General features: G+C 51.0%; 6 protein-coding genes across 21 annotated transcripts in view; 3 read left to right on the top strand and 3 right to left on the bottom strand.

Moving 5' to 3' along the window:
• The first annotated feature begins 20114 nt into the window (after window positions 1–20114).
• Window positions 20115–25758, top strand: PCBD1 (pterin-4 alpha-carbinolamine dehydratase 1). Its single transcript, XM_079794058.1, has 4 exons — window positions 20115–20210; window positions 23151–23282; window positions 23727–23807; window positions 25089–25758. Exons 1-4 carry the CDS (start codon window positions 20208–20210, stop codon window positions 25185–25187), a joined length of 315 nt encoding a protein of 104 aa, XP_079650184.1. The 5' UTR covers window positions 20115–20207; the 3' UTR covers window positions 25188–25758.
• A 2189-nt stretch (window positions 25759–27947) lies between these two features.
• Window positions 27948–88030, bottom strand: SGPL1 (sphingosine-1-phosphate lyase 1). Of its 5 annotated transcripts, none has more exons than XM_079794237.1 (15): window positions 87871–88030; window positions 87015–87076; window positions 63088–63253; window positions 53036–53103; window positions 50787–50934; window positions 48164–48240; window positions 46616–46744; window positions 39530–39618; window positions 37412–37517; window positions 35753–35851; window positions 34596–34745; window positions 33296–33534; window positions 32043–32189; window positions 30961–31081; window positions 27948–30424 (listed from the first exon to the last, which is right to left on the bottom strand). In XM_079794237.1, the coding sequence occupies exons 2-15, from the start codon at window positions 87039–87041 to the stop codon at window positions 30284–30286; spliced, it is 1707 nt and encodes a 568-aa protein (XP_079650363.1). In that variant the 5' UTR covers window positions 87042–87076; window positions 87871–88030; the 3' UTR covers window positions 27948–30283. The 5 variants fall into 5 exon arrangements, with proteins under 5 accessions (XP_079650363.1, XP_079650365.1, XP_079650364.1 ...); XM_079794239.1 differs by having other exon boundaries at window positions 87862–88030; XM_079794238.1 differs by having other exon boundaries at window positions 87852–88030.
• Window positions 88031–105419: 17389 nt separating this feature from the next.
• On the top strand, window positions 105420–116934 carry TBATA (thymus, brain and testes associated; the record flags this gene model as incomplete). The annotated part of the gene is made up of 9 exons (XM_079793257.1): window positions 105420–105466; window positions 106741–106973; window positions 108827–108982; window positions 109826–109905; window positions 111206–111376; window positions 113560–113641; window positions 114443–114587; window positions 116178–116230; window positions 116849–116934. 9 exons carry the CDS (start codon window positions 105420–105422, stop codon window positions 116932–116934), a joined length of 1053 nt encoding a protein of 350 aa, XP_079649383.1.
• Window positions 116935–125455: 8521 nt separating this feature from the next.
• ADAMTS14 (ADAM metallopeptidase with thrombospondin type 1 motif 14) lies at window positions 125456–203491 on the bottom strand. Of its 5 annotated transcripts, none has more exons than XM_079793536.1 (22): window positions 203280–203491; window positions 201214–201641; window positions 177764–177920; window positions 172953–173143; window positions 154311–154394; window positions 153472–153619; window positions 151363–151468; window positions 149546–149689; window positions 148817–148949; window positions 147661–147774; window positions 145407–145555; window positions 143423–143598; window positions 140854–140987; window positions 140392–140515; window positions 139329–139409; window positions 136482–136645; window positions 135152–135320; window positions 134569–134701; window positions 132870–133077; window positions 129963–130092; window positions 129742–129834; window positions 125456–127507 (listed from the first exon to the last, which is right to left on the bottom strand). In XM_079793536.1, the coding sequence occupies exons 1-22, from the start codon at window positions 203359–203361 to the stop codon at window positions 127008–127010; spliced, it is 3648 nt and encodes a 1215-aa protein (XP_079649662.1). In that variant the 5' UTR covers window positions 203362–203491; the 3' UTR covers window positions 125456–127007. The 5 variants fall into 5 exon arrangements, with proteins under 5 accessions (XP_079649662.1, XP_079649659.1, XP_079649661.1 ...); XM_079793533.1 differs by having other exon boundaries at window positions 153463–153619; XM_079793535.1 differs by having other exon boundaries at window positions 201214–201644.
• A 23915-nt stretch (window positions 203492–227406) lies between these two features.
• Window positions 227407–229963, top strand: PRF1 (perforin 1; the record flags this gene model as incomplete). Its single annotated transcript, XM_079792924.1, has 2 exons — window positions 227407–227945; window positions 228835–229963. 2 exons carry the CDS (start codon window positions 227407–227409, stop codon window positions 229961–229963), a joined length of 1668 nt encoding a protein of 555 aa, XP_079649050.1.
• A 15026-nt stretch (window positions 229964–244989) lies between these two features.
• The window catches only part of PALD1 (phosphatase domain containing paladin 1), an 84505-nt gene continuing 43353 nt past the window's right edge, over window positions 244990–286141 (bottom strand). For 6 of the 8 annotated variants that reach the window (XM_079794232.1, XM_079794229.1, XM_079794230.1 and 3 more), the window contains exons 2-20: window positions 273809–274021; window positions 271176–271278; window positions 269783–269962; window positions 268200–268364; window positions 267313–267473; window positions 267063–267138; window positions 266182–266333; window positions 265783–265882; window positions 265476–265580; window positions 263630–263725; window positions 263112–263240; window positions 262600–262716; window positions 262356–262511; window positions 261820–262002; window positions 260567–260707; window positions 260264–260335; window positions 256246–256386; window positions 247491–247646; window positions 244990–246764 (exon numbers count right to left, since the gene is read on the bottom strand). In XM_079794232.1, coding sequence (XP_079650358.1) covers window positions 246612–246764; window positions 247491–247646; window positions 256246–256386; window positions 260264–260335; window positions 260567–260707; window positions 261820–262002; window positions 262356–262511; window positions 262600–262716; window positions 263112–263240; window positions 263630–263725; window positions 265476–265580; window positions 265783–265882; window positions 266182–266333; window positions 267063–267138; window positions 267313–267473; window positions 268200–268364; window positions 269783–269962; window positions 271176–271278; window positions 273809–273993 — 2571 coding nt within the window. In that variant the 5' untranslated portion in view covers window positions 273994–274021 and the 3' untranslated portion in view covers window positions 244990–246611. Of the gene's footprint in view, window positions 246765–247490; window positions 247647–256245; window positions 256387–260263; window positions 260336–260566; window positions 260708–261819; window positions 262003–262355; window positions 262512–262599; window positions 262717–263111; window positions 263241–263629; window positions 263726–265475; window positions 265581–265782; window positions 265883–266181; window positions 266334–267062; window positions 267139–267312; window positions 267474–268199; window positions 268365–269782; window positions 269963–271175; window positions 271279–273808; window positions 274022–276493; window positions 276821–286141 lie in introns of those variants that run through there. The other 2 variants (XM_079794233.1, XM_079794231.1) reach the window with 2 other exon arrangements.

Genomic DNA, 286141 nt, shown 5'->3' on the forward strand with positions numbered 1-286141 from the left:
ACAGTCATCTCAGACACCAGTCCTTGACCAGGCTTCTAGAACCCCAGGATGCAGGGGCACACAGGCCACGGACAGATGCACAACCCAACTCCTTTCCCTTCCCCTGGGTTTCCTCCCTGGAAGGCATCGCTCTACTCATGTTTCCCTTCAGAGCCTGTTTTAGCTATCACCTCTATCAGGGAGCCCGCCAGGATTTGCCCCCAAGACTAATCAGTTGTACAGAGTGACGGGAGACCTGTTTATAGCTCTGACCTAATGCTGACATGCTGAGGGACTCGGGGAAGCCATCCCTCTACCCGGCCCTGGTTTCTCCATCTGTCACTAAGGGAGCTGGACAAGAGCGCCTCCAGGCCTCCAGCAACAAGAGCTCTCCCATGATTCCCTGGTGACGGAGTCTGGCTGCCTGGCTGGCCCGTGGCCACCAGTCATCTGGTGTCCATTCACCTTGTCCTGCTGCCCTCAGAGCCTAGCCCAGGTGCTGACCAGCAACCTGAGGAGGGTCAAAGGCCCAGAACCTCCGACCGCCACAGCTGGAGGAGCCTTCACAGACCACCTGGTCCAAACCTCGCCCGGCGGAGGCCCAAAGCGGGCAATGACTTGCCCAAAGCTGCACAGCGAGCCGCCCCCGGCCAGGCCTCATTCCTTAGTTGGGTCTTGCTTGGCTCATGAGGACAAAGCTGTGCTTACTGCTCCATCTCCGCGGCTCACAGAGAGGCCCCAGGCAAGGTGGGGAGGAGTGTCACTGAACCTGCCTGCGGCTAAGGCAGAAGAAACGGCCCCCATCTGCCCAGAGCCTCCAAGTAAGACAAAGGGAAGAGAGTTTAGTGGGAATGAGAGAGCCACAGAGCATCCTCCCCTCCAAGTCTCTCCCCACCATCTCCCCCGCCTGTCATTCCACCGGAGTGATTTGGGTTAAAACTGCTCTCTTTAGAGGAAATTCCAAATTAATTTCCTAGCATCTCCTTCTCTGGGAAAGTAGGAGTGGAAATCAAATCAGAGACTCAAAGAGAAACACCCTGACTTCCTTTCGGGGTGCAGAACACCTCTTAAAATTCTCTCCCCGCAGGCAGCCCTGTGGCCCCAGATGCTGAAAGCACCCGCCAGGCGAAGACCTTCTCGGCATCACAGCCGCTCTCAGGGGCGGAGCTGCCTGACCCTGGAGGCCTCCTCGCCAAGGCGGTGAAATGAGGAAGTTGGGGAGGGGGGGCATCCCAGAGAGACTCGGACACCTGGCCACTCACCCTCCTCCTCCTTTAGAGCCCAAGGCCTCTGGCCTGAATGCAAATGCCCTGCCGCCAGGTCCCAGCATTCAGAGATGTTCTCTGAGGCCAGAGGACATAGGCGACAGCAGGGCTGGCTCCTCACAGGGGCTGACAGCCCTGCTTGTCAGGAAGCTCAAGGGTCCTCAGCCCCCATGGATCAGGCCACAGCCCACTCCTCAGCTGCTGGCCCTGGGCTGCAGTCACTCAATCAAGGGCCCAGGGGACCTGGCCTCTCTCCCACCCACATTTCCTAAACTTGCTCTCTACCTCCCCCAATTTCTCTCTTTCGTTGTTGTCTCATTCTCGGCAATCTCTCCCTCAAGTCTCTTTCTGTGTCTCTCATCTCCTCTCCTTCAGTCTCTAGCCCTGTGTGTGTGTGTGTGTGTGTGTGTGTGTGTGTGTGTGTGTTTTCTTTCCCTCATTCCCCCCCACGGCCTCCTGCTCCTCTCTCCCTTTCTGCACCCCCAGCCTCCCAGCCCTGCAGAGCTTCCCACCAGGAAGTGAATGCTGAATCCGTTTCTCTGAGCACAGGTGTGAGCTGATGAGAACTGTCACTGTCTCCCCAGAAGAGCCCTCGCCTTTGGCAGTCTCCTCCTGCTGTTTCCCCACATTCATCTCCTGGGTGCCCAGCCCCGAGCCAGACTCTAAGGCAGGGAGAGGCAGGGAGAGGCAGGGAGAGGCAGGAGGAGGCAGGGAGAGGAGCCCTGATAGTCGTGCGAGCCACTGAGCTCCGTGCTGTCCCGGGCACTTTCCGTGTGTTATCCTGAGTCATCTTCAAATAGGAGGGGTTTTCATTTCCTCATTTTACATTCCAGGAAACTGAGGCACAGAAAGACCACCCCAGCCAGGCTGAAGTTCAAACCCAGGTCTGTCTGACTCCAAAACCCACGGGCTTTCTTATCGCCATTTTACTGGGCCCAGAAAGCTGGGCGACTTGGGCTAACGGTGCAGCCAGGATTGGAAGCTCCAGGCCCTGAGGCGCATGTGGACAAGTCCTGAGGCAGGAGGTGCTCACCAGACCGCCGCCGCGGGCCACCCTATGCCGGCGCCAGACAGAGGTCGAAGGCGAGTGCTAAGGGAGGTCAGGAGGCCGGCTCACTGCCGTGGGGTCAGGGAGGCCTTTGCGGAGATGGCTGCCCCCAGGCAGGGGGAGGGCCCCCCAGGCAGGGGGAAGGGAGTGAGTCAAGGTTTGAGGTGGGCCTGTGAGAACCAGGGAGGGCCAGGCTGGAAGGCCCCAACGGTGCCAGACAGAGGAGTCTGGGGCCGTGGGCTGGGGAGGAAGTGCGGGGTCCCACAGTGTTTGCTCCCCTGCAGAGCTCAGGGGCCTGGGAGCCACAGCCCTTTGATTTCATTTCAGGCCCCTGGGAGTCTCCCAGCCGGTTAAGAAGAGCCCAGGACAGCCATCACAAAGCCATGGTCCTGCCTAGCCTGCTTCAGACCTGCTGTGTGGCTACAGGCAAGGTGCTTAACCCCTCTGGGCCTCTCTGTAAAGTTAAGTGACAGAGCCTGCTAGTCTCCACAGGCCTCCTGCCCTGACATCTTGTCTGTCCACAAAGGACCATGATGCTCCGAGAGGTGACGACCCCGGTAAATCGGGTGGTGCTCTGGCCAGCAGGAGTCCCAGGCAGGGACCCAGACAAGCACACATTTGCCATCGGGGAGGCTGAGCCAGGCCCAGGCTGAGGATGGACTCGGCTTTCCAAGCGCTACCCCACGAACCTCCCAATGCTGGACCTGGAGGTGCTGCTGTGCGGTTCCACCCGCCTCTGGGCAGCACCTCCCACCACACACACCTGCCCTGCTCTCTGGAGGCGCCTGGACCTTGGTCCTCTGAGAAACAGCTCTGAAGGATGAAGAGGAAAGGGAGCAGGAGCAGAGGGGAGCACTGGTCTGATCCTATGAAAGGATAGAAAGGATAAGGGGAGGGGAGGACGAGGAGGAGGAGGAGGAGGAGGAGGAGGAGGAGGAGGAGGAGGAGGAGGAGAAGGATCCCCAGACTCAGTGCAGCTCTGGGAACATCTCGGCCAGGCTGAGGGGGGAGCCCAACAAAGTCTGCCGTGGGAAGCGTCCCACATTGGGCAAACGAGGCCTGGCTCCAGTACCCCCACTGCGCTCCGCCATTCGCCAGGGGCAGCCTGGGAAGAGGAAGGACTGGGAGCGAATGCCACAGCAGGCCCTGAGGTACAGCGGCTGGAAGCTGTCATCCAACTGTGTCCCTTGGGGCAGCTTCTCTTGAAGGGAGAGCTGAGGTGTGGCCACCATGGTGACCTCTTGGTGCAGTCCTTTGGGATATTGGTAGACCCACCCCCTACACACACACACACACACACACACACACACACACACACACACACTCACGCGCGCGCACGCGAACAGGCCCTTCTGGCGCAGCCCCAGAATGCAGCACCCTCATCTCCCCAGGATGGGACGGTGATGCTGGCTCAGAGGCGGATTTGCTGGCTGGGGCTGGAGCAGCCTGGCCTCAGAGCAGCACCCGGACCTCCTGGGCCTGCCCTGCCTCAGGTGCCTGCTCCCACAGGTCCCAGCAGGGTCTCTGGTCACCCCCAATCACCTCCAGCTGTGGTGCATCTGCAGCTGGCTTCCTACCTGAGTGGAGATGGGGGTGGGGCAGAGGTGGAGACAGGAGATGAGAGTCTGGTGCCATCATCTCAGAAAGACGTGCAGGTGCCTGAGTTAGGGCAGGTGAGAGAAGTGGGCCAGTTTGAGAGCAACTCTGGAGGCAGAGTCAACAGGATGTGGTGACTGCCTGACCAGGAAGAGTGGGGACATGCAGGACAACTCCCAGGACTCTGGCCTGAGCAACAGGAATCCTGGCTCTCCACTTCCTCCCTGGACATTACTTAACCCCTAGTACCTCAGTTTCCTCATCTCTAAGACAGTGATAATAAGACTACCTGTGTCATAGATCTGTTCTGAGGATTCAACGAGCAAGTATGTGTACACTGATTAGAATGGTGCCTGACACCAAGTGACACAAACTATTATTATCATCATTGTTGTTATGAGGAGGAAATGGATGGTGGACAGATGGATACGTAGGTGGATGAGTGGGTAGGTGGCTGTTTGAATGGATAGGTGGATGAATGGATGGATGGACAAATGGATGAATGGATGGGTGGGTGATATGTGGGTGTGTGGATGGATTGATGGACTGGTGGATGGGTGGGTGAATGAGTGGGTGGGTGGATGGATGGATGGGTGAATGGATGGGTGGGTGGGTGAAGGATTGATGGACTGTTGAATGGATGGGTGGGTGAATGAGTGGGTGGGTAGGTGGATGGGTGGGTGACTGAGTGGGTGGGTGATATGTGGGTGTGTGAAGGGTTGATGGACTGTTGAGTGGATGGGTGGGTGGATGGATAAAATAGATCATCAGAAACAGTTGGGTCCATGTGCTCAGTTGAGAGCTTGGGAATCTCTCTTCTCCTTTCATCACATGGTCTGCTTTCCTCGCGGTGACCTCTTCCTCAGGCAGGCTCTCCCTGCAGAGGCCAAGACACCATGGCAGCTCCACGCTGATCCCACCAAGAGGAAAGACCCCCTCCCCTAATCCTGCACAAGCCCAGGATGGGCTTCCACTGGCCAGGCTGGGCACACATCTCTGAAGCCAGTGGGCAGATCAGACTCACTTAAAAATCAGAACCGAGACGAGGTGGGGAGGTGGGGAGGTGGGGAGGTGGGGAGGTGGGGAGGTGGGGAGAGGGGTTCAAGGAAAATGCACATACTGTAGCCAAAGAAGGTGGAAGGGCACAGGCCGGCACCTGCTTCACAGGCTCGCACTAGTAGCTGATGGGAGGCGTGGAGGGCACCCACAAGCCTTGTCTAGAAACGGGCAGGAGACCCAGCGGACAAGAAAAGTCACTGCCAGCTGCGGCCACGAGTTCACTAGATTAGCCACCAGCAGTGAAGAGACACTGCTCCTGAACTGCCACCGTGGAGGAGAAGCCATTCTGACAGGAGTGTGGGGTGGGGGGTCTAGGAGAGGGCAGCAGCTAGAGAGGGAGGGAGGGACAGGGAGAGAGGAGCCGGAGGCAGGGAAGGAGAGACGCCAGGACAGAGGGTTGTGAGGAGCTGCCACGTGAGCAGGACAGACCAGTGGGCCGGCAGAAAGAAATAAGACAAAGGAAAAGAAGAGGGGAAAAGACCCCCACCCCCCCGCCTCCGGCTGGCCACTTGTCCTTCCTCACCTCCCCCAATGCCAAGGCTAAAAATAGGTTGTGGGTGCAGGGAGACAGAATGAGAACGGAGGGGGTAAGGGAGCTGGGGTCTGGGAGGAAAGTCCCCGATGAGGATGCAGCGACAGCCCACCCAGGCAGTAACCCTGGGGCTCAGGACCACCCTTCAACCCAGCCCAGGCCTCGCAGGATAATAACCACCCGTGAGTGCTCAGCTGCTCACGGAGCCCAGGGGCTGGGCCCCCAGACCTGTCAGGGTGGGAATTACAACCCCAGTGCACTGATGAGAAAACTGAGGCCCAGAGTCCCCGACAGGCCTACTGAGCCCTGGGTACCACCAGGGGAACTTGAGCACAGGGAGGATGCGTGGTATTCCCAGGCGCACTATTAAAGACACAGGGCACACGGCGTGTCCTCCCTGTGCCAGCACCCAGCATCACGGAGGGCAGGAGGAAAGGGGGTGAGCCAATCAGAGGTGATCCGGCCAGCATCCCATGATGCCGCACTACCTTCCTGCAGGGGCAGCTCTGGTGGGGAAACTGAGGCCCGGAGAGAGCACGCTATCTGCCCACCTGTTCACGTCGGCAACGCAAGTACTAGCGGGTGCTGAGAACCTGGAGCGCTTTCCGTTCCCAGCCCAGCCCCGCCCTAAACCGGCTGGGTGGCCACGTAGGCCCCCCTCTGGGAGCTTCAGCTCTCTCATCACCCGGTGCCCTCCTGCCTCCCTCCTGGGCACACCCATGGAGGAACTAATTAGTGGTTGGTTTGCAGAGGCCAAGCCCCACATGAACACACACACACGGGGTTATTAGCCCTCGGCGCCCGAGAGGAAGACCAGCGAGGCGCTGCGCCCGCGCTGACAGGGCTGCTTCCCGGCCCGACTTGAGGGCGTCATTCCTTTTGCGAGCAGACAGCGTGATTATTGGATGTGGTTAATAACCTCTTACGTTTATAGATGGCCTTGCTTCCAAGGATCTCAACGCTCTTTTACGTTTCGCTTCCCCCTAATGCTGGGAGTTCAATACCACAGCATGGAGAAGCATTGATCGCCATGTTTTTATGAGGCACAGAGAGGTAAGGCCACTTGCCCGGGGCCACACAGCAAATCAGCAATAGAGCCGGAGTCAGTATTCACAGTCTTCTTTGCCCGCACATGTTCTGGACACTCACTGGATCTCTCGGCCTCTCTCTGGCCAACTCAGGGCAGTCCCGCCTCTTACACTCGCCTGGTGTTTGCTTTCTGTCTTGACCCCATTTGATCCAGTCAGGGCCAGTTGGATTATTTCCATTGTGCCGGCGAGGACACGGAGGCTCAGAGAAATGAAGTGACTGAAGACCACACAGCAACGGGCAGGGAGAGGACTCGAAGCCAGGGCTCTAACTTGGGCAGCCGCTGCCCCCATCCACCCCAAGCGGAGCTGCAGAGCACCTACGGGAGGATGAAGACCCTGCCTGTTAGTCCTTCCTGCAGGCGGCGGGCTGGGGGACTGAGCCAGGGAGGAGCGGCTGGGGTGGCTGTCTCCCTCCCTCCCCTGGCCCATGAGTGGTTTTGAAGGACAGGGTGGCCAGACTGAGTGGAGAGGCCTGATTGACAGGCCTGATTGATAGCTCCCCTCTCGAGTCTCTGTTTCCACAATTGCCATATGAGGAGGGGGTTGGGCTAAGTGAGCCCTAGGTCCCCTCTGATTCTGAGGTTGCTGAGGTGTCTAAGAGCCTGAGGTCTGCCAGCAGAGTGCAGCCCACCAGAGCCCCAATGGGATTTGGGGTGAGGGGTGGGAGGTGGGGGCTGCCCTGCCCCGCCCCTCCCATGTCTAGGTGGCCTACTGCAACAGGAAGAACCCAGTGGTAAGGCAGGGGACCAGGGCCCTGGCCCTCTGTGCCACAGCTGGCAGCGACCCTGGGTAAGTCCCTCCCCCTGTGACCATCTGTCTCCTCGTTGATTGAATAAAGGACTATCCTAACGTCCTACCCTAATGTCCCTTCTGGCCCCAGGGCAGCCACAACCGGAGCTCTGGGGAGCAGCCCTCACAGTACAAGCTGGTTTGGGGGGTGCAGGAGTCCCATTCAGATACTGACAGACATTGATCGCCCAGCCTCCCCACACCACTGGCGACAGAGAGACACCCAATAGGCCATCTGCATCTTCCCTCGAAGCCCCTGCTCTCAGAGCTCCAGCCCCGGGTGCCCCTGGGGAGGTTCGGATGGGGAGGGCTAGCTCCCCCAGGCCTTGGCCCTAGACCATGCTGGCAGCCAAATCCCTGGTTAGTGAAGATGGATGGGTTGGCCTGGGATGCAAGGGAGGCAGGGCTGGGCTGAGGGAACTGTTAAATGGGCGGGGCTGGCGGGAAAGAGTGATTAATTATTGAGAAAGATGAGGAGAGCGAACTAATGCGGGGAGGATGATCCAAGGGCTCCTCCAAGAGAGCTGCCCGGGGTACACAGGGCGGCAGCCCCGGAGGGCAGCTGTATAGGGTTTGGGGTGGACTTAGGGGGTGGGGAGCAGGAGTGTGTGTGTGTGTGTGTGTGTGTGTGTTGGGTTGGGGGGGGGTGTGTAGAAGGAACAGCAGATCTGATCTCAGCCGGAAAGTCCAGAGCAATGGGGGAATGAAGCAGCCCATCGCCAGGCCCAGCGCCTCAGAGTCTGCCGTGAGTGCGCCCGCCGCGTCTCCCCGGAGCCTCGCAGCCACCCCATGAGGCAGGTGCTGCCCCTCATTTTACAGCTGGAGAAACCCCCGGGCCTGAGCCTGGCTGTGGGCTCCCTGACTCCCAGGCCAGGAGCCCCCACTGCCACCCCAGCTCCCGAGGTATAACCTGAGCCAACAGGAGGTCTGTGTGCTCACTCCGGCAACGGGACCCTCCCATGGCTGCTGTCGGGGGAAGGGATGCCCCATAGAGGCGTGGTGACCAAGAGAACTGGCCTCTGTCCCCCATCCTGATGACAGACAGGGGATTCTGGCAGGGAGAGGGGAGGGAAGGATGTGAGGAGCGTGACATTTTCCTAAGGGCATATGACAAGGTCAACCAAAAGTGATGTGTCAGCCCAGGCTTGACTAAATCAGCCCAATCCAAGTTGGATTCTGAATCCAACCTGAGAGATGCCCACAGCGAGGCGCCCTCTGCCTCCAAGGCAGGAACCTGCACGTTGGGCACCCGCCTTGCTCGCTCCCACATTCATACCGAGAACGGGGTGGCCAGTCCACTTGAACCTGGAGGGGGCCTGCTTGCACTGGGAGGGAGGGCTGGGCCTCGAATGGTGGGTCTGAGTTGGGGACCAGCAGAGGAGGAGGAGACTTGATTGGAATCCTTGGTGTGTTGCTGGCACAGGTTAGGAAAGGGGACCCTGCCTACCAACACCGCCTCCACTCCCCACTCGGAACCCATGGGGTCTACCAGGCAGCAAAGCAGGGATTGGGAAAGCAGACAGCTCCCCAGCACCCCCCACATCCGAGAGGCTCCTGCAACACCCTTGCACCTGAGCCCTCCTCCCCAGTCTGTGGCCCAGGCTGCAGGGAGGCAGTGAGGGCCGCGTGAGGAGCCAGGGCTTCGGGAAGGCGCAAGCCTGAGTTTGAATCCCAGCTCTATGACTTTGTAGCTATATCTCTCCCAGCAATTCAACCTCTGAGCCATAGTCTCCTGTCTGTAAGCCAGCGATAAACAACGCCTCCTTCGCAGGGCGTTTGTGAGGGTTAATTAAGACAAGGTGTGTCCTGTCTGGCACCTGGAAAGCTCTGCAGGGCTCCTGCCTCCACAGCTGTGCCTTAGCCAAGTTCAAGTGCTGGTTGCTTTTCTCCCAAATCCTCATAGAAGTCTCCCAACTGAGGCCCCTACTCCAGCCCCCAGCCCCTCCATTCCCTCCTCTACCCTCTGCCAGGGTGGCCTTCTTAAATGCCCACCTGATCCTGGGCATTCCTGGGCTTAAGAACCTGTCCGTCCCAGGGATCACATTAAAGAATGATTGTTAACTTTGCTCAGGTGTGATCATGGAAATGCAATTGTGTGTTTTTTTAAAGAGTCTCTAACTTTTAGAGATACATCTTAAAATATTTATATATGAACTGATATGTGGTTTGCTTCCAAACAATCTGAGGGTGGGGGGAGGGGTCAGGCTGGTGCTGACACAGGCTTGGCAAATTGTTCACGCTGAGCTGGGTGGTAGGTCTGTGAGGGTCATTATAGAGCTCCCTGCGTGTGTGTGTGTGTGTGTGTGTGTGTGTGTGTGTGTGTGTGAAATTTTCTATAATGTTTTAAATGTGGAGGGAGCCCGGCTGACATGGCTCAGTAGTTGGGCGTCAACCTATGAACCAGGAGCTCACGGTTAGATTCCCGGTCAGGGCACATGCCCGGGTTGTGGGCTCCATCTCCAGTGTGGGGTATGCAGGAGGCAGCCGGTCAATGATTCTCTCTCATCACTGATGTTTCTCTCTCTCCCTCCCCCTGTCTCGCTTCCTCTCTGAAATCTATAAAAATATATTTTTTAAAACATCTAAAAATAATAAAAAAATAAAATGTGGAGGGAGAATGGATGAAAAATTGAAAAATGGGATCATTGTTGGTGAGCACATAGGAATTCATTATCCTACATACTTTGGTGTATATTTGAAATTTTTCTTAATAAAAAGATTTTTTATTTTCTTTTTAGAGAAATTCTGTGTGCTCCTCGAGGTTTGCCCGGATGGAGCTCCTTGGCAGGACTCCGGGGCCCTCGGTGAGCTGTGCCCACAGCACCCTGCACCTCTCTGGCCCCAGCACCTAAGGCCCTGGGACCCGGGACTGCCCGGCAATCAGACACTCTGGTATGTGTCACCCTCATGCACCAGGTCTGTCCCCTCGGAGTGGCACGTCTCCCAGCCCTATCAGCCGAGAAGACAATTTCTCATCTCGCTTTAGCTCAGGAATCGCCTCCTCTGGGAAGCTGCTCTTACTTCTCCTCTGGCCTCCACCCTAACAGAACTGACCACTGCTCCTTGCAGTCCCCACAACCCATGTGGCCCAGGACACGGGCTGCAAGAGGTGTGATTCATTTTAGTGCACCGAGAGCCCAGCACGAAGCCGGAAGCCAGGAAATACCCACTGAGCATTACAAGGTCTCACCTATGCAGAACTTCACCCTGCAACCTAAGTCCCAAAAAATGGGTTTCATTTCCTGAGTTCACTCTGCCCCCTGTTGGTAGAAAGGAGCATTGCAGGCTTGTCCGAAAGCAAAACTGGAACCCCTTCTCCACATCAGTACCAGTCACCCCATCTTCTCCCTCCACCCCTGTCATGAAGCAGAGCTCTGAACGAGGCTCCATGAGGGAAGCTCGTCAAAGAAACATGCGGATCCTGTCACCATCAGCCTCTCCCACCCCTCCAGGCCCAGCTCTGACAAGGCTCCCGAGGCAGCCCACCAGGACTCACCTGAGAAACAGGCCATGCCCTCCCTCAGGCCACTTGACCTTTGCTCTGGCCCCTCTCTGCAGGGAGTGCGCATAGTCCCCCACACAGACACCCTGTCTCTGCCTGGCCAACGACCCCGAGGGAATCTTCAAAGTGCACGCCAACCATCCCCTCCACGTGGACCCACCATCATCTGAAGATCACTCCGTATCACCCTGCTACTGCCTGACCACGAGCCTCGATGACAGCACCTGTCACCCGCACTGTGGCATCATAATTACAATATGACAGATGGAGCCACTTTTAAATGGAGCCGGAGCTGCCATGCCAGAGGGACTGCCTTGCACAGCTCAGACCTTTCTCACGCTAAAACAGGGCCACATGGGACTGGGCCTAAACCAACATTGTGTCCCAAACTGTTTGCAGGGACGACAAGAAAACAGGTATCATGGTAACCAGATGACTACCAAACGCAAAACAAAAAGCATCCTTTCCAATTAGCATCACTGCTAGCGGTTCTGCACCAATGGAAATGCCTTCCTGCTACCTGTGTCATCGCTCCCCTCTCCTTGCTCACAGATGCCGCTTGCCTTTAGCTCCTAATCAGACCACTGTTTGGGCTTCTGCCTGAATCAGTGATTCCCAAACAGCTTTTAAAATAAAATCTCCACTAAAGGCTTGTTGCCGCTCGCTGTGAAATGCCTTTCATTTTCGGGTTAACAGATGTGACCATCGCCTTCCCTAGATTAGAGGGTCCTTGAGAGAGGACACTGGTCTTGGGGTGGCAGAGTCCCAGAAAGAACTGGACTTGTGTGTTTGGTTTCTACCTCTGTTCCCAAAAGCTCCCTTCTGTGCCCCTCCAAGGAGGAAACTAGGACTTTCTATTTCCAACGTCTAGACCTTTGCTGTCCAATGTGGCAGCCACTCGTCACACGTGGCCCTCAGACAGTTGACCGTGTCTCACCTAGCCCTCACCCATCATCAAGAACTTCTGTGCAGCCCAGCCGGCGTGACTCAGTGATTAAGCATCGACCTATGAACCAGGAGGTCATAGTTCAATTCCCCGTCAGGGCACAGGCCTGGGTTTCAGGCTCGATCCCCAGTGTGCGAAGGAGGCAGCCAATCAGCGATTCTCTCTCATCACTGATGTTTCTATCTCTCTCTCCTTCTCTCTTCCTCTCTGAAAATCAATTAAAAATGTGTTGTTTTTTTAAGTACGTCTGTGCAGAAGACTTGAGCCATCCCAGGATGGAGTGGACTTAAGGGAGTGAGCGCCCTGTGACTGGAGGCATTCAGCCTAGCCCAGGGGACACCTCATCCTGAAAACCAGCGGCCCCTCCGCATGTGCTCAGGACCCTAGGTGGCTCCTACACTGCCTTTCAGGCTTCATTTCATTCAACGACATTTAGTAAGTGACTGTCTGAGCCAGGCGCTGAGCTGAGGCCCAGGGAGGTGATGGTGACAGAACAACTGTCGCCAGGGGGACAAAATCACTGCCACCGTCACCCCCCACCCCAATTGAAAACCACTTCCCTCGCTGTTCTAATAGGTGACCTGGATCCCTGTGGGTGGGATTTGTGCTGGGGTGGAGGAGGGAGCAGCAGCCTCGGAGGGGGGCTCTGTGGCCTTGGAAGGGGCTGGAGGTAGCTGGTTTCAGGGTTTCACCACGGGCTCTGCGGCTTCGAGCCCTTGGACAACAGCTGAGAGGGCCCCGGAGGAGCAGCCTCGGTTGCCAGGGGAAGGGGTTCTCCTGTGGGGCCCCTCAGAGAGGGCTGGTGGCTGGAGCATAAGCATCGGCTGCAGAACGCAGCCCAGGACCCAACAAGGTAACGTAAGGACAGCAGCCGAATGGAAGCAGACTCCTGGCTCACCCAGAGGGGAAGCCTGTGGCAGCCCCTGGGGTTCACGAACTGCTAGGGAGGGCGTTGGAGCAGGAACCCCCAGAGAATATATCGCCCTTTCAGCCACTGGGGGGAGGATCTCTACCACATTCTAATTTAGGTTGAGTCTATTTTAAGTGACACTACTTACATCCCAAGGGTGTAAAGCATTCATACCTGTAACTCCCATCTCACCATCTCCTTCCTGCCTTCCTGGCACTTGGCCTGTAGAAATCAAACAAGCACAGGTGAGAGAGGAAAGGAGGGAAGGCGGGGAGGGAAGTTGCCCTTGATTATCACGCACGTGAGGAGACAGCGTGTGAGAACAGACACAGGACCCAGAACTAAGAGCCTGCAGAGCTTTAGAACTGGAGGAATCTAAGAACCTTCCGGTCAAAAGCTCTGCCCCACACAGCAGTCCCCGCGGCAGCCCTCCCAGGATCGGTGCATTCAATTCCTGCCACGCGGGTGCGTGGGGCTCCCTGCGCTTGAGGGGGCCCATCCCCTGTGGGACAGGCATGGCTGGTTCAAAGTTCTGCTCATCCACAGAAACCATCAGACCTAAACAGAAAGTTCATCAGCATGACTGGAGACAAGATAACACCAGCATTCACACCTCTCCCATACACCCTGAAATAGCCAATTAGAAATGTGATGGGAGAAATATTCCATGCACAATGGCCAAGCCGGACGATAAAATACCCAAGAATCAACTTAATGAGAAATGTCCAGACCTTACAGAGGAACACAATGAAACTTTACTGAAGGACATAAAGAAGGCCTGAGTAAATGGGGTGATATATCATGCTTGAGGCTGGGAAGGCTCCATAATATGAAGATGTCAATTCTCCCCAAATTAAATCTATAAATTCAATGCATTCCCAATCAGAATCCTAAGGAGATTTTTATAGAACTTGACAAGCTGATTTCGAAGCTCATCTGAAAGAGTAAACAAGCAAGAATGGCCAAGAACATTTTGAAAAAGAAGAAAAATGAGATGAGACTTGACCTACCAGATATCAAAGCACACTGTAAAGCCAGAGTAATTAAAACAGGGTGGGGCTGACTGATCAAAGGGGCAGAGCAAAGAGCCCAGAAACCAAGCCACAAGGATTATGGGAACTTGGCCTAATACAGAAGTAGCTCAGATCGGTGGGGGACAGAAGGACTAGCCAAGGTAATAAAAAAAATAGTATGAGATGACCATCTAGCCACTTGGAAAACATGTTTTAGCGCATATGGTGTCCAAAAGTAAATTCCAGAGAGATCACTAATCTGGACACTTTTTACCAACTGTCAACGTATTAGAAGGCAATCGAGACCAATATCTGTTCCTCTTGGGGTGAGGAAGTCCTTTCTAAGCAAGACATGAAATCCAGAAACCATAAAGGAAAAGGCAGGCAGATCTGACTGTCTAAAAATTTAAATATTTATCTATGTCACTCAGCTAAAAAGCAAATGAGCTTCGAAGAAAATATTCACAACATATATAATAAATGAAGGGCTATTGTCTTACAAATCAACAAGAAAAAGACCATCCTGAGTTAAGAAAAATAAGACAGCAGGCAGGTTAGGGGGGAGGAGGAAAGCCAAGAACGGGTGTTAGTAACAGGCTGTCGCTGAGGGTATGCAGCTGATCCACGGGGACTCCCAAGACGCTGTAGGACACTCCGGAATCGCTCTGTAAGGGGCAAGGAAACAGACATTTACCTCCGAGCCCGGGCCTCACGGGGTGAGAGTGAGCTACTAACTCCCTCTCACTCTCAGTGTGTCTGGAACAGAGCTGGCTCTCTGGGCAGAGACAGTCCTCAGGCCGAGGGGGGCGTCTGTGGGACAAGAAACTGTGTGCAGGGACCTGCAGCGTGGGGTTGAGAGGACACGGGTGGCACTGCCCAACACTTGACATGGGGCATCTCATCTAGTCGTTACGAAAACCCTTCAAGGCAGCTACCATCGTCCCCATTTTACAGATGAGAACACTGAGGCTCAAAAAGAATAAGTAACGTGCTCAAGATTCCACAATTAGGCGAGTGGGGGAGCCAGACTGCAGAGCAGCTGCCACCACCCCCTTCCTATGGTTGCCTCCGTGTGGTGACTTTGGTGGGTGCAGGGTAAGGTATAGAAGGTGCTTTTTACCTTAATCGCCCAGTCATTTTATCCCTGCTCTTGTTGTTGTTGTTATTACGAGCATGTATTGTTTTGATAATTTTTTAAAGGTGGGGGGTTTGTTTATTTTGTTTTGTTTTTTATTTTTAGATCCTTAACTTAGGATCTGGCAAAATAAAAATAAAAAGTACTGCATAAATGTCAGTCTGAGTTGTCAGGGTCAGACAGTACGTGAATACAGTTTACATGTCGCTCAGAAGCCAGCTCGGCTTCCAAAAAACCAGCCACAAACATAGACTTAGGGAACCTTTGCTGAGGGGGATTATGTGCAGGGCAGAGGACCAGCCCGCCTGGGGGACTCAGAGGTGCCACTTTTCATCCTTCAGAATCAAGGGAGAGAGGAGAGGAAGTGCTGAGGAAGAGACACACACAGGATGGTCAGGACCCGGGTGGGGTCGGCCGGAAGGGCTCCCTGGCCAAGCAGTAGGTTAAGCCCCTGTCTTCACTCCATCTTCCCCTCTGTCACACCCTCATGTAGGTTGTGCTCGAGTAACTTGTTGGGCATGCTTGGGGATCAGACTACGGGAAATTGAGTTGGGATCCACTTAATCTGGATTTAGAGGAATACATGAACGGGATTCTCAGTCACGTCCATGTCTAGGTTAGTTATTACTAGCCATTCTGGGGGTAGAAATGCATTCCAGAAACATTCCCGCCTCCGCTGTGCCCACCCACCCAGCATGTGACATAAAGGCGCAGGCCAGAAGTTGGAAGTGGCATAACGGACCAGAAACAGGCTCCGTGTACAGAGCCAGCATCTCTCTGGACAGTTCTTCCGATCATCAGCTGGGGAATGTTTGTAAGCACACAATTTCATTTTTTAACATTTTTTTTTAGAAGCTTTTGAATGTGGCTTCTGTCACGCAGCATCACGTGCCTGAGATTCGCCCACGCTGCTGCCTGGGTCAGCAGTCTGCTCCTTTGTGCTGCTAACTGGTACTCCGGGGTCTGAATGGCCCACCTCTGTTCATTCATTCAGCTGCGGAGGGACATTTAGGTGGTTTGCAGATACAGCTGCCATGCACATTGGCATGGAGGTTTTTGCGTATTTCTCTGGAGTGGGATTGCTGAATCACACGGGAGGTGTCTGCGTAACTGCGTTAGAAATTGCCCGATGGTTTTCCGAAGGAGCTGAACCGTTTTGTTTTCCACCAGCGATTAGGGGGGTTCCAGTGACCCCGCATCCTTGTCAGCACGGGCGTTGCCAGGGCGTTGCCAGGTGGCATTTTTCCGGTCCTTCCCTGCGCTCCCCTTCCCCTTTGGTAGACAGGCTGCTGTTGTTGCAGTGGAGAGCTAAGTTCCAGCTGCTGCAGGGGTCGGCTCTCCGTGGTCCCCAGTGCTGGAGCTTTAGCAGCGTTCCCGCCCATCCTATGCCCATCCCCACCCGCTTCGTAGCCAGACTGGCTGCCTGTGATCTGTCAGTGCGATCTGCCTGTGATGGGGAGCTTCCTGCTCCTCCCCGCGGTAGCGACCGCTAATGGTATTGGTATAGGATCCCCATAGAATTGCTCTGTGCACCTCCCCCAGGCAGAGGGATTTTTTCCTCCTACCGAAATGAAGCCACAATGAGCCTTTATCTAGCCCTGGAAGTGACAGGGTTTGCCGGCCCTCTCCTAGTGGCTCAAGGCTTCCGCTCCTCCTGGGCAGGGGTCTGGGGAGGAGGACGGGGTCCGGCACTGTTCCCACAGCAGCGGCTGACCCATCCCCTCCCGCCCCTACTGGGCTGAGGGCGTCTCACTCCCACCTCTCGCCCTTCCCCGCTCTCCCCCAGCACCCGGTGGAGGCCCATAAGCAAAAGCTGTTAGTGTGTGCACACTCTCCCAGCCACTCCACGCAGGCGGCACACACCTGCTCCCAAGGATTTGTTAACCTGTAGCCGACTTCTTACCCGCTCCTCAGGAGGCCGCGACGGGGTCCCCCCTCTCCCTCCCCAAGCCCTGGCACAGGTGAGCCAGTCCGCATCCTCTCTCCTCTGGAGGGGCCGCCTCCCTTCCAATTCAGGCTACTCGGTTGCCAAGTGACCTCCGTGCCTTGGCAAGCTGAAGAGAAGCGATGATTCTGTGGTACATGCCGGCTTTTCTCCTTGTTGGTGAGGGAGCCACACTCCGCGGCTGTCTGCCTCCTGCAACCCTCCCGCTGCGTTTTAGCATCGCCTCCTGCCTCATACCCCACACCGGCCCAAGCCCACACTGCGTTTTAGGTTGCTCTTAACACGCCACTTCCAGGTGCCCATTTCTGTTCAGGAATCTATGTGTCCTATCATCTATGCTGCACAACAAAACTGTGGTGTTGATAAAAATGAACCGCTGTTTCTCATAGTCCTATGCGTTGTCCGTCTCTGCCGGGCTGTGTTGTCTGGGAAGCCCCAGTCCCTCCACAGGCAGACGCTTAGCGGAAGCCGTGAGGTGACGTCCAGTTTTACTGGAGCCAAACACTGCACACTAACGGGGACCTTTCACATTGGGTCCTAAATTTATCTAACTACAAGGTTAGAAGAAAAGCAAGAACGTTTTGTTGTAAAAGGGGTGGGAGGAGACTTATCAAATAAGTCTTTAAAGGCACTAAGTTATAGAGGGAAAAGGAGAAATCTTACTACACCAAAATATAAGATTTCTGCCCACAGAGGCCCGCATAGAAGAAATTAGCATACGGATGGCTGAATGGAAGGAGATAGTTGCAATATCTAAAACTGACAAGCAGTTAATGTCTAGCTATAAACTCCTGCAAATCAACTAAAAAAGGAGCACTATAAATTCTACAAATTTTGCAAAGGATATTAAAAAGCAATTTATAAACGTTAAGTCCCAAATGTTAAGAAGCAATATGAAGAGGTGCTCGGAATCGTTAGTAATTAGAAAAATGCATTTTATACTTATGAACTTGGCAAAGATTAAAAAGCTAGATAGTGCCAAGCGTATGTGTGTGTGAGGCATGCAGGGAAAAAGGAACCCTCACACACTGCAGAGGGATGAGGACTGGCACAGCCATCTGGATGGCACCTGGAACTACCTATGGGTACCTGCCCCTGGGGGAATTACTGGGTTTACAGGATATGCATGTATAGACGTTGTCTAAGAAACTCCCCACAGGCCTGAGAGCTGTCGAGTTGAGAGAGATGTTCCCTGCAGGATCCCTTTGTTGTTTGGCTGTGTGTGTGTGTGTGTGTGTGTGTGTGTGTGTGTGTGTGTACTTGGGGAGGTGGTGGTGGTGGCATAGTGGCAGGGAGCTGGAAGCACTCTGAGTGTCCATCACTGGTAGAACGATAAATCATGGTGGATTCTCACCACAGAATCCTAAGTAGCAGTTAGAAACTGCAGATTAACTATACATATAGCAACATAGATGAATATTAATTGTTCACTAACTATTCTGCTTTGAATTATCCACTATTCTATTCTGTCCACTAACTATTCTGGAATGAGATATGGCATAACAGTACAATTTACAAAAAAAAAATAAAAAATACATAGAGGTGAAACAACAACATGCTTTTTTGGGGGGAAGAACATGTACAAACAAAAATATGTATTACCACATTAGAAAGGTCACTATCGTGAGGACATAAGTAAAAGTGGAGTATAGGGATAAAGGTTAATTTAAAAAATGTTTTTCCTATTAAAGGACGCATATTACCTGACTTCCAGCTTTACAACGCTACAGTCATCAAGACAGTGTGGTATTAGCATCAAGATGGACATATAGATCAATGAGACAGAATAGAAACTTCCCAAATAAACTCACACATACATGGCCCATTGATTTTCTAAAAACAAGTGTACAAAGGCAATTCAGTGGAGAAGGGAACAACTGAATATCCATATGCATAAAGTTAATTTGGATCCATAACTCAAAGCATAGGAAAAATTAACTAAAAATGGATCACAGGCCTAAATGTAAAACAAACAAACAAAAAAAGAAACAACTATAAAATATAAGAGAAAACATAGGAAGAAAATATAAAAGAAAATCTTTTGTGACCTTGGGTCAGGTAAAGATTTCTTAGTTACAACACCAAAATATCAATCTATAAAAAAAAATTGATATATTGAATTTCATCAAAATTAAGAACATTTGCTCTTTGAAAGACCCTATGAGAATGCAGAGAAAATATTTGCAAATCATGTATCTGATAAAGTGCTTGTATCCAAAATAAAGAACTCTCAAAACCCAGTAAGAAAACAAACACTAAATTTTTTAAATGGTCAGAAAATTTGAATAGGCAAATAAGCACATGAAAAGACGTTGAGTATCATCAGTCATTAAGGAAACTCAAATTAAAACTACAATGAGCTACCACTACACACCGGTGAGAACGGCTAGAATTAAAACGACTGACCATGCCGAGCACTGGTGCATCCGAGGGGCCAGGGATAGGAACTCTCACCTACCCCTGGTGGGGGTGTGCGGTGGTGCCACCACTTTGCAGTTTCCTAAGAAGTTACAAACACACACCTACCATGTGACCTAGCCATCCACTCCTAGGTACTGACCCAAGAAAAATGAAAGCACCTGTCTATGGAAAGACTTGTAATCTGAAGTTCACAGCAGCTCGAAAACTGGAAACCACCCGAATGTCCATCAAGGAGCGAATGGCTAACCAAATGGTGACATTTCCAAGACACTGTAATACTACAAAATAAACTTCACTTACCCATCAGAGAAAGGAACTATTGACACAGCCGCAAGGGTGAACCTCAAAAAGGCATTGTGCGGAGTGAAAGAAACCAGACACAGAAAGAGGAATACTGTATGATTTCCACTGACACAGAATTCTAGAGAATGGAGTACAATCCACAGTGAGGGGAAGCAGACCAATGGTTGTCTGAAGAAGGAAGAGGAAGGACACTTTTACGGATGATGGATATGTTCATGATCTTGATCGTGATGATAGTTGCATGGAAGCGTACATATGTCAAAACGCATCAAATTTTACACTTTAAATATGTGCAATTTATTGTAGATCAAAACCATTGTAAATAAGGAGTTTTTAAAAGGTAATCTCCCGCCCGGGGTAAGCGGCACAGCTGGTTAAGTGGCAGAGCAGGATTCGAACGCTAAGGCTGCCTTTGGAGCCCCTTACGTCACCCCTGAGCTCCGCTTAACCAGTGCACCCAGGAAATTGCTGGAAGGGAGCAGAGACCGCTCGCGCCGGCTGCGGCTGGACAGAGTTAATGATTACGGGAGGCGGCCCCTCCCCGTCTGCACTCCCCGCCCCGGGGCGGCCCCAGCCCGGCCCCGCCCGCCCGACGGCCGCCTGTGCGCCCCGTGCCGCGCTCGCCCTCTCCGCCGCCACCTGCTGCTCGCCCGCGCCCACGCTGCGCCCCGACATGGTGAGGGGGGAATCGCGCGCAGCCGCGATTGGGGCAGCCCCGATAGGAGCGGGGCGTGCGTTTAGGGTCCGAAAAGAGGAAGGGGGCCTTAGGGTCCACCCCCCCACCCCCGCCCTAGCCGACTGCGCTGGCAAGGCGGGAGAGGGTGGGTTGGAGAGGTGGGGGAGGGTTCCTCTGAGCCCCTCGCAGGTTAGCACGCGCCTGGTTCGGAGAGTGGGGGGGTCTCTGTCGCGTTCCCACCCCTGGTGGTGCCCCTGGGGAAGCTGAGGCCATGAGAGGGCGGTGGTAGGTCCAGGTAACAGGCAGGCTCGCCCGGGGCTCCCAGGCCTGTGCCCCTCGGCACCACAATACTTCGGGCGGGGCTTAGTGACCTCCCTGGGTACAGGTGGGCGGTGGGACTAGGGACTAGGGCCTGGGTGGGGAGGGACAGCACCAGGAGCGCGCCGTTAGGGTCCCCGTTGGTGGTATTGGAGGTGGGGATGGGGATGTGTCTGTATGTGAGAGTGTGGAGAGGGCGATGGGATTCGTGAGTTCCTCTGCCCCCCTGTTTACTGCCCTTCTGGCTTGCACTTCTGGGCACGGGGGCTGGCGAAGCCCGCTGTCCCTGGCCTCGGACCCAGCCCCTGGTGCCTAGTTTGAGGCCTGCCCAGCAGTGGAACACCGTGGCTCAGGATCATCTGCCCTCCGGGCTGAGCTTGCCCCCCAGGAGGGTCTGGGGTGTGCTTCAACTCCACCTCCCCCACTCCCCACCTCAGCTGGAGAGGTGAAGGGAGTCCTGGGGGCGCCCGGAGAGGAGCCTCTAGACCCGGGAAGCTTTATGAACAGCCCATTTCTGGCCCCAAAGCCTTAGGAGCAGTCCAGACCCCAGTGACACCTGAGAGGGCACTTTGAAGGCTATGGCTTGGAGGGAGGGGAGCTGGTGAGCGAGCCTGACTGTGAGACAGGGAATGGGTAATCAGTAACCCCTGGGCACACTCCCCCAGAGGCCTGGCCAGGCCTGATTTGGGATTTACTAAGTAAACACGGCCCCTTCCCGCTCTGATCCCAGATTAGAGGGGCTTGTCAGGCCAGCCTCGGGCTGTGAGTCCTGGGGGTTCCAGAGTACTCTAAAGAGACAGGGGGCTCTCCGGGGATTCGCTAGTACCCACCACTCCTTTCAGAGCCAAAGAACTACACAGTGAGCTCTGATGCCCTGGGTGACATCTGGTCATCCGGTTGCCTGGAAACGTGGAACAGGCTTACCAGCCACGGAGAAAGGCCAGCTCTGGAACAGAGATCTGTGATGCAGATCTCTCCTGCCTTCCCTGGCCTCTGCGGCCTAGCGGGGAGACAGACCAGGTCAGATCAGCCAGAGAGAGCACGTGATTTCAGGAGGGAGAAAAAGACTGACTTTGTCAGAGCGCTTTTTTGATTCTACCCAAACCCAAGGCCCATCATAAGCCTGCGTTTCCCAGGAAGTTTCCCTTTAAAAATGCAGATGGCATTCCTTTAGTAACAGCGGTGTTTACTAACGTGTCCCATTGACTCTCGCTGATGTGAAGTGGACGAGCTTGTCCCCTTTCACCTGTGAAGCCCAGGCTGATGAGCGCCACGGGCCACCTGGCTGGAGAAAGGAGCTGGGGCTGGAACCAACCCTGCGCACTCCACCCTCGGCTGGCGGTCTGCGGGCCGCCTCGTAAACGCTGCTTTACCCTCCCGCACATGGTCTCCCCAGACCTTGGTGCATTTTTAACTTAGCGCTGTATGGTTCCTTAGAGCTGTCCTTGGGGAATCTATTTCAGGAGCCTAATTCTGGGACCTCCTAAGCTCCTAGACCTGGATCCTCCCACAGGATAGAACTGACTTGCTTCCTTCAGTTCTCAGAAGGTTCCGCTCACGGCCTGAACCGTGCCCGTCTGGGCTGCCCAGAGGGCACTTTGCACAATATACAGATGGGGCACTAGGTTTGCCATTGGCTTTGGCCAAGTTACTTCGACTTTTAACCAAGCTCTGTGGCTCAGGCTTCCCAGCCTGACAGAAAAGAAGGCTGCTGGGAACCAGAGGCGGCCTGGGAGCAGCATGGAGGACGCACTGGGCGGTCGTGTCAGTGCTTGTCTACTGCACTGTGGCTCAGAGCCGCCTGGAATGTCTTTAGTGCTGGGCCCTTCGCCGGCCCCAGGGACAGAGGCACGGACCCACTTTGAGAACGATGCCTACGCTCTCACCGACTCGGGAAGTGCCGTGGTCTTCCCCTTCTAGGCCTCATCTCCTCTTTGGTGCACCTGACAGTGGGCACCCGCAGGGGCATGGAGGCAGGTCCGTAATTGGAAAAGGAAGGTTGGATAGTTGGGTGCCCATTTTCTGTAAGGTTATGTTGTAATACACACACGTCTGGGCTAGGTTTTGCTTTTACTCCCTCATTAGTGTAAGAGACTTACTGTTTTGGGGGATGAGGAGCGTTTCTTAGTTTGATGTGATTGACATATTTTAGGATTTTCTGTATTTTTTTGGTAATCCTCATTCGAGGATATTTTTCCATTGATTTTTAGAGTGGAGGGGGATGGAGAGAGAGAGCAACATTGATGTGAGAGAGACATATTGACTGGTTGCCTGCACGCACCTCAACCAGGACCTGCTGGGATCAAACCTGCAACCCAGGACGTGCCCTTGACCGGGAATTGAACCCACTACACTTTGGCTGGCCAGGGCAGGGTTTCCTGTCCTTTTGAGTGGAATGTAAAATCTAAGCACCTATCAGTGCATGCACCAGGGCCCCACCTCCAGGGCAGGGTGCCACCCTGCCCACTCCGTGTCTACTGCTGTAGACCAGCTGCCCTTTGACTGCGTCACCTGGGTCCAGAGCTGCCAGTGGAAGCTGGCTCAGTTCCCCCGAAGGTCCGGGCCTCTCCTTTGCCCTGTACAAAGACATGCCCTTGGGCCTCTGGTTTTTTCCTCTCCTAGGCTGGCAAAGCACACAGGCTAAGTGCTGAGGAGAGGGACCAGCTGCTGCCAAACCTGAGGGCCGTGGGGTGGAACGAGCTGGAAGGCCGAGATGCCATCTTCAAGCAGTTCCATTTCAAGGACTTCAACCGGGTATGGCACAGGGTGGGACAGAGCTTTCCGAGTCTGGGGCTGATGGGGTCACACTTGTTCTCTTCCTTAAAGTCCCAGACTCTCAGATACTACCCTAATACAGATTACTCACAGCATCACCCTGGGGGATGGGGGAGGGCAGACCTGGCTTTTGGACTCCACACACTGATCTTACATCTGAAGATATTTTAGACAAAAGCTTGGCCGAGACTCACCACCTCTCTGGTGTTTCCGCCTTGTTGGTGGTCCTTCTTCCTACTGCAGGGAGACCCCCTCGAGCTCCAGCCTCAGAACCAGTGGCAAGATGCTGGGGAATGATGAAAGCTCGAGGGGATCTCCTGCTCGGAAGCCTGTCAGCCCTCCTGCATCGAGGCCTTACACTGGCCACGGAAGGGTGCCCAGCAGCTCTCTCGCAAAACCCTAACCGGGTCTCTTCACTAACAGGCTTTTGGCTTCATGACAAGGGTGGCCCTGCAGGCTGAGAAGCTGGACCACCATCCTGAATGGTTCAACGTGTACAACAAGGTGAGTGATGTGTGCCTGTTGTGCTTGGCGAGCTCAAGTTCTGAGAACTCCACCTCCCTTGGACTTCCCTACGGGCCCTCCTCACCCAGACTGTCCGCTGCTCCTGCTCCATTCATCTCCTTCCCAGACTCGACATCAACACCCCTGGAAAATATCCTCACTACACATTTTAAAGATGCACGTTCAAACACTGTGAGATAACTTGTGGTGCAAGTAGACATCAAGAAGATAAAACCCAAGGAAGGAAAGGCTGTGGGAACCAGACATATCCATTGCTAGTGGCTCTACATGGCCTAAATCTTTCTGAAGGAATGGAAGCATGAAGTAATAAAATTGAACTAAAAATAGCCATGCACAGCAAACAGATCAAATATTCCCCTGAATGAACTGAAACAGTCATTAAATGCCTGCCAAGTGCCAAGAGCTGTGCTGGATTCTGAAAACATTAAGGCTAAAAGACATGGATAGCGTTTAGTAGGAATTGGAGTCCTTCCGTTTTTTGTTTTGTCTTTAATCCTCACCCAAGGACATGATTATTGATTTTAGAGAAAGTGATGGGAGAGAGGGAGAGAGAAAAAACTATGTGGGAATAAACATCCATCAGTTGCCTTCCTGTATGCACCCAACAGGGGAATGAGCCAAACTAGGTATGTGTCCTGACCAGGAATCAAACCCATAACCTTTTGGGTATGGGATGCTGCTCCATCCAATTGAGCCACACTGGGCAGGGCTCCTCTTTCGTTTTTAGGTAGCTCTCAATGTTTGGAGGTTTCATTTTTAATCTATAGCTGAAGTTGCCATTTTTTTGGAGGTGGAATAGAAGACAGTCTTGCACTGTTGTTACAGAAACCAGTCCTGACCGGACAGCAGCCCCCAGGGGAAACAGGCAGACCTCAGAGATGCTGCGGGTTCCGGTCCAGACCACCACCACAAAGCGAGTCACACAGATTTCTTTGTTTCAGTGCCTAAGAGTTGTGTTTACGCTCTATTGTCCTCTATTAAGTGTGCAATGGCAGTATGTCTAAAAAAGCCAATGTTAATACCTTAATTTAAAAATACTTCATGGCTAAGAAGTGCTATCACCTGAGCCTTTAGCTAGTCGTGGCCTCTTTGCCGGAGGGACATACTCCCTCATCTTGTAAGAAACGCAGCACCAGGGAAGTCAGTGAAATGGTGTGCCTGTGTTCCGGAGCTCAGTGTGGCTGAGCTAACAGCAGTGACGCTCCGCTCTTCAGTGACGTCCGTGGAATCAGCTGGTCCCAATCTCTGGCTCTGTTTCAGGTCCACATCACCCTGAGCACCCATGAGTGTGCAGGCCTGTCGGAACGGGACATAAACCTGGCCAGCTTCATCGAACAAGTAGCAGTGTCCATGACCTAGACCCTGCCTTGCCTCGCTGAATTCTTCAGGGAAAGGGGTGACTGAACTGAAAATCCAGAGAGAGAGAACAGGGGAGCCCCCCAAATGCCGCTGTAGTCAAAACTGCTGTGTCCACCTTGCTGCCTCCATTGAGGGGTGAGTCCTTGCTGTGGGAAGAGATGCCAGCGTCACCGCCAACACCAGGAACTTAGGAGACCTTTTCCCCCCACACCATGCTCTTCATCTTGGGGCCCTATTAAAGGTGCCCTCATTTGAATTAGATCTTCCCATTCCTTACAGCTTCCCGGCAACAGTAATGACTTTCTTTCCAGGCCGTATCTTGCTCCCTTTCTAATTCATTTCCCTAGAAGCTGTGTCTGAGATAGACAGAATCTTAGAAACCAGAACCTTAATGCCAACCCCCTCCTATGTGATAGAAACACATGCTTTTATGCCTCAAATAAAACTTGTTTCACTTTGCCGCAGGCTCTAGAATCTTCTCTTCCACAGGTCAATCCAAATTGGAGTCAACAGGCATTCAAAGCACTTCCTGAGTACCACCCTGCCTTCAGGGAGTTCATTCTCCTCCAGGGGAATCTAACAGGAACACAGGCAACTGCTACTAAGCAGGATGAATGAAGCCAACACTGGGTGCAAGGATAGGAACTGAGCTGTGAGAGCAGGACGTGATTGTCTTCTTGGCCTACAATCTCAGGTGAGGAGATTTCTAATCCTGATGGCTTTCACACTTTCCTAGAAACTCAGCCAGTCTCAAGGCTTGCCTGCTTTTTACTCTGTAAGGGCGACAACAAAAGCCAAGACTTAGAAGATGACAAGCTATTTGCCACCTGGGAGTTAAGAAGCTGATTCTCGGATTGGTCCTCCAACCCAGTAAGCAACTGTAGAGCAAAACACTGTCACTGACGTGGCGGACAGAAGGGGGCGCTGAGCAGTGTCGTCCACTGGGTGTGCATGCCTCACGGCTGTCATTTCATGTTTGCCATTATGCAAGAGTTCTCACCTATGACACCTGACCTGAGGCTGCCTGGGTACTAAGCTGACTTATAGATACTAGGGTCACCTGGAGCAGCACCTAGCAATGTCACAATCCAGTCACCCTGGATGAGTTGGCCCTGCAACAAGGCCAGAAGAAGCCGAGGATGGTGGTCGAGAAATAAGCATATTGTTGGTAAGAGGGACAAGTAGGCCCTCCTTCCCAGACTGTATGCTAGTAAGGATGATCATTGCCTACGTTAATAACAAGTTCTCAGCAAAGCCTAGTATCAAAACCAACAAGGTACAGACAGTGGTCCCCCATCTGCTCCACTTCTGACGTAAATTTTTCTAAGTGCACTTTGACCTGATGACTGTGGGTTAGGGGACAGAAGCCACATCACACTGTGTTACACCATCTTCTTGCCTCTGCTTACGGCGTGAGTCAAGGGTTGAAAACACCAAATCAGAGGATACTACAGTTGTATGAAGCACATTTATGTGGGACAAAGACACAAACAACACTTTTTTTTAGAAATAAATGTTTATTCTAAAATTATTCAAACAATTTAAATTATAGGGAATGGGGTTAGAGAGAAGTGATAATAAAGAAAGCACAAGAAAAACTAAAGCAATTAAAACTCCAAATCAAGAAAAGGCCCTCGTACATCTGACCTTTGCTACCCAGGCTATCAAATTAGGTCTCCGCCATTACTTTTGTCACTACTGGGTTGAGCTATAAGTGGCTCATTGCTACCAAGAATCCACACAGAAGGCAAAGAGGCCCACAGCTGTAAGGAGCAGGTGTAAGCATCCCAACACCATTTCTTAGATGGGCCACATCTCCTATCAAAGCATATGCTGGCCCTCTTTCTCTAGGGTTTACCCCAAAGCAAGCAGGTGCTCAGGGAACTGAGTCATCTGGCATAAAACTACAGCAAAGGCCACATTGCTCGACTTGATTCTGGCAAAGTCTGAATGGGCTGAAAGCCAGATGAAAAGCTTGGTTACCTGAATGAGCGTCTTCAGAAGCCACATCACACTGTGTTACACCATCTTCTTGCCTCTGCTTACGGCGTGAGTCAAGGGTTGAAAACACCAAATCAGAGGATACTACAGTTGTATGAAGCACATTTATGTGGGACAAAGACACAAACAACACTTTTTTTTAGAAATAAATGTTTATTCTAAAATTATTCAAACAATTTAAATTATAGGGAATGGGGTTAGAGAGAAGTGATAATAAAGAAAGCACAAGAAAAACTAAAGCTGAATAACCTTTTGAAAAGACTTCTCGCTTCTTAGTCGTAATGGAACAAGACACTCAGCAGTTGCGGGTGCAAAGATAATCTGAGGGGTTCCATCAGTTCCCAAACCAAATGCAAGGCTTGAAGTCAGTGTCCGTTGGTTAGATGGAGCTCACTGCCCAGCTGGCTGGACACTAGCCCAGATGGTTCAATCTATCGTTAAGGTATAAGCAGAAGTGGATGATAAAGATGACAGCATAAGGCAGGACCCTAGCCCTGGGGAACTAAAGACCTGAGTTCCAGACCTCTTAAAACAGGTGTGGCCATCACTCCTGGTGGAGTCATGAAAGTGCTGGGAATTGGGCAGGGGTGCTGCTCACCCACTCATGTCTATTTGTCCTACTATCAGTAGTCACAGACAACCATTGCACCACAAGGGGGCGATCTCTCACCAGCAGCAGGTTCAAGAGCTGCCAATATCCCATCTGGGATGATGTGCAGACACCTAAATAAACAAATTAATGCAACTATCCACAACAAATAAGATTTGGAACGTTTATTTAATTGCTTTTTAAGAGATTATTGCTGCAATTAGGAAGAGAACATTGCGGGAAGGAGGAGGTTAAAGACAGAAAAGATTTAAAGGAGCAAGTACCATTTTCAAAGTATAAAACTGGTAATTAAGTGACACGGCAGTATAGTCACATGACTATTGACTTCTAATACAGAAACAAGACAGTACAGTTTTTGCAGAAGCCAGTGGACATCTGCTAACAACATGATATCGTTAAGACATTGTGCCCACCTCTGCCAGACGGGGTGCTACTACAAGCAGATACACACAGAATGGAAAGCCCACAAATGTTAACTCAAACTAAGGCTCGTAAACATAAAGTGGCTACAGTAGGTCCCTTTGAAAAACAGTCCCACAACCCTCACCCCAGCCCAACCCCTGCAGCAATGTTATCACAGCACAGGGGACGGTCCTGGGGGGACAGTGGAAGCAGAGAACACTCTGTAGGGTGCATGCTTCTCCATTTTAGCAGCCGACAAACCACAGTGGTGCCTGCTGGGTAGGGCTGGGTCCCTGGACTTCCTCCAACATAATGAATGCACTGGAGACACAAAAGACAATTCACCCACAGCTCCGACCACTCCTCCTCTCTCAGGAGATGCCCACCAGTTCAGCAACTGGAGGGAACATAACTTCCATGTCTGAAGGACCTAAGCCTCTCCCTGTCACACACACAGCAACCACTCTTGGAACCCACAATGGACAGGATGAAACACACACACACACACACACACACACACACACACACACACCCCCTGCAGCGACATGGCCAGTCACAGTTTTGTGTAGAAAGTACAGTGCAGAAGAACATTTCAGACAAAAGTGGTGAGGAGCTTGGGGGAATGGTCATGTTGGCTCCCTGGCAGCATACCCAGTGAGAGGGGCGAGAGGATACCAGCCTGAAGTGGCTGAATCTTCAGGAGTCCCTGAGAAGGGGAACGGACAGAGGAGTTTCTCCCAACCCAAACAAAACCTCAAAGACTGATCCCCACCCCCGGGCCTGGGTCAGGAACAGCCACCACTGCCCCGCTGAGGAAAATGCACACACAGTATGTGTCATTAGGGTAGGGCAGTGGCTCAGGCGAGATCCAGGCGGCCCCATGCAGGGCAGAAAAGGTAGAAAGTGGGCACAGAGTTTGGCCCTGGCCCTGCACCATCCTGAGCAACTAGTCTTAAGAAGAAACCCCAGGCCCTAGGCTACAACCGACACCATCCTGTTTCCCTATTCCAAAATGTTGTCTCATCCTAGCCAGGGCTGAGAAGTGTCCAGTACCTGAGGCTGAACTGCCATAGTACCTTTGGGAGCTGAATAGAGAGAAAGGAGGCTGGAAGAACACACTACTGGAGCAAAAAATTTTTCCTGCCTTGGGGACTCGCTCATGCCCTCCTTGTACCAACTAGGGTTAATCAAGGCAACTTGTGAAGGTGCTATGAGCAAACATATTCTCATACATGATGGCTTAAAGCAGTGGGGGGAGGGGAGGACTACAATGAACTTCAGTGACGTATTTGAATTTGGGTGCTCATCCTACCCTGATACTCAGAGAGGCAGCAATAGGCCAGGAAGTCCTAGATTCTCTGGGAATTAGTCCCTTCCTAGTTCAAGAACAAACCAGTGGGGGCACAATTGCAAATATGAATCTGCAAAGATGGTGGAAACCAAATATCAAAGGGGACTACACACTAGAAGAGGCCCATGTACCACCCTACACGCCGCCTTGGTAGACTGACCACTCCAATCCTGCATATTAACAATGGCCTGGTCAACCATGTCTTGGGAAAATAAAACAAGTTGCAGTAAAAGTAACTCTAGAAGAGACAACTAACCCACTCAAAGGGCAGGGCTGAAAGAGCCTCCTGCTTAGAGTTACCAAACACCCACCCGGGAAAACTTCTGTTACATGAATGCTTCCTATTTGACTAAACCAATCTGCCTGAGACGACAAAGGAAACCTATTTCTATCTCAAACTGCACCCCAGCTTCCCTAAGGAATCAGGACAGGTCAGAGCTGCCACACCATGATTAAGTGAAGATAAAAGCTAGAAAGATTAGAGAAGGAAATGGTTAAAACAATTCCTAGTGTAATATTTAGAACAAGGGCAAAATAATTACGTAATGGAATCCTTCGGGGTCTTCATATTAAAAACCACAAAAGGATGATGAAAGGAGGAACTCGAATCCTGAGGATCAAGCTGTCTCGTGGTCTGTCTCGTTGTGCTCTATGGAGCAAGACCAGATGTTGAAACTCCGTGTGGCCTGTTCCACACCCCGAGAACCTTCCGAAGGCCAGAAGCCCTCGGGCTCAGCGGGGCTTTGGAGAGCCATTCATCTGGCTGCCCTGAGGTACAGTGTCTGTGCTGAAAAGGCTGTCCAGGAAGATCGAGGACAATTCCGTTACCTGGTTCCTGTCGACAGCGGTCTGGGCCATGCCATAGACCGCACCCTGCAAATCCAGTCACAGAACTGCTGTTAATGATGAGGGACCCAGGAACGACTGTGCTCCTCCTCCCCCATCCTTGCCTTGCATGTGCCCTCCTCTCCCCAACTCCATCCCAACCCCAGGCTCCATTCTATCAGAAAGATAGCTGGCTCGGTAAATTTTCCCAGGTACTTGCCAGTCGTCTGCCTTTCTGCCCAAAGGAACTATCCTGTGGGATTTTATGTAGAAAATTCAAGAGAAAATTGGTTTATTGACTCTCCTGTGTCAAATTTTTCTTTGCAAATGAACACTACCACCACCTGCCTTTGCATACAGCACTTACAAATTTGCAGGTTTCCTTATACACAGTAGGTCTCATTCAAAATTAAAAAACCCTGGGAATGGACAAGGCAGAAATCATCGGCTACCGTGAAATAAGGAAACAGGTTTGTGGATAAGAGGCAGAGGCAGGAACAGACTCGAGGTCACCTGGTTCTTCGAACCTCCTCCCCTGAACACCTAAACTTCAACAGAGAAGGTAAAACCCCATGTGCTCCTACCATTCCTGTGGTCTTTGCTTTAGGATTCTTCATGATTTGAGTGACAGATTCTCGGATGTCCTTTAGAAACTGTATGGCTACTCGCTTCCGGGTGTGTACTAACGTGACGCAGAAATGAATACTATGAGAGAAGAAAGAGAAGAGAGATGAACCTTAAAAAAAAAACAACGTTTGAAGTTCTAAAATAAAGCAGCCCCAAATACAGGAATTTATTGGTTGCTCCTTCACGTTATTTGTGACAAGTGTAGTCATCCACACTGTCCCCAGGGCTGGGAATCAGGGCTCCCAAGTCCATGGCTTGTCAAGCACGGGCTGGCAGGAGGGCTTCTCGGCCTCATCGAGAACCTTCCTGACAGATGGATACAGCGGTTGCGCTGTCCCACCCCTGCCCTCAAAAACTGTCCTCCACTAGTCCTTCAGCCATGTGGCCTTTATCTGTATCTTAGATGATCAACCCTCCTGGGGACAGGGCCATAGGCTGGGTCTTAAAGGATGTCAGGGTAAAGAAGCAGCTCTAAGCCCCCTGGAGGGCGTCTATGGTACAGAGGGATTGTAAAGAGGAAAAAGCAGAGTCCAAATGGCGCTGGCAATGGTGCGAACGTGAAAGGATCAGGAGTACGAGGAGGACACTGAAGAGCCCTATTCTGCTGGGTGGAGTGTTGAGGTAAAGGCAGCATGGAAGGTTAGGTTAGAACAGCGTGCTGAAGAAGCAGGAGCAGGCCTGAATGACTAGAAGCTCTCTGGGAGGTTGTGAGCTAAGTATTACTCAGGTACAAGTCGGTTTATAAGAGCAATATGAAGACCATGTACAAGACGATCTGAGAGTACAGAAAGAGAGTGGGGGTTGGAGTCATATGACAGACCCCTGATCTCAAGAGGCTGCCACCTAACTGCCCGAGTTTAAAGATAATGGTCTTGTTCTGATACTGAATTACTCCAGGTGTCAGGACAGAAATCCTAGATACTACCGTTGCCACTAGTGCGGGGCCCTAGCCGCCCATCTCTATTTCAGATCACCTTGCTACCCAAGTTCTTCAAAAGCCACAGAGCAAAGGAAGGGAAAGGGGCTTCTTCAAGTTTACCTGGACGGGAACTGCAGATGGTTCAAGTTCCACCCCTTAGCAGTCATCAGATTAGACAGTCGGTAGATGTCAAAATCATGGGAGCCCAGAGCAATGACTGACAACTGAGGATCCCCAAAAACAAAGATGCCTTTGATGTTTTCCAGTCTTAAAGCAAACAAGAAAAGGAACAAAAAGAAAATTCAGCCACATATGGTCCTCTGGTCATCATCTCTTTAATCACCCAACGTTTCCCTTACAACCTAACCTTTTGGGCTTTAGTTTTCTCATCTTGTAAAATAAGGTATCTAGACTGAGATCAGCAATTCCTAAGCATTACAAATAGTCAAAGGCCCAAACCATATCTAGACCCAATGAATCAGAATCATTGGCTCCTAACCTGTCTGCCCAACTCTCAAATTATGACATCACCCCCAGGGACATCTGAGGAATAAGAGACACTTTTTAAAAATACTGAAAAAATAATCCCTTCATCCCTCAATTTTAAAAAGTCACATATGTAGTCCCTAAAGCAAGAACTAGTACAGTTCTCAACAGACGGGGATATCAGAATCATATGTGGGCCTTTTTCAAATGAGACCTCTCCACTGGCCACTTTTATTCACCCTCAAGATTCTGAAAAAACCTCCCCAACCCTGGTGACACAGAGACAGGCACTATGGGAACAGATATGCTCAACAGAGCACACAGCTTAGTTCTAGCCTTAGCTTAACCCAAGATTTCACCGCCGCCCCCTTCCCCATTCCTTCTCCAGTTCTTTTCTTATCCCAGTGATTCTCCAAGTGTGATTCCTAGACCAGCAGCATCAGCATCCACTGGGAACTTCCTAGAAATGCAAATGCTCAGGCCATTCCAGATCTAATGAGTTAGAATTCTAGGAGCAGGGCCCAGGAGTCTGCATTTTAATAAGCCCTCCAGTTGATTAGGATGCATCCTCACATTTCAGAACTACTGTCTTGTCTCAGTCATTAAACTGTCCCTCAGTACTTGGTAAGAACTGCCCGTGGTTAAGACATCCATCTTTGGAAACAAGATGGCCTACATGAAGCCCTGATCTGACATTCCAAGTCACAGCAGAGCAAGGGAGCGTTATCCTCCAGGCCAGCACCACACTCCTAAGCTGCCGTCCTAAGCCCTTGGTCTCTCAGGAGACAACGAATGGGCTGGGGCTACAGGTGTTTGGCCGGGCAGATGCCTTGAGCACACTAGCAGACAAAGCAAGAGACAAGGCAGAATCCCAATCTTCCACATACTCTGACTTGAGGAAGCGAGAAGTTTTGATGATCTGTTTGGTAGCTTCAACATAGCCGCTCTCACCAAAGTACATCAAGGCAGCCCAGCAGGCTGCACTAATGCCACCAGGCCGTGAGCCCGCGATGGTTGGGGAAGCGTAGATGCCACCCTGCCAGTCTGGATCAACGAAGAACTGATAGCTTCTGTACTTCTTGTCACTGTATAACACCACGGAAGAGCCTTTGGGGGCGTAGCCATACTGAGGGGGAGAAGCAGACAGGTGATTGTACAGTTCTATTCGGCAGATCTGCCCTGGCACGCTGATCATGGAAAATTTTCCCTCACATTCTCTATGATGCTTCTCACTCACGTTAAAAATTCAAACGTACAATGTTAACGGGTAGAGAAAACTGAAGGGATGGAGTTGAAACTCTATTTTAGGGATGAGGAATCCGAGGCCCAGGAGGAGCAGTGCCTTGTCCTACTAATCAGTTTACTTCCCCTTTCCCGCCCAGCACGTGGTTTTCCTTATTTAAAACATTATTCCAGGGCAGTATGTCAGGATGAAAGCAAATATAAAGTGCCACTGGAAGCCAGGAACTCAAGTCAATTACAATCACGACCTGACTCCCTTCTCATCCTTGTTTACTTATTAGTACACTTCCTTTCTACTAAGAGCTTCATGGTGTTCAGAATCAAGAAGCTACTTCATCCAGTTTTATAATAAACTGATCTAGATTTTGTCTCAGCCCATGAGGTGGGGGCAGGAATAGACATTTCAAACATAACAAGCCAAACATTCCTGAGCACATTAAGTTCTTCCCTTTTTCCAAAGGACTCTTCCATCAGGTGTAGGAACCCAGCAGCATGGGAGCTGCAGCATTTACATACCTCCCTCAGGAAGCCCAATTCAACCTCCCTCCATCCTCCCCTCAGATTGTCTCAAGGTTGTCTCAAGGCTCAGGGAACTCTTTTTTTTTAATATATTTTTATTGATTTCAGAGAGGAAGTGAGAGGAAGAGATAGAAACATCAATGGTGAGAGGGAATCATTGATTAGCTGCCTCCGGTACATTGGACGAGCCTGCAACCCAGGCATGTGCCCTTGATCAGAATCGAACCTGGGACCCTTCAGTTCACAAGCTGACATTCTATCTACTGAGCCAAACCAGCTAGGGTGGGAACTAATTCTTAAAAGGGCCACTACACTAACATGTCCCAGTTATAGAAATTCTCTCAGCCATAAGACACAAAGATAATGGGTTCCTTTCCACTATTGCTTGTCACCTCTGACTAACATTTGGTTCCTTCCGTAGCTCACCTTATGGGTATCCGCTGAAATGCTGGTCACACCTTTCACCCGGAAATCAAATGGTTGCTCCAGTGGGTATCCTGCTTTCTCCATAAAGACGATGAGAAAGCCCCCCAGACAAGCATCTACATGAAGAGGTATTTTGTATTTGACAGCCAGCTAGTTCCAAAAAAACAAAGACCATAAGAGAATTTCATTTACAGCCCTGTAACAAAAACTTTGCAAGACATGGGTGAAAAAGTAGGCTGTAATCATAAGGACATTACGTACTACTAGTGGCCTGGTGCACAAAATTCATGCACTCAGGGGTCCCTCAACCTGTGCCCTCTTGCAGTCTGGGAGCCCTTGGAGGATATCTGACTGACGGCTTAGGCCTGCTCCCTGTGGAGAGGACCTAAGCCGTCAGTTGTACATCCTTAGCACTGCCTCACCACTCACCAGCTGAGAGCCTGGCTTCTGGCTGAGGGGCACCCCCCCTGTAGTGCACTGACCACCAGGGGGCAGCTCCTGCGTTGAGCATCTGCCTGGTGGTCAGTGCACATCATAGCGACCAGTTGTTCTGCTGTATGCTCGATTTGCATATTAGCCTTTTATTATATAGGATATCTTCCATGTTTTAAAAAGCCAGCTACTTTTTGACATTCCCAATAAAAAAAGTTCATCTTTCAAAATAATTCATCTGAAATGTGGTGTTTATTTTATATTTAAATATGCAGGGCCTCAAATTCACTGCAAAATCATGCAGAAAATGAGCAGCACTCTGATTCCGGCTGTCTCTGGAGTGGGTCAAAGGTCCTTCTTGCTAACTGCCCAGCAGGGAAGGAGGGAGGGTGTGTTATGGAGCAGCAGATTGAATACCACTCTCTGGTAGGCATGCTCCTAAATGCAGATCATTTCCTGATCTGAATTGAAATGTTAGTCCTACTTCCAAATATCCCATTTAAACAAAGGCTTCTTCCTTCTATTCTCTTCCCCCACAGCAGAAGCCAGTAACCTTCAGAGGCTCCAAACAGAGCTGCAGAGTTTACCACAGAGCTGATGAGAGCTATTCACCACCCATGTGCTAAAATCTAAACTCAAAATCACTTCTATTTGCCAAATACTGTACCATGAGATTCTATTTTAAAATCTGTTTCACTGCCTAATGGTCCCTTTTTCTCACATACCTTGGCCACTTTAGGAACAGGGTCTATCACACCGTGAGGGAACTGTGGGGTAGAACAGACAAGCATGGCAGTGTTCCTGGAGATGGCTCTTCTCATTGCCTAGGAGTAAAACGTGAGAAGGAAAATGAGCATCCACATCTCAGTTACTCTCCTATTCCCCTAACAAGATTAATCTAGTCTACGCACTTCAGTTCCACTACTGCCCCCTCCTTCACTTCTCCAACCTGGGCGAAGCCCGCCGCCCACCATGGTAGCAGAATACAAACAAGGCCTGATGGGTCCATTGGGGGAAAAGAGAGCACAATACAAAAACAGCAAAATCACTGAGGGGAAAGAATTCTGGGCTAAGAGGTAAAAGAGCAGCCAACTAGCAGTGAAACCTGGTGTAAACTACTTCACTCCACCGAGTCTGTTTCCTCATCTATGAACTGCAATAATACTAACAGCTTCTACGACCTCCCTGGGCTGTCCTAGGCTCCAATGCAATTCCAATAGCACTCTGAATACTGGAAAGTTCTATACAAATGCAAGGCATAAAATTAATCATGAAAGGAATATTATTCAGCCTTAAAAAGAAAGAAATCCTGCTATTTGTGACCACATGGATGAACCTAGAGGACACTACACTAACTTAAATAAGCCAGGGACAGAAAGACAAATATTGCATGATCTCACTTAGATCTAAAAACCTGAACGTGTAGAAGCAGAGAGTAGAAAGGGGTTGGAGTGGAGGAATGGGGAGATGCTGGTCAAGGGGTACCAAGCTTCAATTACACAAATACATTCTGAAGATAAAATGTATTGTCATGTGACTACTAAACAAGTTTTATTAATACTGCATTGTATATTTGAAATTTAATTAGAGATCTACAGGGCAGTCTCAACTATTTCAACCATGAAAAAAAAAGAAAAGAAAAATGTTAACTATGTGAGGTAATGAAAATGTTAAAAGCTTGATTGTGTTGACTACTTCACAATGTATACTTACATCAAAACATTAAGTTGTACTCCTTAAACATATACAATTTTTAGTTTGTCAATTAATTGTACACTAATGCCTCAATAAAGATGAGGGGGATAATGCTAATGCTAATAAATTGGAATAGTTTACTTATGGAAAAAAATCATTACTTTATATTGGCAATGGTGCTCATTCAGGCCAATCAAAACCACAGTGACACCTGGCTGGTTCTGTACGTCCTGTATACCAAAAGGTTCAATCCCCAGTCAGGGCATATCTCTTCTCTCTCCTCTCTCTCTTTTCCCTCCTCTCTCTCTCTCTCTCTCTCTCTCTCTCTCTCTCCAATAAAAACATATCCTCCAGTGAGGATTTTTTTTTTTAATTATAAAAAAAACATACAAACCACAGTGCGAGTCTTAGAGCAAGTTAGGACATGCTTATTTCACAAACAGAAAAGAGGAAGAGGCAGTGCTGAAGCAAACCCTGGTCTTTAAAGTTAGGAACAAATGGCTGAATCTGTGGAAAGACTGAAGCTGTGATCAATCAGCACAGCCAGTGGAAGATTTTGCAACTCGGGCCACTACAATCAAAGACATTCTGAGCCTATCTGCATGTGACACTGGAAAAAAACAGTCAATTGGGTACACTTCCTGCTTCTCACAGCCCAAGGCAGACAATGGCCCTTCAGAGGAACTCACCCGAACATCCACCTCCATCATTTTGTTTAGTGGAACCCGTACAATCCTCATCCCAAAATAATGGGCTGCCTTGTCAAATGCAGCATGGGCACTCTGGGGGGCCACACTAAAAGACAGGGAAGAAGAGAATAATGAAATTCAGATCAAAATGAGGTTCAAAAGAGCACAGTTAGCAGCTAATCTAAATTATCAAGAGTAAACTTCTGATTACTTTTCCTCAAAAATTTTAAAGTGTTTATATTTACTTTTAAGCACAAAAAGATATTCTAAGGAACCTTCTCCCTACTATGTAGGAAATCATTTTGGCAACAGGAAGAACTTGGAAGTAATCCCACATCGAAGGATCCAAAATATAAATTAGGGCTGACAGGTAAAAGAACAGGAAATTTGGATCAAATTAACATGAAGTAGTTGCCTATCCAAAGACAGGCACATCAGAGCAGAGCAAGCTTCCTGACACGGTACATGTTCAGGCAGAAAACGCAAGATTGCTTGGCAGGGCTGTTAAAGCAGCAGCCAAGCATCAGATCAAAGGTCCCCTCCGCCTTTGAAAGACCACGATCCTATAAGAAGCTATAATCCCCATTTGCACTGCACACTTGGAAGTAGCATTTCAAATAGTATTAAAAAAGGAAACTGAGTCATAGTTAAGTATTTGCTTTCAGACTTCCCTCAATGGTTCCACTTTTACAATTAACCTGTTCCCTTTAATGGAGAAAAATCTCTCCTACTAAGTACCAAGCACCAAAGATTTATGCTTGAAGAAAGATGGTAGCCTGATTTATTCTGTTAGGCTTAAGTAGGAATCGCAGCATGAAATCATGCACAACCAAGGCCTTAGTCACTGACACTTGTGGGAAAAACATTAACCCAAATAATGTATAAACACACTGTACAAGGAGAGGGTCTACAGAAAAAAATAATGCAACCAAATATCAAAACTATGGGGTGGGCCCGAGCCAGTCTGGCTCAGTGGATAGAGTGTCAGCCTGCGGACTGAAGGGCCCCAGGTTTGATTCTGGTCAAGGGCACGTGCTGGGTTGCAGGCTCGATCCACGGTAGGGGGTGTGCAGGAAGCAGCTAATCAATGATTCTCTCTCATCGTTGATGTTTATGTTTCTATCTCTCTCTCCCTCTCCCTCCCTGTCTGAAATCAATACAAATATATTGCAAAACAAAACAAAACCAAAAACTATGGGGTGGCAATAAGGGTAAACCTCAAAAAGATTTAAAAATTTTCTATCCCATAAAACTACCCTTAGCTTGAAATTTTTTCTTTAAGTATATTTTTATTAATTTCAGAGAGGAAGGGAGAGGGAGAGAGAGATAGAAACATCAATGATGAGAGAAAATCATTGATCGGCTGTCTCCTGCACGACCCCTACTGGGGATTGAGCCCGCAACCCAGGCATGTGTCCTGACCAAGAATCGAACAGATGACCTCCTGGTTCCTGGGTCGATGCTCAACCATTGAGCTACACCGGCCAAGCTAGCTTGAAATTTTCTTAGGGGAACCCCAAAGCAGCCTGTAATATAACTTTCAGTGAACTAAGATAAACAGAGAGTGTTCCTTAGGCTCCAAATAATTTATAATAAATATCACAGAATTCAAAGATATAGTCTGGTCACTTTGTCACTTAGAAAAAGGATCTCATTTTTGCTTGAAGTATATATACCAGGGGTCCTCAAACTTTTTAAACAGGGGGCCAGTTCACTGTCCCTCAGACCGTTGGAGGGCCGGACTATAGTTTAAAAAAAAACTATGAACAAATTCCTATGCACACTGCACATATCTTATTTTGAAGTAAAAAAACAAAACAGCAAAAACACCTGCATGTGGCCCGCGGGCCGTAGTTTGAGGACGCCTGATATATACCATGTATAAAGGAGAGGTGGGGGTCAGGGTGGAGGGGATGATTTTGAAAATTAACTGGCTGATCCACTTAGGATTTTGGTGAATGTGAAGAGATAGGAGTTAAGGACACAGGATAGGAGGAAAGAGGACTAGAATTGCCAAAGGAAGAGAAGAAGCTGAAAACAGTCAGGGTGTTTCATACAGCAGCATTCCAGACAAATCTCAGCAGGGGGTAGGAAAATGACACTGCCACACATACATACATTTCTGGAGTTCTGATCCCGTTCTCTAAGGCCAGGTCCCGATAAGCTTTGCAGGCCATCAGTATGCTTTCTGTACCCCCAGAGGTCACCTGTGAAAAAGGAGAGATGTCATCTGTGGAGGGAAGCTAGGTATACTTATCAGCCTGCCCTGATTTTGATGGTGGCTGGTATAGGGCAGACACTGCTATGTCTTCCAGAAGGGAAACTTGGCTTTGTTTGCTAAGCCCACGTTGGGTTCAGGAGAAGAGTAAAAACACGAACTAAGATGAGCAGAAGCTCCATGCTGTCTGGACAACTTGCACATCTGCCCAGATCTGTGCACAATCCATTTCCTCATTAATTCCTCCAATTGCAGATAGGACAGGGCATTTTCCACCATTCAAAAGCATCAGGATTGACTTTGATTTAAATTTTCAATGACCACTGAGAACGTGAAATTGTGAGGTTACAGTTCTAGTAAACTATGCAATACATTAGAAGACCAAGAACAGATAATTAGGCACTCTAAAGTGAAGTTCTGGTTTTTTACAAGTTTGAAAGAAAAAGAAGCCTCTACTTAGAGTTTGTTATCTGAAATCAAAACAAAAATCCTAATGTTTCTCAATGAAGTAAAACTTTTTCCTGAAGCAAGATCTAGCAACTCTGATACAGGCAACAAAAAGACTCAGCAGTCACTTCATTCATCCTATAGACCCCAAGGGACTACAATCTTAAAGGGTGAGGACCAATCTGTTCAGGACAATATTCCTAGCACCAAGCCTCGTAGCAGACACCTAACAGACCCTCAATTAACATTTCTTAATGGCCGGTATGACTCTCAGTAAGCCGTGACTAACACAGGCATATCATATCCACCTGGCTATCTTTCAATAACATCTAAGAATTAATAACTTTAAAACAAGCCGAAAAAGAAAAGCCATAGCACTGAGCTAGGTGGATATTTTCTTAAATTTATCATTTCCAAAGACTCACATGATCTTATATAGCTTTTTCATTATACAGGTGAGAAAACTGAGCTGCTGAGAGACTAAAGTGATGTACCCAATGTCATCCATTAGCATCTGTTGATAAGAAGTAAAACTTCCTATGTTTTTGTATTTAGTGTAGCTAAATATGAGACAGAATGAGAGATGGTAATTACTGAAGCTTCCTAAAATAATATCCACATATAGGACAAAAGTAGCATTCGATACCAAATCCCAGTAGTCAGGAGTTATATGGGAGATTAGCTGAGAAAAGTTAAGTCATTTTTGATTCAGGAAGTCTTCATGAAACTTGTGACCATCATCCACAAAGTAATGCACTGAACGTGGGCATAGCACACTTGTGTGTAGGTCTCTGCACTTCAATGCTGGAGAAGACGAAAGTGCTTACACTGAGGTCAGCTCTGCACATCAGCAGCATGTCCTGTGCTCCAGCTAAAACCTCAGAATGTCACATGAGAAGTCAAACCAGCTGTGAAGCAAGTCGGAAAAGGACCAGCAAAGTCAGTCTCCAGGGAGTCCATCTCTTACTAAGGTCGAGTAATGACATACGCAAAAATACTTCCAAACCCTAGTTACTCACTTCACATGTCCTATATTTAGTTCAACCGTTAAGCAAATCAACATCGATATTTGTTAAGGAAATACCAGTGTATTTTTTTACTATTAAAGCTGGGATACCTCAATTCTATTTCTAATTCTTATTTCTGATCCCAAAATTCTGTTTAAAGATTATCCCATTTCCCTCCTCCCCCTGCACCCAAAGGGAAATGAAAATTTAGCTGTAAAGTAAGAAGGCAGAGGCTTCAATAACTACTTGTTATGTTAGTCAGCTTCTTTTAACATTTATAGTAACTCTCACTCGAACATATGAAATGTGTGTCAAAAACAAGAGTAGGACATGACCTGTTTGGAAATTTTTCTTTTAGGTGATGTTTGGTCCTACTGACACTTGCAAAAGCCAGGACCAGTTTCCTTGGCAACCCAATTTCTTTTGGTATATAGTCCCCTCTCATCCATTTTGAGGCAAATGAAGTTAATAATAGGAAAAAAGGTGAAGGCTAAAAAACAAAGAACAAGAAGTGTAATACCTTAAATGGGAATAGTCTAAAGACAGCCAACCCTTAAGGCTTTGTCTTCATGTTCCCCACCTTTGAACTTTCTTCACCGAAAGCAGCTCCTCAAGAGAGAGAGAGCCAGAGATTGAGAACTCGAAGGATCCCAGAGATTTCAGTCTAAACTCTAAGCTTTAGAAGAGACTGGGGATCTTAGACTTCATCCTTCTCCTGAACCCTGACACATCCACTAAAGAAGATCATAACGGGAGAGACATGGCTTAGTTGTACCTATGCAAAAGCAAAGTACAAATACCCTAGCGCTGGACTTCTGGAAGACTGAAACTACCTCACGGACTTCCTCCCAATACCTGTAAGAATAAAGAAAAACAGTAGTGACAACGTGTAATAAAACCAAAGGAGGAATGAGATATAATCTGATGCAATAAACTTCCAACACTGGCAATGAAAAGAAGGAACAAGTTTCCAATCCATAGCAGAGAGCAAAACACAGTTCATAATCCCTCTCCTAAGCCCTGGAAATTATCCAGGCAACTCAGCAAAATCCTGACCATTCTCATTAATACCCCTAATCTTCGGAGAAGCAAATGGAAGGGGTTCCTTATCTTCTCTCCTGCTCTTCAGAGTGGATCAGAGTGGTAGACAAGGCAGCTAGGGAGAAAGAGCAAAATGGGGAGAGAACATCTGGACTGATTCTTTGAAGTGGAGACTACAGAAATACCAGATGGGTTAAAGAAGCAATCAAAGCCCAAAGGGTATTATTATTCCCTTCCAACTAGGCAGAGTGAACTCCGGTACAGTTAACTTTTAACAATCTCTCAGAAGGTGAGACCTAGATATATTGAAATACAGGTGTAACAAAGCTTTAGCTGAGTCCTGCCTCAACCAAATGTTCTCAGACAAGAAATCATCCACCATGCATCAGAACAAATAGAATGTCCAGAGACAGCCACCTAAGCATGAGCCAAGACAAAAGAAAATGGCATGGTAACGATGCAAACATATACAAGGAAAAAAGTAGCGTGCAAAATAAAAGCCCAGCTCCAAAGGCAACCACCTAAGGAACAGAAGGAAATTCCTCATGACTGTTTCTCACTATAGGACAATATCATAAGGTCACAATTCTAGAAAAGAGTTGAAAAGCTGGACACTGAAACAACAAAATGAGACTGCAAACTTTAAAAAAAACAAAGTACCAAACAGCACCAATACAGAACTAGAAACAGAAAGGAACAGAATAAACACTGCTAAGAATAAAAAGACTGACTTAGAGGAAAGGTTTAAGGTAAATTTAGTGAACCCAGATAAATAAGACAGAGACTGAAAGATCAATGTCACTCCACACTTGGAGAATTGTGTCCATCTGGCTGTCGTAGATAACCAAAAAGCGTTCAGAGAAGAATGATAGGGATGGGTGGCAATCTGTTTGGAAATCGTATTCCCTAAGGAATAGCTGATTAACCTAGGAAAAACAGGGAAGAGATTCAGGGGTAAAGAGGCTTTCAAGTACACAAAGGTCTCTCACATGGGAAAAAACACACAAAACAATCATGGGACTTCTATTTCCAGCAATACAGATTATATACCTTGGGCAACGCTCCTACCTGAACTAAAAAACCTGGTAAGCCCTAACCGGTTTGACTCAATGGTTAGATTGTGGGCCCCTGGACTAAACGGTCATGGGTTCGATTCTGGTCAAAGTCACGTACCTCATTTGCAGACTCAATCCCCAGCCTACTCAGGGTGCATTCGGGAGGTAATCAATCAATGTGTCTCACATCAATGTTTCCCTCTTTGTCTCTCCCCTCCCTTCCACTCTCTCTAAAAACATCAATGGAAAAAATATCCCCAGGTGAGGATTAATTTTTTAAAAAAACCTGACAAAACATTACTTTTTTTTTTATATCCCCCACTGAGCTAACGTAAAGGAATATCTGAAACTGCAAACAAAACAAAATCAAGAATCCTACAAAATAAGTGAGTGCCAAAGCTGGCTTTACCTCTGAGGGTGGCTGCCAATCCCAAGAGACCTTAAACTCCCTCGCCCATTCAAGAACAAGAGATAAATTTAGGACCTGCCCAAAGTAAGAAGGCTAATGGGAGATGGCTGAAAAAAATGGAATTACACCCACAATCTGAGGGGTACAAGGAAAAATCCCACTGGTACAGAAGAGGACATCAAGAAAAATTGCTTTTCTCAACCCTGTTGCTCAGGAAAGAAGAATACGGATTTCTAAAGCATGTATAACAAGGCAGCTTTTATGTGAGTTTGTGGTCTGAACTCAACTACCTCTGTAATGCAAAACTATAAGCTGTGAACTGGACTAAAATTGGTTCCAATGTGGTAGTACTTCCCAGCAACTGACAGAAGTAATTACAAACCTTTTTTGGAAGAACTTAACTTCAATCTAGGCCTTAAAGTTAAGTTCCCAGGAAAATGAATGGTTTATAGTAAAAAAAATCAATAAACACAACTATAAGGATGCAAGACAACACAAGTGAAACCAGCAGAAACAGAAAGGCCATGAACAATGGAACTGTCAGAAGAGAATATAAAATAATTATGTGCAACATATTTAAATAAACTATAAGCCAAGGGACAATAAAGAACCACCAAACAGATTTAAAAACAAAAGAAGAGCTCAGCCCACGTGGCTCAGCTGGTAAGCGCTGTCCTGTGCACCGTAGGGTTGCTGGTTCGATTCCTGGTTAGGGCACCATTCCTGTTCGAGGCATGTACTAAAGGCAACAGATCAAAATCAATCTCTCTCTCTCTCTCTCTCTCTCTCTCTACTCCTTCCTCTCTCTAAGCATGTCCTCTGTTGAGGATTAAATGAATGAATGAACGAACGAATGAACCAAATAGAATTCTCAAGAATGAAAAATACAGTAAACAAAATTTAAAAACCCAATGGAAGACTAAAATGTAGATTAGACACAACTAGAAAGGGAATTAATAAAATCCCTGTACTGATAACACAACTCCAACAATTATCAGCTCATTGCCAGTCTTTTCATCTACCCCCAACTGCCCCAGGCATTGTTGTTATTGAGAAAATCAGTTGTTCTAATAGTTATACCTTTACAGGTAGTTTTGCTTTGTGTGTTTTTTTCCTGCTGCTTTAAACCCTGTTTTAGCCTTTCTCACTCTAACCTTCATGTTTCTTAACTTCACTTTTGTACTTTCTATTTATTTGTCTCTCTGGATTCTTTTTCTAGTTGTTTTAAAATCTGTCTTGTTCCATAAATTTTACTTAGAAACCATGTAAATATTTTACAGAGTTATAAATGAACCAGGGTTCCTTGGACAAATGGCTGACCCCGGGTCTAGAGCAGAAATGTACAGGATGACCATGGAATAATAAAAATATTTTGTCAAAATAAAAAAAGGGAAGAATGGAAGCTTTACTAGTAAAAGACTACGTGAGTCATGCAAAAGGACCCAGGAACCAAAATTAGAAAGCTCCCACGAGCCAAAAATGGAGCAATCTGGGCATCAATTTGAGGAACAACTATAATCGACTGAAGCATACATAATTTCCTTATCCACCCTACTGTTGATAGACATCTGATTTATTTCCAGTTTTTAGCTAACATGAACAATGCTGCTATGAATATATATCTATCCTAATACACAAATGTTTTTCTAGGATATATCCTGAGTTGGAGAATTTCAGGGTCATAAGACTTCTATCTTCAACTTTACTGGGTAAGGTCAAACTGTTTTGTGCTTGTTTAACCTTTGGTCTCTTAAAAGAAATTGTCTGATGGCACAGGAGAATACTACATACTATAAGTATATCGTCATCTCCCCTCTATGTCACGCTGTTCATCAAATGCCATAAGAGAACCCATTATTGGTCTATTTTGTAACCATTTTAGAATTATTTTGGGGAAATGAATGCCATGAATACCAGTTCTGTTACCTACTGAATATTTGAACATGTTGATTTACCATGGTGCCAACATAATAATAAAACAATACAGCTTACTGGAAAAACACAAAAAGTAACTATTGAACGTTATTGTCTTTGGATGGGCCCTTCGATAATTAAATCTGCAGACTTTATAATGATTACAAAGTATCTGATAGGGTGAGCACCTTTACGTTACCACTGCAGCACAATGGGTTAAATCTAACGCTATCCTGCATAAACTGGGATTTCATTTTTTCTAGGAAGACAGTATCAGTTTGTAGTAACAAATCTAAACAGAAGTTTATCAATCACAGTTTAGGAAAACTAACAAATGTCTACTGAAAAGAATAGTTGAAACATGTGTGTCTTAAATATAAATGATACCTCTTCCTTTATTCCTAAAACAACTAAATGAGATGTGATTTATAGCAAAATCAGCAAGTAAGCTGCCAGCTCAAGTAAAATGAAAAAGTATAAAAATAAGTCACCACGACATGGTTCAACAAATTATATAAGAAAGTGGATAGGAAGGTGGGTGGATGAAAGAAAGGGAGGAAGAGAAAGAAGGAAGCAGAGAGCAGATAGGGCAAAATATATTTAGTGAATCCAGGGTGTTCTTTAAACTATTCTGGCAACTTTATGTAAATGTAAAGTTTTTCAAAGTAAAAAATTGAAGAGAAAGATTATCTAGAAGAATATATGCCAAAATGTTGATACTCTATGAATTACAGAACTACAAGCAGTATTTTTTTAAATATATTTTTATTGATTTCAGGGAGGAAGGGAGAGGGAGAGAGAGAGAGAGATAGAAACATCAATGATGAGAGAGAATCACTGATTGACTGCCTCCTGCACGCCCCCTACTGGGGATCAAGCCCGCAACCCAGGCACGTGCCCCTGACTGGAATGGGACCGGGGACCCTTCAGTCCTCAGGCCAATGCTCTATCCACTGAGAAAAACTGGCTAGTGCTACAAACAGTATTTTTAAATTACTGTTAATCTGGATCTTTCTACAATAATCACATATCATCTATGTAATAAAAAAAGTAAAATGTTCTAAATAAATTTTCCTATTTTAAGCTAAAAAAATACTGGATGCATATACTTACACATCCACAGGAATCCGGTCCCCCATTGAAAAGGGAACAAGCTATCCTCACAATCTCTGCTTCTATCTTCCGTAGTCCTGGGAAGATATCTGGATGCAGGGGATTACTCCATGCAAAATCTCCATAAGCCTGCAAAGGAATGCAAGCAGATATGAAGCAAGACAATTAAGCTGTACAGGACAAACAATCATACACTAAACCAAAATTTCTAGGTATTAGGCACAACATTAGACACTGGAAAACGGTAGACTATGTTCCCCAACCTAAAGAAGATCAAAATACAGTGGAGGAGACACACATGCAAATAAATTATTTTACAATGTGGTAGGAGAAGAAGTATAAATGTGGTTAAAAGCACAGACTACAAGGCCGAGCAGACTCAGTTTGAAGGTTAAGCTTCGCCTGTCACTTCTAGCTGTGTAATCTCAGGAAAAATAACCTCTGAGGCTCAGTTTTCTCATATGCTAAAAGGGGTAATTAAGGTACTGATCTGATAGGGTTCTGGCGATAAGCAAATAACTAACATAACACATGCAAAGCACTTAGTAGAGTGTCTGGCACAAAGCAGCGATTGTTTTAAGTGCAATGCCAGATGTGTGTGTGTGAGGGTAAGGGGCCTTAAAGAGGGAATAATGAGCATCCTGAGTGGTCTGGAGGTGTCTGTTGAGTGGAACCTTGAGAGAAATAGGAATTCATCATTTACAACAGGTGGAGTGAAGGAGAGAAAGGCAAACAACATAAGAGCAAGGTGTACTCTGTAAAAAGAAAAGGCACCAGCTAGTGTTTACATGGGAAAGTAATAGGAGTGTTTGCCAAAAGTAGGTGGGAGCTGGCTCATGAGGGACTTGGTATTTTCTGCCTCATAAGCAGCTTGTATTTTATCCTGTAGATGATAGGAAGCCACGGAAGGATTTTTAAACACAGAAATAAGATTGGAGCATTATGTCAAGATACAGCTGAGCAAAACCTATATTTAGTACGGTATAAGCAGTTTCATGATTATAATAATCAAACACAAATATCTCAGAGACCATCAGTCAATGCCGATTTTATATGGCAAAGTGGGATTTCAAAATTAAATCTGACTAGAAATGGAAGATGCTAAAGGCAATTCTAAAGTCAACAAAAAATGAGAAGTATTTTCATTATAAGTGAAACCACACTCATTCTCAGATCATCTGATTTGAGAGTCTGGTAGTATCGGAAATTATAACCAAGTTTCTCTCCCTTGTCTCTTCTTATCAAACAAAATGTGTCTTAATATTAATAATCTCACTCTGGGAATACCTTCCCTGTTAATCTACCTTCTACACAGGGTGTCAATAAAGCCTGCAAACATAAACAATATTTTACTTTATTACAGACTAAAGATATCTTTAACAATATTATACATGTTCACCTGTTGGGTGAAGAGAAACTTTCTAAACTTTAGTTTTATTTTAACAATAAACTTTTCTTAAGTAATATTTAAATTACAAAGTAGATACCAATGAGGTACTATAAACTGGCACAGACCACACGCACTCCCCTCGAGTCCTGGGCATTCACCTTCACGAGGAGCTCAGTGAGCTTCTCCTCCCCACTGTACACTGCTCCGGAGGCTCGCCCTTCTTGCCACAAGACGTCTGCAGAGAAAGTTAACATCACTGGGTCAGTAAGCAGAAACTTTTAGGAGGACAGGTAGGGTCTAAAAAGAAGAAATGCTAAGGAAGTCCTTTGAGTACAAAAGAAAAAAAAATTTTTGAGTGGAAATCCAAAGGTGTCTTTATATTACATTAAGAAAGAAAAAATCCATTACAGCTACCACAGCAAAATAAAGATTATCAATTAGTATCAACATATGAAAAAGATACCCATAGCACCTAGTACAGTAAAGTCCAATAAGCATGCTGACCTCTTCCCCAACTGCCTTCTAACAGCAGAAACATTTTCCTCCATCTATATATCATTCTATGTTCTCTACAGGGCTTAGCTTGACCTTTGTCAGCAATGCTTCCTTCTTCCCGCCCTTCCTATCTAGTCCTAGGAAGTGTGGGAACTGTTATGAGCAGAGGTGGCAGAGAAGTGAAATTTCAGTACACAGTCAGGAGGGTTGGAGTCAGGGAATTGAATCATGACTACACAAGCCACAATGAGACATCTTAGTCTCAGGGGCCCCTCCTTCAGACAAGAGTTTGGAAACCCACACAGAATTAGCCACCTGCTTCCAGCAACATCTGCTGCTACATCCAGGATCAGAACAGACAACACTGGGCTAAAGCTCACCGGAAAGATTCCTGACCAGAATATAAGGCCCAACTTTCCATCTCCTGCCTGAGGATCCACATTACACACTCTACATTATACCAACAAATGTGTCTCAGGTCCTTTTGCTACAATATGGCTGTGCCCTATTGAAACTGAGTAGTGAGGAAGCTATTACAAAAACACATTAATTAAAGACTATAGTCATGGGCTCCACAAAACAAAGATCTTCAGCTCCAACAAGAGAGCAGAGGACTGAGTAGTGAATATCCAGACTAATCCCTCAATCTCACCAACCTGCCAAACTCTGGTTTGCTGCCAGCTTGACTTCCCTCTGTCCTTAGAGGACCCTGCTCTGTACCAGGTGTATGTTCAAACCAGAGGCTACCAGACTTTCAAAATTAGGATACATGGTTTCATTTCCTGTTCTTTTACTGCTGCTACAGAGTATACCAATGGATGGTGACTTAAAAATGGAAGGGAAGGCAGCAGCCAGACCTCATAATCACAGAAACCCTTAATATACAGGTCTCAGAGTGCTAATTCCTGCTTTATATCATCTATAAACCATGGACTGTACCTAGTTTTGTACCAGCCGATGTCACAAGCTCAACACATTGCATTTAACATTTTTAAATGTATTTTTTATTTTTTAAGTGTATTTGTATTGATTTCAGAGAGGAAGGGAGAGGAAGAGAGAGATAGAAACATTAATAATGAGAGAGAATCATTGATTGGCTGCCTCCTGCATGCCCCCTACTGGGGATCAAGCCCATAAAGCGGGCATGTGCCCTTGACCAGAATCAAACCTGGGACCTTTCAGTCCACAGGCCAACATGCTCTATCCACTGAGCCAAACTGGCTAGAGCTAAAACGTATTTTTTAAATGCAACATGGTATCCTGGGCTGGATCCTAGAACATAAAAAAGGACATTAGTGGAAAAACTGGTGAAATCAGAAGAGAATTTGTAGTTCAGTTAATAGAACTGTACCAATGTTAATTTTTTAGCTTTGACAAATGTTATTTTAATTGTTAAAATCAGGAGAAGCTGGATAAGGGAGAGATGGGAAATCTCTGTATTATCTTTGCAAATTTTCTATAAATTATGCCAAACAAAAAATCCTACTTTTAAAAAGTATTCATAATATGACTTTAATGTGTAACAAACATGCATTTGTGTTAATAATTAACATTTATTGAGCACTTACTACATACCAGGTATTATACATTTACATGCATGATCTCACTCAATCTCTATAATCATCCTTTCAAATAAGTATTATTCCCATTGCAGAGATAGAAGTTGAAGCATAGAGAAATTAAGTAACTCATCCATTTTTATTACACATATTATCTTTTCAAAGAACAAATGTATCTGTTTTTCTCAGGCTTACAAAAGGAAATGAAACCAAGTTCCACTGTCTCTGAGATTTGTTTGTTTTATGGATGAAGGATGAATCTAAATATAAATTTTAAAATATGAAAGTCAACGTTTGAGACAGGCCCTTCTGAGCATTTACATATCTGGATGAACCGTTTTTGTTTTTTTTCCCTTTTCTTGCACATGTGAGAGAGAGGGTGAGACTGAGTGTGTGTCTGAGAGAGAGAGAGAGAGAGAGAGAGAGAGAGGGTGAGACTGGATGTGTGTGTGTGTGTGAGAGAGAGAGAGAGAGAGAGAGCGAGAGAGAGAGAGAGAGAGAGAGAGAGAGAGAAAGAGAGAGAGAGGGAGAGAGAGGGAGAGGGAGGGAGGGAGGGAGGGAGAGAGAGAGGGAGAGAGAGAGAGAGAGAGAGAGAGAGAGAGAGAGAGAGAGAGAGAGAGAGAGAGAGAGAGAAAACCCAGGATGAATTGTTCTTAACTTCACAAACATTAACTGACCGCCAGCCAGGTTACTGAAGTAGGTAGCATGCATGTGCAGAGAGTCATACCCATAGAGCTGTACTCCTTGAGCTTCTCCAGAACTGCAGACGAGCTCAGACCTTGAGAGGGCAGAACCTTCACATACTCCTTGTCCACTTGCAGAAATGACAGGTTCTTGCTAATATCATCCTTGACCTTGTTCAACTCATCTTGGATCTCCAAAGGCAAGAAAGACAAAGTTAACAAGGAAATGGAAGAATACAGTATAGAGAAGAACCAGTTGCGACACTAAGTCAACTGCCAAAGGCTGGGCACCACACAAATACTACAGAAAAAGGGGGGTATTTTTTTCTTAAAGAGACATGATGACAGTTTGTGCAACTATTTTCTGGCATGTGCAACACTTTCTTAGAAATCTGAAAAGTTGACTTTCTCTCTGAAGGTCAAAGATGCACTTGAATCCCACCCCCCACCCCACCCCCATTTCGTGCCTTTCCTCTGCCATGTCAACATCACCACTGCTTTACTTGGTTTACATTTGCTAATGTCAGCACTTCTTTGAGGGCAACATTTGGACCTTGTTCCTGCCCTGAGCAGCTAGTGTGTCTGCTAAAGAAACAAAGGTAGAGCCACAAACAGTCACCAGAAAACAGGCCAAGCAGCAGTAAAATGGATCCTGGTGCTTGTCCAAGTGATGAACTCCTTCAAAAGACAGGTACAGAGAACAGGAGGCACCTGGAGGCCCTGCACAACTCCCCCCATAGAAGCTCAAGCCACCCTGGGAAGTGCCAGGAAGACAGCATTCTATCCCCTCAGACTGGCCACAGTTTGTAACCGAAGTGCTCACTCAAAATAAATAACTTCTTGTCTCTGAGCCTCAAAATTTGCTTCTAAAATATGAAAGGTGATTAACCATATAGTTTCTAAGCCCCTTCCAATTCTGTTAGTTCATAAATCTAAGAATAGGTTCTGAAACCCTAGCATTGTCTCAAAATCTAAAATTGAAAGAGAAAAAACATGAAGAAAAATAAGGGCAGAAAAAATATAGGGACTGAAAAGGGGAAATGCTATTATCCTTAATGAGCCAGTCTGTCCATTATATCTTCCCCCTTTCCCTGACTCTTTATTCTATAAGGACCAAAGCAGATTTAATTTGGGGGCTTAATATAATTTGAAGTAAAATAAAAGCCTATGTATCTACTCTCATGCCCTATCTCCACCCCAGTTATTACTTCTACTTCACCACAGGAAATGAACTTGATAATACATAGTTTGTGAGTGTTTATATAGTGCTCTGAATGGATTTCAGTTAAAGGCTAAAGATAACTGACATCTTTGCTGGTCTGGCCAGAAAAGGGAATTGAAAGCCAAAAATAAAAGAAAGATTGATGAGGAGCTGAGGTGAAAGGCAGGATACTGAAGGAGATGAAGACATCAAGAACTCATTTGCTTCCTTAAAGCTTGCAATGGGGCCTGCCCTGTTTATCTTCATCTGTGATAAAAAAAGGAAGGGTACAGAGGTGACTATTTTATACTCAGTGAGGGTGAGGGCAGAGAAAATACAGTAAAGGGAACATACTAGACTATGGATAGGTACAAAGAGCAAGAGAATAGCTCTGTTATCTAAATTTCTAAACCTGGGATCAGCAAACTACAACCCAAATCTGGCCTACGCCTATTTTTGTAAAGAAAATTCCCTGGAATACGGCCAGGTTCATTCCTCTACCTATGATACTGTTGCTGCATTCCCTCTGCAAGGGCAGAGTTGAGGAGTTGTGACAGACATAGTATGGCCTACAAAGCCTAAAATGTCTCATATCCAGCCCTTTACAGAAAGTTTGCCAACCTTGATCTAAACCACATAAGTACTCAACCCCCACATAAATAACTAAAATCAGCCCAGCCAAATATTGCTCCAGAGCATCATGTGACTTCTATCAAGTTTTCTAATCTCAAATTCTTGACAGACATCTCCTTTCTCCTTTAGTCACATATATTGCAGAAAAGATTAAGTAAGGTTTCTCGATCTTGGAGATTCTGACATGTTGAGCCAATAATCCTCTGCTGTGTGCAGGGGTGGTCCTGTGCATTGTATGTAGGAAGTTTAGCAGCATCCCTGGCCACTATCCACTAAATGCCAACAGTTCCTCTCCAGTTGTAATAACCAAAAATGTCTCCAATCATTATCAAATGTTCCTTGGAGGTGGAGGACAAAAACATACCTCCCCCTTGAGAATACCAGGTTCAACAAATAAATAGAAAGAGGTATGACCATAGAGGTGGGTAGGGGAGGAAGATCTATACAGATCCCACTTACCTTGCGACCAATAATAGGCATCTTCCTGATGAGCTTAAAGCATTTCTTTTTAAACCTTGACCATAAACCTAAAAGAAATAAATGGTTCTATTATCCATGGATATAACATGCTAGTCATAGTGCACGAACTATTCAGATATGTTCTCTACAACCCCATTTGCCCTCAGGTCACAAAGGTAGAGTTTCTATTAAAAAAAAAAACTTTTACTTTTTTAAGTAATATGATTACATGGCTCAAAAAGTAAAATAAATAAATGAATATATGCACACAGAGTTAAAAGTTTCTCAACTACCCCCAGACCTCATCCCACGTAAATACTGCTACTAGTTTCTAAAATACCCTTCTAGAATTTCTTTATGCATATACAAGCAAGAATAAAGATCTATCCTTATTTGTCTCTATTTTTACACAAAAGGTAGCATATTCTAGCACTGTACTAGAACTTCTTCTACTTAGAAATATTTTCTTAAAGACTGGTGCTTCAGCCTAGCCGGTATGGCTCAGTGGTTGAGCATCAACCTACGAATCAGGAGGTCAGGACACATCTCCAGTCAGGGCACATCCCCAATAGTGGGTGTGCAGGAGGCAGCCAATCAATGATTTTCTCTGTCATCATTGATGTTTCTCTCTCTCCCTCTTATCTTCCTCTCTGAAATTAATAAAAATATTTTTTTCCTAAAAGATTGGTGCTACCTCACTCATTTTTTTATAGCTGTAGAGTATTTCATTATATGTATTACCATAATTTACTTAACCTGCCCCTTCTTGATGGACACTTAGGTTGTTTCTAGTATTTGCTATTACAAACCATGCTAAAATAACTTTATAACACATACCATACTCCATACATACAAGAATACCTACAGGATATATTCCCAGAAACAGGACTGCTTGGTCAAATGACATATGTATTCCAGAATTTTCTACCTTCTCAAGGTTTATAGAAGTCCAACATTTCTCTTCCCTCCCTGAAAACAAATGACCAATGCTTGCTTTTTTTCAGGATCTAGACTCCAGTCTCTCATTCAACATATATCCTAACAACATTTTCTGGACCTAAAAAGCCCTTCAGTATCATTACATCAATCAGACTCCATTCTGTTGGCCAGTACATAGGGCAAATATGGAATTCTGATCCTGTTAATGACAATAATTATAAATACATGGCATCAAAATAGACTATTCTACCTTTAATGAATTCACATTCAGTATATCTAATTGACTCTGACAACAAGATTTTGAGGTTGGCAACAATGGGTGAAAGCATTAATAACTAGCTCAAGGCCACAGATCAAATCAGTGGTGGAGCAGGGATTTAAGTGAAGTTTTTGTTTTTCTAGTCCGAGACTCCCAGGACTCTCTGCTGCTTCAAATGCACAACAGAAATGTTCAGTTACCCCAAATGTGTATAAGGAATCTATACCAAGCTTTCATACAGGGCATGAATTGAACATGAACTTTTACAGCATTGCTAGGAGATCTAGGCATTCCAACTTCTCTGGCCACAAGGAGTGTGCTCTCAACAACAGAATGTGTGAATGTACCTTCTTTTGCTAGTCATTATATAAAGTCTTGCATCTTGCTGTCTTTGCTTAGGTTGCATCCCTGTCTTTCCACCTCGCCCTATGGTTAACTCTCTATAAATGTCTGGGACAAAAGCAGGTAGTTAAGACACAGACTGAATAAGAAGACAAAAGGACTGAAACCTCTTATCTGTAACTTTTTTGTTTACATTTTGAAGTATTTCCTTTTAGTCCCATGTTCTACACATTGTAATATATAACTGAGATCTTATTGTATGTACAATATTGTATACTCTTCTCACTTAAAGCATTTTTGACATTAATAAAAATAGTCCATCAAATGAGTATAACTTAGTATTGGATATTTAAACTGTTTGTTATTTGACTATAGTTGACCCTTGAACAATATAGGTTTGAACTGAATGGGTCCGCTTATATGCAGATTTTTAAAAATAAATATATAACACACTGTATCCCCAGATTTCAAATCTGCTGTGAATCATAAACAGTACTTTTGATCACAATTGGGAAATCTACAGCTGAGGAGGACCAACTACATGCATTGTTCTAGCCCAGTGGTCGGCAAACTGCAGCTCGCGAGCCATATGCGGCTCTTTGGCCCCTTGAGTTTTTAGCAAAGGCCAGCTTAGGAGTACCCTAACCCTATCTAATAAAAGAGTAATATGCAAATTGACCATCACTCCAACACACAAGATGGCTGCCCACATGTGGACACAAGATGGCTGCCACAAGATGGCCAGCAGGGGAGGGCAGTTGGGAGGGACCGAGGCCTGTAGGGGACAGCAGTTGGGGGGGACCAGGCCTGCAAGGGAGGGCAGTTGGAGGGGACCAGGCCTTCAGGGAGAGCAGTTAGGGGTGACCAGGCTGGCAGAGGAGGGAAGTTTGGGGGGACCCAGACCTACAGGGGAGGGCAGTTGGGGGGGGCCAGGCCTGCAGGGGAGGGAAGTTTGGGGGGACCCAGGCCTGCAGGGGAGGGCAGTTTGGGGGGACCAGGCCTGCAGGGGAGGGCAGTCTGGGGGGACCCAGACCTGCAGGGGAGGGCAGTTGGGGGGGACCAGGCCTGCAGGGGAGGGCAGTTTGGGGGGACCAGGCCTGCAGGGGAGGGCAGTCTGGGGGGACCCAGACCTGCAGGGGAGGGCAGTTGGGGGGGACCAGGCCTGCAGGGGAGGGCAGTTTGGGGGAACCCAGGCCTGCAGGGGAGGGCAGTTGGGGGGGACCCAGGCCTGCAGGGGAGGGCAGTTTGGGGGAACCCAGGCCTGCAGGGGAGGGCAGTTGGGGGGGACCCAGGCCTGCAGGGGAGGGCAGTTTGGGGGAACCCAGACCTGCAGGGGAGGGCAGTTGGGGGGGGCCAGGCCTGCAGGGGAAGGAAGTTTGGGGGGACCCATGCCTGCAGGGGAGGGCAGTTGTGGGGGTTACCAGACCAGCAGGGGAGAGCAGTTAGGGGCAATGAGGCTGGTAGGGGAGGGCAGTTAGGGGTGACTGGGTCAGCAGGGGAGGGCAGTTGGGGTGGACCAGGCCTGCAGGGGAGGGCAGTTGGGGGAGACCAGGCCGGCAGGGGAGGGAAGTTGGGGGGGGACCAGGCCAGCAGGGGAGGGAAGTTGGGGGGGACCAGGCCGGCAGGGGAGGGCAGTTAGGGGTGACCAGACTGGCAGGGGAGGGCAGTTAGGGGTGACCAGGCCGGCAGGGAAGGGCAGTTAGAGGCAATCGGGCTGGCAGGGGAGCAGTTAGGCATCAATCAGGCTGGCAGGCAGAAGTGGTTAGGGGCAATTAGGAAGGCAGGCAGGTGAGTAGTTGGGAGCCAGCAGTCCTGGATTGTGAGAGGGATGTCCGACTGCCCGTTTAGGCCCGATCCTACTGGGATCAGGCCTAAACGGGCAGTCGGACATCCCTTGAGGGGTCCCAGATTGGAGAGGGTGCAGGCTGGGCTGAGGAACACACACCCCGTGTACGGATTTTGTGCACCGGGCCTCTAGTTAAGTTAATAACAATGTACCTACCTATATAGTTTAAGTTTAAAAAATTTGGCTCTCAAAAGAAATTTCAATCGTTGTACTGTTGATATTTGGCTCTGTTGACTAATGAGTTTGCCGACCACTGTTCTAGGCCATCTATAATAATAAAAGCATAATATGCAAATCGACCAAATGGCCGAACAGTGAAACGACCGTAAGGACGACCTTCTAGACAAAGCCGGGGGGGGGGGGGGGGGCCGAGGCAGCCAGGGCTGGCGAAGGCCTACTCTTGTACAATTTTGTGCACTGAGGCTCTAGTCCTATATAATAAAGAGCTAATATGCTAATTAGACCGGACGCAGAATGACCTTCAGGAACGACCTTCCAGAATGACCAGTGGGCGGGGCCGTGAGGCAGCCGTGGCCGCAAGATAGCCGGGCTGTGAGGGTCGAGGCAGCAGGGGCTGCAAGCGCCGAGCCCCTTGCTCACGAATTTTGTGCATCGGGCCTCTAGTTTTATATAAAGGACTTGAGCATTCACTAATTCTGGTATCCATGGGGAGTTCTGGAACTAATTGCCTGAAGATCGCGAGGGACTGTAGTTAAGTTTTGGGGGAATCAAAAGTTATACATGGGCCCTAGCTAGTGTGCTTACTGGTTAGAGCGTTGGCCTGCTCAATGAAGGGTCTCGGGTTCGATTCCTGATCAAGGGCATGTATTTGGATTGCAGGTTTGATCAAAGTGTCTCTCTCTCTGTCTCTCACCCCCTCCCACACATCCCTCCCTCCCTTCCACTCTCTAAAAAGCAATGGAAATAATATCCTCAGGTGAGGATTAACAAAAGAAAAATGTTATACGTGGATTTTCAACTGTGCAGGAGTTGGTCCCCCTAATCCCATGTTGTTCAAGGGTCAACTGTACCTCTAGCCATGTTAAAGCTATAAAGATTCAGAACCACTTTCTTATTTAATAAATGAAGTAATTAATGAGGTGGAAAGAGGTTCAAAAATTAGCAAACTGATTCAGGTGTCCAAAAGTACAGTAATGTGACTAGGTAGAGGAGAAAGACTAATCTGGTGAGAGGTGGAATAAAATGGTACAGGGTAAAAAGAACAGAATACAGGATGGAGACATTAAAATGAGAAGACCACGTGGTCACCACCTAAAAAGATGATCTCGAAAGTAAAAGTCCCCAGAAATACAGAAAGAAAAGTAATTAGAATACGTTAAGGTAATAAAATAGAAAATGTCAGTGTAAGAAAATCAATGTATGCTCTTCACAGTTTACAAATTCTTTCCACACAAATTATGCCACTCAATCTTCATATTACCCTATGATTAGGGAAGGCAGGTATTATTATGCTCAATTTATTGTGGGGAAACAGGCTAAGAGAACTTAAGGGTGTTGTTAGGGCTAGAAACTGGGAGAGCTGATCACACCCTCCTACCACATAAATGGTTTCTGTTGATGAACTACCGACAATCAGTTAAAGCAGCATCAAGTGGTAAGAATTTGAGCAGATAATGACGCAGCATAAAGAAGGAAGCGAGAACACCTTAGAGAGCTGCTACCCCTTGCCCATCCTCCCACCCGGTTCCTGCTGCTGCTTGTTCTTATCTACCCTGGCATCCAATCTGTGTTCTAGAATTACCCTTTCCTTCAGAAAAGTATTCAGTTTCAATATTAGCAAAGTTTATCATTAGTCCAGACTTTAGACGCCTCTAGAGCAATATACTAAAAATAACTTGATTGTTCAGTGATATGTGGAATACTTCTCTACATGAGCAAGTTTCTGAAAAAAATATGGCATTGCTATCAAAATGATCTCCAATGTCTGGAGGGAAGACAAATATTTTTATGTGTCTAAAATTCAAGTTGGCAGTTACAAAACAAGAAGTGTGCTGTGTGTATAAATATGCATAAAACTATGAAACTGCCAACATTTTTTACCTACAGAAACTACATTTTGTATGACTATATAACATAGACACATAAACAGTGGTTAGATCTAGGTAGCAAGATTTTAATTTTGTTATGATGGTTTACCTATGTCTGATTTTCTACAATGAACATATACTACTTCTGTAATAATAAAAAATAGGTTATTAAAAATAAAACAACTGAAATGGCTTGAATTGAGCTCACAAAGATCTAGGTGGCACCCTGCTACTATGAATTTTCTCATGGAATGCTTCAAGCCCAGCATATTCTTTCTGGAACACTAAAGGCAGTAAGTACCAGGACCTAGGATGCTCTGCTTCTACCAGGTAAGCAAAATGTACATGAGCACTGTGGGCTGCAGAATTAGAAACAGTAGTAACACCTAAAGTTAATACTAATTATAGAGCAAAGGAATACAAATCTCTAACCTTAGTCTGTTTTTACAAATGCACCACCTTAAAAGGAAAAGTATATAGAATAGTGGCTATCAAGAGCTGGGGATAGGAGGGAATGGGGAGCAATTGTTTAATGGGGACAGAGTTTCCGTTTAGGATGATGAAAAAGCTCTAAGGAGGGATGGTAGTGATGGGTGCACAACACTGTGAATGTAATACCCCTGAAATGTACATTTTTAAAATGGGGAAAATGGAAAATGTTATTTTATGTATCTATATCTTATTATTTATAATAATAAAGCATAATATGCTAATTAGACTGGACAGCCAAATGACCTTCCGGACGTCCTTCTGGATGACCTTCCAGACGAAGCTGGGACTGCGAGGGCCAAGCCCCTTGCACGAATTTCGTGCAGCAGGCCTCTAGTCTATATATATAAAAGCCTAAGCAACCGGTCGACCGGCTGATGCTATGATGCGCACTGACCACCAGGGGGCAGACGCTCAACACAGGAGCTGTCGAACGACAGCAACTTTGCAGAGTACCCTCTTGCACTCCGGGACCCCTCGGGGGATGTCGGACTGCCAGTTTCAGCCCGATCCCCGCAGGCCAGGCCGAGGGACCCCACCGGTGCACTGAGCCTCTAGTAATAAAAGAAAATAAAAGAACCCTAGCCAGTTGCTCAGTGGTAAGAGCACCGGCCCTCAGACTGAAATTCGATTGCTGGTTCGATTACAGGTCAAGGACACGAACCTCATTGTAGGCTTAATCCTGGCCCCGGTCAGGGCATATGCAGGAGGCAACCAATTGATGTTTCTCTTTCACATCAATGTTTCTTTCTCTGTCTCTCCTCCTCTCTTCCACTCTCTCTGAAAATCAATGGGAAAAATAACTTTGGGTGAGGATTAAAAAAAAGAAAGAAAGATGGGAGGGAGGGAGGGAGGGAGGGAGGGAGGGAGGGAGGGAGGGAGGGAGGGAGGGAGGGAGGGAAATACATTTATTGCGAAGGAAGGAAGGAAGGAAGGAAGGAAGGAAGGAAGGAAGGAAGGAAGGAAGGAAGGAAGGAAGGAAGGAAGGAAGGAAGGAGAAGGAAGGACATTTATTGCTACTCCTAAAAGTCCTATGGAAAAGGTCACTTCACCTGGAAGGACAAGCTGGTGGATACCACTGAATCAAAGGCTTCCTGGGTTCATGGATTAGTAGAATTAATATTATTTAAATGTCCACACTACCCAAAGCAATCTATACATTTAATGCAATCCTTACCAAAATACTAATGACATATTTCACAGATCTAGAACAAATACTCCAAAAATTTATATAGAACCAAAAAAGACCCCAAATAGCTGTAGCAATCTTGAGAAATAAGAACAAAGTTGGAGGAATCACAATACCAGATTTCAAGTTATACTACAAAGCCACTGTAATCAAAACAGCCTGGTACTAGCACAAGAATAGGCACAAAGATCAATGAAACAGAACAGAGAACCCAGAAATTGACTTAAGCCATTATGCTCAATTAATATTTGACAGAGGAGGCAAGAGCATACAATGAAGTAAAGACAGTCTCTTCAATAAATGGTACTGGGATAATTTGACAGGTACTTGCAAAAAAATGAAACTACACCACCAAGTTACACCATACACAATAATAAATTCAAAATGGATAAGACTTAAATGTAAGTCGTAAAACCATAAAACTCCTAGAAGAAACCATACACGCAAAATATCAGACATCTCATGGAGAATTTTCACCAAAATATCACCTAGGACAAGAAAAACAAAGGGAAAAAAAACAAATGGGATTACCTCAAACTAAAAAGCTTCTACACAGCAAAAGAAACCAGCAACAAAATGAAAAGGGAATCCATTGTATGGGAGAATATATTTGCCAATGATATATCTGATAAGGGTTTAATTTCCAAAATTTATAAAGTACTCATACAACTCAACAAAAGGAAGATAACCCAATTAAAAAATGGGCAGAAGACCTGAATAGACGTTTCTCCAAAGAGCACAGACATGCAGATGGCCAAGAGATATATAAAAAATTGCTCAAAGTCACTAATCATTAGAGAGATTCAAATTAAAACAACAATGAGGTACCATCTCACACCTGCCAGAATGGCTAACATCAGTAAATCAACAAACAACAAGTACTTGCTAGGATGAGAAGACAAAGGAACCCTAGTACACTGTTGGTGGGAATGCAGACTGGTACACCCACTATGAAAAACAGTGTGGAGTTTCCTCAAAAAATTAAAAAATGGAACTGCCATTTGACCCAGTGATCCCACTCCTAGAAATATATCCTAGGAAACCAGAAACACCAATCAGAAAGAATATATGCACCCCTATGTTCACAGCAGTGTTATTTACAATAGCTAAGATTTGGAAGCAGCCCAAGTGCCCATCAGTAGATGATTTAAAAAATGTGGTAAAGGGTGATGGGGAGATATGGGGGGAAAAAAGGAGAAACAATTGTAATAACCTGAACAATAAATATTTATTTTTTTAAAAAAAACCTGTGGTACATTCACACCATGGAATATTATGCAGCTGTAAAAAATAATGATCTCTTACCTTTTGAGACAGCATGGAGGGACCTGGAGAATATTATGCTTAAGCAAAATAAGCCAGTCAGAGAAAGACAAGTATCACATGATCTCAGTTACATGTGAAATCTAATGAACAAAATAAACTGATGAAAAGAAAAGATCCAGAGACATTGAAACATACAACAGTCTGACATATTTCAAAGGGTGTGGAGGAGAGAGGAGGAAAGCAGGAAGAGATGAACCAATGAACTTATATGCATATATACATAACCCATAGACAGACAATAATGTGGGGAAGGCCTGGGGAGGGGAAGGGAAGGGAGATGGGTGGAAGGGGCTCATGGGGGGTAAAAAGGGGGAACATCTGTAATACTTTCAACAATAAAGATAAACTTAAAAAAAAAAAAAAGGTTCCAGAAAGGAATAAGCCCGAGCAGAAAGACAAGGACTGCGTCCATTTTCAAACCACAGAGCAGATACAGCCTGGTACTAGCACAAGTACAGGCACTAACAGGGTTAGTCTGTCTAAGTTGTCAGAGTTTGAGAAAATCTTGCAAACACTAGGAACAGAAACTGAGAACTGGGTTTTTAAAGCTGGAGTGAACTAATTTTACTATGCAATGTTACTAGAATGGCTCAATGGCTATTTGCATGATAGAAATAAAACACAGTCTAGCTTCTAATTTGATTTTCCTGGGGGAAGAGAAAGAAAAGCAGAAAAAACAGTTAAAGAGCCCCTTCAAACAAATGTGATCAGGAAAAAAAATAGTTGTGGAAATTTTAGACATATGAGAAATGTCTAAAATTCCTTCAATGTAATGGTTTCTTATCCCAAGGAAGTTAACTGGGATACCCTAAATAAGGGTAGGAAAGGGGTGCAGGGAGTGCTACAGAACACCTACCAGCACACCTACCATTTACTTCCCAAGCACAATGTGCAGGGGAAAATAATTAACAAGGAGGAAATTTGTAATCAGGTTGGGGTTTTTTAGGGGTGGGGAGGTAAGCAGGACCTTAGTAAGGATGTAGGATTTACAAACTGATTGCTAAAAGACTTCTCATCTTCTACACTCTAGAGAAGTGGCTTCCTCTTCCCCATATCAATTAGCTCCCTGAGGCACTACCCAGGAAGCTCAAAGTGCACTGTCTCCTGATATCAGAAGGTCAACTCCAAGAGTCAGGGCTCTCTATCACTTATTTAGATCTCCCCAGAGCCTAGCACAGTACCTGGTACACGGCAGACACTGAAATGACCATTGCATGAGTTTTGTTCCAATTTCACCTAATCTTGAAAGGATGGCCTAAAATTAAAGCAATGATTCCTACTTTGGGAGATCCAGGTGGCACAATTACGTTCTAGACAAGAAACTAAAACTGTAAGAAGATTTAAGCCGAACTCAGATATCTGTGATCCTTACAATGACTAATTTCTTGGAGTTTTTATGTAAATTGCAATTCAGAAAAATCAACGTAAGTAGTAATAGTTACACAAGATTCCTATTATAATGAGACTTTGCCAGTCAGAAGACAATGCCCACTTCCCATTAAATTTTAAAAATCAGAACAAAACTAAAAGGCAAGAAATCACTCTAATCATCAGTATGAGTTTCAAAGCTAGTGAACCTCCACTATTCCTTTACAGAGAGGACAGTATACTTACTCTCCGGTTGGAAGACAAACTCATATACCCAGACTATCAGCAGGGTCCACACGACACTCCATGCAATTAGTTGCCAGGGCTCATATTTGGTGCAATGACCATTTACGTAATTTTTGGCCTTTGTGGAATATACTTCCAAAATCTCGAAGTAGGGCTCAAAGGCCTTCTAGAAATACAAGAGAAAAAAGAAATATTACATTCAGAGAGAGAAAGGAAAAGTCTGTTCTTAGTTTATTCTTCAACTCTCATCTTTCAAGGGCAAGGACATTCATAATCTGGCCCTACCCCAGCAATAATCTTATCACCCAAAGCTCCTGCTCCTTTCACTCCAGTGAACACTGCCCCTCTACAAGTCCTGTGGACTTTGACAAGATTTCTGATCTTCTAACTATTCTGTAAAATAAAAGAATAAGCTAGATCATCATTTCAGCTCAAAAGCTTCAGTATGAAGTAAAGCTACAGTAGTCACTGTCCCACTTAACTCAAACATTCATTCTCACTATGGATATCTTTCTCTTCTTCTCTCCCACCTTCTGTCCAGGATTTGGCAGACTGTTTCTGCAAAAGGCCAGAATAAGTACTATGGGCGTCGCCGGCCAAAAAGTGTCTGTTATAGCTACACAGCTCTGCTGTTGTAGCACAAATGCTGTCAGACAGTGGGTACACAAAAGAACATGGCTGTGTTCCAACAATATTTAATTACAGATGCTAAAATCTGAATTTCATATCATTATTCATAGCACCAAATATTCTCTTTATAAAAACAATTTTGAAATATCATTCTTTGCTCATAGGCTGTACAAAAATGGACAGCAGGTTTGATGTGGCCCATAGACCATAGACTGCAATCTCTGCTCTAAGGCTCTATTTGACTAAAACTTTGGGAGCCAGGGACATATCTTATCCCTATGTGCATCACTCACAAATAAAAAAAAAAAAGTCCTCTCATCTGAAAATTTACCAGAATATCCTATTCATGAGAATATATCTCTCTCTTTAAATTCTCAAGTACTCATTTGTGCCTCTACACCAGGAGTGGGGAACGTCAATTATTTGGTCTGGCCCTGCCAAGGCATTAGGGGTGAGTTAATTACATGTTTGACCAAATATAGCAGGCTAATTTTTAAATTGATAATTTTGTATGGCCTGCAAATCCTATATAATAAAGAGGTAATATGCAAATTGTCCCTCATGCCCTCACAAGATGGCTGCCTACAACTAGGCCAGTAGGGGGGGGTTAGTGAGGGACGACCAAACGACTGAGCAGCAGGCTGCGTGGGGCAACCAGGCCGGCAGGGAAGGACAGTTGGAGGCGACCAGGCCAGCGGGGGGGGGGGGCAGTTGGGGGCGATCAGGCTGACGGGGGGGGGGGGCAGTAAGAGGCAACCAGGCCAGCAGGGGGGGGTGGCAGTTAGGGGGCAACCAGGCCAGCAGGGGGAGCAGTTGGGGGCAATTAGGCTGGCAGGGGCAGCAGCGAGGGGTGACTAGGCCAGCAGGGGGCGGGGGGCGGGAGGCAGTTAGGGGTGACCAGGCCAGCAGGGGGGGGGGGGGCAGTTAGGGGCGACCAGGCAGGCAGGCAGGTAAGTAATTAGGAGCCAGCGGTCCAGGATTGTGAGAGGGATGTCCCCCAAGGGGTCCCAGATTGAAGAGGGTGCAGGCTGGGCTGAGGGGACCCTGCATGAAGTTCATGTACAGGGCCTTTAGTGATGTTATAAATATCCAAATAACCCTTGGCAGAATAAAGGTTCCCCATCCCAGTTCTACACAGAGCTTATCACAAATCACCTTGCAGTCAACTCATCTGTTTCTTATCTCCCTGACTACATGGTTAGTCCTTGAAGATAAGTCTTAGTCATATTTACAAGCCCCTGTGTGCCCTATACAAAATAAGTTAATCTGACAGTTTGTTATTCATTCACTTACTCAACATTTATTAAGCATCTCCAATGTTTAAGGTATTAAGCTGGGCGAGTGCTTAGGTAAATATCACAGGTGCCTGCCCTTACTGAGCTTATACTCTAATGGGAGAGATCTGTATGTGTGAATATGCATGCATACACATACATGCATACACAAGTGCACACATATATAAACAAATAATTAAAACTCTTCAGCATAGCCCAGCTGGCGTGGCTCAGTGGTTGAGGGTCAACTGATTCCCAGTCAGGGCATATGCCCAGGTTGTGGGCTCGATCCCTAGTGTGGCAGCCAATCTGTGATTCTCTGTCATCACTGATCTCTCGATCTCTCTCTCTCTCTCTCTCTCTCTCTCTCTCTCTCTCTCTCTCTCTCTCTCTCTGCCTCTCCCTTCCTCTCTGAAATCAATAAAAAATAAATTTAAAAGAAACAAACTCTTCAGCATAAACACTATAAAAAGGATGTAAGTGAGGTGCTAAGAGAGACCACTGAGGAAGGCCTATCTAACTCTACCTAAGAGGAGATGAGGAAGATATGACAGAAGATAAAATCTAATCAGGTTAAAAAGGTAAAATAATGATCAAAGAAAATTATCCAGGCAAAAAAAAAAAAAAGTTAAAAAAATAAAAGCCATACGAAGAAGAGAGAAAAGTAGCTGCAAATGCATAAAAGGAATCTGGGAATAGCAAAAAGTTTGTGTTAGGAGGGTAAGCTAGATGAGGGCAGGGATCTTATCTGTCTTATCGGGTACTAAATCCCCAACATATAGAGAGTGCCCAGCACACAATTTGTACTGAATAGAAACTAGGACAGTGGCTGACAGTAAATGAGTAAATATGTCAATTAGAGCACTGAGGCAGAAGTACACGAAGTCCAGATTACCAATGATCCTAAAAAAAAAAAAAAAAAAAGGCTCGGAAAGTGGGAGTATAAATAGATAGGCACTTTTTGTAAAGTGATTTGCCAGTGTCAACATTACATTCATTTTGACCCAGAAATCCCACTTTTTGGCATCTTGCACATATTTATGAACACTCACTTCAGTATTCTCTGTAACAAAGGGAAAAGTATAAATAACAAAAATGTCCATTCATAAGGAATGGCTAAATAAACTATAATAAACACTTTTTTTAATCCTCACCTGAGGCTGTATTTTTTACTGAGTTTAAAGAGGAAGGGGGCGAGAGACAGGAGAGACTGAGAAAAAGTGAAAAAAACATCGATGTAAGAGAAACATTGATCAGTTGACTCCCGTATGCACCCCAATGGGGGATCAAACCCACAACCTAGGTATATGCCCTGACCAGGAATCAAACCCACAACCTTCTGGTGTAGGGATGATGCTCCAACCAAGTGAGCCACCTGGCCAGAACTATAACACACACATTTTAATGCAGCATTAAAAAGATCTGAAATGAACTACATGGAAAAATTTCCAGAATATAATGTTGAGTAAAAATAAAGCAAATTGTAAAACATCAAAAACAAAAACAAAAGTCATGGGTTGTTAAATCAGGAAAGTAATTAAAAAAAAAAAAAAGATAACTGATTGAGAGCTAAAAAGAAGGAGGACAGAGATTAGAAACGAAAATTTTAGTTTAGAGGGATTATTGAAACAGTCCAGGAGAAAAATAAACTGGGCTTGACTTTAAGCAGTAAAACATTGGGGACAAAAAACAGTATGAATTTGAAAAACATTTTTGGTAGTGAAGCAAACAGGGTTTGATAACTTATTAGACATAGAAAGTACGGACTGGAAAGAGTACAAATAATTCCAAGTTCAAGTTTGAGAAACTGAGTAAAAGAACAGGAGGGAAGCAGAAGAAGGTAGAAGAGAGTTTGAGGAAAAGATAATGATATGTCCCGTTTCTACACACGAACCTATATAATAAAGAGGTAATATGCAAATTGACCATCACGCCCTCGCATAAGATGGCCGCCCCCATGTGGTCACAAGATGGACACCACAAGATGGCCAGCAGGGGAGGGCAGTTGTGGGCGATCAGGCCAGCAGGGGAGGGCAATTAGGGGTGACCAGGCCAGCAGGAGAGGGCAGTTGGGGGTGACCAGGCCAGCAGGAGAGGGCAGTTGGGAGCAACCAGGCCAGCAGGGAGGGCAGTTAGGGATGACCAGGCCCCAGGCCTGCAGGGGAGGGCAGTTAGGGGTGACTAGGCCAGCAGGAGAGGGCAGCTGGAGGCGACCAGGCTGGCAGGGGAGGGTGGTTAGGGGTGACTGGGCCGGCAGGCGGAGGGCAGTTGGGGGCGACCGGGCCAGCAGGGGAGGGCAGTTGGGGGCAATTGGGCTGGCAGGGGAGGGCAGTTGGGGGCAATCGGGCTGGCAAGGGAGCAGTTAGGCATCAATTAGGCTAGCAGGGGAGTGGTTCGGGGGTGATCAGGCTGGCAAGCAGAAGCAGTTAGGGGCAATCAGGCAGGCAGGCAGGCGAGCGGTTGGGAGCCAGCAGTCCCGGATTGTGAGAGGGATGTCCCAGATTGGAGAGGGTGCAGGCTGGACTGAAGGACACCACCCCCCCCCCCCCCACACACACACACACACACACACACCAGTGCACAAATTTCGTGCACCGGGCCTCTAGTATTCTAATAAGTGCATGAAAGCTTAGAAGGAGATAGTGCTCAACAAATGTTTATTGAAAACATTTATACCCTTAGCAATTAGGCTGCAGTGTAAGGTAATTAACTGTAGGCAAGTACTGGGTTCCCTAGAGGGCTATCCATGGAAACATGGCTTATCTACAACCTCCTCTTAAGTTCTCAGTGACCATTCCCCAGAGCCCACTGTTGCTATCAACAACCTCAATCCTGTACACCAGTGGCAGTGGCAGTCAAGACCTGAGCAAAGACCAGAGGAGTCCATCATCATCAAACATGTCAACCAGTTTGGCTCAGTGGATAGAGCATCGGCCTGCGGACTCAAGGGTCCCAGGTTCGATTCCGGTCAAGGGCATGTATCTTGGTTGCAGGCATATCCCCAGTAGGGGGTGTGCAGGAGGCGGCTGATCGATGTTTCTCTCTCATCGATGTTTCTGACTCTCAATCCCTCCCCCTTCCTCTCTGTAAAAAATCAATAAAATATCTATTTTAAAAAAAAAAATTTTTTTTTTTAAAAAGAATCTTGTGGTGAAAGCCGTGATCAACCCAAAAGGTTTAACAGTGTGGATTAAGGGGACTCTGGAAGAACAATCATTCAAATCAGATTTTCCTCTGATGATATAGGTTCCTAATTTACCTAGAAAACAGAGGTTATTGCCAATGTCAAAAGATGGCTGTAGATATTATCAACTCTTCACAGCACTGAACAATAAAGCAATATAACTAATATTAGGGAGAGGTCAAAGAATCAGCAAATGCAAACTAATTTAATTTTTTAAGACTATTGAGATATGAAGGCATTCCTTGCTAAAATCTGTAAAATTATATTTGGCAAGAATATATTTTTCTTGGTAATTACTACAAGAATATAATGGGAGTCCTTGAATTCAAAGTCTATAACAGGAGATATAGTTCTAATTTCTCTTACTCCAAAGACAGAATGATACTGTACTTAGATGGATCCTAACAAGCGTTTTGAGCATGAACTAGTTGGTCACAGAAATTACATCTCCTGGCCTCATTCCAGATCCTTCTTGGTTACTACAAACAACCTCGGCTCAGTCCCCAATTAATTGAAGCACCTCATAGCACTGACATGTCATTGCATTATAGGGCTCTGTGGGGTAATGTATGCTCTCTCCTTGGAGAAAAAGAATGAGGCAGTTCCTTGGGGCCTTGCAAACAGCACAAACCCCAGGATGGGTCCTGATGCAATACTCCAGCCATCTGGGAAGCAACAACCTACTAGTAAATGTTGAAGGGACCTTTGGAGATCAAACAGAGACCCCAACGTGAAACAGCATGCCTAAGCTTATATAGAGAGGCTATATCAGAGCACAGACTAGGAACCCAGGCCTTCTGACTCATTCCTCGGTACTCTTCCAAGTCTTTATTTTCAGTGTTCATAGGAAGAAAACACATTATGATCCAGTGCCACCCGAAGAGTTTTCTTCGCACAATGTATGTTCTCGTGTAACTCCTAGCAAATTATTTCAACAATCTGTGTCTCCAATTCTTTATCTAAAAGGAACACAAAATAATCATCTCAAAATAAATTGTATCTGGATATGTATCTGTGAATGTGTGGGTGTGTTATCTCCAGTCCTTAACAGGACAGTAGTTTGGGTAAAATTTCCCCACATAAGGCATTCTTTCCTTTCATACTTTGTTATAAAATTGGAAATATATTCCTCTAGAGAGAAAAAAATACTTTGCTCAATGGGAATATATAAAGTGACAGTAAAGAATACCATAAATCTTTTGAAAGTATATTATTAAAGGAAAAAAATAGATAAACCTTAGTAGTATGAAGATTCAAAATGTTAACTACTTTTAAGAAGCTACTGTCAAATAATGATGACTAAACTACCAGCCTTTCTCTTCTTATTCTAATGATTTAGGTGATGCCTAAATAGACATCAAAATAGTACTCAATAATCCTAATCATTATTAGACAGCTGCTAGAATTTATGGGAGTGTAGTATCCTGCTATTCCCAAACATAATGAACTCCTTCAGCACCCAAATCACTTCAAAGCAGCAAGACACTTCCATGAATGTAACACGATAGTGGAAGTCCACAAGTTCTGCAAATCTGGGGCGTTACTTGTGAGATCCATGAGTTTCAAACTTTTCCAACACAGTCCCACAGAAACACATTTTACAACACAATCTAGTACACACAGCAACAAAAAGATAGAAAACTAAACCAATAATTTCCAAAATAATACCTAACATCTTATTACTTGTGATGCACTCACATTTCTATTTCTTCCTTCTTTTTTTAAATGCTTGACCCCACTAAATCGATTCTATGTTCCTCTAAATCAGTGGTTCTCAACCTTCCTAATGCCGCGACCCTTTAATACAGTTCCTCATGTTGTGGTGACCCCCAACCATAAAATTATTTTCGTTGCTACTTCATAACTGTAATTTTGCTACTGTTATGAATCGTAATGTAAATATCTGTGTTTTCCGATGGTCTTAGGCGACGCTGCTAGCGGTTCTTAACCTGTGGGTCGTGACCCACAGGTTGAGAGCCGCTGCTGTAGAGCCTAACTCCATCGGAAAACACAGATATTTACATTACGATTCATAACAGTAGCAAAATTACAGTTATAAAGTAGCAACGAAAATAATTTTATGGTTGGGGGTCACCACAACATGAGGAACTGTATTAAAGGGTCGCGGCATTAGGAAGGTTGAGAACCACTGCTCTAAATAAATCATGGCCTTCAGGTTTGAAACTAGTGCCCTAGAGTGATTTTACTCCTGGCTTCCTTAAATTTGGAATATGGTTATATAAGGCAGTGAAGAGAATGAACACTAACATGATTTTCCACTCTCCACAATCTCAATACTTTTTATATTTGTAATTAATTCTCTTAACATTTTTGTGAGGCCAGGATTATGATGTGATGAAGTAACTAAGTCAATGGAGATTCAGAATTCTTCAGTCATAAGTTATTTTCCTATTGGTAGCCACGGTTATCCCCAATAATGTTAATTAATCTCTTTTAGACCCTAAATCACTCCAAGAGAACAAGATTCTATAAGCAAACTTCCCATACTGGCACCATCCACATCCCTTTTCTCCCAAGAAAAACTTCTTTGAGAACTAGTAATGTATTTGACCAACTGCCAGTTAGACAGTGATTTTTCCCCATTCAATTTCTTAATTACCAATTTATACCAGAAGAAACATTCTACAAATGAGAATCATTAAAATATATTTCCAGGATCACACTGATGGTGCTTCTTTCCTTGGAGCTAATACAAATCGTAGCAATCCCTATTCAAGAGGGGCTAACTATCTGCATTTGTCTTATTTAAGGACAATGGCATCTCCACTCAGGCAGCCCCTAGAACTGCCTACCACACCATCCTATGAGACCTGCCCCACAATGCTGCCACTGCTACAGAGATGCCTTCTGCGTAAGGGTTTCCATCTATTCAACAATTATTCCTGAGTGCCCACCACCTACATGGCACTATTTTACAGGGATGAGAGTTCAACAGTTTGCTTCACTTAAAACTTTCTCTTCCCTTTAAAACTCAAAGATTAGGTGGCCACCTGATTACAGAGGGAAGATAACTAATTAAGAAAGAGAAGGCCAAAGGCCCGAGACAAACATATACAGGAAAGGGTGAAGCACTTAAAAGCATTACTTATTCGTAGAGGATACATGGTAATATTTATACAACTTAAAATTTTTAAACATCTTTCATATTATCTTATTTGTACTTTATAACCTCATGAGGTTCTTAGGTTAAGAATGAAGAATTTCACTTTATGGGTGGGGAAAATAAGAAAGGTTAAGTGACTTGCTCTATGGCAAACTCAGTAGTAAATAGCAGAGTCAGAGCTAAAACCCAGGACTTCACACTTCAAGTTGAATCCCAAACTTCTGGAACCATTGCTCAGGACTTCAAAACATTATAAACATCAAAACCTAACTGGAGGAATATGGCCTAAAAGAAGAGTGCCAAAGAGCTGTAAAGCCAAGCAGAGGAACCAACAAGACATTCCAATGTACTTTCTCCTTCTTGTTCCTCTCACATTAAAAAATCAAGCTAAACTTTAAAGAAAAACATTGCCGCTGTCATGATCTACTCTACTGATAATTTCTGAACTGACAGAGACACACATTCCTTGCCAAAGAAAAGGTAGTAATTTTCTCAGCTGAGTATTACACAGAACAAAGCCTTCTAATGATGTCTGGTCAAAACTAAAGTGCACACAAATTAGTTTCCTTTGGCTCTAATAACAACCTGTACCTTTCAAACTTCCTGCTTTGTCCAAATACAGACTGCTGACCACAACACAGACCAGGCTTCCAAGTGTCACTCACTAGAGGAAAAATTCAAAACAGTAATGCCTAATAATATCACTGTAGTATCACTGTAAATCAGGATTCAGGGAAAGCTACTTCCTTACAAAAGGTTCGTCTTCTTACACAGCACAACATGTTCTCTGCATTTGTAATATGCCAAATATCCATATGCCACAATTCAGGTTATTTCTCAAGAGTCAATCAGGGCCAAACTGCATGAGCCAACTGCATTGAGTTAATATGTCCTAGAAGGAAAGCACTCTACCCTGGTGTGGGAGAATAACCAAATGATTATTTTAATATCTGAACTCTCTTATGGCACCAGGTCTGATAAGAATATAAACAAGACGGAGGACCTAATTTTTTTTTATTTTTTTTTTACAGAGAGGAAAGGAGAGGGATAGTCAGAAACATCGATGAGAGAGAAACATCAAACAGCTGCCTCCTGCACACCTCCCACTGGGTATGTGCCGCAACCAAGGTACATGCCCTTGACCGGAATCAAACCTGGGACCCTTCAGTCTGCAGGCCCACGCTCTATCCACTGAGCCAAACCGGTTAGGGCAAGGACCTAATTTTTATATCTCCTACACCACCTAGAATAGCATCTTCAACATGGTAGGAACTCAACATTTATTCAACTAAAGTGAAATACTGCATATACTTATGACAATTCGTTTCCTAAGATCCTAGGAAGATCCTGCCACCTCCTCTCCCACATTTCTCCCAGTGGTGATGGCTTGACCCAGAAAAGAATGGCTGGTTATTTGTAACCACACTCTGCACACAGTGGCACCCTTCTAACGAGCACACAAGACACATCATGTCATAGGCCATCAGAGCTAAATTAAAAGGGAGGTTAAAGATCAGTTCATGACCCACTCTCCATCCTTCACAGATGAAGACACAGAGGCCCAAATGTCACACAGCTCACAGCCAGGACTCAAACCTTCTGGCTCAAAATACATTGTTTTTTTCCACTACATTTTCCATAGCCGAGGTTTCCAGAGCCAAACTATCAGTGGCACAAACTATCAGAAAACCAACAGGTTCAAAATAGACAGTTCTCATAGTTACAACATCTAGTTTATTCCAGGAACTAAATTAAGAGCCACAGCTTTACTACTCTCCCAACTAAGACAGACAACACTGCCAAGTGATCTGAACATTGTCCTACAAACATTGAGTGCTTTTGGAGTGTGAACAGCTACCAATGGCTTTCTCAAAACTCACTCTTCTCTCAGCTAGAGACTTACACTATTACCTGCTTCCAAAAAAAAAAAGAATGAAAGGAATCAGTTTGAAAAGTACTTCAGGAGAGTTATCTTCAAAATCATAAAATGTTGCTATTTGAAGGAAGTTTAGAGACCATCTAACCCAGGGGTCCTCAAACTTTTTAAACAGGGGGCCAGTTCACTGTCCCTCAGACCGTTGGAGGGCCGGACTATAGTTTTAAAAAAAAACTATGAACAAATTCCTATGCACACTGCTAAGTCAGCTGCTAAGCAGGACAGGTAGCGGTGGCAAAAACACCCGGCGGGCCAGATAAATGTCCTCGGCGGGCCGCATGTGGCCCGCGGGCCGTAGTTTGAGGACCCCTGATCTAACCCAATCCTTTTCAATGATGAAGAAATTGAGGCTCAAAGACTAATACTAAAGTGTGCCTTCCCTGGGGTCAAACTACATGCAGAGGTCCCATCAGAATCTAACTTCTTGGTCGATACTCTTTCCACTAGTGAAGAACATTAAAACCAGAGAAGTGCATCAAAATCATCCAATGAGCTTTTCTGAGAATATCCCACCCGATGGTTCAGTAAGTATAGAGTGGAGCCCAGAAAAAATGTATTTTGTAAAACCTCCCCCATGATTCTGATGGGCACTCTTGGTTAAAAACAGTTTCTCTACACAGTAACTTGTCCCCTTCCCTCCCCATCCCCTTTTTTTTTATAAAATAATTACCCAATAGGTAACATATTACTGAGACCCAATCACCAAACTTAGGGGATACAAAGACATCACCAAGTTTTCCTAGAACTGTTAAAGCCAGGTCCCAGCCACATGAATCAACTCATTCATTGTTCCTGGCTAATATTTATTCTTTGGACAGATACTAATGAAAATCAAAATCTTCCACCCTACAATGCTGCAGAGAAGAAAGGATTTGTTTTCCTCCTCCCTCCACTTTCTTAACCTCTAACACACTGCACAATTCAACCCTCAATAGCTTTTCCAGAAGAGCCAGAAATCCGAGTTTTAAAGCAGGAATGGGCTGTTGAGGAAAAGAAAAACCTGTTTTACCCAGTTCACCCACTACCTAATATCTTAAGATCAAAAGATAATTTAAAGACTGAGACTGGATGAGGGAGTGAAGTTAAAATATGTAAGATATCCAAAGAGTAAATTATTTATTCTTTACTTCTGCCCTAAAAACATAGATTTAATATCACATCCTAAAAAACTTCAAAGTACAAGGTAAACAGATAAGAAAACACTATTGTCTTTAGAGCCCCAAAGGGCATTAAAGTTCATCAGCAAAAATAGATCACAAGCCCAAATGGAAAACTCCCGAGTCACTGAAGAAATTAAGAATTAAGCAGCAAAACTAGACAGCCTTCCAACCAACCACTAGTGACTGTAGCAGAAATGTCTCAATAGCATTTCTTAGGAGGTAAAGAGTAAACCATAAACTTCCCCCAAAATTCCACTATGTGAGTCAAGAGACCTAGTATCTGAGAAGTTCCTCTCAAAAAGCTTAACGGTCCATGTGCTCCCCTTAAGCCATGCCTCAAGACAAAGACAGACATGCTCAGTACTATTCCACAAGCGTGTATAAGTCTAATTGCTCCACACTTGGCACTGGAGGACTCAGGCAAAGCACCTTACCGTCACTGTGATACAATCTTGTCTTCCGAAAGGAAACAGACATGCAATATGCTCTAGTCATTAGGGTGCACTCATGGAAAATCAAAGCTTCTGAGCTCATAAAAGCTGATAGCCCTAAATACTGCCAAATGGTCATTTAAAATGTTGTATTTATTTACTTGTGGTGAAGACAGATGCTGACTTTTTCAACTAATGATTTTGAGCACCTCTCTTCTCAAATACATCAAGAAAGACACTACAGGGAACATCAACTAGTAGAGAAGACTGAAATGTATAAAATTAAGTTCAATAAGGAGAGGAGCAGGCTAGGGGCTGTAGAGGTAAGAGCAATTATGGGTTTTCTTGGTAAATACTTTCTCAGCATAAGGCAAGTAAGTAAGATGTGGGGGGAAAGTACATGAAAGTACCTGAACATACAATGCTGCTATGAATTTGCCATGAAGTCCCAGTCTCTTCCAATAAGTAGCTAAATGACTTATTACAAATATGCACAGAAGTTACCTTTCAAAGGACAAAAGGAGCCCATTATCCTCTGAAGACTAGAAATGAGAACTCCTTGGATAATAAGGTCTAGTGGAAATAATCCCATATTCTTCACACATAAAGGAGAAGTCTTGACTTCCCTAAGCTATCACAATGGGAGAAGTAGTCATGATGCTTTTCCCTTCCCAAACTTATCTCAATAGGATTATCTACTTTTGTCACTGAGTCAGGATACCTAGACTTCCCAAATTATAAGTATTTATAGAAATCTCTTCAATAGTCATGCTGCTATTAGAGATGAGAAATACTGCATATATGCTGAAAAGTGTAATCTAAGTAAGTTACAAAGGCTACTTCTTGGGAGATTTCTAACATGTAATCCTGTTCAAAAGAATAAACTTCAGACCTATCCCTGGGTCTCTAACTGACTCTTTGGGAAGTCTGCCTTCAAAACCTAGTCAAAAAAGGAGCTACTTTTTAAAACTGAAGACTAAATTTAAAAATTATGATTTGGAAGAGTTTCAGACTTTCTGATAACCTATTGCAAGTGCAGGAGAAAATGTGTACTTCCAATAGAAAATTAGGCATTTGCCAGGACATCCCTCTAGGTATCTGATTATGATTACGTGGAAGTTATTTTATAATGTAGACAAATTGATAATGTAGATAAATATAATGTAAATGATTGAAAGCAATGCAAACTAGCCCTGGCCCGTTTGGCTCAGTGGATAGAGCATCGGCCTGTGGACCAAAAGGTCCCGGGTTCAATTCCGGTCAAGGGCACATACCTTGGTTGCAGGATTCTCCCCAGCCAGGGCCCTGGTTGGGACTCATGCAGGAGGCAACCAATAGATGTGTTTCTCTCACATAGATGTTTCTCTTGCTTTCCCTTTCTCTTCTACTCTCCCTAAAAATCAATGGAAAAGTATACTCGGGTGAGGATTAACAACAACAAAAAGAAAGCAATGCAAACAAATCTTCATCTATAAACAGGCAATCTGCCATGTCTGGTAAAGGTTCAAATGACTTCCCTCTCCACTGTGGAAGAAACTAATTTTGCCTCCATTTCATATTCATTTTAATATTCTTGATCTATAAATATGTCTGTTTTCATTTGAATTATAACATCTGCCTGAATTCTTCATTCTAAGTAAAATAAAATACTTAATGTGTATTCATTTTCTATCTGCATGAGTATAATGATTTTACCTTTTTTTGAAAATTCTCAGTCCCCTAAACTCCCCCACCAAAAAAAAATAAAAAAATAAATGCTTCATATATATATTATGATCATGGATGAACCTTGAAAACATTATAAGTGGGAAAAGCCAATCACAAAAAAGTAAGCCTTTTTAACTTACTTAGGTTAACTTTTCAGCGTATATTCAGTATTTCTCATCTCTAATAGCAGCATGACTATTGAAGTGATTTCTATAAAATCTTGAAAATAATTATAAAGGGTTCAAGATATCCTGAAGGCCAGTCATTTGGGTTCATAGTCCCCATAACAACCCCTTCTTTAAAATGAATCCTAGAAGTAGCCTTAAGATGACAAACTATTCTATTATATGGAAAGTTAACTTAAGATGAGACCCATGTTCCCTGTGAGAACAAAATAGAAACACTATTGGATATAGATAGCCATTATTTAAAATTCTCCAGGAAAAGCCTTATAACTACAATAAAAAGTAATAAAGTTATGATCATGCTACAACATGGATGAACCTTGAAAACATTATAAGTGGGAAAAGCCAATCACAAAAATGACATATTCTATGACTTCATATATATGAAGCATTCTGAATAAGGAAATCTATAGACAAAAAAAAATCATTTGATGTGTGCCTAGGGCTAAGGGATTAGGAGGACATAAGTGACTGCTAAAAAATATGGTGTTTCTTCTAAAAACTTTTTAAATTTGATTGTGGTGACAGTTGTACAACTCTGTGGATATACTAAAAACCACTGAATTTTATATTTTTAAAAAGAAAGCATTATGATGGAGCAATTCGATTAGTGTCAACTAAGACCAACCAACTAGGATTTTGTATGGATTCACAGGCTTTAAGAAAAACGGGGGGGGGGGGGGGGGGGGGGGGCGGGAGCCTTTCTGAAAAAAAAGTTTCCAAATGGGCCAAAGACCGTAGAAACTGCAATTCCAGAAATAGAAAGTAACGTTTTGGACTTCAAATAAAAGGAACCAAAAGTATCTGATAATAGTTTAGAAATGTATAGAGCAATTATATATAACCTAGACAAAGAGGATCATTACTGTTAAAAGTATATATTTTGAAGATTCTATATACAGAATTACTAAGTGCAAAAATTGTGAAACTTTTAAAAAACACTATTTTTCCTTTGGCAATTCATAAACACATACTCCAGCTACTACCCAGGATATGTGAAAACAACAGCTATCTCTGAGTACTGTCCTGAGCCGACACCCCATCACTATTCGTGTGGACTCTTTGAGTTGTGTTCTACAGGCATCTGGGGTGTCCTAGAAAGTCTGGACTAGTAATCTAAGTCTTCAATTCTAATTTTACCTCTCACTTAGAAGCTGTGTGACCTTTGGTACATTATTAAATGTCTATGCAACTAGATTTTGCTCATCTGCCAAAATAGATGCTGTTGTTATAACTCAATGAAAAGTTCATAAGAAAGAAAAAAGATACCACCATCAACTCATAGGGTTGTAGTGAATATTAAATGAGGTAAAGGTAATAATAACTGCAGATAAGAAACACTAAATATTTAATGAATCTGAATTCTCTGATGATAAGCATTTCCTTTCCTCTTCAGTAAGCAGCAAGGGAAACAACCTTCACAGCGTCCCAAAGTCAAGAAGGTAGAGCTGGTAGACGTTGTCAACAGTTTGACTTATGACTATGTTGTATTTCCTTACATATGATGGTAATGAAATGCATGTTGATAGTGAACTACTCCTGAGTTTTTAAGACAGATGTTAAGCCAACTCTTTGCCTTCACCAACGTAACTCAATCATAAGGTTGCAAGTGACCTTTTGCCTACCTACAAAATGGGATGATATACTTACCTACTTACGTTTACAGATCAGAAACCTGATTTCAGTCATCCAGTAGATTGCTGTTCACTGCTATAGCGATGACTCTTGGGAAAGATTTTAAAATCCTAAGATTGGCAAAAAGGGATTCAGATTTCTAACATGTAATCCTAGGCTTTCTTCCATCCTTGCTGCAATACGGCTAGACAAGGAGGTCTACCATGGCATTCTCATATTTGTCTGAGATTCCTTCCTATTACAGTCCTTCCAAACAGGATTTTGTATTTGTCTCAAAGACTTGGTACCATTAAGACTGAAAGTCAAGATAGGACTGATATATTCCTTTGGGAAAAAAGCCTCCAGAAAACAAGGTTTCCCCAATACTGAGCGCAGAATACAAATATACCAGAATAGCTACTTAGATTCCAAAGATTTCCAGAGGACTATGATTTTGGTCTCAGAATTAACTGCTATAAACGGTGTTTTACAAATCTAAACTCTGCCCTTAACAGAGCCCTTTTAATGCTCAAAAAAGAACCAGGGCTGCTTTGTTTCCATCAAATGTTTATTAATTCTTATAGACTACAGTAACAAGAATGCAGAAGGCTTTTACTCTCTAGGAAAATTACAGGGGGGAAAGGGCATTTCACATTTTAAAAGTGCCTATACTACTTCAGGAAAGAATTCTCAATGCTCTCTCTAATGTTTAGTGTGCAGAAATTTAAGATTTGTTGCCCAAATCTCAATCCAAAATTTATATATTAAGAAAATCATGTAAGAATGTAAACTGGCACAACCACTGTGGAAACCTGTTGGGCAGTATACCTATGACCCAGAAATCTATTTATGTTTACCAAAAGACATGTTCAAGAATGCATCAGCATAGCACTGGCCGGTGTGGCTCAGTGGTAGAGTGTCAGCCTATACACTGAAGGGTCACAGTTTGATTCCTGGTCAAGGGCATGTACCTGGATTGCTGATTTGTTCCCTGGTCGCTTTGGGACAGCTGTGGGAGACAACCAATGTCTCTCTCACATCGATGTTTCTCTCTCTCCTGCTCTCCCTCTCTCTTTTTCTGTGTATCTCTCTCTCACCCCCTTCCACTCTCTATAAAAAAAAAATCAATAGGAAAAATATCCTTGGGTGAGGATTAACATACATATGCATATGCATCAGTGTCACTCATAATAGCTAAAACTAGAAACATAAATGTTCACGAACTATAGGATAAAGAAATTAAGATGTTTTATATACTGTAAAATTACATTGCAGTAATTTTTAAAACTATTGCTACATAAGAGCATGGCTGAATCTCACAGACAAAATGTTAAGCAAAAAGGACATTCACAAAAATATACCTATTGTATGTTTCCATTTATGAAAAGTTCAAAAATCAGCAAAACTAACCATAGTGAGGATGATAACCTTTGGTGGGTTGTCAACTGAGCGGGCTATGAGGGGTTTCCTGGGATGCTGGATATTTTTCAGACTTGATCTGGGCAGTGAGAACAGTGTATCCACGTGCAAATATTTACTGATCTGTACAATTAAGATTTGTGCCCTTTACTATATGAAAGTTATGCCTCAAAAAAGAAAATGCTACACTCTTTTTTTAATTAAAAATGATTTATTCAATTCATGGGAGAGTAAGACACATAAATAACAGTTCACCTGAATAGGCTAGAACTGTCCTGCAGTTTCTGCCTGTACAAAAGGCAAGTCATTCATTCATCAACATTTACTTTGTCTATTTCAGGACAAAAAGCTCGTTTAGTTATATTACATTAAGTCAAAGAGCATCATTAGATAAAAAAACACTTGCTAGGTAAGATGTAACGATTTCAAACTTGTATGAAGCTAGTAACAAAATATATACAATAAAATTTTTGTAGAACTACAAGAAGTAGATAAATAATTGATGAGGCATAAGACTTGAAGAGGACCCACAAATCCAGAAATCCAAATAGTTAATATTTAAAAGGACACATTAGTAATCAGGGAAATGCATATGGAAGTCAATCAGATTTAATTCCTACCAAATTGGCAAAATATGTAAAGCCCTATACATATCAGGTTTGTCAAGCAGTATAGGAATAAGAACTCCAATATGCTATTGCTAGGACTATAAGTTATATCAATCACTTTAGAAAAGTTTGGCATTATCTAGTGAAGTTAAGGATATACATTTCTTACAATCCAATAATTCTACTCCAAGAATTAATCCCAGAAAAGGTCTGTGATCACTTGCCATATACAAAAAAAGTTCATAATTGGCAATGTTCAAAAAAGCCCCAAATTGGAACAATCAAGATATCTATTATCAGTGAAATGGAGAAATAAACTGTGGTCGTCATAGAGTGAAATACTACACAGCAATGAAAATGAATGAACTAAACTACATGCAACAACATATATGTATCTCACAAATACTGAACACAGGAAAATGAAGAATACATTTATGCCCTAACTGGTTTGGTTCAGTGGATAGAGCGTCAGCCTGTGGACTGAAGGGTCCCGGGTTCGATTCCAGTCAAGGGCACATGCCCAGGCTGTGGGCTCAGTCCCCAGTAGGGGGCGTGCAGGAGGCAGCCAATCAATGATTCTCTCTCATCATTGCTGTTTCCATCTCTCTCTCCCTCTCCCTTCCTCTCTGAAATCAATAAAAATATATTTTAAAAAAATAATAAAATAAATACATTTATATCAAGTTGAAAAATAAAACTAAACTTAGGGTTGCATACATAGGCGGTAACCGATGTAAAGAAGAAAAAAGAAAAAAGAAAAACAGCAAGGGAATAATTACCCCCCAAATCAGGATAGTAGTTATCCCTAGAGGGGAAGGAAGGATAGGGCACGTGGGATTGGGGGTAAATATTCTAGTTTTTAACTTGGGTGGTAGAGAGATTATTATCTTCTTTATTATTCTTTAAAATGTAGATATGTGCTTCATACACTCTCTGTGTGAATAATAAATTTCACATGAAAACATTTTAGTTAAAAGTGGGACAAGGCCTTCTTTCCTCTTCTTGCTGAACGAAGCAGAAACCTGATAGCTTGAGCTTAAAGCAGCTAGCCTGGACCAGGAGGAGATGCATTGTAAGTGACAGAATTTCCTCAAAGACCTAGGAATGGCCATATCCATCAGGAACTGACTACTCTGGATTTCTCTTACTTTAGAGAAAAATATTCCTACTTTTTAAAGGTATCTATTACTTTAGATTTTTCTTTTATACACAGCCAAACTAATACATTCAGTGATCTGGATAAATAAACTCTTTCCAACAATTAAAGCTGTCCCACAATGGAAAGAACTCTCTGAGAAAGTATTCCGCACCCACTCTTGGCAGGGCACTGGAGAAGGGATTCCTACACAGTAAGAGAAGCTGGACTGCAGGATTCCTAAAGGTCTGTCCAGCAATTAAGAGTCTGAGGCTACTACTGGAATAAGTAGCCCTGGGCTTGCCAAAGCTGTGGCAATACTTTGCCTCTGAATCTGTCCTTCTGTTATCAGTGAGAACATTCCTTTTCTATAATATCCCAGACTCTGCTCAGATACTGCCTTCTAGCTGTGCCTTCTGGAGCTAATGTGACCTTGTTTCTAGCATGCTGGGTAACCTCCCTTTGCTCTTCCACATGCTCCTGCTCCAGCTCCGCTATGTATGTGCCTTACAGGGCTGCCCTGTGTGAACTGAATCACCCAGGTTCTCTTATTCTCTGGTTTCCAATCGAGTTTGACCAAGGAGGGTTTCTGGCAGGAGTTCAGAGGGCGGGAAATGAAAGAGTTTGAGGTATTTATTCCTCTTAATTCCCTCCTGCTAGGCCACTGGTTGGCAGTGGCTACATTCCTACCGGTTACCTTCTCCTTCAGCTGAGCTCTCTCAAGGTTTCAGAAAGAAACTATTCCCCTTCCTGGCTCCTTCAGGACTAAGCAATAATGGCTCTCACCCCGAGTTGTTTCATCATCCCTGTTGGTCTTCTTTAACCCTGCCCAGCTCTGTAAACAGTCCCTTCATCTCCTCAGTCACAATTGGGAGTGTGCCAAGAGATAACTGATATACCCAACGAACTACTTTCTGCCTTCCCAAGGGCTCCTATTGCCCCTTAACAAATAGCGTGGTTTCTCTCTCAGTAATAGGGTTTTGTATGTTTCCACACATGAACTGATTCACTACAGATCAATTCCCTATGGAAATTTCTTAATCCCAGGCTGATTCTCAATTCTGCCACCAATGTGTACAAACTTTATGTAATACTAGATTGGACAAAGACTAATTAAGAAGGTAAATGTTACTAAAAATTCCTGACACACAGACTGCAAAGCTAAGTCAAATACTGGGATTTGAGGGTTTCTCTATTTATAACACCCCCCTTCCTTCAGACTAAAGGCTGCAGAAATTATCATACTTGTTATTATAGTGTTGCTTTATTTTAAACATTCAAACAATGCCAAATACAGTGCTCATTCTACAATGGCTACTCAAATTATCAACAAAATTTTGAATAACATACCAATCCCAATGAATCTCCCCTTTCTTCTAGACAATCCTACAAATATGACACCGGATTAGAAATGAGCTTTTTGTGTCGATCTTTCAAGTTATTGCTTAAATCCCAATTGAGATTCAGAAAGAAAGCATCCCTGAAAAAGATCCAAGGGTTAAAGATAAAGCTCTAAGATCTGGAAAGATTCTATTTTTGAACCTGGAAAAACAAAACTAAGACAGGCTTACAGTTTTGTAAAAAAAAAGTGCTGCAGCCCTGGCCAGGTTGCTCAGCTGGTTGGAATGTTGTCCCATAAACCAGAGGGTTGTGGGTTCGATTCTCCATTGGGATGCCTAGGCAACTGATCAATGTTTCTCTCTCACATCAATGTTTCTCTCTCTCTCCTCTCTCCTCTCTCCTCTCTCTCTCCCTCCCTCCCTCCTTTCCTCTCTCTCTAAAAATCAATAAACATATCCTCAGATGAGGATAAAATAAACAAATACTTTCTTTTAAGAAAGTGCTGCAGAAATATTGCAAAGGAAAGCATTTCTTAAGAATGTGTCTCTGGCCCTGGCCGGTGTTGCTCAGTGGATAGAGCGTCAGCCCTCCCACGGAAGGGTCTCAGGTTCAATACCCAAAGGCACGTACCTGGGTTATAGGTTCAATCCCCGCCCCAATCAGGGCACATGGAGGCAACCAATTGATACATCTCTCTCACATCAATGTTTCTCTCCCCCCCCCTCCCTCCCTCCCTTCCACTGTCTCTAAAAATCAATAGGGGGGGAAAGAACTAAGAATATTCCTCTGCTGCAGAAGACCATGCTGTACACTCTCCAATATATATTCCAAAGCAGCAGGGCTTGATCCATGGGCAAAATAACCCCAAGTAACAGTATAACAAACCCATTATACACACACAAAAACCCATTCTGCCTGGAATGACCCACATTAATGCCTGGGCTGCAAATACTGTTAAGAACCCTAGACCAGAGTTTCCGCAACCTGGGCACTGCTGACATTTTAGGCCAGATAATTCTTGGTTGTGGGAAACTGTGTGCATAGTAGGGTTTTTAATTGCATCCCTGGCTCGAGCACTTCTCAAGTGTGACAATCAAAAATGTTTCCAGACGCTGCCAAATGATCCTGGAGGGCAAAATCACCCTGGGTTGAGAACCTCAGCCCTAGACAAACAATTTTCACTCAAACCCAACCAGCACTACCATGGAACAAATGGTAACCTTGATTTACCCATCTGGACAGGAAAAGAGAAAAGCCACCTAAGGAGTAGGCTGAGCTGCTTCTTAAAAGTATTTGGCAACTTGTAACCCTAGCTTAGGGAGAAGGAGAATAGGGATGAAAAGAATGGCTGCCAAAGTGAAGAAAGATTGCTAAAAATTGCCTGACTTGAATTCCCTCCGAAAGTATCACAATTCTCAGATGAATACTACTCACTCATTTCATTCTCTGAGACATAGGTGGACAGTAGTACAGCCCATGACATATTATATAGGAGCAAATGGAAAAAGGCAAGCAAACGACCCTAACCAAATGAGGGCAAAATTAAGGACTGACAGCCCAAGCTTCTTATTCTGGAATACAAGGTTTGCCGTATGTAGACTCCAGTTGATCTTCAAGTTTTATTACCATAGCATACTGTCCACATATGTGGTTTTTAATCTCATCAAACCCAATGACCTCTTTTTATAACAAATATTTTATAATGTCCCTTTATTATTCTAAAATTAAACTCAAAGATTATAACATTATACTTACAGGCATAACTTTTTAAATTTCAACATAATGCCTCAACTGAAATGTAAAAGAAAACAAACAGGAATATTTATATAGTAAAACACATATTTTCAGACAAGACTATTCTAGAAGACACACTCATGGGCAGACACATACCCATTTCCAATGTGCCCGCTTGAGGGTGGGGCTATCCAACCCCTTCTGATCTACACAAACCCTCTCCCATCAGTCACAAAGTCCAACAATCCCTCTCCCTTATGGAGCGTATGACCCAGAGGCAGCCTTATAAAGCAAGTAAGAGGGAAGGATCTCAAGTCAGAGCAACTGTGGTAAAATGTAGCTCCACTACTTCACTGCTGATAGCCTAGCTAAGTCTGGTGTTTCACCTGTAAAAGGCAGATGCCAGCATATTTTCCAAAGGGATTTTGTGAACATTAAATGAGTATGTAGAGTATCTATTTCTGCACATAACATGGAATACGTGCTCAATCAATATTAGCTGGTAAGACTTACATTACTATTCCCGAATCCACCCTGTATTATGTTTTAGCTTCTGCCCATCATATTCCCCCAGAAGAAAAGATCGATGACTGACTATCCACTTACCAGAGATTCTAAAAAAGGATTCATGCACAACATAAGAAGTTGCATCATATGACTTCTATGGTTGTTTCTGAGTTTCTACAATATGCTGCCCTGCACTGAGGTTTACTTTTTATTACCTGGGATCCTTTCTTCCCAGTTAGAGGGCCAAGAATATGTCTTACACATCATACAAAGTAGCTAGAGAAACACCTTGAACTCAGATCATGGCAGTTTAGTGCCCCCATTGAAAACCCACCCTGGTTCTTTACATTTTAGCTTCAAATAGCACAGTTTAGACAAGGAAAAAATGACTTTTCCAGTGAAAGTTCCTCAACCGACATGTATGGTGTCTTAGGAAAATGATGAACCTCAAAGACCTGTTGTTATCCATGTGAATTCCTTACACCAACAAGCAAAGCAACACCCCTAAACATTCTAGATTATCAACTGAGAAAGTGAGAAGTAATGGCAACAGCCACAGAAATACTTCAAAACAAAACAAATTCCAAAGCTCATATTCTGAATAAAAGCACTCACTGCTCAGACTTTTAAAAGGCACACAAAGACCCAAGAAGTAATAAGCGCATCTCTGGGCAAGGGAATATATCCTACTTACACATAGAAATCTTAACTTACATAAACACACTGAGGAAAAACAGAAATTGCCAACTGTTAAAAATCATTCTCCATTAACCCTCCAAGGTGCTAACAGTTGCTATCCCTGAGTAGTGGAATTGGGGGGGGAGGGGGTACTTCTTTTTGCTTATTTATAATAGCTTCCATTTTTTCTAACATATTGTTTATATAAAAGCATTTGAAATTATAATCAGACTATTTATTATCTACTGACAATCCATAAGATTTGAGGCAAGAGCAGGATCTGTAGATAAACCAAGTATTTATCTCTCTAAAATCATGTTTGTTCCCAATCGCAAACCAGAACTTCGTTTCCCTATGTCCTGCCGACCTTACAGGTTTTGCCACTACAGCAAGTCAGCAACAGGTATGAGAAAACCTCACTATTACTTTTTGCCCATTTCCCAGTGACAGCCACCACCTCCCTGGGATGGTAAGACGAAGAGAGGGAAAGGAATTGCTTCTAAATCCATGATTTTGCACAGAGACATCAAACTCAGTGAGGTGACTTGTTAAACATTAAATGCAGACATTTTTCCTATGTAGCTATTTGAAAGTTCTGGGTTCCCACAATTCTCCCCTAAAGAGCCTCTATGGAATCATAACTGTCCCAAGAATAAAACGTCATTTTGGTGAACACTCATGTGGCAATGCTAGTCTCCTTGTTTGGTGAGAAAACAGCACAGGAAGAGCTCAGGAGGAGAGGAAAATGCAGCCTCTTCCACAGCAGGTATACACCTCAGCCCAACAAAACACTTAAATTCAAACTGATTCAATTCAACAAGCATTTTGTTAAGCACTTACTACTTGGGAGCACCATGGCAGGTGTTTATTCATTTCCATAAAAATAAGACGTTTCAGCCTTCTGAGGAATCATAACTGTAGTCCGGGAGACCATCACTTCTAAACTAATATATGACAGACCCAGACAAAATGCAACAGAAGTTTTAAAATTGCTTTGGTAATATGGGAAGGGAATGATTAAAATCAACTACAAGAATTTTGAAAAAGCTTCTGCTTCATGTATATTAAATCTGTACTCATATATTTAATTCAGTTACTTATCCACCTTCATCATGAAGCCCAAACTAAAGGTGGCAGAAATGCTCAGCTACCAAAAGCAAGCACCAGAGGTGAAATCTACATACTCAGATCCCTTGCACTAAAAATAAAACTTCAGGGACAAGTGCCTTGTAACAAGGAGGATGTTCGGGGAACACTCACCAACATGAAAACGTCCGCACTGGGCATCTTCCTCTTCCAGCCCCGCTCTCAGCGCCTCTCCTCTGCAAAAGGGAACCAGGTCTGTTTACTTCTAAAGCTTTTAACTATCACGTCGACCCGCCTAGATTAGCCAGAGCAGTCAAGAAATGGTTCTCTCCCTCCTTTGAGAGCTCGGATTTCACTCCCAGATATCACACTCCACCCCCAGCACCCCACACCAGCGAATCAGAACCTCGCTGGCGCTAGGCTTCCCTCCGACAGCCGACCAGACTCCCAACCCAGCCTCCCACAAAGCAATGCCCCCAGGTAGGTACCGGGGGCACCGCCCAGCCCGCCCCCAACCCAGGCCCGGAACCCAGAAGCCCGGCCCCTTCAACCTAGCCCCGCGGGGAATCGGACGCTAAAGGCAGCCCAGTCCCAGGGTCCAGCCTCCACGGGACTCTCCCTTGGAGAAACAGGCCGGCCTCGCTCTCTTCATCCCTCCCTCCCCAAAACTCCTTCCTCCCGGGCAGAGGAGCAAATCCTACCGGCCCCAACCCACTCCTACCCCTCCGCGGGCGTGGCGTTTCAGACCCTCGCCCTCTCGGCCCCGGCGCCCTCTCCCACCCACTCGCAAACCTGCCCTCCCTCGGGTCCAGACTCGGGGGTCGGCGTCACCCCCTTCCGCCCGAACCCGAGCCCGCCCTCATCGGCTAGCCCCTCAGTCCCCACGGGCCCTCCCTCCTCTCCGTACCCCTCCTACCCAAAACCCCCCAAGTCTGGACCCTACTCTCTCCTCCCCGGCCGGGACCCGCCTCCCACTCAGTCCCTCTCCCTCTACCCGCATCCGAAGCCCACCTCCCCGAACCGGACTAGCCTCCTTCCTCCGGCGCCGCGGCGGCCTCTCTGCCTCCTCAGCCCGGAACCAGCTTCCCGGCTTCTTCCCTCGGACACGGGCGCCCACCGGGGTCCTCTTCGCCGCGGGACAGACTTGTGAGAGGCGAAGCTCGAGCTCCCCCTGCCGCCGCCGCCGCCGAGATTAGAGGGCCGGCCGGCCGCCCCGCCCCGCCCCTCCCCGCCCGGAAGTGGCTCCTCGGCCGGGCGTGCGCGGCCCCGCGGCCCCCGCGCGCACGCCTCCCCGGGGACCCACGGCGCGTGCGCGGCGCCTGCTGACCGGGCCGCCGGCCGCCGGGCTCGCGTGCGAAGGTTGAACCTCCCTCTCGGGTCACCAGCGTCTCCCTCTGGCCACATGTAGAGCACGACAAACTGATCTAAATAAACGACCCAAATGGGGCCCTGGAGGAGGCCTTTGAATTTGCCCCTGTCTTTTACCTGAGGACCTCCGTCAAGGTCAGTGGTAAAGGGACAGGAAAACTCCCTTAATGGAATTACCATCCTCATCATCCCCTCCCCCGCGGAAACAGAGAACAGAGACTACAAGTTGTGGAGGAGGGAGGAGTTTGGCTTTACCCTCAAGGTTCTTTCTGCAAATACACACGAGACAGAGTAGCAAGAGAAAATGACCAGATTTAATTGCATTCAGATGTGGGGAACCCCGCATGAGACCCCCAGGTACATGAGAGGTTCAGGGACAGAAACGGAAAATGAGGTACAGATGTGACCTTCTGAACTAAGGGTAAAAGTAAGGCACCTTGGGGCTTCAGAAGGTAATTGCAGGGAGAGCACATGCTCAGTAATAAATAGGTCATAAAAAGTGATTTCTGGTGATAACTCTTATCATGGGCCAGGCCCCCTAATTTAAATTCTTCTAAATATTAAAGGGGGGGTGGGGTGGGAGAAGGGACATGTTTCTCTTGAGCCTATGGGTCTGGGTTACTTTTAGCTCAAAATAATCCTCATACCACAAGCACGTCTTGGGGTGACTCTTCTGAACCCCCCCCCCCCACACACACACACACACACACACACACACAAAAGCTGTTGGGCAAAAATGCTACCAATACTACTTTATTTTTGTGAGCATTGTTGGGAACCGTCTAATATTTAAGTGAAAGTGCCCATCAGGATCACAAAGGTCACGCTTCATTTCCAAACAAAATTTAAAATAAGTTTTTCATGACTTGCCCATGTTGTCATGATAGTAATTCAGCAGAGGCAGAAGGCAGCATAGTTACATGTAACTGGTCAGTGATCTACATACTGTATTTTTTCAAGAGATTTTTTTTAAAATGATACCAAAAGGATTCTTGAAATCTTAATAAAAGTGACACTAACAAGGGCACCAATTCCATCCCTTTGCAAAATGTCCTGACACTAATTTAGGGTGTCACCATCACGATTACCATTATCCTTATCAAGGATGAAATTCCTTGTTATCACAGTTTCCCTTCCCTGCACATCCCCTCAGTACTTTCCAGTTTCCCAGCCAGAATGTTTAAAACCCCAAAGGAGTCAAGCAGTTTATCTCTGGGCGTCCTCACCCTCACCCCCACACCATCAAAAGTCTCAGACATCTCTATCATCCAGAGCCCCTGAATCAGGCTCTGACCTTCCATGTTCTTATTCCTCTTGCTGCCGTTCCTCCATAGACATGCATTCTCGGTGTTGAAGGGTCAGAAAATGTTCTGGGGCCTCCTGCCAATGCTTATTCATCAAGAGTTGCTTTGAGATTCCAGGCATACCCCCCCTCCCCACCCCCAGCCATCTCCCACCCCTCTGTTTTATTCCTTTTTCAGACCCTGAAACCTGCTCTCCCTAGTCTCCTTACTGGCTGCTACCTCCCACCCTCTAATCTAGAATCTCTGTGCCAGCTGACTGGAGGACAGGGTCCACCTCTGATTCCTCCCTGCACCTCTGCAGCACGGCTACTGCTCCTAACACTGGGTAGGCAGTCTGTTGATTCTTTCCAGATGAACAAACCAAGTCAACTATACTGACTAATCCTTGCTGTTATGGACGGAATGTTTGTCTCCCTCAAAAAATTCATATGTTGAGGCCCTAACCCCCAATGTGATAGTGGGGCCTTTGGAAAATAATTAGAGTTAAATGAGGTTATGAAGATAGTGCACTCATTAAGGAATTATTGTCCTCACAAATAAAAGGAAGAGACAGCGGAGTGTTCTCTCTCTATCTCACCCAACACAAACACACACACACACACACACACACACACACACACACACACACACACACACAAGGTCATGTGAACACAATGAAATGATAGCCCTTTTCAAGCTAGGAAGAGGGCCCTTACCAAAACCAAATCTTCCAGCACTTTGATCTTGGATTTATCAGCCTGCAGAATTGTGATAAATAATTGTTGTTTGAGCCACTCAGTCTATGGTATTTCATTATAGCAGCCCAAGCTGACTAAGACACTTATTTTGCCAAGAACTATGCTAGGCACCTTTACATCTACGTCCCTATATATGTCCTAACCGCCCAGATCAGGTGACTCTCATCATCACTCAACATGTAAACAAGGCACTAAGGCCCAGAGAAGGTGCTGGTAAACGATCATCCCAAAGACACACAGTAGGAAGGGGCAGAGTTTGGATGGAAAAATAAGAATTCAGATTTTGTTCAGAGGACCTAAAATGTGCTTGTTGGTCAATTAGAATCAATGTTAAAAACAGAGGGGCCTTCACCTATTTGCCAGCTCAGCCAGCCACATAGTATAGGCATAAAGAAACGGTGGCCCAGAAGGGAACATGACTGCTGACAGCAGAGCCCAGAGGCCATGTGTGTACGCATGCATGCATGTGTGCACACGTGTATGTTATCAGGGCACTCTGCTCCTCAAGCCAACACTCCCTCTGATGGCAGAATAACATCAGGAGTTGTAAGAGAAGCAGCCAGAACAAGGGATTCATAAGGGCTGAGGGGGAAACTTCAGCCTTCGCAGGGCAATCACGTTGTACCAAAATGGAACAAAATCCCCACTGACTATGTCTCAGTGTCCTAGCTGTATTGGTGAGCCCTTGGGAGAAAGCAAGAGAGAAGAGAGCAAAGGGGATATAAATAAAAGAGAATTATAATTCAGAGAAAAGAGGATGTGAAAAAGCAAGAAGTGTTGACTAAGGAGGGGGGCACATGTCAGACATCCTTCCTCTCTCACCTCCGGCACTCACACAGTAGGGGCCTCGGGAGGCCTATGAAGAAGGGGCTTAGCTGGCTGAAGGGAGGCAGAGGTGGGCTGCCTGGGGCTTCCATACAGAATGTCATTTCCAGTGAGCAGCCTGGCATCACCTAGGAGCTTGTTAGAAATGCAGGGTCTCGGAGCCCCACTCCGGACCTACTGAGTCTGAATCACATTTTAACAAGATCCCCAGATGCTATATATGCCCGTTAAAGTCTGACAAGTACTTCCCTGGACACCCTGCTTGCAGGGAAAGCGTTATGTTTTTATGAAGATTGCATGTTTATTTGAGATGATTTAAGTCGGCTGATGATGAAAAAGCATGGGGGGTGAGGAGGAGAACTAATGCCCCCCAAGTTGGCCTTTGGTGTCATCATGGTGTCTTTCAGAGTAAAAGATTGGGAGGGGTTGGAAATACCTATGGGAACCAGTGAGGGACTGAAATCCCTATTGAAGACAGAGGGCTTAGGGTGGAGGGGGATGTGGAAGATGGTCTAGGATTCCCCCCACCCCACGTGGTTTCTTTAATTTAGCCTGAAAGTTCTCACACCAGTACTTGTATCTACCAATTGGTCAAATAATTCATGTCAGCAATTCTGGTTCTGCTTAAAATGGCAGTTCTCTGGGGCCTATTTAGTGACACCCCTCCTCCCCTCCCCCCCCCCACATGCATGAGCACATACGCCCCCACTCTAAAAAGCCAGAGCACACTACCCATGCTTCCATTCCCATCCCTGACATCCTTCACGCAACTGAGAACCTTCGTGGAAGCTCAGCTCAAGGCTGTGGGCAGATCTTAGCGGGTTAGCAGCTTCTCAACCCCTCCTAGAAAGGAATGGCCCACAGGAAAGTCCCCTTCAGGACTCACGGAGGCTAGAATGCCCTGCCCAAAGGGTCAGGAAACCAGCCAGCAGAAGCAGGCTGGGTTGATCACAATAGACGGCCACCGGGGAAAGGAGAAGCTAAGGGCCAGCGAGATGCGGGAGCACCCACAGCAAGGAGTGTGTGCCCTGAGGTTGCCACCTGGGATGAACAGAAAGGTGCAAGTGAGTCACAGAGGTGCGTGTCCCAGGTGCCAACTCGGCCAAAAGTCAGAAAGGCCAAGACCTCAGGGAATCAAGGGTTATTTCCCAAGGAAGCCCCACCTTTCCCAGGGAAGCCCCCCTATTGCTCTCCAGGCTGTACAGTCACTCCTAGCAAAGATCAAAAGCAGAGCCACCACTTATCAAAAACCAAATAGATACAGGGGTTTGGGGGGAGACGGAAACTCACTAGTGCCTGCAATGACAAAGCAGCTTTGAAGGCAGGTAAACAGGCTTCCACCCTGAGAACACGGTGTAACCTCAGGCAAGTAGTTTAATTCTCAAAGCCTGGGCTTCCTCTGTTGTGAAATAAGTGCTAACAGCATTTACCCTAGGACCTTGGCGGCAATTGCAGGATATGGATACGTGTACACAACACAGGTCCTGACAGGCATTCAAGAACTCCTACTCGAACCCCCTCCTCACATGTCTAAGGTGAGTTCAGATAAGACACCAAGCTGGGCTCTGTGACCTACTCACCCAAGCCCAGCCCTCTCTCCTTGTTGCTCTAGGTCTGGTTTCATTCCCCATCGGGGTCTGATTCTGACAAGTTGATTCATACTTCCAGCCAGTCCCCTTCTCCAACAAAGGCACCCTAAGCCTTTTTGAGGCTTACCTGAGAGCTACAGGTCTACTGGTTTCCTGCAAGGTTTGGTGTTTGTAGATCAATAAAGTCCCAAACCAATTGGACTCAACACTTCATTATGGCAGTTACAAAATATATTTCTTATAAATAGGGAATGTACTACTTACATATATAATTCTTTACAAGGTAATAGAATGTCTAACTTTAAAAGTGAAAGCCAGGATAATAAAATCATACATGAAGTTGGAAAATGTATGGAGTTACAATGGATAAGAAATCTACTTCTTGTGTGTAAATTGAAACGGAGTTTTCAGCTCATGTAACTATGAACTGACCTTTCACCTACATGAATGTTCTGGCAGGATGTTCAGAAGACGTGCAGGATCCAGGACAATTCTTCATTGTGAGGGCCTGTCCTTGTGATGTCAGCATTACAAGACATCTAGCCGGCATCACTGAATGCCAAAGGAGCTACCCGCTTCATTTTCACAACTAAAACTTAGCACTTTTTCAGGATGCCTCCTAGGGAGCTGAACTGCCCCACTGAGACCTGCTCTTGTGGCCTGATGATAGGAATGCACTCTAGCACAAGACTCATTTACTACCCGTAGCTGACTATCTCTCAAGCTGGAAGGGACTTAAGCATCATCCAAGCCCATGCTTCCCATTTAGCACTGAGCATCAGAATCTCCAAGGACCTGTTCCAAGTCCACGTGTCAGGGTCTCCTGCAGACCTAATGAATGAGGAGTGGAACCCCACACATCTGTATTTGGAGCACCCCAAGATAAGAGCTGCTAAATTCCATATCCATTCTCATTGGTTTCTATGCTTTAGTCCCACATAGTATAGCCTGAACCAGGCATTCCTGACATTCCAGCCCCAGAAGCCCAGGCCCAGAAAACACAGTGAAACCTACGGGTTCTTGTGCCGGCTTTGGGACTCATGTGCTCGGTGGCTTTGGATGCACTCTTTGCCCTCTCTGGGTTTCAATTTCCTCGCCTCAAAATTGGGTAGAGAGAGGAAGCTGCTCTCCAGCTCTATCGATTTAGAATTCTCTATGACCCCCTTGGGTTGTACCTCCCAGAAGCCTCTGCTTGGACACCCCACCTTTTTGTCCACAGGTTCCCAGGAAGGGCCCTCAATCATGCGATTATTTGGTTGGAGAAAGTGTCATCCTGGTTCTGTTTGGAAGATGAGTAATGTTGCTAGAATGCCCTGGGAGGTCAGGCCCCCTGGCTCCCTCTCCCACTAGTGTTGACACAGATGGGATGCAATAAGGAGGCACAACGTAATATAAGTCCTGAGTAAACAGAGGACCAAGGGGGTAATTATGAACATTGGCCCATGGCTACGCCTTGTCTGGCCCTGCAGAACTGGTTTCCCGGGCTGACGCTCCGAGGGGCTGAGCATTGGACAGCTGAGCACACCTTTATCCTGAGCTCAGAGGTCAGGGTAGGAGAAGAAGGCATCCATCTCTACAAGGGGATGAACACCTTTTATGTCCTTAAAATGTAATTAATGGACTTTTCTCTAGAAGGTTTTGAAAGAATGAACTCCATGCCCACAGAGATTGACCTAGGCAGAGGAATCAAGGACAGTGTGAGAGCACAGGATGGGCTCAGGAATTAACCAGGAAGAGAGGAGCAAGAAGAGTGTTTGGACTGAGAGAACTGTATATGCTAAGGCCCGCAGGAAGGCCAGTGCGGCCTGAAAGATGAAAGTAAGGGGGAGGGGAGGGAGAGACTGGTGTGCTGATCAGTACAGACAAATGTGTAGGACAGGAGTGCAAATGCACACGCCTTCAGGGGTCCACGCAAGTAATCATTTGGGAATGTAAGCCTCAGGCTCACTCATTCATCCATCCATTCAACTATTAAATGCTAGGTTGCAGTATCCTGGGAGGGGGATGTATCATTGTGCAAACAAGATTCCTGATCTCATACAACGTATATTAGAGAAGGAGACAGATAAATAAACATATCAAGTAAACTGTATGGAAAGTTAGAAGGTGCCAAGGGCTATAGAAGAAGAAGCAGCAAAGTTGAGTATGAGAAAGTGTGGGGCCTCGGGCAGAATGTCTTGGGTGCTGCAATTTTGAATAGAATTTAAATGATAGGGTAGGCTCCACATTTCAATTTCCCAAACAAAGTCCAAAATCCAGACTATTTGGTAAAAATCTCTCAATCTTGACATTGTGATGGAGCCTGCCAGAGTTAGGAATTATTTTCATTCTCTTTGCTAGGACAACATTAGTTCTTCATGTTAAACAATGGGAATAGAACCCAGTGAAAGGGTTTGTCACTGCCCCATAGACAAAACCTTCAAATATTAACACTTACAGCCACCTGCAGAGAGCTCTTTCTTTCATATGCCCAAGCTGGTCAGAATTCCTATTTTCTGCAGGCAGACACAGAGGTACTACCCACAGTCCTTGCTTGCCCAAGCTCTGTTGGGAAGATAAGGCTATTGCTTCAGAGAGGAACGAAGCTGTCCCTGGATCAGAAATAATGCAGAAGGCTGACACCCAGTCATACCTGATCTCCTCTGGGCACTGGGAGTCAGAGGCAACATGCAATGATCGCTCTTTATTCTTAATTTGCAATAGGAAACAGCAAGCCAGCATAATTTCTGACAAAAAGAACCAACAAATGTATAATCATGTTTTTCATGTGGCAGTCTGCATAATTTATCTTGTGACTCTGATGTAACTTGCTGAATCACCCCCCTCTTTGTTAATTCCATCTTTTTTCCACCAAGATGGGGGATGGGAATCTCTACTTGTATAATAATTGTCAAGAGATCTTAAAGGTCATAAAGGGGAATCTGACTAAGGTACTCCCAGAACTTTGGGCAACTCATTCAGTTGTTTTGAAGTTTCATTTTTTAATTGCAATATACCATATTTATGGACAAGTCTACCGATCAAAGAGTGGGTTTGATGAATATTCACGGAGTGAACATCAGTGTTCAGCACCCAAAAATCAGAATCCCAGTTCACTTGTGTGTTTTTTAATTAATTTTTTATTGATTGCTTTTTTTTTTTTTTTTTTTGAGAGCGATCTAATTGTTGTTCCACTTATTTACACATTCAGTGGTTGCTTCTTGTATGTGCCCTGACTGGGAATTGAACCCGCAACTTTGGTGTATAAGGAAGATGCTCTAACCCAACTGAACTACCCGGCCAGGGCTCAATTGCTTTTTAAATAAATGCAACTGAGGGCTGGATGCAGATGATAAGCCTCCTGCCTGAGTCCTCAGGGCCTCGTAGGAATATAGTACTTTGATCTTTATCCAAAGAACAGCAAGCAGCCATTGTGGTCTTTCTTATCCAGGAGCCACTATTACATTTGTGCTTTAAAACAATCCCTCTCTATAGTATGGAGAATGGCTGGGAGAAAATCCAAATGGGCAGAATAGTTACAAGGCTTTTACTTTCATCTGAGATAACAGATTAAAACAAGATTCCCAGAGCCACCCTGTGCCTTGGCTCACAGGATTCCAGGTATGCCTTCAAACTAGGAGCCTCAGGGGAGAAGTCACATTTGTAGCTCAAGGCAAACTAACCCACATCTAGTGTGCTATACCTTTCACTTGTTACAGTAGGATTGTGGTGCCTCTCCCATAACCATGGGATTCTTTCTGACTTGATTTCCCCCCACGTATAGCTGGTTGCATTACTAATCAATAGGGTGGTTGCCTATGTGCTGATGCTATTTCTATCTACCCTCCTATTAGGGGTTGAATTGTGTCCCCCAACAATTCATCTGTTGAAGTGCTAACCCCCAGTACCTCAGAATGTGCCCTTACTTGGAAATGGGGTCACTGAAGATATGACCCATTCAAACATCTAACTCAACACTCCCTGGTTAATTAGTTAAGATGAGGTCATAGGGTAGACTCCTAACCCCACATATCTAGTGTCTTCAAAAAAGGAGAAATCTGGGCACAGACACACAGAGAGGATGCCACACAAGAGCGAAAGCAGAGATTGGAGTGACGCTTTTACAGCCAAAGAATATCAAAGATGGCCAAAACCACCAGCGAGGGGCGTGGCATGGACAGACTCTCCCTCTTAGGCCTCAAAGGATCCAGTCCTGCCAGCACCTTGATCTCAGACTTCTAGTCTCCAATACTAGTACATTTCTGTTGTTCAAGCCACTCAATTTATGTTACTTGATTACAACAGCCCTAGAAATGAATACACCTAGATCCCCAAACCAGCCCTAAACTTCAGTAGGTTGATGAGGGAGGAGTGGGAAGGGCAGGGTGACATGACCATTCCTGAGCCTCATGTCCCCTCTGAGCATTCAAATGTCAGAGTAGTAGTTGGGGTGGGAGAGCCTCCAGAATCCATGGGGTCCACTGCCAACTGGCTTCCTAGTGGGCGAAAACAGCCTGAAGCTAGTCTGTGTGGATTTGTTTGAGGGGACTGCTCCATTCAGTTTTGAGGTAAAAACCAACACCTGCCACTTAGGGACAGATGTTTCAGGGGGCACTGAAGAGGAACCACTCACTCAGACATCTTTTAAATGCTTACTCTTACTATCCACTTTCCATGTAATTCAAGTATTTCAAATCTTTAAACCATTTCCACTGGCTACCCATTCAAACATCTAACTCAACACTCCCTGGTTAATGCATTATGTTAGAGTCAATTAAACTCATTTCATTTGAATATTCCTATAAGTCCCTTCAATACACAAATCATTCCAGTCCTATTAAGCAAGTTGTTTATAGCTAGTAAGGCCTACTCCTGACCCCAGTTATCCCCCTCCAGGGAAGCCTTACAAAGTTTCTAGTTGGGAATAGAAGGACCCAAGGAGATTGCTCGATGTTGTCTCAGGACACTATCTCACAACCATAAACAAGTCAAATTCAAGGCCTATTGGCAGACAATTCACTATATGATATAGGACATGCATGAATAAGGATCTTCAGAGATTGTCGGGGCTGTACCACAGGCAATGTGGAAAGTACTTACCTGCTAAGTCTTCCATAAATGATAACCCATAGCACCAATCACCTAACAATAGAGGTACTGCTCTATGAATTAGGTTATATATGGAGAAGATGACCTCGAAGGGAAGACACCATACAAAGCCCAGTTAACTGTTCTTCTTGAACTTGGCCCACAGGCCTCTTATGATCAGTGATCATATCATTTATTTTTCAATCTGGGACTTTTTTTTAGAGCAAGGGAAAGAGTGAGAGAGATAGAAACATCAATGATGAGGGAGAATCATTAATGGGCTATCTCCTGCATGCCCCTTCCTGGGGATAGAGCCTACAAACCAGGCATGTGCCCTGACGGAATCAAACTGTGACCTCCTGGTTCATGGGTTGACACTCAACCACTGAGCCACAACATTCGGGCTGGGACACTTTTGAGACTGAGGATATAATAAGTTTTCTGGGACAAGAGGCATAAATGGAACTGTTCTGGTCTCCCTAGCCATATGGAATTACTTAAGTTCCCATAACATGCCATGGGCTGTTATGTTCCCACACTTTTGTATATCCTTTTCCTTCTCGGACCATCCTCTCCTACCTGGTATATTTAGAACACATTATATAGCCCACTCCTTTATGGATCCTTTCCCAAGACTCCTAGATGGGCTAGGGGTCTCCTTTCCATGTGTCTCCACTGTCCCTAGCACTGATGACATTCTAGCTCCCCACAAGACCAGTAACCTCTTGAGGATGGATATTATGTTTTTTTAATCTTTGTGTTCATGTTATAGATACTCAACAAGTATGTATCTAATCAATTAACTTGTGATTAGCTTGGAGAAGAGGTGGGTGTGAGAACTAACTTCAAATGTCTAAAGGGTTGTCATCACAAAGAGGACCTAGGCTGCCTTATGTAGAACAAGAATGCTCATTGGAAGCCTCAAGGAGCTATATTTCAGCTCCATATTAAGAACTTTCTAACCAACAAGACTATACATAAAACAGGCAGCAGAGAGCTCTTTGCCACTAGAGCTGTCTTGTTGACTAGCATACACTTGGTAAGAATTTGAGGCAAGGATTCAGGCATGTAGTGGGTAAGTGGCCTGGATAACTACGTAAGACTCTGTGATTCATTCATTCATTCATTCATTCATTCATTCAATGAGTATTTACTAGGCACCAGACATTGCACCAGGTGCTCCATGAATTAGCACAAAACTACCACGCCCATGTAACCACCGCGCAGAGCAAGGCTTTATGCTTGGTAATGAATGAGACAGATGCAGCCTCTGACCTCTTGGACTTACAGGCTTGCAGAAGAGATACATGTAATTCTAAGAATTATTGGGTATTAAAGAGAATGTGAGAGGAGAACTTGGGGTGGGGATCAGAAAAGAGACATTTACAGTAGGTTGGAAAGGCATGACTGTAGGAAGCTTGTTTGGTTTCATGACCTTAGACCTTTCTGGAAAACTCAGGCTTCTTTTCTCTTATCTGATGCCTGCTCTTCCAGTTGGGCAACCTGCTTAGACCAGTCTATACCTGCCAGCTCCAGAGCTGTGAGTCTTTCTCAGATGACAGGTAACCAGGTAACTTTGACCATTCTAGGGGTGACCACATGGGGTCTTTAGTGACTTTCCTTCTTCCCCTCTTCTCTGAAAGACCATCAGAAGACGAATCACACAGACTTTGGGACAACAGAAGGACAAGCAATGCCATGGTAGGTGTACTCAGGAGTTTGGCAGAGACTCAGACTCTCAGAGCACCAACCCTTATCAAAGCACCCAACAATACTGGCCACAATTCAGAGCTCCGTGTATGAAGTACAAAAGACAGCAGGTGAGCCAAGAGACATGTGATCACAGGACTTCCTCCTTTACACTGATGGCAAACAGCACCAGGATAATAGACCATTCAAGAAATGTTTTCTTGATATTGATAAACAAGTAAAAAATATATACCTTGCATTGAACCTCCACTATGGGCCAGGCACTGTGCTAGATGATTGCATATGCATTATCATATTTAAGCCTCAAACATCCAGCCCCGGCCTCTCTCCACCTTCATCTGCCATAAGGAGAACAGATTTATTATTCCTATTTTACAGATGAGAAAACGGACGCTTAGAAGTTATAATAACTTACCTAGGGTCATGTATCTAAAGAAAAGCAGGCCTGCGTGTCTTCAGAGCCTGTGCTCTGGCCTCTATTCTGGAACCTTTCATGGGATTAAATGAAATCCCAACAAAGCAAAGTGGTAAAAATTAGCTACCCTCTCTGAACACCAAAGGTAGGTGAGGAAGCCCTCAGCATTTAGCAGGAGAGGAATGTACTAGTAAAACTTGAGTTCATAGCATAGGCAAAGTCAAAGGAAAAACAATTAAGGAGAAAAAAAAAACACTTTGTATTACTCATATTATAAAAGGATAACCTAATATATAATTCATATGCCCATATAATAATGACTAAAAAGCAAATAGAAAAAATGGACAAAAGATATGGACAGAGATCATAAGAAATATATACAAACAGCAGTTAAATATATAAAAAGATGTTCAATCTCATTCACTAAAGAAATGCAAATTAAAGCTAAAGAAAGGTAGCATTTATCTCCTATAAACTTTGGAGGTTGAATCAATCAACCTATGGCCAATGGTTTAATCCATCATCTAGGTAATGAAGCCTCCATAAAAACCCAACGGGACAGGGTTTGGAGAGCCTCCAGATGTATTTTAAATGACAGTTATTAAGAGACTATAGTATTGGTGAGTGCTTCCCAGTGCTGGGAGAGGGGTGCCCCTCCGTGCCACAGGGTCAGAAGCTCCTGCGCTCAGGACCTTTCTGGACCTTGCCCTGTGTACCTTTTCATCTGACTTTTCATCTGTATCCTTAATTGATAGCCTTTCTAATAACCTGGCAAACATAAGCAACTGTCTCCCTGAACTTTGTGAGCCATTCTAGCAAGTTATCAAGCCCAAGGAAGTGATCATGGGAACCCAATTTATAGCTGGTCAGTGAGAAGTACAGGTAACAACCTGAACTTACAACTGGTGTTTGAAATGGGGGCAGTCTAATGGGACTGGGCCCTTCACCTGAGGGGTCTAACGCTATCTCTAGGTAGTATCAGAATTGTAGAACACCCAGCTGGTGTCTGCTGAGATGGAGAATTGCTGGATGTGGGAAAAACTATATATTTGGTGTCAGAGAGTGGGGGAGAAAATGAGTTTTCTCCTGACAAAGCGTTAGATATTGAAGTATGGTAGCAACCGTACTTAGGTAAAAACTGAATAATGAATCTAAGGTTTAGATTCATTCCCAAAAGACCAGTAGGGAATGAAATAAGGCTTTAAGGACATTCATACATTCATCTCAGGTAAAAATTGCTGTTTAAATTTTAACCCTGCTCTTTTGGTGCTTGCACGCACTTACTTGCTTAAACAATAGGGTAGTTACCTCAGCCCCCAGATTGAGACCTGGAAACTCACATTAATCCATCCCACATCACAAAGGTAATTTTCCTGTGCCTATGGACCAGAACCACAGGAGATTGATTCACACTGACTCAGTGGCTCCAGGAGTTGACTACCTTTAGAGATTATTAACCCTGCTCAGTTCTGCTTTTTGTACAATCTGCTTTCGCAAGGGAGGTCCGCATTCCAATGTCTAAAATTCTTGTGGTTTAGACCTTTAAAAGGACTGCCTACACCTGGGATGGCGCGGTCGTGAGGGTGGCCACCTGCGTGTGGTGCCCTCGCGGCCGTCCTGGCCAGTTCAATAAATCCTTGCCTGCTTTTTTAACCAATTAGCAGCCTCCGGTGGTCTTATTTTTGACTCCAGGGTTCGACCCCACAACAGATATCAGGCTGTATTTAAAACGACAGTTATTAAGAGACTGTAGCATTAGTGGGGTGATAAACAAAGAGCATTGGGAAAGCAGAGAGTCCAGAAACAGGCCCATGGCTGTAGGGACGCCTGAATTTCGATAGGGATGATACTGCAGAAAGACAGGATATGAACCATGTTTTTAATAATGGTATTGGATCAAAAGGATATTTTTATGAAAAAGAAATATGGCTCTTGACCCCTATCTTACATCATACACTAAAATCAAACCCAGATTGATATCTAAATGTAAGAGGTAAAACAATAAATCTTCTAAAAAAGAATAGAAGAGAGAACCGTGGGTGGGCAAAGATCTCTGAAATAGGACACAAACACCACTAATCTTTAAGGATGAGATTAATAAATGGGGCTATGTAAAAGTTAGGAATTTCTCTCTGTGGTAGGCAGTTAGACAGACATGAGCAGAGCAAGGTCAATGGGCCAGGTACAGAAAGTCACCAGGGCGGAAAGCCCAGGGTGCCTAGAAAATGTCAAAACTGGGAAAACAAGGACCTCGCCCCCAGGGTAACCTTTCCTCCCTAGCATATCGCTTGGTCATGGGAGTTAGACCTCCTGACCTTTCATATCACTGGTCATGCAGTTGGGACCCTTCCCTCATTTCCCTGATTTCCTTCCCTGGCATGTTGCTAGTCATGTGGGTTAGACCTCCTTGGCGGGGGGGGGGGGGGGGGGGGGGGGGGGGAGGCGACGAACAAGAGGATGAGAGAATAGCCCTTAAGCATGAAGCCCCAGGACAATAAAAATTCAGACCAGCATCAAATACATCAAGGCCTCAGTTGTAGCTCCAGGCTCAGAAAAGCAGCAAAACCAGACAAGCAACCATGGCTGACCTCAGGACCAGCTGCATTGACTAATGACCCCCTGCCCTGGTATTGACCAATCAGTAGAGACCACAACCCTAGAAGGACTCACCTGGAAAGCTGATGAATATTCTAATGGGATTCTCCCCTGAGACCTCCAGATAAACACCCTCATGACTGAGGACCCAGTGTGGCTCTCTGTAGGGAGCACACCAGTGTCTTTCCCCACCCCTTTCCCTCAGTCTATTTTCTTTGCCTCTCTCTTTCTCCTAAGCCCATTTCTTCTACCACTCACTTCTTTGTACCTCTGTGACTTTCTGAATAAACTTTCTCTTATAGTTTGAGTCTTGGCTCTGAATTCTTTCTTAACCAGAACTCAAGTACCGAGGTTGCTGAACCGAGGGCTGGTCTGACCCCACCTGTCTAACATTCGGTGCTGTTCTCACCGCTCCCAACATCATCTCCGTCAAAAGACTCCTTGCATTTCAGAGATACAGAATTTGAGGCTCAGAGATATCAAGTACATTGTCTCTCAGCTGTGTCGGCTGGATGTGGGGGCTCCCCAAGTGAGTGCAAAGCAACAAGGAGGGGCTGGTCAGGAGGGAAGAAAGCCCTCTCTTCTTTCAAACATATTGTCATTTATCATAACAGTCAGCAGGAGTCCCAGAAGCACGCAAGAGGGACACTCTGGGTCAAATCTCTCCATCTAAGGGACATCAACCCCCAGATTCGGGATGCAGAGAGGAAGAGCCCTCCATGGTGGCATCGGGCCAGTCAGACTGACAAAGCTGGGACTCAGCCTGACCAACTAACTCTCTTCACCAGTTTTTCCCTCTCTGCCTGCTGGTCGCTGGCTGAAACCAGCCCCTGCCTCTCATTCTCTCCTTTGGTCCCCATTGAAAGCACTGAATAGGAGGTGGAGAGGGAGCTTGGAGGGAGAGTGGGTCTTCAGTGGGTAGGAGGAGCCAGCTGGGTGGGGGTGAGGAGAGGGGTGCTGGGGAGTGGTTCTGGAGTTGTGGGGAAGGGGTAACCTAGCAACCACTGCCTTATGCAGTCACAAAGCAGACAGTCTTGTCCACAGAACCCCAAACCTTCCCTTTGTCCTCTTGCTCCTTCCTGCTCAGGGAATAGGGGCTTCTCTCCCACCTGCTATAGTGAGTGTTTGCCTCGGTGAGTCCAGGGACCTTTCCAGGGGAGGAAATGGACTTACGCCGGTATGGGGCCCAGGAGAAAGGAAGTTCTGTCTAGGATTGAAGTGAGTGTTCAGACTCCTTGTGCCTGGCTGGCTGGGGGCCCAGCGGGGAGGGGAGTGGGGGAAAAGGCAGGCGGAACCTCTCTACAGCAGCTGGGGGGTGACCCTTTAGGGTCTTATGAAATTGGTTTAATGGATCACGCCTAACATTTACAAGAAGCAAACAAGTAGGATGAAAATATCAGTGAGCATCCTATGTAGCAGGGTAAGGATTGCTTCCGTTTCACATACACACAAGCATGTGCACATGTGTGTGAATGGAGTGGTGATGTATAAATTAAGTTTTCTTACCATGGTCACAGTCAGGAGCATTTGAAAGTCTCTGTTTTAACGACTACCTTTTCCTGCTGGCAGGTGCATTGGGGGCTTCCAAATGGCCTGTTCTCCAGCCTGCAGCCTCTAAGTGCTCTAGAGCGCAGCCCCCGTGCCCCACCGCCCCCCTGTCCAAAGCCTCCTTCAAAGGAAGCTCTGTCAACTGTTTTTCTTTTTCTGTTGTTGTTGTTGTTATTCTGGGTTTTTTTTTGTGTGTGTTTCGTGTGTTTTTTGGTATGTTTTTTGTTTTTATTTGTTTTGTTTCTGTGGGTTTTTTTTTTAATGGTTTTGTTGATTTCAGAGAGAGGAAGAGAAAAGGAGAGAGGGATAGAAACACCAATGATGAGGAGATTCATTGATAGGCTGTTTCCTGCATGCCCCTATGAAGGATTCAGCCTGCAACCTGGGCATGTGCCCTGACCAGGAGTCAAACTGTGACCTCCCAGTTCACAGGTCAATGCTCAACCAGAGTCACACTGGCCGGGCTGTTTGTTTTTTCTTTTTAGAGAGAAGATCAGGAGTCTTTGAGTCAGGTTGCCTGGTTTCTTGCCGTGTGACCTCAAGGTCTCTCCCCTTCCCAGATCTCAGGCAATACTACATCCTCTTCCATCTGAACTTGATGAAAGGCTGTCCCTGGAGGGGTCTCTGGGGTCCCTTGCAGATTCTGTAATTATGGGGGTTAATTCTCAAAATGCACTGTTTCCTTTTCTAACTCCAATCCTGACACCTAAATCCCGCCCCCCCCCCCCTTCTCCCGCAACATTTTGGCTATATGAATATGTGTATACATTCAGGTCCATAGATTTAGATCAATTACCATTCTTGGCTTTGACACCTATCAACTTTCATCCATGTCAATTAGTTTATTTAATAATATAATGGACACTCGTAAGTGCACCTCCCAAACCAAGAACGAGAATATCACCACTAACACATCTTATGAGTTCTTCTCCCCACTCTCCCCTCCCCACCTGCTCTCAGAAATAGCCACCACCTGAATTCTGTGTTTACCATTTCCTTGCTTGTCTTTTCTTGTTTCATCACATATTTATGATACTTTTATTTGCTTTTGAACTTTATTTTTTTATAAGGATCTCAGGCTACATGGTCTTTTGCCACTTGCTTTCCTCATCTTAGCGTTAAAGTTGCTAGACTCATCTATGTAGCTATGTGTAGCTGTGGTTCATCCATTTCAATTACAATGTAATGCTCATTGTCAGAAGGTACCACAGCTTACTTACGCACTCTTCTGCCATTGGACATTTGGATTGTCCCCAGTTTTTACTAATCTGAACCATGTTAGTGTGACTAACGTTCCATTTTGCAAGATATTGCCGATGCTTTTCTCCCAAAGTGTCTGTTCGTTTATATCCCCACTGCCAGTCTATAGGATGTTCTGATACATCTTCAACATGGATCTTTGTTCTGTTAGAAACCGTACAATGTCTGCGGAGGTGAAGACCCAACCAGATGAAGAACCCCTGGCGAGGTGAGGCCCCAAATGCCTACCCTGCTGACCGAGGAGGTGGTGGGGACACAGGGGGCCTCAGGGGAACTCAACAGACTGGGAGTCCAAGAAAGGCAGTCTTTCCTCACCTTCCACTGCCATCAACTAGGCCTTGATTGGATTCTCAGGCCTGAGGTACCACAGGTCGCAGGCGGGAACCCTCTCTGGATGGGGAGAGGATGTGATGGCAGGGGCCAGGAGCACTGAGCACAGAAATTCCAGGGATTTTCAGGTGGTGACTTTCTCTGTTAGTTGGGGTTTGGGGAGGCCAGCTAACTATGACTTTCAGAGAAGGTTTGCTTTATTTCTTTAAGTCCCAGATCTCTTAGAGGCGAACCGAGGATGGAACAGGAAACTCAGGGGCCTGGTCAGCGAAATCCTCAGAGGGTCCAGAACACCTTTCTTAGCATATCCAGAGTCCATCTGTACCACAGAGGGGCTCCCTCCAGCCAGGGTCACCGGGAGAAGGGAAAGCCAGGCACCAAGCACCAGCCCACCGTTGGATCCTTGCTGGACGGACTTCGACCTCTTCCTCCAGGGGCAGAAGCACAGCATCCTCGAGAGGGAAGGGGTGCAGGGTGGAGGACAGAGAACCTGAGACGGTTTGTCTCCAGTGAAGCGAAGCAAGAGCTTGAAGCTTCCCTGCAGCGTCGCAGCTCTGAGAGCTGCCGCATCAGCTGGGCGTCTCCTGGGAGGGCCCCATGGGGAAAGGGCTTGCTGGTGTAATCTGGCCTTGGGGACAGCTTTGACCCGAAATGCTGTGTCTGGGCCAAAACTGCCCCTGATGGCGTCGGGGAGGGTGACAGCCTGGAGCTGGCTTCTCCTGGGCAGCCAAGAGTTTGGCTTGGGGAGAGGCCCTTGCTGGGGCCAGCCCTCTGGCTCTGGAGGTGTATATAACGTGTCTTCGCTCCAATCCAGGCATTTGGATGACTGGTGGGTCTATAGCTTCTCTTTCTGGCTGTAGAGATGGTCTGTGAAAGAAAGCTGAGGTCCTGGGGAATTCCATCTGAGTTTTCTCAGATGGATCCCAGCTCCCTACTAAGGCACCCGAGGAAGACAGAAGCCTCCCTGGGACTGGATGGTCCCAGTCGGGCGAAGGCCCCGTGGGAGGCCCAGCTTGGAGGCCAGGGGGTGGCAGAGAAACCCTGGAAACCACATTTCAGAGTATCTCAGGAACGGACTCTGAAAAGTCCTGAGCTGGGGCAGACACTGTTGCCAGGAGGCCTCATTAGCTTCTCCTTGACCTTCTTCTTCAGTCCAAAGGCTGAGCCAAAGGCTGAGAAGTCAGAGCACAAGCCAAGAAGCCACGGGGTCGAAGGGCCACAGAAAGAACCTGTGGTCCCAGGGGTCGTGGATTTCAAGGTGGTCCGAGAGGAATTGAGGACCGCCAAGGCCGAAACCCCTGGCACCTACCACTTCGGCCGCCTCAGCCACAACTCCTTCTTCTCCCGGCATCACCCGCACCCGCATCGTGTGACCCACATCAAAGGTAGGGTTGGGGTAGGCCAGGGCCTGGTGGGCAGTGGAGGAGGGGCGCTCTTAAAGCCTGGAAAGGGAGGATCCAGCCTCTATTTCTAGGGTGAGGCCCAGAGAAGAAGGGGACTTAGCCAGGGTCACAGAGCTGCTTGGCCACTTGCAAGCACTTGACCAAGTCAAGAGTTTCCTTGGGGGGCAGGCTCCAAGGGCAGGCTACATGTCCCTACAGGGTTTCCCTTGCTGCGGGTCCTCCTGCCTTACAAATCAGAGAAAGGGGTGAATGTTCTGCCTCAGGGCTGCACTCGGTTCGCAAACACAGGCCATTTCATCCCTCAAGTATCTACTGAGTGTGAACTGTGTCTGAGTCAGGCACTTTTTTGGACCCTGGGAATATGACAGTGACCAAGACAGTCCCTGTCCTCAAGGAGCTGACTCTCTGGTAGGAAAGAATAGGAAATAGATGAGGTGTCAGAGCGTGGGAAGTGCCAAGGCTACAGAGGGAAGACATGACCAAGAAGCATGACTTTTGAGCAAAGAACTAAAAGAAGAGAGAGCATGAATCAATCATGTGGATATGGGGGATGGAGGGAGGACGTCCTGGGCTGAGGGAACAGCAAGTTCAAAGGCCCAGCAGCAAGGAGGCCAATGTGGCTGGAGCCGAGTGAGGAGAGAAAGGAGATGCAGCAGAGAGGCAGTGGGGGCCCAGGTCATGTGGGCCTTGGAGGTCACTGAGCCATCTCACTGAGCCAGATGAGAACCACTGGAGAGCTGAGAGCAAACAAGTATCAGGAGTGATCTACTGGCCTCTGTCTGGATGGTGGCTTGGACCAGGGAGGTAAAGGTGGAAGAGTTAGTGGTCCGGCTCCAGAGATATGCAGAAGGTAAAGCCAACAGGATTTGCTGATTGATTAGAAATAGAGTGTGAGAGGAAGAGGGGGATCAATGTTGACTCCTGGGTTTTGGGCTAGGACCGAGAGATGCAAAATGTGAGATACTTTTAGACACCCAGGTGGAGGCACAGAGGGGGCAGTTAGGTCAGAGTTCAGGGGAGAAATGCAAACACGAGAGGATTTCTGGGCCAAAACTGCCCCTGATGGCGTCGGGGAGGGTGCGGATGGTGTTTGAAGTGGCGCCTTGATGGGATCATCCAGGACACTGTGTAGATACAAGAGATGAGAACCTGGGGACAGAGTCCCAGGGACCCAAGGCTCAGAGGCTGTGAGGAGGAGTACGCAGCAGAGGAAATGAGGAGTGGCTGGCGAGCTAGGACGAACCAGGACAGTGAGGGGTCCAAAAGGAAAGTGTTTTGGGAAGGAGATAGTGAGCAACCATTCTGTCCTATTCAGGCTGGTCCCCAGAGCCTAACTGTCTAGTAGTAACAATATCACACAGACCTTAGGCCGAAGGGTCCTCATGTGTAAACTGCCTGCCACCACCTCCAGGCTGCCCGGCACTCGGCCCTGCACAGGCTGACAGATGGCGAGACGTTTCATCCAGGGAGTCTAGCTAAACCTCACTCCCTGTGGTTTGAGCCCAGGTCCCTCTCCACACCCAGGTGTCCCTCTTGAGGCTGCTTACCTCTCTCTGCTCACACCTGCAGTCATTGCTGTCATAGAAAGCCAAAAGGACCTCAGGACGAGGGTCGCAGGGGCCTGACTTGCTGCGTGACCCTGAGCCCATCCCTTCGCTGTCCATTCCAAGTGTCCCAGGGGTAAGGTCTGGGTGGCTGCAAAGGCCCTCCATGCTCTAATGACCTACGGGCTCTGGATACTGGAAAAAGGGGGGCCAGTGCTCTACCTGCCCAGCCTCCTGGAGCTATTGGGGTCCACCCAGCCACCCCTTCCCACAGCCTCTGTCCCTTCATAGATTTCACCGGGAAACCTGTCTGTGTCGTCAAGGACAAATTCTCTCTGGCTTCCTTGCCTCAAACTGCACGCCTCTCCCCCTCTCTGATGGGGATGCCTACCCTCTTTGTCCCCGTTGGAGACCCACAGTCCAATCGGGACCCCAGGCTTTCTTCAGGTGGGTACTGGGGCCAGACCCTCTCCCTTGGGGTTACACCTCTCTCCAAGGGCTGTCCCGCTTGGGTGGGTGCCTGAGAAGGAAGTGGGATCTGGTCAGGTACCCCATTTCCCCCTCATTTCCTCCAGCTTTGGCATCTGCATTATTTGCCACCCCTGAGATCTCAGAAATGTGCCCCTGCTTGGATGTGAGGTATTTGAGGAGTAACCACAAGCAGAGGACAAGCAGATTTGGGCAAGTCATGTGACTTCAGGCTGTAGAGGAATCATATTGGAAGTAATTAGCACTTGTACTCAGGCACCAGCCATCAGAACAGGCGGCCATACACAGCACCCGGGCCCACGCTCTGAGGCCTCTGCTCTGCCGGGCTGTGCCCTTTCTGTTAGGGGGGCGGGGCAGGGGCTGGGACAGCCTGCAGGGCAGAGGTTTGGAAGGCTTGCTCGGTGCTCTGTACCACCCTCTGTAGGAGCAGTTCCATATTTTAGTAACTGGCACTGCATATCAACTGAATCTCAATCTTGGCTTCAGTTTCTTAAAAGAGGCAAAGCTGGATTAAACCACTTGTATTTTGGCACAAATAACCAAATACGGTGCAGTGTCTCCCATAAAATCACAGGCTAGGACATTAAGGGCCCCCTCCACACCCACCGTCCCACCCACCAATGGTGTGATTCCTAACCCTTCCCCAAGGGCACCATCTCCCCTCCCCTTTAAGATGCAGATGGAAGGCTGGGAGGAAAGGAGGCTCTTCCACCCACAGCATCCCCAACACCGGGTGCCACAGGGAGGGCGAGGAGGAGGGGCCCAGACAGCAGGTGCCAGGATCTTGTCCCCTCCTCCCAGAGGCCTGGAAGAAGGAGCTGAAGAACCTGGCTTCCCAGGTGGTCATCTTCACCAAGGAGAATGAGCCGAAGAACAAAGAGGTGGGTGCAGAGCAAAGGCGCTCTGGGAAGAGCTGAAATGGAACCATCCCTTTGTACGAAAATCTTTCCCAAGTCTGGTCACACTGACCAGCAGGAGAGCAAGTGCTCATTGAGGTGCTGCTGTGCTCATTGAGGTGCTGCTGTCCGCACTGAGGAGGAGGGGCCAACAAGTACCAACCCAAGGGCTGCAGTGAGGGCTCCGAGGATCAGAGATCACACCCAAGTGGAGAAATCCAAGAAGGGTTCCTAGTTCAGAGGTGGATGGGGGAGGCATCCTAGTGGAGGCACGCAGCGCAAAAGCTCAGAAGCCGGGAACACAGGACCCCTCTAGAGAGCGAGGAGCTGAAGTGCAGGGCCCCAGGGGCAGCAGTGGAGGAGCAGGTGGGAAGGGGCCGACTTAGAAGGTGGGCAAGACCAGCTTGCTCTAATTTCTGAACTTAGTGCAGTGTCTAATCTCATAAGGAATGGAGAGTCACTGAAGGTTTAAAGACAGTATTGGGGTGGCCTCGTGGGTGCTGTTTGCTGACCAGTAAAGACAAGTGGGAGGCAGTTTGACGGTAGTAGCAGTGGGTCCTAGGACAGGCCTGGCCCTTTGTGGGTGAGTCTCATTCTGCGCTTGTGCTGGGCAGCAGAATTCTCATCCCTGCTCTGCAGCTAACTCACCGCAGCTCTCGGGGCAATGGTCTGGGTCTCAGGTTCCTCTTCTTTAAAAGGGGAAGAAGGATGCGACCAGTCTTAATTGAAGTTGCAGGGTCTAGAGGCCCCAGGCCTTGTGCCCATTGGCCTGGCTTAGGAGGGTTTACCGGGGCTAAGAAAGGATGCCAAGCTGTGTGAGACACACCTGGGGGCAACTGAGCTAGGAATTAAGGTAGGTGTGTGTGTGTGTTTCGGGGTTGAGGGCGGGGGGGGGGAGGGGAAGGCTTGGCCAAGAATACTGTTTTCAAATCTCTGGTGAGCTTGGGGGAGAGATAGCAAGGAGGACTTGCTCAGGACCATGGTGAGTGAGGAGGGGTCGGGGGAGGAGGTAGGAGGCCAGCATTCACTGGCCTGGTCTACATCCTGGGTCCCTGCAATGCTGTGATGCTGAGGTTCCAGGAGGGGAGCTGATGGACACCCTGGAAATGTGAACCAGCCTCCTTCTAGTCTCTTCTCTTCCTTCTGTCTTCTATCATCTATCTATCTATCTATCTATCTATCTATCTATCTATCTATCTATCTATCAATCATCTATCTATTCTCTCTCTCTCCCCTCCCCCGCTTCGCCTCCCACCTCCCAAGTCTCTGACCACTTTTCTTCCAGGAGGAGGTGCCTCAGCGGGAGCAGGGTGCAAAGTACTCTTCAGAGACTGGGAGGCTCATCCCTGCTTCCTCCCAAGCCCTTAGCAGCCGCCACTCCCGCCAGAGCCGAGGGAGCCACCCTTCAAGCAGAGATGGCATCCAGGCCTATGTCCTGCAGGATCAGGAGCTGCTGGTGAGCCCCTGGGGAGGCCGGGGGCTGGGGCCCTAGAGCGGCCCTATCTGCGGGCAGAGAACAGGGTGGTATACCCCCAGGCTCACCGATCCCAACTAGGACTCTCACAAGCTGCTGGACAGTGTGGCCTCTCCCGGGGCTACTTGCACCTGAGACTGTAAGACTCAGAAACCACAGCCCTGGGAGCCAGGAGCCTGGATTCGCATCCCTCATGCTTCCAGGGTTCTGTGTAAGCTTTGTCCTCTTTGTTAAGTCCCTTCCTCTCAAGGGCCTTTGGTTCCATGATCCAGTCAAACTGGGAGCATAAACATGTCACCACTCAAGTCTGTCCCAGCTTTGGCACTTGGCACGTTACGGAAGGGAGCTGCAGTGGTGGGATGAGATGCATGGAGAGGAAAGTCCCACCTAGTGTGTCCTCAGACCGCACCCTGGGGTGGGGCACCCTGCAGCCTGCAAGGCCGGTCCCAGCCTAGTCTCCCCTGAGAGGTGTCTGCTCTGTGCTGGGACAAGGCACGAAGCCGCCCACCTCCACATTCAAGCCTCCCATCAAGGTCTGAGACGAGTCCACGATGGTGCTAGTGGGTTAAGGCAGTGAAAGTCCCTGTTAAGCCCTAGCCGGTTTGGCTCAGTGGATAGAGAATCGGCCTGCGGACCAAAGGGTCCCGGGTTCGATTCCAGTCAAGGGCACGTACCTCGGTTGCAGGCTCCTCCTCAGCCCAGGCCCTGGTGGGGTCTCATGCAGGAGGCAACCAATCGATGTGTTTCTCACTGATGTTTCTCTCTGTCTTTCCCTCTCTCTTCCACTCTCTCCAAAAATCAATGGAAAAATATCCTCGGGTAAGAATTAAAAAAAAGAAAGAAAGTCCCTGTTAAAATGCACGCACCTTCTCCAGGCAAGGCCAGACAATGAGCCAGCATCTTGACACCATCCCTGAGACCAGTGCTTTCCAAACAGTCAGCCCAGTGAAGTGAACAGAGCAGACAGGGCCCGGGATCCCCACTTCACAGGTGGGGAGGCTGAGACCCTGCCAGGTGCCATTCTGTGACCCAGGTCCCCAGAGAGCGAGCAGCATAGCTGGGACTAGAACAAGTACTTTCTCCACTGTAGGGCGGCCTCACCTTGCCTGGAAGTAGGTTCTCGGGTTCCCTGGGGAGGGTGCAAAGGGCAGGTAAGTTGGAAGTGGTGAATTGAGAAGGACCCTGGGGCAGAGTGGGGCTGGGGTCACCGTATGGGGTGGGGACCTGGGGGCAAGGGTGGACACCCCAGCAGGCACAGGCCTGGGGAGAGGTGAGCCCACGTTCCCCTCTGACCGCCACTGGTTCAGGTGGGCTCTCCTGAAAGAGGGAACCCCACTTTCCTAGGATGCCAGGTGCTCCACCCCCCATCGCAGCCTCAACCTCCAGCCAGCTGTAGCCACAGCGGCCACCAGCACCCCCGCCTACAGAGCCCCCGTAGCGTTTACGCGGCAGAGCTGGATCTTTTCCGAACGATCCTTGCCTGGAGAGCGCAGAGGAGAAAGGGCCCCGAAGCAGCAAATGTGGCCGCGGCTGAGGACACGGCTGCGGGCAAAGCGGGGAAGGAGCTCCGAACCGTGCAGTTTGCAGAACCCGCTGGCCCCGGCCCTCAGGCCGCCCGCTGGGAGCAGCCCGCCTCTTTGCTAGCATCTCCACACTCTGAATTTGGGAACTTCAGGGTGGGGAGGCTCGTGGGGACCCTGAAATTCCCCCACCAAGGACTCGGGCATTTGGGACTCGGTGCGTCTCTGAGGAGCTGAGTGTCCAGCTCTGACTTGGCCTTCCCAGGGAGGGACTCTGGGGTACATCCCGCCCAGGCAGGGCTCAGAGATGAGGGCCCACATACCTGACTCTGAGGGTTAGTGCTGCCTCAGTCTCCCTGCTGGGCGTCCCCTCTCTCATAGCTCAGACTGCTTACCTGCTCAGTGAGGAGGCCGAGAGCCTTTCTCCAGGGCCCTTGGGAGAGGCAGCCCTCTGTAGCCAGCGAATCCCACGCAGCAGGGGCAGGGGGGGGCGGGGGGCGGGGAGGGGGCGGGGGGCAAGGACCATTGCGGGGACCAGTTCAGCCAAGCACATGGCTCTGGGAGCCCACTTCAGGGCAGGCACCTGTGCTGCTGGCCGGAAGGTGCCGTCCACACACTGACCCAGGCCTGTCCTCCTGCCCACAGATCTTGGAGCTCCTTTGTCAGATCCTGCAAACAGATTCATTGAGTGCTATCCAGTTCTGGCTCCTCTACTCTCCTCCCAAGGGTGAGGCACAGCCCCAGGCCCGGGGCCTCCTCCTTGTGGAGGCTGCTGAGGGCCTTGCCCTCTGCTTCAGCAGGACTCAGAGGTCACGCGGCTCCCACCCTGCCTTCTGCCGGAGCCTTTCTCCTCTTTGGAGCCCCACGCTAGCTTTTCCCAGCTGGACTTCGCTGCTCCCTCCTCCCCATTCCTCAGCAGGATTCCCATGACCCTGTTCCTCAGAAGGGACCCCTCCTCCCCGCTGACTGTGGGCCTCGGCACCCGGGAGGGCGAGTCCAAAGCCCAGACTTAGCAGACACAGCCCCCTTCACCCACCACTGTGGGAAACGCACACACACACAGATGCAAATACACGCACATAAGAACACACATGAACATGAACATATGAATGGACATATATGTAAGCACTGGGACAGGGAACAGAAGGTATGTCTAAAAGGGAGGGTGAGGAGTGATGAGAGCCAGAGATTGGAGAAGGCTTCCTGATGGGGAGAATGAAGGGGGGGAGAAGGGGCAGGTGCCCTATAGGGTTCCCAGAGTGGGCCAAGGGGTGTTGTGGGCAGGTAGGCCAAGACCATGGTACATACGAGGGAGGTGCGGAAGGGCTGGGCGCACAGCACACTCAGGGTCCAGGGAGAAGGGGGACCTGCCCGTGGGGCCCTGTGGGCAGAATATGAGATGGCTGAGAAAGCTGCCTTGGGCCAGGGGTGGGCAGAAGAGCTGGAGGCCCTGCTCCCTGCATGTCCTGTCTAGCGACAGGCCGGGGCTGGGTCATGCCCCTGAGGACTCCGCTCCCTGTGCTTACAGAGAAAGAGTTGGCGCTGGGGCTCCTGCAGACAGCAGTGGCTCAGCTCCTTCCCCAGGGTCTAGTCTCCATCCCAACAGAAAAGCTTCTAAACCAGCTCCAGGATGTCCAGGAACCACCTCCAGAGAGGCAGCAGTCAAACTACAGGTGGGCGTCACCCCTCCCACCTGCCCCTCTGTTCCCAGAACTGCCCCCTCATGTTCAGCACATGTCCTTCCAGGTGAGGCTAGTGGGGTGCAGAGAAGGGAGCCTGGCACTGGCCGGAGCCGGGCTGGCAGCCTGTCCTGGAGGAAGGGGTCAGCCCCTGCCATGGGACCCTCCAGGCTCTTTGTGCTGCTCAGAGGCCCCCTCTGCCAGACCAGACTCAGCTGCCAGCCGTGGGGTCCCTGGGGGGGACCTGTGTCAGCGGTAGCAAGACAGGGCTGGAGGAGCCGCAGCGAGCCCTCCCGGGGCGCTCTGGGAAGGCACAGTAGAGCAGGAATGCTAACACCGGCAGGCGGCAGTGCCTTTATGTCGGTATTAAGCACCCTGGGTGGCTGGAGAGAAAGAAATTAATTCCAAGTTGGGGAAAGGGGGGCGGTAAAGAAAGGCCTCACAACGCAGGTGAGTAGGGCCTGACAGTCAGCACTGGAACCTGCAGTATTGAACACCCATTAGATCTCCCTGACATCGCTGGTGCGCTACATATTTCTAGTCCATGCAACCACCCGTGGAGGCCCTATGACCTCCATTCTACCCAGAGGAAACTGAGGCTCAGAAAGAATTGAATGACCCATAGTCACCTGGCCGGCCGGCAGCAGAGCTGGGACCAGACTCGGGCTCGCCTGCCTTACAGGCCCAGCAGTGCTCAGATTCACAGCGGAGCTTGTTACGAGTGAAAACTCCTGGAGTCTGACACACAGGTGGGGGGGCGGTGGGGGGCGCACAGGGGCTGTGTGTGGGTAACATCACCCAAGTGTTCCTGATAGAACTCAGAGAGCACGGCTGGGTGAACAGGATCTGAACAGGCCGAGCAGAGGGTGGGAAGTGCCAGGAAGGGAAGTCAGGGAGGTGCGCACTTTCGGGGATGCTGAGTTCTGGGGTGGTTGGAGCGTCGTGGGCTGGTGCTCACTTAGGTTTGTCACAGGTGTGGGCGCTCGCTTTGGCCCTGCACGTGGTTTTCTTTGCCACTCTGGGGGGCCAGGGGAGGCCCAGGAGAAAGGCAGGCTTCACTGTGACCTTGGTCAAGACAACTCCCATCTCTGAACCTCAGTTTTCCCTCTCAAAAGCCCCTCTCCCCGAGTGTAGGGAGGAAAATTACATCAGGCGCATAAAAAGGCTAGCTGGAGTGCAAAGTCGATACAAGATAATACAAGAGCATTATTCACGCTTGTAAATACTTCATCAGGGAAGCAGGCGCTCATCTCCTCCACTCCCAGGGGAAGGCTTCCGGTCTGCGAGGAAACAAGAGGCCAAGAAAGGGCCTGGGGTGGGGGGGGGGCGGGGGGAGGAGGGGACGTGTAGTGGCTTCCCTTACAGCTCCCGGGACAGGAGGGCTTTGGGTCCCTGTGGCCACAAGAGGCAATGGGTTCACAGTTGTCAGGGTCTTGCTTGGGTGGTGCTTGCTGGTTCTCAGGGAGCATTGGCTCCTGCCTCTTCCTGGAGCACCTTCCTCACCTCCTCGCCCACCCCGCTGCCCTGCTATGGTGCGGTCCATTCTGACCTTCCCAGACCGCCTTTCCTCTGTGTTGGTTATAGCCAATCCCCAAAGAAGTCAAAGACACCGCCTCTACCAAAGAGCGAAAAACCAGGTAAGATTCCACACGGCAGATCCCTGCAGGCTCACTGAGGCCCACCCTCGCTGGATTCCTTGGGGGATTTAAGGCTCCTGGGAGATAGGTCTCTGCCCAAGGAAGCTGCTCATTTCACCCATTCATCCATTCATTCATCCATTCAACAGAAACTCATTTAGTGCCTATGTGCCAGGCTCTAGGGATCATGGGGAATCTTGGGGGCAGGGGGGGTTGGGGGAGATGAGGGAAGAGGCTGCGACAGTCACTCTGGTGCCTGAGACCAAGGCAGGGGAGGAGAGCGGGTGGTGGGAGGGGAGAAAAGACAGGTGTCTCCCTGTACTATATTCTCCCCCACTAGACTGAAAAGGGTCCCCGGTGGCTGGTGGAGGGTCTGCATAGAGGAGGCACTTCATTGATATTTGTTCCCCGAGTGTAGTGAGGCTCCGAGCTCCTCCTAGTCACCGCAGAGGCCAGAGCAGAAGCTGGGTTGACTGGCCCTCGTGCATCTCCCTCTGCTCTCGCACCTCTGCCCGGGGCCTTGTGGGGAGAGGGGCCCACCCAAGTCTCCTGGGCAGCTCCCAGGTAGGGCCTGGCCCCTCCTTCCTCTCCTGCTGGCTGTGTCTCCCCTTCTCCCAGAGTACATCGGAAAAGCACAAGTTCTCCGGGTGCATCCAAGCCAGAGCACAGAAGAGAAAGTGGCAAAGCCAAAGGCAGAGTACTGAGGAGCTGGCGCCGCCTTACCCACCCTGCTCCAGAGCCAGCCCTGAGCTCAAGCTTTGCCCACCCTGCTCCAGAGCCAGCCCAGAGTTCAAGCTCGTGCCTGCCTCCTCAACTGCCTCAACGGCGATACGTTCTTTCCTATCACATAGAGCCCATTAAAATACCACCTTCCCTTTAAGAGGACAGTTCCACTCTCCTATCAGCAGTATGTCTGTGCGTGGGGCATTTATTCCCGGAGAAGGGGTGAGCTGCAGGGGACTACCCCACTCCCTTGGAGAATGCCCGAGTGCCACTGCCAGCATGGGGCTTACCCGGTTCTTTCCTGTCCCAGGGAACTGAAGGGCAGATCGTGGCTAAAACGGCCTGAGAAAAAAAGCTCTGCCTCTCTCTGAATCAAGACACACAAGGCTCGGGGTAGATTAGAGCAGACGTCAGGCATCCACAGGCCTCCTTAAAATAATCATGGATACCAGTTATTGAATTCCTACCAGGCATTGGGGCAGGGGCTTCAGTAATAGTTAATGAACACTGTTAACTGACCCAAAAGAGTCCGGCAGCTTTGGCTAGCTATAAATGACACCAATTTACTCAAGGGTCTTAGGGTTTGCAAGCTGGAAACACAACTAGGCAATAACAAAGCTGGGGGTTCTTAATAGTAAACAATACATCCAGGTCTGCGTTCTTTGCCCCGAGATTGGCCAGGATGGTGGCTGTCTGATGTCTGGTGGTCTAGACAATGGCACAGTTGCTTCTTGAGGTAATTCAAATGGTTAACTGAAGGTTTGATGCATGGCCAGGCATTAACGCACAACACACTGGCGCCCATCCAGGTATTGACGCAGGACTGGAAAGTTCAAAACTTTAAGTTCCCAACGTCAGTCAGAACAAGAGTAATTGTCTCCTTGTGCCTCAGCCTACTTAATTTTAATAATTTAGCAGCTTGGCTGTAATGACTCCATTTGACTTCTTTACTCTATTCCTCAAACACTATGTGAATTGTTCTACATACTTTATATGGAGTACTGTATTTATTCTCCCAAAAGCTCTATGAGGTAGTGGGTTAATATAACTCCCATTTTATAGATGAATAAAACGAAGCTCAGAAAGGTGAAATAACTTGTCCACAGCCACATAGTAAGTGGCAGAGCCCAGATCCAAACCCAACGTGTCTGGTTTTAGAATCCCCACTATACTCCATTGCCTTACAAACTGCAACCCTCACCAAAAGTTGTGGTTGCATATGGGTTAGCAAAATGGTGGTCAGCAAGATCAAGAGGGAAAGGGACATTATTCTATAAATGTGACTCAGATGCACCCAAGGTGTGTCTGTCTTTTAAGATCTAGAGAAGATGGCCTTGACTCTCTAGGAAGTCCAATGTCATCCTTGAGATTTCTGCCAATTCCATGAAGGGTGAAGGGGAGGGAGGCACTGAGGATTTATAATGTCAAGGTCACTTGTGGCTGTCAGCTCCTACTTCTGCTGAGTTCAGTCCATGGATTGTGGCTCCATTCCATAACACTGCTCCACCTCACATCAATTCAGATGGATTAAGTCCCTGAGGGTTTTCCCAAATACTCCATTCACAAAACCTTTTTTTTTTTTTTTAATAATCCTTACCTGAGGAGTGAGGTTATTTTTTCCATTGATTCTTCAGAGTGTGTGGAAGGAAAAGGGGAAGGGGGAGGTAGAGGAGAAAGAAACATCAATATGAGAGAGACATTGATTGGTTGCCTCCCACACACACTTAACTGGGAATCAAACCAGAGACTCCTCGGTGCTCTAACCACTTAGCAACCTGGCCAGAGCAGGCTCATTGTGGGTTTTTTTTGTGTGTGTTTTTTAAGTCCTGGTGTCTTTTTATATATATACTAGAGGCCCAGTGCATGATTTAATCATGCACCTGGTGCACCAGCGGGCTGGCTGTCCGCCGGTGCACCAGGCCTTCCAAAAGCCTCCGGCGCGGCGGAGGCTTTCGAAAGGCCTTGTGCCGGAGTAGACAGCCGGCCAGCTCCCCCGCTTTGGCTTTTGATCGCGGGGGAGTTGGTCGGCTGTCCGCCGGTGCACCAGGCCTTCCGAAAGCCTCCGGCGCAGCCATGGCACAGATGCTGAGCTCGTGGCGCCAGTGGCGCCGCGAGCTCAGCATCCTGCTGGCCCAATCAGCTACCCCAGCCACCCTGAGTCCCGCCCCCTGCGCCTCCTGCTGGCCCAATCGTGGGCGTAGTGGAGTGATGGTAATTTACATATTACCATTTTATTATGTAGGATATATATATATATATATATATATATATATATATATATATTTAAAAATATATATATATATATATATATTTATTTATTTATTTATTTCAGAGGAAGGGAAAGGGAGAGATAGAAACATCGATGAGAATCATTGATCGGCTTCCTCCTGCACACCCCACTATTGGGGATCAAGCCCACAAACCAGGCATGTGCCCTGACCGGGAATCGAACCATGACCTCCTGGTTCATAGGGCTACGCTCAACCACTGAGCCACACCAGCTGGGCTCATTGTGGTTTTGCTGTGCCTTTCCCAGATGGCACATGGTATTTAACACCTTTTCATGCACTTATTGGCCATTTGTATATCTGCTTTGAAGAATTGTCTACTCAGATAAAACACGACCCCTGTTTTGTATGAGGACTCTCCATCCTGTCTGGAACTTAGTTCCACAGGGCATGCCCTGCAAGAAAAGCCCGCCACCCATGTTGGTCTGAGGATCTCACATTTTTGTTGGCTTCCATATGGCCCAGCATATGGTCATTCTATCCATCTCAGCCTTTGTTTCCCACCAGAGATTATTTATATAAACTAATTTTTGCTTACAGACTTTTTTCCTGCCAGCTGGGAGAGGGAAAGGTGCATACTAGCAATTTGCCCATCTCCATCTGAGATGATCTGTATCCCTAATGGGGGACAAATACCAAGTGTTATAGTGCTCATTCGGGCACTGCCAAGCACACAGTCCCCTTTCCATCAGATTGGGGGGCACCTGTGGAGTTTCTAGGCTTCTCTTTGCCCAACTACTATCATTGTACTATTTTCAGGGAACAAAGCACGTGCTCATTCCTGGAGCCTTCATTCGGCTTGGCCTCAGGTGTGGCATCTCTAGGTGAATCTTCCAGAAGCATGTGGTTTTGGTTGAGACCCTTCCCAGGTTTCTACATCAGAGACCCATTCCTGGCTACTTTCACTTCCTTTGGGCCACCGAATTGTGCAAAAGGAAATAAAAATGACAACAAAGATGCTGTAATAGTAACTGTGTTTTAATTTTGGCTGAATTGGCTGTGAAGGAGTAAAAACCTGAAGAGGATACAAGCACGAAAATCAACTCAGACTGGAAAACACCGAGCCCTGCCATTCCCCAGGCTGGCTGCGGGCAGACTCAACGCCGGCTGCAAGGTTACAGGAACTTGTGTTTTCCTCAAGCTGCTGCAGCCGTTGTGCAATGCCACAGTCACCCCCTATTTGAGTTACTGTGGCCTTCTTACCCAGGAGACCCCCAGAGCCCTGTGGCTTTTTGATTTATTCCTGGCAATACCCCATTGCTAACCCAACCTGCCTCCTGACAGCACCTGCCCCCCAGTTAATCCTCATCTCCCCCAGTCCTGCCTCAGAAAGCCACCCACCCAGAACTGGTATCTTCAGGGGGAATCCAAACCTCAGAAAAGACACCCTCCGCCCGTGTCCAGCGTCACCCCAGGCCTCCTTGATGCCCCAAGTCAATCAGTTTGATTTTGTTGAAACACAGGCTTGTCCTCTGCCGGCTCTGGCTGTTTAGCCTTTGGGAGCTGGTATTGCACTGGTGTAGCCCAGCTCTGTTTTTTTCCATTTGGCTCAGCTTTTGTTTACCATCAGAGGTAATTAACCCAGGTAATGATTGCTTACGTGTTTTCTTGCTGCCAGCGGGAAAGGGGAGGAAAAGTGCTATTAGCAACTCTCCCAGATCTGTCTGCCTCGTGGTTGTTTTTTTCATCCTCATGGAGGCTATGTTTTTGTTGATTTTAGAGGGAGATGGGGAGGGGGAGGAGAAATATTGATGTGAGAGAGGAAACATCGACTAGTTGTCTCCCGTACACTCCCCAACCAGGATCGACTGAGGATCAAACCCACAACCTAGGTATGTGCCTTTACTGGGAGTTGAACCTGCAATCCTGCGATGCATGGGACTACAGCAACCAACTGAGCCACACCGTCCAGGGCTGTCCACTTCTAAGATAGGGTGGGCACCCCAACATAGCTGCCCATGCAGGAAGGCGGGCAATTATCCAGTCCCAATCATGGATAGCACTTGGGTGAAGGGCCAATGAGCAGTGTGCACCTCCCAGGGTCTCTCCCCAAATCCCTGTCAGGGAACAGCCGTGGTGGCACTTGGCCCTGCCCCCAGCGAGCTGTCTGTCCCGGGGAAGTCCCTCCTCCCTTTGGGCATCAGGACAGCCCTCAGCTCACTTAGGCCCCTTCTTAATGGAAGTCTGTGATTCTAAGTTCAAACCATAGAATTAAGTGGGTATCCCGGTAATAAAAATCACTAACATTTGTTAAAGGCCTTTGATGCCCCTGGCACTATGCGTAGCATTTACTATATATTATCCCATTTAGTTCTCATAATGAGATTAAAGATTACTATTATCCTCCCCTTTTTAGGTGAAGAAATGAGGCAAAGAGAGGTTAAGTAACTTGTCATAGCTAGGTAAGGGACAACCAAGCATGTAATCACATAGCATCCTGTTTTGCTTAGTATCATGGAGAGACCAAAAAGAAACTGAGGCACAGAGACAGACATGACTCTCCTCAGTCACACAGCCAGAACCCTCTTTGGCCCCTCTTTCTGAAGCTGCTAACAGCACTCCCTCCAAACCGGTCTAGCCAGGGCAAAGGGAAGGCTCTCCTGCAGGGTCCTAGCCCTTTAAAGTAACCTGACCTGGAGCTGCACACCCCAGACTTGAAGAGAAAGGGGAAGGAGGAGGAGAGGAGGAGCTCCAAGCAAAGATGCTGTGTTGGTGGCTCTGGGACTACAGCAACCAGCTCAGCCCACCTTGGTCCAGCTCAGCAGACCTGAGGCAGCATGTTGATAAATTTCCTTTGAGCTTTGGAGTCTTTATTCTTTAACACTTAAAACTCAGGATTTAAGATTTCTCTTAAGACATCAGAAGCTATGGAAACTCTGGATCCTGTTTCTCCTGGCGTAAGCTCTCATTCACTACATTCCCCCACCCTCATTTACGAGATTTGCCTGGAGTCTGGGCATCCTGCTCTGGACACACATGCCGTCCATTTGTGGCACGTTCCAGCTCATTCATGTCCACCGTGTCAGCTCTCCAGCTTTTCCTGCCCCTTAAGCTCCACATCCCCGTAACAATGGCCCCCCTGAGACAATGTGGCTCTTGGCTGGAACAATAGCCCATGAGCATTGAGTTCAATAATCTGTTTTATAGCAGAAGCTGAGCCCTAGAGAGGGAAAGGTTTTGCCCACACTCATGGATCAGGGAAAGTTCCGTGTGGAACTTATTTTATTGCATCCTAAATTACAGGATGTTAGCAGTGGGGAATCCAATTCCATTCACTGCAAACGGTGTTGATTGACAGCTTAGTTTTACCTAGTGGCCAGGACTATTGTACCCTGACCACATTCTAATTCTGCAGCTACTTGGCAGAGTGGAAGGATAGACTTGGTGGCTTTAGAGCCAGGCTCAGCCACTCCCTGTGTTACCTTCTGCAGTTACTTCATTACCCTGAGCCTCAGCTTCTGCTTTTATATGAGAACTAGAGGCCCAGTGCACGAAATTCGTGCATGGGTAGGGTCCCTAGGCCTGGCTGGTGATCAAGGCTGATGGGGGTTGATGGGGGCCTTCGGGCTACCAGCCAGGGCTTTCTTTCCCCTGGCTGCTGGCCTGGGCCTTTCTTCATTCCGCACCGCCCCCTGGTGGTCAGTGTACGTCATAGCAAGTGGTCAAACTCCCAGTCAGTTGAACTCCCGGGGGGACAATTTGCATATTAGCCTTTTATTATATAGGATTCTTCTCAGCCAGAGCACTAGATTAACCAGTAAGTGGATTGTCTGGCTCTGATTTCAATACTAAGAACCTCAAGCCCTTTTCTTTTTGCAAACACTGTCACTTACTGGGTACCAGCAGGTGGCCTGCACACAGAATTCCAGCCGTGTGTTTTGTCAACTGCATGCTCTCCCCTCAGCTGCTTATGGAGAGACTGTCTACACTTTGCTGGATGTGTGACTTGGGCAAGTGGATCTACCTCTCTGAGCCTCAGTTTCCTCATGGGGTTGTTGTAAGGATTTAGTGAGATATTGGGTGAAGGGCATAGCACAGTGCCTGGCATTATAGTATGTGTTCAATATATGTTAGCAATATAGTCCCCTAAACTCAAGTACCCATTTCTAGAAATTAATCTGGAATGACAGCCACATTGCTATCACTATACCTACTTTCTTGATAACTCTTTATACAAGGGACAAGCTGACACTTACCGATGGGTCCCATGATTACTCTCCCATATTCCCATACCATCTTCACAACTGCCCGTCAAAGGAGCAGGTCAGCGATGGCTTTCCCTGTCTTGCAGGTGGTAGGTCAAGTGAAGCACTGACGGTCAGACATGAAGACACAGGGTTGGGCTGTAACCTGGATCTTTTGCCTCCAAGACCAATGTTCTACCCCCTACACCTTGCTGACTACTAAACGAGATGGTCGGCTGAGGTGATTCAGAAGGCCCCTCAAGTATCCTAGGCTCTTGGGGACACCACTATGACTGCCAATTCTTGCTCTGCAGACAGCAAATTCAAAACATTCTGGCAATGTTGTTTGGATGCCCAAGACTTCTTCTGAAAGTGCTTTTTGAGATGACGAAAACCAAAATTTTAGAGTTGGGCGGTAGTACTATTATCCCATTGGAGAGACTAAAGTCTGGACAATTTATGGAAGGCAATAAGAAATATATATCAAGTGCCTTCAAGATGTGGTTTTGGTGCATTTTTCACTCTAATTCACTTCTGGAAGCTGTCTTAAGAAAAATCAGGTAAAAATGAAAAGATTTACTTCACATCATTTATGATATCAAAATTTAGAAACAACCTAGATTTACAGTACTAAGGAATATGGTTTAATAAATGGTCATTTAGTCATACAGGGGGTACTATATGCCCTTAAAAATGAAGATTTAGCCCTAGGCGGTTTTGCTCAGTGGATAGAGTGTCAGCCTGGCCTGTGGACTGAAGGTCCCGGGTTCCATTCCCATCAAGGGCACATGCCCAGGTTGCAGGCTCGATCCTCAGTAGGGGGCATGCAGGAGGCAGCAAATCAATGGTTCCCTCTCATCATTGATTTTCTATCTTTCTCTCCCTCTCCTTTCCTCTTGAATCAATAAAAAAATATTTTTTTTAAATGAAGATTTAGCTGGACAGATTTCAGGATGGAAATGCTGCTGCCCGGGCAGTGGGGGAGGGGAACATAAGCAATGTGCCCAAATTGCTGTTGGAGCCCGGGTGCTGAGGCTCTTAGAGGCCCACTCTGCCCACACTACCAACCATGGCAAGGATTGCACAGCACCAAGGGCATATGTCCCCCTGGGGTCATCTGCCTCTTTGTGGTCTACCTTCTGGGTAGCTGGTCCCACAGAATTCCCTGCCCGAACAATCCTGAGTGCAGTTGTAGGGCCTGTGCTAGCACTTCCCTAGGTCAGTCCCCCCCGAGGTGTGCCTGCGTTACCGTGTATGTACAGAGTGGAAGGATAGGCCCGAGTGATAGCTGTTTAAAAGGGGTAGTTTCTAAGGGGAGGAGGGTTTTTGCAGGGAGATATAAATGGGGCTTGAAGTTGAAGGCTAGAATGCTCCCACAGGCATGTGAGGTCCCTGGAGGGGTTCTCTGTGTCCTTGTCGTGGGCCCCACAATGTTAGGGAGGGGGCTTGTGAAACACAAATCCATACACTCAGTGATGGATTAGCGATGTCTGACACTGCAGGTGGTTAGCTGTGGATTGGTTCTTTTAAACTGTACAGAACATGTTTCATGTCAGCCTTCCCCGCCCAACAAGATGCATCATACTCCTACCACCTGCCCAGCATCCACGTTCCATTCGGACTTTTGCAGGAAAGAATGTTCACCACCTTCCAGGGAAGTCACCCTTGCATGTTTGAACAGCCTTGCTCATTAGAATGTTCTTCGCCATGTAGATCCCAAAACTACCTTCCCAGCACTTCTACCCTTTGGGCCAAATTCTGGATGTTGACTTGCCCAAGGCCACACAGCTACTCAGTGGTGAAACCTGAGTGCCCCCCCCCCACCCCCAGCCCTGTTCTTACCGCTCCACCCTGAGCTGATGCTCAGAGGAGCCCCAGAGACAGTGAGGCCAAGGCAGGGAGGCTGAGGGTCAAGTCTTCTCGTGCCTCTAGCATCTCTCCGTCCAGCCCCCACCCCAATCATCTCGCCACAGCCCAGCCCCTGTCCTCTAAAACACAGAGAGAGAGAAACACACAACACAACATTTTGGGGTCCAAAACAAAACACCAAGGACAATGTTAATAAATACAGAACAATTCCAAGATCTGGATCTCCAAGGCGGAGTTCACGCCCTTTCACAGGCAGGCTGGGTCACAGGAATGATTCAGTGTGTGCCCCCGCTTCAGGAGGGGCGGGCAGCAGGTTGAGGGCTCTCCACCCCAGGCACTCACAGGCCGGCCCGCTGCTCCTATCCCTCTGGCCTGGCTCAGAACAGCCCTCATCCTGGGGAGGAAGAGCTAGCAAGCACCTCTACACCTGCTGAAGGGTCTGGGAGACCCTCTGCACCACTTGGGGTGAGGGCCCCTGGGAGGGACCCTTGGGGATTCAGGTGGCTTCCAGAGAGCCAGAGGGTCAAGGGAAGTTACCTGCCCTTGGAGGTAAGGGGGTAGGAGCAGCTGAGGCACCACAGTGCTGTCTGTCAGTGTCTCCTCCCCACCCCAGCATGGGGCAGAGGCTCATATCCTGCCCGGGGTGGCCCCTGTCATTTCCAGAGCCCGGTTATGAGTGGACTCTGGTCCTCAGCTCTGAGGCCTGACCCTCCTCCCCCATCAGCACCACAAACCTCTGGCTCAGCTGGAGCCAGGTGGGGGAAGAGGACCCCTAACTCCAGCAGGAGTGGTCTCTGGCAAAGGGCAATGATGGACGGGGCACAGCCTGAGAACACACGTCTCCCTCTGTGTCCCACAGGCCCCCTTCCAGGCCGTCTCCCTTCACGCCCTGGAGTGATGAGTGATGACAGTTGCCATTTCTGGTCTAGCCATGGCTCTAGCACCAGTTGGGAAATCCCTGGATGAGGAAGACACTTTCTAGAGTGTTCGGAGCCCCCTTGGGTGAGCTGGAGTGAGGCTGGGAGGCCCACCTGTAGACTGGAGGTCCCAGAAGCAACAGAAAGTGCTGTCTACCGAGGCAGAGGTGGCCACCAACACTGGTGGCAAGCTGGACTGCCCCTTGGCCTTGGCTGGAAGAGCTGCATGGAGCTCTTGCTACAAGAGTCTGGGCCTGAGATGAACTTGCCTCCCACCTGCCCCAGCCCTGCAGCCGGAGCCCCCCAACCGCCCTCACCCCCAGCTCCCTTCCTCTCTGATTGACTGCCCCGGGGCACCGCCCTCCACTTCCCTGGCCCTGCTTTGCCTCTCTGAGCAGAGGGGCCAGGTAGACAGGGCCTGCATAGGGGTCCCACAGGTTCTGGTGAAGACAGGCAGCTGGACGGATCCAGTGTGGGACCCAGTGGCTGTGAAGGCAGGGCGTTAGCTGGCCCTCAGTCCTGGCAGGGGAGACAGACAGGAGCCCCTGAGAGGTTCGACTCAGTCACCTGGGCTGCTTGCTGAGGTATCTCAGGTTACGGTTTTCCCTGATTTTTTTTCTTCCTCGCACACCCATTTCACAGGTGAAAAGTATCACAGCCCAAAACTAGAACAAGAAGGCAAATAATTTAAAAGGAAGTCTGTGCTTGCCCCTGGCCCGCTGTGTGTCCTCTGAGCTGGAGGTCTTGGGCCCACAGAGTGTAAACTTGACTGGCGGCAGGATGGGCAGGGCGGGGCTCATGTCACCGGGGAGGTGGCTGGAAGGCTGGTGCCCGGGTGCTTCAGGTCTTCCCTGAGTTGCCCTTTATCCTCAGAGGCTGGCAGAGGTGGGCCAGTGGTCCAGCCCCAAGGCTGCCCCCGGGTGGCGCTAGGGGAAGTACTCTGCAATGCTCCAGGACTCAGTTTCTGGGGAGCAGAGCCGAGGCGCTGGGTCACTGGGGGGCTTGTACCCAGAGGTCCTGGGAGCTGTGTGGGTCGGCCATTCGGATGGTTGTCTGAGCCCATTGAGGCCACAGTGGGCTCCACAGCATCTGGAGGGGCCTTGGCTCCTGGCGAGGGGCTCCCAGGAGTGGAGGAGGGTGGTGGTGAGGTCAGGCGAGGGTCCAGGCTGGCATCAGGGCCTGAGGCCTTCTTGGAGCAGGACTCACAGCACAGCCGGTGGTAGCCGGGGATGGAGCAGTAGCGCTCGTGCACCTCCATCTGACAGAGGATCGACCTGTCCCCCATGCAGGGCTCTGCTGCACACACAGAACAGGGACCGATGCCGGGAGGACATCTGTCAGCCGCTGACAGGACACGCCCCCGGCCTCCCCCTCAGCCTGCCAGCTGCAGGCCCTTCTCCTGCTCTGGCTGGACTCACTATAAAGCTTGTTCCCAGATGGAGAAACGGGCCGCCTGACAGGAGAGAGGACTGAGTAACAGCCTTACTATGTGGCAGAGGGACTAAACGCCGAGCGGTGGTTCTCAAAGCAGGTCCCCAGCCTGCAGCATCAGCATCACCGAAGCTCGTTGGAAATGCACATTCTCAGGCCTCACCCAGACCTCCCGAATCAGAAACTCTGGGGTGGGGCCCAGCTCTGTGTTTTTTGTTTGTAAATGTTTTTTACTGATTTCAGAGAAAGGAAGGGAGAGAGAGAAACATCAATGATGAGAGAGAATCATTGATTGGCTGCCTCCTGCACACCCACACTGGGGGTCAAGCCTACAACCCGGGCATGTGCCCTTGCCTGGAATCGAACTGGTGAGCCTTCAGTCCACGGGCTGATGCTCTAGCTACTGAGCCAAACCAGCTAGGGCCCAGCCCTGTGTTTTAACAAGACCTTCAAGGTGATGCCAATACACGGGAAACTCTGAGAACCACGGCCCTACATCATGAGGTGTCAGATTTGACTTCCAACTGGAATCACCTGGGAAGCTTTACCAATAGCCACTGCCGAGCTCCTACACCCAGAGAGACCGGGTGGGCTGGGTGTGACCCGGGCCCTGGGTGACTCTAACGTGTAGCAGATCTTGGGAACCTTGCTCTGGGTGGAAGTGGGAACCCGTGCCTCCTCCCAATCAACCCAAAGGAGTCTGACCCACTCCACCAGGACCAGGCGAATACCCAGGTAAGTCACACTTGTGACACGCTGATCAAACACAGGCCATTTGGAGCACTAAGCCCTCCACCAGTAAATGTGGAATCAAGCAGATCTAGGTTCCAATCAAGGCTCCACCACTTAATAGCTGTGAGGCCTTGGGCAAGTCAACTTCTCCACCACCACCCTCTGTTTCTTCACCTGCAAAATGGGGATAACACTGGCATTTGCCAATGAATAATAACAATATAAATAACATAAAATTCCTGGCACAGAGGAGTGCTCACTATACTAGTTTTGTTGGCTTTGTTTATGCACTAACAGAAGTCGAAGGAATGAGTCTGTGGCCTCTAGATGGCGCCAGAATTCTAGGACCGGAATCAGAGCCCCATCCTTTGCTCTTGGGAGGAAAAGGGAAGGAAACCCAGGCCCTTGCACAGCCTGAGCCTCAGCACAGGAGCAGAGAAGCCATAAAGTCAGAGCCAGAAAATTCTCTGAGGACATCTAGTCAGACCGCTTTGTTTTACAGATGAGGTCACTGAGCTCAGAGAGGTTCAGGGATTTGCCCAAGGGCACAAGGACAATTGGTCCTCGAACTAGGAGTTAGTGTCTGTGATGTTTCTGCTACTCATCTTCTTAACTCAGATCTACAATTACCCTTGGGAAAGAGAGGAAGGGAAAGAGAGAAGGAATTTAGAAGGGCTCATAGAACATTGATCCTGGTACATAGCAGGTGCCTAGTCAATTATTGATGGATGGATGGATGAGTAGATAGGTGGGTGCATGGATGGGTAGATGAATGGATAGGTGGGTGGGTGGGTGGGTGGATGCATGTGTGGGAGAAAGAACTGATCATGAGGCAGAGAGAAACTACTATTTTGGTTGTTGTTAGCTGACAGCTGGACAGGCGTGCATGCATTATCTCATTTAATTCTCTCAACAGCCGTATGACCGCAGCTCAGATCTACATCTGCTTATCCAAAAATCTTGAAACAATATATGGCTCATAATTCAGAACTTTTGAGGTTAGAAAAATAATGTTCACTGTTTCATATTGTATAACATTCCCAGTGGAGATTGGGACATCATCTTATAACCAAATATGGCAATGTTTTCATAGCAGAATAACTGATCTCTTGTTAGTTCAGGTCAAATTTTGCTGCCAAATGAATCTGCACCAAATTTAGGGAAACATTTGCAGCTTTCAGCATTTTGGAACTGCAGATAAGGGATCATGGACCGGGACAAGCATTGTCCCCACCTCACAGCTGAGGAATCTGAGGCTTCTGGAGGCTAAGGTCACACGCACAGGCTGGAAGCTGGGTCTGCTCCACCACATGGAGCAGTGGCCACTGGGAGGTTGGGGGAGGAGTGGGGCCCAGAAATACACTTACTTGATGTTATCTTGTTAATGGGATGTAGGGGCCCAGAGTGTGGGGTCACGAGTGCCTGGACGTCAGCCCTCACGGTAGAGTTCTGGAGATTTCCTGTGAGCAGAGAGGAGCACCTCTAATACTGGGGATTTCTAGGGGGCCAGGATACAGGCTGGGCTGGGAATTGGGTCTAGAGGAGCTGGGCCTGCCTGGCCTCCCCCTCCCCATCCTATCCGGCTCACCTCTGCAGGCAGGCAGGCTGCAGGCCTGGAGGGTGTCCGGCTTGTCCCCCTCGCACTGCCCGAGACTGTTGGCATTGGTCCGGCACACCACCTGCCGCTGCTGGATGCCCTCTCCGCAGGTGGCAGAGCACTGCCATGAGACAGGCAGGGCCAGGCCACAGTGGTCGGGGAGGGGCAGGTGGACAGACAGAGGGAGGGGGCGGTGAGCTCCGATCCAGCCAATGCCCAGGACAGAAAGGGTACAAAGAAAGGTGCCAAGTCCCCACTTGATCAGCGGGATGAGCAAAGAACTGCTGCTGAACAGCCTCACCAGGACAGCACGCCAGCCGTCAAATACTCCTGTCCTGGGTGGCACACAGCCACTGAGCTCAGAACCCCAGGCACCCCTCCACCATCTGAACAGTTAAACCTGGCTCAGGACCCCATTCCGGCAATACCGCCTGTGTCCACTCTGCCTGGTCTGTGTCCGGGTTCTTACATATTTTGTGTCTCATCCTGGCAAACTCCCCTGTTTGATCCACCAGCCCTTGAGACCTGGGGCAGGACCGTGTACTTGATGCTATCTTGGTAACAGGATGCAGGGACCTGGATCATGGCATCTGCTAAACAGACAGTTGGGTGACAAGGTCCCATAGACCCTTCTAGGTCTGACATTCATTGAATCTGTGGCTCAGATGACCAAAACTCAGCGTGCAGAGGCATGCTCAAAAATGTCTTCTTCCCCAAGAGGAAAAGGCTTGGGTAAAAGGAGCAGAAGACAACAACCACATGCGAGGGCTGCCTCACACAGCATCCCCCTTACACTTCTTCCTCTGACAAATGGGTGGTGGTGGGTGGGGCCTCAGGAAAAGCAAGACTGCCCAAGTGAAGCTAGAACGAGAAGGCTGGGTTTTGGGCACCGAGCACAGCCTCGCCTAGTGGGATGGGGAAGAACTTGCAGAGGTCCCCTTCTCAGACTGGGCGTGGGACAACCGGAGGGAGACACCGTGTCACGGGCCACCCAGAACCCTGACACAAGGTGGCTCATCCTCCTGAGGTGAATAATTACAAACAATTGCTCTCAAGTGCTTGCCACGACTTATAATGGGCAACTATCTCCCATCACCTGTCACTTCTCTGTTAGATTTAACTATGGGGTCTTTTGTGGGACCAGCAATCTTCCTGTTTTATACTGGAACAGGTAAATCTACGTATTACGGAGAAGAACAGAAAATCTTCGTGAGTTGTGTGGGGATTCTTGGTTATTTCAAAATACTCTTTATAATGCAATCTTTCAAGCGTACAGAAAAGTGTGAAGAAGTTGGTCATAAAAACCTGTTCAAATACCACCACCAGCTTTAAAACACCAGCATTCCGGCTTATTTTCAAATATCGTGTTGTGCCTTTTTAAACTTTAAGTGAATCGGAAGGGCTTTTCTTCTTCATACTTCAGTGCTTTTTATCACATTTATTTTTCTGAGGTTTATGTTGATGCGTACCGCTCAAGCTTGTTTGTAGTATTCACTGTATGAACAGACCATGATTCTCCTTCCCAATCTCCAATAGGTAAACATTTCGGATATTCCCTCATTTTTTTGCTGTTACAATAACCCTCCCTGTGCTTATCTCCTTAATCAAATTAGTTTTTTAAATTGTGGCCAAATATACATCACATAAAATTTACCATTTTGACTGTTTTTAAGTATATAGTTCTGTGGCATTAAGTACATTCATATTGTTGGGCAACCCTCACCACCGTCCATCTCCAGGACTCTGCATCTTTCCACACTGACACTCTGTCCCAATTAACCACTAACTCCCTAGTCCTCCCTCCCCCAGGCCTGGAAACCACCCATCTTCCTTCTGTCTTTATGAATTTGATTATTCTAAGTGCCTCATCTAAGTGGGATCATAGGTCATTTTGTGGCTGATTTATTTCATTTAGCATAATGTCTTCAAGGTTTGTATCAAGTGAATTTCTAAGAGAGAACCCTAGACATCAGAAAGAGATCCTATGGCCACTGCCAGGGCCCAGCCAAGAACGCCTGGACTGCTCCACAACCTTCTTACTGTTTCCCTTTCCACTCCGCCTCCCAACAATGAACTTTCTACCGAGTTGCCAGCGTGAACCTTTAAACCTGAAATCGGAGCTCGTGTAACACCCACATAAAAACTCAGTAGTTTCCCACTGCTCTTGAGGATACGGTATAGCTTTATACCTCTTCCTAAAGCCCTGGCCACCTTCCCCATGTCCTCCTGCAGCCCCCGCCCCTTTCATCAAGCTCCAGACCCACTGTCCTTTCAGTGTCTGGAACGTGGAAAGTTGTCCCTGCCTGAGGGGCCTTCTGTGGCTCATCTCTCGGGCCTCAGCTCAAAGGTCACCTCCTCAGTGAGGCCCTCTCTGGTGCATTAATCCACTCACGTCCCACACAGATCCAACTGCACCCTGTAAATGCTTGTGTTATGAGTTTACTTGTCCCTTATGTCTCCGTCACTAGACCATGAGCTTTACAAGCACAAGGATCAGATCTGGCTGGCTAATGCCGGGTCCCTGCATTCCTAGCTCAGTGTGCCTGGCATGTAGCTGGCACTTAGCAAATATTTATTGAATGCAAGAATGTGCTTCAATTTGCTCATTTGTAATAAGGGGATAGTAGCCCATGTCTCCTAGTGCTGCATGAAGGTCAAAGCAAATAGTAAATGAATTTAAAGGCCTAGCCCAGAGCCATGGCCCAGGGCACACGGGAGCTGTTCCACTCAGTGTTGAGAAAAACCAAGTCATATAAGGGGGAAAAAGTCAGCCAGAAACTCTGTTCGCGGGGAGCACCAGATCTTTCAATAGTTCCCCCATCTAGTCCCACCTCCTCCCTGACTCCCCAGAGAAGGTGCCCATTGGCCCAGCCCCTCCACCCTCTAAGGACAACTCACCTGGGACCAGGCTCCGGTCCGCCACTGGGCTGGGCAAGGCACTCGGAGGCAGGGCCGCCTGGCCTCCGGCCGGTCCCCAGGGCAGGCTTTGGCTGGCATGGCCTTGTGGGTACCATTGGAGAGGGGCAGCAGGCACTGCACTGCCCGAGTCTGCACCCCCAGCTTCCCACAGCTCCGGCTGCAGGTGCTCCACTCCTCCATCACCCACCTGGAGACAGACAGGGCAGAAAGTGGAGGGGAGGTGGGGCCACGGGGACATTTCCTCCCAAGGTCGCTTCCACCCACTAAACTGCTGCAGGCAGGAGCCAGAAAGTGGGTTTGGGCTTCAGAATGCTTGGGGGCCAAGACCACTGTCCATCTGGCTCTGCAGATGCCAGGCTGTGTGGCCTCAGGGAGGTCACTTAATCTCTCCTCTGACGCCTCATCCGAAAAATGGGTATAATGCATATTTAAATCCCGGCACCCTGCATATCCTTGAGCAAGCTTTTAACCTGTCTAAGCCTCAGTTACCCCATCTTTCCATCAAGAGCACAAAACAGCTGCAGTCACAGCTTGTACAGTAGAACACTCTCCCATGGGCGCTTCAGACAATTAAAGGACTTGATCTATGTAAAGCACCTGGCAGGGTCCATGGCATACAGTAGGCATGGAATAAATGCAGGCACTATTACTATCACCATTAGCGCCTGCAGAGCTTCAGTGCTGATCAGCTAAGCTGGCGGTAAACCAGGCTCTTTCAGTCAACCCCTTCCTTTAAAAAACAAAAAGCCCCAAAACTTCACTGGACAATTTTACAGACAAGCTGGGGTGGGTGACTTGTTAGCCTTGCATGGCCTTGTGGGAAGGTGGCCTGAATACCAGTGTACAGTAGCACATAAAGGGAAGCGTGGAGGGCTGAGGGGCTGGGGATCCCAGCCTGGGCCGAGCACAGGGAGGCTGTGGCAGGCTCTAGCCCTGGTCACCAGCTCCAGCCCTGGCCCTGGAGCTCCCCTAGCCCGAGGGAGCAGGAGCTGCTGTGAATCAGCGGGGCCAGTGGGCGCCTGCCCCCCACCATGGAGGACTCCTGGGAGGGCAGGAGATTGGATTTGGCTCTCTGTGGTTTCCCATGGCCAGCTACCCTCAGCCCTGCCTGGAGGCCTGACCTTGAATCCTCCGTAAGTCACAGCTCTTTCCTCTTCCCCAAAGCCACCTCCCAATAACCTCAAGAATATGACCCTGTGCTCAAAAGAGCCTGCATCCTCAGTCCAGGAAACCCCAACCAGGGGCTAGACCATGGCTGGGGCTAGCAGGCCAGGCTGAGTCCATGGCCCAGATGACCACGCTGAGGAGAGTTGGTGGACAGTGCCCTGCCTGGGGCTTGCAGCCTGGCAGCACTGAAATCTGCCTCACCTGCATGGGCCTCCCAGGTCATTTGAGGAAAGCTGTGCCCCCAAATTGGGCCTCAGTTTCCCCACCTGTAAAAGAATGCTGGAAGTGACAGAACAAAGGAAGCATCTTCCTTCTGGTCATGAAAGTTAATCCAGGACCCAGAGGAGACAGATGGACAGGAGGGCAGAGCCCGGCATGGGCTGCTCTCTGCTCAGGGATCCTGCCTCGGGGCTGAGTCTCTGGGCTACAGGCTGGAGGAAGCAGGCTCCGCAGCCCCTCCTCCAAGGCCGGGGCTGTGGGATCAGGCTCCTCGTCCCTCCTGGGCACTCACTCGGGCTGGGGGCACTGGTGCTGGTTGCAGCGCCTGCGGATGGGTTTGGGCCTCTTCTTGTGGTCGCACAGGTGCCGCTGTACCATGTGATGGTCTCGTCGGCGCCGACAGCCGTATTTGGTGAACTGGATACCTGTGGTGGGGAGGGCGGTGGGGGGGGGGCAGGCTGCCAAGGGGCTGGTGGGGTGAGGCCCCCACTGCCTTGCCTGGGGCCTCGGGGACAGTGAGCTCTGGAAAGCCTGGAGGGCCAATCCCACCTCCGTCTGTGCCTTTGCACTCCCTCCTGCCCGTGTCACTTTCTAAGGAAGCCTTCCCTGACCAGCCTGTCTCTCTATCCCAGGTGTCCTGTGGGTGGGGACATGGCTGCCTACTGCGCTAGCACCCCAGCCCCAGCCCGGAGACCCTACCAGACGGGCTTCCACACCCTGGAGATCTTCAAGGAGAAACTGAGTCATGAACTGGGGACACCGCAGGTAGAGACAAAGTTACCCACTGGCCACTCAGGCTCCTCCCCTTCGGAGAGGCCCAGGGCCGCACCCACAAGGCAGCTGGTGGGTGGGGCAGCCGGGCCCGGGGGCAGTACCTCCTCCGCAGGGCTTGGTGCAGGGGGCCCAGCTCTTGAGCGCCCACTCGTAGGTGTCCGTCTCCTCCAGGAGAACGTTGTTGCTCCCGATGAGGGGCAGCAGGTCCTCGTGGATGACATACTTGTAGGCCAGGCTGCCGCGGGGGCCACCCTCAGCTGGCGGGAGCACCTGAGGGGAGATGTCATCCCTCAGAATCCAATCTCATGAGATGTATCCGTTTTCTCTAACAGTTCTAGGGTTTGAGTTCTTGTATTTGGGTCTTGAATCTGCTTTGAGCTAAGTTTTATACATGATGTCAGGTAGGGGGCCAACTTCACTCACCTGTGGATATGCAGTTGACCCGGCACTGTTAGTTTAAGAGATTATTCTTGCCCTAGCTGGTTTGGCTCAATGGATAGAGCGTCTGCCTGTGGACTGAAGAGTCCCAGGTTCGATTCCGGCCAAGGGCACATGCCTGGGTTGTGGGCTCGATCCCCAGTGTGGGGGCGTGCAGGAGGCAGCCAATCAATGATTCTCTCTCATCATTGCTGTTTCTATCTCTCTCTCCCTCTCCCTTCCTCTCTAAAATCAATAAAATATATTTTTTTTTTAAAAAAGAGAGATTATTCTTTCCCCATTAAATGGTCTTGGTACCTTGTTGACAATCAATTGGCCTTCGATGTATGGGTGATCAATAAATACAGGGTGAACAGAAAACAGGGTGTTGGATGGAATTACTGTGCTGACGTCAGTAAGCAGGCCCTGGACCCTGCCCTCCAGGACCTCCCGGACTCGTGAGGGCAGCATCAGGAACAGAGCCTGTCCACGCTCCCCTGCAACTCAGCCTGAGCCAACGGCACTGCGGACAGGGCCCCTCCAGGTCTCCTGGGTTAACGATCTCTGCTCCTTAAGCTCTGGCCTGTGGTCTAGGAAGAGGGGCTGGGAGAGAGGCCCCAGCCAGGACAGTGACCCTGTTCCCTTCTCAGGAAGCCCGCAGTGCCAGATGGCACCCCAGGGTCAGTTGCCAACTCACTCGCTGGCGATGCCATAGTGCATGCTGACACTGGATGGTGCCAGGACAACACGAGGGACAAACCCAGGGCTCTGTGCTACGGAGAACAAACGCCCTGTGTGTGGCGTCTCTGGTCCGACAGTGAGACAACTGTTCCTTTTTCCCTCCTCACTGCCATCCTGCCAGCCTTTAAGCACAGATGAGGAGCTGGCCTGCGATGGAGGGCACGTTGGCCCAGCTCAGGCTCCCGAAGAGAGTGGGACCGGAGGGTTTCCAGCAGGCCTGTGCTGGCTCAGCAGCAGGGACAGTGAGCTAGGAGGACCAGGCTGGGGGCTCACCAGGACAGCGATGGCTTCGGGCAGGGGCCCGCTCGTCTTGAGGGTTTCCTTGGCGTCCTCCACTGCGTACTCCCACTCCAGGCCCATTGCAGTGAAGGTCCTGCTAGCGGCTTCCTTGCCCTTGGGGTTGAGGATGAAGCTGCCTGTGACCTGGTTCTTCACCGCTGGCCAGGGAAAGAGGGACACACAGATTTCTGTTCCCCTCCACAGGGCCACAAGCCAGACCTCTCCAGGGGCTCCAGACCTTGCCAGGGGACCCCCCAGGGCGCCCTGTCTACTGTTACTCCTTCCCACCTGAGCCTCTCGGAGCCTCTCTCCCCAGCCACAGAATGGGATACAACAAGAGCCTGCATGGATGTCATGAGGCTTAAACGAGATGCGTGTGGGAAGTGCCAGCTCAAGGCCCAGCATGTGTAGACATTATGACAGCGTGAGTTCTCTTCCTTTTAAAGAGGCCAAGTCCCCAAATTCCAGGAGAGTCTAATGAGTCTGGACAGGACCTTCACCGCCAAGGCTGTCACCTGTCCTGGGCTTCCCCAGAGAGTTCATACCCTGTCAGGCACACACAGGCACATACAAGGGCACATGTGCATGCGCGCGCACACACACACACACACACACACACACACACACATACAGTCTATACATGCTGTGTGCCTCACGCATGTATACTCATACAACCTGTGCCAATGCCAAGTTCCAACGCCCGTCCCTGTCCTGGCCTCCGGCAGAGCCCCAACCCTTCAGGGAACTCACCTGATAAACAGGCGAATGTGCACGCACAGAGATGCCCCACGCGAGGGGCTTGCCCACCTCTACAGAAGCTACCAGGATCACTCCCTACCAACAGAGGATCAAGATGCTAGACTTCTGGAGGTGGGGTAGGAGCTGGCCGAGGAGGCCCAAGGGGCTGCTGATATTATGGAACCATTTGTAGGGGTGCAGCAGTAGCCTGTGAGCTCCACTCCCTTTCTGGAGTCAAGGACCCTTCTCTCCTTGCCCCGTCCCCTCCCCAGGGCCTGTTCCAGCAGGATTCCCCAGGCAAGCGGGCAGGGAGTTGGCGGGGCCAAAGCCCTCCAAACCTGCACTCCCCATGCAGAGTGAGGTGGCTGCCAAGGGCACGGGGCAGGAGACAGGAGACCCAGGCTCAGACGGGCTCACCCTGAAGGTGCATCAGAGGACACAGAGGGCCCACAGCCCACTTTGGGCCTCAGTTTCCCCTTGTGCCCATGGCCTGTTTGGACTACACCTCTAGGCACCTTCCAGATCAATTACAGCTGTGCTAACGTGGGTGTATTTTCCAGGGGAGACAAGTTCTCCAGGAGACTTTTAAAAATGTTCATATTACTTTGACGATAATGTAAAAATATAAATGTCAGCATTTTTGTGACACACAAACCTGCCAGGAGGTGTTATGTTTTGTGGTTGTGTTTCTGACGAGTTGGGGCCAAGCAGTGTGACTTGGTGGGCACAATATGTAAGAGGGGCTCGGTGACAGTGTGACCTGTGTGTCCTCTGTAAGGGGTCTGAACACGGACAGGTGTGAGAGAACCATCCATTGCCCCAAATGCAGGCAACAGCCTGCTGCCCCCTCCCTGCCAGGACCCTGCTCTAAACCATGCTTGTGTTTTTTAAATTCAGATCTAACTCACATACCGTACAACCCAGCCTTTTAAAGTGTGCGATTCAGTGCTTTTTAGTGTACTTACAAGGTTGTGCAATCCAATTCCAGAACATTTTCATCATCCCCAGAGAAATCTGAGACCCAGTAGCAGTCACTTCCCCTCCCCCTCCCCCTCCCCTCAGCCCCCGACAATCACTGACCTATTTTCTATCTCTATGGACTTGCCTCTTTTGGACACGTTCATTTTTTGGACTGCCAACTTCGTTTCAACAAAAACAGAACAAAGCAAACAAACCAACAACAACAAAAGTCTCTCATGACATGAATGTTTTTCATTTGAATTTTATTGATTTATTTGGAGGCCCTAACTTTTCATCTGCCTTGGCTAGATAGTTGTAGGACTGTTATAAATATAAAGGGGAGGCATCTAGTTTAGTGACTATGTTTGTCCTTACAATGAGAATAATTTAGACAGCAGGTTGCAAAAACGGCTACAAATGCCTCCTATTCCTGTCTACATGCCCCTTTGCACTGTGGCTCTACCATGTCTCCATCAAGAGATGGTCTGTTTCTACACCTTCAGCCTGGGCCTGGCCACAAGATCTGCTGGGACATTGGAAAGCATGACACGCCCTGGCTGAGTAGCTCAGTTGGTTAGAGTGTTGGCCCGATACCCCGATATACCAAAGTGGGGGACCCGATCCGTGGTCAGGGCACATACAAGAAGCAACCAATGAACGCATATGAATGCATAAATAAGTGGAATAACATATCAATGTTTCTCTCTCTCTCTTTCTCTTCCTCTCTCTAAAACAAACAAACAAAAACAAGAAAGCATGACACAAAAAGCTTGCACACGGGGCCTGCCCGCTCTCACAACTCCGGAGGAACCATGTGACAGACACCACGTATGTAACCTTGGGCTAGCCTGCTGGGGACAGGGCCCTGTCAGCCCCATGACCCCAGCGGACAGCCAGTACCAGCCAGGGCCCTACACACCCACCAGCTGAGTGCATCTGCATGAGCAAGGCCGGGCAGTGAGGTGGAAGCAGCACCCAGGTGAGCCCAGCCCAAACTGCTGAACCACAGAAAAACAAAATAAAAAGAGGTTCTCTGCCATTATTCAAATTTGTGAAACCCTCCCTGCATTAGAACCCTCTCCTCTCCCAGCTCCCCCAAACCTGTGGGCAGCTCTGGGGGCCTGGCAGCCCCCCGACACTCACCAATGCGGTGGGGGGCCTTCTCCAGCTTCTCAATCTGGATGTGCCTGGCACCTGCTGGGATCTGTACCAGCTTGAGAGCTCCTGCCAGAGGAGGATCCAGAAAAGCTGTGAGCACCCTGAGCCATGGTCCCACTGCCCAGCATCCCCTTTCGTGGCCCCCCACCCCTGTAGGTACCCCAGGAACCTCAGTTTCCTGATCTGTAAACAGGCATGGGCCCTTCCCCATAAGGTGGTGCCAGGATCACATGAGCTGCTGTAGCTCAGATGCTCTAGGCACTCGAAGGGGCTCTGTGTGTGGTAGTTGCTACTATTTCCCACTCTCTTGACCCTCCTCTTCTCTCTGGATTTTCCCTCCCCACCCCACCCCCGCCCCGCTTTCTTTTCACACCTTAAGCCACAGCAGGGATTTAGATGAAGCAGGCCATGAAGATCCAGCATGGCTGCCCTGGGCCCTCATGGCCAACCCAACGCCTGGAAACAAACCTTTCTTGGAGCCACCGATCCTCTGCCAACAGGAGAGGCAAGGTAAAGCTGTAACAATCCCCCAAGGGCAATGATCTAGTTCACACTAGCATGTAAAGGACTAATATCTGGCCTTTTCAACAGCAAGCTTGGCAAGACTGAAGGTGGAGAGAGGAAAGTCAAGGAACTCAAAGGTACTGGGAGTTCAAAGCAGGAGGCACCACGGGTGCTTTTAAAGTGAGAGAGGAGAGCGGGGAAGCGCACTACCAGTGCAGCCTGGGCCACACTTTCAAACTGGTCGGACTCCTCCCTCCCCCCAACAGCCCCAGAGCCAGGAGGTGGCTGAGCCCTGTCACCACACGCTGCCTAGCAGGAAAACGCTTCCGAGTCCCTGGCCCCAAACACAGGTAGCAGGTCAAACAAGGTGACCAGCTATGGCGTCTGGTCACCAGCCCTGGGCAGACGGGACGGTCTGGAGACTGGCTTTGAGGCCCTTTCTCCCCACGTAAACTGGGACCCAGCTCCAGGAGGAAGGCCCACCTGAGGGACACTCAGGCACCCCAGTCGCCGCTGGCCATCCCTCCAGCCCCAGCCGGCTTACCTGCCTGCTTGGAGGCCTTGCCCAGCGTCCCCTTCACAGTCCGGCAGTGGGAGTTGTCGCCGCCACAGACCCCACACTTGTCGTCTGCCTTCATGGACCCCACTTCTTTGTCACAGCCGACGGGCTGAGGCCAGAGGTGGGGTCAGTGGGAGGAGGCTCCCATGCCCCATTCACCACCCTGAGGTCAGCAGCCTGTGCCCCCCACTCCCTCATCCCTGGGCCCCAGACATAAGAGAACCCATTCCTGGACAGGGCTCTGTCACAAGCTTGCATGTGACATGGGCAAGGTCTTAAAACTGGCCACTCCTCTCTTCTTGAATGGGGCTGGGCAATAGCCCCTTTCTAGCATCCCAGGGTTATGTTTGAAGATAAGGGGTGTGGGTGGGGACAGTGAGGCAATGCTTGTCTTTGTAGGGAGCAGAAGGGGCAGGGAGAGTGGGTGGTCCGGCGGGGGCCACCTACCACACACTCTCCGCGGGCACAGACACTGTAGGGGTCCCGGTAGCTGCAGCGCGTCCCATCGTGGACCACTTGGTTCATGAAGACCACATCCCCCGTGTCCTCTGACCGGCAGATCAGCTCGCACTTCTGGGTGTCTGTGGGGAGAGGAGCCCTGCTGAGCCCGGAGCTGGGCTCAGGCTGGAAGCTCCAGAGCCAGTTCTGGGCAATAGGGGGCGCAGTGGGGCTGGGGCTCATGTTTCCTGCTCTGTCCCTTACTTATTGGCCATGTGATCTTGGGCAAATCATATCTGACCCCTTCGAGCCTCCGTTTCTAATTTATTTTCCTTGATCAGTAAAATGCTACATCGGATGGTTGAGAAAAATCAAGTGATAAAATAATAACAACAACAATAACAAGCCAACACGTAGGGAATGCTCACTATATGCCAGATACTTCCCAAACCTTTACACACTCTTGATGTACAACTTCAAACGCTTTTCGTGAATTAACTCACTTAAGACTTTCTATGCCCGAGGAAGTAGGTTCTAACATCACAGAGGAGAAACCCAAGGACCAGAGAGGTTAGGAACTTGTACCAGGCCACACAGTAAGTGGAAGAGCCAGGATTCCAGCGCAGGCAGTCTGGCTTGGGTCCTGCTCTGACCTCTACATGCATTTAACCAGCCACACATGTGGTGGTGTATCTTAACATGCTTGCAAACATTACAGGGAAGCATGAAAAGCAGGAATAGTGGTCTGTGTTTGGGTTTGTAAATGGAGCAGCAGGGAGGGAGGGAAGGGCTCCTTTCTAGTTCTAACCATTGAATATGCTATTCTCTCTCTGGGCTACTGATGTAAAAAGGAGGTCCCAGAGAACATATAAACACTCCCTGCGTTTCTTAGAAAATGGGAGGTTGGGGCTTAGCTAGCTTCCTGGAATTTGTCTGAAAGCCCTGGGAAAACTCAAAGTCTAGCTGCCCCATCAGCCTCCCACCCCCCACAGCCCCTCCCCACCCTGTGCTACGGTGGTTTGTTTGGATTCTGACTGGATCTGCAAGGCTTTCAAAGCAAGCCGCTCGCTCAGCCACATTTCTAAGGGACCATCGGGCATCTTGCCCAGCACTCAGGACTCAGAGCCGCAACATCCAATACCACTTTGGATTTCACCCACAGGAGTCAGATTCCTGGTGGGACCTGGCGGGGGAGGAAGAAGGGGGCGGGGCGAAGGATGGGGGCTCCAATTGTCCCAAAGACCAGTATGACCCTGACCACCATGTCCCCGGGCAGGAGGGTCTCAGGACAGCCGTGGAAGCCAGCCTACAGTGGCAAGGAAGTGGTGAGCTCCCCAGGGAAGGAGGCAGGCAAGCAGAGGGAAGACACATGTAACATGTTCAGAGGGGTATGTGTACTGGTGAGCAGTGGACAGGCCCCTGAGGTCCCTTCCAACTTGGAGACTGTCATTCTAAGTGGGATGAACAGCTGAGGGTCCTACCATTGATACCCTGGAGCCAGGGCTATGAAGAGGCAGCCAGGGCCTGAAGAGGAAAAGCTGTCCCATCGGCACTGAGGCCGAGGGCTGCCTGGTGGGGTGCGCCTCAGCCCGTGGAGAAACCATGGAGAGAATGGTGGGGAGGTGCGCTCAGAGGACTGTCAGGGTCCCTTCAGCCCGATGGCTCTAAGGTGTGGCGAATCTCAGCCCTTCACTGGCCTCCCGCTGCCCCTACAAGAGCCATCCCTGAAGTGCTCCCAGCAGACAGGCACTAGCCCAGTCTTGGTCCCCTCTGCATGGGTCCCACGGCCCGTGTCTGTCCCACAGCAGCCTGGAGGGGGTCTGTATGAGGATCCCACCGGTTCCCATCAGCCTGTCTTTCAAATCATTTTCATTAACTGCTGGAATGGTCACACAATCAGTAAAACCTAAAACCACGGCATGGGATAGGATCGAGCTTCTCGGGATGTTGGTTTTGCAAAGCAAGAGGTGCCTGCACCTGTACTATGCCTACCTGTACAGGTAAGGGCATGTGGGAAAGGCACCAACCCCGACAGCCAGCATAGCTGCCAGCTCACAGCACCTCTGGGTGAGGTGGCCTTGCTCAAGACATTCTCCTTGCTCTCCAGAAAACAGTCATGATAATATACACTGAGTGGCCATATTATTATGATCTCTGAATGCATAATAATCTGGCCACTCAGTATATATATAGCAGAGGCCCAGTGCATGAATTCGTGCATGGGTGGGGTCCAGCCAGCCTGGCCAGGGGGAGGGGATATGGGCGGCTGGCTGGCCTGCCTGCTGGTCGAACTCCTGGTCGAGGGGACAATTTGCATATTAGCCTTTTATTATATAGGATATACACTGAGTGGCGAGATTATTATGCATTCAGAGATCATAATAATCTGGCCACTCAGTGTATACACCAGGGATAACTATATGAGGATGGTGGCCCCCGAGAGCTACACATGAAGGCCTGCACAGTCATCTGTGGCAAGCCTGACAACTGCAATGTCCCTTTTGGTGTCCCCACTGTCCCCCAGCCTTCACTGTTGGGCCCAGGCCTGGGGGTTGGGAGGGGAGCAGGGCCCACTCACCATCATCAGGCTCGTGGGGGACCCAGCTGTGCTTGGCGTTCTGGTGGAGGTAGTAGGAGTTGCGCTTGGCACACTGCTGGGCCCGGAAGTCCTCGTAGGGCCCCGGGCACTCCTCGCTGTTGCAGACCTGGTACTGGAACATGGGCCCTGAGCACAGGCGGCCTCCGTAGGCTGGGCTAGGGCAGCACAGGGAGATCCGGTGACCCTGCGGGCTGGGAAGGCTGGGCAAGGCCGGCTTCCCACATGGCAGCTCAGCCTCTTAGACTAGCTTTAAAGGGGCTCTGCTAACTGATAAACTACACAGGGCCCCCTACTGTGGGGGCTGCTGAGCTCAGAGCCTGCTGTCACTGGCTCCATCCGTGAAGCATATGCCACCTGTTCCACTGTGCGGGGGGGAGGGAAAGAGGTGGGGAAGATGGGAACGACTAACCCTCCCAACTGGGCTGGAAGAGAAGTCAGCTTTATTCATCTTTGTATTGTAGTCTTTCAAATGTTACACAAGGCCTGACATACAGTATGAGCTCGGTACATGACTCGCCTATGCCTACACCCCCAAGCCCTGACTATGCAATCTTGGGTTAGTCACTTAGTTTTGCTATGCCTCCACTTCCTTGTCTGTGAGGAATAAATAAGAAAAGGGATTTTAAAGCAATCTGTACTCCCTTCTCCATTAAATGCCGAGGATCCAGTACGATTATCGTGTATTTGCGTGCACCAGGGTTACGGGGGCTCCGCTCGGACTGCTGGGAGAATTACATGGGTCCATGCAGGAAAGTGCCAGCGTCCCACCTGGCACAGAGCAAGTGCTCCACAGACGGGGATCGTTCTAACCACAGCTGTCGTTTATTAGTGCTTCATCTGAGCTGGGCTGCGCTGAGAGTACACGTATTATTTCATTTAAGCCTCATAAAATAAAGTTATCATCACGGAAGAGCCAGTAACTGGTGGCTCTGATTACTACCCATTGTGACTGGAAGGTGGTTTATCAGAGTGGGCACCACTGGGCCTCGCTCTGACTCCAGCTTCCATACCCCCCACAGGAAGGTACAAGGCCGTCCCTTTTGGCGCCTATGTGTGAAAGGTCAGTACCACCATCTGACACAGGAACAGGCTGCTCCAGGAGGTAGTGCGTTTCCCATCCCTGGAGGGAAACAGCCGAGTAGGTAGGACCTATTCTGAGGATGCTGGGGAGGGAGAGGGGGTGTTTGTTACTGAGCCACGGCGATGCTAGGACCCTGCCAGCCTGCAGTCCTCATCCCATCACTCATTGCGTGAGGGGTGGGACAGGCCCTACCCTGATGAGGTTCAGACTGCTGGGTCCTGGAACCAGCAGGCCCACAGGCCGGCCGCAGCGAGACCCCATCTCTCATCAGGCTGTTGTGAGCAGGCGGCTTCAGCCTGGGAGATGCAGTCCGTGCCTCTGGCGCTCAGAAGTTCAAAACCATGGCAGGGGTCCCCACAGAAGGGATGATAAGGGGGAAATAGAAGGCGCCCTCAGAATGCTGAAAGTTGGGAGGGGTGAGCGGGAGGACTTGATATTAGAAAGAGGTAAGTTAAGAAAAGTTAAAGAAAGTTTTGTTTCATGTGGTAGAAAACCAACTTGGGGAGTGTATTCTCCCGAGATGTGATGACTAAGCAGTTTAGATCAGTGTTTTCTTCAAGGTTAGCCAGAGGCTCAGGGTCACGGGAGGGCTTGTTAAACTGGCAGAGTCTTGGCCCCCCCAGACTCCCGGGGAAAACTTCTGCACACGCGTTTGAAAATGGCTGGTTCAAGCCCATTCTCAGATGTCAGACCCCGTGGGAGATGTCAGCCCCAGGTGGGAGGGATCTTCCCCCACCCACATTGTGGGTCCTCACCATTAGATACACAGCCCCCTGCAGAGGTCCTTCTCTCTGTGCCCGCTCCCCACGGCCTTCCCTCCAAGCCCCTCGGGCCTAAGGAGAGGGGACCCCTGGCGTGCCCACCCAAGCTAAGCATACTCACAAGGGATTGTCACAGCTCCGGCTACGGGATCGCACTCCGCCCCCGCATGACCGCGAACATGACCCGAAGTTGGTCCAGGAGCTCCAGCCGCCATCCTGGCCGTAAGTCTGCTCTGGTGACTTCCAGATGCAGTGACCTTTGAAGCACCACTGGGACGGAGCAGAGGGCACGAGGTCACTCGGGGGCCATGCCATCTAGCCTGCCACGGAGGCTGCCCAACTTGGCACATGGCACAGCTGGTGGGCAGCACGGGTGAACCCAGAGAAAGGGTCATAAGAAGCACAAGCCTCAGGTTACCCAGAATCCCACCACCGCCATGAGCTGAGTGACCTTCCGCAAAAGGGCTCCCCTTTCTGAGTCTCTTCCTCAACTGCCCCATGCAGGGAAGTGTCAGCGTCCCACCAGCACAGGGCCGCCGTGGGCGCTCAGGGAGATGGCGCCTGGCACACACAGCCCTCCAGAAATGGCAAATCACACTACTAATGACGATGATAGCTATGCAATTATTTGCTCACCGACCCAGGAGAAATCAAGGTCTGCTAAGGGAGAGAAGACACAATCTTCCTACACTGGACTATCTAGAGTCCATCTCGGCTCGCTACCTCGAAATCGCCATCCAGGGGCCATAAGCAGGTGTGTCCGTGGGAGGCAGGCCTGCCCCACGGGGAGACCCATCCATGCATGGAGTCCGAGAGGCCTGGGTTTGAATTCCAGCTCGGCCGTGACTAGCTGTGTGTGCTTTGGCGTAACTTCACCTTGCCAAGCCCCACTCTACTCATCTGTTAAACGGGGCTGTTCTAAGGACTGGAGGCAGTAACACCTAAAAGGCCTCAGCACAGGGCCAGGCACAAAGGAGGCTCGGCCACAATGACCTTGCCTTCTCCTCTAAGGCCACTGGGAAGAAATACAGCAGAGCTCTCCGGGTCTCCTTCAGCAGGTAACTCAGGTTCTCAGCCTTGGAGTCACCTGGGACCTTCAAAACCCCAGATGCCGTGGCTGTGCCCCAGGCCAACTGAATCAGAATCTCTAGGGGAAGGGGATTCTTAAAGAAGCCATAACAAGACGTGTTCTTCACAAACCATAAAATGCACTCACTTCAAGTGTACGATTCAATGAACGTTCACAAAGTTACAGCGTTGTGCAACCGTCACCACAACCCAACTTTAGAGCATTTCCATCACCCCAAAGAGATAGCTCGTCCCAGATGCTGTCACTCCCTGTTCTGGGGGTGGGGACTTTTAAAGCTCCCCAGATGGTTCCAATTGTGGCCAAAATTGAGAACCTCTGATGAACTGTTATGTGAAATAGTGACAGGAGAGGGCCTGGAACGCTGGTGACATGTGGAGCAGCCATACTGTCTCCGGAATAACAGCCTGCGGGTGGGGAGCCTGCTGGGCCTGTACAGGCTAAGGGAGGCCCCAGATGGGAGCGGGAGGAGCCTGGTGAGGGCAGAGGACAGGGGACAGGCTGGTGCGGGGGGGTCCCCAGGGGCTGGGCTCACAGCTGAGGCTGAGTAATCATCACACCTCTCTCAACGTCCTGTTTCTTCCGAGCTCTCTCACGTACTCTGACATGATCAGTAACTTCCGAAACACATGAGGGTGGGCAGTGTGTGTGCTCAGGGCTCAGTAGGGTCCAGAGAAGTTCAGTAAATGGCCCAAGGTCACCACCCAGTGATTCCAGCAGAGCCAGCAATAGAGCAGAGGTGGGTTTCGGAACCCAGCTCAGGGCTCCCCACCTGACCATGCGGTCCCTCTGCCAGAGGAAGCCCTGGCCCATTCCAATGCATGTGGGAGCAAACACACAGCAAGAAAATACATGAAAGGTCAGGTTTGTTGGGTGGCGGGGGGATATGTGTGGGAGAAACAGCCTGGGGGGACAATAGGCAGGACACCTGGAGTCCTCCCTTCATCCTTTCTCTGCTAATCACTCCCGGTGTGACCTCCACAAGTTCCTTAACTTGCCTGGGCCTCACTCTCCTCACCTGTGAAATGGGAGTAAGCATTTCTGCTGGGTGGGCTATGAGGTGATGCCAAATCCTGCCAACTAGAGGAGCAAAGGCTGTGGTGTGGGATGTGAGTGTGCAGGAGTTCATGTGAGGCCTCCCATGTGCACGGGGCTCCCATCTGTTCTCTGGCCCCCCAACCTCCCACCCCCCCCCCCCCACACACACACACACATTCATTACACACTGGGTGAGGAGGCAGGGGCTCCCCGGGGCCTGACCCCAGGAAGTCACTCCTGCTGCAGGTACCTTGCCTGGCGCACACTCGGTCCCGTCCAGCGGGGGCCCCTTCTTGGTCTTGCAGAAGTACGGGTTGTCGGGGTGGCTGCACCACAGCTGCTTACAGGGCTCAAAGGTCGTGAACTGCGTGGCAAAGGGCATGGGGTCACCGGGCTGGACTGGTTCCCCAGCTCTGACAAGGGGGCAAAGGGCAGTGGCAGAGAGGAGGGAGTGGTGGAAGCTGGGAGGCAGGAGGAGCCTGTCCGGCCAGAGCCCCACACACCCTCCAGCCCCACCTTCCGCAGGTGCCAGCGGCCTCCGGGAACCCCTCCTCTCTCCAACAGGGCACCCCGAAGGGGCCGGCCACAGCCCACACTCCCGTCTCCCTCCCACGCCTCCCTCTCGGCCTTGGCCACTGAGTGGGGATTAGGGTTTGAGACTCTAGGAAGGCTGTGCCCACTGATACCCCTGAGCCGTGCGCCTTGCCACCCAGCCCAGACAAGGCTGGACTGCCACCTCCCTCCAGTCTCACCCAGTCATGCCACAGGTTGGCAACTGTGTGTTTCCGATTGTCCAGAAAGGCCCCAACTTCCTTTTCTCTCCTCTTACCCCCGCCAGCCAGACAACCGTCCTTACAAATACAGCCACTGGGCATTAAAACCCCATATCCCAGGCTGTGTGTTCACCCCCAAAGCAGAGACCACGTGTCCCCGTGTGGCCTGGGCAGTGGGGAAGGTGACCATGCGCAGGGCCTCCTGGTCCTGCAGAGCCTGGGGGGGGGGGGGGGGGGGGCTGCATTCCTGGATGGGGGAGGGGGAGGCTCTCAGTGCAGTGAGTCACCAAGGCCTGATCCCTCAGAAAGCCCCCTGCCCTGGGATGTCCCCTGCTCTGAGCCTCTGAGCCTGGGCCCTGGTGAGTGACTATTCCATCTTCCCCGGGGCTAACGCATTCTCCAGGCACTGCACGCGCCCACCCCTACACCTGGGGCTGGGTGGGCGGGTATGTAGCGGAAGGTGGCAGGGCCTGGGTCCTGGTCGTCCTGAATCTCCCTGATGGAACCGAACCTTTGGCCCCAGCTCCAGACGACCAGCCCAGCTGGGCAGCAGATGTTCTGTGAATGACCAGCCCGGGTCACAGAAGGACATGGTCCCGGCGACCCGGCTGGCAGGGGCCCGTGGGAACTCACCGCGGAGCAGGTGTGGTACCCAGTGCCGAAGTCAAAGCGGCACTGCTCGTCCATGGAATAGTCAGTGCCAGGCAGCTCCGGGGGCTGGGGCCAGGCGGGTGCAAAGGGGTCATCCAGGAGGCAGTCGTAGGAGCTGCCGGTGAAGACAGGAGGAGAGCCAGGCTGACGCGGGAGCCCTCATACGGAGCAGGAAGCTGGCAGCAGTCCGGCCCTCTGCCCTGCGCTGTGTCTCATCGCACACGGGGCCTCACGTCCACCGCCTGTGTCTGGGGTGCTCCAGGGCAAGGGCACCCAGGGCGGGGTTAGAGCTCAGCTTGTAGCTACTTTACAAGCCAGTTTTGCCCACGTTAGAGGAACACGCTCAGGCCAAGATGAAGGGGTGGCTCATGGACAGCTGGAGGGCTCACTGCACTGAGGGTGGAAAAATCCAGCCTGCCATGCAGGACGCAGGAGGCTGGGTCCTGGCCAGCTGCCATGCGAGGTGAGCGCAGTAGGTCTGCCTGTACCTGTCCCACCCCAATCTACTCTGTGCCCATCTCGGCATTGCACTCCCAAGTCTAGCACTCGTACTGGCCTCCCTGTCCCTGGGGGCCCAGACGCTAACCAGCAAAGCTGTGGATTGAGTGTGCTTCAAAGTGGCATGGCATTGGGAAGGGAGATGACTTGGGGGGATGAGGTGGCAGGCCGCATGCTCCCCGACCCTGGGCCCCGAAGGGGGAGGTGACGTACGGAAGGTAGCGGCTGAGCTCCAGCTTGCTGCAGCGGGACCAGTGGAAGCGGTGGAAGGCAGCCTGCACCAGGGGTGCCATGACGCTGCCCAGGCTGGTCTCATCCGCGCAGCCGTTGCCCTGGCCGTCGTGCTCCATGCCGAGCCTAGAGGGGGCAGGGGGGCCAGAGGGCAGCCTCGAGTCAGGCCCAGGGAGCCCACCCCCGGGAAGACGGGGAGGTGGGCCAGCGGTGGGAACGCTGCCCTGACCAGGCTTCAGACTGTCCCTCCTGGCCTCAGTTTCCCAACCAGGCCGTGGGGAGGACCAGCTCTCTGGGTGGAAGCTGTGGCTCCCCTCTGTCCCTCAATAGGGCCAGACTCATTCTTCCCCGAAAGCCTTGCCCCTGCTGATCTCTACTCCCAGACACTCCGCCCAGGACACCCTCCCTGGCCGCCCAGCCCATGGGCTGGCCTCCCACAGCAAAATCTGCCTGTGCCTCCATTAACAGCTCGCCTGCCATGAGCTATCTGCCCACCGGGCCTTGGCCTCCAAGTGCAAGGCCAGGTCTCATTCAGGTCAGTTGCAACCTCACTGGCTGAGCCGCCTGTGCCAGCCTCTCAAGCTTCTCCAAATCCCCACAGTGCTTAGCACAGAGCTTTGCCTCTGGTATGCACCTACCATAGGACAGTTTACACTTCCAAGTTTGCTCTCTATACTTAATATTTAACGCCAAAGCCCAAAGGTTCTAAATTCTTAAATACTTGCAAGTGGCTGCATGTGGCCTTGACCACTAGACAGACACATGGTCCTCTAAGCTTGAGCCCTCCACGTGGAGAGGCCGCTGCTCAGTGAAGAGTGAACATTCCCTGCCTCCCCCTCTCCCCTCCCCCCAAAAAAACAGACTCCTGGCTCCAGAATGTGTGGAACCATCAGCTTCCAGTGCAGGGAGGGACCTCCGAGGTGGCTCTGGTGTCAGCCTCCATGTTGCAGATGAGGAAACCAAGGCCCAGAGAGTAGGTACCACCTGCCCGGGTGGCAGAGCTGGGATGGAATCTGCATGGGCTTCCTGTGCTGGCAGGGTGGATGCAGAGAGGAGCACAGAGACTGTGGACGGCACACCCAGCCCCTAGGGCAGGCCCACCCCGCTCCTTCCCATGTCCCTCAGACTGCAGGGATCAGCCCTCCCTCTGTGTGTGGACTGTTGAGTGTGAACCTATGGGCAGACACGGCTGGGAGGCACGATGGTGGCACGTGCAGGTCACCACCTGTCACATCAGATAGAGCCGATTGGCTTTCTCCCAGCATGTAGCTTCTCGCGTGCTTCTCTGTCCTGTTCTCCACGGAGGCCCCACTCCTAGAACTGGGCCTGGCACATGGTAGCTACTCGAGAAATATAGGGTGAATGAATGAACGAATGAGTACGCTCTCTACAAAACCCAGGCTCAAAGATCAAGCAAGCCCGCCACAGCGGAGCACAGTGAGGAACTGGTCTCAAAGGGCCTCGAAGTGTGGTTGGAATGGAGGGGAAGGGGGCGTGGATCGAGACCACCCAGACACTGACCACAGCCTATCAATGGGACACTGCCATTGACCTTCTCAAAGACAGGGGCTCATCTAGTCCCCCATTCCCTGGGATTTGGGGGCTGGACCCAAGGCAGGCCCAGAATTGCTGTCTGGGCCCCTGAGCTCTCCCCCCGCTCAGGGCAGAGCCTCACTGAGGGCAGCTCCTCTGGCATCTCCCGAAACACTGGCACTGGAGCTCGGTCTGGGGCAACGCCTCCCACACCCACAGACCACCTCAGAGCTCGCCGTGCTGCCCACCCTCTCGGTGCCACTTACACATGACCAGTCTCGTGGGCCACCACGAAGGCGGAAGAGAAGCCGTCCTCGTGGTTAAGGGCGCAGCTTCTCAGGGGGTGGCACATGCCCGTGACAGGTGCATACCCTGTGGGGAGCGGCGAGGGCAGAGAGAAGTGATGCACGGTGAGATAAGACGCGCCGAGCAGGCCCAGCAGTCCACAGGGCCATGCTGACCTGGCCGCTGCTAGAGGGCCCCTGGAGCAGGAAGCATCCTTGTGAAGTCCCACCTGCAGTGGAGCAGCCTGGACCCAGCTGCCCCACATCCAAGGCTGTACGGCTCCTCTCTTGGCTGCGCCCTCCCCGTACCTGCCGGCCAGACAGGCCCAAACCTGCTCATGCCTGACTCCCACGTCCCTCCAGCCAGCCAGTCAGTTGGTCATTTAACAAATAAGCCTTCTTTTACTGTGGGGCTAGGGTGCACTGTGTTAGAGTCTATGGGGAAAACAGAGGAATCAGATCCAAACCCCCCACCTCCTCTCTGCCACACACCCATACATTAAGGAGCAGGTGGCTTAGCAGGCAGACTTGGGGGGAGAGGTTAGCTTAGGTGTGGCCTGCAGGGCCAGAGTTCAAGGAGCACAGGGGGCATGCAGGGGGATCTGAGGAAGGGGATGGGTTCAACTGAAGGGCCTGAGGGGACCAGGGATGCCTCCGATGGCATAGAGCTGGGCCTGGAAGAAGGTGAGACAATTCTCCATGGGTCAGGGAGAGAGCACGTGGTGGGGAGAACACAGGTGAAGGAACAGGCACGGCTGTGCAGGCCTCGGGGGGCCAAGGGCATTGCAGTGGGGCTGGGATGTACCAGCAACTAAAGAGCAATTGTGGGCAAAGCCTGTGGTGTAAGGGGCCTGCTTCCCAGCCTCCCCTGGGGCCTAGTACGGGCTGGGACACAGACTTGGCTGGGGAAGGCCTCCGAGGAGGAGGCGACGGGAGAGAGTGCTCCCTGCCTGGGCCTGCAGCTACCAGACAGTAGGCCCTGTCCTTAGAGCTGCTGAAGTGCTCTTTTATCTGAGATGGTGTGGGGGCTAGCGATAAATAATGAGATGCGGCGGTGGGAAGGAGGTTCCTGAAGGTCTGAGATACACTTGGGTTGCAGGTACACATGTGTCTAGGTGTGTGTGTCTGTGTACATGTGTCTATATGTGTAGTGTGTGTGTATGTGTGTCAATGTGTCTGTACATGTGTTTATATGTATGCATAAGTTTCTGTCTGTGTATACATGTATCTGTGCACGTATATCTGTGTTGTTTGTGTGTAGGCCTGTACATGTGTGTCTGTGTGTTTATACATGTGTGTATGTGTATCTGTATGTGTGTGAAAGCCCACATTTGGGGCTTCAGGGATTCAGACAAGGAGGCCTTTGGGCAGAGGCATGGCTGGCTGACTCACTTCTAGCCTCAAACTAGAAAAAACTAGGAAGCCCTCAACTCGGAGCCTAGACATCCAGGCCGAGTCTCAGATCTGCCTCCTCCGTAAAGCAAGGACACAGGCAAGCCTCTGCACACCTGGTCCCCCACATGGAAAACTGGGGGTAGTCAAGGCTCCGTGTGTTCGCAGAGCGCTTACAGTCACACTCTGTGCAGACATTTCATGCACCCTCGGCCCTTCCAGCAGCCCTGGAACGGAGGAAGGCAAACACTACGATTTTCCCCATTCGGCAGCTGGGAGGACCCAGGGAGATGAAGTGAGCTTGGGTCACTGGGCTCGAGAAGCGTGCAGCTGCGGGCAGAGCACACACTTCCTTCCCGAAGTCCACACGAGCCCCACTAGGTGCCCACGACTTGGATGAGGACGGATGAATACAGTGTGGGCAGATGATGGCAAGCACAGAGCCACCTGCAGGCTCAACCAGGACAGCAGGGGCCAGAGTGGGGACCCCTTCACTTCCTCTGATCCTCAAGAAATCCTTGCCAAGCTTGCCCACCTGTCCGTCCAGGTCCTGTCTCTAAAGTCCCATGGACCTCTTTGCTGACGGGGAGCCTGGCCCCTGACCTCCGAGGGTGGTCCCAGAGCGAGCGCAGCCCGGAGCCTCAGCCTCTGGCCTGCACTGCGCGCACCTGGCCCGGGCAAGCACAGTACCTTGCATACCTGAGGGCCCAAAGTCCTGCCGGGTGAGGAAGATGACGTGGTCGTGGTGCTCTGCGTGGCCGGGGTCCTGGCGCTGCTGAGAGTGGGCCCAGCGACACACCTGCTCCAGGCTGCGGGAGGGGTTCCCACGCTCAATCAGGCTCAGGGACTGCGGGCCGGAGAGTATCAACAGCAGAGTGGTGGGTCGGAGCCCCCAGACCGCAGCGAGTACCCGACAGCCCCCTCCCACTGGCAGAGGAGAACTCTGAGGCCCACGGGACTGCAGTGCCTGTCACAAGGTCACTAGCTGCCCCAAGGTCACTGACTCTGGCTGCTGCTGGCATTCCCTCCTACTTTAGGGAATGTTCATGTACCAAGCCCTGCACGGGGACACCTGTCTGCTAAGAACTGGTCACACATGATCTCTAATCCCTCCGCTAACCCGCAGGCAGGTGGTTCTGAGTGTTTCCTCTAAGATATTCGCTGTTATTTAATCTTCACAAAAGCCCCTGGAGGAAAATGTGTTGCTACCTCCATTTAGGGGAGAATGAGCAACTGGTCTACGATGGCAGAGCCCAGGGCCCGCGGCCCAGCCATAGCAGGACCTGCTTGGTCACTGCCCCTCTCTAAGCCCCGCTTTCCCCATCAATCCTCAAGGGGAGGGACCCTCAGCTGTAAGGATAAAGGATGGTCCATATAACATATTGGAGGGAACCCAGGAGTCCCTGCTCACCATCCCCAATGCCTCTGCCACTGAAGCCTCCTGACACTGTCCCCCTCCTGATACCGTAGCTGGGACGATGCAATGGCCCCAACACCCCTTCTCTCTCCAGAGCCTGTCTGCTGACAAGGGGGCTTACTTGTCGGTAGCCAACCATGATCAAGCGGACAAGGGCAATGTTAATGTGTGTCCCCAGGGACTCGTCGTGGTAAATTTCATTCACCTGCAAGGAGAGAAGAGTGTGCAGTTTTAAGGGACACAAAGGGTCATGAAGGGCCTACTATGAAACAGGGTACTGGGCCAGGTACCTGACACACCTTCTCCCATTTCATCCTCACCATGGCCTTTTGAGCAGGCATTCTTTTTAAAAATATATATTGATTGATTGATTGATTTCAGAGAGGAAGGAAGAAGGATAGAGAGATAGAAACATCAATGATGAGAGAGAATCATTGATCGGCTGCCTCCTGCACGCCCCCTACTGGGGATCGAGCCCACAACCCAGGCATGTGCCCTTGGCCGGAATTGAACCTGGGACCCTTCCGTCTGCAGGCCGACACCCTATCCACTCAGCCAAACCAGCTAGGGCTGAGCAGGTATTCTTACCCCTACTTTACAGATTAAGAAACTGAAGCAGAGAGAGGCAAAATGACCTGCCCAAGGCCACGCAGCAAACGGGCTTCAGAGCTGGGATTCAAATTCTAACTCCAACTATGAGCTCTCTCCTCGGAGCTGAAGTGTGAGGGGCCTGGTCTCAGCCACCCTGATGAAGGCTCTCATCTTTCCGCATCTCTGAAGAGCCCTTCTGGGATGTCATCTGGGTCAGGTCGCTCATTCTCACATCCTGTGTACCTTTCCAAGTGCCACTAGAATCATTCGTCTGCCCTGGGGGGCCTGGGCGCTCCTCCAGGCCAAATCCAGGAGGAAGCACACTAGGACTCTGGACCAGCAGCAGCAGCAACATCACATGGGAGTTCATTAGAAATGCAGAGTCTCAGGCCCACTCCCAAGTCAAGGTCTGCATTTGAACACGCTCCCCCGTGCTTCTCAGGCATGGTCAAGTTTGAGGAGCACTGCATTGGATAGCTCCCTTGTCCCACAGCCCAGGGACCTACGGGGCAATGCTTGCACAGTTGATCAAAAATTGCAGTCTTCTCCACTCCCCTGTTCTCACCACTTCTGTCTCTCCATGCCCAGCTCATGAGCAAAGTAACCAGCCTACAACCCACAAAGGAACTGCTGTCCACCAAATGGAGAGGTGCATCGAGGCCAACCTGCCATGTGAGAGTCCCTCGGGGAGGGGAGAGCCGGGAGGGGGACTGGAGGCCTGCTCCTGTGCTGACGCACCCAAGGACAGAGCCAGGCTGTGGGTGCAGGGCGGCAGCAGCTAAAGCTGCAGGCATCACAGAGCCCCCGCCCACTCTCTCAGTGCCCAGAACTGGCAGCTGCCTCAACTCATGAGCATGCAGCCTTAAGAACTGTGAGCATGAGGCTTCCACCAGGGTCTGCCTGGCATCCATGTCTGGACCCAACTGAGATCAAAGATTGCTACCCACTGTGGGACAGCAGATCCCCCGCAAATCCCCACCACAGGGAATGATGGGAAGTCCAATGGGTGGCAGTGCTTCCTTTCACCCTCCTCTCCTCCCCAGCATCGTGGAAGCAAAGTGTTCAAATGCATAAAGAGATGATGTCCTTCTCAACCCACATGCTCCTGACTTATCCTAGAGCCGAGGGGTAGAAAATGTGAGATCCAATCAGCCACACACACATTTTCTCCCTAACAGAATTCCAACCTAATGATTCTTTGCTGATCTGCAGAAATGATCATTGATCTGCAACAGAATGATTTTTAAATAACTTCAACATCTCAGCCCCTCCAACACTGGGACATGGTCTTCCTTCTACAAGGGGGCGGGGTCAGTGTCTCAGACCTGCCTGACATCCCCTAGAGGCATGAAGACCAAGGATGGGCAACACACACGCTATACAGCCACATCTGTGCCCCACACAGACACATGTAAATCCACCAGCCTCCCAGGGGAGGGAGAGGGAGTGGTCACTGGGATACTTTGGGGGAGGGGTATATCTGCAGGGCCTCTGGCATTTGGAAGTACCCAACACCATTTCCCTCCTGCCTTCCTCTCTCTCCAAAAGGGAACAGGCAAATTGCTGCCAGAATCTTGCCATGTTACTCACTTCTGTCCCCACACTCAGCAGGCCAAATGCTCCACTCCTGGGGACAGATGGTGACCAGTCTCTTGGGGGCTTCTCTCCAAGCTCACGTCAGCCAAAGAGAAAATCTCATAAGCAGCAAGAGAGAAGGCAGATCACTCACCAAGGCACGACCAGTGGGTGAGGACAGGTTTTCAACAGTAACACAGGAGACACTGAAGTGGCACCAACAAAACACCAAGATAAAGAAACGTCAACCTAGAATCCTGGGCCCAGCACACTATTTTTAAAGAACCATGATGAAATGAAGGCTCTATCAAATAAAACAACAACAACAACAAACCACTGGATTAGTTACACAGACCCCACTAAAGGATGTGCAGGAGAGGAAGATGGAAAACAAATCCAAAAAAGTGGCCTAGGGTACAAGAATGGATGAATCGTTTTGAGGCTGTGATAGGAGCGGGGTTCAGCAATGAGATAGTCTGGTCTTTTCTTGTACTAAATAAGGATAATAAAAACAAAGTAGTTCTGTTTTCCTCCCTTATTCCCCCACTAGAAGTAGAGGTGGGGTTGGCCCTGCCATGCCAAGTCTCCTGGTCCGGCCCGCCTCTGGGGCCCTGGCAGGCTCATCTGCACTCACCCCTATCCGGGGTGAGTAGGGACCTCAGGGCTTACATCCAGCTGGACCCACCATGAGGCCTTGAACAGGCCAAGGAGGAGGTGGGTCAGGGCTACCATGTCCAACCGGAACTACGGAAGCCGCCTGGCACATGGGTTCTACCTACAGTGCCAAGTTGGTGCTGGAGCCACAGTCAATAAATGCAGCTACCTGAGAGGCCCGCCCCAGCCCTCTGGAACACACACAGGCAGCTCCCTGACAGGCTCCAGCCTGGCTGTGCACCCACGGCCTGGCTTTGCCAGCCTCCCAAAGGCCAGAGGGGAGGCCAGAGAGGCAGCGCAGGGGGAACAGGAATTGCTTCGCATGGCAGTGGGCACAAGCGTGACAGCGCCAAGACACACCCACCGGGCAGAAAAGAACAGTGTGTCTGGTCTCCTTGCTGCCATGACACAGCCAAGTTCAAGGTGGTCTGCCAAGGCCCCCAGGTTAGGGTTCGGCATCACATATTGGCCTGGGATGCCCACTGGGTGTGCACCAGAAAAACAAGCAAAAGTCAGGACTCTCTCCGTCCAAGCGGAAACAAAACTAGTGAAGAAAGTGGATGGCTAGAGAGTGCTGGGGCTGAACACGTTCTATGTGCCAGGCTTTGCTGTGCTGAGGGCTTTGCATACAATCTCCCGACAACCTTATGGAGACAGGAATGATTCCCTTTTCAGAGGCAAGCTAGCTGAGGCTCCGAGAGGTTAAACAACTTGCCCAAGGCCATCAGCTGGGAAGTGGGAGGACCAGGATTAGAACTCAGATCTCTGTGACTCAGCCACTACATGCAGCTGCTCCCCAGAACCAGCTCGCTGGGGTGGGCTTTCTCTGATCTGGGAGAGAAGATGAGGGAATTTACAACTCAGAGGAGGAAGGCAGGCCTTCAGGCACCCTGGTCACCTGAGCCCATAAGCCTGGCTCAGCTGACCATGGCATCCGTGGGCAACAGAGAGAAACTGAGCTCCTGGGGCCTGGGTTTGCCAGGCAGCCCTGATGGTAGACACTCTGTCTCCATCAGCACACTTGTGCCCTTCAATCCGTATTTCCTCATCCTTACTTCAGAACATGCCGTCCCCCTTGGTTGGGTGGGACTATGAAAGAGGCTTTGTCTTCAAATAATTTGCAGTCTTGCTGAGAAGATATGAGAAGCAGGGTGAGATCCGAAGAGAAGGTTCAATGGAGGTAAGCTAAGCACAGTCCAAAGGAGTAGGGGTTGGTGAACCTTAAGCAGGACCGGCTATGGAGGGGGAGGAAGGGAGGGGGGGTGCGGGGCGGGGGAAGGAGGCTTCTAAGTCAGGGATGGGGAAGGAGAGAACTGCCCAGGGGCCAGGAAGCAACGGGCAAGGAGGCAGCTCAGCAGGAGACGGGTCAGAAAGAGAGGCTGGCCTTCCTGATGTCTCAGCCACCTTCTCTGTACTTTCTAGAACCTACTTACTAATATTCTCTCCTACATGCACCCAACTTCTGAATCACACAAAGGCTTTGCTGGGACCAAATGCAGGGTGGAGGTAGGTTTCCACATCCAGTAACCAGGCAATGCTGTCAGCCAGGGACTCGCTACAAGAACCCCTTCCCTGTCCTCCTGTAACCCTCACGGCCAGGACCTTGTGGCCGAGCCCGGGGAGCAGGGAGAAGGGAAGGAGGGACTATTGGAGTGGGAGCTCTAAATCCGTTTTCCTGCCCAAAGGGAGGGTCAGACTCTGGGTGCCTATGGCAGGGATGCCCTGCTTCAGCCTGCGGCTGGAAGGGGGAGCCAGGCCCAGGAAGCTCATGGGAGGGCAGCTGGCAGCCTTCTCTCTGGACCCAGCCAAGATGGACTTCTCCTTGGTGGGGCAGGGACAGGGGACCCAGCAGAGAACGGTCCCCAGCCAACCCCAAGTTTCCTCGCCCCCAGGGAACATTGCTCCTGAGGAGGCAGGGGGCAGAATGTGCACCTATTTTGTGGCAGTCAGGTTCCGGAAGGTCTCACAAAAGGAGGGGCAGGCCTGAGAAAGCAAGACCTGGGGTCCAAGACCACTCTGCTCAAACAGGAAAGAGCGCCAGCCGTCATCTCAGGGCGGGCTCAGCCCACAGCTGCCTGCATCACCCACTGAACCCTCCTAGCCACCTGCCCGGAAGGAAGTACTATCCCTTCTTTTCTTTTTCTTTTTTAAATATATCTTTATTGATTTCAGAGAGGAAGGGAGAGGGAGAGAAAGATAGAAACATCAATGATGAGACTCATTGATCGGCTGCCTCCTGCACGCCCCCTACTGGGGATCAAGCCCGCAACCTGGGCATGTGCCCTTGACTCAAATGGAACCTGGGACCCTTCAGTCTGCAGGCCAACGCTCTATCCACTGAGCCCAACCAGCTAGGGCTCTTTTCTTTTTAATTAACAAACTTTTAAGTTTAGAGTAGTTTTAAATTCACTGAAAAATTGCAAGGATAATACAGAGGATTCCCACATGCACTGGGCGCAGCCACCCAGTTCCCCCATTATTACCACCTGCCACTACTCTGCTACACTGGTCACCACCTACGGACCAGAATTAACCTTTACCACTAACTAAAGCTCGTATTTTATTCCGGTGCCCCTCCCTTTCCCCTGATGTCCTTTTTTGTTTTTGTTTTTCCTTTCTTTTCTTTTTCTTTTTTTTCCTTCTTTTTGCTCTGGAATCCCATTCAGGACACATTTAGTCATCATATCTCCTTTGACTGCTCCAAACTGTTTCTTCTCTCTGACATTTCTCAAACTTCCCTGGGTTTTGATGACCTCACTGATACTGGTTAGGTGTTTTGTAGACTGTCCTTCATTTGGGTAAGTCTGATGTTTTTCTCGCGGTTAGACAGGGGTTGTGGGTTTGGGGGAAGAGGAAGACAGAGGTGAAGTGCCATTCCCATCTCATTGTCAAGGGTGCGTGCTACCACTAGGATTCATCACTGATGACACTGACCTGGCTCACTGCTGAGGGTGTTTGCCGTTTCTTCACGGGGACGTCACGTTCTCCCTGCCCCTTCCTTGCTGTGCTCTTGGAAGGAAAGTCACCCTGCACAGCCCACACTCCAGGACTGAAGCCGATCTGGAGAGCAGTCTCGTCAGTTATGCGGAATTCTCCGCACAGGAGGTTTACTTCTTCTCCCCCCTCTTACCTATTCATTCCGTTGTTTATGCATCAGGATGGACTCGTGGGTATTTATTTTACGCTCTGGGTATAATTCAAAGCTCCATTATTTTGTTGCTCAAATTGTCCCAGCTTTGGCCACTGGGAGCTCCTTCCGTTGGCTCCTGTGCCTCTTTAACTCACCCCCTCATTTTTGGTTTGTTTTTGTTGGTTGGTTTTTTGGGTTTTGAGCACGCCCTAACTTCCTGGCACTACAAGATGCTCAGCTTGGATATCCCCACTTCTAGAGTCAGCCCTCCTCCCGGGAGCTCCACGGAGCACGGCCCGTGATCTCTGTCCTCGTGGTGGGAAAAGCAGCCCAGCGTCATGGAGGAGCTGCGTTGGGACACAACCACAGCCAGAGTGCAAGCCCCGCCTCTGCTGAAGAGCCTTCCCTGGCTCTCCCAGCCCCGGACAGAATGAGGGCAGCACTGCTTGAAGGCGGGGGAATGGCCCCAATGCCCTCCCCTGCCCTTTCTCAGGCCCAGGCCCTGGCCCAGCCCTTCTGTCTCCCCGGCCCTGACCCTCTGAAAACAGGCCTACATGGTGACTGCAGTCCAGGTGCCCCCGCCCAGGTTCCTGAGACTCAGCATCTCGTGAGTCTAAGTCGCCCTCCTTTCCCGATTTACGGCTGCAGTAGACCCGGTGGCAGCTATGGTGTGTTGTCAGTCCCTGTGCAAGCAAGAACCTCCTGTTATTGCTGGTGGCTTTCCAGGCTAACCGAAACCCCTCCACACTGCAGGCAGTGAGTCATTTAGGGGCTATCTGAGGAAGGAATGCGAGTCCTGGTTGTCTGGAGACGTCCACCGCCATCTTCCAGGACGATCAAAAAGGCAGCCACATCAAAGCGTGCAGCATGAGTGTCCGTGGCAGAACCCCAGAGAAGAGAGTGGAGCACTCAGCAGCAGCCCCATGCTCTGCACGGCACAGGGGACAATACTGTGCAGACAAAGACTCTGATGGCTCTAGGCTGAAAGTGACTCGGACGAGTAATATGCTGAATGTGAAGAAGTTATGGGAATACCTTACTTCCTCCTGTTGTCATATGTATGTATGTATAAGAGAAATCATTGATAAAAATCTGTCTAAATAACACAAAAAGGGCTCTTGTGATAAGTACAAATAAATATGCAAGTGATAAGAAAATCACATCGGCGTTCCATTGGTAACACATTTTCTGCAAGTATACAAAATAAATAAAGCATCTGCCCTGGCCGGTGTGGCTCAGTTGGTTGGGCATTGTCCCGTGTACCAAAAGGTTGCTGGTTCGATTCTGCATCAGAGCACATGCCTGGGTTGTGGGCTCAGTCCCCATTAGGGGGCATGCAGGAGGCAGCTGATGGATGTCCCCCTTTCACATTGATGTTTCTCTTTCTCCCTCTCACTTCCTCTCTCTCTAAAAATCAATAAAAAATATTAAAAATAAACAAATAAATAAATAAAGCATCTGACAATCAATGGGGCCTTAGATTTTATGAAATGTGCTATGTATGTGTTCACACATATGTATGAACTCCTCTGTTTGCATGCCTAATTAGCTGTGGTACATGAATGAGTATGCATCTATGCACACACATCTGTGTTACACATATGGGTGACTAGATATGTGCACATGTATATGTATGTGCATGAACACATGTACTACATGTGTGCATGTATGTACTGTGTGTGGATGCATATCAGCAATTACTGCTGCCTTCAGCCTGGGATCCCTGCCCCTCCCCAGGTCCTTAGGGGCTGACCCACGCAGTAGCCAGAACTGAGCCCTGGTTTCTCCTGGGTTGGGACACTGAGAGCTCACTAGGGTGCCACACTGGCAGGCCCTACCTCTGAGGCCCAGTGAGATCTTGGAGGCTGAGGCTGCTCCCTGGGTGGTGGAAGGAGGACACTGAATCCCGACTCCTTTCTCAGTTGCCACAGGCTCGGCTCTCCATCCTCTCCCCACAAGTTCATGATCATGGCCCCGTATTTCAAAGGGCTGGCACTTCAAGCTGCCTTCTAACCAGGACACCTCTTTAAGGCGTGGCTCTCTCCCTGGAGCCTGCACGTGGCCTGGATGGTTCTCCAGGGACCCAGCAACTGGGCCCACCTCACGCCCAGGCTGTTTGTACAGGGTGGGTCCAGAGCGCACAGGAACAGACCACCCGACCCAACAGAGTGCCTTCCATGAGCCCACAATGCTCAGCACTAATCCCTACGACCCATTTCCAAAAGGCAGCAGCCCTGATGCCCCAGGTCGGCCTGCCTGTGTGTAAAGAGAGGCAGCGTGGAGGCCTGGAAAGACCCAAGCTCTGCTGGGGGATCTAGCCCCTTGCGCCCAGCTCCCCTCTCCTGGGTGTGGACGCACCAACCTTGCAAAGGCGAACAGAAGGTGAGCAAGTGTCAGTCAGGGGCACCTGTCCGTTTGGAACTGCTGCTTCCCACTTCAGGAGCTGAGGGGTGCCTCCTCAGACCACCCCGGGAATAGGACCTGGGGAGTCTGACAGTATGTCCAGTGTGATGCTGGGTAAGAAAGAGCTTTGTGAACCGTAGAGCAATCTTCACTCATGAGGGGAACTCATCATGATGTCTCTCCTGCCAGGAATCCAGCATGCGTCCTTTTGTGTCAGACCCTGTTCTCTGCCCGGTGGGCTTGCCAGGAAATGCAAATACCTGTGTGTGGCCACTGAGCTAACACCGCAGGGCAGGGTTCTCAGCCTGGCCATGCGGGACGCTTTGACACTGATGGTTCTGCTTGGGGGTCGTCCTGTACACTGTAGGATGTTTAGCAGCATCCCTGAGCTCCCCTTACCAGATGCCAGTAGCAGCCACCCCCTCCTCTGTGATAACCAAAAAATATCTCTAAACGCCCCAAATACCTCTTGGGTCACAAAACTGACCTCGGTTAAGAGCGACTGCCTTAAAGTAAGTGAATTTTTGCTTTGCTTGGGGGGGGGGGGGGGTGTCTCTGAGTGCACTAAAAGCAGTGGAGAGCTTTTTAGGGAAAAACAAAAGGAGAGAGAGGAATGAGAGGAAGGGAGCAGGGGCTGTGCCCATCCAGTGAGCAGAGAGGATGAGCTGCCCTGGAGGCTCGCGGGCCCCGAAAGGAAAAGGCCTGGCAAAGCGACGTTCTCCGACAGCAGGAAAGCAGCTTCTGTGGTGTCCAAGCAGCCTCTGTGAGGAATCGTTAATACATTTTATGTGCTAACAGGCCACCCTCCTAGGCTGAGGCCACCAAGGTCCTGGTCTGACAGCCATCTGCACCCAAACCTCCCAGGTCTGGAAGGGGCACCCCGCTTTTCCAGGCAGGGCTCCGAAAGAGGCCCTGAGGTGGGTCAGAGCCGGTAGGACCCTCGCAGAGGCACCAGCCAATGTCTCCCCCACAGCCAAGCCCGACCCCTTTGTAGTGTCAGCCTAGCTGGGTGGGGTGAGGAGCAGGGTGGGCAGGGAGCCCACCACCCAGACAGATGGGCTGCCAAGAGGGGTCAGGCTGCAGACCGGCTCCGTGAGGACAGATGAAAGGCCTCTTTGTCTCCTCTCACCCTCCTTCTGCTCCAGCTCCAGGCCCTAAGAGGATCCCCACGTCCTCATGTCCAAGGGCATCTGCGCCCCAGTGATCGGTGCGTCACCCCCACGTAAGCGGAAGATTTCTGCCATGTGCCCCGCTGGCAGGCCCAGCCACAGGTGAAGGGTGTGAAGCTGCAGGATCCCGACTCTGCTGAGGGGCGGCGCTCCTCCCCACTCCAGGCTGGGAGCCCAGGGACCTCCTTCTCCTGCTTCCCAGAGCTGCTCACCCCAAGTTCTGCCGCAGCAACAGTGGGGGGAAGCGCAGACTGTGGAATTGGACGGATCTGAGTTCCAATCCTGGCTTCGTCACCATTAGCTGTGCAGGTTCTGAGCAAGTCACTTGGCTTCTCAGGAACACAGGGGTCCAAAGAATGTCGCCCACATGAAGCTCACTGAGGACTCAGGAGCCCGTCTGTAAAGCTGCCAGCCCTGTGCTGACACGCAGAAGGTAGTGGAATGAGACTGTGATATTTGAGGCATCCCAGGGAGCTGGGAGCGTCCTGGGTCTTTACATGGGCCCATCACAGCCTCTGCTGGTGTCCATCTCTCCTCCCCCTCCGGGTGCCACCCTCAGGCACTGTTCTCCATACATTCCCTCCACACAAGAGCCCACATGGCTGCCCGATAGAATGCCCTGCCGTAGCTGAGTCCCTGAGATTTCCCTGCACACCCAGGACAACCTTCCCATTCCTGCTTCCACAGCCCGGCCATGCCACCCACCCCCCCAGCACCACCTCACTCCCCCTGCCTGCTCTTCACCACCCCAAACACCCCCTCCCCCAGGGCTGGCTCAGCTCTCTCCCCAGTCCATGGAGACAGCCACCTCTTCTAAACGCCTTCAGCGCCATTTTCAATGGTTCCGAATTATTCCATGGGACTGAGGCTTGTTTTTGCAGCCAGACCAAAGCTCCTAGGACAGGAGTCTGTCTGTCATACTGGGCACGCACCAGGCGCTCACTCAATGCTGAACACAACTGCCCTTCCATTCCAAAGCTCTCCAAAGGTCCCCTAGCCCTGAGATTGAAAGAAGCCTTAAGGAAAGTGACCCAGTACACCTGGGTAAACTGAGGCACAGAGAAAGACAAGTCCATCCAGGGCCCACCAGCATGTGAGGGAGGGGTGAGGAGGGAGTATTTGCCCACCATCTGGAGCTGCATGAATATGTATAGCACATGCCAGGTTACTGCAAAAGAAAAATGAGAAGCAGGCCAAGAGCTGCGGGGCCTCACTAATAGCTTCTGCCCCCTCCCCCTGGGTTAGCACAATGGGACCATCCATCCTGGGAACCAGATCTCCTCTCTCTGATCCCCCTAGGCCAGCCCTCGCCTTGGAAATCGGGATCAGAAATGGTCACAGGCAGGCACTCCCAGGGGAGAGCCAAGGGAAACCCTAGTGCTGGCTTCATGAAATCCCTAAGAGAATGATGCTTTAAACATCCCAGCCAAGTGGAAGCTCCCAAACAATGCCCGGGACGAGCTGCTGGCCCCTGGGGGGGAGAGGCTGCCGGCAGCCCATCCGCTCATCTCCACGGGCCGGAACTCGGGCTGGCTGTCCCCGGAGCCTTGGAAGTCAGAACCCCACCGATGGCTTTCCCCTGCAGCTTTCCCCACGGCAGCAGCGAGTCTGCAAGGCAGCGGCTCCCTAGCAAGGCCGCTCAGTGCCCAGCTCTCTCCCCCCGAGGATCGGCCCCTCATGAGAGGCCCTATCTCCACCACAGCCCTCAGGCATCCAAGGCCTTTTCTGCTCTCACATTCAAGAAGCCAATTAGGAGCACAACCAGCTTCGAACACCCTTCCGGAACCTCTGAGAAGGCTCTGAGTCTCCTCCTCACCTACTTTCTGGCAGGTTGTGAGAGGAAGGAAGGTGGAGCCAACTCTATGGAAACAGCAGTCCCCAAGGCAGGCCTGCCTGGCACAGTCTTTGGTGAGCACGCACTGGAGGAACTCCCTGGCCCAGACTGGGAGTCATGGGTCAGAGGTCAAGGGTCAGAAGTGAATTTGGCCAAGAGGGCTGGAACAGGTTACCGTAAATTTCCAGGGACATGAGGAGGGACACCAGGAACTGGAGGGCCGCTGGCCTCCACATCAGGAGCCTCCGAGCTTGGCAGAACTTCCCTGCTCCCCACCCCCATCCACATGGTGTCGTACATCTCCAGTTGAGGCCCTTCACTAGACCCCGCTGAATTAACCGCATGTCAGTCTGGGCAAGGCAGCGGAATACCCAGTTCCCAAAGTACACTTTCCTCTACAGAAAGAGGTGTCTCCTCGTATGCTCCATCACACTGTCTCTTCTAGTTTCCAAGGGAAGGCCCGTATTCTTCTTTTTTTTTTTTAATATATTTTATTGATTTTTTACAGAGAGGAAGAGAGAGGGATAGAGAGTTAGAAACATCGATGATAGAGAAACATCGATCAGCTGCCTCCTGCACACACCCCACTGGGGATGCGCCCGCAACCAAGGTACATGCCCCTGACCGGAATCGAACCCGGGACCTTTCAGTCCGCAGGCCGACGCTCTATCCACTGACCCAAACCGGTTTCGGCCCGTATTCTTCTTGGGGAACAAGATCTTGTTGACTCTCTCCATCACCCTCCTAACGTCACTGCCTTCAACCCTACACCTCAGGGTTCCCCTTTTGCTAGGCCCCAAAGATTAGCCACTCCAACCTCCAGGTCACCTGAGCTGACCCTCTCAGAACCCTCTCTAGAGGGGCTCAGACTAGACCGTCAGTGGGTCCGGGGTGGGGGGAGGGACTTTGGCAAGGGCACGCGGGGGCCTAGAACGCACAGCATGTGGGTTTCCGCCACAGGCCGAGACTTCAGAGGCTGGCACTGAGTCGTGGCCCCGCTGGGACACGCACACAGGCAATCCCTCACTTCCTGGGCTGCTCTGAGGTCCCGCCCTGGCCTGTCTGGGGAATCACTCAGGAGCACAGAGCTGGTATAAAGATTATCTTACACTGCAGTCATTTGAGATTCCACAGATGCAAAAAGATGCTTTCTCAGAAATTCCCATATCTGACAAAGCAGCAGCTTCTGGGAAACCAGCTATCATAAATCCTTTTCCCCAGGGAACATCACGGCCATAAAAAAGAAAGACCACGTGTACCTGCATAAACAAACATTACCACAGGCTTTATTATTTCCCCTTAGTTCTCCTAAGAAGTCATTTGCCTTCCTAAAGACACCTATTTGTCCTTCCCATGGAAGCCTTTTCCCCCATTGCTGTGTTATTTCCCGAATACCACCTCTATGTGCTATAAATGTTCCTTGTGAACTATCCTGTGCCCACCGATGTAAATGAATTGTGTGTCTCTCGGTTTTACTTTTTATCCGATCGCAGAGATTTCCCCACTTTGCTTTCTCCTGCCTCCTTAATCTACCACCGATGGCTTTCATGTAACCCCCTTCATGTGCCCTCCTTTGATTGTAAGGTGTAGAATTCTCCAGAGCATTTTCTCAACCCATTGAAATGTTTGTCATCAATTGGGCACAAATAAGCTAATAAAAATTCTTACAGGTTTGGATGTTGCTCATGGGGACCCTTCGCTGCCTGCTCTCCGGGATCAGATCCTGCTCCACCTCACCCCACGCCTATCAGTAGGCTCCACCCAGGCCCCCAGCCAACCCTCCAGTCCTAGCAGTTGGTCCAGGAGAGCAGGAAGGATCCCTTTGCCTTTGGGTCCTAAAAGCAAAAGTGTCAGAATCTGGGGTTGCCAGGAGCCCCGCTTCCCACCGTGGGGAGAAAGCCTAGCCCCTGTCAGTTTATGTTGGAAGCTGCCCGTTGCCTTCACTAGCAGAGAGGTGTGGACAAGGAGTCCGGAAGTCAGGTCAACCTTTAGGCTTTGGCAAGGGTCAGAGCCACACACCCACTGTCCGGTGGAGACAAAGGGAGCTGAAGCAACTTCCACCTTTTAGTCTTATGTAAATCCTTGCTGATGGGCTATTACTGGAATTGCCTGCCTAAGGGCTATGGGTGTATCCCAAACCTGAATAAACAGGATGGCAAGGCCCGAGCAAGGCGGAGTCCTTTCTTGGGCTTCCGCCTGGCCCCCAATTCCCAAATTAGTATTTTCTTGTCTAGTCTCTTTCCTTTGCGTGCGGCCTCCTCCAGAGCCCAAACCCTGAACCTGAACCCTGAACCACGCGGGACGTGTGGGGTACACTCACAACTGGCAGCCCAATGTGGGGTACTTGCAAGTTTACATTTCCTAGCACAGACGAGGGTGGGGGGGTGGGGGGGGAAGGGCAGGCGGGGAGAGAGTGTCCTAATGAGCCTGAGACCCTCTCCCCTGTGGTCCCTAGAGCTGCCCTGTCCCGCAGCTCTTGTACAACTCTGTGGGCACTGACCTTGCACTAGATCACCTTCCACTAGATCACCTTCTACTAGTCACCTTCCACTAGATCACCTGCCACTAGATCACCTCTTTGGCCCAAGCTAGTGTGAGCTGGGTCTCTGTAACATGCAAACACAGATCCTTGACTAACAATGACCCCCATCCTACCCAATGCCTTGCACTGGGGGAAGCCCTCTGAGGCAGCACAGTGCCTGGCTTTGAACACCTGAGTAAATTATAGCCAGGACTGGGGGGTGAGGCCAGCGAAGGGGCTCCAGGAAGCTTATTCCACCTTCCAGAATGTGCAGAGCTGCAGGAGACACTGAAGAGAAGGTGACAACGGAGTGCTCGATGGGAGCCTCAGACAGGAGGGCTGCTCTGTCCGAGGTGAGAGAGAATGGAGCATCTGGCCCAAGGGAGTTCGGTCTTCCTCCAACTGCCTACCCGCAACCACCCCAGCCCTAGGTCTTCTCTCCACACCCCCTCTCCCCAGAATCCAGAGAGAGGTGGTAGTGAGGCTAGCTTTTGGGGAAGGGAGGAGAGGGGGGTTCCTATCGTTTAGTTGCTTAGGACTGTCACACAGCCAGAACCCAGGGTGTGTCCTGAATGAAGGTGCCACCCCTCCAGCTCCAGGAGCAGGATGGAGCCGTAGTCAGACGGGCAGCCACCCATGAAAAGGGCTCTCTACCTGGGTCCAGTCCAGGCCTAGCACTCAGAGAATAAACATGTGTACTTCCATGAGAGCTGTGCCTTGTCCACCGCACGCCTTTAGCCTCGCCTGACTCTGATTCTAGGAAAGGTCTTTACAACGGAGAGCTCTGTGGATGACTAATAGCAATGCAACATTCTTGTCTATAGACACGCAAATTCTGTCTTCCCTCCCACCCCCCAGAAATGCCAATGTTGTCTCTATTTGCACATTCATCTCAACATTTCTGACCTATAAATGTTTCTGTTCTTTGGAACAGGTCATAACATCTGCCTGCTTCCCTCATTGATTAGTGAGCAGAGCAAAATCTTTAACACACCTCTGTTTATTTTATTTTAAATATATTTTTATTTGTTTCAGAAAGGAAGGGAGAGGGAGAGGGAGAGAAACATCAATGATGAGAGAGAATCATTGATCAGCTGCCTCCTGCATGCCCCACACTGAGGATCGAGCCCACAACCTGGGCATATGCCCTGACCAGGAAGTGAACTGTGACCTCTTGGTTCATAGGACGACACTCAACCACTGAGCCACGCCAGCCAGACCATCCATCTTTATATTTTTATTTTAGGGTCTTCAGGCCCAGCTTTGGACCCAGGCTCCCAGCACCAGAGGGCCTCCTTACTCCCTCCTGCTCCTCCTCCCTTTCCACCTGCTGGCTACTGGGGCCAACCTGGCTCTCCCACTAAGGGGATTAATACTCAGCTGTGTGGTCAGCTGTGTGGTCTTAGGTTGGGCCAGTTATTTATAGAGCATGAGTAGGTGGTCCAGTGCTCTGGTGAGGTGGCTGTGTTCTTAGCATAGTCATCTTCTCTCTCGCCCTCTCTCTCAAACAGCCCCAATGGTAGTCTTTGCTCTTTGAGTCCCAAACCACATGCTATGTAAGGAACAGAAGAATGAATATCCAAACTTTCCGGCAGTCCCTTCCTTTCCTGGGGCTCCTGTAAGTGGAGTTGATTTCTACCCCTGCCTTTTTCCTAAAGCCGGCATTTCAGACAGAAGTCTGCTGTCTTCCCTTTTTCCCATCTCAGGGGATGCTGGCCCCTTGCTTCTCTCATAGACACCATCAGCTTCCACATTTATTGATCACCTATCAGGTGTTGGGCACTGTGCTGTGTGCTGTTGGGGTTCAAATAAGTAGAAGTCCCCACCCTCCAGAGACTTAGACAAAGAACTGCTTATACACACACACTAAGACAAATAATATGGCTAGAAGAACAACAGAACACATTACTTGAGTACTATGTGCCAGGCGTGTGCTAAATATACATATTTAACTTTCACACACAAAACAAGAGCAGATACTAGCATCAAAATATGGAGGCTCTCAAGTGAAGTATTGTAGCTGACACAAACTGGGGTGTCTAGCCAGCCCAGAACAATTTCTCCAGTGGCCATCCTGTAGCTAGCCCCTCTCTTCCTTTCAGTAACTCTATCTCCTTCTCCAACATATAGTGATTGGTCCAAAGGGTGGTCATGTGATCCAAAGTTAGACCAATCAGAGTCCTGCCCTCAGAATTTTTACCTGGGAACTAACTGTAGAGAAAACTTCTTTTGTCTCTGGCCTCAGAGCTATGGAGATAGGAGTCAGCCTGATGTTGTGACACCAAAATCCATGCCCTTGTCAGAATCTGTCACGTAGAGAAGCCAGTCAGAAATAACTAGGATGTCACAGAGAGAAGGAAACCTAAAAACAGTCCATGCTCTGGATGGCATGGTTCAGTGGTTAGAGCATCGGCCCTGGAACCGAAGGGTCACAGGTTTGATTCCCGTTAAAGGCATGTAACTGGGTTACAGGTTCTTGGCCCCCGTTGGGGTGAATGCAGGAGGCAACCATTTGATGTGACTCTCTCACATTGATGTCTCTCTCTCTCTCTCTCTCTCTCTCTCTCTCTCTCTCTCTCTTTCCTCTCTGCCCTTTCCCCTCCCTTACACTCTCTAAAATCAATGGAAAAAATATCCTCCACTGAGGATTAACAAAAAACAAACAACAACAAAAAAAAACAGTCCATTTAAGCCTCTAGTACCAATTACACTTACAACCAGCTCCATCCTCTCCCTCCCACAGTTTGGCCCATGAGTCAATCAACTACCCTGTTTTTCTTACTCTAGCTGGAGTTGGTTTTCCATCACTTGCTACCTAAAGAGTCCTCAGCAAGGCAGGTCCCTGTACAAGGTCACACACCTAACGAGGGGCTGGCTGCATGCCCTCCTAGCAGCCTCCTCACCACTGTGTGGCCAGATGATGGGTCCCAGACAGCACAGGCAATGTTGTGACGCATTATTACCCTACAAATGTTTCCTGCCTGGACTGCACAGTGCCCCCGCATGCTGAGTGGGGCCTGACCCCAATGTGTCACCCCTCTACCCCAGCTGGGTAGGACTGGTATGACCATGGGGTTGACACTTCTGCCCAACAACTGCTGAGTTCCCAGAAATGTGTTACCACTCCCCTCGTGAAAGTCATATCTTTATTATCACAAACCACTTATTGAGAGCTTGTGCTATTCAAGGTACTATGCTATGTGCTGTGTAATCCTCTCCAAAACCTTGCACGGTAAGTATTGCCAATGCTGTTTTTAAAAGTGGGGAAAGGGACACTCCAGAGGGTTAGTAACTTGCCCCCAAGGTCAAAAGACAGGAAGGGCCAAAGCCAGACAGTGTGACACCAAAGCCCATGCTCCTGGCCAATTGGCTAATGTTCCTCTCAGCGCAGCACTGTGGCCAGCTGCACGTCCATCACGGCCTCCCAGAACTGTCCGTGTTAGCCTGGGTGAGAGGTGATCCCATCCCGCCCCGGCCCACGGGTGTCCTCGTTAGTCGGCATGAGAATGCAGCGAGCCAACTTACTCACAGGCCTCAGGTCAGAGGCCCTAACCTTAAGGCCAGCAGAGGCCCGTACAGGGGCTGGGACCCTCAGTTTCCAAAAGAGGCCCCACTCGAATTCCTCGGGACCACCAGTATAGGTATCTTCCTTCCCAGCTCTTGTGTTCAGATGAATGTGTATTAAGAGCCGTTAAGCTGAGTCACCTGCAGACTTGGAGGTGAAGACCCCGCCCTGTTTCCTATTGATGTGGCATTTGCTCACCTCCTCTTGCCTGGACCACACAGTGCCCCGACGTGATGAGCAGGGCCTGACCCCAAGCTGTCACCCCCTCTACCCAGCTTCATAGGAGAGAACCTGGAGTCCCACCTTCCTCAGCACCTGGCTGTGGCCTACACAGTTTCCACGTTCCCCTACACCAGTCCTCATCCTTCCCAGAGCCGCAGCCACAGGCACCTCCGACAGCCCACTGTCCGAATGCTCCAGGCAGCTCTCTCTTGCCAGAAGAGAAACAGTGTGGGGCGACCTGTGCCGCACGCACTCACCATCCCTCCCTTTCTGGTCTCTGTCATCTCTGCCCCTTTAGCTCAGAGGTGCCCACCTGCAGCCCACAGGCCAAATGTGGTGTGGAGATAGGTTCTGTTTAGCATTCACAATGGTTTTTATATTTTAACATTTAAAAATTGGTACTTTCACTTAGATAACTGAATTTAAATGTTCCATACAAGGTTTTCTTAAAAGCACTTAAAAACAACCGCATTTCTGACTTTCCTTGAAGCATGCCTTCCATGGACCAGAGCCCTGCACGTCTGCCTGAGCACCACCTGCAGCAGCTAAGTAGCCACCACCCACCTGGGACCGGGCGCAGCTCTCTGCTTCAGCAGTCTTCAGTTTGCCTGTGACCCTCACTTCCTGGCCTGTCAGGCCTCTGTGAACACCCAAGGCCCACACTAGGGGCCTGGGACCACCCTCCCCCCACCTGTTTGACAGCACCCGGCCAGGATCCCAGCCCCGCATTGCCCATTTTCTCCAGATGAGGTGTCTCAGGCAAGTCCTGGCCACGCCTGAGCGAGGCTCTGAATGTGTCCGAGCCCAGAACCCCCTGTCCGAATGCTCCAGCTGGCCAGGGACTAGCGTGGTTGGCCCGTGGACACTCAGCACAGGCATTACAGCTGAGGCCAGGCTGCAGCCTGGGATGGATCCAGACCAGCTCAGGGCCACTTCACCATGGAACCCACTGTCCAGCTGGACTAAGGAGCAAACAGAGGTTCCCTGAGGCCACCCAGAGAACACCAGGCCAGAGAGAAACAGTGTGTTCAGACGGATTCTGGTGGTCCCACCCCACCGCCTGCCCAGCCCCTCAGTCCCCAGACGCGGGGACACTCACGATGTTCATGAGGGTGAGGACGTAGTTCTGCACGTGCTCCTTGCCGTGGAAGCGCACCACGGAGTCGTCCACGGCCAGCAGCACCTCGATGCTGTAGCTGCCCGGCTTGGCGTGCCGCCGCTTCCGCTCCGCTTCTCCCAGCTGGCCTCCCACCAGGCCCAGCAGGTTGGGAAGGTCGCCCAGGCCAAAGGCTGGAACCAGGATGGGAAGAGACCAAGGTCAAATCTACATAAGGGGCTGTCACTGGGACACAGCCCGTCAACCCACCCCTGCCCCCTGTCACATGTGCCCCTGTTCCTGCTTCCATAAACCAGGGTAGCATGCGGGTGTGTTCCATACCAGGTAATTCATGTGCATGAGCCCTTTTCCTGCCACAGAGCATGGCTGTCTTTGAGGCAATGAGTAGCAGAGAAGTGAAAACTAACCTGGACCCCAGTTCCTACTTGGTCCTATCTCACTGTGCATCCTGGCCCAACCCCCGTCCATGCACTTCTCTGGACCTCCATCTCCCCTCCTGTGACTTGCGAGTGCATAATTCTCCATCTCTTGCCCCAGAAGCTTGCTATAAAAAAATCAAAGGCAGCAGTGGGTGGAAACATCTTGATAAAGGAAAAAACTAAAATATAACTGTGGCCGATGCAGGACATTTTAGACACCCCTGGAGTATTCCCCAAGCCTCTCAAAACCCTCCCAATCACTGCCAGTGACCCCAAGTTTCACCATCACAGCTTTGACCTTTTGGCTAAAAACTAAGTATTTATATAACTAGGATTTATTAACTTGTGCTAATTAATCTAGGAGTTGTCAAAACTTTCCTGTGAAGAACCAGACAGGCTTTGTGGATTATAGAGCCTCTGTCTGTGTTGCAATAAAACTTTACTGACAAAAACAAGTGGTGGTCCGCATTTGGTCCATGGGCCCTGAGGACAGGGCAACAGGAACCCCAAGACTCAGTGCTACTGTCTTTTCATTTTCCCTTTGGTTGGGGAGCTAGAATACAAAAGGAAAACAGCACTAGACTTAAGGGCTGAAAAAACATGCGTGGCCACTGGCCTACTGGGGAAACCAAAAAGGGAGGCCGGCCTTGGGGTGATCGCAGCCTGGCGAGCAGGGCTCAGGCCGGCGTTGCCCTCACTTGCCCCCGAGACCAAGGTGTTTCTCTGCAGGTCACACTGAACAACAGCTCCAGGTGGCCCTGGTGCCTGAGCCCAATGGTGTGTTCAGCAACCCACAGACCAATTCTGGGAGAGAGGAGGGAGGACCCCCAGGAGGGGAGGAGCAGGGCTCTCTGTGCGGAGTGGGGAGAGCCAGGAGCAGTCACCCCAACTTAGGAGCAGTGCCCGAAGGTTCACATGCTGCAAGTGGAATGTGGAACTTGACCTACACAGCTCTCCCTGCCAGGGGTGTCCAAGGGAGGCTCAGAGAGGTTACCGGACATCTCAGGTCACACAGCAAGTTAACGGCAGAAGCGCAGAATGTGAACTCAGATCTGCCACTCGCCCATTATCACACCCTGTCAGGGTCCACCCGGTTTCTCTCTCAGCAAAAACAGCGAGGGGGTTTGGGGGAGGGCCTACTAACATCAGCCATAGACCCTGGCGATGTCCCAACCACACCCTCTTCTATGTATCGCTCATCCTTCAGGCCAAAGGAGGTAACCCTCAAACTGTGGAGGCCGCTGGGAAGCCCACCCAGGAAGCCTCAAGAGAACATGAAATGATGCAGCTGCTTTGAAAAACAGTTTGGCAGTTTCCCAAAAAGGGAAACATAGAATTAGCATAGGACCCAGAAACTCTACTCCTAGGCATGCACCCAAAAGAATTGAAACCACATGTTCCATAAAAACCTGTACACAAATGCTCATAGCAGCATGATCATAAAAGGAAAATATGGAAACAACCCAACTGTCTATCGACCGATGAATAAACTAACTGCGGTGCATTCCCACAACGGAATATTGCCCTGCCGTGAAAAGGAGTGAAGTACTGATACAGGCTCCAACACAGATGAAGCTTATATGCTAAATGAAAGAAGCCAGTCACAAAAGGCCACCTACTATAGAATTCCATTCATAGGAGATGTCCAGAACAGGTAAACCTATAGAGATAGAAGGTAGGTTAGGGATTGCCAGGGGGACGGGGAACGGGAAAATGGGAGTGACTGCTAATTAATGGGTACAGAGGTTTATATGGAAATGTTCTGGAATTAGATAGTGGTGATGGTTGCACAACATTGTGAATATAGTAAGAAACCACTGAATTGCACACTTTAAAATGGTTAAAATAGTGGATTTCATTTCAATTAAAAAAAAAACACAAAAAAACACAGCGGCCCTGAGCCCCAGCCTGGCTGGCTGCCCCGGCGTCTGGCAGCCCCAGCCTCCAGCCCAGGAATGGGAACCCTGGCCACAGGCGCACATGGCCTATTGGCATTCAGGAGGGAAGGGGAGGGTGGGAAAGGGTGACAGAGAGCAGGACCGGGGGTTAGGGAAGGAAAGGGTAGCATTGGGAGTACGGGAACATCCAGAGCACACCCTCCAAGGCCGAGGCAGCGTCCACAGGGAATCCCTGAGGGGCTGGGGTAAGGCCGGAATTTCTACCCAGGACTTGGATCGGTTTAGATTTCTCACCAGAGTCCTTGAAAGAGGATCACATAACTCTTCTTTGGAGCCCACCAAGGGTGTGTGTGCTGGGGTGGGGTGGGGTGTGAGTGGGTATTAGTGTGTGTGAATGAGTGTTAGTGAATGTGTAAGCTGTGTGACTGTGAGTGTGAGGTATACGACAGGTGTGTGTTGTAGGTTAGTGAGCGAATGTGTACAGGTGAGTGTGTCAGCGTCAGGGGTGCGTGCACATTCTCTTCAGAAAGCAGCGGCCAACACCATGCCCCCCGGAGTGCCAACAAGACTCACTGGGGCACCTCAGACCCCTCTGCTGTGGAGCAGCTGGAAAACCATGATGGATCCTCTGACGCCTCCTTTCCTTCCTTGAGGTGAGTTAGACACCGGCCTCCCAGAACAGAACAGCTCATGGGAGGGACACAAACATCATTGAGACTTGGTATCTGTCCCCTAGGACACACCCACCCCGGCTTGTGAGGAGGAAGGGGACAGTCCCAGGAGGAATCCCGGGGGCTGAGGGATCCAGGAGAGGGGACATCTGAGCTGAGCCAACTCCTGGGCAGAGATGGGGGAGGTGCTCAGTCTGGGGGAGATTCCTCAAAAGCGTGGCTACTGCGGCTAAGCAGGCACTGACCAGCTGGCCCAGGCCTTTCTGTGCCAAGTCTACCCAAAGACGTGAGGAAAACCCCTTCTTCTTCATCAAGAATGTTAAATGGAGACAGGCACACCCACAAACGCTGCTCCACACACTGGGCTCAGACCCACTGCTGGTCTTAAAATAACAGAGTAAAGTCACAGGTTTCCAAGAAAGTCTTCGCTGCCCCTTGTCTTTCTAAGGGAGAGCCCAGATGGGCCCAGGGCATGACATCGCCCGCGGCCCGCAGGAGTTCCAGCGGGCAGCCTGAGGAGAGGAGTCGCACGGAGTCCCGGGCCTGAGCTCCAACTCCGCCAGCTCCGTGGTCTCAGCTTCCCAGCCACAGCCCACGGCAGGCGATGGGGTTGGTCCAGGCCGTGAGCAGGACTTCCCCAGGGCTGCGCCCCAAACGAGGATTCAGGGTCTTTTGATTCAAAACTGGCCTCAGATAAAATGGAGCCCAGTGAGCCTTGTCACTCCGCCCAGCCGTGATGGAGGGAACGGTGCCCGTCACCACGCTGCCCCTGCAACAATCCACCCCCCACTCCGGGCCTGCAGAGCCCTCCTCCTCTCGGCTAGTCCTGGAGCTGCGGCGTCTCTTATGAGGGACATGGCGCGCAGCTGGAGCTTCAAAGGAGGCACTGTATGTGGGGACAGCTGGCTTTCAGTCATTCCTTCACGCTATGCTCATCCTCCAGGGCCCGGGCTGGTGGGTGTGGAGCTCATGACTGGATTCCACCCAGGGCCTCCTCGTGTCCTCTTGGCCAAAGCCTTCATGACAAGGCGAAGTTGGACAGTGAAGCTGGCCACGGGCCCAGGACCAGCACACATTGCATCCACTGCTTCATTCGCCCAGCCCTGGGTCCCAATGGCTATGCTGGCCACCAGGATGCAGGGACACCCTCACGTGTCAGTAGTCAGCCTAATAACACCAGTAGAATAAGAGCAACCCTTCATCAAGCACCTACCACGTGCCAAACTCCATGCTGGAATTTTCACACACACAATCTCAGAGGTGAACAACGATTGTCCTCACTTGACAGACTAGGAAACGAGGCTCAGAGGTGTTGAGTAACTTGCTTAGGGTCACACAGTAGACAGCACTGGAGACAGGATTTTAAAATAGTCTAGTGGACACCACGCTGACCCCGATGCCCTGACACGAGGCAGATTCCCTACGAGCACCCTAAGAACTTCCCTCCTGTGGCCCCGGGGGTGGAGTTAGGGTTAGGGGAAAGAGCTGACTACAGCTATTCCACCTACTGCGTGGGCAAAGAAATAGCCTTGCCAAGCAACGCTGAACTCCTCAGAGACCTCTGCAGACCCAAGTCCCACAGTTCCAGAGGCTCAAGTAGTTCCTCTAGCCCCCAATGGCAGACAGTTATAATAGCCTCTAAAACCCACTAGTTACAGTAGGTGCAATAGGTCTACTGGGCCCAGTCCCATTTTACAGATGAGAAGACTAAGGCCAGGCATTGAGTGGCTTAAGGCCTCAAGTTACCTAAAAACACCCCAGAGGTCTGAACAGAAGCAGAGCTTGGGGCCCTGCCCACAGCCTACCTTCGTTGTGAAGGTCCCCTCCAGGCTCTGCCCACTCCTGCTGGACAGCTTCCCGGCGGTACACCACGTGTGTCCTCCCGCCTGCCTCCTTCTCCTGCTGCCCCCGCTCCAGGGGCTCAATGAAGTAGTCGGTGACGTCTGTGCGGATGAGGCCCGCCTGAGCAGTAGGCAGAAGGAAAGGGGGAGAGAGAAGAGGCATGAATACGTGGCACAGTACAAGTGAGCATTTGCAACTGCGCATGTATGTGACCACATGTGTGTGACCACACGTATGCAGGCTCTTCTTCCAGGGCCTTGGGGAGCTCTGGAATCCAGTAGGCCACTGGGAGGGGTTGTAAGGAGGCTGCGCAAGGGAGCCCATGCCAATTTCAAGATAAGCAGACCCACTTTCACTGTGTTGTGCACTCACGGGGTTCCACATAACACTTCATGTAATCAAGGGGTTCCAGTGCTTAAAGGGGGGGAGGGGAACACTGCCATGAGGGACATGCACACACACTAGTCCAGTGGTCGGCAAACTCATTAGTCAACAGAGCCAAATATCAACAGTACAACGATTGAAATTTCTTTTGAGCCGAAAACCGACTTCTGCGCATGGGCCATGAAGTTTCAATCGCAATGTACGTGCGCACCCGCACGTGGTATTTTGTGGAAGAGCCACACTCAAGGGGCCAAAGAGCCGCATGTGGCTCGCGAGCCGCAGTTTGCCGACCATTGCACTAGAGCACCACATTCCACCCCAAAGCACTGCCACTATCATGCGGGTTTGCCTCTACCTTCAGGCAGACGGAGGGGAAAATCCTATCGGTAAAGCCTAATTATCTCGAAGGTGGGAGCTGGTCACCCCGCCCCCCACCCCGTCCACTACAAAGTGCTATTATTTCAGATTTAAAGCATGTGGTATGCAAGCCAGGGAAAGCAGCTGTTTGCTGACGATAAATGAGCCAGAACAGTGCCCCAGGAGTGCGTGCTCTGTTTTCAATCTAAGTCTTTGCCTGCATCAAAATGTTCTCTTTAAAAAATCAGGTATTGGCCTTGGAAATAAAAACATATGACCTTGGCCAAGCCCAGCCAATATGTCATTAGGCCCCGATGAAGGCAATAATCCCGGGGGCAATGAAACCTGTAACGAGATGTATGTGAATGCATGTGTAGCTGCACAGCCCTACCCCCACACACGTGTCAGCTCTATAAAACTAGTAAGACCAGCCCACCTCCCACAGTGCCTGGAAAATAGTAGGCAATCCCTAATAAATATATATATATATTTGTTGAATTCCTTCACTCCTTCAACAAGTATGTATTGAGTGCCTACTGCATACCAGCACTGCTTCAGACACTGGCAATACAGCTGTGAACACAAAGGAGCGAATGAAGGAATTGTGTTTATAAATCTGTGGGACCGCCCTAGCCAGTTTGGCTCAGTGGACAGAGCGTCGACCCGAGGACTGAAGGGTTCTGGGTTCGACTCCGGTCAAGGGTACGTACCTCGGTTGCAGGCTCGATCCCCAGCCCTGGTCCGGGCGCACACGGGAGACAACCAATCCATGTGTCTCTCTCATATCGATGTTTCTCTCTCCATCTCTCCCCCTCCCTTCCACTCTCTCTAAAAAGCAACGGAAAAATATCCTTGGGTGAAGATTAATTAAATAAACAAACAAACAAATAAATAAATCTGTGGGACCTTCCCTGTCCGAATAGGAGCGCCTCTTTTTCAAGCCGCTGAGCTCACCCATTTTCCCACCGCAGCCTGTTTGGAGATTGCTCCTCAGGGAACCGGCCGAGGCCTGCGGAGCACTCACCCCGGAGCCTCCCAGCAGCAGCTCATGCCCCTTCCAGCTACATCTGTTCATCAAACTGAAAACACCATTTGGCTCCAAACTAAGATGGCTGCCTCCATCTCATAAACAGACCCAACCAGGAGGCCAAACACCTTCCCGGGGGAAATAGCAGGATTGTGCTGGAACAAGCTTGGGGCTCCCCAAGGTAACCACAGGGTGAGGCAATACTCAATTGTCTGCAAAAGTTCGGGTCTGCTTATTAAAATGTCAACATCAAACCTTACACTGTGCGTCCTTCCTCTCATTCAGAGCACTTCCATGGTTTTGCTTTTGCACCTGCTGTGTGCCAAGGGCAGGGAGACACAGATAATAAATGAGGCCCAGCTTTTGGCTTGGAGTTGCTCATCGCCTGGAGAGAAGGGCCCGCAGAGGAGAGAGCGTGGCCATGTGCTGTGCTCGGTGCTACAGTGGGTATGCCTGAAGGACAGGCATCCATCAGGCTCTCAGTTGCAAGGGACAAACATTCAACTTGAACCCTCTTGGCCCCAAGTGCAGTGCATTGGCCCCATGACAAACCATGGCCGGGGCAGGCACTGGAAGTGAGGGACCCAATGCCCTCAGCTCCCTCTCCGGCCCGCCTCTCGGCACCTCCTGCATCAGCTCTGCTCTCCTACACAAGGTCACAGAGTCCACTCTTGCCGACACACCTCCACCCTGCCACCAGAGACAAGGAGACTTTCCTTTAATCTGCAACAGGGGAGACTGGTTGGTCCAGCCTGAGTCACATGGTCACCCTGGGACTCACAGGCCCCGCTAGACCCCCATGGCCAGCGGGAGGGAGATGACTGCACCTGAAGAGAGAAGCTGTTAGGGTGGCAGAAGAAGCCCACCTGAGCTGGAAAGGGCAGTCCAGGTAGGGGCCTGGGCAAGCTGTGGAAGCATGAAGGGCAGTATGGGGACCCGGGAGGCATTCAGGCTCCTGGGCAGAGGCTGAACCAGAACCTGGACAAGTGTGGCCAAATCAAAGAGCCTTGGCCATGCCCATCCCTCTTTCTGTACCCCTCACTGACACCCAGGGGGATTGTTCCTGCCCCGTTCAAGGCCACGCAAGGCAGAAGATCTTCATAGCACAAGTCAAAAGGCCTGTGTTTCATTCAGGCCAAAGTCATACAAACCCAGGCTCGATGAGGGCTGTAGCCTATGGTGGCTCTGCCCATCGCACCTCTGGAAGCAGCCTGGCGGTAGAATTCTCCAGGTCAGGGGGCAGAAGACTCCACTCAGCACACGGTTCTGAGACTTGGTTAACCAACTGCACGCGGAGGATTCTCCATCTGACATTCCCTGCCTCATCACCCAGTGACTCGATTGGGCCACCAGATCTCAGTGCCTCATATGAGGGATGCAGGTTCCGGAACAATCACATAGCCTAGGGCTAGGCTTCAAGGCACTGCCTTCCAGCCCACCCTCCCTGCCCACAATCATGGACCACACCGACCTTTCAAGGTCACCTGCCTGCCCCAGTCTGGGGCTTCAAACCCTCAACAACATCCTCAATTAGGAGACCTCTAACTTTTGTTCAGATGCCTCTAGTGACAGAGAGCTGCCTCTCTCAAGATATCTTTTTTTAGTAAGGACACTCAATGTTTCATTGAGCTAAAACACACTAGCCTACATTCTACCTTTTATAAAGTCTTATTATCATAATAACAGGATCTGCTACTTTTATTTACAAATCTTATTTCCCCTTTACAACAATCCTATGAGGTTGCCACAAATACTAGACCCACTTCATGGATGAGGAAACAGAGGCTCAGAATGGTTAAGTAACTTGCCCAAAGCCACCCAGCAAGTGACAGGACTAGAACAAGAGCCCAGCTCTATGTGGCTCTTCACCACTGGGCTATATTAGCTCAGGCCATCCTGGGCCCTGCTTCTGCCCTTGGGGGCCACTGGGAACAAAGAAACTTTTCTTCCATAATCCATTTGCCTATCCCTGGGCCTCTGGTCTGGTCTGACCTCGAAGAGCCAGCAAGATGTTCACTTCCCACATCTAGGCAAAAAAAAAAAAAAAAAGCTCCAAAGGAAGTCAGGCCTCCTCCCACTATGGCGTGAGAATGAGAAATTTCAGCACACGGCCCTAAAGGAGCATCGCCCTTTCACTCCCCAGGAGACCTGACCCCTCACCCCACACACCACCCTCATCACACCCTCAGCACTCCTGTACCAGAGTGGAAGTACCAGGATTCCTGAGCCTGGCTCAGCCCCCACGCAGCCCACAGGCCTCTCTCCAGGGAAGAGTTAAACAACCCCTCTTTCCCCACCCAGCTTAACTGTTTAGGGCAAAGACAGCCCGTACGTGTCAAGCATCTTTGTGACTGTGGGTCCCACCAGTTTCCACCCCGGATCAAGGACAGAACTTCCCCAGCAAGTTCCCTGTCCATTCTGTGCCTCATGCCCAGTCTTGACGGGCAATTGTTGTCCAGGCCTGGGGACCCCTCCACCTCTGAGACCCTCCTCCTAGAGAGGCTCGGCTACCAGGTCAGGCGGCAGGCTGGGCCGGCCCTCCCACGAGGCCTTCGGTTTTCCCATCCACACCACGAGAGGTTTGGCCCACGATCCCTCCAGCTCTGCCCTGGCCAGGAAACCAGGCCCCATGCAGGGCAGACAGACTGGCAACGGGAACTTTCTGGCTCTCTGCCCCTTTGCCAAATGACTCCCGTCTCAGTTTATGAGATGTTTATGTTTCTGAAAAGTGGCGGCTAATTTTAAAGCTCTAAAATCAAATCAGATTTCTGTGTTAAGAAAAAAGGCGGGAAATCAGGTCTGGTAAGTTGGGAAAGAAATGTCAGCCAATTCTGTTTTCACCCTTACTTTATTCAAGTCCTCGGGCAATTTCTCCGAATGGAAACTCTCCAATGGGCAGTCCTAACCCCCCTCAGCCAAGCTCAAGACCTTTAATATAACTCCTCTGAGGGGCCTTTCCTAGAAGGTGACTGGCTGGTGGTGGGGGGGGGGGGGGGGGGCCTGTGTGACTTTTCCCATATGACGGTGACAGTGTTTTGGTTGTGAGGGGGCCACCTTCTGCTGCCTCTTGGTGCAGGGGCCTCCAGGCCATGCTAATTGAGGTTTCCCAGTCCTGCTTCCCCTCAGGGGAAGCCCCCACCTCCTGAGTAATTCCAGAGCAAATCACTCGGGGTGACAGAAGAGGTGAGTGCTGGCGTATGGACCCTGCAGAGGGTCATAACTGAGCAAGTTCAGTTGTCACCAGTAGCTATCACGAGGGCGAAGTCCCAAATATTTTAGCAAATTATTGAAGCCATATTATTCTGGAATTAGTATGTGTGTGTGCATGTGCGTTTAAACATGTTTCTCCTAAAATTGCATGAACTTGCATGTAAATTTGGGAGGCAAGGGTACAAAGAGCCAGGGAGGTCCCAGGAAGAGACCCCCGAGGACTGGAATACATGACCTTAGATGGTGCACAAGTCCGGGTCTGGACAAGGGCAGCGCCCCATCTGTGCGGAGTCAAGTGCAGAGACAACAGGCAAGGACCCAGCCTGGGGTGCAGACAGGGCAAGTGGCTTGACTCTGAGAAGACAGCTTGGCTCTGGGGCAGGGGATCCTGAACCCACATGCGGCACCCTCAGTTCGCCCACCTTTGTTGCATGCCCAGAAGAAGGGAGCATTTCAAGATGGCAGTGCCAGTGGCGCCAGGTCTCCTCTTCCTTCTCCTTCCAAGACTGGCCTCTGTGGGGCCTCCCAGACGAGAAAGAAGCAGAGCAGGCCTCCTCCAACCCCACCATCCACCACCTCCCAAGGAGAGTGGATTCGTGGGCCCGAACTTGTTCTGGAAATGCCATTATGAGAATTTTACTGTCAGCTGCGCTTAGGTTCTAGGCTTCCAGCAAATTCAGCTTGAAACTGTTCCGCTGTAGGAAATGAAAGAAAACCCTGCAAGTGGAGTCTGAGGTGATACGCACACTGGGAGTGGTGTGAGAATCAGAAATGGCATCCACCAGCCGTAGCTGGTTTGGCTCAGTGAGCCTGCGGACTGAAGGGTCCCAGGTTGCAGGCTCGATCCCCAGTGGGAGGCGTGCAGGAGGCAGCCAATCAATTATTCTCTCTCATCATTGATGTTTCTCTCTCTCTCTCTCTCTCTCTCCCTCTCCCTTCCTCTCTGAAACCAATAAAAATATATTTTTATAAAAGAAAGAGCCCTCGCCAGCTTGGCTCAGTGGATAGAGCGTCAGCCTGCGTACTAAAGGGTTCCGGGTTCGATTCCAGCCAGGGGCACATGCCTGGGTTGCGGGCTCAATCCCCAATGGGGGGCATGTAGCAGGCAACTGATTGATGATTCTCTCTCATCATTGATGTTTCTATCTCTCTCTCTTTCTCCCTCCCTCTCTGAAATCAATAAAGAAATGGCTTCCACCAGGTTCACCCCAACCCAGCAACCTGCTTCTGTCCCAGCCACTGCTAGCCATGCGCCCTCCCTAGACACCTACCTAAACAGCATTACCTGCTCCAACCGCAGAAACCTCGACGTCAGCCGTCTCCTTCCCTTCCACCACTGTCCTGCTCACTTCATTCTGGCTCCAGCTATTATTAGACTTCACCAAGACCTCCAAAGTGTGACCTCACCACTTTATCACTGTCAATCTCCCCCCCCCCCCCACACACACACCAAGTCCTCATATCCCCTACACACCACCTTGGACTTCTTGGTCTAGATACATAATAATTCTCCTGCAAACACGTATAACTCTCCCCACCTTCCCCTCCATCTACTTTTCCAAAGAAGCCTCTGCCCTGGTTCAACCCAACCAGCCAAGCACTCCATGTCTTCACACTGATGGAGACAACGCACATGGTGCCCACTGGTCTCCCTTGAAATCAGCCGCCACAACGCTTACATCAGCACGATGCTGGCTGGGATTCGGCTGCACCTCCCTGTTATGTCTGCATTCCGGTTCTCCCAACGACTTCGACCTCCAACACTGCCCTCTCACCCTCTCCTGTTTCTTTTATTTTTAAATACATTTTATTGACTTCAGAGAGGAAGGGAGATGGAGAGAGAGATAGAAACATCAATGATGAGAATCAGTGAACAACTGCTTCCTGCATACCCCCAACTGGGGGTCGAGCCCGCAACCCAGGCATGTGCCCTGACCGGGAATCAAACTGCGACCTCCTGGTTCATAGGTCGACGTTCAACCACTGAGCCACGCCAGCCCGGCACCCTCTCCTGTTCTCAAGGAAAAAGCAGACACCACCAGGCAGGCTCTCCCCTGTCTTCTCACCACCGTGCTCAGAACACTCCCTGTCACCTCGTCAAGGACTGAGCTCTGGCAATGACTGCCCCTCTTTCGGGCATCCCCATGCTCCCTCTCCCGATTGTTCTCACTGGCACACAGGTGCACTCAGGACCTCGCATCTGTCCAGGAGAAAGCAGAGACCCGGCCACAGCCTCCACCTTGCCTCCATCTCCAGGTCTCATGTCTCTCCTCAGCCCATCCCACAGGGACTTCTGGAGCCATCACTTCCCAGAAGCTACTCTCGTTAGGGCCACCTGTGACCTCCGTGGCCAGAGCCAGCAACCAATTCTTTATCCTGGTCTCACTCAGCTCATCCATTTCAGCGCATCCTGGTCTCATGCAGCTCATACATTTCTCCTGGGAAGTTTCCCTGATCTCAAGGCTTTCAATACCAGGCACTTTCAGATAACTCCTAAATTATAGCCCAGCCCTGACCCCTCCCAGAATTCCATGTGGAATTGTCCAACAGTCTCCTTGATGGAGACCCTGGGCCCTGCTGGGCACCTCAAACTTTAAAGCCGACCTCCTCCCCCGCCTTTGCCACCCCATCCCAGAGAATGGCACCATCACGTTCCAACCCCTCAAGTTAGAAATCAAGAGGGGGGTGGGCCCAGGATTGGGGTTTTCAAATCCTTCCCCATCTCTCCCACCATCCATCATTCTTTTGGGTCAGTTCAACTGAAAGCTGCACCACCCAAGGTAACCTGCAGGTATTGGACCCTCACATGGGTCACCCTGGGCCCATCTGTCTCAGAGTCATGGGGCGGGGGGGTCAGCCCCACCCACACACCCCCTCACCCTGGGATCACCACTCCTGCCAGGGCTCTTCGAGGCGGCCCAGACCCTTTCCTCCCTCCGTATGGCCCTATGTCTTCATAAAACAACCACTGTAAGCTAGACGTGATGGGGTTGGGGTTGCGTAAGGACATGAGAGACCAGCCTCTGCTCCCCTGATTAGGGACTTGTACCTGGAACATATAAAGAACACATGTAACTCAATAATAAAAAGACAAACAACCCAATTTAAAAGTAGAAACAGGATCCAAGTAAACATTGCTCCAAGGAATATATACAAATGACCAATAAGCACTTTAAAAGGTGCTCGACATCATTTATCCGTAGGGAAATGCAAATCAAAACCACAATGAGATACCCCTTTGCACCCACTAGGATGGCTAGACTCCAAAAGTCCCATAATCGCCCTAGCTGGTTTGGCTCAATGGATAGAACGTCAGCCTGCGGACTGAAAGGTCCCAGGTTCAATTCCAGTTAAGGGCACATGCCTGGGTTTCGGGCTTGATCCCCAGTCGGGGGCGTGCAGGAGGCAGCCAATCAATGATTCTCTCTCATCTTGATGTTTCTATCTCTCTCTCCTTCTCCCTTCCTCTCTAAAATCAATAAAATATATTTTTTAAAGAAGTCCCATAATAAGTGTTGCCAAGATGTGGGGAAATTGGAACCCTTACACATTGCTGGTGGGAATGTAAAGGGATGCAGCCACTTTGGAAAACAGTCTGGAAGTACCTCAAATATTAAACAGAGTTACCATATGGCCCGGCAAGGCCACTCCTTTCATTTCAAAGAGAAATGAAAATACATGTCCACACAAAAACTTCTACGCAAGTGCTCACTGCGGCACTACTCACAAGAGCCAAAAATTAGAAAACCCAAGTGTCTACCAACTGATGAATGGATAAACAAAATGTGGTATATCATACGATGGAATATTACTCAGCCCTAAAAAGGAATGAAGTACCAATATATGCTGTAACATGGTGAATCTTGAAAACATTACAGGGAATGAAAAAAGCCAGTGACCAAAGGCCACATATATATGACTCCATTTACATGAAATGTCCAGAACAGAGGGAAATCTATAGAGACAGAAAGTAGATTAGTGGTTGCGGGGGGGATGGGGTAATAGATTAAAGGGGTAATAGCTAAAAGGTACAGGACTTCTTTTTGAGATAGAGGAAATGTTCTAAAATTAAATGTGGTGATAATTATACAAATCTGTGCATATGATAAAAATCCACTGAATCACATACTTTAAATCGGTGAATTGCATGGCATGAATTTTATCTCAATAAAGCTATGAAAAAAAGATGACACATACACAGGGAGAAGCCACACATGCACCAAGATGACACACATGCACTGAGACAACATACACACAGAGACAACACACGTGCAGGCAGACAACACACACACATACACACACAAGGTGCACAGGCGGCCCACTACCACGAAAGCATGAGTCAGCAGAGCTGGGATGAAAGCCTGAGGCGGCTGAGATTCATATAATTCAAACCTGATGTGGAAGCCCCGAGCCACAGGCGCTCTGCTGGAGGCTGGGCTGCCAAGGCCTGGGCCCACGCCAAGGAAAGTCTGAAAGCTGATTCACCCCAAGCTGCGGCCTTGAGAACAGGCAGGAGGAAGAGCCCTTGGAGGATGGAGCTGAGAAGCGCCAGGCTTGTCCTCAACTGGCACACCCTGCCACGCCCACACCGCCGGCCTCAGAGCTCCCAGAACAGGCCAAAGGGTTGGAGGAAACACCGGGAAGCAGAGCCTCCACCAACTGGAGAAAGTTATCTGGGATGACCACTTGGCCGCACTGCCTAGGGTCATGACCTCTGCAGGCCCCACACCCTGGGAGGTGCTGGGTGAAAGGCTACTGAGGTCTTGCTAGGCCCAGTCCATTTGCAGCAAGAATATCCTTCTCAGGGGGGCGGGGGGGGGGGGGAGTGATGTGGGGAGTGTGGGGAGTAAATGCAGAGACTCTAGAGCCAGAAGCTGGGCTCTGCTCCTCTCAGACCATCTCATCTTGGCAAGTCGCTTAACATCCCTGTGCTTCAGGGTTACAACACACCTGTCTTTGGGGCTGCCCTGAGAAATACACATAGAGCACCCAGAATGGTCCCCCTGGCAGCAAGGACCATGCACGTGCTCCATTTGCCGCATGGTTATCATGACTATCGTTCAAAGTGTGCCCGGGAGCCCCAGTGGCTCATACGGGGGTGCCAGAAGCAGCATTCTGGAACCACAGGATGCTTTGTCTCCAACTCCTGGCTCCACTGTGACCTGGCTTTGACCTGCTCAAATCCCCTGTCTGTAAACAGTAAAAAATACCTGTGGTTGAGCATCCTTCAGGGGAGAAGTCCTCACCGAGAGGATGCTGGTGCAGGGTAATTTTAAAGGGAAGAGGGAACATGCACAGATAAAAGGTCGGCGGAAACACTCAGCTGTGGGAGAGTTGTCTCTGGGTGGCAGAATTGTAGGCAATTCCTTCTCTTTAAACTTCTCTTTTCTAACTTTTCTGTAATTCCCCTATCTGAAAGGGAAAGCCAATCCTGCACGGAATGTCTGCCTGCTACAATGCATGACAATTCTTTTTAAGCAAAGTTTTAAAAAGGAGACAAACAGCATGGGAGTCTCCTTCCATCATCCAACCTCCCTGCAAAGTGGTGTAGAGGCTGCCTGGGAGTGAAACACCTGGGCCTCCACCCAGCCGGTCCTTCCCAGCTGGTGACACAGGCCCTCTGCAAGCCTCAGTTCCCACATCTGAAGCCAAAGGGTTGCTGAGAAGATGGACTAAAACAATGGAGAGGATACCCCTCCTGAGGCCTGGCCCACAGCAGGGTGGCTGACTACCTTTCCTTCCTTCTTCAACCTGCCTCTCCTGGTCCCCCAGGAGGTGACCCTAACTTTTCCGTCAAACCCAGGAGGCTACGCCAGTGGGTCTCACCCCTGGATGCCCATTAGAATCAGCCGGGGATTTGCAGAACTACTGCCGCCCAGGCCACACCCCAGACCAATGAATCAAATCTCAGCAGGGGGGCATCGGATTTTCTCAACGATGCCCAGGAGATAGATCCTAATGTGCTGCCAGGGCCCAAACCGATGATCTGGACTCTGGAAGCTTCCAAAAAAGGAATGGTACTCAGAGGAAGGGATCATCCATGTTTCACAAAGACAGCTGTAGCAGCATGGAGTGTCGAACCAGAAGCGTTTGTCATGATGCAGGAAATGGGCAAGAAAGACAGAGAGGGAGGGAGAGGGCAAAGGGTGCATGCCCTGACGGGGGGGCTGGGGGAACGGAGTCTGGACAGGCCGGCTTACTGCGCCCCTCTTCCGCTGTGAGCCTCTCCTCAGGCTGAGCATGACCAAGGACCACCTGGACCACATGTGGGCTGTGCCTTAGGTGCTGTCTGAGGGCCTAGCCATCCCCTCCCCTCGAGGTGGGACTCCACTGTGAGTGAAGAATAATTGACTAAAAACTCCCCTGAGCAGGATGGGGGTCTTGGAGGTGGGAAAGGAGGGCTGTGATCTGCTGGAGAGCCAAATCAATGATGTCACAGCCACCCCAGCTGGGGAGTCTCCATGTCTGTACCTCTATGATGATGATGATGAAGATGAAGGCGGTGATTGATTCTGTCCTCTGGCCTGTGGCAAACACAGTTGCTTGGGTCTTCACAAGCTTGGTAAATGCTCTTAAAAGAAGGTGCTCAGTTGTGTGACCCCACCCCAGAGTCGGCTGGCTGGCCCAGGGGCAGGGCAGGGCCTCACACTGCAGGTGTCAGCGACTCCCCGTGGGCTGCAAACCCCCACCCTGGAGCCCAACCAGAGTCCAGGGCAGACTTTGCCAGGCTGGCAACCACCCCCAGTTTCCATGCCCCGTGCCCAGGAGCCACGTGGCTCTGAGGCTTCTCCCTTTGTCACCACCACGGCCCACCAAGCTCGGGCTGGGAGCTCTGCCTGGCCCCTGCTTGGCCTGGAGTCCTGGCAGCAGAGGCGGCAGCTCCAGGACGAAGAGACAGGAAGTAGTCCTCACATGCCAGACGGCGGGCGGGCGGCTGCCAGGCCCCGAGCTGAGCAGCAGCCCCCTGCACTGAGGCCCTGCAGTCTGAGACCTACAGCTCAGAAGCAAGCCAGCTGATGGTGGGACAAGCCTAGGGAAAAGAGGCAGCCAGTCCCTCCCAAGGCTAAGGTCACTTGTCCCAGATCAGTGATCCAGCCAGAGTGGTGTTGGCTTGGTTTTAAAGCATGTCTCCCCCACATGAGACCACGCATGTAAAATGTTTCCCACTTAGTCTGACACATGGTGGTCTGCAGTGAGTGATAAATGAGGGATGTAAGGGTTGGGGTGCGGTGAAGGTTCCCTACAGAAGGAGGGTGAGCACCACGGGAGGATAGAAAGATCGGCCACTCGAATTCCGTGCCAAGGCCAGCTCTACACACATCCCCTTTGGGCGCCGCCACATCCTCCGCACAGTGGGAGGAGCCCCGGGGGAGCTGGGAATCGCCATCAAATGAGGCAGCCCCTGTCCTTACTCCTGCTCAGGGCCCAGCACAGTAGCATATTTTCCAGACGTGTTAGAACTCAGACACTTCATCAAAGCTTGTCTGTGCCGAGCCCTCAGTTAGTAACAACACAATGCCCACATGCCAGCCACTCCGGCCATTCCCAGAGTCCTCGGCTCACTTTACGTGTTCACGCACATCTCTGCAAGTTTACCTCTCCTAAGCTCTGTCTGCAACTATTTATCTACTCATTCATTCATTCATTCATTCATTCATCAGATATGCACTGAGCAGGCCCTGTTCTAGGTGCTGAGGACACAGCCAAAAATTCCTCCTCACCTCAAGGGGGGAACTAGGTAAAAATATGGCACACCACATGGAAATAGCCGTGGAGAAAAATCAAGGAGAGGAGAAAACGGGGGTTGACATTTTAAATAAGTGAGTCAGGGATGATGTACTAAGAAGGGGACATCTGAGCAAAGGCCTGAGGAAGATGAGGGGCCGGTGCTGGCAGTGTCTGGGGAGGGGTGTCCCAGCAAGGGCATCGGGAGCAGGGAGGGAGGAGCAGAGGAGGTCGCAGGAGGACCAGCAGGAGGAACAACTCCAGGGCCCAACGGAGCTGCTCCCAGGGAGTATTAGGGGGGGTCTGGGTGAAGAGTTGAAAGGATGGAAGGGGGAGATCAGTTAGGGAGGCCATGCCCATCACCTGGGGAGACAGCAGGGTGGTTGGGACCACCTGGCACTTGTTATTCCCATCAAGCCCTGTTTCTTTGTCTTTTGGAATCAATAGCAACAACCCCCATGCCCCCGTGCTTCCCCCCACACACACACCAGCAGCTCAGGGACCTGTTCTGAACCACAGGTGTCCACATGGCCCCAGCCTTTGCCCCTGCTGAGAGCTCTGCCAGGAATGCCCTTCCAGCCCAGCTCAAATGCCACCCCATCATCTCTCCCTCCTCCGTGCCCCCAGGAGTTCTCAGGTGGGTATGTCTGTCTATCCCTCCTGCAGACACAAGCTTTAGGAGGACAAGTACTGATCCCCGCCATGTGACCAGCTTCGGAATAAAACACATTCAACAAGCATCCCTGGCTCCAAACCTCCAAGACAAACGCCCCTGGGCTACGGCCCTACGGCTTAGGGGACCGCGCTTCACCTAGAGCCTCCCCATCCAGGGGCCGTGAGTTATGAGGTGACGAAGTATTAAGCACTCAACGCACCGGGCCAGCAGCCTGCGGGGCTGCGTAACACAAGGCCTCTTTGGGCTGGAGGAGCTAATGCGGAGTGTGAGCTGCCGCCAGCCTCGAGGGGCGGAAATGAACCTCTCCTGTGGGCCGGGGTGGCTTGGGGGTGCGGGTGTTTTCTGGGAGATCAAAGGCATAAGTGTTTGGTTGGCTTAGAAGCAGAAGCGGACAAAGGGCTCCCAGCGGCCCGTGGGAACAGGGTGTGCATTCAGCCAAGCGTGTCCTGACGAACGCTCCCACCTTCGGAGGTTTCTCTCAAAGGGGCCTGTTCAGAGAGGTTGCAGAAGAAAACGGGACTGCGGGGTTTGTAATGTTCCATGACAAGCAGTGTGTACACACAGCAGCCCACTGCCCTGCAGGAGGCTGAAAATGGATAAAACACCGGCGGTGCTGACTTGGGGCTGAGAAACACCAGGTTCCTTTTGAGCTTCAGATCCCCGCTAACGGGGTTGTTGACATTGGTTTTTTCTTAGCTGGCTTCCCAGTTTTAGGAAAACAATGACCCTCACAGTGGGAACCTGTAAACACCTCCACCTGGGACCCAGGCCCAGGACTCCCAGGGCACCCCCACAGGGCAATCCCCTGGACCAGTCTCTTTCACACGCATGCTGTCAAGCTGTTGCCAGGCCACCGCATCATGGCCATCACAAGGCTGAGGACCTTGCGTCACTATTCATATTTACTCGTCTTTTCCCACTGACTTGAGAGAGGTCACGTGGAATGGGGGGCTGGAGGAGGGGTGGGGGGAGCACTGGACTGGGAGTCAGGCACCAGACTCCATCGGCCCTGACAATCGCCTACTGCACGACCCTGGGCGAGTCCCTTCCCTTCCCTGAGCCTCGGCTTTCTGGTCTGGAGAGCGAAGAGGGGACCGAGAGGCCTCCACAGCCACTTCCAGCCCAGCTGTGTGCACTCAGGCCAAAGTCGGGGTTACGTGGAAATGACGCTGAGCTGGGATGCGCCCCCGGAGGTTATCATAACACAAGGATTGTTTGTGCGGACGAGGAGCTCCGTGGAGCTGCCGGGGCCTGCAAGTATTCCTATGACTATTGTGGCCTTTGAAGGCTGAGCAAGGCCCACATGCTGAACATGGAATGCTGGGCCTGGCAGGTGGCTTGGGAACTTCCCAGTGTAGGGTCCAGGAATGCAGAGACCCCCTGGGCCCTCACGGGGGCGGGGGGGGCACCCTGGGCCTCTGCCACACGGACACTGGGACGCAGATGGGAGGCAAGGGCAGCCCCCCCCACACTCAGCGCTCCAGCCAGCCCCAAGGTGCCAGGGAAGAAAAACAGAAAGTGCCCCCGGACCAGCCCTTGCTGGAATGGGAGTCTGGCTCTGCTCAGAGGAGAGGCAGTGAGGTGATGTCTGGCTTCTATTCCATATCATAAATAAGTTATTATTCCAGCAAGACACAGCTGTAGGGAGACTGGGGAGCTGAAGCTGCTGGATCACACCACCTCGAGGACTGGAAACCCAGCCGTCCACTCAGACAGGCCCCGGCGGCGTGGGGCCTTCTGGAAGCAAGACGAGCACTGGACTGGGCGACCAGGGGTCTGGAAGCGACCCGCCATGGGCTCTGCCTCAGTTTCCATACTTATCTAGGCACCGTGGCAGCACTGTAAGTGCTCTTGACTCTTCTTCTTTCCCGCCACCCATCCCCTCAGACGCAGCCGACTCCACCAGTAAATCCACACCGTTCAAAGGCAATGCTGACGCTGCTGTGTTGATCGAGTACTGAGCTAAGCCCTTTACACGTGACAGTTCTATGAAGTGACTACTATTATAATCCCCACTTTACGGATGAGGAAATTGAGGCACAGAGAGATCTGGAAACTGTCCAAGGCCACACAGCATGTAAAGGGCAGCGCTCGGATCTCAACCCAGGCGGCTGGTTCCAGGGGCCACGCTCTCATCCCCCGCACACACTGCCTTCCATGGGCAGCCCCTGGCCTCTGGCGAGCAGCCCTGCCGTGTTAGAAAACAGAACACTCTGCGTAAAGAACAGACCACTTTCTTAAAAATCCGTATTTCTGATTTCTCCTTAAAACACTCAAAGATTTTCACCACCAAAACGCCACTCCCTTTCGAGAGGGCACCGTCCTCTCCAATTTGCACAATCCCACCTCCCCTGCTGGTAACTGACCCTCTTCTCTTTCTCCTGCGTTCCCTCCTCCTGGAGGCATCTGAAGTCAAGACCTCCCGTAGCCCATGGCCCAGTCCTGTGCTCCGCACTCAGAGACGTGCGAAATGTCAGACACAGTCTCTGATTTCTGAGAACTAATGGCCACAATGGGGGGGTGCATCAAGCAGAGAAGGGGAAGGCACCACGGGGGGTGAAAACAGAATGAACAGAGTCTGAGGGGCCACAAAGCAAGGCATGAACGCTCTAGCCTGGCTGGGGCAGAGGCTGGAGGTGCAGGTGGAGTAGGAGGTGAGGCCTACACCAACGTGGGGCCAGACACCCCCGCCCCCTCCCAGGGTTCTCAGCACAGACGTGTGAGTGCAAGCGGCCTGCCGTCCAAGGTGTATGGGGACAGGACAGCGAGGTGAAACTCCAGGCCTCACACTCCACTTCCCCAGGGGCAGGGCCGGGCAGCAGGACGGAGCCGGGCTTCCGAAGGAGCTGCCAGGACAGCCCGCTCACTCCCGTGCCAGCAAGGAGCAGCCGCCAGAGCGAGGACAGGGTTGGCACCAGGACACCAAGGAGCCACAGGCAGGCAGAGCTGCCGCGCGAGCATGCCATGGGAACGATCCCTCCCCAAATGCTAACGTGACTCCGGCTTACAAACCTGTGCTCCCTGTGGCCACGGGGCACGGCTAAGCCACGGGGCACGGCTAAGCCACGGGGCACGGCTAAGCCACGGGAGGCAGGGATTTCCCACCCCGCGTTTTCATCCCGGGAGGGCTGGGATGACTTGCCATTCCTTGAATCCTGTGAAGACATCAGGTTTCCTTTCCTGCAGGATGCTTATAGAGCCTACCTTGGCTTTAAAAACTCCTACGGATGCTTAAAAACCCAGCCCAAATGCCCCCTCCCCTAGGAAGCCTTCCTTCTCAGGAAGCGCCTCCCTTCTCAGCACTCACCTCCACGCCGCCCACTGAGTGCCTTATGCTTCCCTGCATTTCCACAAAACACTCAAGTTTAGTGTGGGCTGCCTTGTGGCACACTCTCTACTGTGCGTTGGCCTTCTCTTTCAACTGTGGGCTTCTGGAGTCCAGGGAGAGAGGGACCGAGTCAAAGTCTACGCCTGCATCTAGGCAGGGACCCACAGATGGTTAAGGGAATGCTCCACTTAGCACCTCTCAGTACCCCCTCCCACCCCCACATCCCACCCCCTTCCTGTCCCGGAAGGCACCTGGGGTCTTACAGCCCCGTTGTAAAAGTCACAGTCCTGTGCACTGAGCCAGCACGATATGCCCCCTTCCTCAGAGAAAGCTGCTGCCACGGAGGAAACAGGCCTGGCCAGCCCGGGCCCACAGGCAGCCTCAGATGCCCACAAGAACACTGGTCATCTACGTGCTGCTACAGTGCCAGGGCTCTCACAAGAACTACAATTACTGCGTTCGTTACTGTGAAGAAGTAATAAATGTTACTATTCATAACAATCCCCAGGTACCAGGCCTTTCACTTTTTATATTATCTTATTTAATCCTCTGAGCAGCCTTAGAGTTGATTGCACTTCTCCTCTCTGTACAGATGAGGAATCTAAGCAGAGAGATTTAGAAACTTATTCAAGGCCACACAGCTAGTCTGTATCAGAGCAGAGACCCCACACTTCCTTCCACCCTAGACTGTGTAGCCTCTTAATTACTACTAACAATGCCTGCCATTGGCCTTTGTATGGACCAGGCACCTTTTATAACAGTTTCATTGAGATATAATTCACATACCATACAGTTCACGCATTTAAAGTGTAGATTCAATGGCTTTCAGTTATATGCATAGAGTTGTGCAACCACCACCACAATCAATTTTAGAGCATTTCGTCACCCCATAAAAATACCCCTGACCGTTTTAGCTAACAATCCCAACTCCCCCTCATTGTAATCCCATTTTTAAATTAAAGGACGGAGCTCAGAGAGCTTCTGTGACTTGTACAATATTAGACAGAGGCAAGAAGAAGGGCTGGGACTCAGCCTCCCTGGCCCTCTCCCCACACTGTCTGCCAGGGGCCTACTTAGAGCAACTCGTTAAGAGTGCACCATCTGCAGCCCTGGCCAGGGGGCTCGGTTGGTTGGAGCGTCGTCCTGTATAGCAAAAGGTGGCAGGTTCGTTTCTCAGTCAGGGCTCACACCTAGGTTGCAGTGGGTTCTATCCCTGGTCGGGGCACATACTGGAGGTAACCAATTGCTGTTTCTCTGATATTGATGTTTCTCTCTTCTCTCTCTCTCTCTCTCTCTCTCTCTCTCTCTCTCTCTCTCTCTCTCCCTCCCTCCCTCCCTCTCCCTAAAAACATATCTTCGGGTGAGGATTTTTTTTTAAATGCACCATCTGCATAGGGTGGAAAATGAAACCAGATGGTGACAAACCTTACGCGTGCGGCTACTTCCGCACCAGTCCCGTGACCCACAGAGGCAGCACGGCCAAGCCCTCATCACCCCAGTGCAGGGCAGCAAGGCCCAGGACCCAGGTTCTAGATGGACACAGTGAGCACAAGGCCCCACAAAGAAACAGGGACCCCACTCTGCCCACCCCATTCCTGTACCTCAGAACCCCAATAGCAGTAGTTGGCAAACTCATTAGTCAACAGAGCCAAATATCAACAGCACAACGATTGAAATTTCTTTTGAGAGCCAAATCTTTTAAACTTAAACTTCTTCTAATGCCACTTCTTCAAAATAGACTCGCCCAGGCCGTGGTATTTTGTGGAAGAGCCACACTCAAGGGGCCAAAGAACCGAATGTGGCTCGCGAGCCGCAGTTTGCCGACCACGGCCCTATAGGACCCACAAGACCTGGCCCCGACCCCTGGCCTCCATATTCCTCCCAGGAATTCAGAGGCACAACCACTAGCAGAGGGTCGTTATGCACCTGGCCCCCAGCCAGGGTCCTGCCCACAGGCCCTCAGAGGTCGGGGGTCACGGGAGCATGGGGAGAACTGCTGCGATAACTGGTCAGGCTCCCCAGCGGAGGCTCTGAAGGGTACAGGCTGCTGCTGTTGCCTGGGCACATTCTTAATTGGAACCCTAGCGTCAGACAGCCACCCCCACTCCCAGAAGGAACACTGCAGTAGGACTTGGTCTCCCCACATCCCTTCTTTCATCCTACCAAACTTCCTCAAGCTTGTCTCGGTCAGTTGTTCTCTCTGCTGGCCAGGCGCCCCACACTTTCTTCCTTGTTTATTTATTCATTTATTTTTAATCCTCACCCGAGGATATTTTCCCATTAACTTTTAGAGAGAGTGGAAGGGAGAGGGAAAGATAGAGAGAAATATCGATGTGAGATAAACACATCGATTTGGTTGCCTCCTGCACATGCCCTGACCAAGGCCAAGGCCCGAGCCGGGGAGGAGCCTGTAACCGAGGTACGTGCCCTTGACCGGAATCGAACCCGGGACCCTTCAGCCCACAGTCCGACATTCTATCCACTGAGCCAAACCAACTAGGGCTTTACAGTGTTTAAAGTCTTGAGCCAAAGTCCTCTCCTCTGGGGAGTCTTCCTGGATGCCCTAACCAAAACAAATGGGTCCTCCTGCTACTGGCTCACAGAATTTTAATTTGTTGGCTTTATATCTGGGTCCCCATTAGCCTACAAACTCAGCCAGGACAGGGTCCCAGCTCCCTAAGTCTGGATCCTCCCAGCCCCCCTCCCCAGCTGTGACACCAGGCCCTCCGGAAGGGCAGGTGGGAAATAAGGTAGAGTACCCATTGCAGGTGGGAAATAAGGTAGCGTACCCACTGCGAACTAACCGCAGTGCACAGAATCCCCTCAGTGGCTGCCCCAGGTGCCCAATGGTGAGTGACTCTATGGATGGCAGCAGAATTGGAAGGGGGTGATGGTCCCAGCCCCCCATTGCAGGTTCCAGTTAAAATAAAGATCGAGCCACCAGTTTAGACACAGTGCCTCTCACCAGAGCAGCTAAGATGCCAAATGGCTGCAAGGCTGGCAAGAAGGCTTTGATCGGACCATCTTACAACTGGCACGTTGGCTCGGCTGTGAGGGCCAAGCTCAGGACTGGTGTCTTTCCTCTCTGCCCCAACAGCCCAGCCCAGGCCTGGCACAGAGCACGCCCCAGGACCCACCAGGAAGGGAGGAGTCAACTATGCGTTTAAAGGGCCGGGCTCCAAGCTCCTCTGGCAAGGCCTGCCCCCTGTCACCAAGTGCCAATGCCGGAGCAGGAAGGGGCTCTGAGCTCACCCATTTCCGCCTCTGCCATATACCCAGGAGGCAGGTGAGGCCCAGAGAAGGAAGGCAGCAGGCCCAGGCTCACACAGCCATATCCCCCAACTCCCCGCCCAAATTCCTCTCAGGTAGCAGGCTGCCATATCCCTGCCCTGGCCCACCTCTCCCATTCTGGCCTCCTCACGGTCAGACCAAGGCCCAGCTGCCCAGAGTGTCTTCCCGGATCCCCTCCCAGCCTCATCCAGCCTCACTCACGTGCTCAAGCTCTTTCCTCTGCCCGCAATGCCTGACTTACCCTTTGGACCCAGCAAACTTCTACTCATCCTCCAAGGCCCAGTTCAAATACCACCTTCTCTGACACCTCAGGTCATAATCACTCCCATTTACTGAGTTCCCACCCCACTGTGTTCTGAAAAACCATCAAGGTAATGTTGACTCTACTTATGGGGTCCCCATTGCTTGGCACCCAAATTCCTTGAGGGCAGGGACCTGACGCTGTGCAAAGCAGGGTAATAACAGTATCTGCCTACACAGTGCATATGACCGAAGGGCCTTGCACACTGTAAAGTCCTATGCTACTGGGAGCTGTCCGCGTTATCGTCAGATCTCCTCCCCATGGCTGTTTCCTCATCTACCCCACGGGTGCAGTTCATGAATGCACATGACAGTACGTGTGCTGGGGCGGAATGCACGCTGTGCCTGAGCCGTAGGAAGGACTCATTCCTGCTACTGTTATTATTTGTGTCACTTTCATTTCCCTTCCTCTCCCTGTGGGCCTTGCTCATGGCCAGAGCTCAGTTCATATTTTCTTTGGAATGAATGACTTTGGCATTTGAGATGTTGAAGAAAAGGGGTTAAAATCCAGAAACCACATGAAGACCCAGAGTTAAGTCTTATCATTGAAATGCTGCCCAGTAGCCTTCTGAGTCCAAAGGTGGCTCGGCTGGAACACGGTCAACAGTCCCTTGCCCTCACAGAGCAGGTTTCTGGAATGGGCTAGAAGTGAGGAAATCTCTCCTCTGGGGAGGCCTCTGTGCTGGGTGTGGCCCCTCAGGAACCTGGATGGGGAGGCCCCGGGATTCAGACTGAGGGACTGGCCTCTGGAGACAGTCAAGGGCACAAGCAGAGGCCCAGCCTGAGGCTCAGCCCTGTGAGGTCCATTTCTACCCCGACCAAGGGCAGGGGGACCAGGCAGGCCCCAGTTCCACTGCAGTGCAGGCCTCCAGAAGCCCCTCACTGGACAGCCTCTGAGACCTGACCCAGCTTCTGCAAATGTCACAATGAATCGAGTTCCACCTGCCAGGGAGCATCAGACCCTCTTTTGACAAATGAGAAGAGTGAAGCCCAGAGATGGAGAGTGACCTGCCCAGGTCACACAGCGCATGAGAACGTTTACTCAGAGGCCACCCAAAGTCAGCCACACCGGCTGAGCAATGCCTGGCCCCCGGCCCCCCGAGCAGCCTCCCACCCTCAACAACCAGAGTGCAGCTCGTCACTGTGCACCACAGCCCGTGGCCACGTGACCTTGCTTCATGGGTGCTGGGTCGGGGTCCCGAAGGATCCCTGCATCATCTAACAGTCAGTGACCACTTATCAATGGGCTGCTGAACTAGTTCAATGACAGGGGAGTTTTCAGGGGGCTACGGGGGTGGACAGTCACTTTATTAATGGTGATGACCATCCACTGATGGCCGTGGTCCCCGGTATACATGTATGGCAGCAGTCAAACCAGGGGGAGACCTAGCCTGTCACTGCACAGCTGACCGCCTACGTGGCCGATGGCCTTAGAAGGAGTTCACATGTCCTTCAGCCAAGCCACCGGTGTGCACCGGCGCTTTCTGTCTCTCCCTCTGCGCGGACCCTGCATTCCTGGGTGATTCCAAACGTCACCTTGGATTTTCAACCAAAATTTGTGGCCACAGCACAGCGCTAGCCAGCAGGCTGACTGAGGGCTCCTGCTGCACAGAATTGCTGCGCCAGGGCGGGCCGGCAGCCAAGGCTCACCCTGGCATCAGGACAAGGTCTTAGCCTTCTGCAGCTGTCCTTACATCCTGGGTTTCTCAAAGCCTGCTCCGCAGAACCCTCGCGTTCCAGGTGATTCTAGCACACGCTCAACTTTGAGAACCAACTGCTGCTTAGACTAAGCCTCTCAAGGGAGGCCCTAACACCTTCAATGGGCAAAATCTGGTTCTTTGAAAGGCAAAAAAAAAAATTAGCCGTTATATGTAAAGCGCGGATATACATACAGTTTATAAACATATATTCAGTTTATCTATGGTATTAAAATTCCATGGGGGTGGCGATTAGGAAAAATGCCTAAGAAGGCTCTTTGGGAGGGCGGGGGGGATGAAAGAAAGATTGAGAAGCACTGGCCTAGACAGAGGCAGCCATTCAGCAGGAAGGTCCCTCTGAAGGATGGGAAGGTGGTGAGAAGCTCCCACCAGCCTTGCCAATAAGGGAAAACCCCCTTTCCCATCCCCCCATAGGACTCATCCCTCTCTTAAAGCTGAAGGGCAAAGGGGCACGTGGGTCCTTTCCTGGGACACATCAGCTCATACCTGACCAAGTAGAAACCACGCAAAGAATGCCCACTGCTCTGAGGCTGCCACACAGGCTCAGGAGGGCCTGGCACACTGAGGAAGGAGCAGTGAGGGGACCAAGATGCAGCAGGAATTGAGGGTGAGAAAGAGAGCAGCCACTCATGGCTTTTGGTTTGCAGTGATGTTTGGGAGGAGGGAGCAGGGCCTAAGAAAGGGAGCTCACAGAGCGGAGCGGGCAGAAAGAGCAGGCTGGCTTCAGGGACCAGAGTTAGCGGGGGACGTAGCAGTAGCAATAACAGCCACCAACACCGACAGAGGCTGGACCACTAGCCAGGCAGGTGCGAGCACCAACCGTGCTGCCCAGGAAGGCAGGTCATGTGATCATCACCAGCAGGTCCGCTCCATGACAGCAGGGACCGTGTCTGCCTCAGGCCCCCTGTAGCCCCAGGGCCTAGACAGAGCTGGGCCTACGGGGCACACGCAATAAGCATGTGCAGAACGAATAAGCCCGCACTTTTCACACGGGGACGAACCACAGGGAAGGCAAGTCCCTTAGCCAAAGCCTTGTGGCTAGGAAGTGGCACAGCCAAGAATCAATCCCAGCAGAGCCCGCCTCCCTCACCCCTGCGTGTGTCTGGGCTCAGAGATCCCTGCAAGCTAAGTTGTGGCTGCCCGTCCAGTCTGAAGATGGTGAGGGGATGAGCAGGATAAGGGATCATCCTAGCTGGGCCACCATCCACCTGGCAGAGCATAAACCTGCTGCCAGCAGGGCATGTGGGGTTTTCTTTGGAAAGCAGCACAGTCCAGACCACACAACCTGCCCACAGGAGTCCCCAGACACAGGGGAGCTAAGGAGGAAGCCAGGTCTGCCCGGCTCAGAGACTGGGGAGAGGGGCAAAATGCAGCGTGAGGAGAGGCTTGTCCCTTACCAATCCATCACAGTTGCTGATGGCAACAGCTGCCCCTGGCATGCCTGTGACACTCCCGGTGTAGACACACTCTTGCTGCAAGGGCTGTCGGAAGAGCTCCCGAAAGTCCTCCTGCCACTCTGCAGAGGCTCCGGGTACCACCAGCCGCCGGTTGGGCCGCAGGCGCAAGTGCAATTCCTCCCCAAAAACAGTGACATTGAAGTAGAGCCGGTCAGGCTGTGGAGTGGCTCCTCTGGGGCGCTGGGGGCTGCGGGCCACCCGCGGGTGACCGGCGTGTGAGGGTGGTGCAGGTGGCCTGTCCTCTGACGCACTCCCTGTAGAGGCTGCTGCTGGGCCGGACACCACATGGGAGAGGAAGCGTCCCCGGAAATCTGTGCTGCGGGGCACGGTCACACCATAGTCACCGAGCCTTCTGGAGAGGGGCCGCTCTGCTGGAGGCAAACAGGGAGTTACTTCAGTGCAGGCTGTGCCACGGTCAGGGAAAGCCAGACCCCACTGGGCGGGGAGCCATCTGCAGCTCTGAGTGTCACCTGGAAGGGACCCCGAGCCCAAGTTCACCCCTTTCTTATCTCTTGCTTCCTGAGCCCCCGGATCTCTGAGCCCTGGGATGAATGGTGTTCGGGTGCTTTGTGGACATAAATTGTTTCCGGGAGTCCCCAGGTCCTTTTCAACTTAGCAGAAGAAAACAAACAATGCCAAGCAGAGTCCTGTCACTCCAGCAGCAAGCCTTCCAACCCTGAGCACTGCAGAAAGCAATGAAATTCCCCCCCCCAAAGCCCCCAGGGCAAAGACAGGGTCTGCCCAAACATTCCCAATGTGCTGAAGTCACCAGACCAGCCTGGGGTAGGGCCCTCCTCACCAAGCTCCTTGAACGCAGCTGGCAAAACAAACACACCTAGAAACCCAGGGGATCCTGGGCACGCGTCAAGGAGAAAGGAGGAGCTGGAGAGGGAAGGGAGGGAATACAAGTTCTATATTTTTCCATGTTTAGAAAGAAAACTTTTTTAAGCAGCACAGTGGCTGCCGAGATTTCTTCATGGCCCAGCCCCAAGCCGGGTAAGTATAGATCTTCAAAAATAAAAAAAGACGCACAGGGTGACCTGCCCACTGGGACTGAATTAAGTGTGAGGTCATGGCCCCCTGCTCCAGGCTGCATGCCAGTGGCCCCGTCCTCACACAGCCCTCCCTGAGCCCAAGCCAGGCCAGGCAGGAATGACAGCTCCCTGGCTCACAGGCCTGGTGATTCATGGATCCGGGCTTGGGAGGAATTTTCATTTCCACACGGCTCTATCTCCTGCCTCCCCAGCCCCCTTCACAGCACTGATAAAATCTGGAAAATGGTGTGTCCTGGAAATCCCCCCACGGCCGGCTCTCCTCTGGTTTACCCATCCCAGCACAGGAGCCCCAAGACCTCAGCTAGAGGGATCCATTCAGCACATGAACAGAGCTCACACACAAGCAGCCACCCTGCCTGGAAATTATGGGAGCTGCCTCTCAATGTTCAGAGCCACCAGGAGGGCACCCCACATTGCCAGGTGAGGGTGGAGTGTGTTTGGTCTGTGTGTGACGTGGTTTCTGCACAGAGCGTGACAATGCTGGGGCGAGGGAGGGATGTGTGTTTCTGCGCAGGTGTGTCCACTGGGGTGTAGGGTAACCACCTGCCAGCCTGATTCTATGTGTGTGACAGACACTTGCATACATGTACACACATGTGCACACATGCATACAAGTTGGAGAGAGAAGACACTGAAAAAGAAAAACACAGGAGAGAGAGAGTGTGACAGAGAGAAAAAAAACAAACACAGCGACAAAGAGAATGATGTACAACCCCTAAGAAGAGAATCCATATTCCCAAATCCTCTCCTAGGCTGTCTCTCCCAAACTGGTGCCAGAAAGTTAGAGAAATCACAGGACAGCATCGGTGCCCAGGGGAAGAAAACAGAGCTTAGCCCAGTGTGCGCACCGCCTCCGACCCGCTAGGACGCTGCTCGGCCAGCCCCTCTGGCAATGTCGTGTCACCCTGACCCGCGTGCACCCCAGACCCTACGCGCCCGCCCCGCACGCACCTGGGGTCCGGCTGCCCGCGGCGGCGCAGAGCGCACAGTGCAGGGGCAGCAGGCAGGAGAGCAGCGCGCGGAGCGGAGCCATGTGGCCGCGCGGGAACGCGGGCCGGGCGGGCGCCGGAGCCCCGCGCTCCGGGTTGCGGACGCGGCTAGGTCGCGCCCTGGGCTGCTGGAGCGCCGACCGGCCGGCCTCTGCCGCCGCCTCCTCCAGCCTCGTCGCCTCCCGCCCTCCCGCTCCCGGTCCCCGGCACGGCGCCGCCGCCTGGACAGCTGGCTCCGGGCGCCCGAGGCTGGCGGCGGGAGAACGATGCAGCCAACGTGCCACCGCCCCCGGTGCCAACTGCCGGCCGGTTCTCCCGCGCCGTGAGGCTCTGGGACGCGCGGGAGCGGGCGAGGGGGCGGCGGGGCGGTCCGGGGGTGGGCACTCGGCGGGGCGGGGCCGGGCGCTGGTCGGAGCGGGGGGCGCAGCGCTCGGGGGCGGGGCGCGGAGCTGGGGAGTGCAGTAGCGTGCGGCCCCGCCGGATCGGAAGTGCCACGCGGAGCCACAGCTGCGGCTCGGGACGCGCTGGGCGAGGGTCCCGTCAGCCGCCGGGGCTCTCCCGGAGTGACAGCCCGTAGCTGCTTTCCCCGGCTCCTCCGTTCCCCTTGCTTAACCAGCGCGGCCCTAGAGCCACAGGGCAGAAGGGATTTCGACTGCATTTGAGAGGGGAGACTGTGAGCAACCCCCAGAAAGTGTTTCCTTAATGCCCCCACTAACCTTCGAACCACTTGGATCTACCTATTTTGCAGACTACAGCTCCCTGGGCCCCAAGCGCGGTAACTGGCTGTGTCCCAGTCAAGAAGAGCAGGGCTGAGCAAGGTGAAGAGAGAGCCCTGGCTTTACGACAGCCCTGATTGAAACCCTCGCTCTGAGCCTCCATTTCCTCATCCATAAAATGGGTGTTAATTATAGCACATAGTAGGTGTTCAATAAATAACATCTATTTCCACCCCTGGCACCTGCCACGCAGCCTAAGGTGGGAAAAACCAGAGTCTGAGAGATGAGAGTGGATGCTGGTTTTGCAGTGTTCCCAAGACCAGTTCGGTAGTCAGGCAAACAGCCCAACTCCTGCTCTGCGCTCCAGTTTTACTCTATAAATGTGTTCCTAATGATTTGCAAATGAACTATATTTCAAGCAATCCAAAGGAGGGAATAGGATTTTTTTTTTTTTAGAACTGTGGAATAAAGAATCTTTGTGTAAAGTGTATAAAGACCCTTAATCTTTCTGCTTTTGAGTTCAGACATTATGTTGTAGGGCTTTCTTAAAGGGAGGTCAACTTGTGGATGGAAATTCTCTAACCTGACTTCGCTTGGGGATCCCTGGGTCCCCTGAGAAAGGACTTGGGTTCTCCCCACAAGAGATGTCCCAAACTGCACCCTGGCTGGGCTCTGAATATGCTCCTGCCTGTGGGCGGAGAGCTGGAGTCTTCATCCCCAGGGCCCCAGTGCCTGGCTCGGGGACTCCCTACAGGTAGTGCTTGTGAAATGAATGAAATGACATTGAGGTTTTGGAAGGTCAGTGCACTTATGAAGCAGGTTCAGAGAGCTGAAGTGATGTATCCCAGGTCACACAGCTCATTTGTAGCAGAGCTGGGATCAGAACCCAAGAGCCTGGTGCTGAGTGGAAGAGAGAGGCAAGGTTGGCAGTCAGGAGACTGTTCTAGGCTGGACTTTGCCAAGTACAGGCCATGGGCACGTCATTTTCCTTCGGGCTGCAGTAGCTCTCTGTCAAAGGGGAAATCCTGAGGAATCCTGGAGTCACAGATGCAAACTCTAGAGACCTATGGAAATGCAGAGTGTATTCTATTCCAAGCACCAGAGCATCCGGTTACAGTCTTCCCTCTGTATCCTTGGGAGATGGTTCCAGGACCCTCACAGACACCAAAATCATGGATGCTCAAGTCCCTTATGTAAAATGGCATCGTATAGGCATATAATCCATCGTCACACACAGGCTACTGCCGAGTGTGCCTGCACATCACTTCATTCACATGGACTCAGCCTAGTGCTCAGCACGTGGCAAATTCAGGGTTTGCTATTGGAGCTTTCTTTAATTTTTCCCCAAATAGTTTCCATCCGTGGTTGATTGAATCCCTGAATGTAAAAGCTGCAGGTATGGACAGCTGACTGTATTTGGAAATGGCACCGCCAGACTAATCTATATTAGGTTCGGGAAGAATAGAGTTCCTTTTCTCCATTTTCTGTTCCTTTAAAATCTGTGAAGTCAAGAGCCAGACTGTGGTTTTGTGTGTGAAGGCTGATGGAGCAAGAATGGGAGGGGTACGTGTGTGTCCGTGGGAACATGAGATGACCAGGCCTGGACCTGTCTCCACTCTGGCGCTCCGTGAACCCACTGAGAGAGCTCAAGATAAAGCCGCCTCCGCTCTCAGGGTCTCAGTGTTCCCAGCTGCACAGTGGGGCCCTGTGGGGGCAGAAGGGAAAAGTTATGGCATGTGATCGCCAATTCTCTCCCTGCTGCAGGCCATCTCAGAGAAGCTTGCCTGGGAAACTCGGGCCTGAGGCCCCTCCCCAGACTCCACCCCATTCCTTCCTTCGATTTGGTAAGTCAAGAGGGACAGACCACCACGGGGACCCCAGCCGCCGGACGCGGGAACAGTGGGGCTGGGGCCTTCCCTGGAGCCAGTCTTGGCAAGCAGAGAGCAAAACCTCACCCTGATTCGCTACCCCCACTCCCTTCCCAGGGCTACAATGGCTGCTTTTGTTGGCAAGTATTGTATGTCCAAGTTCTTTTCTACTGAGGAAGCCTTTGTTAGGAAGAGGGAACATAGGAACATAGCTCAGAGTCTGGGCCAGAAGGTGGGGGAAATGGCCGGGTGGCCAGCCCTTTTCTGGAGATGAACAGGGCCAACGCAAAGAAGTGTACCGGCATCAGCTGGCGACCCGCTTCAGTGGGCACGTTCTGGGTCCGTTCCTCGCCGGGGGATTTTGCACGGAGGAGAATGGCTTGGGTGTTTCTCTTGCGGACAGTCCTATGCAACACGCTTTCAGTCCAGGGCCCTGGCAGGAGAGGGACAGGTGCAGCCCGCCCTGCACACAGTCAGCAACCAATCGGAAGGCATGACAGGTGCGTGAGGAAGCCTGAAGAGCACGTGATCTGGGGAGGGAGAGCCTGCTCTGGATAAAGAAGCAGGGACACGCAGGGCTGTGGGGATTTGGAAGGAGAGGGGTTCAGGGGGAAATCCCACGGAAGACGTGGCTCTGAGCTAAGCCCACAGGAGAGGAGAGGAGGAAGTGCTCCTGCTTGAGCACAGGCGGGGAGGTGGGAACAGACGCCCCGAGTGAGCGCCCCCCTGCGGAGGAAGGCGGTCCTGCCTGCATCCCATTCTCCCTTGAGCACAAAACCCACGTTGGAACTACCGGTGCTCTGACACAGTCTCCAATCCATTGTTCACCCCCGTTATACACGGCAGGTAAACTGAGGTCTAGAGAGGAAAAGGGACTTGCCCTGGTCACACAGCTAGTTTAGAGGAGGGCCAGGTCCCCTGGCTTCAAAACCAAGGCCCCTGCCCTCTCACCTGCGGAAGCACAGCCTCTCCCCAGTTCTCTCCCCCTCCCTTGCTCTGCCTTCCAAGATGAAGAGGAGGTGGTTTGAGGTTGAGACAAACTCCCCCACCTCAGGGGGAGGCAAAGATGCCCCCTATCGCAAGGAAGTAAGAATGTCAGCCTGGGACCGGTCTCTGTGGCAAGCGGCCAGGAACCCCTGAGGGAGGGGTGCGTGGGCTGCACAGTGGCAGGCACAACGTTGTCACAGCTCCGGAGGCCCAGCAGGTGGCTGTCTTTTGTTGAGTACCAGCTGCTATGCTAAGCGCTTTACATGTTACCCTGAAATACACACAGAGGGTCCCTTTCTTATAACCTCTGGTGTGACCAGTGACCAGTGACCGGCTAGGCCTTGCCATGCTCTGGAGAGGAGAAAGGGAATGCCACCCTAACTCAGGGGAACCCGCCACCATCCACCCAGTTAGGAAACCGGACAGCCAGAGCCACCCTAGTCACCTCTCTCACGAGCCATGTCAATCACTTCTAAGCCCTATGGTGTCTACTCTCCAGGACCCCCCTGCCCAAATATAGCTACTTCTCTCTCAAATGCACACCCCATTACACCCAGGCCATCAGTACCCCTTCTGGACACTGCCATAAGTATGTCCTAACAGATCCCTCCGCCCTGTTCTCTGGCCCCTGAAACCTTCTCTCCAAATACATCCAGAGGAGGTATCTGACACACACCTCAGGTCAGGTAGCTGCCTCCACTATAAAACCCACAAAGGTTCTGTTGCTCTTATGATAGAGACCAGACCCCCTAATTCAGCCTTGGAGGTTCTGCACAGGGCAGTCCTGCCAGCTCTCCTGCAGCCCTCCAGCTAGCTCCTTGAGTGCATGTTCGCCTGGCCTCAGGGCCTTTGCACAGGCTGCTCCCTCCAGCCTGGAAGCTCTATTCTGCCACTTCACCCAATCAATCCCTGCCTATCTGGGGGACACCCTTCCAGTCATCTCTTCCTGAAGCCTGTCCTGTCCCACCAACTCGGTCAGACCCCCCTGTTGTTGTACCGTCTCCGTCGCCTTCACAGCACTGGTCACTGTGGAGCTTCACTGGTTCTATGTGATTCACACATTAATATCCGCTTCCCCCACTAGACCATGAGTCCACGGGCAGCAGGGAACTTGTCTGGACTTTCCTCCTCATCGTGTCCCCGGTGCCTGTCCTTGCTTGGCATCTAGTGGGCCCTCAAGCCGCATTGGTTAAATTAATAATCAGAGGAAAGGGAGTTGGAGAAGGAACAGCTCATGGAAAACTTGGGGAGTTAAGTGTTTCCCAGAATCATCGTGCTAGGGGAAAACTTGAGACACACACGTTCTGGTTCCACCATCAACGTGAAGGTCAGCAGCAGGCTCCTCAGGGGAGCAGGGATCGGGGAGAAGAGTTGCCTCTGTGCCGTCCCCCAAGCCTTGACAAGATATTAAAAACAACAAAATCAGCCATCATAGCTGCCACCTATCGGCCAGGCAGTACATATTTACCTTGCAAGTCGGCCTCCTTATCCCCACGTACAGGCTCTGCGAGGTTAGGCGATTTGGCCCAGTACTCACCGCTGGTTCATATCGGGGTCACACTGACACACAAGCCAGATTCCAACCCGCAAGCTTCTGAGGACACGACGGCGCCTGCATGAGGTTCTTGCACCCTCACCACCTTAGAGGTCACCTTCTTCATTTTATCTTCCTTTTTTACTTTTAAGAACCTTTTTGTTGCCATGGCCAGTGTTGCTAAGCAGTTAGAGCATCAGCCCTCGCACCAAAGGGTCACAGACTCAAATCCTGTTCAAAGGTATGTATGTACCTGGGAAGCAGGTTCCATCCCAGGCCCTGGTTGGGGCGTGGGCAGGAGGCAACCAGTAAATGTCTTTCTCATATCTGTGTTTCTCTCCCTCTCTCTTCTCTGTCTCTCTCCCATTCCCTCCTTTCCACTCTCTCTCTGAAAAGCAATGGGAAAAAATCCTCAGGTGAAGATTAACAAAAAAATAAAATCTTTTTGTTGTGAAAACTGTAACACAGAGAAAAGTGCCTGTTTTACAAAGAGGTAAACTGAGGCCCAGAGAGCAAAGTGACCCCTGAGGCCACACAGTGAGATTGTTCAGGGACAGAATCACACCCCATGACTCCTGGTTCCCGGGAAGATCACCTTGGAGCACCCCCACTCTTAGTCTCTCCTATGCAAGAACCATGGGCCCCTTCACCATTGGTTCCCACCACAGTCCAAAGAAGACAAGTTTGGATCTCTTCCTCCTGCAGCCTGAGAGCCATCGTCCTGCTAAGAAGTTCTAGGGCAGTAGTTCTCCAGTCAGGGTCCACCAGACCAGCAGAATCAGCATCCCTGGTTGTTTGTTACGTTTGATAATTCTCGGGCCCCAGACCTACTCAATCAGAAACGCAGGGGCTGGGACCCAGCAATCTGTGCTTTAAACCCTCTGGGGGATTCTGCTGCATCTTCAAATGTAAGTCATTGTTCTGAGCAAAGCCTTGAAAACTGGGGCCAAATTAGGACTGAGAACAAACTCACTGAGGACCTGTGACCTGCTCTGAAATAAAGGATGCCATCCTCACCTCCCATCCGGTCTCCTAAGTCTGGGCTGGAGCTGTATCTGAACTCTGGGTCTGGGCAGAGCTCCAGGAGCATCCAGAGGAACCAGAGACCATGCCTTGTGGCCTCCTCCACATCACCCTTCTCCTCCCCCGCCCCCAGCATTCCCTCTGCACATTTTCTGGCAAGTGTCTAATGACCGTATCTAGGAGACGCGGACGGGTGAAGTTAACCACTGTGATGTGTCATGCATTACGGAACAGCTGATACCCCTGAGACCAGCTGAACCATGAGATCAGTTAGAAACAATGCTGTTTGTGCCCTGTGCGTGGACACTGTGTGGCTGTGGTTGCTGCGGGTGGAAGGGCTCGGGGAGAGGAGGTCTCCTTGTCCTCATAAGGAGGGATGCCAAAAAGGCCAGCTGTCCTCCGGGAACTCCGTCTCTGCCATTTCCTCTTCTGAAACTGGAGGTCTATGATTGCAACATCAGCATCCTTCTAACCAGGGCCCAGTGCAGCCCCTGACATTGGCCCTTTGGCTAACACTAGAGGGAGGCAGAAAGCAGAGGCCTCTCCCATGTCCTGGAGCCCCTCGGGTGTGATAGGACTCAGAGGGACCTGTCAAGGACCCGCATCTCACAAGCCTTTCTTCTAAGCCTGGTGTCCTCTTCGATGCCAAGGGTGGCATCCCGCAGCAGGGAGGGGCCAGGCCTCCGTTCTTTTCCTCTCTCTAGACCATTTGGGTTACATGTAACCAAAAAAAAATTTTTTTAATTAAATATGGCTTACCGTATTACCCCACATAATATGGAATACTGAAGCAGGCCTGTTCTGGCCTGGTTAATTTGGCATCTCAACAGAATCATCCAGAACCCCAGTTTCGTTCTCTTCCCACTCTGCCATGTTTGGTGGTTAGTCTCGTCCTCCGGCTTGTCCTTTCTTACTTACAAAAGAGTTGCATTAACCACCCGGCAACATAAGTTCACCAGACACAGCAGTGGCCAGAGGCGATGGAGGAGGGAGTTCTTCCTTGACCCCTCGTTTTGAAAATGTTATGCCAATTTCCAAACAGACACAAAAGAAGACGGAATAGTATGAAGACCCCCATCTTCCCATAAACCAGCTTCAATCAGTATCAGCACATGGCGGCCTTGTTCCCTTGTACCGCCTCCCCTCCACACCCTGGGTTATTTTAAGGCAAATCTCGGACATCATTTCCCTTTTAGGATCAGTAGCTAATAGGAAAAGACTGTCTTCGGTAAAACAAAACATCAACAACGAAAACCATAATTCTTTGTCACAGCTAACAAAATTAACCATAATCCCTAAAATTATCTTATATCCAATCATTGTCCAAATTTCCCCCACCGCTCCCCAAAATATTCGTGTGTGTGTTTTTTTAAGACTTGGGTTGTTCAAATCAGGGTCCAAACAAAGAGCACACACTGCACTGGCTGATGCGTCTCTGAAGAACCTTCTCATCGGGACCATGGTGGGCAAACTGGACCCGGGGCCGAGTCCAGCCCGAGGCCAGCTTGTCAATACACCCAGCACCTCCACCTGTTTACATCATCGTTGGTTCTTTCATGCTACACGGGTAGAGTGAAGAAATCTCTACAGAGCCAGTCAGACTAAAATATTTATTACTTGTTTGTTTGTTTTTTTTTCAGGAAAGGTTTGCCGATCCTTAACATGAACAATTTCCCCCTCTCTTTCTCCTCTCCGTGTTTTTGGTTGAGAACCAGGACATTTGCCCCATAGAAGTCTGCATTTTCTTGTGCCCCTTTTGAAGAACAAGGTAGAGGTTTCCGGAGGCCCCTGCAGCGATGTGCCTTCAGGTCTCAGTGTCCAGAATTGCCCACAGCCTGTCCCTTAGCTCCTGGCAAGGGCAGGAGGCCCTCCTCGGAAGCTCATGGCTGCTCATAAGAAATGAATCAAATGGGGTTCCCATCAGAAGGAGGGAGGGGAGTGAATGGTTGCTAGGTGGGAAACCAAAGATGACTCCAACCTTCCAATAGCGGTCATCTCAGCAAAATGCTGGAGCGTGTCACGTCTCCCTCTGCTGGCTCTAACCAGTCAGGAGCCCCCTCGAACCCAGGACAGAGGTTCTCCCTACTCCATCTCCCAGCTCGTGGTCAACATCTAACAAACCCTTGGCACGGCTCCTCTCCCAGCCTGTGCTGGACACCCAGCTCCAGAGGTGGCTGTGGCAGACTAGTCTCTATGTTCTGAGCTCACCGGCGAGTGAGGGTCACCAACAAGAGGTCAGGCATTCCTGGGTGACCTTCTGGGATGCATGTAGGTGCTTTCAAAAGTCCCAGCTTCACATAGTCACTGGACATTGTCATCTGTGTGTCCTCCAGATGAGGGAGAGGCCTTTCCCCACCTGGCCCTGGAGAAGGCTGCAAACCTCTATGACCACCAACTATGGATCTGGCAGTGTGGGAAGCACTGTGCTGACCCCAGTGAGCGTCAACCCTCCAGCTCTGCTCTCCATTTTCAAACTTAGAACTCAGTTCAGATGACCCGAATGGATACCTGCGTGTGACTCAAGTGGTGAAGGTCACGTGTAGTAGCATTTGCCTGGCAAGAGAAAAACCTCCGCTGGTAAGTTAGAAAGCCAGGGTTCCCGTCAAAACTCTGCTGCTAACCGGCTAGGTACCATGAGTAGGTAGATGACATTACCTCTGCGGGGCCTCTGGCCCTGACTGTCCATGACTCAGCCCCTAGGCCTCTGCACGGGCTTCTTTCTCAGCCAGCTATCAGCCTTCCTTAGAATTCTTTTTCAGTGGTTACCTCCTTCATGAAACACTCCCAGACGCAGAACTACCCCCACTCTCCCACCAGCAAATCATTCAATCACTCCCTCTTCTGCTCCACATCTGTACCTTGGAGGGAAGTGTGTGGGACAACCTGTGCTGAAATTATTGATTGGCTTACTAACTGTGAATACAGGTGTCATTTCCCCTTCAGTTACTGTCTAGCACACAGCCTGGAACATAGCAAATGTTTGATGAGGGAGGAAATGGGGGGCATCTTAATACTGTCAACAATTAGAAAAAGAAACCACACTAAAAAAAAAAAAAGTTTGATGAATCAACAAAAGAAGGCATGAATTAGTCACTTGTGTTTTCTTAAGCCTGGTGCAGTATTAGGAGATTGCTATTATGGTCTGGAGAAAGATGCATACTTCTTGCTGAAACATTTCTTAAAATTTGTTATAAATTTGTTAAGGGCAGGGACTATTCTCTGCTCAGGCTTTGTGTCACCTGGACGTGGCACCCAGTAGGTGCTCAATGAAAGCGTGTTGTATTGAGTGTCATTGAGGTCCCCTCTCTGCAGCCCTCCACATTGGCAAGCAGCTCTCTCCAGGGGCTAAATGATTCCTCTAAGACTTTGAACCCATCGCCACGAAGACTGTGGATTCAGGATTAGATTCGGTGAGAAAATATATATGCTGGCTCCAGAGTAGAGGCTGCTGGCCAGGCTCCAGTCTGCAGGGCGATGCCTGCAAAGAACCTGCTGGCTCCGAGAGCGTGCCCAAGAGGACCACCGCCACCATGGTTGATGGATCTAGGCTTAAGTTAAAAAGTCCCCATGGAATGGCAAGAATCTTCCCTGTCAATATAATGTGATATGTTTACGGAACAAAATGTGGGTGCTGCAGGCTGCTGTTAAGGGCTGGGCTCAGTCAGCATAGCTTTCAGCCAGGGGGTCTGGACATTCTGAGGGATAACGTCTTCCCTTGGGACCCAATGTCTATCTTTATTTATGTAACTCTTAAGGGGTAGGTGTTGTCCCCATTTATAGATGAGATTTAAACTGAGGTCCAGAGAAGTTAAGTAACTAGCCCAAGGTCACACAGCTAGAAAGTGGCAGAGTTGGGACTTGGAGTCAGCTCTTCAGACCCCCAAATCCATGCACTCCGTGCTGCTGTAGGGTCTGTAAGCACGTTACTTCTCACCAAATTGTTAGCTTCGTAGTGGCTCCTCATAGGGCATGGCTCCCCAGGGTGCCTGGAACTGGGCTGGACCCATAGCCAGCTCTCAGGAGACTGCAAGTCGCTGATTAAGTCCTGTGCCCTGTGCCCTGTGCTCTGGATAGAGATGGTCCCTGCAGCCCCAACTCCAAGGTGAGAAAGGATATCAGCCTGCAGGGATACTCAGGCCTTGGGAACTGAATGAGGCTTGATACCCATCATCTCACCCAACAGCTGATGGCAACACCCCCAGTGGTCACCATTAGTCACCCGTCCACCACGGGGCCCTGGAGCTGCCCCACATTTAAGCTCCCCTGGCCTCCAAGATATACTTTTTGGCAAGACCTCCAAATCAATTAGCCAAGTCAGCGCTGGGAAGCTAGGAGGTTTGTGGGGTGGGAACCGGATCAGAAATCTCTCCCAGGGCCCCTGACTCAGTCACCGAATGGCTGCTTAGGGCCAGTGGAGCCGAGCCTTGGCGGAGGGGCACAGGGAGCCGCAGGAATGCAAGGTCATGAAGCGAGCAAAGCACACGGAGAATTAAAGTACAGTGCGAAGTCCTAAATCCGGAATGAGCTAAAACAGGACTCTAGATTGCACGTTGCATGCTGCAAAACCAGAGCTCCTGAGCTAGGCGCTTCCCTGAGTCCACTCCAGCTGGCCGCGGAAGCGTCCTCCCACTCGGAAGTGACTGGCTTCCACCAAATGTTCAAAATAGGTCCGCATACCCCTGCAGCACGGCGGGCTGAGAGCAGCTGCGAGGAGCCCTGTGGAGGCCGCCACACCCAGTGACCTAATGCCTTTCTGAGGTCTGAGCGCCCCGGGAGGTGGGGTGGCAGAACCCTCCATCACTCCCTGGGTAGTGGCTTTTGGAAGGTGCACCCCCATCAAAGTGCAAATGTCAGAAAGCAAAGCACAAGACACAGATGGGCGTCCAGGGCCGTGTGGGGTTGTGGCCACCTGAAGACATGTCAATGGCTGGGGTCTGTTCTGTGCTTTGGGTTTCAAGGAGCCCCCTGGCAGCCCGGGCTCGGACTGGACCCACCCAGAGCTACTCTCAGCTTTGGGGTCTCCTTGGCCCTTCCTCCTCCAGGTGGGTCTGCAGCAGGGCCCGAGCCAGGTGGCTGCAGGAACTCAGAAACAACAGCCAAAGTGAGAACCAAGCAGCTGGTCCCCTCCTCCCTCCAGCCCCACAGCATCATCGACAGGAAGGGACCCTTACTCCCACCCCTCCCCCACCACTGGGTGGGCGCATTTGTTACCACATCCATGGGGGCTCCATATAGCCCCACCAGGGCCCCCATTGGGCTCTTGTCTCTTCCTCTTCCAGAAAGCCATGTCTCCCTCAGCACCCATCCTTGTCACACAACTAAATTGTTTTGAAGGGTCTGAGGTGTTACCCTACTTCTAGGCTAATCCAGTTTCCTGGCAGAAGACATGAAGCTTCTGGGTCAGAGACCAAGACTTTGTGACTCGTGGCACAGCAGGCAGCATGACCTTCACATTTCATCGACCCCCCTCCCCCAAGTCCCTCGGAGCCAAGTTAGAGGCAGGCCTGGGTGGATGCTGTGCCCACAGTGGGTTTGTGTCACAGCTGAGGACCCCTGAGTTTGGGAAATTCCAATCTTACAAGGGGGCTGCTAGCAGGCCTGCCCAGTCATTGCAGCGGGGGGCGGGGGGGGGGGGCGAAAGGGGGAGGGAACAGCAAACAAACCTGCCCTCTGTCCTGAGACAGATGAAGATCTTTATCTCCTAGGGCCAGTTACTATGTAAAATCCCCAGAAACACAGTCCAGAACAAAAGCTGTGAGGAGGTATACGGAACCACAGGAACCGTCTCCCAGCAGACACTGGGGGAGCAATGCAAGCCTGTGAGCGGAGCGGGGAGAGGCCACCTGTCCTCATAAGCGCAAGGTGGGCAGTGAGCCACATCCTCTGCTTCCCTTGGCTGAGCCCTGACTTGCACTAAAGCATCTGGAAGCAGAATCCGAGACAATGCAGATGAGGGCTGGTGGGGGAGCCAGGCACCTGGGCTCCAGGAGAGAGAAGGAGGCCAGGGAAAGATTGGGCGCTTCCAGGACAATAAATGCCAGCTGTTATTCTGGCTGCGTCTCGTCGTATGGCTCTAAACGAGGATTACAGATCACTCAGACATCCAGGTCTGGGGGCTTTGGTAGAGTCTGTGCTCTGTAAGTGAGAAATTGAGAAGTAATCCAATGATATCATGGGCGGCTGTGAAAGCCCTTTGTAAACCCTACAAAGCTACGCAGGTGAGAAAGGTGATGCAGACCATGATTAAATGGCCACAAATGTGCTCCTATCAGAAAGGCTTGGAAGTAGAGCATGTCAATCGAGCTGCAGCAAAGTACGGGCACGGTAGCCATATGCTGGGCTCAGCTTTCTAAGCTCCCTGCCCCCAAGAGTGAGAACAGGGTGAAGGGGACCATGATGCCAGCAGCCACCTGTCAAAGGCCCCCACTAGGCCCTTTCGCACTCACAGTGCCCCTGAGTGATTTGCTGGGCAGGTGGGTATCGATTCTCCTGCTTGTAGATGTGGAAACAGAAGCGGAGGCCCTGGTCCAGGGCCACAGAGCCAAAACTGGAAACCATTCAGCAGAGCACACAAGGTCCCAAAGACGTAGGGGCCAGAGCGGGGCCAGAGCCAGGTGGCCTGCAGCATCTAGAGGGCCTCTGTCCTGCTTCTCACAGATGAGATTAAGCATCGGCTGGGTGCATGACTAGGGTCACCAATTCACCCCAGGTCTGCCCACGACTTTTCCGTTTTTAGCATGAAAAGTCCCTGTCCTGGGAAAACTGGGATCGTTGGTCATGCACCATGTCCAAGCCCACTGGCTTCAGAATGGGGCTTAATTCCTTCCAGGGGACCCCAGAGTACCTTCAGGTGAGCCAGTCTTAGTTCCTGTTCTTCACCCCACACTAGCTCCACTGTTGCCAGGAGACCTGCCTTGTGCAGGAGGTGGAGATGCTAGAGAGGGGGCTGGGGTGGCTTGAGTCCACAGTGGTATGTGGAGAGGTGGGGGGAGGGAAGGAGGTGAGATGCTGTAGAGACCTGTCTCTTACACTCCCTGCTCAGGCTCAGCTCCACGTGAGCTAGTGCCCCACCTCTGCAACTGCCTGCTCCTCCCTGACACCCTGCTCTATCTGCTATCCCTGCCCACCATGGTCCCAGCCACACAGCCATGCTCCAAGTGAGAGCGTATCTGTCCGTGCATGCCCAGCTAGTAGCTGGCAGAGGAGGGCGAGGAAGTGACCAGCCTCCTGCACTTGGGCTCCTTCTCAGTGGGCACGCAGCTTCTTTCGCCCCACAGCACCTGCACCCTCTGCCACAACACCCTGCAGCAAGGCGCCCCCCAACGCCTGCCCCTGGTGCTCACTGCCTGGCTCGCCCCGGGCTCAGGCTGCCAGCATTTCCCCATCCCTAATCCTTATTCTTAAAATAACCCTATTCTGACCTCAGTCACCATAGATGGCTTTTCCCTGTTTTGAACTTCATGAATGTAGAATCATAGTTTGTATTCTCTGGTGTCTGGTTTTCTTCACTCAGATTTATGTGTGAGATCCATCCATGTTTTTTGTATTGGTTGTTCACCATTTTTTGTTGCTGTGTAGCTTCCATTGCACGAATACACCACCATTTATTCACCTTCTATTGTTAGGGGACGTTTGCGTTGTACTCCTCCGTGGGGAGAATGAGCAAGGATTTCTTGGCCAAGATTCATGACTCTAGGGCTCCCTCTTCTGTTGTCCTAAAAAAAAATGTCTTTAGAGCGTGGCTTAGAGGCGTCTGAGAACTGCTTCCTCTGTGACCCTCCCCAACGTGTAGCTGGATCTTCTCTTGGTTCCTCACTGTCCTGTTCAGTATAGAGTCTACTCCCAGCCATTTCTCCTTTGAGGTTTTGTTCTAGAAGGGATATTTGGCTGGTAAGTTTCAACAGTTCATGCGGAGATTTCCATTTCATGTGCTATTAGGAAGATTAATTTGCATCATAATTATAAAGCACTTCCCAAGGTGTCTAGCAGATAGTGAATATTAAATATGAGATATGTATAATAATTATAATTAATTAATACCTTCCGATTTGTCCCCTATATACTAATCCTACCCATAACCACAAGCTATTTCCTTGATGTGGGTCCCTCCTTTTTGCCTCCATGCCTTTGCTCCTGCTGTTCCTCTCTCTGCGCAACCTCGGCCACCTGCCAATCCTTCGAGAGCATCCTATTCTGGTGACATCAGTAGGTTAACGAAACCCCAAACCACCACTCTGGACTGCTGTGGCTCCACGTTTCTAAGCCACGCATCCCAAACCTCCCTTAAGATAGTTTGCCAATAGCCTGACTTTTATTTAGACCTTTTCGTCTGTGCTACACCCTTCACACACATCACCTCATTTACTCTCCGCATGAATACTTTGAGTTATTGGAGTAGTTGGCCAAACACAATTATTGGCCTTGTTTTATAGATGAGAACACCGAGGCTTAAAGAGGTCAGATACTCATCCAAGGTTAATTGCTAGTGGTGATAGAGCTGGGATTTCAGCCCGGCTTCCAAGGCAGTAAACGTGGTCATAGAGCTAAAGCGTCTGTGGATCGGATCGTAGTGCCTTGAAGGATAGACTCCTGTCTGGCGTGCTTTTGTCACTCTCTCTGTCATGATCAATACCTAGCAGCACCTGGCACACACAGGTGTTCAGCAAAGACTTCACCGATGAGTCACATAATGGGTGAGTGTGCACAGTGCATTGTGCTGTCAAGGGCGCGGGGCTGTGGGGTTTGAGGAAGACACTTTTCTAGCTGAAAGGCAGGTGTTCGGGTTTCAGACACTGCTCAATTTCTTCCAAAGAGTCATTAGTCAGCCTCTTACTCAGAGCTTCTTTTTTTTTTCCATTCATGTTTGAGCTCAGACAGACATGTTTTCACAAGTCCTTGGCCACTAGTAACCCATCAAAAACTCCCGGACGTGGCCAAGCATGGCCCTCAGGACCCTCACAAAACCCACACCAGTTTTTTAAACTCTATAATCCGAGACCACCACTCTCACAGAGAACGCTCAGACCTACTGTTCTTTAATAGAAATATCCGAAAATTAAGGACGCACTGATGAGTTAGAAATACAATCTTTCCAGATGTTAGAATTTTGCTTGGATGTGAATTCACTCACTGGGCAGCTGTATGTGAGCTGGGCTTCTAAGAAAATGCTGGCCTTCAGCCAGAAAACCTAGGGTTGGTCCCTGCTCTGCCACTTGTTAGCTGTGTAATGTTGGGCAAGAACTTCTTGCCGGGTCTCTCTCTCTCTCTCTCTCTCTCTCTCTCTCTCTCTCTCTCTCTCTCTCTCTCTCTCTCTCTTTCTCTCTCTCTCTCTCTCTCTCTCTTTCATTAAAAACATAATTTTAAAAATAATTCTGGTTTTATCACAATGTTGTTAAGCATAAATGAAATAATGTGTGTGAAGGTCTTTGTACAAGTAAAGTCTATGCTATATAATATCAAGAGGGTGAGCCATGGGAGTCCATGGGGAAGGCTGGGCTGCCAGTTTTCAACAGCTATGGTGGGCCATTGGAGCAGATGAGTGAGCCGCGAAGGCAGCCTGGTGAAAGTGAAGAATGGGGCAGAGAAGGAAGAGGCAATGAAAGAGAAATACAGAGAGGACAGCAGAGAGTGAGGAGCCTGACGTCCGTCTAGTCCCTATAAGTACAAGCATTCTGGGAGAGTCCCACAATAAGCTATTCTGATAGCAACCCTCATTGTTTTAAATGATAAAAAAGCAAGAGATTCTACGGCTACTACTCATTTCTATGATATGGCACATTAGCAGTCTAGATTCCTGTTTTATTAATTAATAGAGATTACTATGGGGGGTAAACCCAAATCAAGGGTGTTAGCCCTAGCCCCGTGGTCGGCAAACTGCAGCTCGCGAGCCACATGCGGCTCTTTGGCCCCTTGAGAGTGGCTCTTCCACAAAATACCACAGCCTGGGCAAGTCTATTTTGAAGAAGTGGTGTTACAAGAAGTTTAAGTTTAAAAAATTTGGCTCTCAAAAGAAATTTCAATTGTTGTACTGTTGATATTTGGCTCTGTTGACTAATGAGTTTGCCGACCACTGCCCTAGCCGGTTTGGCTCAGTGGATAGAACATGGACAGAAGGGTCCCAGGCTCGATTTCCGTCAAGGGCATGTACCTCGGTTGCAGGCTCAATCCCTGGCCCTGGTCAGGGTGCATGTGGGACTCTCTCTCTGTCTTCCCCTCCTCTTCCACTCTCTCTAAAAATCAATGGGAAAATATCCTTGGGTGAGGATTAATTTAAAAATTTTTAAACAATTTTAAAGGACGTTACAAATGTCCTCTTAATGCTACCCTAGTTGGGTGGATCCCATATAAAAATATTGTCAGTGTGGATTTGTAACTACCATAACCCTGTTCGTCACCATCATCTACCAGGGGCTTAGATCTCTTTGTTAAAACTGGCAAAAAATTTCCCCTTTACCTAATGGTGTGTGAATTAACTGGTGGTTGCTATACTTAATCAGAGTCTTTTGAATCTTTTGGAATAAAATAGAAAGACTAGGATAGTCTAGTCTGGTAGGCAGTAAATAAATATTTCATTCAATGTTTGTTGAATAAATATTTATTGAATGAATAATATTTGTGAGGTCAAATATTATAGAATAATTATCCTTAAATTTCCCCCTGCTGCAAAATACCTAGAGAGCCTGCATTAAATATAAGAGCCTGCATCAGGCCCTGGCCAGTTTGGGTCTGCGGACTGAAGGGTCCCAGATTCGATTCTGGTCAAGGGCAAGTACCTTGGTTGCAGTGGGCACATCCCCAGTAGGAGGTGTGCAGGAGGCAGCTGATCGATGTTTCTCTCTCATCGATGTTTCTAACTCTCTATCTCTCTCCCTTCCTTTCTGTAAAAAATCAATAATATATATATATATATATATATATATATTTTTTTTTTTTTTTAAAGAGCCTGCATCAGGAAGCATAGATGAAATTGAAAATAAGTAAGAGAAATTCCAAGGTGCCAAGAACCAAAGAGGTAAGAACCAGAGAGAAAAGCAGACAGACCTGCCTTGGGTGCCCTGAGGGCACGTGCCTCTGGAGCCTACGTTACAATAACCACAGGGGTGAAAAGCAGGGATGTCGTGGGGTGGGGGTCAGAGGTAGGGGAATTGAGGCTGAGATCATCCCACATAAAACCTAAATAAATTCTCAGAGGGCTAATAATATCAATGAAAGGGTAGACTAGAAAAAGGATCTATTTACTGGGAAAGGGAGTCAAGTACGACACTTGTTTGTCTCAGTCTCAAATCTGAGTGGAAGGACAGAGTGTCTCCTACAACATCATAACCACAGCCTGACCTTCCCGACATTTGAGGTTCAAATTTACACTACTGGTGTGGGTGAGAATGTGCCACGCCGAAATATAAACGAAAATAGCTGGTTGGGTAAAACTGGGAGACGCCTCCCAAAAGCAAATGCAGACTTGCTTTGGGGGAATATTCTCAACCCAGGCTTTACCGTATTCCCACAGATAAAGAGCACCTAAGCATGAGCTCACAGTCTAAACTTCTAAGCAAAACAGCAAGGATACAAGCCACCCAGAGGAACGATTCAGCTGATACAACAAGATAAAGAATTAGATGTGCCAAAGCTTCAGGTCTTAGCTAGATGTAAAATTTTAAAAGAGTATGTTTGAATGTTTTTTTAAAATGTTTGAGGAATAGAAAACATAATTATGAAATTTGAAACAATATGAAACAGAGTACATAAATAAAAAAATAAATCATTAAAAGTAAAAATTCTGGAAGACCCACACTCTGTAGGTAAGACTGAGGGAAAATAGGCCCACTCATGCACTCATGGTAAAAGTGAAAATTAATGCCACCCCTATGGATGGCATGTATATACATATACACACATATTAGCATGTACATATATACATCCTATGTATGTATATTTGTAATGTATGTATACATGTAATTTTTAACAGAAGGGAACATGCATAAAATTCAGATCCAACAAATGAGTTATGTACTAGGTTGATTGCAACATTGTGAGAGCAAAAAAATTTTAAATAATTTAAATATCCATAAATAGGAGGCTGGTCAAATAAATTATATTTCACCCATATAATGAAATGCTGTGCAACCATTTAAAATAATAAAAGAATGGGGAAACTTTCTATGTGCTGATATGGAAATATCTTCAAATTATACTTTTTAATAACAAAATCAAAATACAAAGCAAGATGTATAACATGATTACTTTTGTGTGAAAAAGGGAAAAAATAAGCAATTTTCTCCCTTTGCTTATATTTGTTATACTAGTTATACTAGAATTTGCTTATATTTGTGTGAAAATACCTCTGAGAAGACACCAAAGAATCCAAACAGGAGGGAGGGGCACCTGTGGTGGTGAGTTGGCAGGGGGCCGGTGGGGAAAAGGGGCGGGAGCAAGAAGCTTCTCTGTGTATCTTCTTATAGTGGTTTGATTTTTGTATCTTGGACAATATTTTGCCCAATTTAAAAATTCAGTGGGTGGATTAAGTAGTAGACTAAACACAGCTAAAGCAAGAATTAGTGAATTACAACAAAGAACTGGAGAAAATAATGGGAACTCAGCACAGAGACAAAAAGTAGCAAATACTTCTCATTCACATTCCAGAAGGCCAACAGAGAGAATGAGGGAGACAGGACACATGAAGGGCTAAGGGCCAAGCTGTTTTCCAGGATGGTGAAAAATGTGAATCCTCAGATTCAGGAAGAACAAATCCCGAACAGGATAAATGAAAAGCAATGCACGCCTCCAGAGACATCCGGAGACACCCAGAGTGTCACAAATCTAAGATTAGAAGTCATTGCTCCGAACAAAGAAGACTATGACAGTGGCCCAGACATCTTAGAGGAACTCAAAAGTGCTGACACCTCCACACCAATACAAGCCGAGCTGGCCTTTCCAAATCCTACATCTCAAATAAACTTCTTCCTCTTGTTTTTATAAGTATGCAAATAATTTTTGCTATCTGTATGTTAAAATATGTTTTTGCTATAAGTTATCATATAAAGTTATATAATTACGTGTTTAAGACAAACCATGGCCAAAACTTCACCATTTGCAGCAGAGTCAGGTCACAGAATCTGGGAATGGTCTGTGGGAAAACATAACACTGGAAATTCAGGAAGGCAGTTCCATTGGGAATGGAGAACATCATCACTAGTCAGACAACTGATGGCTTAGAGGGGCAGGCAGCCTTCAAACAATACTACCAAGACTAACCAGTGCTGTGCGCATGGGAAAACATGGTTTCAATGGAACAGTTGACACTAAGTACTTTATTTGGGTCATTTCATTTCAGTTGTGGTTGACTCTACCATAGTTTTTAGCAAATAAATAAAAGCTTAGAAAAGCAATTCGTTTCTATCTTCATAGTTTGTAGTAAATTTTCAGAAAATCAAAAATGAAAAGATCTTAACAGTCCCTCCCCTCAAAAGAAGGCAAATTCTCTATAAAGGAATGGCCACAATAGAAGCCAGAAGCAGAGAGCTAACTTCAAAGTTATTTTAAGAGGTGTCAACCAGCAATAACTCCAGAGTGTCAACCAGCTAAAATTATGGTTCAAAAACAAGGGTGACGTAAAGACATTCCAGGCAAACAGAAACTGCTCCCAGGGACACCCACTGAAAGCACTTCTAAATGGGTGTACTTTAAGAAGAAAAAGGAAATTATCCCCAAAAGGAACTCAGAGATGAAAGAATAATGAGCAAAGACATTGGGAAGCACATGGGTAAATATGAAATCATAGTACCCAATGACTAATTTAGTAGAGGAAAAGTAAGATAGAACTAAAATACTGGGTAAAAATAAACCTCAGAAGGAGAAAGGGTGGTATTAGTTAATAGCATTCTAAGTATCCCTGAAAAAGAGAACAATACTAAACAACTTTAGACCTTGCAAAAAGGGAATGTTAGCATTTTTATGGATAAGCACTAAAGAATCAGAAAGATTTTAAGATCTAAACCATTAGAGAGAGAAAAAAATGTAATTTCTTAAAAGTTCAGTAGAAATAAACTCTAATAGAACAGTAATCACAATAAATGTGAATGGACTTAACGCACAGTTGTATAGATAGATTGGATGACAAAACAAAATCTAACTAATTATGTTTAACAGAGGCCTGCCTAAAACATAAAAACACAAGGAGTTTGAAAGTAAGATAGAAGATCTCCAAGACGAGTACTAGTCAGTACACTTAAAAATTACTAAGATGGTAAATTTTATGCTATGTGTGTTTTATCACAGTTAAAAATAACAATAAAAAAGAGAAAGTTGGTATAGCTCTATAAATATGGACAAAATTGCATTATTTGGGATTAAAGGGGTTACTACATAAAGAGTTCAATTCACTGGGAAACAAACAATGTTAAACTTGTTTAATAAAATAGCCTCAAAACATAAAGTAAAAGCTGGCAGAACTCTAGCTGTAGGGAAAAATGTATAGATCTTAAACAATCTATCCTCACAGTGAGAGATTGTAGCATGATTCTCTCAGTAATTAATATATCAAAAGACCATAGATTTGAACATTGAACCCTGTACCCAACATTTAGCAAATTATAAAATAAAAGACTATTTTAAATTATAGAATAAAATTTTTCTGCTCAGGTATACAGGAACATTTACAAAACTGAATATTTAGTAGACCATAGAGAAAATTTCAACACACATCAAAGAATGGTGGTCATATAGACAATATGTTCTGGCTACAAAGTAACTATGTTAAAAATCAATAACCAAAGTATTTAAAACTCCATTTTTGTAGAAATACAAAAAGCATACTTTAAAAAAAACCTCACAAGTCAAAGAAAAATCATAAGGAAATTTATGATTTCCACTTATGGGTATCTATACAAAGAAAACGAAAATACAAACTTGAAAAGATAATCACCCCCGTGTTAATTGCAACATTATTTATAACGACCAAGAAATGAAAACAACCTAAGTGTCCCTCAATGGGTGAATGGGTAAAGAAAATGTGATACACACACACACACACACACACACACACACACACACACATACACACACATATACACACAGACACACACAATGGAATATTGTTCAGCCATTAAAAAAGAAAATCTTGCCATTTGTGAAAACATGGATGGACCTTGAGGGCATTATACTAAGTGAGGTAAGTCAGATAAAGACAAATACATGTGGAATCTTAAAAAGAAAACAAGCTGCAATTTCTGGGAGAGGGAGTGGGACCGTTGAGGGAGGAGTGAGTCAATTTCGAGAAGGCAATGTGAGCCCCTCTTCCCGTAAGAGCAGGGGGACGCAAGGAGGACATGAACTCAAGGTATGAGCCACCGCATGGTGTCACACGTGGTCTGGGTCTGCGGCTATCTGTCCCCATCACCGATGCGGTTGGAGGGCGAAGTTAAGAGAACAGTTCCCCACTTACCCAGCTGTCCCCATTTCAGATCAGTGTGATTTTGCCCCCAGAAGTCGCCCTGAGTCAATCAACCCATGGAAACTTTACCCACCCTGACCTCAGGGAAGACGGAAACTGAAGAAGACCACTGGACCTTGGTCCCACCCAAATATCTCTCCCCAGTGGGGTCCCACACCCCTGTGGCTGCAGCCGTGGGCCAGGGCTGAGGAGGGTGGGACCACTGTGGCCGCTGATTCTCACAGTGATTCTCACAGGCAGGAGACCCTGTCCTCCGGTATACGTTTAGGGCTCAGAGTCTGGGCTGTGCTGGGAGATAGGTGTGGGCAGGAAGTGGGCGAGGAGGTTTGAACAATGTTTATTCCCCCCATACACACACACACACACACACACACACACACACACACACACATGCCACTCAGGGAGGACGGGATGGTCACACATGAACACTGGCTGAGGGCCAGGCACTGTCCTAAGCACTTCGCATGTAGTAACTCCCCAAATTCTTACAACCTCTGCCGTCTACACTATTGCTATTCTCACTTTCAGTTGAGGAAACTGAGGCACAGAGAGGCTAAAGGAACTTGCCAGGCCACACAGCTAGGACACAAGCGGGCTGGCCCAGCTGGGAGTTCCTGCTCTGTAGCGCCCCCCCAGGGCTCATGCCCGCGATGCTGTGGGTAGAGGCAGGGGAGTGCCCTGACACCAGAGTGGACCATGGAAGTCCCCAGGCCCCTGTGTTCACCCCACAGAGGCCTCGCTGTTGCCCCAGGCCCCACGCCCCAGGCTGCTCTGCTTGGAGACTGAGCCTCTGGCCTCACGGTTTGCTTCCTGCGGGCTGTCAGCAGGGCCGGATGAGGAGGTGAGGACAGGGTGGGTGCTGGTTGGTGGGGGGAGAGCGAGGGGGACGTGTGACCACAGTTGGGGGCGGGGCAGGGGCAGGGCAGGAAGCAGAAGTGATGTGAGCGGTGGCCTGGTGATGAGCTATAGGGTGAGCCTGCCGGGAGGGCTGACGCCACTTCAGGAGCTTCCCGTGACGAGAGAGGGTGTCTGTGTGGGAGCATCTCAACGCAGGACTCCAGGTACAGAGGAAGCCGGGGGTCGGGAGGCTGGGAGTCCTGGGTGGGGTCAGGGGGGCCTGGAGGGGGCCTGCTCCTTTGGAAGAAGAGCCTGATGCGGCAGGAAGTGCTGTGACCTGTAAGAAGAGAGACTTGGGTCCCAGGCTGTGCCGGTCACGGACCCCCTGGGCAGCCTCGCGCTGACGCGGGGCCTCCGTTTCCTCATCTATAACATTAAGAGGTTGGAATACGTAGCTCTGAGACCCCTTCACATGTGGACAGCGAAAGCTTCTAAGAAAGCTGGAAACAAGCTTCCTGGGAGACAATAGGATGGGGGCCAAGAGGGAGCTGAGCTCCTCAGATTAAGGGTATGAACTGCGCTGGCCTCCGGAATGGGATAACCCTCGGGCCTTTGAAAGACTTCCCTTGCTCTGTTACTACCCTGGGGGCTGCCATGTTGCCTGGACCCCCACCATGCAAGTCACTCCTCTGGGCCAGGCACAGAGGGAATGCAGGGGCAGCTCCTGCTCTCCACAGTCCCGGTTATTCGGAGAGGCTGCCCCCCACACTCACCCCTGTCCCCCGCAGGTGCTGGGGGGGGAGCGGCCCCCTAGGAGTTCATTTGCATAGAGGTAGAGAGAGAGTCCAAATCAAAAGCAGGCCCAGGTGAGACTCCAGGGCCACCTCCAAATGAGGAAGAACCTTCTAACTTATCGCTGTCCAATAGTGGCAAAAGGTAGCTGGTAGAACTCCACGGAGCGTGTGTTGGGGGGTGGGGGGGCAGGGATGCACAAGCAGGCCTGAGTGTCAGGGAGCCTGGAGAGCAAACGTGACGGCCCCTCCCACCCAGCATCTCAAGGCATGTGCCTACGGAGAGCTTTTATTCTAGAAGGTAGGCTGATGCTCTTCCAGGAGGCTCGGGGAGAGGGCCCCAAAGGGAGAATGGGGAGAATAACGCGATGCACCTCATTTCTTCTCCATTTCCATGAAAGGCTTAGGGGGAAAGAGAGAGAATGAGAGGTGGAATGGGCCCTGGAGCACATGGCTTGTTCCAGGGCCCAAATGGCGCCTCTCCAGAATCCAGTCTTCTCCAGAGTCCCCAGGTCCCTTCCCAAATCTGCTACCGCTACGCTCACTCCCCTCCTGTGCACACAGAGCCCCCTCCCCACCAGCAGCCACTGTGAGGACAGAGCCACCCATCTGGATCCCCAAAAGGCCTTAAATAGTGGGAATCTTAGCAAGGGGCTCCTCTGGCTGTGACCTGGGCAAGTCCCTCTCTGCTCTAGGCCCATCTGTACAATGTGGTGACCAGGTTTGTAGGCCATTCCGGCTCTGACATTCGATGACTTGAGAGATACCTCATTCCCTCCCCATTCTATGTGCCCTGATCATCCGGGTGAGGGGCGGGGTCAGCCATTCTCCTTACCTCTGCCCCTAGCTTCCCGGAGTTCAGACAACCTCTGTCTCCACAGCTCCATGGCCACCGGTGTGCTCCTCTTGGGCATCCTGCTCCTGCTGCTGCCCACGCCTGCCCCTGCCCGCTGCTACACGGCTGCGAGATCCGAGTGCCAGAGAGTTCACAAGGCGGTGCCTGGCTCCGAGCTGGCGGGGGAGGGCGTGGATGTGACCAGTCTCAGGCGCTCAGGCTCCTTCCCGGTGGACACAGGGAGCTTCCTACGGCCCGATGGCACCTGCACCCTCTGCCACAACACCCTAAAAGGGCGTGCCCTCCAGCACCTGCCCCTGGCGCTCACCGACTGGCGGGCCCAGGGCTCAGGCTGCCAGCGCCATCTGGTCAGGGCCAAGGCCAGCTCCACAGAGACCGTGGCCAAGGATGCAGCTTCCAGCATCCGTAATGACTGGCGGGCAGGGCTGGAGGTAAACCCCAAGCCCAGCACCAGTGCTCGTGTGTCAGTGGCCGGCTCACACTCCAAAGAGGCCAATTTTGCGGCTGATAAAACCCTCCAGGACCAGTACAGCTTCAGCACCGACACAGTGGAGTGTCGCTTCTACAGGTGAGCGCTGGGGGTGATGACAGAGGGGGTTTGGAAACGTTCTGGGGAATTCTGGGTGGTCTGGGAGCCCTGGCATGGCACAGTCTGCTCCCACCAGGAGGAAACCACAGCCCGGTCCTCACACACCAGGTGGTCCAGCACCCGGTGGCCCTGACCTGGAAGAGCCACGGGAGGGGACAGTGGAGAGGAAGCAGGCAAGGCTGTGCTGAGAGCCCCAACAGAGTGCCTTCAGGCCTACTGAGTGCCCAACCCCTCTTTCCTGGGCATTGCCAGCCTTCTGCGGGCAAGAGACCTGGCTGGGTCCCTCCCATCACTGAGCCTCCTTCATCCATTCAGACACTTTTCATGCCCGCGTTGCCAAGCTCCGTTCTGGGGATTAGGGCTCCGGTGCTGAGCACCAGCCCTCAGGGACCTAGGTCCCACCCCTCAGAAATGCATGGTCTCAATGGGCAACCCCAAGTCACCTGCCCTGATTCCTCACCCTGGAAGGCCACCTTTCCCTTGCCTGAGTCAGGGCACCTCCTGCCTGCATGGCCAGAGTCATCGGCAGCCCAGGCATATGGGGCCCAAACCATGGGACAGACAGACGAAGACCACAGGACTAGGGTCCAAAGCTAGAGGAATACCCTCGCTGCAGCATCATCACTTTTATCATTAGAAAATAAAAGGGAAAGAAAAATTTTATTTTGAAAAGGAAAAGTGAAAATGCCTCGACAAAGTAGCTAGGTCCTTGAGGAGGCATAGACAGGGTGGGTTTCCTGGGTTCGGGTCCCAGCTCTGCCATTTATATGTGACCTTGGGCATTTGAGGGAGTTACGGAATCCAGGACAGACCACCCTCTGCTGGGCCCACGTGATGTCTTTCCCTTCCCCTCCCCCCCGCCCCCCAGTTTTCACCTGGTGCACTCTCCGCCACTCCACCCCGAGTTCAAGAGAGCCGTCAGGGACCTGCCCCCCCACTTCAATGCCTCCACCGAGCCCGACTACAGAAGGCTCATCTCCAACTATGGTACCCACTTCACCCACTCCGTGGAGCTGGGCGGCAGGATCTTTGCCCTCACCGCCCTGCGCACCTGCGAGCTGGCCCTGGGCGGGCTCACGGCCGACGAGGTGGGGGCCTGCCTGGCCGTGGAGGCCGAGGTCAGCATAGGCAGCCGCGACAGATCCTCGTCGGAATTCAAGGCCTGTGAGGAGAAGAAGAAGCAGCACAAGATAACAGCCTCCTTCCACGAGGCCTACCAGGAACGCTATTCCAAAGTGGTAGGCGGCCACCACACCGCCGTGCCGGACCTGCTGTTTGGGAAACACGTGGGGCCCGAGCAGTTCTCAGCCTGGGTGAGCTCCCTGATGGACAGACCCGGCCTGGTGGACTACACCCTGGTGCCGCTGCACTTGCTTCTGCAGAAGCAGGACCCACGGCGGGAGGCGCTGAGGCAGGCCGTGAGCAAGTACGTGATGGACCAAGCCCGCTGGAAGAACTGCAGCCGGCCCTGCCCCCCGGGCCAGCAGAAGAGCCCCCGTGACCCCTGCCAGTGTGTGTGCCACGGCACAGCGGTCACCAACCAGGACTGCTGTCCCCGGCAGAGGGGCCTGGCCCACTTAGAGGTGATGGACTTCCAGGCGACAGGTCTGTGGGGAGACATATCTACCGCCACGGACGCCTACCTGAAGGTCTTCTTTGGGGGCCAGGAGCTGAGGACAGGCACGGTGTGGAACAATAACAACCCCCAGTGGATGACACGGCTGGACTTCGGGGACCTGGTCCTGGTCTCAGGGGGCCCCCTGAGGGTGCAGGTCTGGGACCAAGACTATGGCTGGGACGATGATCTCCTTGGCACCTGTGACCGGACTCCACAGTCGGGCCGACACAGGGTGGAGTGTAACCTGCATCACGGTCACCTGAAGTTCTGGTACAACGCCACATGCTTGCCTCACCTGACAGGGCCAACGTGCCTGCAGTACGCACCCCAAGGGCTTCTGGGGGAGCCTCCGGGAAACCGAAGTGGAGCAGTGTGGTGACGACGGGGGCCTGACAGGGCCTATATGCCCGGACTGAAGGGGTTCTCACAGAGGAAGCCAGGGGCTATCTATCTTCATATCCCCATTAGACAGAGAGAAAATGGGCTCCCCCCCCCCTTTTTTTTTTTCTCAGTGAGGTGGCTGGATTTATAGGCAGCCCTGAGTCTCCCCGTCCAAACTGCCTTGGCTCCCCAATATTCTGGAGCCCAGGAAACCAGCTGCTGCTGGGCGCCGTGGCCGCCGGTCGCTACGCAGGCCGCAGGGAGGCCAGGAGCTGGGCAGAGGGCCAGGAGGCCACTCCCACCAGGCTGCTTGGTGTCCTCAAAGGGCTTCCCTTTCTAACGCGGTGGTTTTTCATCACTTTAGATCTCGCCCTTCTCTCCCAGCGCCTCTGTGTTCTGTCTTCTTTGCCTCTCAGGCAAACCAGGGCTCTCTTGACCTGTCCCATGTGTATACAACCTGCCAGAGAACCAATAAACGCGACCTGACGACAACTGTAACGGTGGCGGCTGTGACAGAGGAGAGGGTGGGGACCAACGCAGCCCTGGAGATAAACGTCTACTCTCGCAACCCCACCACGGGGCAGGTGGCTCACCCCCGCGGCAGGCAGGGATACGGAACTTGTTTCCCACTCCTGTTGGGAATGGGGGGGACCCAACCTATTTTACTTTCCTCATAACTCTCTGATTTGAGAAACGGCAGCATCAGCTTGGTGACACATGGCAATGGACATTCAGCTCCCAGCTGTGAGGACATAGGGAGTGGGGCGGGGGGGAGGGGGGGCTATGGTGAACTGAAGGGCCCAGGTCTTCTCTAGGGGGTGGGGAGGCTGCAGCTCTGCACCAGCCAAACATTCACAGGCAGGAATGTGAGCCCAGTGCTGCCAAGTCTTCTAGATTCTTTATATATATTTTATTGATTTTTTTACAGAGAGGAAGGGAGAGGGATAGAGAGTTAGAAACATCGATGAGAGAGAAACATTGATCAGCTGCCTCCTGCACACCTCCTACTGGGGATGTGCCCACAACCAAGGTACATGCCCTTGACTGGAATTGAACCTGGGACCTTTCAGTCCGCAGGCCAACGCTCTATCCACTGAGTCAAACTGGTTAGGGCTAGATTCTTAAAGTAACCAGAAATCCCAATTTGACTTCTAATTGTTAACAATTCGTTTCACCTTGTAAAAAAAAAAAAAAAAAAAAGCCTGATGTGGGAAAACATGGGACCAACCAAAGAGAACATGGATGAGGGCCATCCTTGATCTGGAGCAATCAGTTTGGAAACTACTTCATCAGGACCCATGGAGAGGCTGACCAGCTCTCCCCTGTCCCACAGCCTCAGAAGAGGGGGCCATGGGTCCAAGCAGGAGGTGTTGGAGGGCTACCTGGTCAGCGTGCAGGAAACGCCAGAGCCCTGGGGTCTGATGTAAAATGAAATGGCCTGGGTTTCCTGTGCCGGGGACACAGGCCTAGGAACAGGCCCGCAGGCTGTGCAAGGCCGTGGTCGGGGCTCAGAGCTGCCGGCACAGGCCTCCTGATTATCTTTGAAACCCCCTGTAAATTAAGCCCCTCGCGGCTTGTGTGAAGCCCCAAGTGATAGTACACGGAGCCTGAATCCTCAAGTGGGATGGGAGGGACGGGCGAGTGCCAAAAGCCAGTTTAAAACCACCGTTCTTAACAGGTTTCCGTTCACAGCCACACACACAAACAAGAGCAGGAGAGAAATCTTGAAACTTCACGCTGGCTGCTGCACTCCTTGAAAATAAACATGGGTGGGCAAGCAGGGCCAGGGCAGGCTGAGGGAGCGGCTCTGATGAGCGGTGGGGGTCTTGGTCAAGTACCCACGTGGTCGGTGACCTCCAACAAGCCCCTCTGCTCCCTGGGCCTTGGTTTCCCCAAAAGGACAATCTGCTTTATTCCCTTCTCAGCGCACCGTGAGCCTTTCTGGGTCAGTGCTCTTCTGAAAGGGCTCCTGAATGGCTACCTGGTTAACCCTCCTGGTTCACCTGAAGGGAGAGGGAGGCCAGGAGGAGAAGGGACGGGACTGTGGGTGCCGACGTTGGTGGCCAGGTGTCTTCGTGTCCTGGCGCTCCATCCAGCACGACTTTGGAGAGAGCAGCAGGGCTCAGAGAGGAATGTCCGGAGATGACCAAGGCCCGCTCTTGTCGAGGGGCTGCTATGGAGCCCTCAGCCCTAACAAAACACAGCACATTTTTGTTTCCACCCCACATGGACATGGAGGCACTTTGTCACACCTGAGGCCCCGTGTTTGTCCGAGAAGTTCTCCACTGTGCCAGATGCCTTCCATTTGCCCTCCAGGTCCGGTCTGCACCCTGCTCCTCCCTGCTCCGGCCCAGGAGGCTGACCCGTCCATCCGAGCCTGCCTGCCAGTGGGCAGAGGCTGGACGGAGGGGAGAGCTCGGAGATTAGGCATTTACTCCACTCGGTATCTCTCAGGGAGGCGGCCTTGGGTCCGCTCGGTCCCTCTTCCTCTCCAGGGAGCGTCTGCACACTCTCTCTTTCTTCCTGGATTCCAACAACCGCCCCTCCCCTCATCCCTTCAGACCTGTAACAGCTCTGCTGATGTGAATCCTGAGTGACGGCACTGTCCTCCATGCCTCCCCACACCCCCACACCTTTGTAAGCAGGCCCTGTATAAACAAATTCCCTCAAATTAGTATAACCTGAATATGTCACTGGCTTATGCTAGTGTTGGTGCCCCCCCAAATCCATATGTTGAAAACATAATCCCCAAGGTGATGCTATGAGGAGGAGGGCCTCTGGGGGGTGATTACGTGGGATCACTGCCCTTAGAAGGGGCCCAGAGAGACCTCTGCCCTTCCCACCATGTGAGGACACGGCGAGAAGGCAGCGTCTGGGAACCAGAGAGTGGGCCCGCGGAATCTGCCGGCACCTTGATCTTGGACTTCCAGCCTCCGGAACTGTGAGAAATAAATTTCTGTGGCGTTTCGTTTTAGCAGCCCAAACGGACTGAGACGGCTTCCTATTGGGACCCTGAGGGCACACCACCTATAGGTCCTGGTGGGAACCAGAGCCACCTCCCCCACCCAGAAGCCGAAAATGCCCAGTTCTTGCTTCCCCACCTCTCCTGTCACTAGGAAAGGACATATGACTGGGTCTGCTGGTTGGATGCACCTGTCCCAGGTGTGGGGTCTCTTCACAAAAGGTCAGGATCTGAGTGCAGATCATTTATGCCGGAGGCAGTCCCAGGAAGCTCCGGTAGGGGAGAGGGGAAGGTGCCAGCGAAGGGAGGGTGACCCATAAAAGGGACATTATCCTGCAAGTCATGGCTGTGGGCATTCCCTCCCCCCACTTAGTCATTGGTTTTCTATTTATTTCATCCAGACTTGGAGTCTAGTGCTAGTGACTATAAACGCTGGCGGATGACCCCACCCATCTTCTTCTCCCTCCCTGCTTCATCATGCACACCCCTTTTCAACCATTCTCCCACCCCACCCTGGTGGGCCCATGTCCTTAGAGCCACCACTCCACTGTGCCCAGCACCTCCCTCCCAAAGGCATGAAGCTCAGAAGGGCAGGGACCATTCCCAGTTCCATCTGTCAACAGACTGAGCACCTACTGTGAGCCGATCCTGGGTGGCCAGTGAGGAAGCCACGCAGGGCGTCTGTCCTCATGAGGCCAGACGGGAGACATAATGGAAGATACGGGGGGCAGGGTGACGCTGGGGAAGGGGGTTGGCTGGATTGCTTTTCTCTCACTTTTCACATACCTACACACACACACACACACACACACACACACACACACACACGGTCCACGTGATCTCTTCCAAGACTTGGGCTGGTGCTGACGACAGCCCAGTTTGTGTTTTTAAGCAGTTGCTGCAGCACCTTCATCTGCCTTCAAACATGCTCCGTGGTCTTTGAGGTCTGGCCCCTGGCTGCCTGGGGCTGGGGCCCTGTCTCAGATGTGGGCAGGGGAGGGCCTGCAGAAGGAGATGAGGGAGAGCCTTGGGGAGGTGCAGGAGCCCCTTGTGGCTTTGCAAGTCCTCTACAGTGTTCTTTGTTCCCCCACATCTGTCAGCGAGGCCAGCCATCTCTGCATCCTGACATTGTCCCCTTCTGCCCATCACCACAGCTTCTCCAGCCAGGCTACCACCATCTCCTCCTGTGGCCTCCTCACTGATCTCCAGGCTGCTGTCTGCCCTGCCTGCCTCACCGCCCATAGCCACAGTGGTGCCCACACACTGCCCGTGTCCCCTGGGGCCCCCTCTAAGCCAGCCCCTGCATCTCTCTCTGAAGGCCCATACTGCAGCCCACTCTGTCTGCCCCATTGGAAGATCACGGCTTTGGGGAGGTGCCCATGCCCTGCCCAGCCCAGAACAGTGCTCACTGGCCCAAGCAGGCGGTCTATATGTACCCCAGCTCCCTCCCCTGAAGGGGAATAACAGCAGGAAGAGTGTGCTGGCTCCCAGAGCTCCCAGCAGGATTAAGCTCCAGGCCCACAGAGAGGACTGGCTTGGCCACACACGCTCTCTTGGCTGACTCCCTTCCCCGTCTCAATTCCCCGCTCCCCTACGGGTATTTCCTGGAATCACCTCCCACATAAACTACCCAGCCCCTGTCTCAGGGTCTGCCTCTGGGGAAACCAGCTGAGAAGCACATCTTACCACATCATTGCCTTGCTTAAAACCCTTCATTGGTTCCTTGTGGCTCTTGGGATGAAACTCAAACCTCCTAATGCCGACCCCACTCTCCACTCCGTTCTCCCCTCGCTAAGCCCCGCCTCCCTGAGCATATTGGTTCCTCTGTGGGCCATGCGCTCTCTGGCCCTTCACACATGCTGCCTCCTCTTTCTGGGACTTGTCTCCTCTGTCCTAAGTCCTCCTTGGCCTTCAGGCTTCAGCTTCAAATGTGGCTTCCTCCAGGAAGCCTTCTCTGACTGCCAGGTTGAAGTCAGGACCCCTACTACTCTGCTCCTATAGTTCCCATTCTTTCCCAAGGGCCAAAGGCCATTTCTATCTTATTCATAGTTGAATCAATTAAGCCAGCACCTGGTATAAGTTTGATGCTTGAAAAATATTGATGGATGATTAGATGGGTGAATGAATGAATGAATGAATGAATGAAATCCACCAAGCAGCCTTCTAGCCTCTGCTCAAACTCTCCCAGAGTCAGAGAGCTCGGTGCCTCTGGAGGCAGCTGTTCTGCATGTGGAAGAAATGAGCCATCGTGTTACACTGCCTCCTTGTGACGTCCAGCCTGGCCGTGGTTAGGGATTCTGTGTGTATAGCTCTCTGGCCCCACCTCAGACTTGGTTGGGCCGAAGAACCACTGGGCTGATTCCAGTCCGGGCCGCCACAGCGGGGACACCCAGAAGGAGTCACAGAGGGGACACACACTGCCCCGGGAGAGGTGGCGTGGGGCTGGGCGGCGCCTGCTCTCCGTTACTGACCACAGAAATGAGAACCTCTCGCGGGGCTGAGGGAAACCTCTTCGGTGTTACCGACCAGCCCTCTTCCTGCTCGGTGGACTCGGTTCCAGCTGGGGAGCTGCTTCTCTGGCCACAGCTGGTGCCCACTTGGCCTAGGAAGGTTGTGACCGAGAAGGGCCAGGCCCACCACCTTCACCTGCTCATGGACTCTTCTCCCCCTCCCGCCCCTGCTGCCTGATGAGGTCCTTTCCAGCCAAGACCTCCACGGCCCAGGTGGCCACACACCGGCCGGGGCAGACTGTCTGCCTGGCTCTCCACTGCTCGGGATGGGGGTAGGTCTGGTGCGGCTGAGACCGGGGCACAGGTGAGATTCTCACAGGTGGCTAGGGTTAGTGTCACCCAGAAAGAGACCCACCCCCTCACAGACGGGACCCTCAGGAGCAGCCAAAGACTGAAGCCCAGCCCACAGATGACATGACCCCGGTCACACACGCACCCCAGACTAGCCATAGAGAGCTTTAGGTGAGCCTGGATTTTGATAGGAGACTGAGCCCCACCTCCATCCATTCTCTCAGCACATTGGAATCACATAAAACTCCCCTGCAGACCCCACCTGAAAAACAAGGGGCTAGAACAGAGACTTCTGCTCTGCTGTCCCACTCAGAGGGGCCGGGCCCTGATTCCATACGCATCTAGGCCTGGCCCTTAGCAGCCGTGGCTGAATGGACCCACAGCGTGAATCTGCTCGGCAGGCAGGCACCGCTGTCCTGATGCTTGAAGAAGCCCATTTGCCTCTCTCTTCTCAAAGGCCCGGGTACACGACCCCGGGGTCAGAGCCGGCACAGCTGCTGTTTTGCAGGTATAATCAGAATGTGTTTACGGTGGGGCTCCAAGTGCACATCTGGGCTCACAGTCACTCCCCACAACAGCTGGCTCCTGGTTTCATCTTAAAAAGGCAGAGACATCAGTTCCAGGCAGGACAATGGCTTTTCCCCTGGAAACCCGAATTTCCCTCCTCACTCACCCGCCTGCAGTGAAGTGGCCTCCAGGCCAACGCCTGGGTCTCCCGTTCCTCTCTCTACTCACAGGCAGCATCGCCTTTCGGACTCGTTCCTCCGCCGAGGCCCTGCACCGTCGGGAGGTGGTCATTAAGGGAGGACATCGGTACCACCCGGGCCTCTCCCTCTCCGTGGTAACGTGGCACTTCGAGGGTTTTTATTTTGTAAAGCGTTTTCCCACGTGGGAGTCGTTGAGAGAGACCTCGCTCCCTTGCCTTGCCTCTTCACTTCCATTATTTCTCTCTCACTGACACCACCAACGAAATACTAAGAAATCACGTCTCTTTCCCAGCGGTGATATTCAGTGGTTGAGCGTCATCCCATGCACCAAGAGGTCACTGGTTTGATTACCAGTCGGGGCACAGGCCCAGGTCACAGGCTCCATCCCCTGGGGGGGGGGGGGGGAGGCGCGGGGGGCATGCAGGAGGCAGCCAATCGATGTTTCTATCTCTCTTTCTCTTCTCCCTCTCCCTTCCTCTCTCTCTAAAAATCAATAAAAACATTTTTATAAAAGAAGAAAAAAAAAAGAAATAACATTTCTTGAGCGGTTAATGTAGTGTTTTAAGGACTGTACGTGTATCCAGTCATTTAATCCTCCCAACGAGCCTACGCGTGGAGGGACTCGGGCCGTTGTGGACATGAGAGATACAGAAAGCTGAGCATCTTCCCCTCCCCTTTGTCTGCACCTTCTCCACCAGACCGCACTGACTCCTGAATGTGGGGAGTGCGCTGCGCCCTGTCTCTCCGCCATCGTCCTCACCACCACCTTCAACACAAGGCCTTCACTGGCTGACAGGGACCCGTTTTAGGGGATGCTCTCAAGAGGAGCAGTCTCCCCATGCCACCCTGCCACTCGCTTTTTAAAAACGTGATAAAATATACCTAGTGCAGTATTTATCATTGTAACCATTTGTAAGTGTGAGTTCACTGATTACATTCACAGTGCTGTGTAAGTATCACTCCTGTACACTCCTGACATGTTTTTATCAGCTCCAGCCGTGAAACAAGTACTAACACACCCCCACCAGCCTCTGGTAAGCTCTATTCTGCTTTTCATCCTTATGAATTTGCCTATTACAGGCACCTCCTATAGGTGAAATCAGACAATACAAGGGTGGGCAAAAGTAAGGTACAGTTATGAGTATGCTAAACATAGAGTTTATTCTTGTATTGCTATTTATTAATTGTTGTATTGTTTTCCATACAATTTAGAACAACTGTAAATCTACTTTTGCCCCACCCTGCATTTGTCTTCTGGGTCTGGCTGCTTTCCCTTAGTATAATGTTTCCAAGTCCATCCGTGTTGGAGCATGTGTCAGGCCTGCGTTCCTTTTCATGGGTGTGTAATATTCCATCGTATGGCTATATCGTTTTTCTTATCCAGTCATCTATTGATGGACACTTGGGTGGTTTCCACATCTGGGCTATGGTAAATAATGTCGCTATGAACACTGAGGCACCAGGAAATGTTTGAGTCCCTGCTTTCACTCCCTTCAGACATACACCTAGGACTGGAGTGCTGGGTCATATGGCAGTTCTGTCTGACCTTTTGAGAAACCACCTGTTTCCACAGCCTACTCCCACCTTCTTAGTTACCCTCTCTGCCTTGGCCTTCCTGCCCCTACCTTTCCACCTGTCAAATCAGGACTTGATCATGGATCCATGGTCACCGGACAGTGAGGATAGGGAGCAAGAAGAAAGCTGGATTGGTGGGCACCTGTTACTGGGCCTTGGGGTCCTCTTGCCTGGTGGACTATCTCATTCTGTCTTATTCATCACTGTCCCCATAGGCCCTAGCAGGGGCCAGGCCTGGCACAGAGTAAGTGCTCAATAAACATTGTTGAATGAATGAATGAATGAATAAATGAATGTTTACATATATACAACACACACACACACACACACACACACACACACACACACACACACACACAAACACACACACAGAGGACTATGAGCCCATCAGGGTAGGAGCCGTGGCCTGTCATCTCAGAATTCCCACCTAGCCTGATCTGAAAGAGAAATCACAAACAAGAAAACATTTGTTGGACCAAAGCTAATTAACATGACTGAGAACAGATTGTTTGGCCTGGGGTGGGGGTGGAGGGACAATGAGACTGGAGAGGAAGGGAGGAGGGAGATGGGGGGCGGAGAGGGGGGCATGTGGGCACTGGAGCCCTGCTCCTGAGAAGAGGCTGGGCTGGGAGGAAAGCTCTGGCTCCTCCCTCCTCACCTGCCCCTTGCCCGGGAGCAGCCCCCCACCACTACCTGTCCCCACACAGAAAAGCCAACTGCACCCCAACTATTCCCCCTTTCACCTCGAAACAGTTTAAGACCCACAGCATGAAGAGCCCTGTGTTTGGAGGAAGGGACTTCGGATCAGAGCCAGCCCAGGGGCCCCGCCCTCAGACTTGTGCCAAAGAGGCACAAACTCATGCGTGTGGAAGTGAGAATGGGACCTCAGGGCTTCTTGCTGGTTCTCGCCTTTCTCTGCCGTTTCTTCAGTGCCCACCAGGGGACAGGCCCTGAGAACTGCATTATTTCATTTCATTGTCCTAAGAGCCCGCTTTACAGATAAGGAAACTGAAGCCAAGAAAGGTTTGATAGCTTACTTCCCAAGTCCCCCAGTTGCTTAGCGCTGGGAAGGTGAGATTCACACCAGAGGGCCAGCAGAGGGTGGGGAGGCTGGGCTGGGAATTGCCCGGAGCTTGAGGGGAAAATAGGAGCTGGAGCTGGCATGCTGACCCTCCTCTCTGCCTCTCTAGCACCTCAGCTGGCAGGTAAGCCCCCCCCCCCCCCCGCCCCACCGGGGCAGGACAGGAGAGGGGCTTTCTCAAGGCCATGCAGACCGGCCCAGAAGGCCCCACTCCTTAGCAAGGGCCCCACTCCCTTCCGTCCCCAGGGCCCTCCCTCCCTGGAAGCCCGGGCTGAGGGGGCAGCAGATGCTGGAGGCCGCTCAGGGGAGGGGCACCTCCTGCCCCTTACGCAGCGAGCTGGGCAGAAGAGAAATAGAAAAGCCTGTGTTTAAACTGGAGCCACAGTCTAAACATAAACATCTGTTTGTGATTTTAAAAGCAAAACAAAACTCGGGTTTGCTGCACCAACTCGCAGGGCAAACGGGATGGCAGGGGTCCTGGGCCTCTGCGAAGAGCCCAATCTGCTCGCAAGTCCTTCGGAAACAACTGAAACCGTGCAGGTGTGCTTGTGAAGCCAACCGTGCAAATTAGCTTATAAACCGCACCTGACCCCTCGTGATTCCTCTCTCAGCATGTGCCGCAGGGACCCCGGCGGGGTGGTGCAGTAGCTTATTCTCGACTATCATCTGTAGTGCATAGGAAAATAACACTAGGGTTTTCCTTTAGGAGGTTCAATGACTTAGAAGTTCTGGCCATTTCTTCCCTAATTATGTCCCCCAAAAAGCATTTGTTTGTTTCTGTCTCTGTTGCATCAACGACACTGGGCAGGAGCCCTGATTGGTACCATCTGGAGCGCACACGCGGCCAAGGCTTTCCCACACCAGATGTGTGCGCTGGGCCACACCCTCGCTTGCCAAGTGACCTTCCTTGCTGAGGCCTCCCGTGAGTCCCCAGTCCCTCAGGTGTCCCCTAGACGCACCAACAGCTAAGCCAGGGGTTCGGATCACACGTGCGCCCAGGTGCGGGGGAGGATCTGATGTGGAAATGCCACACACAGGAAGGCACGGCAGCACCGAAAAGGGCCCTGCTCACGGGGCGACACCTGTCCTGCCTCAGGTCCCAGAGACAGCGGGGGAGGCCTGCGCATGCTCCAGGGTGTCCAGGGCGGCGGAGCATCGTACGCTCCACTTTACAAAGAAACCGAGGCTGGAGGAATGAAGCAATCTGTCAGGCACATATGAGATGCTCAGTAGTATCTGTTCATTCAGGAAACGCCCACAGAGACGGTGCTGTGCGCGGAGCCGCGGGGACAGAACAGCCCACCACAGCCCGTGCGCTGCTGGCCTTCCTCGCCCCCCTCCCCACCAACGTCCTGCTGGGACCCACTTTCCTCCTCAGCAACCTTCCCTGGAAAATGTCTGTACGAAGCCACCATCCTGCTGTCCTCAGCCCGGGAGAGAGTGGGCCCGGCGGAGAGAATGCCCGCAGGTGCACCGATGGGGATCCGAGGCAGGTGGGGCAAGGGCCCGTCAGAATGGACCAGCCGAGCGCAGAAGGGAGAGATGGAGAGACCCAGGAAACCTCGGGGAGAGGGTCATCTCACATGGCCACAGCCCCCTCCACCCAGTGCTTTCAGAGACCCCCTGGCCCGCCCTCCTCTAAGGGCTTCCACAGATACACGCCCCCCCCCCAGGGCTCCCCTTCCAGGGGAGGAGGGGGCAGCAGGTGGCTTTGTCCACTCAGCCTGCGTTCTTCAGATTCTCTCCCAAAACCCTTGGGAGAAACTTAGCCCACCTGACAAGGACATAACCTCCCCTCGTGAGACACAAGTCAGATATGGTCCCCGGAATTGAGTGGATGCTGGGCAATGACAACCACATGTCTACTCTACGGACCCACATGTGCATGGGGATCTAATGATGAGGCTGTCGTTCAAGGAGTGGGGCCAACTGGATACCCATTTGGAAAAAACCTGTATTCGCCACCTCATGTCATTCACACATAAAAATGTATCCCAGATGAATTAAAGCACTCACATGAAGGACACTGTGCAAGTAGTCAAAGAAAACGTAGGAAATGGATATCTAACCTCGGGTGGGGAAGATCTGCTTACACAAGACAAAATACAAAAGGCATTCATTTGACTGCAAAATAACATAACTTCTCTCTGACACAGTGCACTCTAAAAAAGTTACAAGACAGCCCTGGCTGGTTTGGCTCAGTGGATAGAGCGTTGGCCTGCGGACTGAAGGGCCCCGGGTTCAATTCCGGTCAAGAACACATACCTTGGTTGCTGGCTTGATCCCAGGTCCTGGTTGGGGCACATGTGGGAGTCAACCAATTGATGTGTCTCTCTCACATCAATGTTTCTCGCTCTGTGTCTCTCCCTCTCCCTTCCACTCTCTAAAAATCAATGGAAAAATATCCTTGGGTGAGGATTAACAACAACAAAAAAGTTACAAGACAAACTGGTAGAAAGACTTGGCTGTATATCTATATCTATATAGGAGACAAATTGTACTAAAAGTTTATGCCTATTAATTTAAAAAGGCAACCCAGTAGAAAAACAAGCAAGCACATAGAGATTAGATCCAAGTGGCCAATAAAAATATGAAAAGCTGTCCCATTTCATTAGTAATTGAGAAAGTCACATTAAGTTAAAAATAAAAGATGGGTTTTTTTAATCAGATTGGCAAAAATTAAAAAGACTGGTGACCTCAAACATCGGGGTGGGAATGGGGAAATGGGTATTTTCATAAACTATTGGTGTTTCGTTCAGCCCAGAAGATGGCCTCGTTTAGTTCAAAGAAAGAATGAAAATTGCTTTTGGGCTGCGTAGACATGCTGTCACGCAGGGTTTGTTGATGGGTGAGGTGGGTGGATGGTAGGAAAAGGAAAGAATAAGCCAAGAAGAAGTACAAAGTGAAACTTAAAAGGCCCGCGTCACAGATAATCTATCCGTGTGACTCAGAGGAAACGGCCTTTCTTGTGGGTGTTGAGGGCAACCTCTTGAAAGCACATAGGGGTTTGAACAGCATCGAGTCCGAGAACCACAAGACCTTGAGGGAGGGTTTTCAAAGTAGTCATGCTTTCCCCTCCCACCTCCCCGCCCCCCAACCCTCCACAGCAAGGACACTCTTCCCGAAGCAGACAGTTCTGTCCCCCATCATGGAAACTGTCAGAGAGGATTCCGGCACCCAGAGCTGGCTCCGACATCCAGAGCTGGCTCCGACATCCTCCTCTGGAATGAGCTACAGCTGGCAATCAGACACTGGCTGGGCCTCAGCATCCCGCCTGCAAACGGGGACCGTGATACCCACCGGTGCTGTTGTTGGCACGCTGAATGGGAGGAGGAGTGCCTGACAAGGCAAGTGCTCTGATAGAGGATGTAGTGAAACAAGCAAAGGTGATCATTGGTCTGGCAGCAGGGCCGCGGCGGGGCACCCTGGGGCACGGACTCTCTGAGCGGACAGGCTGTGAGGGAGCACGCGTGTCTGGTGATATTTAAAGCTAACGATAACGCAACGTGGGTAAGAAATAAAGTGCCCCCATCTTTACAAGTCAATAAAATAAAATAAGTCAGCAAAGGACACAGACAACCTATAAGAGAAAAGTATATATGGCCAATAAACACGAAAAAAGTTCAGCCTCACTACTCATTGAAAAGAAATATAAAGTTAAATAAGTATGAGATTCTGTTTTGAACCACAAAATTGGCAAGAACTCTTTTAAAAACGTAGGCGGCAGTGCGGGCAGGCGCTGGAAAGCAGCGTGCTCAGTAACTGCCATTTGAACAGACATTTCAGGACAAATAAAGGCGCATCTCCGAAACCTCCCACAGGGGCGACCCCTTTACTTAGGAAATAACCAGGTTGGCACCGCCATAGGCAGAGGTGGGGGTACCGACTCAGCTCACTACAACCCCCCCCCACCATCCTCTCTTGCCACCCCTCCACCACGGGGTCACAGTACACAGGATCGGTGGCCTCACACTTGAGATGGGGGACAGGGCGAGAGGGAGAAAGGTGACTTCATCTGGGGAGAACGGAAACGTATGAAATTGGAAACCAGGGCGGTCATTTTCCCCAAGAGTGACAGGGGCAGCTGACCTTCATCAGAGGGCACAGCAGCCCCAGAGAGGACCAGGCAGAGTGAGGGTGTGTTGTTCAGGTCCTCAGAGCAGCAGGCACCCAGGAGGGACTCGATGTGCAGGAGATGCGTTTGGGGAGCCTCTGGGAAGGGTGAAGGAGGGAGCAGACGGCGGCAGAGGGCCTTCGGCAGAGCCCCACGCTGCCCGTGGCTCTGGGACCTCGAGGCAGACCGACGGGAGGCCCCACACGAGCTGCGCTGCCGGGTGGAGGAGCACAGGGATGGGCAGGAATCACGGACTCAGTCCTCGTCTGAAGCGGTGACTGAGGGGAGAGAGCGCTGGCGGGGAGCACGGTCTGAGGTCCCACGGCGCAGTAGCTGGCGGTTGAGTCAACCGTTCCCTGTAGCGGGTTCTCCTGGGGGTCAGAGCGGTGCACGCTCGTGGATGTCACGGAGGGCTTCCAGGCCAGTTCCCGAGTCCGGCCGGCCCAGCCCCTGTTGCCTCCCTCCCAAGGGCTCCCACGAGACCTTCCACTGACCACGCTTACCGTCCCTTCATTGGCGGGGGCCACTTTCAGTAACACGCAGTCCCAGGAGCTCGAACCATACCTACACAAAGACGTGTGTTTGACGATGTCCTTTGAGGTACTGTTTACAAATGTTAACATGAAACATAACCCACAGGTCAGGTTGTAGATCTTGAGAGGGGGTTGGGTTACACAGGAATACACGTTTGTTAAGATTTGTGTGGTTTTTAGACAAGACGTGTGGGTGGGCAGTGGGGGTCTACGGCTGAGCGAGGGCAGAGACTGACGAGGTACTCACTGTGGGTCAGGCGCCATCCTACAGCCACTCGTGTGTCAGAGGCTGAGGATGCCATTGGCCGGAGGAGCCCCTGCATGTGGGCCAGTGCTGTCCCCGTCACGGCTACACGCCCTCCGCAGGCTGGAGCAGGCAGGGAGCTTGGGGGACACACCCACGAACAAACCACCCCCTTCTGTGCATCCCCACTGAGACCCCCGATTCCAGGCAGAGAAGTGAGGACTGCCCCCCCACACACACACACACACACACATACACACACGCACACGCACACACATACACACATGCACACGCCCTGGTGCTCACACCTCTACACTTGCATTCAGAAACCACACGAAGCATCATGGGAAATAACGACGTGCTATGAAATAAGCCCCGGAGGCCGCCCCTCCCAGCCTGGAAAGACGCCCAACTCCAGCTGCATGGGGGCTCCGAGTTCCATTCTGCCCACCCCCAGCGGACCTCAGAACTGCATCCCACGGGGCCTGTTCCCCTACTCCTGGAAGAGTCTGGGCGGGAGCCAGGGTCAGTGCTCCCTCTGCCTCACTCCCCCCACCGCCTCTTTACACACCCATTGCCCAATGCAAATGTTCACGCATCCGGGCCCTGCAGGGGCCATGAACCTGGTAGGGGGAGAAAATGGAGGCTGAGGTCCACCCTCCTTCATAGCCCCTGAAATTCCACCTTGTTTCATGTCCCTGGATGTAGCAGTCCTTCACACTTTAGTGTGAATTCGCCTGTGCTGAAGCTTTCTTCAAGGAAGGGCTCAGCAGGACAGCTCTGGGCATCCTGAGTGACATGGGAAGGCACACTGGGAAATGTGAAAGAAGGAAAGGGGTGTCTAGAAAAAAAAGCCACCTTTTCTGAGATTGGGGACCCCTCAAGGGTAGATGCTCTCCACTCACCCCCCCTCCCACTTGCCCTTACTCTGGAGGAGCAGGGACCCCAGCATGCATCAGTTCTGTAACACCCGCCCACACGAAAGACAAGTCAGCAGCCAGGCGCACTTCACATTTAGCTGTTTTTAATGCTCAAAAGCTCTGTACAAAAAAAGTCACAAATGAATCCTCACAACACCCCTGTGAGGTAGGTAGGCAAGTATTATTCTCCCATTTGCAGATGGGAATACTGAGGCAGAGCGGTGACGGGACCGGCAAGTGGTCCCAGCACAGCTGAAAGTCAGGGCCAGCCACGAGAACACCCAGGCTCCCTCCCAGTTCAGTCCTGGTCTCCGACCCCTCACCTAGACCGTGTCTGCAGAGAAACTAAAACTTTGTAATACATGCAAAAATAACAAAAACAAAAACAACAAATCTGGAAAGGTAGTGAACAGACATACAGTAGTTTTGCAAAAAGAAATCAGCCCAGAGGGTCAAATATTTCCCAATACGAGGTGCATGTGAACCACTTCAGCCTCCTCTCCCCTTTGCAAATGCCGTGGCCAGGGACACAACCACCTGTTCTTCCGGAGAAGTGCATGCACGCAACCACAGGGAGGCCCCGCGGGCCACAGCAAACGGCCAGGGGCACAGCCTCCCCACTGGTCAGCCCCTGGGTATCCACAGGCCCCCGGCCCCAGAGGAAGCGCTGCCAGGCTCAGCTCAACCCCCCTGCCTCCCCTGCCTCTTCTGAGCAGCCTCCTGCGGCCTGGACACAGCAGACCCTCGAGGTCAGCAGTGCATGGCCCCTTCTGCTCCCGCTGGAAGGCAGCTCCGTGGTCCTCGGCAAGAATGGTCTGCAATCCGGGGATCCCTCAGGCCACCCTTAGCCCACGCTCACGCTCCACTGCTCGCTCAGGTCGCCGCCCCCCTGAGGGTCCCTGCTGCCGCAGGCGGGGCACCCCCTTGGGCGGGCGGGAGGAGGGGCGGAGGGACCAAGGCTGGGGCTGTGGCTTACTCAGCACCGCCCACCGGGCTCCCGGGCAAATGGAGCTGGCTCATTCCATGGTGCTGCTCTACCTTCTGGAAGCTCTTTCTTTCCCTGAGAGGGACTCCCTGGTGTTTCCGGCTGCTTAGAAAACTCCACAGTCCTGCCAGCCCCCGGAGGTTGGGGCGGGGGGCGGGGGGGGCAGGAGAGGCCAAGGTCTCTGCAGCACCCACCACGCCATGGGGTTGGAGACGGGCACGAGAGGCAAGAAAACCAAGTAAAGCCGCCTTTAAAGTCACAAAGCCACCCAGAGCGCTGTCCACGCCCCAGGGAGCCCGGGGCCCCGAGGGCAGTGCCAGGCAGCTGAAGGGGGGGAGCCAAGAGGGAGAGCATTGAAGGAATGACAGGAAACCAACACTGGCCGCTGCTCTGCGCAGGGGCCCCAGACCTGCTCTGGGAGGGGAGGGGAGGGGGAGGGGGGCAGTGGCCGTGGCAAGTAGCTTTGTTTGGCAACTTGGGGAGTGAGCTGCTTGGAGGGCTGCGAGGGTCCGCCCTGGGCCCTCCCGAGGCTGTCCTCAGCCTGTCACTCACGCGTATGACTGCGTGTCACTGTCCTATAAAGAGCCCTGTCACAAAACGGGGTCCCACCCCAGCCCCGTCTCTCTGGGAAGCTGGGGAACTGGCAGCTCAGGGCCACTTCAGTGAAGGGCGCCCCCAGCCTTCGAGGGGTCCTGCGGGAGGGGACGGGGCAGGGGAATCCATCCTACAGGAAGTCCCCGGCGGCGAAGGGCTCCAGGCTGTGGCTCTGCTCCTGCCACCGGCAGCGCAGCCTGGAGAAGGGCTGGTCCTCCGTGCCCTGGAGCTCGGGGAAGCCCAGCTGGTTGAGGATCTCATAGACCCCGGCCTTCGCAGCCACCTGGGGAGGACAGAAGAGAGGGGCTGCATTCCAGGGGAGGGAGGGTGTCATCCGGGCCCCCTGCCCCCTTCGTGCCTTCCTTCCCTCTCTGGAGGCAGGGCTGCCACCTCGTTACAAAACGCAAACGTGTGCAGCTCACTGGGACCCCAGCCAGAGCGCTGAGCTGGCAGGAGGCAGCCCTGGGCCCCAGACTCGCCGTGTGCTCCGTGCTCCGTGCTCCGTGCTCCTTGCAGATGGGAGAGCAACAGTCGCCTGTGAGTCACCTGCTAGCCCAGCGCCTGGCAGAGGGAGCCCTCACCATCCCTCTGAGGTGGTGCCCACAGTAGCCACGTGTGTTCATTTCAATGTTGAGGCAGCAGATTAACGGGGTTCACGAACTTGCCCAGGGTCGCACTGGCAGGTGGCAGGGCTGAGCTACCGTGCACCTTGCCCTTTGCAGAGTGGGTACGGGCTGAGCACATACTGGGCATGAAGAGGCCAGGCCAGGCTGCCTTGGGGACACCCAGAGCAGGGGCCGCCTGACCCACACCTGGTCTCCTCCCGCCTCCTCATGCATTCAGCCACCACCTCGTTCACTCGTCAGACTTACTGCCGGCCTGCCAAGCACAGACACCATGCTGGCGACCCAGGTCAAACGAGACAAAATCTCAGCCAAATAGAATAAAGATGAGAAGGCTTCCCGCCCACAGGGCCTCTCCAGGCAGCCTCGCCTTCCCCCTCTCTCACCTCCCGCATCCAGGTGCTGAAAGGCCTCGGCCAGGAGTCCGCCTTCTCCAGGTGGAGGTAAGCGTTGAAGAGCACCAGGTAGACATAGCGCTCCAGGTACTGCAGGCTCCGCAGCTGCAGCCTCCGGGCCTCCTGCTCCGATTTGGCTGCCTTCACCTGCAGAGGGCGCCAGGCGGGAGTCAGCAGGGGTCCTCCCCACCCAACACACGTGCACCCACACACACTCACACCACACACTCATACCACACACTCATACCACACACTCACACCACACACTCACACCACACACACTCACACCACACCATACCACACACTCATACCACACACTCACACCACTCACTCACACCACACACACTCACACCACACACACTCACACAACACACTCACACCACTCATACCACACACTCACACCACACACTCACACCACACACACTCACACCACTCACTCACACCACACACTCACACCACACACATACCACACACTCACACCACACTCATACCACACACTCACACCACACACTCACACCACACACTCACACCACACACTCACACCACTCACTCACACCACACACACTCACACAACACACTCACACCACTCATACCACACACTCACACCACACACTTACACCACTCACTCACACCACACACTCACACCACACACACTCACACCACTCACTCACACCACACACTCACACCACACACACCACACTCATACCACACACTCACACCACACTCATACCACACACTCACACCACACACTCACACCACTCACTCACACCACTCACACTCACACCACACACACTCACACCACACTCATACCACACACTCACACCACTCATACCACACACTCACACCACACACTCACACCACACACTCACACCACTCACTCACACCACTCACACTACACACTCACACCACACACTCACACTCACACCACACACTCACACCACTCACTCACACCACAAACTCACACCACACTCATACCACACACTCACACCACACTCATACCATACACTCACACCATACACTCACACCACACACTCACACCACTCACTCACACCACACACACTCACACCACACACTCACACCACACTCATACCACACACTCACACCACACTCATACCACACACTCACACCACACACTCACACCACTCACTCATACCACTCACTCACACCACTCACACCACACACACTCACACCACACACACTCACACCACACACTCATACCACACTCACACCACACACACCACTCACTCACACCACTCACACCACACACACCACACACACTCACACCACACACTCACACCACTCACACCACACACACTCACACCACTCACACCACACACACATCACACACTCACACATACCACACACACCACATACTCACACCCCACACACTCACTCACCACACACTCACGCCACACACACCACACACTCGCATCACACCCCACACACACACTCACCACACACATACACACTCACACCACAAACTCACACCACACATATACACACACCACACACTCACGCCACTCACACCACACATACCACACACTCACACCACACACACAACTCACACCACACATACCACACACCACACACTCATTCCACACACACACTACATACACACACATATACACACCCCACAATGATCATATCACATACACACCTCACACACTCACATCACACACATGCACACCCCCCACACACCAACACACTCACACCCCACACATATCATACCACACACACACCATGCAGATACACATATACACACATACCACATACACCCCACACACAGCCACTCATACCCTCTCACACACACCATGTACACTCACACCATACAGATACTCACATACACGCACACACACACACCACGTGCACACGCACACACACACATTCACATCCTCAACTGCCCTCAGCACCGGGGTGGAGATAGGAGGAAGGGATTCAGACAGCAAGGCCAAGGGCGTCCGAAACCCACTTCCTGCCGGGGAGGTGTGGACAGGTCACCTGGCCTCGCTCCACCCCACTTCCTCACTGAAATTATGACCACGGTCCTGTTCTGAGGGCGACCAGACAAGGACAGGCTGCATGGGAATGCTCCGTTCAGGCCCCCTCCCTCACAGGTCTCTGGTCAGTGGCCCGGACAGTGGTCAGCAAGGCTAAGCTCTCGGGGCCCTGACTGCGGACACAGCCTGGACCCCTCCCCTCCCTCGGGGGCTCAGAGGGAGCACATGGCCTAGCTCGGGGCGCATGAAGGTTTCGGGGTGGGACCTGTTAACAGAGACGCCTGGGGATGGATGCAGGAGGCAGGGGGCCTCTCAAGGTTCTTCCCCGTGCAGGGCTCAGCGGCAGGCCCGAGCCAGGCCCAGTCCCCCACAGGGTCTCTCTGCCCACTCCTGCTGTGCCCTCCCCCACCACAGGCGTGCTGCCCACCCTGAACACACCACCATGCCTCTCTGCACCCGGCCCCCGTCTCACCCAGGGCCCACAGCAGCTCTCTGTGGACACGGGTGGGAGGCACAGCCAGCCCAGTGACACGGGTGGGAGGGCACAGCCCTCGGCTCCTGGGACACGGGTGGGAGGGCACAGCCAGCCCAGGCCTCCGGACCAGGAAAGACGGTCCCCAGCCACTGGGCCACAGCCGGAAGCCTTTCCTAGCTCTCACACACACACACACACACACACACACACTCACACACTCCTGCCTCCAGGTCAGCCTCCAGCTGCTGCAGGAAGGTTCCCAGGTGCCCACTCCCTTCCCCCCAGACATGATTCAGCCACAGTCCTACAACCCAGGAGCTACAGGGGCCCCCCACCTCCCACTTCTGCCTCAGAGAACTCAGCCTTCGTGCCTCTGCCGTCTCTGATCCCGGGCTGCGGAGTGGACGGTGACTTACCCACTATCCATAGGCCTTGGGATGGGCCAGGGGGGGAAGGTGGGCGGGGACAGGGCCCAGGACAGCCAGGGCTCGCTCTCCCTAGGAAACATGAGCTGGGCTCTGGGCCTGGTTCTGCCATGTAAACTCTCAGCGCCCCCAGGAGGTGGGGGTGCTCAGTCACATGAGATATGAGGAAGCACTGGAAACCATGGAGAGCCCCACAGGTCCATTCGTTCACGGAACAGGAGGCAGCGCGGCACACGCCCAGGCCCTGCCCCAGAGACGCGGGTGGTGGTGGTTGGGGGGAGGCAGGAGGGGGGACAGGAGACAGATACAAAGCACCCAGAGGGCCAGGTCATGGGATGAAGGCAGGGCAGGCAGCTGGACTGGGGAGGGCATCCAAGAGCAGGGGATGCTTGAGGTGGGTTAGGAGGAAGGGGGCAGGAAGGTGCCCTGTGAGGTATCTCCAGACAGACAGAGGGAGGAGCTCAGAGCAGCGTGGGAGGGGGAGGACGGAGGCACACCCAGGGCCAGGCCGAGCCTGGACTCTCCGCAGAAGGGGCAGTGAAGGCTCCTGGCGGATCTGAGGTTGGGAATGGCCCCGGATGCTGCTGGGGTGGAGCTGGGAGACAGATCAGGGTTCCTATTGCTTTAAACCATCAGCCAACCTTGTTTAGAACTAGGCCGTGGACAGAAAACAAAAGGATCTGACCCAAACACACGCCGTGGCCAGCGCAGTGCAGCTCTGGCTCCGCCGCGGACGGGATCACGGCTGCGCGCACAGGGCTCCACCCCATCCCTGATGCTGCTTCCCAAACTCCATCCGGAGGCCGGGCCCATGTGAAACCACTTCCTCAGAAGGAAAGGAAATCACCCGTGGTCCCACCGGGCAAAAGCCACTGTAAACTCCTCCCAATGAAACAGTGAGAAGAAATGTCCCAGCTCGGCGTGGCTCCCGGACAGGCCCCACCAGCCGTCCTCTCGGCGCCCCCGACCACCGAGGTGGGGTCTGCACAGTAGTCGTGGTGGAGAGGCCGAGCGCTTCCTTCTGAGCCCCCTGGCAAGGCAGGGTAGAATTATCTCTAAATTCAGACCACTGGCTACAGGGGACGCCTGACACTCCCCGGACGGTTCCGTGGGCACATCCTGCCCCATCCAAGTCTGTGATTTGAGGAATGACCCGTCTTCCTACCGAGGCCCTGGCTTCCTTAAAATCACCCGTGTTGGCACTGCCTGGGGAGGAGGCCAGGCCAGCCACCTCCTGCCGATAAAAATAGTGGAGCTGTTTTTAAAGGGCCTGGCAGGCCAGGCTGTCATTAGCTGTGGTGCAGCGGGCAAGACCTCCTTGTCCACTGGGACTGAACCCTGAAATAGAAGGGGCCCGGGAATGGTGGCCAGGGCCCTGGCATGTCCGGCCTCTCCAACCTGCAGTCTGCCCGGCACCCACGTGGGCCGACCTGTCCAGGGCCCACTACATACTACGCGCTGGGTGAGCCCATTCCATCCAGATCTGACCATCAGACTCTAACCCGCTCCCGGGGAGGCAGTGGGGCAGGTGAGAAGGGCCTCTCTGGGGGTCGGGGTCTGGCGGCTCACTCTCCTCCTGCCCGACTAGCTGTGTGCTCTTGGCATGCCCAAGGGTCTCCCTTCCTCAAATGCAAAAATGGAGGGAACAGGCCTGGCCAGTGTGGCTCAGTGGTTGAGCATCAACCCATGAACGCAGAGATCACGGGTTTGATTCCTGGGTTTCGGGCTCCATCCCCAGGTGGCGGGTATGCAGGAGGCAGCCAATCAATGGTTCTCTCTCACTGATGTTTCTCTCTCTCTCTCCCTCTCCCTTCCTCTCTGAAATCAATAAAAATATATTTTAAAACATAAAGGAAGAGATCCCAGAGAGCCCCACCCTCTCCCCTTCGCCTCTCTCTGTCCACACGCGTGCCTGGGAAAGGCCACGTGAGGGCATAGCGAGAAGGCAGCGGCCCTCAAGCCAGGAGGGGTCCTCACTAGAAACTGAGTCAGCCAGGACCTTGATCTTGAACTTTTCAGCCTCCTGAACCGTGAGAAAATAGAATTCTGTGGTTTCGGACACACAGCCTGTGGTACTTGGTTATGCCAGCCCAAGCTAACTACATGCTTGTGATGACCTCACATCCTCTCTGTGCTTCAGTCCCCGACCTGGGAAAGTGAGAGGGTGATATGCTATGAGGCCAGTACCATTCTAACACCAACCGAACAAAGACATCATAAGAAAAAACAAACCAAAAAACTACAGGTCAATATCTCTCATGAGTCCGATGCAAAAACTCTGCAACAAACCAAATGCAGAAAATATATAAAGATCACTTACCATGACCAGGTAGGATTTATCCCAGAATGCTAGGTTGGTTTAAAATCCAAAAATCAACTAACACAATACACTATAGCAATAGGATAAAGGGCAAAAACCATATAATCATCTCAAGAGACATAGAAAGTATTTTTAAAATATTTTACATCTACTCATGAAAAAAAAACACACTCAAGCCCTGGCCAGGTGGTTCCATTGGTTGGAGCACCATCCACGCACCAAAAGGTCGTGGGTTCAATTCCTGGTCAGGGAGCACACGAGAGGCAGTCAACTGATGTTTCTCTCACATCGATGTTTCCCTCTCTCCCTCTCTCTCTAAAAATCAATAAAACATATCCTCCAGTGAGGACTGAAAAGACTCAAACTACGGATGGGTGTCTAAGAGAAACCCACAGTTAGCATCATACTTAAGAGTGAAAGACTAAAAGCTTTCTCCCAAAGATCAGGGACAAAAAGAGGGTGTCTGCTCTCGCTACTTCTGCTCAACATGTGCTGGAAGATCTTGCCAGGGCAGTTAGACAAGAAAATTAAGTAAAAGGCACCCAGCCCTGGCCAATGTGGCTCAGTTAAGTGAGCATCAACCCATGTACCAAAAGGTCACCACTGGATTCCCAGTCAGGGCACATGCCCGGGTTGTGGGCTTGATCCCCCAGGAGGGGTTGTGTAGGAGGCAGTCAACAGACGTTTTTCTCTCACATTGATTTTTTTTTTCTCTCTCTCTCTCTCCCTCTCCCTTCCTCTTTCTCTAACATCAAGAAAAACATATTTTAAAAATAAATAAATAAATAAATAAATAAATAAATAAATAAATGGCACCCATATTGGAAAGAAAGTAGTAAAACCACATTTGTAGATGACATGATCTCGTATATAGAAAACTCTAAGGAATTCACTAAAACAAACAAGAATTAGAACTAATAAACAAGTTTAGCAAGGTTGCAAGATAGACCAATATAAAGATATTAATTGTATTTCTATACCATAGCAATGAACATACTAACACATGAAATAAGGAAAATCAATTCTATTCGCAATAGCATAAGTACAATAAAGTAGGAGTAAATTTAACAAAAGAAGTGTAAAGCTTACACTCTGAGAGCTATAAAACATGTTGGCAATGAAAGAATACCTAAATAAGTGGGGGAAACCTCACGTTCATGAATCAGAAAAGTGACTGTTGTTCAGATGGCAACACTCCCCAAACTGATTTACCCGTTCAACGCAGTAAAAATCCCAGCTGCTTCCCTGCCTGACCGGGAGCACCAGCATCATGTAGGAGCCTGCTGGACATCCAGCCCTACAGAACCAAAGACCCGGTGGGGTACAGCAACATGCTTTTTAACACGCCCCCAGGAGACCCTGGTGTTCGCTGAAGCAGGGGACCCCTGCTTAGAGGATCTCGTGTCCTTGACCTTGCCCATACACTGGAATCCCCAAGGGAAATTTTTTGTAAAAGATCCACCCTCTGGCCCCCAATCAGACCAACTAAATCAGACTCTCTGGGGATGGAGTTCAGTGAAGGGTGTTTTTTAAAGCTCCCAGGTGAATCTATTACGCAGCCAGGTGAGGACTGCATTAGGTGTCTGCCTTCTTCAGCCCCTTGAGTTTGGCGCAAATTCAGCTCGCTGGGGCCACCTGGTGGCCGCACTGAGAAATAACGCTACATCGTGCTTCTGTATCACCACCCACAGCCACGACCACCACCATCCTCCCATGGCAAAGGTCAGCACCATCCTGGCCTTTGGAATAGGGGGCTGGTGGGCATGGGGGGGAGGGCCGTCCACTGGCTCTTCTTCCTGCCTCCTCCCTGAAACACTCCACAATCCAAAGGCAGCAGGGGCGTCCACTGCTAACCATCGCCCCAACCACACCACCCTTCCCTCTCTATTGCCAACAGAGTTAGAGCCACCGTACCCATCCAACATCATCTCTGAGAGCGTCCAACACAACGGTGTTCACAGGCTCCAAAGCACCTCCACTGCCTCCACTCCTACTTCGCGCCGTTCAGCCTCCTGGCTTCTGCCCACGAGCCCCTCCTGCCAGAAGGGCCTTCCCCGGCTCTCATGGCGCTGGGATTGTTCCAGGTCAGCTCCGTGGGCCCTCTCTCTCTCCCCTTAGTGCTCCCTGCGCCACCCTCTGTGCCTCGCAATGGACATCCATGGCTGCAGAGCTCAGAGGAGGGGAGGGTGATCCCCTTTGGAGGTGGGGTGGGGTGGGATACCTAGAACGCTTAAGGAAGGGTTGTGGGGAGGGGGCCTTTGATGCTTTGAAGCAGGGCTAGGCTTCCCTTCCAACTCCTTGAGCTTCCACCTACAGAGAGAACCGGAGGCTCCGGGGCTCAGCCCCCTCCGTGTCCTTCGAAAGCCAGAGGAGCTCAGTCTCTTAGCGCACGGCTGCCACCCAGTGGCCGCCTCCATACCCCTATGAAGGCCCCAAAGAAACAGAGAGAGATACAATCTAGCTGGGGCCTTGGGGAAAACTAGTCCATCTTCCAAAGGTCAGGAAAGTCCATTTTCTGACACTCCTTAGCCACCTTCTCCACCCACATCTGGCAGCTCTTCCAACTGACTTCTGACCTTGAGCACCGCCTGCCCCAGCCAAGCACCCACCCATGACCCTGAGCAAAGGTTGGCATGGCTCAGCCATTTCACCAAGGTGTGCCCGGTGCAGGCAGAGTGTGACGCTGGCTTGGAGCAGTCCCTTCTCGCAGGGGCCACAGGCAGACGCTGCCCTTGGGGACTGCTGGCCAGCAGCAGACAGCACAAGGCTGGCACCCAAGGAGATGCCCACTCACTTCAGGCACAGTCTTCCTGAGGCCCCCGGTGCCCCCATCGCTGCCTCTTCCTGACCCAGCACCTCCTCTGCCCCAGCAGCCAACCAAACTGATGGGCCCAGAGGAGCACGGAATAGGCCGCTCCGTGTGCTCCACACAGAGGCCAGAGGCCACAAAGTCCAACGCCCAGGGCTGCTCGGCGGGTCACATGACTGGGCCGGGAGGACCATGTGACAGCGCACTGGGGACCATGGCCACCAAGGGGACACCATTTTTCTAAACAGGCTGAAAATCTGAATGTTTACATATCTGGACCTTTATGGAAACCTTCTGATTTAATGCCCAGTCCCTCCAGTGTCAGCTGTTAACTGCTGCCCTGCCGGTTATCAAGCAGCCGCCCCCAGGACCACAGAATGGCCCCGTCTGCCCCGGGGCCCCCTGACAGGAGCAGAAGGGCTGCTGTCTGGCACCACAGGGAGCCTGGCAGGGTTCCGTTCTGGTTGGCCACATGCTTGCCGGGCCCAGGACGGCAGCAGCTGTTGAACCCTCTGACCTGCTCCCCTGCACACACCCCACCAGGTGCTCCAGAATCAAACGGGGGGCTGTTGGGGTCGGGCGTGTTTCCATTCCAGGGGTCACCTCCGTTTCCAGCAGGTGGAGGTGTGGCCCAGAGCCCACGAGGGTCCCCAGGGACGCCGAGCCGCCTCCCGCCCGCAGCGGCCACATCCCGGGCCGCACGGGGGAGGGAGGGCTCACCTGGCGGCAGGTGCAGATGATGATTTCCCGCAGGTGGTAGTGCATGGGCGTCATGGTCTCGCTGACGACGTCCAGCGCTGCGTCCACCTCCTTCTTCACACGGTGCCCGTCGGGCAGCAGCTGCACCACCTTCATCACCACCTGCGCAGAGGAGGGGGCTGAGCCGAGAGAAGACCAAGGGGCCGGGGGGCCTCACCCTCAGCAACAGGCTCACCCCACCCCAGGGCCACCGGGCCTCGAGGCCCAGGCCCGGACCCCAGTCCTCAGGTGGGGCTGGGACAAGGGCTCCTGATACCTCTGAGGTCAGGGCTCCCAAGGTGCTTGCTTTCCTAAGCGATAGAAACCTTGTTTTTTTTAAAAAAACAACCTCTCCAAACTCTTATCTACAAAACAGAAAGCTGTGTGCACAGGCTGGTGGGGTGAGTAAGCAGACGATGCATGCAATGAGCCTATGTCGGGGCCCAGCTGGCTCTGGTCACCACCACCAGCAGAGGCCACAGGCATCTCGGGGACACCCAACTATGGGGAACCCAGCATGGATCCCACTCATCTGATGTAAGCCCCCCTTTACTCCTAGGGAAACGGAGGCCTCTGAAGGCCCCTCTGTAGGGCAGGGCTCTTCCCCCTAGTCATCCCCCCAGCAACTCTATCAGGCACCCCCACAGCCAGCACCAATCCAGGTCTCCATCACCTCTCATCCCACGGTGGCAGCCCCGCCTCCTCTCTGGGAGCCAGAGAGGGGCTGTGAGAATGTAAGTGGGAGAAAGCTGCAGTTTTTCAAACTCAGTGAAGGGAACTCCTAGCCTCTCCCCAAAATTGCTCCTTCCCAGGAATTCTTCATCTCCTTGGCTGTCACACCACCAGCCAGAAACCCACGCTCAACCTGGTGCCTTCCTTGCCCCAAGACCTACCAATGAGAACTGAGCTTCTCCTGCTGGTCCCACAGCCCCTCCTCTCCTCACTCAGGCCCCGCCTCTCCCCTCCTCCACACAACTAAGCCCTTCTCCTTCTCCCTCCCAATGATCATGACCTCCTCTGCCTCCCTGCTAGCCTCAAGGTCAAGGTCAAGCACTTAGTGTAGCCCTTCAGAGTCCTCACAATCTAGGTCCTCCCACCTCAGCCCCAGTTCCTTCATTCTTGCCAATCGCAGCCTTAAACAGCCCCTGTCCTTTCCAGACTCCCTCTTTTGCACACTTGATCTCCTCTGCACACTAATCCTCCTCACCCACGAACTCACTCATCTTTCTAAAATGTACTCTAATGTCACCTCCTCCACGAGGCCCTCCTGGGCTCCCCCAGTTGCGCCCTCAGCCCTCAGAACCAATGCCTATTCCAGCCCTCTTCACATTATATGTGATGCTCCCTGCCAGACTGTGGGCTCAATAGGCCCAAACTAATTGCAAAGAAAGCTGGTCTAGACAGGGGGATGTCTTGGGATGGGTGAGGACAGGGGGTTAGGGGCATCTTCAGGTCAAATAACTTCGGAACACAGGCCCTGAGGTCCACTCCCTGGCTTGTGCCCCAGCCCCATCACCTCTCTGATATGGCCTGGGGTGATGAGCTTAGCTCCCTGTGCCTCAGTTTCCTCACCTGTCAATTGAGAGTAGCAAGGGCACTAACTCTTGGGGGCTGTAAAGCATGAATAAGAGCGTGCACACAGCTCCTAGCAAAATGCTGGGGGTGAGTAAAAAGAGGTCTAAGTATCACATCTGACTGACATGAAGACTAAGGATTCGACTCGGAAATAAACTCTCACGGATATGATCAAGTGACTGTTGACCAGGATGCAAGACCATTCGGTGGGGAAAGGACATTCTTTTCAACAAATGGTGCTGGGAAAACTGAATGTCCACATGCCAAGGAATGAACTTGAACCCCCACCTTCCCCATATGCAAACATTAACTCAGAATAAACTCAAATATAAGAGTAAAACTATAAAACTCTTAGAAGAAAACAGAGGAAAATCTTCATGACACTGCATTTGACAATGACTTCCTGAATACGACAACGTAAGCATGAGGCAACAAAAGAAAAGTTACACAAACTGAACGTTAAATTTTAAAACGTTTGCAAAAAAAAAAAAAAGGGACACTATCAGCAGTGTAAAAAGGCAATCCACAGAATGGAAGGAAACACTTACAAATCACATAGCTGATAAGGGATTGATACCAAGAACATGAAAAGAATTCCTACATCTCAACAACGAAACAACTCAAATCAAAAACAGGCGAAGAACTTGACAGACATCACCCCACGAAGATACACGAACAGCCAAACAGCACATGAAAGACGCTCAACATCAGTAATTATCAGAGAAATGCTCATCCAAACAACAACGCGATGCCACTCCAGCCTCGCTAGGGTGGGCGTTATAAAAGCAAACACCACAGGAAATGAAGTGTTAGCAAGGGTGTGGAGACACTGGAACCCTTGCGTCCTGCAGGTGGAAATGTAGAATGGTGTGGCTACTGTGGAAAACAGTATGGCAGATCCTCAGAAGTTAAACGTACAGTTACCACACGGCCCAGCAATTCCCCTTACGGAACTGACAGCAGACTCGGATATCGGTACACCCATGCTCATGGAGGCATTATCCACAGCAGCCAAAAGGTGGGTGGACAAACAAAACACGGTATATGCACCCAGTGGAATATTTGTCAGCCTTTAAAAGGAAGGAAATTCTAATACATGCTCAACATGAATGAACCTTGAAGACATTATCCTAAGTGGAATACACAGACACAAAATGACAAATACTTACTATTAAGTGCTGTATTATACATGATTCTACTCATATGCAGCACGTTGAAGAGTCAAATTCAGAGACAGAAAATAGAACAGTGGTTACCAGGGACTGGGGGGAGGGAGGAATGGGGAGTGACTGTTGAATGGTTTGCCAGTTTGGGATGATGAAAAAGCTCTGGATGGTGGCGATAATTGTGCAACAAGGAGAACATAATTAATGCCACAGAATTGTGCACTTAAAAATGGTTAAAATGGCCGAAACCGGTTTGGCTCAGTGGATAGAGCGTCGGCCTGCGGACTCAAGGGTCCGAGGTTCGATTCCGGTCAAGGGCATGTGCCTTGGGTGCGGGCACATCCCCAGTAGGGGGTGTGCAAGAGGCAGCTAATCGATGTTTCTCTCTCATCGATGTTTCTGACTCTCTGTCCCTCTCTCTTCCTCTCTGTAAAAAATCAATAAAATATATAAAAAAATTTTTAAAAATGCTTAAAATGGTAAATTTTATGCTATGTATATGTTACCACAATAAAAACATAAGAAGAAGATCATCAGTGAAAATAAAGAGAGAAGAGGGCCAGGGTTAGGGAACAGCATATGCAAAGGCCCGGAAGCTGAAAGAGCTTGGCGAGTTTGAGGACCCGCGTGGAAGCCAGGGTGGCAGGACAGCAGGGAGGGGCGCGTGGCTAGGCTGGCCAGGTAGGCAGGAGCCAACCACAATGCAGACACCAGGCAGCCACGTGCCAGCTCTGAACTCCACATCCCCCACCTGTAAGAGGGAGACACTGCCACCTACTTGCCAGGTGTCTAGGAAGACGACATGCTTGTGGTGGGTGCACAAGACATGGGGAAGGTCAGTGGCTGTCCATCCCGTGTCCTGAACTGGAATGGGGTTGGGGCTGGGCAGGCCAGAGCCCCGCACCAAGGTCGCCCACCACAGCTGGGTCCCAGGTGCCTATGAGGGGGGTGTCAATGCTACCCAGACAAGAAGGTGGCCAATGGACTCCCCCAGGGCATACAGTCGCCCGGCAATAGGGTTAGGCAGGATGAGGGGGGTCCAGGCCCCTTATCGCCCATGGCCATATGCCAGGGCCCCAGAGCCAAGCTGCCCCATACCTTGGTTTGCTCATCTGTGAAATGGGAACAGAGAAGCACTGATGTGATGAAGTGGAAGAGGAAACCGCATTAAGAGCTCTGAAAATTCCTCCCGACCTGCCAGCAAACTTGCCCTCTCCCTCCCACAGGTGTCCCCCGGGGACCGTACAGGGCGTGCTCACCTCAAACTCCCCCTTGGTGAACTTGGCATCGGGCACACTCACGAGTTCCTCCTCCGCCACCTCGGGGAAGCCCTGAGGGAGGACAGCTGCTGGGATGGGAGCACTCCTTCCCAGGCTGCACTTCTCCCTCAGGCCACGAGCCCCTTGCCAGGGGTCTGCCCCCCATTGCCCTCTGCCCAGGATGCGTGGACACGCCAGGCATCAGCTCTACCCCTACACCCTCCTGGCATAGCCGGTGTCCCCAGGCACCCAGTGCCCAGGCTGCCTGAGCGGACCGCTGCCCTCACGCGAGGCCTCACATACGCGGACGTGCCAGAAGGCGAGCACAGCCACCACCATGGCCGTCGTGGTCCGGCCCTGGCCGCTGAGGCAGCTGAACACGAAGCCGGCGCCCGCGTCCTTGGTGAGGGCGCCCCGCAGGACCTCAAACAGGCGGTCAAAATCCTGCGTGGGGAGACCAAGGTCTGAGTCAGTGGGTGCTCCTGGCTGCACAGACTCCCGGGGTGGCACCCCCCCCCCAAAAGGGAGTGCTCACCCTATGCCAGGCTGGGTCAGGCTCACAACCTGTACACACACACTCGACTCACTGCAGTACACACAAGACCACGAGCGTGTCAACAGCCCCGTGTACAGCCTAATCCCCACCCCAGGACCGGGACGGACATTTGAGCGGACAGACACATGCTCAGATCTGGGCTTCTGTTGCCCACCGTCCACCAGGCAGAACACGCACATGTGCACGCACTCCGATGTGCTGCGCCCCAGGCCACGCATGGACCCCCTGCTCTGCTGCCCACCGGTGAGGCACCCAACAACGCAGGTCCCAACCTCAGCGGGTCATTGCAGTGCACGGCCACCAGGGGGCGACAAACTACAGACAACCAGACCCACAGAGCAAAGGGAGACAGGAAACCCAAGCCCCATCACCTCCTATCAGGCCCCCCTACGCCCACTGCAAAGACCCACAGAGACTCGGCACCCAAACAAGGTATCACAGGCACACAGCGGCCCCCACAACACACGCTGGACACATACACCACACAGAGGTATCCACCTACCTTAAAGACACACTCTACACAGACATCCACAAAGACACACAGGTCACAAACCTACAGAAGCCACATGCACACAGACCCCTTCAAGTGACACACAGCATCCCACAACACCCTCCTCCACAAAGCCCAGACACACACCACACCACATATTTCCCCAAAGACACACTCTCCACACTTGCCCCAGTAAAAGTAAGATATCCATCACGGACACCATTAAGATACACACACCACACACACATACCCACTCCACATGACACCCACTCCAGTCCCCCAACACACATATACCACAAACACCACGGACATGCTCACCCTCATACTCACCTACAACATATAATAAACACACATGTACACACACACACGTGCATGCAAATGCCAAGCTTGGAAGGGATGTGAATAAACCACCTGAGCCAAATCTAAAACCCTGTGGCACGAGCTCCCAGTCCTCAGCAGAGCCGTGGCCCAGGCCAGAGGGGAAGCGGCCTTGCCTGCCTGGCCCCTCACCTCCTCGCGGGGGGCACAGAAGTCCGGCACGGGGATGCGGTGGTAGGTGAGGCCGGGGCAGGCCCCGCGGTGCTGGCTGAAGACCTCCTGCATGGTGAGGCACGTCTGGAACCTGTGGGTCCGTGGGCCCTCCGCGCCTGCGGGAGGCGCGCTCAGGTGGGCCTTCAGCTGGGTCTCCAGGTCCTAGGGAGGGTGGGACAGAGGGCACACAGGCCACTGAGGCAGCCTCCAGGCCAGACCTGAAAGACCAGAGTCTGCTATGGCCAGGACAGTCCTGGCTTCCGGACCCATGGCTGCCCGGACCCATGGCTGCCCGGACCCAGGCCTGCCCTTCCTGAGCCTCAGGGATCATAAACCAGACCCGGAGCCAGGCAGGTGGCCATGGCAGGAATCGTGAATCACCCACTCCCTGACACTTGGGGGCCTCGGTTTCTCCATCTGTACAATAGGCGCATGGGACCTTCTAAGGACCCTCCCAGGCCAATTCCCCGGAAGGCCTCCAAGCTAGAGGTGTGCAGAAGGCAGAAGGGCCTCACCTCCAATTGCTCAGTGGTCATGGGGGGCCCAGGCCACCACAGGCTGTGGGTGTGCCCGTCACATTCCAGCACAGCCTCCTCCCTCAGGTTGACCCAAACGACCTGCTGCAGCTTCCTCTTGGCATCGGTCAGGTAGGCCAGGATACTCCCCAGGGCCTGCAGGGACAGGAGGGAGGTCAGCGGAAGGGCTCACCCTCCCCTCCCGCCACCCCACAAACGGACCCAGGCCAGCCGGGGTGGTCACCTTGGCACTGGGCTGGGCTGTGCCGTAGATGGGCATTCGGGACACCCGCCGGAAGTTGGCCACGTCCATCTCTTTGATGGTGCTGAGTGCGTCTGGGGAGACGAGATCGTCCGCCCTCTGTAGGGAGAGCAGCAAGCCTGGTACTCACAGCAGCCACTGAGAGGATCGGAACCAGCCCCGGGGGGCAGTGGAACGGGGGACAGCACTTCACACTCAGAGCTTCGTCGCTGCCCTGGCAAGGGGACCGGCAGTGCCCACTCTCCGGATGAGGACGCCGAGGCTGGTGGCAAAGACTCTAGAACTAGGTCTCCCGACCCCCTGCCCAGACCACTCGGTGTGAGATGGAGGAGAGCCAGAACGCGGAGAATGACCCCATCACACTCACAAGAAGATTCCACACCCACAGGCTGTCGCCCCTTTGCCTCTAGGAGGGTGCTGCTTCCCTGAACCCCGCAGGAATCACAGGCCAGCCCCCACACATCCCACTTCCCCAGGCAGACAGCCACACTCACCAGGGAGCCCTTGGCGATGAGGTCCCCAGGGGCCACGGGCCCCGCTGAGCTCAGTGTCACAGGCAGGCGGTACAGCTCAGGGTGGGCACACAGCCAGCGGCTGAAACTGAGGGCAAAGGCCAGCAGGTACTGCAGCCCAAGGCAAAGAGAGACGGCAGTTCAGGGGCCCAGGGCCACCCTGAGCTCCCCCTGCCTGCCCCAGGGTGGGGGAGTCCCAGGAAACACCCATGATGGCCCAGGGCATGGATGAGAGGGTGGGGAGCAAGGACCAGGACGTCCAAGGCAAGATCTTTCTGGGCCCCAAAGCCCTGATGAGAGGTGGATCCTCCCTTTTCTCAGGGACCACCCCCTTCTGGGTCTCCCCTTGCATCCCCCACACCTGCCTTCCTCTGGAACCAACATATGTGTCCCCAACTCTCCTCCCTAATTCCACAGGGGTCCTCGTTGACCCCATGCCTGTCACGGGTGGGAGGCTGGAGGGGCCCGGAGAAGGGCAGGGTCCTCTCATCCCGGCCCACCTGCTCGTGCAGATAGTAGTTAAACAGGATCAGGTAGAAGTACCGCTCCAGGCTCTGCAGGGCCCTCTGCCGGACGCCCTGCTGGCTGCTGCTGCCCTGAGGGGAGGGGACAGGAGGGAGGTTGGGGAGGTAAAGATGGGGCTGCTCTGGCCCCACAGCCCCACCCCAAGCAAGTGTATAGCATCTCCCCTGAGCCCGAGGCCCTCACCTCCCTGCGCCTGGGACCCTCCCTACAAGAAAGCGAAAAGGCCCACGTGACAGTGCTCCAGGGGCCACAATCACTACCCCTACGTAGAGAGGGGAAACTGAAGCTCAGAGAAATGAAGGGTCTTGGTCAACGTCACAGAGCTGGGTCCCTAAACCAGTGTCCTAACCCCAGCCCAGCACGCTGGGTGGGGGCTGTCAGCGGGCATGACTCCCTAGGGTCCTTCTCTCGCCTTCAGCTATCAGGTTCTGCTGGGTCAGCACCGGCCTCGGAGGGCAAAGGAGACGGGGACAGGCCCGAGAGAAAGGCCGGGCCCTTGGATGAAGTTGAATTCCATCTTTGGGAATCCAGGATAGAGGTCAGCGAACGACTGCCTCTATAAAAGGCCAAGCAGTAAGAATTCTCGGTTTGCAGGCTGACCGTCTCTGTTCAGCGCCACCGCTGCAGCGGAACAGCCAGGCACCGCGCAGAACGAGTGGGCGAGGCCAGCCCCAGAAAAACGCATTTACCGAAGCCGGTGGTGGGCTGGGTCTGGCCCGGGGCCACCGTGTCCCGGCACCTACTCCAGACTAAGGGAGAAAAATCCTACATGCATGGAAGCTCGTTGTCACAAAGCTGCTTGGCACAACAGTGTTGACAAGGATAAGGAATGAGAAGTGACTCAAATGCAACCAGAAGGGGCCTGTGATGAATCATGGCCGGTGACTGCCGGGAGCACCTGCCTGGGTCAGGTCCCCTGCTGAGTGCTTTATGGGTCTCATCTGACCTGCTCTTCACAGCAGCCTCGTGGGTCATTATCATCGGTGGCCCCTAGCCCACACCCACACGCCAGTGTGTGGCGGGGCCAGGACCGGACCCTGGGCCACCATGCTCTTAACCTGTCAGCCCAACGATGCTGCACCATGCAGGGAGCTTAAGCTACGCAGCCCAGAAAATCCTCAGTGACAACGAGCAGGTATGCGCAGGGGAAAGACAAACAAAACACGCAGGATGCGAACCGCGTGCTGGGGCAACCTACACGGGAACATGATCAACGTGAAAGAGGAAAGAATCCGGCCCAACGTGCTCGCAGCGGCTCTGCTGGGATTAGTTTCCTTCTCTAATTTCTCAATTTTCCATCATATAACGCTGCTTTTTAAAGATGTCTGTAACGTGTTAAAGAAGGAAAAAGCTCTGCAGCTTCAGATTCTTTCCACGCACTGTTTGCAAACACTGCCCAGCGCCTTCTCCCCGGAGTGGGGACCGGCCGGCTGAGACAGCGCAGAGCCTCACCCTCCCAGGGGCGGCAGGCTGGACCCAGCCCCGGCCGTCCTGAAGGAAGGCCCAGATTTTATTTGGGGGAGAGCCACGAGCATTCTGGGAAGTATCTGGATCCAGAGGCCCCAGCACCCCGCCGGCAGCCCCTTCCTCCATCCTGTTTATCCTGCAGCGAGGGGACCTGGTCAGGGAAAGTAAACTTCCCTCTTCCTTCCGTCCTGCCTGCACACCCGCCCCCAACCCCTTCCTCTGCAAACCGCTCTTCTCCTGGGAGAAGCAGCAGCCGGGACACGTCCGTCCGTGTGAACGAAGCCGGCCCACAGGCCTAACAAGTGAGGCTGCGGGTTCCCGGAAGGCGGCAGCTCTCCCTTCTCCACGCCTCACCTGGGCCGGGCTCTCAGGCCGGACACGGTCCAGCTTCCTCTGGTGTTTCAGGACGGCTTCCTTCAGGTCGTGCAGCTCAGCACAGGCAGTGATGGCTCTGTCCACCTGGTGCCAGGGACCAGGGCAGGGGCCGGGGGCAGCAGCAGGGAGGGCCAGGGCCAAGGGAAGAGGGTGGCAGACAGAAGAGAAGGAGGTAAAGAGGATGATTAGCCAGGAATGAGAGGAGGAGGTCCCCGGGGGGGGAAGGGACCCCACCCGTGAGGGTGTGAATGCTCCCTGCACTGCCCCTGCCCGGCCCCTTGCTCACCTCCTCCACCATCTTCCTGCCCTGGGGCACCGCGTGGAGGAAGCTCTGGATCACCTGGAGCTGCTCCATGGGCAGAAGCTTGGTCTTCGCAGGGGCAGCCCTGACAAGGAAGGGGCGGGAGCATCCTCAGGGCCACAGGATGGCCCTGCTGGGACCCTCCCATTTGCATGGCCGCTGAGAGGCACCAGGCTCCAGGCTTGAAGTCCTCCTTTCAAGTTGAGGGGGGGGGGGACCAAGGGGCATTTTCCCCACTGGGGAAACTGAGGCCCAGAAAAGTCGTGACTTTCTCCAGGTCACCTGAAAGTCTGCGGCAAACCAGGACACGAACCCCAGCTACCCGTTTCCAGCTCTGGCTCTGAGCCCCCGACACGTCCCTGGGGCCCTGCCCACACCACTCACTCAGGCCTGGAGGCAGTCCCACTCTGGTGAAACAGGACGAGGGTCCCCAGGACCATGCCCAGGTTGGTCCTGCCCACACCTGTCTGGCAGCTGAAGAGGAGGGCAGGGGGAGGCCCGTGGGCGTCTCGGAGCAGCAGCAGGCTGGGGGTCTCCTGGGGAAGGACCGTGGATACCATGTCACAGCACGACCCAGACACCCCTCGGCTGAGGAGCTAGTAGGGACAAGGGGTCGTGACACTGGCCCACCCCCACCCCAGTCTGCAGCAAGTGGCGGGCAGACAGGAAGCTCGGCCCCTTTTGCCAAACCCCAAGGCCCGATCTGCTCCCCTGCCCCGGGAGCACAGGCTCTGCCTCCTTCCCAGACCCAGGGGGAGACCAGGGCACTGGCTCTGGAACTGAGACCCACTCCGGGGCAGGGCCACACCTAACACCCCTGTGAGATGCGGGTTAAGTAAGAGGACCCTGACGGGGTTGGGAGAGAAACACCACCAGGACTCAGGAAGTATCAGAAGAGTCTAGAGGGTGAGAATGTTTAGCTCCAGTAAAGAAATTAGGAACTTGAGGTCTAGAGAGGTTAGCAGATTTGTCCAAGGTCACACAGCAAGTTAGCAGCCTCGTCACAGCCAAAGCCAGTCCTCCAGACAGCCAGTGCTGGGCCGGGCCATCCGAGCATGTACAAATACACACCCACACAGGCACACAGATGCACACAACCCCCACACACATGCACACACACCCATCATACTCGACACCACCCACAACTCAGAGGCCACGCCTCCCCTGAGCATCTCCATGGAGACAGGGCCTCTACACAGACCCACTCTCCAGGCCCTTCCTTGCTCCCCAACTCTGTGCTCCCAACACCCCTCCACCCCACTTACCCGGATGACACTGACAAAGGCATCAAACTGGGTTTCCAGGGGAGCCCCTTGCTCTGGCAGGGGCAGGCGGTGGTACCTGCCAGGTGAGGGGAGAGTAGCCCATCAGGCAGGCCACATACCCTGGGCACCCCCCACCCCTGCATTCCATTCAGCCCCACCTGCAGCTGGTGAGGCTGAGGCCACAGCTGGAGAGCAGACCCAGATCAGCGTGCCCAGCCCCAGGGCCCTGTGCAGGGCTGGCCCTCGGTACCTGTAGGTGGGCTGCAGGAATAAGGGCCGCTTGTACACCCCCTCGGTCACGTGCACATCATCCTCACCCCGGATGGCCACAGCGTGGGGCTCCCCCCGCAGGTCCTCGACGTTGTGGTACACGTGGTACATGTTCTCGCTCAGCTGGGCGAAGTCGTGAATCTGCATGGAGGAGCGGGGGCCAGGGGGCCATGACGGATGTTCAGGCCACCCAGAGGGAGCTCCATGCCAGGGTGCTCTCTATGACCTGCGTGTCCCACGGGCAGCTACCCAGGCCCTGGGGTCAGGGGAAGGGCTCTGCCCAGCGGGCAGCAGGGGTTAGCTAAGCCACCAGACTGAAGGACAGGGCCAGACTTGGTCAGCTGGGGCTAGAGAGGAGGCCTGAAAGGGAGATGGGGGACCACCAGCGGCCACTCCGGACTAGGCTTCTTCCTGTGGAAGTCTTGGGGGGAACTGTGACCCCCATACCTCTGTGGCATGTCAGCAGCCTCTGAGGCCTTGACAAACCTTGTAGAGGGTGGACAGCGGAACCTCAGAAACCAACAGGAGAGACGTGACCCACCCCAGGGCTCAGAGCTCAGGGGGCTGAACGCAGTCTCAGGCTCCTAGCCGAGTGCTTTCGCCCCACCAGACCTTTTTCTAAAAGGGATGCTGCGTGTGGGGAGAGAAGCAGTGTGGGAAAGGGGCAGGGGCGAACAGCGCCGGGAATAGGAGGTCCTTCCTCTGGCTGCCCGCGAGCCGGCCCTGGAGCCAGCCACTGGCCCAAGCAGGGCAGGAAGATGGGCACGTATGAGCCCGTGAGAGCAGCGCTGAGCTGTGGTCTGGGGTCTCATCTCCGCTGCCCAAGGCCTACCAGGGAGGGGCCCCGCCCACACCAGTGGCTCTCACCTCTTTCCGGATGGCCAGCTCCAAGCTCTCCGCCTGGACCCCAGACCCCAAGCCCTGGAGGTTCTCGTGGAGGCTCTTCTTGTCTCGAGGTGTGTAGGGCACAAAGTCCTCCTCCGCTCGCAGGAACAGCACGGGCTCCTCCCGCACACAGAAGACGATGCACTCCTGCCGGGAGCCCGGGGACGGAAGTCACCCCAGTCGGGCAGGGACGCCCGACCCACTGCCCCCGCCAGGCCTCTGAGCAGGCCATTCCCCTCTTCAAGGCTCTGCACCCCGCTGTGTCCCTGACACCTGAATCCCACCCAGGAAGCAAAGCTCAGACCAAATGCCACCTGCTCCTCTCAGGGCCAAGAGTCCTCCCTCTGAACATCCTAATGTTAATTCCCCTTTGTAGTAACATCATCAACGAACACATCTTTTCTCCTTTAGCGGGTTACAGGTTCCTCACAGGTAGAATCACATCCTGGCCTCTGCAACTCCTAGCACAGAGCCCTGGATCAATCAAGTGCTTGATAACATCAGTTGAAGAAATGAATGCCCTCACCCCCAATGCAATCGTTCATTCACTGTGCATCGTACAGACGGAGGGAGATAGTGGGGAGACCCCACCCTGAGGAACCGGCGGTCAAGCTGAGAAGGTGGGATCTGACCACAACTAACACCCCATCCCACTCAAAAACTCTCCATCTACACCCCAAATCAGACACCCCATGTCGAAGAACCTGAAATCACGGTGGACCCTCAGCCTCTGTTCTGGAGACAAAACCCCGCCTCCCCGCCTCGACAGCAGGCAGGCGAGAAGAGTCATTAAAAGCAGGCACTTAGAACCCTGGTCGGTGGTTCAGTGGTTAGAGCATCAGCCCACACACCAAAGGGTTGCGGGTTTGATTCCTGGTCAAGGGCACATACCTGGGTTACAGGTTCGATTCCTGGCCCTGGTCGGGCGAGTTCAGAAGCAACCAATTGATGTGTCTCTCTTATGGCATGTTTCTCTCTCTCTCTTCCTCCCTCCCTCCTTCCACTCTCTCTAAAAAATCAATGGGATCCTTGGGTGAGGATTAACAAAAAATAAAAAAAGTAGGCTCTTAGAATTCCAGATATGTCTGGGTTTGGGTCCTGAGACACCACTCATGAGCTGGGTCACTTATCCTCTCTGGATCTCAGTTTCCCCCTCTACAAAATGGGAGGATAATGTCCCTGCCCTTTTGGGTTGACGTGAGGCTATAAGTGTTAGCTGTGATCATCATCCTGTGACTCTCTCGTTATGACCTGGCCCCTCTTGTCATCCTGTCACCCTCCTCACTTCCTCCGAGGCTCTCAGAGTGGGGTGAATAGGGGCTTCTGACCTCGAGGCTCCAATGTCCACACAGGACAATGCAATACACATTTGCTCAGAATTTCCACCCATGCTGACCACAAAGACCGTCATGGTGCTCAAGGCCTGGTAGGGCCTGGTCCAGGTCGCCAGCGCCCTCCCCATCATGTGGCCAGGACCCTCCAAAGCCTCTGACGTTGCCTCTCCCGGGAGCCCCGTTCCCCGGATTTGGGGGGCTAGCCCCTGCCTGAAAATGGACCATGCTTACCTTGTGTCCGTCCTTCTGGAGTTTCTGGAGGACCTGCCTGAAACCCGAGAGGCTGGGCTGTCCCATGCCAAACACGGTGAGCCCGCCCCGCACTTGCCGGAAGTTGGGGGCCCCACAGCTCCGCAGGGTGCCCAGCAGGTCCATCTTCTCAGCAACATCCCGCACCAGGAAGTAGCGTCCCTGGCGGTGGAAGAGCCAGAGGGGGACACTGAGATGACTCAGGGGCATCTTCTACAGGCAGGGCTCTGTCCCAGGCCCCAGGGGGTGGGAATCGGGGAGATGGGGAGAGGACACGGTCCTCAAGTTGTCTGCAGGCTCACAGAAAAAAACAGACGAAATACGTGACCATCTGTGATCCCGGGAAGGGGGTCACGGAGTAAGAGGAAAGAAAACACAGCTCCTCTTGAGTGGGAATCTGAAAAGGTTTCGTGCAGGTGTTGGCATCGGAGCCGGCCTTGAAGAAGGAGAGCATGAAGAGGCACTGCAGGAGCAGGAAACTAGAGCTGGCTCTAGGGTGGACCACAGCTCCCTGGGAGGGAGGCAGGGTCTGGAGAAGAGGCCAGAGCAGGGAGTCACAGCGGGGCCGCGGGAATCCACTAGAGGAAGGCTGTCCTGGCCCTTTCCTCGGGCCTGCAGTCCTGAGGAAGGCAGTCTCTCCCCTCCCCAGCTGGAGTGAATGAATGCCATGACTACAGAGGAAAGAGGGAGAACAGGGGGAACTAGAAGGGCTCATTCCTGAGGTCACCACATCTACCCCCTTGCCCCACATCTGCACTGCTGACTGATAGGTAGGACCAGTTCTTCCAGAGGCCAGAAATCCTCAGCTACTCTTTCAGCCAACCGTTGTCATGATTTTTCATTCTGTCCTTCATTCATTGACCCTTGACTGAGGACCTACACTGTTCTGAGGCTGGGGCTACAGCAGTGAACAAGGTAGATGAAAAGTCATCTGTCCTTGTGACTTTACTTTCTAGGGGATATTTAAGGCAAAACACACACACAAAAACCAACAGCTAAGCCAGAGAAGTTCGGAAACTTCGAAAGAGAAGGGGAGGGAGATGCCCACCCTAGGGGAAGCAGTCCTGGGCCTAGGGACCTTTTGTCCTCATCTACAGTCTCCCTGGTGCTCCAACGGAGGGGGTGTGGGCATGCTGGGGCCAGGCAGGGGATGGATGGAGAGAGAAGAGCAGGGGCTCCACAGGGCGGGTCGAATGGGCCCCAGAAAACAAATGGTCAGAGGAAGTGGGATTGGGGCCCTGGAAGGTGGAATGAGGCAGTGAAACAGAGAAGGGGGCAGTGGGGAGGCAGAAGAGATTAAGGAGAGAACCTAAAGAAGGACAGGAGGGGCGGAGAGAAGCTGGAAGAGGGAGGGAAGGGTAGGACCTGACCTCACCTGCACCAGGTAGTGCTCAGGGGTAGCATCCGAGAGCCGGCCCAGCGTGTAATGGGCCTTGAGCAACTCATCATGGATCTGGAACTCCTCCTTGCAGTTGTACCTGCCAGGGTTACAGATGGAGACCAAGTCAGGCCACCTCCGCAGCCAGAGTCCACTCCATCCTCACCTGACCCCACAGCAGGCCCACCCCACTCCCACTGAAGTGGTTACCCATTTGTGGCAGAGACAGCCCATTGTACCACAATATACACTCTCCCTTTTGTGAGCAATTACAACCCTGGAATGGGAACTGGGCCATCCATGTGAAGACTACATTTCCCAGCCCCCCTTGCAGTTAGTATGGTCATGTGATTATGTTCTGTCCAATGGGATGTGAGAAGTGATTTGTGCAACTTCTGGGTCATTCCCTTTAAGGGAAGGTGTGAGCCTTCTACATTTCTCTCCTCCTCCCTGGCTAGCATCCAGAAGTGGTAGCAGGAAGCAGGTATCGATGATGGCAGGGCCACAAGAGAGGAGGAGCCTGGCTGATCATGCAACCTGGGGCATCTCCTGGACTTCTGAGTGAGGGAAGCTTCTGTCTTGAATAGGCCTTCTACTTCGGTGTTACTTTGGTCCTGGATGGTCCCTTCCCTCAACTTGTCTCTGGGAACAACCTCCACACTGGTGATCCCACAGCACCGTGAGGTGGTTCAGGACACAGGCTTGAGCCATGAATCCACCTCCACTGCTTTGTAACCCGGTGACTTCGGAGTCACCCACTCTCTGTAGCTACATTTCCAGTGATTCCCACCTCCTGGGGCTGCTGCGAGAAATCAATGCATTAAACAATGTAAGTGCTTAGCCCAGTGCCTTGGGCACAGTCAGCGCTTATTAATAAAAGTATTATTACTAGTGGTGGTTCTACCTCCACACGGGGCCATTTCAAACAAAGCCCAAGACGCAAAAGGCTGGTGTGCTGATTCCAACAATGAAGAAGACACAGCCTCCCAAAGCTGGTGGTCTGGTGTCCGATCCTCTTTACAAAAGAAATGCCTCCAGGAAAGGCAGGGTGGTGGAATGCGTGGGAGGGAGCACCAGAAGAGGACGCAAGAGACGTGGTTCCTGCTGCTCGCTCTGCCTCCATCTCACCGCAGGCCCCGTGGTGGGCAAATCTCTCTACCTCCTCGACACTCAGTTTGTGTATCTAAGTCCGTTTTCACATCTGAGCTAAAGGGTGTTATTAGATCAGGAGTCAGCAAACCTTTTACGTCAAGGACCAGATAGTAAATATTGTAGACTTTGTGGGCCATACAAAGTCTCTGTTACAGCTACTCACCTCTGCAGTTGACGGGTCAAGCATCCACAGATAATATGTAAATGAACGAGAATGGCAGTGCTTCAATAAAACTTTACTGACAACCACAGGTGCTGGGCTAGCTTTAGCCCGAAAGATACAGTTTGCTGACCCCCGTGTTGGATGACCTCTAAGGTCGCTTCCCCCTCAAACACTGTCAATCTGAAGAGCACGGGGCTCATGGCTGCGTCAGGAGGCACACGCAGATTTTTATAGCAGGCAGGTGACTGTTCTGAGTCACACCCGGGGTTAAATATTATGTCATCCCCACATATCCTGATAAGGAAACAGAGGCCCAAGGTCACGGAGCAAGACTGGACAAGCACTGCCCTCAGGGCCCAGACCTCGTTTTGTCATCCCCAGGAGTGAGGCTATAGATCAAGTCCCTCTTATACAGCATCTCCTTTCCTCCCCTCATCACGGACACAGTGATTTATTATGGTTACAGTTCTTCTGTCAGGCCCCAAGCCAGCAGGCCAAATGCATCATTCCCACCCTCAGGTTTCCTTACACGGAAGGCCCATCTGCTCGGTCCCTGACAAACTGCTCTGTGTGGAATATATTTCATTCCTAGATCATCCTGTCCTACTTCCTGCGTCCTGGAGGGGCCCGGGGAGCACCGTGGGCAGATTCAATGCAAGACAAGGCTCTCTGACTCCCCAGGAGAGGGACCCGATGCCCCTTCGGTCTCCCTGGTCCCGGGGCTCCCAGCACCCGTGCCTTCATTGTGCCCGTGGGGCAGGTAGGGCTTCAGGGCCCCTTCCTGATCCTCTTCCCCTGGATACCCAAGTCCCTCTCAAAACATGGCAACAGAACAAGCCCTCAGCCTCTTCCAGGAAAGTCCCTGAAGGACCCAATGAGGACAGTGGACCAACAGCTTCCAGCTTTTCCAGCCCAAGGCCCTTTAATGGCCTGGTGTTAACCGCAGTTTCCAACCACAATTACTGGTTGTGGCGGGGAGTGGGGGGGGGGGGGGGGGGTGGGGATCTAAGTTTTATGCATCTAAGGATATAAACTTCTTTTGAAAACGTTCAGCCAAAAATTATTTTCAAGAGTGTCCCCCAGCCAGTCCTCCCTCTCCACATTCCCTAGCCCTGTGGGCACTGTAAGTCACATAAGCTAGAGACCCACGACAGAGACTCTGCCACCTGCTTGCTGTGTGACTCCAGATAAACTGCCTAACCTCTCTGGGCCTCAGTGTGTTCATCTAGATATTAAGTACGATATGCCACCACCCCTCCAGCAGCTTCCAGAGCCATGTCTTCCAGGGACATGATCACATTCCCCTGCCACTCACGTGATCACGACGGGGGCCACCTTGTTGGGGATGATGGACTTGGCCTTACTGTTGTGCAAGCTCGTGGTCTGGAAGGAGTGGGCGCTGAGCGAGTGCCGCCCGTCCATCGCGCTGCTGCCCTGGAGGCCCTCGAAGGGGGCACTGGCTGAGACCGTCTGCTGGGCTGTGCTGGCCGTTGTACCCATAGTCAGCCGGCAATCTCAGACCCAAGACCTGTGGGGGGAGAGGGTGTGTGGTCAAGGAGGAGTGGGGAGAGCCAGGGCAGGAAGAGACCTAGCCCACCCTCACCTCCACCATAAGTACAGATCACACTCTGAGGCCCAGAGAGGGCCAGCTCACCCTGTAGCTGGAGATGGAGGGCAGGTGTGCTGCCTACCACATGCCACTGAGTGTCCACCATGTGCCCAGCCCACTGCTGGGGCTTTGGGGGTTGTGGGCATAGAGAGATATAAAGACGAAGCCCCTGACCCATTAGACTGTACACTCCTCTGGCGAAAATGAGAGAGGAAGGGGTTCATCTTCCACACCAGGTGGGGACTGAGGGGTCTAGGTGGCGGGACCAGGCCACATGGAGGCCAGGCCTTCCAGACTAGGGCAAGTAGGAGACCTGAGGGAGAAGCAGGGGCACAGGCTGAGGGACGTCAGGCTTGGATGTAAAGGATCTGGATGGGCACAGGGTTCAGAAAGGCATTCTAGTCACGAATGTCACAAAACAAGACCAGGGAAGTCCAGACAAGGTGAGGTCTCAGTAGATCAAGGGTCCAATGAAGGCACCACACCCCTGAACTCGACGTCAACATCATCCACATCAACATCATCAACCCCATCATCCACATCATCAACCCCAACCTCGACATCACCAACATCACCAACCTCAACCTCAACACCATCAACCCCAACCTCAACATCAACAGACAGAGCTTCTGACCCACATGAGGCGTCTGCGTGGAGAGCTCTCTCCCAGGGAAGCCCTAGGATGCATGCGACACAAGGTGGGTGCATGCTACAAGGGCGGTACTGCTTATATAACAAAACACTGGAAACAACCTCCGGCCAACAACAGGGCATTTGTTGAATAAATCATGGGACATCTCCAAGGTTGAATGTTAAATGGCCATTTCATATTGCCTGATATGGAAAGACGTCTCACAGACAGGAATGGAAGGAGCAGGTTGCAAGTTCAAGCTGCGATCCTAATTTAAACCATGGAAGTGTATCAGGAGGAAAGTCTGGAAGGACACAGACCAAGATGCTGGTGTGAGTTATCACCAAGTGATGAGATTACAGGTGGTTTTTTACTTTCTCCTTTTTGCTTTTCTGCATTTTCTGATTGTTCTCCTCTAAAATGGGTAATAAAGCTTATTTAACAAATAAGAGAATGGCTGGGAATCGGCTGGGAGCCCTGTTAAGAGCTGCCAGAGGGTGTGGGGAGGATTTATTCCAGGGTCCAGACATGGGAGGCAGAACTTTCTGAGAGCCCAGCAGCTGCTGGCCCCTCGTGGCATTAATGACCCAGGATCAGGAGAAGAAGGGACCCACCTGCCCTGCCACCCCAGCCCCACCTGCACCCTGACATGGGTCCACCCTGCAGAAGCACAGGGACAAGACAGTTCTTAGAACACGACACCTCCCCTCTGCCTCCAGCTGAGCATGAGCTGCTCCGAGTCAGTGGGGACAATCTGCTCCAGCCACCCACACTCCCCAGCCCACCACAGCCCCAGCCCCAGCCCCAGCCCCAGCCCTCAACACCAGCACAGACCCCAGGAAGCAGACGGAAGAGGGGCTCAGCAGCTCAGTCTGAGGCTGCACTCACTGGGCCCTCTCTCCCAGACGCTGCGTCAAAGTTCCTGGTCCCGAGGTAGTGCTCCCCAAGGCTCCCTCAGGACTGTCCGCACGCTCCCCTCCCCAGAGCCACCTCGACAGAATGGCCAGCCTCATGCTGTCCCTCCCAGAACCTTCCCAAACCACCACCTGGTTCTCTCCCTCTGCAGCTTGGAAAGGGGTCCCTGCCCAGCCTGTCACACTTGAAAACTCCCAGCAGCTGCCTGACAGCTTTGTTAACACACACACCTGGTGTTTATATGAGCCCATCATAACTCTCCACACCCAGTCCAATTTCAATTTCAATCTCTCTCTCTCTCTCTCTCTCTCTCTCTCTCTCCTCCCCTCTCTCTCTCTCCCCTCCCCTCTCTCTCTCTCTCCCCTCCCCTCTCTCTCTCTCTCCCCCCTCCCCCCTCTCTCTCTCTCCCTCTCTCTCTCCCCCCCTCTCTCTCCCTCTCTCTCTCTTTCTCTCTCTCTCTCCTCTCTCATCAAACATGGAGGGAATGAATCTCTGTTTCTAAACAGAAACACAGGCGGCTCAGAGAGATTGAGGAGCTCCACAGTGGATCCCCAGCAGGCCGACAGCAGAGCCGGAAACCTCTCTCCATTTCTCCCCACTTTGCCTGCCAAGGCAGGCTCCCAACACAGTTCACCAAACTTTCCCAGACCCCTCTCAGCAGTCTGGGCCAAGAAGCCACGGGTGGGAACAGCCTCCTCCAGGAACACGGGTGGCTGTCCCCAAGGAAGGCATGACAAACAGCAGCAACAGCTGGCTACGGCTGCCCGGCCAAGGCAGGCCCTGCTCCCATCCCTCCTCCCCCTCGCCTCCTGCCAACTCCAGCGCCAGCCACCCTCCTCTCTCACCAGCTCCACAGGCAATGACAGGCCCCAGCCAGCGCCTATGAAGGCAGCCAGGAGACCATACAGATGTGCACAGCTGCAGTCCGCCGGGGTGGGGGGAGAACAGTATCCTTTGAAAGCTGACCTGCCTCCAAAGTGTTCAGAGGAGGGTGAAACCCTGGGATCTCCAGCCTTCTCGCTCTGCAACTCTCCCTTGAAACCTCACTCGACCCTGCCCCGAGTTAGCCTGGCCAGCACAGGGGCCTCCACCCACTGGCCAAAGGCTATAGGGCCTTGGGCAACTTCCTTCCACGCTCTGGGCCTTCGTGTCCCCAGCCATAAAGAGACAATGAGGGGTGGGATGGTCTGAAAGCCCTTGCCAGTTTCAAATGGGTCTGGCTCCTAAGATGGGCAGTCCCAGTGGTCCCAGCACTACTGTCCACTCCCGGGGCAGTGGTCAGCAAGGGGGGTGTCAGGGTCCTCGTCCTCAAACCTCTCCTGGGGGGAGAATGGGGAAGGTGGATTTGGATGAGACCAGACTAATGAGTCTCATGAGTCTGGATAGTTTGCAAACAAGTATGCCTTTATTCTCCTAACTTCTAACTAAAAGCAAGCCTTTCCTTCAAGCACAGGAAAGCGGCTCATCGCATCTCAGATCTGGGACGTGATCACCATAGAGCTCACAGGCGGTTCACATCCCACCTCAGCCTGCAGGTGTCCGGAACGTGGCTTGCACTCATCATTCCTTTCAAACCACAGTAATTATCAGACCCGGGTCCCCTGCCCACAGACCAAGTTGGGGTAATTGCACCTAATAGTCTTGGGCCCCCCACAGTAGGATCCCAGGTTCCCACAGCTGACTTTAACCCAAAAAGCATGGAGAATTCTGATGACCCTGGAGAGACGCCTACGTACCTTACGAAGCCAGCCATAAAGAAGCTGCTGTTCCATTTGCAAAGAGGGGTTCTCAGCACTTGGGGACCATCAAAACAATCACAATCGCCTGGGGTCCTTCATGCTGGGCATGTGCCCGTCAAAGCCATGCCCCAGCTTAAAGTCCCCCTTGAAGCTAAGCAATAAGAGCCTTGTCACTGATGTGTCTTCAAAAAACAAAACTAAACCTTAATTCACCTAATGGATTATCTTATCAATGCAGTAATAACCAAGGGCGTCTTACTAGCTCACCAATTTTTTTTTTGTAATATTTTGGTAGCTCTCTCTCAATAAAATGTACTTCCTCCTTTATATTCCCATGTATTTTATTCTGTGCATTTCAAAATATTCTGAGAAGCCCAGCTGGCATGGCTCAGTGGTTGAGCATCAACCTATGAACCAAGAGGTCTCGGTTCAATTCCCAGCCAGAGCACATGCCACGGCTGTGGGCTTGATCCCCAGTGTGAGGCGTGCAGGAGGCAGCCGATCAATGATTCTCTCTCATCATTGATGTTTCTATATCTCTCTCCCTCTTCCTTCCTCTCTGAAATCAATGAAAATGTATTTTAAAAATAATAAAATCAATAAATACAAATATTCTGATAAGAGGTCCATGAACTTCTACCAGATTGTTAGGCTCTTGGCAAACAAAAAAAAAACAACAACAAAAAAAAAACACAGAAGCTCCTACTTTAAGGAAAGAATATTACCCACCAAACACAGGCCCTCCTCCACCTTTTCCTTGGCTTCTAGTTATTAACATTTCAAAGCGCCTACTAAGCACCAGGAACCACACAGGGAGCTTTCCATCCTATGGTCCCCCAACAGCCCTGTGAGGTTGAGGCCTCATTGTGTCCATTTTCAGACGATAACCACTCCTCATCAGTTTGCCTTCTTGCCTCTTCACGCTGATCCTGGCAGCAAGAGCACCCCCACACTCTCCCTTCCCCCTGGGATCGGTACAGCTCCCACTCCACCCTCTGCCGGAACACCCCAGACCTAGCAAAGCAGAGAGACGCAAGGTTCCCGTGGAGGGATCAGGAACTCCAGACTCCATTTCACCCTTGCTGACGAGCAAAGAAGCCACAGACTCCTCAGGGCTGTAGCTACAATGGCATTTAAGCAAGTCCCACCCACATCCACACTATCCTCCTGCCTCTGGGAAAACGCAGAGCAGTCAGTCCGCGAGAAAGAAACCGCCAGATGGAATCCATGGCAGGCAGGTGACCTGTTTCCCCAAGAAGAAACACTCTCATTTAATCCTGACCAAAACAGGAGGTGCCAACTCTTACAACTCAGTAGCAAGTTAAAAGAGAAAAGTAATTTTAAAATGGGCAAAGATGTGAAGGTAACATCTGAATGCCAAATAAGCATATTTAAAGATGTTCAGCCCTAGCCAGTGTGGCTCGGTGAATAGAGCTTTGGCCTACGGACTGAAGGGTCCCAGGTTTGGTTCCGGTCAAGGGCACATGCCTGGGTTGCAGGCTCGATCCCCAGTAGGGCGTGTGCAGGAGGCAGCCGGTCAATGATTTTCTCTCATCATTCATGTCTACCTCTCCCTTTCCCTTCCCCTCTGAAATCAATAAAAATGTATTTTAAAAAATAAAATAAAATGACACCTATGGCTCACATTACATTTCTACTAAACAGTATTGCTGAGTCTCAAGTCCTCCACGGTCCCTAAGGGCACCCTTCGGTCAGCTTGTGGTCCTCAGCATTGAGCCCACCACCTGCTGCGGGGAAGAACTTAACTATCTTGGCCGGGGGGCGTGGCTCAGTGGTTGAGTGCCAACCTTTGAACCAGAAAGTCACAGTTCTATTCCCAGTCAGGGCACATGCCCGGGTTGCAGGCTCAATTTCCAGTAGAGGGTGCGTAGGAAGCAGAAGGCCGCCAATCAGTGATTCTCTCTCATCATTGTTGTTCCTATCTCTCCCTCTCCTTTCCTCTCTAAAATGAATAGAAATATATTTAAACACAAAACACTGAACTATCTGTTCAAGGCATGAGGAAACCATGAGGGCAAGGCTGGCATCCCCGTCTAAGAGACAGAAAAGTGGGCGCTCACAGAGCAGGGAGTGTGAGCGGCTCTCCAACGCCCTTGCACCTGACTAGGAGCATGGTCACTTCGACTCCGTGGGGCAAGGACCTGGGCTGGCACTGGCTGGTTCCCATTCCACCACATGTCAGTGGTGTGACTTTGGGCACATGGCTTAACCTCTCTGAGCCTCAGTGTCCCCACCTATTACCTGGGGACCATGAGTGTACCTCCCTAACAGGACTGTATGAGAATGAAATAAGGCAATGTGTGTGTCAAGCAATACCCACCCAGCCCGACACACAGCGAGGGCCGGACTCATCCCTGCCCTTCAGATCAGCCCTGGCCGAAGCCTTCCTTCACTTCTCTCCTGCCCCTGCCCACAGCCCCTTCCGGCAACGGTGGGCTGGTACCAGATCTGAACGGCCATGGCCGGGCCAGGGCCTCGCCCAGACACCGCCTACAAAAGGAATGGTCTCGGGAGGGACCCGTGGGCTGTCCCTGGGCTGCCATCCCAGGCAAACGGCAGGGCAGAGTGGGGCTGAGCCACAGCAGCTGCCCTGCTCTGGTCACACGCAATTAGGGCTCTCCCTGCTTTGCTCTGTCCAGTGAGCACTTGGGAGGTTTCCATCTGCTCCTGGCCTTCATCAAGAGTCAGGAGTGGGCAAGTCCTCTGTCCACAACCCAACATAGAAGAATGAGTCTGCACCCCTATGGGTCCAGCGCTCCGCCCACCAGCCACTGGCCCCTGGCTGGACAGACTGCACCAGCCTCCGGGGTCTCTCTCCTTCCTTCCTGTGCCCCCACCACCCGCCTCCATGTCGCAGCCAGAAGGATCTTTTAAAACCCTAAACACACCGTTGGCCCTGCTTTGCTGTTTCCTCTTCTGTAAAGTGGGGGTCATAGCCCTGCCTCGCCCTCCTCGAGGGCTGCTGTCAGTAGCAAAGACAGAAAAACCACAAAGATACCAACAAATCCACCCGCTGTACAAATGGAATGATTGCCATGGGAACACGGGTAACAGGAGGCAGGGGGTACTCGGGCAGGGGGCATGCCATCTCCCCCTCACACTGGCACACAGGCCCCCACGCTCTGCCCCATGCCCTCCCCTTGCCATGATGCTCCAGCCACTGCCGTCCTCCTCCTCCTTCCAACACCCAGGCCACTCCTCACGAAGGCTTCACACCACCACCCGCTTGTTCACATGGCTGCCCCTGCCTGCCTGTCACCTTTGCTCAAATGTCTCTCTTCAGAGAGGCCTCTTTGAGACACTGGCAATGTGGTCTGCCCACCCCACCCCCACAGTCCTCCACAAATAAATGGTGTTGGGAAAATTGGACAGGTACATGCACAGAAATGAAACTAGACCATCAACTTACACCATACACAAGAATAAACTCAAAGTGGATAAAAGACGTAAATGTAAGTCCTGAAACCATAAAAATCTTAGAAGAAAACATAGGCAGTACAATCTCAGACATCTCACATAGCAGTATTCTCACCAGTACCTCTCCTAGGGCCAGGGAAACAAAGGAAAAAATAACCAAACGGGACTACATCAAAATAAAAAGCTTCTGCACAGCAAAAGAAACCACCAACAAAATGAAAAGGGAACCCTAGCTGGTTTGGCTCAGTGGATAGAGCGTTGGCCTGCAGACTCAAGGGTCCCAGGTTCGATTCTGGTCAAGGGCATGTACCTTGGTTGCGGGCACATCCCCAGTAGGGAGTGTGCAGGAGGCAGCTGATGGATGTTTCTAGCCCTCTATCCCTCTCCCTTCCTCTCTGTAAAAAATCGATAAAATATATTTTAAAAAAATGAAAAGGGAACCTACTGTATGGGAGAACATATTCATCAATGATTCATCTGATAAGGGGTTAATTTCCAAAACATATGAAGAACTCATACGCCTCAACACCAGGAAGACAAACAATCCAATTAAAAAATGGGCAAAGTACCTAAATAGACGCTTCTCCAAAGTGGGCATACAGATGGCCAAGAGGAATATGAAAAGATGCTCAACGTCACTAATCATCAGTGAGATGCAAATTAAAATGACAATGAGACATCACCTCACACTTGCCAGAATGGCTACCATCAACAAATCAACAAATGACAAGTGCTGGCGAGGATGTGGAGAAAAGGGACCCCTCCTTCGCTGCTGGTGGGAATGCAGACTGGTGCAGCCATTGTGGAAAACAGTATGGCGTTTCCTCAAAAAACTAAAAATGGAACTTCCATTTGACCCAGCGATCCCACTTCTGGGAATATATCCTAAAAACCCCAAATCACCAATCAAAAAGAATATATGCACCCCTATGTTCATAGCAGCATTATTTATAATAGCTAAGATCTGGAAACAGCCCAAGTGCCCACCAGTAGAAGAGTGGATTAAAAAGCTGTGGTATATTTACATAATGGAATACTATGCAGCTGTGAAAAAGAAGGATCTCTTACCCTTTGAGACAGCATGGAGGGACTTGGAGACTATTATGCTAAGCAAATAAACCAGTCAGAGAAAGACAAATATCACATGATCTCACATGTGGAATCTAATGAGCAATTAAACTGATGAACAAAACAGGTTCAGAGGCGTGGATGCATAAAAGGAATAACAGATCTCAGTGGGGAGGGGTTTAGAGGACAGGAAGAGATTAACGAAAGAACATATATCCATATACGCATAACCCATGGACACAGACAACAGTGTGGAGAAGGCCTGGGCTGGGGCCGTGCTTGGGTGGAGGGTGACAAAAAGGAGGAAAATGAGGGACATCTGTAATACTGTCAACAATAATAAAATACATTTTTAAAAATAACAAATAAATATATAAGGAATAAAGTAAAGCCATCTGGGGTCTGGGATTGCAGGAGACCTTCACCTACTATAATTAAATGTATCTGAAATGTTTTATTTTTTCTAAACTAAAAGTCTACGAGTTAAAAACGGAAGGTGGAGGAATGTTTGGAAATACTGCCAAGTGTTCAGCAGGGGGGCTGCCATGATGGGGGATGGGGTGGCCTTGAGCTTGGGCCTCGGCCTTTGAAGGTCCGAGTTCTGGCAGGGATGTGTCATCACTGTCACACATTGAAATGACACCTCAAGGTGGGCTTGGAGCCCGGAATGGACGAAGACGAGCAGAGTGGCTGATGGCCAGCTGAGGAGCCACAGCAATTGGGAGCAGGTGCAGGGCAACAGTGGGGGAGGGCATAGGGCAGATGGACCCCTGAGCTGGGAGGAGCTGCAGGAGAGGCCAGCACTGCCCTTGGTCGGGGTGAACAAGCCTCCCTCTGACAGGTGGAGGCAGAGAAGGGGCTCCTGCCTGCTCTAAGGCCAGCAAAGACCCGTCACACGTGGGCCTGGAGGCTCGTGGAGTTTGGGATCCGCAGGAAGGAAAAGGGTCCTTGCTAGCACCTTGTTGCCTGCCTCCTGGCCTGGGGAGCCCCCTCCTCTGGAGCTCCCCGTGGGGGTAGCCTGCCAGGCAGAAAGCTCTGTCCATATGGGGTCTTGGGTTGGGGAGGGGGGCTCTAGTGAACATTTTGAGGACAAGTGGGGATATCTGAATGTGAACTGTGCGTTGGATAAACAAGTGGACTTCCTTGGGTGTGATGATAACTGTGGACACGAGGAGAATGTTCTTGTTGGTAGGAGACAAAGGCTGAAGTGTTTAGAGGTGAAACATCTTGACGTCTGTAATCTTCAGATGGTTGAGAGAGAGAAACACAAACGGAGTAAATTTAGCAACTGGTGAGGACGGACATGCGTTCACTGTGCTCTGCTTTCAACTTCTCTGTAGGCCTGAAAGTTTTCTAAATAAAATGCTGGGGCCAAAAATAGTTTTCAAAAAAAAATTTTTTTTAAATCTAAGCTGTCTTAGGAGCAGCTAGTTTTCCACACATCCCCTGGCTCTCCCCCTTGGAGACGGAGAACGCGTCTCATCTGGAGGGAAGAAGTCTGGAAGCCACGGGCCAAAGGGGTCACGTGTGTAAGTGGCTTGAGCCTTGCAGTTCGGTTATTTTCCAACCTGATTAGCCACCAGTACTTAAGATCAAGTGTCCGCGTTCCTGGAGGGCCCCCTATAGTCCTCCTGGGCCCTCCCCCAGCCTCCGGGGGTCCAACCCTTGTCCTGAGGCGTCCTGTCCTTTTGTGTCACAGCACCTACCGTTCTTCATTCAACAAGCCTTCCAGTCCCCCAGCCTCCTGGCCACTGCCCTGTGAGTGAGCTTGTTTTCTCCCCAGACCCCAGCAGCCCAGACACAGGCCACCTGCTCTGAACCCGCCTCCCTGATTCTGACCACGGCCCCTGCGCTGACTCCTAACCCCTCAGTAGCCCTTCTGCTCCCGTTGCTGGCCTGGGGCATGTAGCTTTCTGGTCCCAAGGCAAGACTGACCTCCCACCTGGGCAGCCTTCCTGGATGAGGCCCTGCAGCCCCTGAAGGGCTGGCCCCGCTGCTCAGGTTTGATCAAAAAGCCCACGAACCTTAAATGTCCATCAAAAGAAGAATGACTAAAGTAAACTGGTATATATTTAAGTGACAGAATACTATATAGCAATGAAAAGGAACGAATTAGATCAATACATAATGATACAGATTTCAAAAAAAAAATCCCATGATGCCTTCATCCCCCTCCCTCCCTGCCCTCTGTATTACCCCAATGAGGGGCAGCTAGCTGCCCAAAGCCAAGACTACACTCCCCTCTCCCTTGCAGCTACCTGGGACCTTGTGACCAATCTGGCTAATGGGACATACAGGGCGTGTCACGAGGCAAGTTCCAGAATCCTTCCTTCCCTTCCCTCCCTTCCTCCATCCTGCTGCCTGGAGCCCAGATGTGGTGACTGAGCACGTGAGGCCACACCCTAGGAATGGCGAAGATCAAGTTCCCTGAGGCATCCAGGGACCACAGAGCTCTGGGCTTGGAAATGACACAGAAATAAACTTCCATCTTGTGTAAACCACTGTCATCTGGATTTTCCTATTCCTCGAGGCCAAATCTAATCCTGACTAATGCACTCGTTATTTTTAGGTCTGACCCTCGGTGACCACACGCCACATGCAACATGACGGGACCTGCTTCTTCCCCCGCCTGCAGGAGAATGTCACGCTTCCCCGCGGCGAAGGTCAGGCTGCACTGCGGGCGGGCGGTTCCATGCGGGGGCAGAGCAAGGCCAGGGTGCTGGGCGCCCAGCCCATGCCGGGGCCTGGGGGGTCACAGAGTACAGAAGACAGCGTCCCCGGCCACCAGGGCCCATGGCGATGCACACAGGTGAGTGACCATGGATGGCTAGACCGCGGCTCCCTGAGTCACATGCAGAAACTGAGAAAGTTCTAAGCAGCTAAATGCTTGCTTCACACTATAGACCAGAGGCTTGGCCACCATTGCTCCAAAAAGGCAGGCAGAGACTACGAGAGTCCCCCCACTCTCCCTGTCCCTCTCAGAGCCTTTCTGAGCAGGGGAACTCCCTGGAAAACCAGAAAATATCATTGGATGGGAGGGACCCTGCCTGCTGGGCTCTTTCTCGGAGGAGCAGGGGGAGGGGAGTGAGAAATCCCCAGGGGAGGGCAGCCATTCTGTTCCTGAGAAAGCCGGAAGCTCCTGCCCATCACCAGGATCCAGGCAGGCCAGGGTTGGGGTGGGGGAGGGCGGAACGCTGCGGGGAGGACCCTGGGGAGGATGGGGGTAAGAGTACCTGACATGCTCACCTGCTCCGCTCCAGGAAGTTGTGCATCCAGACACTTCAAGGTCAGGAGAAACCTAGAGTCTCCTGAGACCCCCACCTAGGGTTCTGGCCCCGCCCACACTCTCCGGGCTGCCTCCAGGGACTGTGCCCCAAAGGGCCGGTGGGAACTTATGCTTGAACCCCACTTCCTACCTCCAGCAATGTCACAGGGCCCCGAAGCATCATTTCAAGGAGCTGAGAAGAACTATGGTGGGGGTCTGTTCCCATCCCCTCCACCCCAGTGGCCTCCAGTCTAGACTCCCTTACCTGGCATTCAGACCCCCTTTCCCACCCGCATACCCCTCAATCTTCTATGGAAGTTCCATGTGTCAAAGAGCCAGGAGCAGAGCTGCTGTGCTGACTCCTGGGTCAGACAAAGGGGGTTGCAGAGCCTCCTGCCCCCAAACCCACCCTGAGGCCTCGCTTAGGGAGGAACGGCTCCATCCGGGGACGCTGGCCAGAATGTTCAAGGCCCTTCCTGCTTGGAGGTCCAGGGCACATCCAGCCCTCCCCTGCCTCCATGCCTCTGCCCGCCCTGGTCCATCAACCGGGGATGCCATTCCCACCCTCCCCTTCACCCCATCCATCAACGTCCAGAGGAAATGCCCCCGCCCCTTCCAAGCGGTCCAGCACACAGCCTGCACCCCACACACCCTGGCCTTGAGTCACGGCCTGGTGTTGGTAAGTACATGCCTCAGCTCCCGACTCTGAATCCGATGCTCCTCCGGGGCCCCGAAAGCCTGAACCCACAAGAGTTGTAGGTTCCTTTTGTGAAACGAATTCCACATTCACGATCTCATTTCAGCCTCAGAACAACCCTATGAGAAGGGCAAAAGCACGGGCTACTGTGCCAGTTAGCAGGTGAAAAAAACAGGCTCGGCGCGGACTGTGGTTCAGTTGGTTGAGTGTCATCCCATGCACTAAAAGTTGCAGGTTCGATTCCCGGTCAGGGTACATAGCAGGTTGGGGATTCGGTCCCCAGTCA

This window comes from Cnephaeus nilssonii (assembly GCF_951640355.1).
Source record: "Cnephaeus nilssonii genome assembly, chromosome: 16".
NCBI classification, from domain to species: domain Eukaryota; kingdom Metazoa; phylum Chordata; class Mammalia; order Chiroptera; family Vespertilionidae; genus Cnephaeus; species Cnephaeus nilssonii.

Excerpts from the sequence above, each read along its gene's own strand:
- SGPL1 (XM_079794237.1), bottom strand. The coding sequence starts at position 87,041 with ATGCCCAGTGCGGACGTTTTCATGTTG. Across the intron at positions 31,082-32,042 it reads CATCTGCAGTTCCCGTCCAG|TATTCATTTCTGCGTCACGT; the intron begins GTAAACTTGAAG and ends CTTCTCTCATAG. Across the intron at positions 30,425-30,960 it reads AAGCAAAGACCACAGGAATG|GGTGCGGTCTATGGCATGGC; the intron begins GTAGGAGCACAT and ends CTGGATTTGCAG.
- ADAMTS14 (XM_079793532.1), bottom strand. The coding sequence starts at position 203,361 with ATGGCTCCGCTCCGCGCGCTGCTCTCCTGCCTGCTGCCCCTGCACTGT. Across the intron at positions 151,469-153,462 it reads TGGGCCCTCAGGTATGCAAG|GGTATGCACCTGTCACGGGC; the intron begins GTACTGTGCTTG and ends CGCTCCCCACAG. Across the intron at positions 136,646-139,328 it reads GAAGGCCCCCCACCGCATTG|CGGTGAAGAACCAGGTCACA; the intron begins GTGAGTGTCGGG and ends TTCCCTGGCCAG.
- PCBD1 (XM_079794058.1), top strand. Across the intron at positions 23,283-23,726 it reads ATTTCAAGGACTTCAACCGG|GCTTTTGGCTTCATGACAAG; the intron begins GTATGGCACAGG and ends CTTCACTAACAG. Across the intron at positions 23,808-25,088 it reads GGTTCAACGTGTACAACAAG|GTCCACATCACCCTGAGCAC; the intron begins GTGAGTGATGTG and ends GCTCTGTTTCAG.